The sequence below is a fragment of the Chrysemys picta genome, chromosome 6 (assembly GCF_011386835.1).
Source record: "Chrysemys picta bellii isolate R12L10 chromosome 6, ASM1138683v2, whole genome shotgun sequence".
Classification (NCBI taxonomy): Eukaryota; Metazoa; Chordata; order Testudines; family Emydidae; genus Chrysemys; species Chrysemys picta.
Window position 1 is genome coordinate 124,919,162 of NC_088796.1, and position 288,358 is coordinate 125,207,519.

The following is a 288,358-nucleotide window of genomic DNA, read 5'->3' on the forward strand; positions in this document are numbered from 1 at the left end:
GTGTGCACCTTTCGCTAACCTGATCTGTCTCTTGATTTTTTTTAAACTCCCCTTCCCAAACCTTCACTGTGTGTGTGCGTGCACGACAATTTCAGTGCATGCCACTCTCTCCAGCCAACAGGGAGGGAGGGAAGCAGGCGATGCGGACACTCAGTGCGTGAGCTCTCTCTGGAGGACCCAAGTGAGATCCATCACACACATGTTTAGAGAGTGCTGGCTGATGTTGCAGGGGGCTCACTGCTCCTCCCCAAAGCCAGAAATGCCATATTTATTAATGCTGTGCTCCCCCAGCCTCACATCTGTTCATTCCCCCACCAGCAATTAAGTTTATGACCCCAGGTCTACATCTATCCCCAGCCCCAGCTGCGTCTGTAATGGGTCTTCTCCCCATGCCTCCCAGGCCAGGGGGGAGGGAGCAGATCCAGTAGGGCCCCTCTTCTCCTTCCTAAGCCTGATGGTACAGTAGGGAAGGTAGAAGAGGGGAGGGGTTGACCCATTTTTCCCAGGAGGGGAGGGTGAAAGAGGGAGTGGACTAGCCCAGCACCTCTGGGCTGGTCATCTGCTCTTTCTCCCATCCCGTGAGAACGTGTTGGCTGCTCCCTCTCCCACCTGCCCTACTCACAATCTCTAAAGGAGAGGTGTGTGTGTGTGTGAACTCTGTATGTTTCCTGCAGCAGCTCTGACTGGCTACTCATCGCCAAGAGGCAGGGCAGTGGGGGAGGCAGCCAATCAGTGGGGCTGGGAATTGCATGAAGGCTGAAACTTGTGGCATCACCCCAGACTGACTCCCGAAGGGGCCAACATTCTATTATTGCTCATGACATCACGAGAGACAGCCACCCTGCTATCGGTGTTTGTATCGGGAGCATTGCACACCATAATACGTGGAAATTCTTGCACGTTTCTAGAACATTCCATTGCCAGCGGAGGTCAATCCATGAACCGAATGGTAAGATAAGTACATTCCATAGTGCAGATAAGTGCCCAAGACACTTTTTGTTATGCAAGAAGGTTCGGCTAAAATGGGTCAGCTGTGTCCAAGACTGAAGTTGAGCAAACCATGTGGTTTTTCCTATGGTACCTTCTTATAAACAGTTCATTAAGAAACTCGAGCACCTCTGGACTTTGTAGCAGGGACCTGAAATTGGGCAGTGAATGTTGCCTTTTGTCATCCCTGTGAAAACCTGCTTAAAGTATAAGACTGACAATCTCAGTTTGCTCATGCTCGTTAGAGTTTGGCAGCTAAATTCGCTGAAGATTCCATCCACACTGAGCATGCTCCAGCCTGGGGCCGAGCAGGCCTGTGCCTGCGATTACTGCTCCCGGCTACTGTGGCCGGTGGCGTCGGTCGGAGAACTGAGAGCAGGGGGACTGACTCTCCTGTACTCTCAGTGCTCCTCCCTGCCCCAGAGGAGAAGGGGGAAGCAACTTAACTGCCGTGCAGAGGGGTGAGAAACAGGAGGGCTGTGGATGAGATTTGGAAGGGAAAGGGGAGTCATGCTTCCTTGGGGTACCCAGGGCTGTGAGGCAACTTGTTCCCACCAGCTCTTAGTGTGTGGACCTGCTGTGGGTCAGCTCCCAGACTGCACCAAGCACAGGCACCACAAGACCCTCCCCTCTCAGCCCACGCAGGCTCTGCTCTCCCTCCGCAGGTAAGCGACACCACCTGGATCTTCGGAGCAGGAAGCTGGAGAGTCCAGCCCCTGCTACGCTGGACACTGCCAGACCTGCTGTTCCCAAAGCAACAGCCCAGCCCAGCTAACCAGCTACACCTCAGAACATGCCTCCGCTTGCACCAACACGTGCATTGGTTATAGTGCAAACAAGTTGATTGAGCAAGGCTCAGCCATGCTAGTGACAGCGAGCAGAAAGAGTGGAAGTAACAGGTTATGTACAAACCAAAGCAATAACAGGCATTCTAGAGCCTTAACTAGGAGGATGCCCTCCTGTCTACCAAGGTGCTACATTCCCCAAAGCCTCTGTCCTTGTGTTTTCAACCACGATGGCTGAATACCTCCTTTCATAAGACCAAGCCTACTCCTCTCACTAGATGAAGCGTGCCAGGGTCTCCAGATATATCACACAAGTCCTTTTGTTCTTCAGCTGTAAACAGGGTTCCCTCCGCCGCCGTTCAACACTTCCTGTTAATTTCTTCTCCTGATGTCCGCAATCCCTTTACTAGTACCTGCCTCCGGATGCTAATAGATTCCCGGTGTAAGATACACAATGGTCAGCCAGGGAGAAAAGTGCCTCCCACTTCCTGTCTGGTGGGACCTGTCTTAAGGCACGTTACCTTGGGAGACCTGCCTTTAACTACAGGGCCTTAAGACCATAACTTCCCATACATGTACGTATCTCCTCACATACGATCTGCACAAACACTTTACAAAAATGATGATCCATGTGACACAGGATTTCAGTAGAGACCTTATGGGACATTCTTTGGTGGACTAGTATGTACACACCAGATCCAGGGGATCCCTGTAAGCATTATGCACCCCTCTTCCCATTGGCATCGAGGTCCTGGGTTCACAGGGCACTAGGAGCAGGAGTGGAGGGACAGCCATAGAAGAAGGGAGAAGATGGAGATAAGAAGGAGAGAGGCAGGGGGAGGGGAGAGAGGGACAGGAGCTAAAGATGGGGAAAGATAGAAGTGAAGTGTGGGGAAATGGGTTAGGGAAAGAAGCAGAGGATGGAGGAAGAGAGCAGTGGCTGGGGGATGAGGACAGGAGATGGGGGAGCAGGAGGAATGGGCAGGAGACAGGGAGGAGAGCAGCAGTGGGGTGGAGACAGTCTCATGAACTGAGGAGGGAGAATAAGAGCGGGGGGAGGGTCAGTACAGAAGAATCTGTAACCACTAGTGCACACGCCCCTCCAGAACCTGGAATTAAACCCAGGGGTCCCCTGCTGTCCGCAAATTGCCGTGAAAACCACTGGCAAAGTGTGTGACTCCATCCTCCCCTCTAGTGGTAGATTTACACAGAAGTTAACAGCCTACTTCTGCTACCAGTCACTTTGGTAGCTCGAGTGGTTGGGCCTGTGGAGTGCATCTCAAGAGCTCACCCCCTGCTGATGACTGGTCTGTGTTCTGTCAACATGGTTCAGCTGAAAGCTGCCCTGGAGAACTGGATTCGATCCAGGCCTCTGCCCCAGCCTCCTTGTGTGATGCCGAGCAAGTCACTTAAACCAAAACTTTTCACAGGTGGCCACTAACCGTGTTCTCAGGGTACCCGACTTAGACAGCTAGGGTCTGATTTTCAGATGTGCTGGGCACTCAGAACTGCAGCGGAGATCAGTGGGAGCTCTCTAGTCTGAGCATGTAAAGTGCTATGAAATGTTAAGTACTGTGGAAAATCATGCCCTGGGCTTCTCGCATTGGGCTCCCCAAATTAATTGATGCTTGACGATTGTGACTTTAATCCCAGACACAATTTTGTCCGTACAAATTGGGGATAATGCCATCAGACATCACAGGGGCCTTGTGCAGCTCCGTGTATTAATGTTTGTAAAGAACTAAGATACTGTGAGAGCATCAGAGAGAAGTCCACGAGGACACTGGTAATTCTGTATTCAGTGCAAGGCTTAGATGGCGAGCAGTAAATAGCGCATGGGGCTGAAAGATGAAGATAAAAGGAAATATTGAATAGCTGCGCATTGAGTGAGCACTGAATGAAGCAGAGGTCCTGCGGAAAGAATAGTATGTGATCATGTAATTAAAGACTGGATCATAACGCATACAATGAATAAAGGTTGTCTGGGCAGCCTTAATTCAAGCATTTCCTAACTTTCGCGTGCTTGACACTGCATTTTGGGGGTTTTAATGATTTTATATATATATATATATATATATATATATATATATATATATATATATATATATACACATACATATACACACACACACACCCCAATTTTATGAACATTGCTCTTCTGAATGCTTGATTACATGGACCATTTTTCTGCGGCTGAAGTCGTCATTCTGCAGTCGACTGTGACTTCAGTTCTTCTGCCAAAGTTCCAGTCGCTGGACAGCTTTGAAAAGACGGCTGTGGTGACGAAGAAGAGATGCAGTTCTCTCAAAGAAAAATCTGGCACCCAGTATACATTTGTTCCCACTGGTTATGTACACTAGCACTGAATGCCTAATACATGTACCTAGTGTAAAGTTGAGATGTTCAATTTTAGGAACGCCTCTGTTCCTATGTAAGGGTGCAGACTCATCCCTGCGGCGCCTCCTGCTGGTCGTCCATGGGAATTAGCTCACCAGCCTCTGGAGTGCCCTCTGCAGGCCGGTGATCCGCCTTGCCGCTTCTGGTCCCTGTGTCCCTCCCAGGACCCTGTTGCCCTTATCTGGGGGGCTGCCCCCTGGCAGAACCCCTTTCTCTGGGTTTCCCCTCCCCAGGGAACCCCCACCCATTATCCCCACCTCGCCTCAGGATAAGGCCACTGCCAGTCACCAACTAGCCCCCGCTCCCTGGGGCAGACTGCAGTATAGGCCACTCATCATCGGCAAGGTTGGGTTTGGACCTGCTGCCTTGGCCTAGCCCTGGGCTGCCCTCTGCAACCCCCAGTACCCCTTGGCCTTCTCCTAGGCCGCAGCCTGGGGCTTTCCAGGCTGGAGGTGCCCAGCTCCTCAGCCCTGCTCCACTCAAGTACCCTGTGTCTAGCTCTCTACAGCCAGCTAATAAATTTGTTAGTCTCTAAGGTGCCACAAGTCCTCCTGTTCTTCTTTTTTTAGAGAGAGACTGTATCTGAGCTCCTGGCTCCCTGCCTTTATAGGGCCTGCTGAGTCTGTTTGGGGCATGGCCCCAGCTGTAGCCACTTCCCCTAATCAGCTCAGCCTTGAAGCTGCCTTCTCCCTGGGCTATCTCAGGCCCTTCCAGGCAGGAGCAGGGGTCCACCCTGCTACACCCCAATTGGTTAATAAGCTAGGGGGTCTACTGTACATGTGTGTGTTTATGGATCAATAGATTAGATAGATATCAAAAAGTGTGTATGTATGTGAAATCTTTGAGTCTGATCTTCCACAGCCTGGTACCCTGTGGGACCAATTTCACTGGCACAAAATGAGTGCAAAGTTAGGGTAAAATTCTGTGGGTCTGATTCTCCAATCAGGTAAACCAGGACTAACTCCATAGAAGTCAAGAAAGACATTGGTTTTACATCATCCTATAACTGAGAAAAGGATCAAGCCCTTGGATTTGCACCTTCCATTTTACGCCCATTTTGCACTGGCTTTGCATCCGTGTAAGTGACTGCACAAGGTGCAAGGCAGTGGCCAACCCGGCTTCTCGGTCTCCAGATGCCCTGCTGAACTAGAGCTTGATTCTGCCGCTCCGAAGTTAATGGGACAGGGCCTCAGCTATCCTAGCTGGGCCTAGTGCTCTCAACATTCATGGAGTGATGCCAGCATAAGTCAGCTGAGGGTGTGTTGCCCACCGAGAATAGAATCAGACACGTAAGGGGAGAGGAAAGACCCCACTGGATTTAACTGGTTGGCTAAATTTGATTTCTCTATTAAACAAATCAAAGAAGCACAGCATTCTGCCATCCCATTTTTATATATTCCAGGCACGGTGTGTAACCCCTTTCTTTACAGGTATCACGGCTTTTTCAGGCCCTGATTTAGCAAATCATCCCTACTCAGCCAAGCACTCAGGCACTTGCTTAAGTGCTTTGCTGAATTGGGATGGATTTAACCACATGCTCTGGTACTTTGCAGAATTGGGGTCTAAGAAGGCCAGTTTCAAAATGGCAAACAAGATGAGTCTAGGGTTCTGTATGTTGAATTATTCATTAGTACAGTTATTAACTTTCCATCCGAGATCTTATGTACACAACATGAAATTCGAACAGTCCTCTTTGCCAGCATCATGCTAAAGCAACTTAATCTCCTTGGTAAGGGAAGTTCTATCATGAACGATTTGCACCAATTCATTTCGTGCCCAGTGAAATCTTAAAAATGAAGATTATAGTGAACATCACGGGCCTGATCATTAAAGCCAGTAAGTATCTTTCCACTGACATGATGGACTTTGGATCACTGTCAATAGATGAGAGGAATGACAATTTATTTGAGTCCTTTAAACCATCCGGTAGTTAGCTAGCTTTTCATCTAGGCCTCCCTTCTCCATCCTCTTTGCCAAGGGACTTGAACTGTGCTAGAAGGCTGGAGGTAGCGCTGGTTAGAAAATGGATTTTCCATTCCGCAGGAAATTCCCGTGTGTTGAAATTTGTTTTCTTTTGAAATTGGAATGAAAACTCACAAATTTGAAATTTTCTGGGAAACAGAAATCCCCCCAAATGTTGATATGAGAATATTTAAACATTGTTTTGATAATGTCAGAACATAATCTAATTCAAAATATGAGATATATATATAATAAAATACTAATTTAATTATAATATAAACATCAAACCAATATGGTAAAGTCAAGGCAAAACACGCTTACCTTTCCAAGATGATTGAAATGAAAGGAGAGACAAAATCCCTCATTTTAACTTTCTCTCATTGAAAATTTCAATGGAAAGTGACATTCCTGCAAAAGGGATAGCTCAGTGCTTTGAGTATTGGCCTGCTAAACCCAGGGTTTTGAGTTCAATTCTTGAGGGGGCCATTTAGGGAACTGGGGTAAAAATCTGTCTGGGGATTGGTCCTGCTTTGAGCAGGGGGTTGGACTAGAACCTCCTGATGTCCCTTCCAACCCTGATATTCTATGATATGAAACTGCATTTGCTGATGGGAAAATGTTTCGGTAAAATTTTTTCAACCAGTTCTAGCTGGAGCCGTCTTGGGGAGAGGCCCCCAAATTTTTCCTCTGCCTCACTGAACAGTGCACCTAGAAGGAATGAGATGGAACTGAGCAAGGGAAAATCTACACCTCTTTCCTTCTGTTCTGGCCACTTTGTCCCACTCAGGGAATGCAAGGAGGGGGAGTCCGGTCCAAGCGGGCCAGCTGAGAATTTCTGGCATGGGGAGCTCTCAGATCTTATGGAATGACGTAGCTAGGTTCCACCCCACCTCCCTCCCATCCTCCAGCCTTGCTTTGAGGGGAGGAAGGAGTGTGTTGGGGTGGTGGGAGCATGGGGCAAAGTATGCCTGCGTTGTGCCAATTCACAGGTCCCATAGGGACCTTTGCCAGTTGGATCAGCCCCTAAACTGCTCTACTTTATTCCGAGTGGCTCTAGAATCTAGAGTCTGGTGCTGAGGATTTTATGTGGAAGGCACTTGGATACTGCAGTGATGAGTGGCAGTACGAAACTAAGACAGATATCGTCAGCAACACGTTAGAGCGGGAGCCTATTTCAGGAGAGCATCAGGGCAGAGGTGACCAGCAGAGGAAAGGGCCTAGTAAACCCACAGCAGAAGATCATGGAAATCTCCCAAGGGAAATGATAGACGCAATACTCTTTAGTTATTTTAAGATTTCTGTTGCTGTCATTTTGACCCCATTCCCTTTGTTTCTCTCTGAATATAACCGATCAGGGTCCTCAAACCTTGTCATAACCATATTTTTTTTAAAAGTTCACCATTTTGCTGGGCAGCTGTAGCCTTTTTAAAGCGTCCTTAAATGTGAATTATAAGGTCTGGTCAATCAGGAACAAAGAAAATTCAGATTTCCAAGTGTTTCAACCAGCTCCAGTGAATTGGCAGCTGGCAAAGAGGAGGCGGAATCTGCATCATGCACTCAGCCACATCTCCACAGCCCAGCAGCAGGATATGTAAGAACCACAGCATGGGACCTGCTGTGACGGAGCCATCAAAGTCACCAGAATTAGAGCAGGAGCCATGTTAGGAAGATGTTTGTCACCGCACTTAGGCCGTGAACCTACCCCCAGTGAAGTCGGTGGGAGCAGGAGCAGATACATAACAGTCCCCGATCTTGCAATCAGAGACGGGTGGGGAGATGCATGCACCCACATTCTGCCCCAGCTTGAACTCATGGGCCCCTCTTGCAGCAATGGATAGAGCATTAGGCTAGGACTCAGCAGGCCTGGGTCCAGTCTCTGCCACTGCTCTGCTGCGTGAGCTTGGGCTAGCTATTTCCCCTCTCTGTGCCTTTGCTTTCCCATCTGTAAAATGGGTATAGTGACACCGACCTCTTTTGTAAATCGCTTTGAGATCTGACGTCGAGATTCCAACTGCATAGAGCATGCTCCCAGGCCCCCTTCAAGCCAATGGGGCTCCCTAGTGGGGACAAGGGCTTGCCTGCACTGATCAGATGCCTGGCGCAGGGACTTAGGCTACGTTGCAGTGAAGCGGTACAGACAAGGTATAAACAGAGCTCACTGTTGTTTGGGAGGCTGGAGAGATGTAAGTTTGAGGTGTTTAGGCACAGCTTCCATCAAAAAAAATCTCGATTCTCATCTTTGCTCAGTGCTTGGATACTCATATATTGATGACAGCACTTTACGCAGTGCTATTATTATGGAGAAATGTGGCCATTTCTGATTTTACTGCTGATCATTTAATGTGCTATTAAACCACCTTGCCTTCAGTTTCACATGGATAGCGGGGTTCTGACCACATCCTGTTGTTTTCATGCGGCTCAGGGATGTTCTATAGATAGCTGGGCATTTAAAAATATCATTGCCCTGAGTGGATGATGTGACCAGTGGCCCTGCTGCTTTCTGCTTTGCTAAAGCAGAGGGCTCTTCCAGTTGGGCCAGTCTTTGGAGACCTCCCCAGCTGTGTTCTCCAGCCTCCTTCCTATCAGAGAGAACGGCCAAGCTCATGTTTCAAAGTCTGCCTATTCCAAAGATGTGGTGACCTTCAGCTGTCTATCTGGAGACCTTCTTAGCAACAGCTCTATTCCCAGATCTCTGTGTTTTTTGTTCTTTCTTCTTGATGGCAAAGAAGCTCCGAACAAATTCCAGTTGCGTGGCCTGCTGCAGGGTTCTTGCCACTTCCTCTGAAGCATCTGGTGCTGGCCAATGTCAGAGACAGACCCGGCTCTATCTAGTCCACTACCCTGATTCAGTCTGGCAGCTCCCCGGTTCCTATGACATATGAGAAGGGCAGGATCTAAGGAAGGGCGGCGGCGAACAGCAGAGGCTAACAGCGGGAGTTTGCCTGGGAGCTGTCCAAGAGGAGGTACGCTAAGTGCTGCATTAGGGGGGCTGTGTTGGTGAGTATCTGAGTGCCTGCTGCTGGGACAGTTGGTCAGTTTGACCGTGTGCTTGATTGCTTGCTTGTTTGTTTGAAAAGTGTGAATTGGGAGTGCTTTGTTCCAGGTGGGCCTTGAGTGGGCCTGACTGGTATATAAGGGCAGTCAGCAGCGAACCAGCTGAGCGGCGAACAGCAGAGGCTAACAGCGGGAGTTTGCCTGGGAGTTCGCGTGGGGAGAGCGCACCGAGGCTTTCATCTGCAGGTTTCTCTGAGTAGTTCCTGCAACAGTTGAGGAAGTTCTTAAGAGGACGGTGATATGGAAGGTGAGCGATCAGCTGTTGTAACCTGCACAGGTTGTGCCATGTTTGTCTTTCTTCCACAGGACAGAAGCGACTTTGTCTGTACAAAGTGCAAACTGGTCTCCATATTGGAAGAGAAGGTTCGAGGGCTGGAGAAACGAGTATCGACTCTGAGTTGCATAAGGGAAAATGAAGATTTCCTGGACAGACGTCAGGAGATACTTCTATGGCCGCAATGTTCTGAAGATTCAGAGCAGGCGCAGCAGGGACAGAAGGATTGTGAGGAGGTTTGGCAGCATGTGACCTCCAGAAGGAGAAAGAGGAGCGTCCATGCACCAGCAATGGAGATACAGGTGAGCAATCGTTTCCATGTTCTCTCTACAGGTACTAATGCGGAGAGTGGACTAGATGACCCATCTGAGGGAAGGGAGCAGAAGGAGACTCCACCGATTGGAAGGCAAAAGATGCACTGTCCTAGGGATGGGGGTTCCACGACCACCACTCCCATAAGGAGGAGGAGGCTGGTGGTGGTCGGGGACTCCCTCCTCAGGGGGACTGAGTCATCTATCTGCCGCCCCGACCGGAAAAACCGAGAGGTCTGCTGCTTGCCAGGAGCTAGGATACACGACGTGACGGAGAGACTGCCGAGACTCATCAAGCCCTCGGATCGCTACCCCTTCCTGCTTCTCCACGTGGGCACCAATGATACTGCCAAGAATGACCTTGAGCGGATCACTGCAGACTACGTGGCTCTGGGAAGAAGGATAAAGGAGTTTGAGGTGCAAGTGGTGTTCTCGTCCATCCTCCCTGTGCAAGGAAAAGGCCGGGGTAGAGACCGTCGAATCGTGGAAGTCAACGAATGGCTACGCAGGTGGTGTTGGAGAGAAGGCTTTGGATTCTTCGACCATGGGATGGTGTTCCAAGAAGGAGGAGTGCTAGGCAGAGACGGGCTCCACCTAACGAAGAGAGGGAAGAGCATCTTCGCCAGCAGGCTGGCTAACCTAGTGAGGAGGGCTTTAAACTAGGTTCACCGGGGGAAGGAGACCAAAGCCCTGAGGTAAGTGGGGAAATGGGATCCTGGGAGGAAGCACAAGCAGGAGAGCGCAAGAGGGGAGGACTCCTGTCTCATGCTGAGAAAGAGGGACGATCGATGAGTTATCTTAAGTGCCTATACACAAATGCAAGAAGCCTGGGAAACAAGCAGGGAGAACTGGAAGTCCTGGCACAGTCAGGGAACTATGATGCGATTGGAATAACAGAGACTTGGTGGGATAACTCACATGACTGGAGTACTGTCATGGATGGATATAAACTGTTCAGGAAGGACAGGCAGGGCAGAAAAGGTGGGGGAGTTGCGTTGTATGTAAGAGAGGAGTATGACTGCTCAGAGCTCCGGTATGAAACTGCAGAAAAACCTGAGAGTCTCTGGATAAAGTTGAGAAGTGTGAGCAACAAGGGTGATGTCGTGGTTGGAGTCTGCTATAGACCACCAGACCAGGGGGATGAGGTGGACGAGGCTTTCTTCTGGCAACTAGCAGAAGTTGCTAGATCGCAGGCCCTGGTTCTCATGGGAGACTTTAATCACCCTGATATCTGCTGGGAGAGCAATACAGCGGTGCACAGGCAATCCAGGAAATTTTTGGATAGTGTAGGGGACAATTTCCTGGTGCAAGTGCTGGAGGAACCAACTAGGGGCAAAGCTTTTCTTGACCTGCTACTCACAAACAGAGAAGAACTAGTAGGGGAAGCAAAAGTGGATGGGAACCTGGGAGGCAGTGACCATGAGATGGTCGAGTTCAGGATCCTGACACAAGGAAGAAAGGAGAGCAGCAGAATACGGACCCTGGACTTCAGAAGAGCAGACTTTGACTCCCTCAGGGAACAGATGGGCAGGATCCCCTGGGAGAATAACATGAAGGGCAAAGGGGTCCAGGAGAGCTGGATGTATTTTAAAGAATCCTTATTGAGGTTGCAGGAACAAACCATCCCGATGTGTAGAAAGAATAGTAAATATGGCAGGCGACCAGCTTGGCTAAACAGTGAAATCCTTACTGATCTTAAACGCAAAAAAGAAGCTTACAAGAAGTGGAAGATTGGACAAATGACCAGGGAGGAGTATAAAAATATTGCTCAGGCGTGCAGGAGTGAAATCAGGAAGGCCAAATCACACTTGGAGTTGCAGTTAGCAAGAGATGTTAAGAGTAACAAGAAGGGTTTCTTCAGGTACGTTAGCAACAAGAAGAAAATCAAGGAAAGTGTGGGCCCCTTACTGAATGAGGGAGGCAACCTAGTGACCAAGGATGTGGAAAAAGCTAATGTACTCAATGATTTTTTTGCCTCTGTCTTCACGAACAAGGTCAGCTCCCAGACTGCTGCACTGGGCAGTACAGCATGGGGAGAAGGTGACCAACCCTCTGTGGAGAAAGAAGTGGTTCGGGACTATTTAGAAAAACTGGACGTGCACAAGTCCATGGGGCCGGATGCGCTGCATCCGAGGGTGCTAAAGGAGTTGGCGGGTGAGATTGCAGAGCCATTAGCCATTATTTTTGAAAACTCATGGCGATCGGGGGAGGTTCCAGATGACTGGAAAAAGGCTAATGTAGTGCCCATCTTTAAAAAAGGGAAGAAGGAGGATCCGGGGAACTACAGGCCAGTCAGCCTCACCTCAGTCCCTGGAAAAATCATGGAGCAGGTCCTCAAGGAATCAATTATGAAACATTTAGAGGAGAGGAAAGTGATCAGGAACAGTCAGCATGGATTCACGAAGGGGAAGTCGTGCCTGACTAACCTAATTGCCTTCTATGATGAGATAACTGGCTCTGTGGATGAGGGGAAAGCAGTGGATGTGTTATTCCTTGACTTTAGCAAAGCTTTTGATACGGTCTCCCACAGTATTCTTGCCGCCAAGTTAAAGAAGTATGGGCTGGATGAATGGACTGTAAGGTGGATAGAAAGCTGGCTAGATCGTCGGGCTCAACGGGTAGTGATCAATGGCTCCATGTCTAGTTGGCAGCCGGTTTCAAGCGGAGTGCCCCAAGGGTCGGTCCTGGGGCCGGTTTTGTTTAATATCTTTATTAATGATCTGGAGGATGGTGTGGACTGCACTCTCAGCAAGTTTGCAGATGACACTAAACTAGGAGGCGTGGTAGATACACTAGAGGGTAGGGATCGGATACAGAGGGACCTAGACAAATTAGAAGATTGGGCCGAAAAAAACCTGATGAGGTTCAACAAGGACAAGTGCAGAGTCCTGCACTTAGGACGGAAGAATCCCATGCACTGCTACAGACTAGGGACCGAATGGCTAGGTAGCAGTTCTGCAGAAAAGGACCTAGGGGTCACAGTGGACGAGAAGCTGGATATGAGTCAACAGTGTGCTCTTGTTGCCAAGAAGGCTAACGGCATTTTGGGCTGTATAAATAGGGGCATTGCCAGCAGATCGAGGGACGTGATCGTTCCCCTTTATTCGACATTGGTGAGGCCTCATCTGGAATACTGTGTCCAGTTTTGGGCCCCACACTACAAGAAGGATGTGGAAAAATTGGAAAGAGTCCAGCGGAGGGCAACAAAAATGATTAGGGGTCTGGAGCACATGACTTATGAGGAGAGGCTGAGGGAACTGGGATTGTTTAGTCTCCAGAAGAGAAGAATGAGGGGGGATTTGATAGCAGCCTTCAACTACCTGAAGGGGGGTTCCAAAGAGGATGGAGCTCGGCTGTTCTCAGTGGTGGCAGATGACAGAACAAGGAGCAATGGTCTCAAGTTGCAGTGGGGGAGGTCCAGGTTGGATATCAGGAAAAACTATTTCACTAGGAGGGTGGTGAAACACTGGAATGCTTTACCTAGGGAGGTGGTGGAGTCTCCTTCCTTGGAGGTTTTTAAGGCCCGGCTTGACAAAGCCCTGGCTGGGATGATTTAGCTGGGAATTGGTCCTGCTTTGAGCAGGGGGTTGGACTAGATGACCTCTTGAGGTCCCTTCCAACTCTGATATTCTATGATTCTATGATTCTAAGGGCGAGGAGCAAGACTCCAATTGGGGGTATGCTTAAGTATACCAAGCCCAACTCTCAAAGACCTCTCTGAGCCACCTGCCATGTTTCCCTGCCCCTCTGCAGTGGCATTGGTCAATCGGAGATGGTAATGCCAAATTCCAAGGTCATAAAATGCCATCTCTGCCAGTTGCCTGCAGCAATTTTGCCAGCACAGGGAACTGTTGAGCGCCAGCCACATACTGGTAAGTTTCTACCTTATTCTATCCTGGTGCCTTATACCCTGCCCATTGGCTTAGCTGCTGAAGGTCTTGGTGTTGTGAATGCAGACAGCTTGGAAAGGTTCCACCACTTGTTGTTTCCTGGTATGACCCCTGGTGGGAAGAATTGGAGAGTCACATGATATGTTACTGGGAAGGGGTGTTTGCCCCACACTGGCCAGTAAGGGGTTAATAGAGTGCTAGGGAGGCTGAGTGAAAAGCAGCCAATAGGAGAGGGGATGTGAGGAGCAGCCAATCAGGGCCCAGCAGACCCATATAAAAAGAACCTCAGGGCAGAGTAAGGTCAGTAGCTGCCTAGAGCTTGAGGACTGTACTTGGAGTAGGCTGCAGGCAGAGACCTGGGGAGAAAAGAAGGAGCTCTAGATGGGTTGCCAAGACTGAGGGTGCTGTGACCATGGGGAAGTGGTCCAGGGAAATGCAGTGATAGTAGAGGCAAAGGAACACAGTAAGTGACTGCAGTTCAGAGGGTCCTGGGGCTGGGACCTGGAGCAGTGTGTGGGCCTGGGTCCCCTTCTCCCCCACAGACCACTGTAGAAGTGGTAGGACTCCGGACTGTAGTCACCACTGGACTAGGAGCTAAACCACCCTGGAAGCGGGGAACACAGATACCGACACGGCTACAGGGCTGAGTCACAAAGAGGACACTGCGTTTCCTGTGGCTGCAAGAGGGGCTGCAGGCGGACTTCAGAGATGAAGTGTTGGGGTTCAAGACCGCAGATGAGGGCGTTGGCCTCGAGCTAACCCCCAGAGCAACCAGGAGGAGGTGCTGGAATGGCGGTGAGTGACATGCCCCATTCACTTACACAAAATATTATTGGACTAGCTCCTGGAGACCCCAAATGAGATCAGGACCCCATTTTGCTGTACAAAGAGGGCTGATTCTAAGGGCGGACCGGCAGGGCGGTCACTCAGGGTGCCAACTTCCAGGGGGCATGGTATTGCTGTTTCACTCTGCTTTTTTCCCTCATTCTGTCTTGCTCCAATTAGCCAGCTGTGTTTGGAGGACAGGGTGCTTCAAAACTCTTTCTTCCCTGGCTGGCAAAATGGCTAGGCCGCTCCTGTGTACAAGCACATAGTAAGAGAGAGTTCCTGCCCCAGGCAGCTTGCAATGTAAGTAGACCAGACAAAGGATTGGGGAGGTGAGATGGGGCAGACAGGGAAGGGGCTGGGACTTGCCAAGTCACACCAAATCAGTGGCAGAGCTGGGAATAGAGCTCTGGTGTGTGGAGCCTGTACCCAACCCATGGCCTCTCACATCACTTAAGTGACAAATTCTTAAAACAAAAGGCTCTACACCAGGGGTAGGCAACCTATGGCACGCGTGCCGAAGGCGGCACACGAGCTGATTTTCAGTGGCACTCACACTGCCCGGGTCCTGGCCACCGGTCTGGGGGGATCTGCATTTTAATTTAATTTTAAATGAAGCTTCTTAAACATTTTAAAAGCCTTATTTACTTTACATACAACAATAGTTTAGTTATATCTTATAGACTTATAGAAAGAGACCTTCTAAAAACGTTAAAATGTATGACTGGCACGCAAAACCTTAAATTCGAGTGAATAAATGAAGACTCGGCACACCACTTCTGAAAGGTTGCCGACCCCTGCTCTACACATTTGAGAAAGTATGGGCACCTCTGAGACTAATGGAGCCCAGAGTAACGTAAGAAGGAACTTTTCTTGTCTCTTCCTCCCCCGGCTCACCTTCTGTCCTCTGGGTCGACTGAGTGGATTAACTTGTTCTTTGAGACGCTTTGCAGAAGTGTTCAGAGTGCCTTCTCTCCTCAGCGGTTTGCATGGTATTGGGGAGAGGGGAATAGTTCTGCCTTTTTGAAAAGATGCATTGAATAGAACACTTTCAAATACAGAAATAAAGGGTGTGGAAGCAACATCACACCCAGTAGCAGGAGACCCAATAACTACACTTAGTACTTACACAGTACTTTTCATCCATAGATCTCAAAGTGCTTCACAAAGGAGGTAGGTGTAATTAACCCCCCTTTACAGATGGGGAAACTGAGGCACAGCGGAGACAACTTACTCAAGGTCACACCACAGCAGAAGCAGGAGTAGAGCTTGTCCTGCCTCCCTGTAGGAGGGGGCGGGACTTCCTAAACCCTCCCTCTCAGGTCCCACTGTCTGTCATTTACCTGCTGTACTCCCCCAGTGGCTGCCCCGGGGCAATTGCACCCTGGCAGAGGGCTGGTTCTTCTTCCTCCCTTCTCCTTGCGAGGGAGGAGAGTCTGGTTGGAACAGGGGTCAGCCTCTCAGACAGGGCTTTATGGGCTCAGTCTCTCAAAGTCTATTGCCCCAGCGTAGGGTTTACTTCCTACCCCTCTTCCTGGGCGTGTTGCTTGGCTGTCAGCTGGGGCGCCTCCGGAAGCTCTGTGCCCCACAGCTGTCTCCTCAACCGGCCTGCCTGTTAGTAGCAGTCTCTGCCTGGAGCAGCCTTCTGCCTGCTCACCAGCCCTGCCTATGGTAAGCTCCCCTTCTCCTCCAGCCTGAACAAGCTTGCAGGTGTGCTTCCTTTGCGCAGCACAGACCCAGAGGAGCTGGCTAGCCTGCTCCAGGCCAGTGTCTCCGGGGCTGTCCCTTCACACTCTATCCACTGGGCCTCACTGCCTTTGGTTTCTTGGTTTCAGCGAGACCAGAATGAGAGCATCACCACCTCTGCAACAAGAAGAATTCTGGCAACTGTTCTCGGCTGGTTCCTCCCCATTTTGCTGGTGGCCATGATGTTGCTTCCACTTCTGTCGTCCCTGAATAATAAGCAATACACCAGGACCCCCAAGCTGGGATCACAGCCCCAGTGCGCTCGGTGCAGTACAAACGTAATGAAAAGATGGTGCCTGCCCCCCAAAATTTAATGATTTAAGGATAAGCAACAATAGGTAGATACAACACAGATCAGGTCCTGGAAGTGTTCGGTTCCTGGTAGCAGTGATAGTCCCTGTCTAGGTGCCGGCTTAAATTGTGTGACTCGTGCCTCCTAGTCATGGAGTTTCAGGTCAGAGGAGACTCTCCCTAGGAGACTTGTCTGACCTCCTGTATATCAGAGGCCACCAACACCACCCTATAGCCATGAAACCCAACAACGGGAATTAGAGCAGGAATCTAGACTCTTATAGGCCATAGTGACAGAAAGAAACCGGGTTCCACTAAGCAGCTGATAGGATGTTGCTGGAAAGCCAGGGCATCAAATCTGGAGTGGGGATTTCAAGGAGGAACAAAACGGGGTTTGTTTTTTGCTTTTTAAAAATAGTTTAAATGCCCCCCTAGCTGTCCTACAGCAGGTACGGGGCTTGCATGCCCTAAGCCGGCAGGTCTCCTGGGGCCTCCCCTGACGGCATGCTGTAGACTCGCCAACCACTGGGGTTCGCTTTGCCCCCAGAAAAAGTAAAGCTTATCAAATGCAGTCAGGACCCAGAGGGGCAGATCCCAGCGAGAGTCGCCAGTACACCCGCAAAACAAACTGCAGAGAGCGCCTGGTTTTCAGTTCCGCAGCGGCGCACCCGGATTAATCCCCCCTCCCCCTTTCAGCGGAGTGACTCCAGGTTCACACCGAAATCAGCACCAGGGCTGGAGGGAGCTGCGCCAGCCGAGCCGGGGAGTGAGGAGCCTCGGAAGTGCTGGGGACAAAACCTTATGTTGTGTTTCGGCAAAACCCGGACCCCCCAGCGCCTCTGACCTTGCCTGGGGCTCTGAGACCCCCGGGCCCATGGCAGGGCTAGGGCCCGTCTCCCAGGCCCCTCTTCTGATTGTCCCCCCGTCCTGCCCCAACAGGGGCCATGGCTCTGCTGACTGGGGGCTGCAGGGGGCCCCTTCCCCGGGGCATCGCCCCTACGGGGGGGGGAGCGGCTCCCTCCTTTTACCCTTCAGCCATTCCCTGGGGGAGGGGAGCCTTCTCCTTGGCTGCTTCCCCCCCCCCGCCTCCCCCCGGGGCGTGCGAGCTGCTGGGCGCCGGGCTGTGTGTGGACGCTCGCCGCGGGGCAGGGGCAGGGCCCAGGGCTTTGCCCGGGCTGGCGCCGCTCGCTCCTGGCCCCGCACCGCCGCTCTCTCCCGACGTCTCTGAGAGACACGCGGCTCCTCCAGTGGCAGCTCCCGCCTGGGGACTGACAGCCGGGCCCCGCGTACGGAAAGGCCGGGGTGGGGCCGGGGGCCCGCCGCTGCCATTGCCGCCCGTGGAGGTCCCCTGCCGCAACCCCCCACCCCCCGCAGCTCCCTTGCAAACTCCCCTCCCCCCGCAGCCCCCTTGCAACCCCCCTGCAGCCCCCTTGCAACCCCGCAGCTCCCTTGCAACCCCCATCCCCCACAGCTCCCTTGCAACCCCCCCGCAGTTCCCTTGCAACCCCCCCCGCAGTTCCCTTGCAACCTCCCCCCCGCAGCCCCTTTGCAACACCCCCCCCCCCCGCAGCTCCCTTGCAACCCCCCCGCAGCAGGAGCGCTGCGAAGCTCTTGCCCGCCCCCCGCCCAGGTGCCGGCTGGGCGGGGGCGGGGGCGGGCGGCCAGTGTGTGTGTGTGTGGGGGGGGGGGGGGCGCAGCGAGGCTGGAGATGCCGCCCTAGCCGCGGCAGGGGGAGGAGGAAGCCGCCAGGTCCCTCCTAGCCGAGTGGAAGGAGGGATGGTCCGGAAATCCTGTGATAAAAAGAGGGAGCGGGGCGAGCGGGAAGCTCTCGGCTCGGCTCGGCTCCAACTTCAGGGGACCGCTCCGGCCCGCGCCTCGCTGCGGCTGCCCCATGGACCCGGCCGGCGGGAGCTGCAGGCTGAGCTGCTAGGGCGGGCGCCGAGCCCCCGCTGCGGACCCGGAGGGGCAGGTACGTGTCGCCCCGCCCCCCCCCCACCCCGGCCCCGGGGCGCTGTCCGCCGCCGCCGGGTGCTGAACCGGGCCGGGCTGCAGGGACCCGCCGCGGGCCGGGACCCGCCTCTGCACCGGGGGCCCCGCGGCCCCTCCCCGGGCCGAGCAGCGTCGCTCGTGGCTGGGGGGCAGCGGCAGGTTTCCGGGGGGGGGGACCCGATACCGCCCCTGGCAGAAGTTTGCATGGGGGGGGGGGGAGAGACACACGCGGAGCCTGCAGCAGCCGGAGCCGGCGGCCCCTCTCCATCGTGCCCCCCGCGAAAGGCTCCGAGCCCGGGGGTGGCAAGCGGTGCAGAGCGCGGCCGGTTAGCCGAGCCCGCCGGCCCCGGGGCTGCAGTGCCCGCCGCGGGGAGCGCCCCGCTGTCAGAGGGTGACACGCCGCTTCCCCTTCCCGGTCAGGCTCCGGAGTTCAGCGGGCTGGGGGGGGGGGGGGGTGCGGAGCACACACGCCATTGGGGGGCATTGACAAAGCCGCCAAGCCGGGACCCCCTGCGCCCCGGGGTGCTGCATTCACCGCGGGGGCAGCTCCCCCCAGCCCCTGCCCCGAGCTCCCGCCTGTGCGTCTTGCACCAAACCCAGCGGCGGCTGCTCCCGGGGGCGCTCCCTGGCATGGGTCGGGGTCACTGGCCGGGGCCAGCTCCCGGGGCCTCTGAGCCCTGCAGCCCCGGTGCCTGGCGCGGGACCGCCCGGCTCCGAGTCGGACTCTGCCGCCGGCACCAGCCGCTGCCAAAGCGGAGCCGGTTCACCTTCAAACGTCCCCGCGGCGCTGCTCTCTGCCGAGCCCGCGCTCCGGCAAAGCCCGCCGCCGCCAGCAAAGTTGTACAGCCCGGGCGGGGGGCTGCAGGGGGACCCCGCCAAACAGCCCCCCGGGGAGGAACCGGGGCGGTGCAGCGGCGTCCGGGTGAGCTGTCCTGTCTGTGCGTGGCGTGCGGCCAACAGAGGCGGATGCTGGTGTGCTTGCATCCTGGGAATGCGTGCTACTCCGTGTAAGGGGATCACACACACACACACACACACACACGATCACACTGCGCAATGAGGATGGACTCACTGTAGTGTCAAGAAACTTCCACTGTCCTGGAAGCAATTGACAGCAAGCTCTCCTAGAAGGGCTCCTCCGTGGAGACACGCACACACACATACACACACACACGCTCCGGCTCTCTGTCCTCTAGACCGACCTTTGTTTTGTCTTGTTTTTGGGGGGGTCCCTCGCAGGCTGCGACCCGAGGACTCCTTTCCGTTCAACTTGCATGTGAGATCTGCCCGAGCGAGAAGGAATCTAAAGCCATCACCATGGATTTTGTTATGAAACAAGCTTTAGGAGGTAAGTGGGGTTTGGGCAGTTGATGCTTTGGGGCGTGTGCCGGACAGTGACACGGGTCCCCCTCTCTGTAGCGCATCCCCCCATCCAGGAGTAAAATTTTAGCTTTAAAATCCCACTGGAGAATCCATTGGAGAAGCCCCAGGCAGTGGTGGTGACAGTGGTGCTGACACTAGGACATTGCACTGCCCCCCAGCTCCTCCCCTCCCCCTTTTTTCCCCTAGACGCCCTATATAAAGGTCTTTCCAGCCGAGCCAACATTCTGGCCCCAATATCCTGGGGAAAGCGGGGACTGCATGTTTGCTGAATTTGATTGCCAGTAGGGGGCAGCACCGTGGAGAGCAACAAACATAGGACTTGATTCAAAGCCCGTTGAAGTCAATGGGAGACTGGCCATTGACTTCTGTGGACTTCGGATCAGGCCCATAGATATTTGAAGTTTGGGGCCCTAGGCAGACTGACCAACTTTCATCGCTAGCAGCTGGTCGCCCATACAAAACAGCCACTGCATGATTCACTGTCTCCCTGTGGTTGTGCCAGGCTGGCATGCTAGTTACAAACAGCCTGCCAATAGTGGTCAGATCTAGCCAGAGTAAGGCCAAATAAGTGATCAAATCATATGTGGAAGAGCTCGCCCTCAATTCCATTACGGACACAAAACTTTCTGCAAACTCTGACACTGCCAGATGGTGCAGACATTTTATGCAGTACATAAGAACAGTTGGTTTTCTAGATCGGCTACCACAGGCAGATTCCGTTATATCAGTTAAGTATCTTTTTCCTGCCTTGCACCTGATGCCCTTTCTCCTTATTTGAGTGCATTTCTTATTGTGGATGACGATCCTTTTTCTGTGCGAAAATGAAATGAAAGAAAAACACAAACAAAGAAAAATGTTTTATAACAGAATTCCCTCATTCTGTGCTGGCTGTGTGGCCCATTCCAACCCAGCCTTTAGCAGGTTTGTTACAGTTCACTCATTCTATAATACTGAATATATTTTAGGTACATGGGGTGTTTAGGTCTAATAGGAGGTCAAGGGCACAATTCTCTGATTATTCCCGTCATACGGTAACTGCCCCATTTTTCCTTTGGACAAACTGCAGTGTCACTGGACCTATTGCGGTTGTATTGTACTGTGTTACTGAAGTCATTTGCTGCATTATAAACATGTTATAAGGACACTTGCCACGTGAGTCACTGTTCATGTCTATCAGAGGTTCCTTTATTCAAGAGAAAATGCAGTTTTCACTTTTTAAAGTGAAATAAACGAACAGTTGTAAATTGCAAAAATCAATTGGTAAGAAAGCATGAGTCCGTACTGCGGTGCTGCGGATAAAAGGGTTTAATTTTAATTCTTCTGGGTTGTACAGCATTATTGGGCAGAATAGATCTGAACCCAGAATTGACACCGCAGATTCACAAGGTGTTGTCGCATTTAATTAAATTCAGCGCACATTTCAAAGGGGAAATAATTTAATTGAGGGCAGATTCTGCTACCCTTCCTCAAGCTTGTGCCATGAGCAATCCCACTGAAATTAATTTCAGCACTCGCAGAGTGGAGTACTACTTATTGCAAGTAGGTATGGGACTCTCGGACCCGAGGGACTACTTATGTAGCCAGGTTTTGCTTATTATGATTAAAAATGGCAGAATCTGGCCTTGGCTGGAAACAAACACAGAGACCAAAAGACCCGCAATGTCATATGCTGTGGAAATGTAATTAAGAAATAACAATTGAGGTGCACACTGTTTCCTGTAGCTTAATAACCAGCTGGGAAGAGTTGATGGCCCGTGGCAAAGCTAAGGATCATTGATCCTAACCAGGCATCGAGCCCATCAAAACGCCAATGTCAATATTTGCATTATAACAGGGGCCTTCAAAAACGCAGTTTTAAAAACTATTTTATGTCTCTGTTTTTGCATTGTTGACGCATCAAGCCCATGCTGCGACTGGCATCACTGTCAAGTCACTTTGCGTCTCCCAGGCGTGGGTACCATAGACTCGCTCACCATGTGTCTAGTTTTTCCCCCCATTTGTCTAATAAAGAGAAGTAACTGCAGCATTGTTGAAAATCATTAAACGTTAATTAATGAGAGTGAAGTGCCACAGCCAACATCATTAACAGGTTTCAGTTTTTGCAAGCGGAATTGCCACAGATACATAAAATCACAAGTAAGAATCACTCAGCCAGCTGTTTCAACATCACATTGTCGACACTGAAGAGCACTGACACATGTATTATGCTGAAACAGCTGGCAGAGAGTTTTTAATTTGCATGTGTTTTTTATTAATGTTCGTAAAGAAACAAGCAATAAAAGCTACACAAAGGTAAACAACTTACAGCTTGTATGTTACCAAATACCGCACATTTCACAGGCTAGCCAATGAAATTATACGATTACACAACTTGTCAAAGCTGCAGGACCAGACAACATAAAATCAGACAATATTACACACACATAACATGCTAGGGTGGCAGTAACAGTAATAGTAAAAACCAGATGTACATAAATGGGCACAAAAGGGAAGGAAGAGATGGGGTGGAAGGGAAAATGCAGGGAAGGCAGGTGGAATGCGAGTCTGGTATTTGCTGCAATGGTATGTCAGCATTCTTTACCCAAATGTATCAAGAAACGGGGTCCATATTCTTTCATTTAACTGTTTTGTACGTCGATAAACTATCCTTTCTTTCTCTGCTAACTCAGAGAGGTCCGAATACTCCTGCTCTATTCTGGACATAAGTCTTCTCTTCCGTTTTTGTAAAATCTTGGTAATCAAGACCCAAAGGCTTTGTGGTGGAGTTAATCGCAGCATCGTCGGTACATAACGTAGCTTATACTTTGGTAGAGTGTTTTTAAAGTTATTTGTTTTATGTGCTGAACCCACGTAGAGATGCTTTTTGGTGTCTATTTTCTCTGCATTTTTGAAATATGAGTTGATTTTCTAAATCTGCATGTACATTTCAGAGACCAGGTCCTCATGTCCATTTTTATACTAAATGCTACGTTTTATTATTTTTAATAAGTGCCAATCCCTCTTCTTTCACGTGAAGACCCACTGAATCTTGCATTTCAAGTCAATGGAAAAACTCTCACTGGCTTACGAGCAAGTAAGCTTGTTTTTGTTAGAGTATCTTGCATGATATGGTTGCTGCATTTTCCATAGGCGTGTGCTCTAGGAATTATTTTAGGAAAGTCCTTTGGCCTGTGTAACACAGCAGGTCAGACTAGACGATCTAGCCTTAGAATCTATGAGTCGTTCACAAGTTCTTTTTGTATAAAGGAGGGATAGCTCAGTGGTTTGAGCATTGGCTTGGTAAACCCAGGGTTGCAAGTTTAATCGTTGAGGGAGCCATTTAGGGATCTGGGGCAAAAATCTGTCTGGGGATTGGTCCTGCTTTGAGCAGGGGGTTGGACCTAGATGACCTGAGGTCCCTTCCAACCCTGAGATTCTATGAAAGTTCTATTCTATAAGTTTGTCTCATTAGCATTCTATTTAATACTATTTTGACCATCATTGCTTTGTTCTGAGAACATTTTCCACTGTGCAAAGTTACACCTTCAGGTCCAATTCCTCTCTCACATGGGTGGAAATCAGAATTAATACTATTCAAATCAATGGAGTTACCTCCCAGGTTAGACTGACATGAGCAGAGAATCAGGCCCGCTTACTGTTACCAGCGTAATACCTTGGACAACGATAAATTATCCCACCTGCTATTTCAATCTGCTCTTTTATCTGGGTAGGGATAATTTCTCCACACACGCAGCTCTCCTGACATTGTGCACTTTCATGTAATTTGGCCCAGAGAGACCCATTACTCATCCTTGTCGTGTAAGTGGCAAGCAATGGAAATTCTGACGCCAGTTGAATTGCACACCTCCTTGGGACCAGTTAAAGAAAACCAGGAAGAACGACGTTCCTTCAAAGGCTTCTGGAAGCAAATAGGATGGAATTTCATCATGCACTTTCTATGTGCACTGCGTTTCTTCTCCTGAATCCAACAGAGAATACTTTTGCAAACTAGAGGCACTTAGGGCTGGATTTTGAAAAATCCTCAGCAGTGGGACCAGAGCTTAGTAGAGCCTGGATGGTTACACCAGCTGGAGATCTACTAAGTCAGTGTAAGCGTGAACCTGGATAGCCTTATGTCTATGAACAGTACTATTGGGATCAATCAGTGCAGATCTCCTGGCCTTTGGGATTCAGCTCCCTTCAGTGACTGAAGGGCAACATTGTGAGGAGAACTTTGCAGTTTGCTCCATTCCACCAGTGGGTTTTCCAATGGGCGAGCATGGCTTGGCCCTTAACTACTATAACTTCTAGGATAAAAGTTAATGGGATTTGGGACCTGGTCTTTGACGTGGTCCCTGATGACATGTCATTTAGCTCTAATAGCATGCTGACAAACAAGTCAGATTTGGCCATGTATATTTCCAGTTCCAACCGGAGTAGAACAAGGCTGTAAGACATTCAGGGGTGTGGATTGGTTCTTACTGGAGTTGGCTGCTGAGTGAGAGGAAATTATCTGTGATGGATCTGGCAAGTTAGAAATGGAATTTTGGTCACTTTTCACCAACATTCATATGTGGGAACTGGGAAGCTTTGTTGTCGGAATGTTCATGGAAGATGAATTTTGGCCTTGTGGTCGATATTAGTTTTGGAGGGAAACTGTATTCCAGACGTAGGAATCTTCCTTTACTACCCAATCAATCATCCAAAGAAGAATGCTGTTTACATACAGTCAATAACCATGCTTTGCACAAACTTCAGTGCCAGCTGGGCCATTGGTGCAATGCTGTTGTGTCCACACTAGGGGTATGTCTACACTAGAAACACTACAATGGCACAGCTGCCCCGATTTGGTGTACACATTTATTACAGCAATGGGAGGGTTTCTTCTGTCACTGCAGTAAATCCATCTCTGCGCCAGGCAGTAGCTAGGTCAATGGCAGAATTCTTCCATTGACCAAGCGCTGTCTACACTGGGGCTTAGATTGGTTTAACTATGTTTCTTAGGGGTGTGAATTTTTCATACCCCTGAGTGACATAGGTAGGTTCCCCTAAGTTTTAGATGTAGAGTAGGTCTCTGACTATCCCCTGGCATCTGCCTGGGCTCCAAATGTGTCTTTTTAGCACATGTCTGTCTCCCACCAGAACTACCTCTTGTTGATCGCGTGCACTGATGTCCTCTAAGAGTGGTGACAAGTCCAAGCTAAGCAATGCTTTACACAGCAGAGGGACAGACCAACTAAATATTTCTCTGATCCTGAGCCAGAGCCCTACCACATTGGCTGTTCCACTTCATCCCGGCTAGGACGGACCATGTGCATCTATGCTGCAATTATTGTATCTCAGTAACTGTGCTGCATTATGATGGGTGGCAGAAAGCTAGAAACCAATCTATTAAAACATTTCTCTTGGTACATTGTATAAGCAATATTGTTCCATATGAGACATTGTTTAGCAACAACAACTGTGGCAAAGGATGGTGTGGCTCCCACACCCCCGGCCAGAGCCCCGACACAGAGGAAAAGGCAGGGACCTGAGTAGGATCATATATACACACTGCAGTTACTAATTTGTCTGCCACAGTGACAGTGGCAAATGGTGAGAGGGAACAGCGGTAAATGTAATAATTGCATGAGGCAGACTCATGAAATATTGCTGTACTGTGTTTAAAACCAGCACAGCACCTCGGGGAGGAACTGTGTCCCCCAGAGCCCAGGCTGAACACAGTTAAATTAGATGGACGTTGGTGTATGACTTCACCATGGAAAAAGCCCCGATCAGTGCCCTGCCACAGAGACAATTAAATACCCAGATGGGAATCCGGCCACAACGTTTTCAGCTGGGAGGCTGCATGAACATGCCACACACAATTATTCCGTTTGACTGTGATGGGAGACAAAGCATTCTAAATCGGACCTCGCCTAGAGTTAGGCTTGGCAAAATTAGTAGATGCTGAGATTCAAAAAATTAAAGCTTTGTGATGGTTAAACTACAAATTGTCCACATCACAGGTCAAAATATACCAAGTAAATGTCCTTAAATCTAACTCTCATAAGTTCTCAAGCAGCATTGTTCTTACTTTGTCCATCTGTTAATTTTGATTATAATCGATGGAAGTATTTTTCTGTTGTTGGTTTGTGTGTGTGGTGCAATTGACATGTACTGACATTTACCAATAAAAAATTAATCCTTTCAGATCTACCTACAGTACTCAAATAACTCAATTTCTCTATCAGCGATGTCTAAGACAAGGCCCGATGCAAGATCACCTGGCCTTAAAAATAGAATAGGTTCTATAATTACAGCTGGACTGGAAATGGTTTTCCCATCCCCTGAGTTTAAGATTTCAATTTTTTTGTTCTGAATTGGGATGAAATACCGAAAACTAAAACTAAAATAAAATTTGCAAACCAATAATCCAAAAAATCCAATTGGATTGGGTTAGTCAAACCACTTCATTTTGATAATTTCAAGATGTTTCATTTCAATGTTGACCTTGTTATCTTTTAATTTTGTTTAGTTAGTATATACTAACTAAAATTTCAAAAACAAAAAGTCTTTTTAAATAGAAAAGACCAACACTTTTCAGTTAAAAAATGTCATGGAAAATTGAATATTTTCCCCAACATTCTTTTGAATTGGGAGATTCATCGAAACTGGCCCTTTTCTGTGAACGGTTTTGGTTTTGATGAACTGGCATTTTCCAATGAAAAAAATGTTTCACCGGAAAATTCTTAACCAGCTCTACCTAAAATCCCCTAATCCTGCAGGCTTGGCACCTCCTAGTGTCACAAATTGTTCTCACCCTCTTCCTGAAAGCATCGATGGTCCAGTGACTTTATTGTTTATCCAGTAACGAAAGGAGAACAACGCCATGTGACTAAGGTGAAAATAACAATCAACCTCACATGCCCAATTCAAGAGCAATGCGGAGGCTGACTTCCATTTGCATTGAATATTCAGCCGCCAATCCTGCAAGCTGTTCCAGTTCTTTATGACTGTGTTAGCCAGTGGGGTGCCGTGTGGTCAAAGGGGGCTGTCTGTGCTGAACCGCTGTTGGGAACAGGGACTTGCTGAATCACTAACAAACCTATGAATGTCAAAGTCTGCTGGCAAACAAAAGACACGGAGAAAAACGTGCTAAATTTACTGAATACACCTGCCACTGCAAATAGTTTATCCAACTCTAATTCTCACTATAGGGGTTACTCCTATGCATACATATAAACTGATTGGCAAAATGCAAAACCTTTTTACTTTATTAAGTGGTCAGTTAACCCACAGACAGTACAGTGGGTTAGACAGAATGCACACCTTAATGATATAATATACACAGAATAGGGCAAGATCTATCTATTATCAGTATGTCTACCTAGAAATACCATATATGCAATTTTAAGATATGTAAATGCTGTTTTCTAATTTTGTCACTTTTCTGTATTATATGTTCTTCATATAATACATGCACACCAGCAATATAACAGATCTCAGTGAAATAAACAGGACGTAGATAATTGTGTTTTATATCGGCTATTCAGTATGTTGTACTGATCCCATTGTTTGGTGTTGGCAGAATAGAGCTGTGGAGTGAAAGAACATTCATTGCAAACTCTGCCAAGCTGACCTCATTGTGGTATTGTTATATGGGATTCATACAGAGTCAGGAGGAAACACTGTGATTCATGGGTGCAGACGTACCTATGCTACAGGCAATGGGATTTTTGTCTGTAATGTATCAGGGGGGAGAAGTGTCTGTTCCACCCCCCCTTGCTCCTCTGCATGACCATGGCTGTGATTCAGCAGTGTACATAGTGAATGTTAAACACACGAGTGAGTTCAATGGGACTGCTCAAATGCTTGAAGTCAGGCATGTGTTTAAGGGCTTGTCTTCACTACCAGGGTCAGTTGACCTAAATTATGCTACTCCAGCTACGTGAATAAAGTAGCTGGAGTCGACGTAGCTTAGGTCAATTTACCGCAGTGTCTTCGCTGCGCTGCCTCGACAGGAGACACTCTCCGGTCGACTTCCCTTACTCTTCTCGGGGAGCTGGAGTACCGGAGTCAACCAGAGAGCGCTCTGCCATCAATTTAGCGGGTCTTCAATAGACCCACTAAATCGACCCCGAGTGTCGATCTCCCCGTAGTGAAGACCAGCCCTAAATCCCATTGAAGTCAAGTGGATGTGAGCCTGGGCTCAAGTGAGTTGCTAAATCAGGGCCTGTTCTGGGATTACACTAATTGAATATATGAAGATATGTGACTCTCAGACAATTTTGGAGGCAAATTTGATGATCATTATAATACTATTTCACAGGACTTCTGCCACTGATTTAAGGGTTTAGGATTGGGCCTTTTGCATAGGTTGTTAGGGATGGTTTTTACCTTTGCTGTGTAACCATGAGTAATTCATTCACCTTCTCTTTGACCACTTGTGAAATGGAGTTTAAAATACTGGTTTATTTCACAGAGCATCATGAGACTTAACACAATTAAAATCAATGGGGCTACTCGTGCTTAAAGGTATGCACTGTGATGAGTAAGAGGGAAATTTTCAGAGGCACAAATGGGTATCAGACGTCCAAGACCCACTAACTTTCAATGGGTATCAGGGCCTTGATTGCCCTCAGTGCCTTTGCAAATCTCCACTTTATTGACTCAGCCTAAAATCCCTTTGGGTGTCTTGGATTCAGGCTACACTGACGTTTGAAACATTCTTCGTGTTGTAATTAATGAGTAGCTTCCATATCTGCTTGCTTTCCATAGCCTCTGCTTGGATTAGATGTATTTGAAGTGCGTTTGTATGGTGAATTGATCAAATAGATTTTTGATGGGTGAATTTAAGAGACGCACTGACTATTTTTCCATTAAACTGTTGGCAAGAGATTTTCATCAGTGAATCTCAACACAAACGGCTCTTTGGAAGGCAATAATCATGGTTGTTGCCGAGAGGAGACTAGAAACGAAAATCACTGAGGTGACAGTATTATCGAAGGTACCGGAATGTGGTTTCAAGACATAGCACCAGATACTTCGCCAGTGTAAATCAATGTAGAGTCAGAGGCCAGGCCAATTTAAACCAGCTTAGGATCCACCCTGTATAGTCATTGAGGAACAGACCTGATCACCCATATTCATGCCTAGCTTGTAGATTGCTTATAGAATCAGGGCTTTATTCTGCAGTCAGTCCCATTGAAATCAGTTGGAATTACTCAGTCAGGAAGGTCCTATACAGTGGATCCAGATCCTGTGTAAACTGATGTAACTCCATTGGAGACTAACTGATTTACAGCAACCTAGCATCTGGTGCAATGTGAGTAAAAGTGGCAGAATCTGGCCCTTATGTTTGTAGTCTCTATGGGTCAGTGAAATCAACTGGAGTTAGGTGGCAAAATACCTTTAAAACGCTGGCCCTATGCCTTTCTTTTCTCAATCCTGGTTGTCTCTACGCTTACTTTCTTCTATTGATCCCATTGTCCCGGCAATAATGTAAATGAAATCCTGCCTGAGTGTTCAGCAGGTGTCCGGTCTCCTTTTGTTGTATTTGTAAATTAATATCAAGAGTGGATGGGGCTTATTCAGAGTCCTGTGATGGATGTGTGGTCTGGATCCGCTGATTGTAGGGATACGCTGCAAACAGCTGAACTAGGATGTGTTCCGTTTAGCAGCCATTTGTCAGACAGCCCATCCAGAATGCGTCTATTTCGATAAGGAAAAATGATTACAACTCACCAAGCTGTGAGCAAAATGATTTGCCTCTGGGGACAAAGGAAATCTGAGACGCATCAATGGTTTCATTTAGGACTGATCGTTAAAAAACAACAATGAGCAAACAAAGAAGGGAGGAAAAAGAATGACTGTTGATATTGGAAAATCAAAGAGAAACAATTCTTTTTAGGAAGGTTTTGCTTCGTCAGCAAAGTGATTTTGTCTTGCACCAGACGCTTTATCATTAAAGAAAGAGCAGAAAGTTACGTCTTTGCAGAGAAAATATTGACACATGAAATCAGAATGTTAAAACGCCGTTTTGAGATTTTTCTAAGCCTGTTGCCCGTTGGCTTGAACTGTAGCATCAAATGCATAACTGCAAATGAGCATGGTGCACAATAGAATCATAGAACTGGAAGGGACCTTGAGAGGTCATCTAGTCCAGTCCCCTGCACTCAGGGCAGGACTAATTATCTAGATCATTCTTGACGGGTGTTTGTCTAACCTGCTCTTAAAAATCTCCAATGATGGAGATTCCACAACCTCCCTGGGCAATTTATTCCAGTGCTTAACCACCGACAGGAAGTTTTTCCTAATGTCCAACCTAAACCTCCCTTGCTGCAATTTAAGCCCATTGCTTCATGTCCTATCCTCAGAGGTTAAGAAAAACAATTTTTCTTCCTCCTCCTTGTAACAACCTTTTACATGCTTGAAAACTGTTATCATGTCCACTCTCAGTCTTCTCTTTTCCAGACTAACTAACCCAATTTTTTCAATCTTCCCTCATAGGTCATGTTTTCTAGACCTTTAATCACTTTTGTCGTTCTTCTCTGGACTCTCTCCAATTAGTCCACATCCTTCCTGAAATGTAATGCCCAGAATTGGACACAATACTCCAGTTGAGGCCTAATCAGAGCGGAGCACAGTGGAAGAATTAATTTTCATGTCTTGCTTACAACACTCCTGCTAATACATTCCAGAATGATGTTCGCTTTTTTTTTGCAGTAGTGTTACACTGTTGACTCATATTTAGCTTGTGGTCCACTATAACCCCCAGATTTCTTTCCACAGTACTCCTTCCTAGGCAGTCATTTCCCATTTTGTATGTGTGAAACTGATTGTTCCTTCCTAAGTGGAGTACTTTGCATTTGTCCTTATTGAATTTCATCCTATTAACTTCAGACCATTTCTCCAGTTTGTCCAGATCATTTTAAATTTAATCCTATCCTCCAAAGCACTTGCAACCCTTCCCAGCTCGCTATTGTCTGCAAACTTTATAAGTGTTCTCTGTATGCCATTATCTAAATCATTGATGAAGTTATTGAACAGAACCGGACCCAGAATCGATCCTTGCGGGACCCCACTCGTTCTGCCCTTCCAGCATGACCGGGAACCACTGATAACTACTCTCTGGGAATGGTTTTCCAACCAGTTTTGCACCCACCTCATAGTAGCTCAATCTACGTTGCATTTCCTTAATTTATTTATGAGAAGGTCCTGTGGGACTGTATCAGAAGCTTTACTAAAATCAAGATACACCACATCTACCGCTTCCCCCCTATCCACAAGGCTTGTTACCCTGTCAAAGAAAGCTATCAGCTTGGTTTGACACAATTTGTTTTTGACAAATCCATGCTGACTGTTTGCAAATTGATTGCTTAATTATTTTCTCAATTATCTTTCCAGGTACAGGAGTTAAGCTGACTGGTCTGTAATTCCCCGGGTTGTTCTTATTTCCCTTTTTATAGACTGGTACTATATTTGCCCTTTTCCAGTCTTCTGGAATCTCTCCCATCTTCCATGTCTTCTCAAAATAATTGCTAATGGCTCAGATATCTCCTCAGTCAGCTTGAGTATTCTAGGATGCACTTCATCAGGCCCTGGTGATTTGAAGACATCTGACTTGTCCAAGTAATTTTTAACTTGTTCTTTCCCTATTTTAGCTTCATTTTCACTGACATTCACTATGTTAGACATCCCATCACCACCAACCTTCTTGGTGAAACCTGAAACATAGAAGTCATTAAGCACCTCTGCCATTTCCACATTTTCTGTTATTATCCCCCCCCCTCCCCCATAATTGAGTAATGGGCCTACCCTGTCCTTGGTCTTCCTCTTGCTTTGAATGTATTTGTAGAATGTTTTCTTGTTACCCTTTATGTCTCTAGATAGTTTGATCTCGTTTTGTGACTTGGCCTCTCTAATTTAGTCCCTACATACTTGTGTCATTTGTTTATATTCATCCTTTGTAATTTGGCTTAGTTTCCACTTTTTGTAGGACTCTTTCGATTTTTAGATCATTGAAGATCTCCTGGTTAAGCCAGGGTGGTCTCTTGACATACTTCCTATCTTTCCTTCGCAGTGGGATAGTTTCCTCTTGTGCCCTTAATAATGTCTCTTTGAAAAACTGCCAGTTGTCTTCTATTGGTTTTCCCCTTAGACTTGCTTCTCATGGGATCTTACTTACCAACTCCCTGAGTTTGCTAAAGTCTGCCTTCTTGAAATCCATTGTCTTTATTTTGCTGTTCTTCCTCCTACCATTCCTAAGAATCATAAACTCTACCATTTCATGATCACTGTCACCTAAGCTGCCTTCCACTTTCAAATTCTCAACCAGTTCCTTCCTGTTTGTCAAAATCAAATCTAGAATAGCCTCTCCCCTGGTAGCTGTCTCCACCTTCTGAAATAAAAAATTGTCTCCAATACTTTCCAAAAATTTGGTGGATCATCTGTGCCCTGTTGTATTATTTTCCCAACATATGCCTGGGTAGTTGAAGTCTCCCATCACTACCAAGTCCTGTGCTTTGGATGATTCTGTTAGTTGTTTAAAAACAAGTCTCATCCACCTCTTCTTCCTGGTTAGGTGGTCTGTAGTAGACCCCCTACCATGACATCACCCTTGTTTTTTACCCCTTTTATCCTTACCCAGAGACTTCCAACAAGTCTGTCTCCTATTTCCATCTCAACCTCAGTCCAAGTGTGTACATTTTTAATATATAAGGCAACCCCTCCTCCCTTTTTTTCCCTGCTGGTCCTTCCTGAGCAAGCTGTACCCTTCTATACCAATATTCCAGTCATGCGTATTATCCCAGTACAACCCTGATACTGCAATGCGGTCTGCTAGTATAGAAATGTAGGGCTGGACAGGACTTCAGGAGGTCAACCAGTGCTCCTACCAAGCTGAGGCAGGAATAAGTGCACGTAGACCATCCCTGTCAGATGTTTGTCTGTGGTGAGGACCCTTACACCTTAATGAAGTCAGTGGAACTGGGTGCCTGTGGATCCCCTGGCAGAGTCAGGGACTGTGGCCTGATTCAGCAAGGTACTTAAGTATGGGCAGAATTGTAAGCATGCGAGTGGTTCCGTTGAAGTCAGTGGGATTACTCATGTGCTTAAAGTTAAGCATGTGCTTTAGTACCTGGCTGAATCGGGGCCGGAATGGGTGCTCTGTGTGTGTGTCCAATTGCTTGTAAAGCCGTGTCCCTGCGTCGTCACTGGTCTCAGCTGCACAGGGCTGAGAGGGCTCTAAAATGCTCTGAAGCCTTCAAGACTAGAAATCCGTGCTTTGCCCGTCCGGAGGTTAGGGACCTCCCCTTTCCTATGGCACACAGCTCCCGTTTCTAACCATGGCAGGTCACCAGCATGAGCAGCCTCTCAGACAGCGAGACGCTCACATAAAGAAGCACCACCACTGTCACAATGGCGAATCTTGCCCGTGGCGGGAGTAACTGGACACGGTGTGAGGGTGGTGGTGCAGGGGAGCAGGAGGTAGGGTTATTCCACAGTTGGTGAGAGAAAGAGGAAACGTTTCTGGGGCTGGCTCATCTCTGAACAAGATGGCGGCTGCTCGGAGCTGTTGAGAGGGTTGGAATGTGTCCTGGGGGAGAAGGATTAGTGAGCAGAGTACGGATGAGACTGTCCAAGGGGCATGGTGACTCCATACCACACGGCTCTGCGGTCTATCCCCACCACTATGTGAGATGGACGGATGTGTGGCGATTCGTACATTTTGACACAGTCTGAGGATTTTACATGGGAATTAACTGAGCTTACGTAGCCAGTATCAGAGACAGGCCCGAACTGACTCCCTGTCTCTGACACCTTGGGAGGCAGGCAGAAGTTTAGAAATCTGGCTCTGACTTTTGCAATCGGCCTCAATGCTCATAATGGGCTGAATCCAACCCACAGATCTGAACGCTCCTCGGGCGCTGAAGCCCAGATCTGAATGTTCTGGCTCAAACACTCTCTATTTCATACCACAAAAGCAGCATCAGAATAGCTGTTCCTTCAAGGCCTGATCCTGAACCGCTGAACTCAATAGCACATTTCCCATCCATTTCAAGGAGCACAGATCCAATGCTCAGTGAAGTCAATGGAAATATTTCTATTGATTTCAGGAGGATATTGGATCGGCCCCAGTCCACAGGGTGTCTAACTGTAAGAAGGACAAGAGTCCCATTGAGATCAGTGCAATTGCTTACATGCTTATAGTTAGGCAGACACTTAAATACTCGCTGAATCATGGTCTGATATACCTTACTGGCTGGTAGCCTATTATTTTACCTGCAATTTGATCGCAGTGACTTGCTTATAGCCCAACCTTGCATTTCTCGTGCATCCAGCGCTCCCGTTGGCTTCAGTGGGGACATGTACAGGGTTCGTAGTAGCTAAAACTACACACACAGCGTACTGTTCCCCCTTAGGATTTTAATCCGATGCTGACCATTTTGATGTATGGGTTAAACAATGAAATCAAGAAGAGTGGTAGAATGTATTAGTGCTCTTACTTACACAGCCGACGATCACACGGCAGGATATTTACAGCAAGCGAGGTCTTTCAGCCTCCATTGATTATTCTGCAATTTTAAATTAGCTAATTTCAAACTGGTTGGGCTCAGTCATTGCAGAAACACATTAATACAAACAAAATAAATTAAATCTGCTAACTTTTGATGTGCATCTGATTACAGTTAAAATGTGTCATTACCTATACAAATGAAACTGCTTACCAGCTACTTATCAAGACATTGCAGCATGACTTGAATCCTGTCGCTTTTTTGTAGTGCTGTCGACCTTGGAGCAATGTCAAACGTGCAGCAGGCAGCCACACGAGTTTGGAATTCAAAGTACCGAGATGTATCGTTTAAGGAAGTAAATTAAAACAAACAAACAAGCAAAATATCCTTTGGTGGGCGAAGTGGTGAAATTGTTTTGATAACTGTATAGGCCGGGAGAATGGAATGAAGAAACAGGAAAGCAGATGGCAAATAAAGAAAAGATAAAAAAGGATAAGAAATCCATCTGGGTGGATGGATAAGTAGCTAGGCAGTTAGGCAGTACTTGCCCACTTCTATCTGTCTGATCAATCATTTTCACTTTTTTTTTTTCCTCATCAGAGGGTGTAGGCCCAGCTGGCTGGTTTAGAAAGCAAACATCTGCTTTGTGCTTAGGGCACTGGGCAAGGAGCTAGCTTCAAGTCTCAACCATGGCATGCATTTCTTGTGACCTGGGGAAAGTCACTTACTCTCTGGGCGAGATGTAACTTTACAGTCTGCCCTGAGAAAGAATCAGTGCATATCCGTATTGCCCCAGAAGCAGAGAATGAAACGTGCTTCAGATTCATAATAACCACTCTCCTTTCTCTGGGAAGGGAGAAAGTTGCTTCACCCCTTCTTGAAGAGCAGTGCGCTCCTCCCAGCCAGCTGCTCTGGCCAGCATTTGAGAAGGAATGAAGCCTGCAGGCTCTGTGGCCTGAGTGTTTGTCTTTGCACTGATGTTAGATTCTCAGTGGTTTGAGCATTGGCCTGCTAAACCCAGGGTTGTGAGTTCAATCCTTGAGGGGGCCACTTAGGGATCTGGGGCAAAATCAGTACTTGATCCTGCTAGTGAGGGCAGGGGGCTGGACTCAATGACCTTTCAAGGTTCCTTCCAGTTCTAGGAGATGGGATATCTCCATTAATTATTATTATTCATCCATCGAATCCCATGAAAAATGATGTTTCAATTAGAGCTGTTGGAAACATTTTTTGATAATTTTTTTTGTCAAACAATTTTTCTCTTCAAAAATTATTTCTTTCCTTGAAAAATAGTTTTCCATTAAACTGTTCATTTTTTTGTGCTGAAAATCAGAAAAAAATGGTTCAGTTTTAAATTTTTCAACAAAAACGTGTAGGGAAAAAAAATAATTCCCCAACCAGCTCTAGTTGTAATCTGTGGCAAGCAATTTATTTTATACTGAAATTAAACTTACGTCAGCCATTTTCCCCGTAGCCAATTTCTGAGCACAACACAAGCGGTGGTGTTTAGTGTCTATAGCTCCATTGATCTTTGGGGCCCAGGCCTGCTCCTGAGTTAATGGCAAAACTCTCACTTCCCTTGGGGCTCAGAGTGTGCTTTAAGGTGACCTTTTTCTTCTTTTTCCCAGTCCTTTTACCGTTAATCAACATCCACCAATCAGATCCTTTTGTTCCAACCTCTCTGCTTCCCAACCAATCAAATACCAGTTCCAGAAACTTCTGTCCAATCTCCACATCCCCTGCTAATACTGACTCAACTTAAGTTTCCAAGAGGGTGCACTTCCTACAGTCTCCACTAGTGGCACGGTGAGCTTCTTCAGTAATGCTGCAGGTGAGAACTTGTCTGCACTACGTTACTTCAGTATAACTACGTCACTTGGGGTGTGAATAATCCACACCCTTGAGCGACGTAAATTACACCAACCTAAGCGCTGGTGTAGGCAGTGGTATGTCGTCAGGAGAGCTTCTCCCGCTGACATAGCTACTGCCCCTTGCAGAGGCAGGCATTATAATGCTTAGAGCTTAGAGCATCTCCACTACAAACGGTACAGCAGAACAGCTGTATTGGTGCAGCTGTGACACTGTAAGGGCTGGGGTGTAGATGTGACCTGACTCTTGAACATATTAAAGAACTCTGTAGAAGACCAAGCTATCCAGAGGCACTGGAACAATTGTATAAGGGGGTGCTGAGAGCCATTGACCCAAACTGTAAACCCTCTATATGATGGAAGCCACTTCAAGCCGGGGGTGTGACAGCCCCATCCCCCAGCACTCCTAGTTCCAGCACCTATGAAGATATCTGTTCTCACAACATTCTCTTCTTTCCTTTATTTCTCTTTTGTGTATTTGTAACTTCCCCCTTTTTGTTTTTCTTGCTGCACAGTTGGGAGATCATAACTACATCTTCACTGTCACAGGGCTTGTCTACACTTACCGGGGGATCGACGCACAGTGATCGATGCATCTGCGGTCGATTTAGCAGGTCTAGCGAAGATCCGCTAAATCGACTGCAGATTGCTCTCCTGTCGACTCCAGTACTCCACCGGCACAAGAAGAGTAGAGGGAGTTGACGGGAGATGCTCTCCCATCAACATTGCATAGTGTGGATCCCGTGGAAAGTAGGTCTAAGCTACGTCAACTTGAGTTATGCTATTCACGTTACTCAAATTGTGTAGCTTAGATTGGCTTTACCCTGTAGTGTAGACAAGGCCATAGATACACAAAAAATGCATTACTACAGATTGAAAGAGTCCTGAAAGAGAGTTTTATATTATATTATATTATATTATATTATATTATATTATATTATATTATATTATATTATATTATATTATACAAAAATAAAATAAGCAATTTGTTTACTGGCAGTTTGGTCAAATGTTTTTTGCAGGTTTGTCTGGATGTGCTGAGGGAAGTTTTAGACTTTGTACAGTTAGAGTGTATTGAGGCCGAGGTGTACAGCTGTGTGGGAATTTTTTGACAAATCATTTTTTTGCCAGAAAATGTCAATTTGAAACCAAGCTTTTCATGGAAATGTATGAGTTTTGATGAAAATGTTGTTGAGAAAGGTTTCTCAGGTTCAGGACGGAATTTCTCGTGCAAGAGAAACCTAGTAGCAATAGCTCAGGGATTAAGCATTCATCAGGGAGGTAGATGATTTAGGTCCAAGTCATTGCTCTATCTAATATGGAGCAGGGACTTGAGCCTGGTTCTCCTACATCCCACATGAATGCCCTAACCTCTGAGCTATTGGTTACTCTGGGGTGGCGCTTGCTCTGTTGTTTTTCCTGAAATATTTCAAAGGGTTTCATTTGTGTTCTGCACTGGAATGAAATCAAATATTGAACTCTCAACATTTTTCACAAGACAGAATTCTGATTTTCTGGCCAGTCCTAATCCGAGGCAAATTCTCTGCTGGTGTCAATTGGCACGTCTTAGCTGAAGTCAACATTGAGGGCCATTGGAAAAGATTGCCAAGGGGTAAGGTAAATTCTCCATCAGTTGGAGATTTTAAGGTTGTGTCTATGTGAGGGAAATTATTCCAGAATAGGCATGACAGTCAACTATTCCTCTATAACTATTCTGGTATAATTTCCCTATCTGGAATAATTTCCCCGGGTGGACACTCTTTCAGAATCAAAGTGATTTTATTCCAGAATTATTACTCTACTTTCAATGTTATTCTGGAATAGCTATGCTGGTAAATTTCCCAGTGTCGGCATGACTTTCGTAAAAATTGGCTGTCTCTTTTAAGGGTACGTCTACACTCGGAGCTGGAGATGTGATTCTCAGTTCAAGTACACCTAGGCTAGCACTTACACTCATTGACCCAGCTCACTAAAAATAGTAGTGGCATGGGCAGTGGCAAGTGATGGCACGGGCAGGGCCGGCTCCAGCATTTCTGCCGCCCCAAGCAAAAAAAAAAAAGCCGCGATCATGACCATCGGCGGCAATTGGAAAAAAAAAAATAAAAAGCCGCGATCGGCGGCGGCAGTTCAGCGGCAGGTCCTTCGCTCCTAGAGGGAGTGAGGGACCTGCTGCCCCGAATTGCCGCAGGTGCCGCCCCTCTCCCTTGGCCGTCCCAAGCACCTGCTTGTTAAGCTGGTGCCTGGAGCCGGCCCTGGGCACGGGCCACCTGTGCCGAGTATGTATATGGGGTGGGGGCAGACGGCATAGCTCCAAGTGTAGACATAGCCTAACAGAGATGCTCTAGTTCAACCACAAATTGTTGGGCTGGATGCTGGAATCACAAGATGAAATTCTCTGGCCTGCGCTATGCAGGCAGTCAGACCGGATGATCATAGTGGTCCCTTATGGAGTTAAAAACTATGAATTAGGCCCTGGGTGGTTAAATCATGCTTCCAGACCATTTTCATCTTCCTCACAGTTGCTTTATATTTTATTTTCTGCTTCTCCACCCATAAAGCTCTTCTGATGCCGCTCACACAGGGAACAAGTATTTCTCCCTGCCTGTTTTCAGTATAGTTGTTTGTTTATCCTGCTGGAAACTCTTGGTTCTTTCGCATTTCAATAGAGAGTGGAATCATTTCAGAACTCGGTGGTTCAGAGGATTGACTCTGATGGTTTTGGACAGTGTACTGAGGACAAGCTGTTCAGTGCAATTTGTGAACGCCAGCACTCCATTATGTCAACTTCGATTGGTCCGAAACCTCACTTTCTGTTCCTGTCCTCCAAGCTGGCAATATCCGTAGGAGTCCATGTGGTAGAGGGGATAGAGATGGGATGCTTCCGGGAAGACAGATGGTGGGCCAGAGGCCAGGGGCGTGCGCCATCCCGTCTCAGTCCTGGAACCGGCACATGAAATGGCAAGATCAATAGCAAGGATTTTTAATGACTCCATAAACTTGGGGGCCATAGAGAATTGCTAATGCAGTCCTTATATTTAAGAAAGGGGGAAAAACATGTCCCGAGAAACTACAGATCTGTTAGTTTGATCTCAATTGTATGCAAGGTTTTGGAACAAATGTTGAAAGAGAAAGTAGTTAAGACCGTAGAGGTAAACGGTGATTGGGATAAAATACAACATGGTTTTGCAAAAGGTAGAGCGTGCCAGACTAACCAGATCTCCTTCTTTGAGAAGATCACTGATTTTTTAGACAAAGGCAATGCAGTAGATCTAATCTACCTGGATGTCAGTACGGCATTTGATACAGTTCCACATGGGAAATTATTAGTTACATTGGAGAAGATGGGGATTAATACGAGAACTGAAAGGTGAATAAGGAACTGGTTAAAGGGGAGACTACAACGGGTCATACTGAAAGGGGAACTGTCAGGCTAGAGGGAGGTTACTAGTGGAGTTCCTCCAGGATCAGTCTTGGGGCTAATCTTATTTAACATTTTTATTACTGACATTGGCACAAAAAGCAGGATTGGGCTAATAAAATTTGCAGATGTTACTATCTTGGGAGGTATTGCAAATACAGAGGAGGACCGGAATATCACATGAGAAGATCTAGATGACTTTGTGAACTGGAGTAATAGTGGAAAGTGCTACATCATTCACTTAGGGATTAACAACAAGTTTTTTTGGTATAAACTGGGGACTTATTAGTTGGAAATGACACAGGAGGTTAAATACCTGGGTATATTGGTTGATCACAGGATGACTATGAACTGCCAATATGATGTGGCTGTGAAAAAGGCTAATGAAATCCTAGGATGCATCAGGCGTGGTATTTCCAGCAGAGACAGGGAAGTGTGGACCCCGTGGCACTGGTGAGACCTCACCTGGAATACAGTGTGCAGTTCTGGTCTTTCATGTCTAAAAAAGAGGAATTCAAACTGGAACAGGTGCAGAGAAGGGCTACTAGGATGATCTGAGGAATGGAAAACCTACCTTATGAGAGGAGACTGAAAGAGCTTGGTTTGTTTAGCCTAACCAAAAGAAGGCTGAGGGGAGATCTGATTGCTCTCTGTAAATACATCAGAGGGACAAATACAGTGGAGGGAGAGGAGTTATTTAAGTTAAGCACCACTGCTGACAGAAGAACAAACAGATATAAACTGGCCATCAACAAGTTTAGGCCTGAAATTAGATGAAGGTTTCTAACCATCAGAGTAGTGAAGTTCTGGAACAGCCTTCCACAGGGAGCAGTGGGGGCAAAAACTTCACTGGCTTCAAGATTGAGCTTGAGAAGGTTATGGAGGCGATGGTATGATGAGGTTGCCTACATTGTCATGTAGCCGATCTGCGACTGCTCGCAGCAAATATCTCCAATGGCCGGTAATGGACACTAGATCGGGAGGGATCTGAGTTACTACAGAGAATTCTTTCCCGGGTATCTGGCTGGTGGGTCTCACCCAAATACTCAGGGTCTAACTGATCATCATATTTGGGGTCAGGAGGGAATTTCCCCCAGGTCAGAGTGGCAGAGGGAGCCAGCAGCATGGGGCTAGGTCACTTGCAGGTTTAAACTAGTGAAAATGGGGGATTCTCTTTCACATGAAGTCTTTAAATGATGCTTTGAGGACGTCAGGAACTCAGCCAGAGGTCAGGGGTCTGTTACAGGAGCGGGCGGGTGAGGTTCTGTGGCCTGTGATGTGCAGGAGGTCAGACTAGATGATCAGGATGGTCCCTTCTGCTCAATTCTTACACCTGCAGCTATGATTGATCCTGCACCTGCCTTGTTCTGAGCCTTGCTCCTGTCCTGCTCCTGTCATCCCGGTCCTGTTCCCTTGCCCAGATTCTGACTCCAGTTCTGACCCTTGGCTTGATTCCTGGTCCCTGACTCTGGTTTTGTCCCATGGCTCTGCCGCCTGTCTCTCTTCCTAGCTCTAACCACTAGGCCAGACAGCTCACGTTCCGGTCCAGAAACATGGGGGCTCTTCAGGAGAAGTCATATGGCTCTGTTTACTGAAAGTTAAAATGAATGTGATCATTGTCCATTGTCAGATTTGGATGCAAAAAGTGTTTGCGATCAAAGTAGAGGAACTGCAGAAGGCTCATGACGTGTTGGGGGGACCCTGCACAGTTTGGTAGATCCCCATTTCTGTAGTGGAAGTACAGCTGGCTTGGAGAGTACATGTGCTCTAGTGAGCCCGGTTATAAACTATCCTGCATCAGTCATCCCAGTCAGGCTGCACAGGTTTCTTCTCAGTGGGGTAATCTCTGGTTGGATGCCCTCCCAGGAGACTCCAGAAAAGGAGTGTGAGTTGTGATAGGAAGAGCCTATCTGCAGAATTGTGCTTCTGTGAGAAGCACAGCAGATGCCTACTTCAGTAGGTGCAGAGGTCTAAGGGGCTCTGGGAAAGCAGGTACGTTACACCCACAAGCCCGATCTCCACATACACACACACACACATGAGTTCAGAGACCAGCAGGTGCTGCGTGCCATGGCCAGGGTGTGAGGGTGGAGCAGCAGCAGAAGAACAAGGATTCTGTCCCTGCTATGCTTGACTTGAATGACACTCACGTTGGTAGGGCTTTAGGTGGTAACACACCAGGCTCTTCAAAGCCCAGACAAAATATGTTCTAATTAAAATACTGCAGATTAGATGTTCTCTAGAACGAGCGGATCAGCTAGACAGATCCTGGCACAACACCAGTACCTTGACTGGGTACTACTACATTGCAAATTATTAATAATAAACATCGTCAGCTGATATCAATCTGTCCATGTCAACGGAGCTGTGTTGATTTATATCAGCTGAGGGCCTGACATTTGGGGGCTAGCAAATGACTTGCTGGTAATGCAAAGGAAACACTTGCAGATCTTTTTTCCTGAAACTTTAATACCTAACAGAAAAAAAAAAACCCTGAACCCAAATTCAAAATACTGCTTTCACGGCTCAGAATATTTGTTGTTTCTATGAAAAGTTCCAGCACCAGGAATTGCGTTTGAGAACCTTACAAAGAAAGATGCTTGTTCTGTACTCTGGCCAGGTCTTGCCAAACAAGAGCCCTCCTGCGCGGGTTACATACGTTTTTAAACATTCCCCGCTTGCTGAATTGACACTTCAAAGTTAAGCAATCATCTCTTTTGCTGCTCTTAAGAACACAGCGACCTAGTTTTTCTTTTTTCCTCAAGAGGTGGTCCACTTAGTTGATTAAACCGCAACTCAATTATAAATGGTCGTGCTCCAATGTGGGAATAAAACAGATGTAACAGACTTCAGCTGATAAAGTCATTATTTTTTGCCTTGTTGGTTAACTGAAAATTATGGGAGGGATTAAGCGAGAGGCATTAGTTTTAATAGCTCCGGGGTGACAGGCTTCCCGTGCTCGTCTTTGCTAACATTAGGGGATGCAAGAGTGGTTCAAAGAAATGTGTGCATTTCATGCTAGGATACAAAAGGTAATGGGGTAATTTATAAAAGATTTAAAATGAACATTAAATCCAAGAAAAGCCGAAGTAAGCAAATGATGACGTGACAACTTGGTTAATATTTTAGTTGAAGTGAACCCAGAAAGCATGTTGACATTGGTGCATTATTTATAAGTATAATGCATCTGCAAATGCGCCACGTTAAACCATCAAAGATGTCGGAAGGGCAAATAAGTCTTCTAATTGGAGTCTGCAGAGCGGCCGAAACGCTGCTGGAGGTGGGCCTTCCTCGGCACTCTTCACTGACAGAGTTTTCCTTGGAGCCAAGCACATGACAGCTTGGTAGCTGTAGAAACAAAGCCCCTAGATGCTGGGTTCATGCTGAGGACGTGCTTTTAAAATGGAATCTGATGCTGGTTCAAGTACAGTGTAATATTCCGTATTCTCCAGGCTGCCTTTTCCCCTTCACTTAACGCTTTCATCCAGTCGGGGGCACAGGATGTGGGCTAGACAAATGTTGAGGGGAGCTGGGCTAGTAAATGCAATGCCAATACGTGGTTCTTCCCAGGGAGGCCTGCTAGACCATGGCAACGGAGCACTTCTGCAATTACAGTACCCAACCCAAGAAGGCAAAACATCTAACTATAACCATAATCCTGGAAAGGGGAATGGAGCACCCCCTACAAGTGAGTCAAGAAGCAGACAGCAAGATCCGTGCAAGGCATCAGATTCACCTTGGAGCCAGTTTAACACAGGTATTCAAGCTATTCAGACTAGAAGGCTGTCTAGTGGTTAAGGCTTGGGCCTGTAACTCAGTTCCCGCCTCTGCTACAGACTAATGGTATGGCCTTGCGGGGGGCAGCTGATTTCTCTGTAAAGTGGGACTGATACTGCTTCCTTTGTCTATGTAGATGGTCTCTTACTGTGTAGCACGAGAGGGGCCTGTGCCTGGTTGGCGCACCTAGGTACTATTGTAAGGCTGTAGTGGTCCCTAGGGCGCAGGCTCCTAGGGAGGCCACGCTGTCTCATTGCGTCAGACAACAAACATTCAATTAGCCGTCTATGGCTCTGGCCAGCTGGGTGGGGCAGAGCAATGAGCCGTCTGAGCTAGGGCAGACAGCAAACACACAAGGCACAGGCCTGGGGTGAGTAGGCAGCCACCTCAGGGCTGGGGTAGGCAGCAGTGGGGTAGGGGGGCCCGGGCCCACCCAGCCCTTGGCCCTAACAGTGGCAGGTGGTCCTGCCACTGGGTCAGCAGGGATCCCACTGCAACACACTGACTCGCACTGTGACAGAATAACCAGACTAGTGTCTGGTTTCCCGGGGCTATTTCCTATCCCAATGTCGGCACAGCTCCGCAGTTGGTGAGTCTTCCATCTTCGCTGGGTAAATAGCAGACGGCAGTCCCAGCAGCTCTTCTCCACGCTCGGTCTCCTCCACTGCCAGGGCGCTACATGGCTCGGTAGCAGGGCCAAAGTCCTGCAGCAGGCTAGAGACATCTGTCTCCTTTCCTGACACCCTCCCAATTGAGCTGAAGGGCCCGCCTCTTATACCTCCTGTCCCGGCCCTCCGCTTCTGGTGCCGGGGCAGGGCTGGCTTGGCTCCGCCTTCCAGGCAGAGTATAGTGGTCCCTTACTCTCAGGCTTGGAGGGAGGCCACTCTACCTCACTACAAATGCCAATAAACAATAACATCACCAGAGTAAAATAACATATTGGGCTACGTTCTCAGCGTACAGAAGTTGGTACCCTGAACACATATACTTACTGCTGAATGTATGATGGCTAGCCGTTCTTTCTCGTTTGAACAATGATTGCCTGATTAGCTAAGTGCAGCCATAGTGCACTGTCTCACTGCTTGAGCTTTACTCTGTCCTCCTGAAAAGATCTGGGTGAGCTATAGCTATACAATGCCAAATCCCTGGTTCCCAGCCCGGATTGGTCTGGGTTTTTGCCAGCTCTTTGAAGAACTAGCCATGGATTCCAGAACCTAACTTTGGCATGTTGGGAATTACAGATGATGAGCTTCCTTGGTGATCATAAAGAAGAGGGTGGGAGAAATAGCAGCACTCCATTTGGTGTATGTTCTTTTAGCAGGGAGGAGGTAAGGGGTAGGGAAAACAATACAGCTATTCTGGCCAATATTAAATAAGATTGACATCAGCTGTGATTGATTTTGTGGTTGACGATAAGCAGATCCCAAGTTGTTTATAGACGGTGAAGGAGAAGGTTCTGATAGTTGTACCTGGACTGATCCAAATGAACGAAGCCCCCTGAAGTCCAACTGCCCTTGATTTCAAAAGGCCTTCAGAGTTACCCCTGCAGGTAGCGAGATGCTTACCTGCATCTCTATTTGTTGCTTTCATATGGAATTTCACTCACAAGTTTCTTTCAGACCTTGCTCTGCAGCCGAATGCCCAGAGGCATTATCTGCTGGTCTCTTTTTTCTCACTTCAGTGAAACCTCTGGCAGAAGGGACTCTGCCTCTCCGTGTTTTGCTCCAGCACCCGAACTGAGCCGCAGCGAGAGCTCCATAGCAGCGGTGTGAGAATTGTCTGAGTGAATCAGAATGTCCGTGTTCATTTTATCAGCCTTAACGTCAGGTCTCGCGTCCATCCTGAAGAAGGACCAGGTCTACACTCAAAAGCTAAGAGGACCCAGTGACGTCGCTCAGGGGTGTGAAAAATGCACACTCTCAGCAATATAGTTAAGCCGATCTCACCCCCAGTGCACACAGATTGACGGACGCATTCTTCCATCGACATAGCTACTGCCTTGTGGGGCGATGGGTTAACTACACCGAGGGAGGGATCCCCTCCCACCGCTGTAGGGAGTGTCTACAGCAGTGCGGCTGTAGCATTTCAAGGAGTGAGAAGCCGTAAGTCTGTGGGTCACACCTGCTCTCTTTACTCACAGGAATAGTCTCAGCGACGGCAATACCACTACGTGTGTGAGTGAGGAGGGCAGGATTTGAGCCTCGGTGAGAATCCGTCTCACTTTTGGTTTTAAAAAGACATGTCTGGAGCACTGAGGAGCAAGTCTGCTGGTGTCCTCCATTTAACTGTAGTTCACTCCTAGCGGCTCTCTCTGGGCACCTTGTGATAACCTGTCATGTTGCCAAGCTGCCCTGCACAGACGGTTCACCCAGCCTTCTTATGTGTCAGCATTAGGGGGCTCTCCCTTTTCTGTTGTGCTCTTTAGGAACATGGACTTCTTGGGGGGCGGGGGGGGGGGGGGTGCTGGCATCCCGGTGCCTGAATGAATCTGCTTGACATTTTATTAGTGGGATGTTAATGATATACAGTGCGACCAAGCTGCCTTCTGCGTTTCATTAAAATGTCAAGTTCTGCTTTGTCTGCTGGCTTATCATTTAGGGGGAGCGTGGAATGAGGATGGGGAAAACCAAATCCAGTTTGATTAAAAAGCCACGCCGTTCAGTTGAGTCCCAGATAAATGTTCCTCGTATTGCTTTTTGCCCCCTGGCTCATTTCTTCCACCAGTACATGCCTGCTTTCTGATCCCTGCAATTACCGCCATCAAGGTGTTTACTGGGACTGGCAATTGAAGAACAAAGTGGCATAACCGCTACTTTGTGAGTTAGCACGCCACAGGAGGGCTGGTCTCGGGGTTAATGCAGATGGTGAGTGACGAACCGGGTTTGTGTGGGATGTAAATGGGGCATATAATTCAGGGTTAATGCTATTAAACTCTATCGCTAACTGTCTCTGGCTCGAGTCTGTTCTCGTGCCCAATGATGTAAATTGGGATTAACACAAATGAAGTCAATGGAGTGCTGGAAGAGCCTCATGTTTACTTCCCAATGTCAGGAAAATCTCTAAGCTCTTCTCCCTAGCGGGGGCCTGGATCACTTACCTTATGGAAATACGAGTGGGAGGCATCTATGAGACCCCTCCAAAATCATTCTGTCCCGGGAGCCAGGAGGGAGGGGTCTGAGCCTGTGACCTTTGGATCCTGACTAGTGCTGGGCAAGAATTTTTTGGCTGAAACCTTGTTTTGGGGGGAAATGAAGATTTGGCAACACTGAAACAAATTCATATTGGTTTTGCAGATTTGTTTTTTGGGGAAAAAAACAACAAAGAAAAAAGTCAGGAAAAGTCAAAATGAAACTTTGATTTTTTCCGAATGGAAACAGCTTTCTGTTTTGTTGTGGTCTTCAGTTTAATGTTACATTTAAAAAAAAAACCTGCATAACACCATGTAGGGGGTGCCTAGAGCTGTGTATGACCTTAATGCAGCCCTTGGCATTCCCCAGTCTCACCAGATCTCTGAATGGCACTGGCCTCTCTCTCTCTCTCTCTCTCCATACACACCTGTCATGTTCAGGTAAATGCACCTGTATTTCCCCCTTGTGGGCCAGCAAGGGCACCCACGCTCAGGCTTCCGGTTCCCCAGCCGTCACCTCTCTTGGGTGGAGAGCTGGTATCTCCAGGCTGCCGCAGCTCCCTGCCTTCACTGAGTTATTCCCTGCAAAGAGAGTCTGCCTAAGCAGGCCTGCTGGCTTTCTCTTCAGAGACTGATCACAGCATAATTGCCCACAGTTACAAGCTGCCCCACCGCTCTTTCTAAGCAAGCCCATTGTATTCTTAAGGTAAGCGCATTACAGAGAAAACATATTAAACCAATAAATGCACACACTACTAAGCTTACCAGTGATCACCCCTTCCCCCGCACTCCACAAGGGCTTCAGGGCCTCCCCCCATCTCCACAAGGGCTCTAGTGGGTATCAGTCCATCCAAGGCCTGGGGCCTCCCTTGAACAGAAGCTCCTGTTTCTTTGCTGGATCAGAATGAAGTCCCTGAGGCAGCTTCAACTCCGGCTATTTATTCAAACGTCCTTTCTTTGTCTGTTGGGCCCTGGAGAAGCCAGCTGGGGTCTTTGAACTGTCCTAACATAGACAAAAGGTCCTCCCTCTCCCCCGGCCCAGGGCAAAGCTTCAAAGAGCTGGTAACTGGAGGAATTGTATTTGCGTATCTCCTCCTCCCCGAGATGTTCTATACAGTCTCATAATAACACACAAACAATTTTCAGAGTGGCAGCCTGCATTTTTAACACAATGGACCCCAAAGGCATTAAACTTAATTCAATAAGATTTACACAATATCCTGGGTATCTCTAGCCCCATATTGACAGGTTTCAGAGTAGCAGCCGTGTTAGTCTGTATCTGCAAAAAGCCCCATACACACCCATAATAGAAATGCAGGGTTGGAAGGGACCTCCAGTGGTCATGTAGTCCATCTCCCCACATGCTGAGGCAGGATTCCATAAGAACATAAGAATGGCCCTACTGGGTGAGATCCGAGATCCGTTTAGCCCAGTATCCTGTCTTCTGACAGTGGCCAGTGTCAGGTGCCCCAGAGGGAATAAACAGAACAGGGAATCATATAGATACATATATATACCAAGCCACCTCTGACGGGTGTCAACCTAAGCTGTAACCTAACCTATCTAACCATCTATTTATCTGCCTATCTGTACACACACACACACACACACACACACATCTTTTTTGATCCAGTAAAGTCAGATTGAGGAGCTAGACATGCTTCACTGGAAGAATCAAGAAGCAATGAAAAGCCAGTCATCATTACCTAAAGTACAACTTAATTAACTTGTGATCAACTCATCAGCTTACCTTTCAAACTGAAGCCTTGAAGTCGCAAACTAAGACCAGTACGGCACTCAGACCGAGACGCAATCTTGCCAATGTAAAGTCACCTCGATCATTTTCACGAAAGACTGTTTCACAATGTAACATTTTAAAATGCCTTTTCCTCATGTATCTCTGTCGCTCTGGGGAACATTTGCAGCTTCTTTCTATGACTAAGTGTGTGTTCTTCTCTAACACAAAAGGTGATAATGAAGTCCTTTACAGGATCTGCGCTGCCTGGCATGTACAAGAGGGTGAATTACAGCATCTGAATACATTCTGGCCCCCAGTCTATGAAAGAGGGAGGAAGGTTATTTAAACACTTTAGGCATAATGTAATCATTTGGAACATCAAGATGATTTGCCGCTTGCATTGGGCCCAATCACATAATAAGGAAATGAGTCATGGCTTGCGACTTGTCGAGTTATTTCACAATATGACACTGCAGTACTACCTAGCTCTTATATAGCAATTTGCAGCAGTAGATCTCAAAGCATTTTACAAAGGAGGTCAGTGTCATGATCCACATTTTACAGGTGGGGAAACTGAGGCACGGGGAAGCAATCTGCTGAGCCAGGAATAAGCTAGGTCTCCTGCATCCCTGTCCAATGTTCTCTTCATTAGGCAGCCCTGCCACTAGGCCAGGCATGACATATATACAGAAGGGAAATGGTGGCATTTTTGGGTCAAGTATTATATTTGCCAAAGCATGCCGTTTCGTGATGAATGAAATTATTCATGAATTTGGGTCAAACTTAGTGAGTAGTTTTGCTAAATAAAAATGAGGAAATTATTTTTTTTAAAGTCAAAATAGAGCAATTCAGCATTTTAGAAATGAACCATTTTGACATTTTGTTTCACCAGTTCACTTGGAAACGGTTTCGTTTCAAAACAATGGTTGAAATGTTTTGCTCAACCCAGATGATTTTTTATGTTTTTGGTTTTCCATTTCGGTGAGAAAAGTTGAAAAAATCAGACTCAGTTTGAAATGAGCCAGGTGGTTTTTTTTGGAGGGTTCTGATTGGTTGCATGTTATACCTGTTCTGCACACTTGATCCAAAGGTTTTAGAGTAGCAGCCGTGTTAGTCTGTATCCGCAAAAAGAAGAACAGGAGTACTTGTGGCACCTTAGAGACTAACAAATTTATTAGAGCATAAGCTTTCGTGGACTACAGCCCACTTCTTCGGATGCATAACTTTGATCCAAAGTTTACTGAATCACCTGAGTGATTTCAAGGGCTTTATAGAATCATAGAATATCAGGGATAGAAGAACCTCAGGAGGTCACCTAGTCCAACCCCCTGCTCAAAGCAGGACCAATCCCCAGACAAATTTTTGCCCTGATCCCTAAGCAGCCCCCTCAAGGGTTGAACTCACAACCCTGGGTTTAGCAGGCCAATGCTCAAATCACTGAGCTATCCCTCCCCCCTTTGCCTACTGGAAGTGCAAATCAGTGGAAACTCAAGCCCAGGTCTCTGGAGCTCTGAGTCAGAGTCACTGTTAACTGAAAATGTTTGCAAAATGTTCCCCTTTGTTTTCAGCCCACCAAATTGGAAGCGAGTTAGATAACCTCAGTGCATTCATTTGGATTCTTTCCTTACAACTGTTAGTGTCTGGCAAATGGGCACCATTAGGGCTGCGGTAACAACAACAAAGCTTTGGGGAAGGAATACAGAGCGATCGCTGGAGCACCACTGGAATTTGATCTATCCTATGTTAGGTGCTGTCGGAGCCCCACAGTTGTCCTAAAACTTGTCTCCTCCTTTCAAGGCTTTAGATAATAGCATCTGTCTCAGCCGTCCATAAAAGATATATGTTTTATTTTAGAGCCTAATTGTCCTCATATCCATTTGAAAGGGCACTGGGAATTTGCAGTTGAAATGGTGTTTATACTGTATTACTGCTGTGTATGTTCTCTCTTCACGGGCTGCAGGCTGGTTGGCATCCTGCTCTCTCTCTTCATAAGCAATATAAAACCTACCGCCACCGTGAAAACCAACAGCCCTGTGTTTAGCCCTAGTGTACAGTCAGAACATCCTTAGAAAGTTGGCATGTGCAGCAGTGGGTCTCTGTGTTATTTCAATTTGGCAGAGGAAGGCAGAGATGGGGAATGATTCTTTGTGTACTTTCAGGGCCATCGGCTGGTATTATGGCAACCGTGCACACTTCAAGGCACGTGTGACGGGGTGGACTAGGCCCAGAGGCCCCCTGCTGGAGGGCTCAGGGTCCTGCCACACCCCGTCTCAGAGAAAGCAGAAGAGAAGTCCTCCAAGTGGCCTAGAGTGGTTGTGGGGAAGCAGCCAATGAGAGAGGCTGCAGGGAGCAGCCAATCAGAGCCCAGCAGGGCCATATAAAAGAAGTTGCAGACCGGCACAGCAGCCAGTTGCTTTCTGGAGCTTGAAGGGTGGTGGATAAGGTGTCTGGCTAGCTGGCAGAGCAGCAAGACCATCGACAGCTCACTGCAGGCCAGACTGAGCCCTGGGAAGGCTGCTGAAGCTTAAGACAGTCTGTGGGCAGGGACCAGGGGAGCAAAGAAGGAGCTCCAGACTGGCTGCTGGCACTGAGTAAGGACTGAGCCCAGAGAGGGCTGCAAGAAAACAGCCTCTCCAGGGAGGAAGCCTTGGAGGTATGGCTCCATATCAGGGCCAGGATAAGTTTAAAAATGATATACCCTGGAAGGGGTTTGTTCTGTTTCACGTGCAGAAGACGGCGGGCTGAGTCACTGAAAAACCGCCTGAGAAACCACTGACGGGTCACCATAATCTAAAGACCACAGAAACAGCCAACCAGAAGGGGCTGTGTGTGAGAGGTGGGTGCTGCCCCATTACAGCATGGTCTCTGTAAGCTGTTTCCATCTGCTCGGTCTCCCTTTAGCTCCTTCAGGCCACACACACACTCAACTGCATTGTAAGGAGCTACTTCCACCGGCATTAAGGAAGTAGGGGGCACATCCTTCTGGAGTGGGGGTGGCTGATCACGGGACTGGTGAGCTCATCTTACAGGGTCTGTCTATGCTGCAGAGTAAGCCCATGGTTAGTTGAACTTGCATTAGCAGACCCTGCACTTTGTTAAACTAGGGCTTCAACATCCATCCTCATTTGTAATCCCAGGTGAGGAATTGTTGAATCCTAGGGCTCCAGCGTCTATGCTGCGTAATGCAGGCCCAAGTCCGGCCCCCACATCCCAAACTTCCTAGGGACACTCTAGCCCTTTGTTCTTAGTGCAGTGTGGGAAAACTGACTGTCCACGTAGGCCTGTTGGACTGTGCAATACGCTCGGCAGACTCCCAGAGTATGAGTCCAGCGGGGCTACGTCTACATCACAAAGCAATTGGGCTTGAATCTTAGGTCCCAGTTTGACGTAGGCTTGGGGCCATGGGTCCAAGCCCTTGGTTAGTGCAATTTGTGTGTAGACCGAAAACAGGTTAGGCTTGAGCCTGAGTTTGAACCCTGGGCTTATGTTGCAGTGTAGACATACCCTCAAAGAGCATGGCTCGTTTAGCCTAGCAAAACAAGTGCTGAGAGGGGATCTGATTGTTCTCTATAAATACATCAAGGGGGTGCATGCCAGAGAGGGTGAAGAGCTATTGCAGCTGAAGGACAATGTTGGCCCAATAACAAATGGGAACTAACTAGCCAGAAATATGCTTACACTGGAAATCAGAAGAAGGTTTCTAACCATCAGAGGAAGTAAGTTCTGGAACAGTCTTTCAATAGGAGCAGCGAGGGCCAACAAACTAGTTTTAAGATGGCGCTTGATAAGTTTGTGAAGGGATGTTATGACAAGATTGCCTGAGATAGAAGGGGACTGGACTCAATGACCCAGGAGGCCCCTTCCCATTTTATGCCCCATCTCCCTATGACAGGAAGGATTAGCTGGGGGAGTGGGGAGGAAGAGAGCTCTGTTATTCTCCAGATTCCCAGTTTTCATTTAAAAACACTCCTAGTTTGTAGAGCCATGGAGAAAACCTTCATAATGCGAGCCTCATGTAATCAAGGCAGTGATGTCTGCCTGAGTTTGCAGAGAGCCTGAAACAGTAGCTCTATGGTGTGAACTGCTCTGTTCATTTCAGTGGGTTCAACTCAGATGCCAATGCTGGTAGTTTAAATGCTAACATTTAGCATTTATCTTTAGCAGAAGCTGGGAATGGGTGACAGGGGATGGATCACTTGATGATTACCTGTTCTGTTCATTCCCTCTGGGGTACCTCGCATTGGCAACTGTTGGAAGACAGGATACCGGGCTAGATGGACCTTTGGTTTGATCCAGTGTGGCCATTCTTATGTTCCAACTCTTTGACTGCTTATCCAAGCACATAAGAAAGAAGAGGAAGGATCATATGAAGTTCTACATCCAAAGTGTGTGTTCTTTACCCTTGGGAGGGCATGAAGGACTAGGTTAGGGAGCATATGAAGTGTATACATTAGGATGGGTTGGTCTTTAACAACTCCAGGTGGTTGCAGGGGGGGGAGATGGGGAAGAGAGGGCACAATTGGTTTCATTTTCCAGAAGCGGGGACTCTGCTTTCAAAAGGCCGGGGAGCACTGAATTCAGCGATCTTGGTGGAAGGCTATGCCAGATTTAGCATGTGCAGTACATAAAATAGGACTGTGCCTTGTTATGTGATGTGCGAGTACAGAGATACAGTGCCCAGAGACTGTGTCCTCACCAGGCTGGTCACTAGCTAACTTTTACTTTAGCGGGTCTCTTTGTAGAATTGCTCTGAGAATCAAAATAATGCTCCATCTTGTGGGATGTTTTTACATGTTACCAGGGTGTGCAACTTAATTCGGCTGCTAACTTCTGACCCGCATACACTTAAGCTGCTGAGAGCAGCTCCAAATGACTCTTTTCCTTCCTGCAGGGCTGTCGGAAACACACAATTCATGACTGATGATGCCTTTTTTTGTACCATGTCTCCGAAAACCATTGGGGAGGTATTTCAAGGCTCTTATTGAATTAGGCCATAATTTTCAAAAATAGGTGCCTAAAGTTAGGATCCCAGCATTGAAACCTTAGTTCTATGCCTTATGAATAGGGCAGAGCTATCATTTTGGTGAGGGCATGAGGTGCTAATGCTATTGCGTAAAACTATGGGCTGCAAAGCAGTGATGGTGGTTGAGCCTCCGTCCAGAAAATGTCATGTGGCAGGAAGCGAATTTAAGAGGAAATTCTCTGCTGGAGCAAATTAAATCCACAATTTTGTTTCCTAAACAGCCAAATGAGGCCCTGTGCCAGCTCTGTCCTATGCTCCACACCTGCTCAGCATATAAAATGACTGTGATGTGTCCATTTCCCTAAGTCGCTTGGCTGAAGCTTAGCTTCAAACAGGAATAAAATAGAGGTGAATGGACGCAGCTAGAGTTTAATGCAACTAAAGGCAAGTCTCAGTGCACCAGATCCTCCGCTGGTGTAAATGGGCGAATATCTATTGGGGTTGATTTCTGCTAGCTGAATATAAATCATTCCTGGCCCTTCGTGTGCATCCATTTTGAATGGTATTTGCCTGCGACCGGGAACAGAAAACAAAGATCAGTAAGTGCCGTTCTCCGCTGGTGTCTCTTCGGGGAGTTGTTCTGTCCTGCCAGGCACCTTTATTTGGCTGGTGGAGGGTTCATACTTTATTGTGGTGTTCGCCCTGGCGATTTCTCCCCTTAGCGTACTGATGTTACTTGGCTTTCATAGTAGAGCAGATTTTGTCAGTGCCAGGCTGTGTTGGTTCGGGTAGAACCGATTAGAGAAGCACTGCTGAAAGTCGTCATTGACTAAGATCTGGGGGGTAACCGTGTTAGTCTGGATCTGTAAAAAAACGACAGCGTCCTGTGGCACCTTATAGACTAACAGATGTATTGGAGCATAAGCTTTCGTGGGTGAATGGCCACTTCGTCAGACGCATGATGAAGTGGGTATTCACCCACGAAAGCTTATGCTCCAATACATTTGTTAGTCTATAAGGTGCTCTGGCGACCCGGCAGGCTATTTCTGCTTCCCGGCGTGGCCAGGGTTACAAGTCAGTCAATTTTGCTTTGGGGTTGAAAGCACCAAATCACTATTTTTACACACACACACACACACACACACACACGCACAATGTGTATGAGACAGAGGGGCAGCAGGAAAAGAAAGAGAAGACACTTATCTTGGAATGATTTTCCAAGGCCAAAGGGAGCAAGGCGTCCAGCTCCTACTGACCTCCAATGGGATCTGGGCACCTTCCTGCTCTTTTTGCCTTTCAAAATCTCGCCCATAATTATGACGCTTTGTGGAACTGAAATACCCACATGGCTTCTGCTACAGCAGCCAGAAGGAGGCAATGAGGAAATGAGATCCTGGAAAAACACCTCTCCTATCACCCCCTTAGCGGATGAGATGGTATATTTCATCAACCGCACAGCTCTTCCTCCTAAACGCCATGCTAATGGTAGTTGGCCTTCAAGTGTGTCTCATCTCTTGAATTTTATATTGCTTTGGATCAGAGAATTCCAAAAAAAGCCCCTCCCTCTCCCCAAGCCTATGTATCTGAAGTAGGAGCAGGGATGATTTAGTTGGGGTTGGTCCTGCTTTGAGCAGGGGGTTGGACTAGATGACCTCCTGAGGCCCCTTCCAACCCTGATATTCTATGACTGATGTGCCGGGAGTCTGACTCCTCTCTCCTGCTAGAGTGGCATGTGATAGGCTAGTGCTGAAGTTCTTTTCCAGAGCAGTTTGCTATGCGATAGTCATGCCAGAACTGCTGGGAATAAGATGTGGAGTGGGTACCACTCCTGCTGTTATGTCAAAGTAGCTCCAGTACTGCTATGGCGCCCGCCATTGGGGTATCATGTGGAGTAAGGTGTTACTCTAGATCAGATATTTGCAAGCTGGGGGGTGCAGAATGTATTTTGGGGTGGGGCATGAGATGGACTGTGCACGGTCAAAGCTGGGCAGCCGGAGAGCAGAAGCTGCTGGCTGGGTGCCCGGCTCTGAAGGCAGCGATGCCACCAGCAGCAGCAGGGAAGTAAGTGTGGCCTGCTATTGCCACCCTTCTACGCTGCTGCTGGCAGCAGCGCTGCCTTCAGAGCTGGGCACCCAGCCAGCAGCCACCACCCTCTGTTCTGCCTTCGGAGCTGGGTGGCTGGAGAGCAGCCGCTGCTGCTGGGTGCCTCGGGGAGGAGGGCACAAATAAGGGGGGCACGAGCAAATCAGTTTGAGAACCACTGCTCTAGATGAAGAATAACTGGCTGCTAGACTCTGGCTCTATATGACACCAGATGGAAAAGCAACAACAGGGGGTGCATCCTGCTTGTCACAAGCCCGTGTTTCTCTTAGAGCCAATTCCTTCTTAGCAGTGACTCTTCTGAGACTCCTGCCGGCCACATTCTGACGCCCATGTTGAATAGCACCAAGTAGTCCCATGGAAATCAACGGGGCTACTTTGGAGGACGGTAGCCAGCAAGGGTAATAGGGATGTTGGAAACTGACCATTACAGATTTTCCATTCAGGCACAGATCCTGTCTGACCCTACTGAGCTTATGAAACAGGGACCTTGGGGGGTTTTCATCTTCCCCTGCAGCCAGGATTATCTGTGTAGATCTCACACCATTCCCTGCCATTGAGGGGGCTTCAGGCATTCACACACTTTGGGCTGTCCTGTTCTCTGCCTGTGGCAAATAAGTCTAGTCTCCTGTGGGCTGTGATACTTTGGTCTCATTTCAGTTGCTGGGTTGGTGTGTGGGGGCTGGGGGTGTTGGTGGCCTGTGACATACAGGAGGTCAGAATGGACAATCTGATGGTCTCTTCTGGCCTTAATGATGACTCTCTGACCCATGTTTAACTTGAAGCTTGTGCTTCGGCCCCGCTGGAGTCGTTGCTTGGCTGGATCAGAGCTCCGTGAAGCGGTGGCACACTGGCTCTTCGTCCCTTACTTTCCTTGACAACAGTATTTCCTATCCAAACTGGCCCACCTGAGAGAGCGGGGTGTTTTCTCTGGGGCAGCCTGCCAGGACCCGCGTTCCTCCTTACTGTGCTTCAAACCAATTTGCTAAACTCACGCCCATGTGCTGCACAGAGTTAGATTCGATATTTAATTGGGTAATCAGAAATTTGGTTGGGGGGGGGGGGTCAGACAGAGTGAATCAGATAATATACAAACTGTCCCATTAGTGCTGGCAATGAAATCAAGGGTGTCACAGCTGGGAAGGTTTTACCCAGGAACTTTCAAAGCATTCTGTCCCCATCCCCACCCCCCCCCCCTCTCTCTCTCTCTGTCATTTTCATTTGAAATCGTTTTTTGAAGAAAAAAAAAGAACAGAAAGGAAGGCACTTCAAAGGGCTATTTGGCTGTTTCTCCACCCCTCTCATCTCCCCGCCTGTCTGACTGAGTCGCTGTCTGTCAGCCTTGCCTCAAACACGCTTCAAAGGGAAAAGAAACAAATAAATAATCTTTTGGCAGTTGGGTTGGCTGTCGGCTGGGTGGCACGCTCTGTAGCTTGGTAATGAAGCTCGCTCTTCTTCGCCAGCCCGCTGACAGGTGTGCTCAGGGAGGCGGAAGCCAGGAAGATCTCGATGCGTGTGGAACTGGCTGATCGTCAGAAAAGGAAGTGTTCCCTGGAGCTCTGGTCTGAACCCGTTTGTCATTATGTGCCACCAGGTTTCCGCATATTGGCCCCCATTCTACCGGAGCCCTTAACTTTAAGCCCTGAAGGCAATGGTTTTAAATTAAGCAAGTGCTTAAATGCTTTGCTGGACCAGGACAAAAGGAGTATGTATACCCATACAAAAGAAGAATATTCCAGTCAAACTTCTACCTGTAGATACGTTCACCTCACACTGGTCCTGAGTCCCTTACAAAGGGGTGTCTCAAGCTAGTGCGGTAGGATCAGCAGCTCCCATTGACTTCCTGGGAGCCTCCGGGTGCTCAGCGCTTCTGAAAAGCAGGACGCTAATAGAGGTGCCCAAATCTGGATTGAGGAGCCAACTTTAGGGCCCTATTTTTGCAAATCTTGACTGTGGCAACATAAATCCGAGCCCCTGCCTAATATTCCGCTTCAAAACGTTTCCCAAATCGTTTGGCATCTCTTGCACTCCATGAACATCCTGAACGCACATCTCACCTGTCTCCTCCTGGCCCACGCCACACCGGTGGCTTTGCAGGAGTTAAAAATCCTAGTGCCTTTAAATCTCTTTTTCCTCTATCCACTATTTATGGTCAGCAGCAAACAATGGAACAAAACGGACCTGCTTTAAATATCCTATGGGACCAGAACCTCCACCCATGTAACTCGGCATAGCTCCATTGACTTGTCTGGCTCCAGCTTGTTGTGCTGCTGTCTTCTGTGCATCCAGGTTGTAGAACCATTTTTTTCAGAAATGTAAAGGCAGGCGAAATGGTGTAAGTCAGTATGTAGCCGATCTCACATCAAAACACTGCAGTACGCTGCCAGTCTCTTAATTAGAGCATCTACTGCAGCATCAGTACCGACAGTCAGTTCGCGGTGTCACTTCTGGGTGATGCCGTCTTACATCAGTGTAGTAACAAATGGGAACACCCGGGTTAAGAGGGGAGTTCGCACTTCCTCCATTATACACTCTCCCAGAGTGTCTTTATTCCCATGATGAAGTAACTCAGAGGAGCATCCTAGTTCTGGGAGGTTTGGCTGTGTTGCTAGACAGTCGATCAGACGAGCACTTTCTGGTGTGAGCTACGTGGATTTTCACCCACCACCTTTGCTTCAAGGTTTAAGTTTGAATGAACTCACAATCTCAAAGCAAAACTCGGTTGAATTGGCCAGGTTTTAATCTGTGTGTGTGAACCCTACATGTGACGGTGAATTGGCCATGATTTCAAGTGTGTTTTGCCAAGTAATTTTGAAACCTTCTGAACATTGGGGATTTGAAATTCAGACCTGCATGGTAACTAACTGCAGCAAACATCCTCTGGATTGTACGCCGTTTAGGGGAATCTGCATTTGTTACGCTCTGATCCCATTGCAGTTATACTTTTTGATGCATGTAGTTTCTACCAAGCCCTGTGTATGAATTACCAGCTTGCAGTTTGAAAATAGCTTCGACAATGTGTATGAAAAATAACAGCCCCGTAGTTCTATCAGTTTATGCAGTGTATGTATTTTTTAAAACAGACTGTGAGTGGTAGGAGTTCTGTGACCCCTAGGCAACAGCTAATGTAATAATCCCTACCTTTTATCACCAGCAGGTCTCAAAGTGCTTTATAAAGGAGGTTGGTATATTATTCCTGATTTACAGTAGGGGAAACTGAGGCACAGGGAAGGGACGTGACTTGCCTGAAGTCACCCCGTGGTAGAGCTGGGATTAGAAGCCAAGTCTGCTGGTCCCAGGTTAGCACCCTAGCTGCTAGGCCACAAGGGAGGAAAGAGAAACCATAGGCTACCTCCCATGCCCCCGGCGAAGGAAGCAGGTGCCTGGGGCGGCCAATAGAAAGGGGCGGCACGCCGTCCATTATTGGGGCAGCATGTCCCAGTCTGCAGTGGCAATTCAGCGGCGGGTCCTTCAGTCCCTCTCTTCGTCTTCGGCGGCAGCTAAATCAGGTTTTTCTTTTCTTTTTTTCGCCGCTTGGGGCAGCAAAAAATCTGGAGCAGTCCTGCCCCTGAGAGAGAGCCGTGCTATTTCCTCCACTTTACAGATGGGTAACTGAGGTGCAGGTCACATAGTGAGTCTCCACCAAAGCAGGGAACTGAATGTCAGTTTCCCAGGTCCTACCCTCATGCCCTAACCACTAGTCCAGCCTTCCTTTTTAGGCTAAGGTATTCAGATTCCCCCGCCCCTCCCCACTCTGTATAAAATATTTCTCTGCAATCCTTTGTGATGAGCTGCCTAATTCTCCAGTGGTTGTCATAATGTACATAGTCCCAACTCCCACTGAAAACCCCTTTGCATCCCATATGCCGCAGCCAGGCAGATAGATTATACTTATGCTGGGTGGAATTGGACTTTTATTTTTTTAATAACTTTGACAGTTAATACTGATTATTTTTCATTTTTTGATTGATTTGAATGTTCACAGTTGTGGGAACTTATGGAGGGGGCGTGTCAGACAATGGGGAGGTCAGACGATAAATATTTAATAACAGTAGATGTTGAGAGCCATAGAGCTAAAGCTTCTGGAATCTTTAAAACACAAAGTGTCCACATTGCAGGGTCAAAATATACAAATCAAATCTCCTTCGCTCAGTTCTCAAGCAGCATTGTTCATACTTTGCCGGTCTGTAAATTTCAGTGATCCTCCATGGGAATATGCTTTGTGTGCGTGTACGGTGAAATCGACGTTACCAACGTTTACTGATGGCGATCTAATCCTTCCCAGCCTATGTATACTGTATTGATGGCTGTGTAGCGCATTGGAGTGTAGGATGTTAGATGCAGTGACGGATTAGATATAGTCAATTTCAGCTGGGAAACCAAATGCAAAGATCTGGGTGCAAATGCTGCTCCCCGGTTCTTGCATGGGGAGCATCCACCGGCGCGAGGGCCAGCCTGTTAAGGAAGTAAATTGTGCTGCTGCTTCTCATAGCGGCGTATTTGTCAATGCCTTCCCGCGTCTGCTCCAGCGCAGCCCGTGGAACACGCAGAGCGCTCACTTTTGCAGCTCTCCGCAGTCTGAGTACACAGGGGATTTGCTGGTCCATTACCCAGCACCAAGGAGACGTTTCCTCTGGGCACCGCTGTGAGCATTAAGGCATCCGAAGCTTAGGTCACATTCCCACAGAGGAATAAAGCAGAACTTCTGAATGCCTAGAACTAACCTTCCTAACAGAAGCAAAACAAGACAGATTCACTCTAACCAGGGCCGGCTCCAGGCACCAGTTGAGCAAACTGGTGCTTGGGGCGGCAGATTCTACGGGGCGGCATTCCGCCCAATCCTAGGGCGGCACGGCCACTTTTTTTTTTTTTTTTTTTGGACCGATCCGTCCACCTTATAGGAGGTGGCGGCGCAGAGGAGGGGAACGCCCTGCTGGGAGCGGGCTGCGCACTCCGAATGCCCCAGCTGGTGCCAGGTCTGCAGCAAGCCCGGCAGGGCAGCACATGTCCTTCCCTCCCAGCCGACCGGAGCGGCACGGAGCCCTCCCGGCAGGCGGTGCAGTGATCGGGGCCGCGTGGCGAGTGCCCCGCTGAAGCCCTGGCCGCCCCCTTCTCTCTCTCCCCCCGCTCCCTCCCCTTCCCCCCTGCTAGCCGGGGCACATCTGCAGCGCCCCTGGCTTGGGCCGCCCTGCAGTTTTTTTTTTTTTCCCTGCTCTGCCGCTCTGGACGCGCCACAGGTTTTTTATTTTTGTTTTACTTTGCCATTCTGGCCACCCCGTGTGTGGTGTGTGTGTGGTGGTTTTTTTTTTTTTTTTTTTTTGCTTGGAGCAGCAAAAAAGCCAGAGCCGGCCCTGACTCTAACTTCCAGGAACAATGGGCTCCTGGATTAACTCTGCTCATGGTAGGTCGGGGAAGGGGAGAAGGAGAAAATTATTGACCCCTTTGAAGTTGGCTTCAATTGCTTCTGATCTCACTCCTGTTCCAACACCATTTGGATCGAAGTGGAACTTCCCCAGTGCCAGGCTGGACAGGAGGAATAAGAAGCTGTCTGTTTTATTTCATACTGCTGCTGAGGCTGGATTGGGGCTTTGGAGATGCACACGAGACTTGTCAGGCTGCAGTTCGTGACGTAGTCTTTCATGTGTTGTGTAGATAATTCATGCATTCTTCCCTGGTGCCCATCATGGCAGTATCTGAGCGCTGCATGATCTTTACCCTCACAAAACACCTGGGAAGCAGGGCAGGGCTGTTCTCTCCATTTGGGGATGGGGAACTGAGGCACAGGAGATGAAGTGACTTGCCCAAGGTCACACAAGAAATCCGTGACAGAGCAGGGAATTGCACCTTGGTGTCCCAAAGCCACTGGAGCATTCTTCCTTTTCTGTCTTGCCTAATAGGGGTTTGCTGTGAGAAACAAATGCCTCCTGGCTTGGAGGGGGGGAAAACCTTCCCAGTTTTGGTTAGATCAATAGAAAAGTGTAACGGTCCCGCCTCACCACTGTGGCACCTCCTGCTGGTCGTTCTGGGAATTAGCTCAGTCTTTTTGCAGAGCGCCCTCCTTCAGAGTGTCTCGCCGCCGTCACTTCTGCTCTGGACCTGCGTCGCCTCAAGGATCGCGGTGTCCTCTTCAGGACACAGCCCTCCGGCCATGCCCCATTCCGTTCTCCCGCCCTTCTGGGGGAGCAGCAGTCCTCTGTCCAGCCACTCGCCTCCGTGGCTGACTGCAGCCCAAGGTTCTAGCCACTGCCTCAGTGGCAAACTGCAGCTCTTCAGTGGCTTCCCCTCAGTGGCAAGTGGGGGGCAGGGAGACCCAGGCCTGCCCACTACAGGGCTCGACCGAGGGACCCTCTAAGCAGCAACCACGCGCTGTGTCTCCTACAACTCCCACTGTCCGTTTCCCTGGACCACTTCCCCATAGCCCTAGCACCTTCTCTGCCCCGGTATCCGGGCTTCAGTCTTTCAGCCAGTCAGGCTGGGGGTCCCTCTCATGACCCAGCCCAGCACTGCCCAGGGAGCTGGCGGTTCCCTCCGCCCTTCAGGGACCCAGTCCTTCCTCCTTGGGCTCCCAAGAGGGAACTGACTCAGCTGCCCTGCAGCTCTTTTTATATATAGGCCTGCTCTGCCCTGATTGGCTGCTCCTTGCAGCCCCTCACTGATTGGCTGTCTGCTGCCCAGCCTCCCCAGGGCTGCTTTTAACCCTTTCTCCACCAGTGTGGGGCCGACGCCCCATCACAAACAGACACAAAAATGTTATCCTGGACCCAGAGATTCTGGAAATATGCATGATTTCAGATGTTCTAGTTTCTTTTCATCTGCTTTCCTGTCTGATTGTAATATCACAGTGCAATATGGAGACATATTCCCTTACAATCACATTAACTGATGATTTCCTTTTAAGCATCGAGGTAATAATTTTAAGAAGATCTACAGCATAATTAAGCTGTATTGCATTTAATGGGCTACCCCAGTAAAACCCTATAAGCCCCCTTCCTGCAGAACTCCCAGTGACAACAAAGGGGATTACACACATGTAACCTGCTGTTTGAGGCAAGGATCACCTTTCTGTTAGGTGTTTGTACAGCGCCTAGCACAATGGATGAGACGGCCATACCAATAAATAACAATAAGAAGTAACCTGAATCTGCAAACATCTACTGCCAAGTGTAGTGCCGCTCTAACTCCATTGTCTGGTAAGCCCTACTCTCAGGAGTAATTCTTTGCAAGTTTGAGACTAGGACCAAAGTTTTACTCAACAAGACTGCATGCCTGAAGTAGGGTGACCAGATGTCCCGATTTGATAGGGAGAGTCCTGATATTTGGGGCTTTGTGTTATATAGGTGCCTATTACCACCCCCCCCCCCCCGTCCCGTCCCGATTTTTCATACTTGCTGTCTGGTCACCCTACACCTGAAGACATGATCTCTTCTTTCTTTCTTTTTTTCTCTCTCTCTCTCTCTCTCCTGGTCTACACTAGGGGAAGGGGTTGATCTAAGTTACGCAACTTCAGCTACACGAATAACGTAGCTGAAGTCGACGTACTTAGATCGACTTACCGTGGTGTCTTCACTATGGTGTCGACTGCTGCCACTCCCCCGTCGATTCTGCCTGCACCTCTCGCCGAGCTGGAGTACAGGAGTCGACGGGAGAGCGCTTGGGAGTCGATTTATCGCGTCTAGACTAGACACAATAAATCAATCCCCGTTGGATCGATCGCTGCCCGCCGATCCGGCCGGTAGTGAAGACATTTTCTTTCTTTCTGATGGAGAAATATCTGAGCATTACCTGACACGCTGGCATCTGTACATTCTCTTTGTATTTCGGTTACCTATCTTACAGCTTTCCCAAGCTGTACACGAAAGGACCACAGATCTGAATGCATGTGGCCAGATCCTCAGTTGACATCAACTTCACTGGAGCGATGCTAATTTGCACCAGTTGAGGCTCCGGCCCCAGACCTCTGACTACAACTCAGGCAGAGACTGACACAAGCTCAGCTGGTACCTAGCAGTATCACAAGTCGACAAATGTGCCTTGGACAAAAGACACAGCAAAATCAGCTACCTCTGGATGTGACATTTTGAAAATGCCGTAAGGTCATAGAAGCTTTGTATTTGTTCTGTCCTCTAGATTGGAAATCCAAAGGGCAGAATAAATTACCCAGGCCTGGGATTTCTGCCTTGCCGAAACACACAGCTGTTGACAATGGGATAATTTTTTACGGCGCATCCGACAGGAAACACTTTGTTACGAGTAAACCCCGAGCAAACAGGGACGTGATCCTGAGAGGTACTGAGTGCCTCCTAGAAAGGGCTGAGTGTGGTGGATGACTCTGAGTAGGTGCTCAGCAGGTAACAGGATGAGGCTGTAACTTTGTAGCCGGCCAACAGCAGCCTACCTGCAAACCCGGAAATATCAGATAAATCCCTTTTATGCGCTCCAGATAATGGGACACCAAAACAATAAACAAATGAGATTAACATCAACTCTTAATATAGCTGTGGTTTGATACTGCCGTCCTAAAGTACCAGCTTACTCTGTGAGTAGCCCCTTTGAATCAGAAACCCTGGAGGAGGGGCAGCAGAATCCGCCCCCTGAAGAATATTACTCATGCTAGAAACCAATTCCTCTTTACAGAAACGCTTATTTTCAATCCCGTGGAGACCCACCTTAGTGACCCAGGCTGGGAAGCCAGTTCTTTAGCTCTGAGGCAGAAGTCCCCTATGGAACACTGAGAAGTCAGTCCAGTTCTTCTCTGACTGGCTCCTCTGCCCCAAACTCCCTGAAACATGGGCACGATTGGCTGGCATGGGGCTCTGTATTCTCCATTTAGCCTCAGCAAAACCATCCTGGCTCTCAGCCACAGGGTTGTAATGAGGGTGAGTCTGGCAGTGGTTCTCCTAGAGGTCAAATTCCAGACCCCTTTATTAGAGCTGGCATTTGTGTCTGCAGGACCCAGCTGTGGCGACAGTCCTCCACATAGTTACCTTTTCTTACACTGTTGCGATTCCACTTTATTATTATAAGTATTAGGAAACACTATTTCACTAGGAGGGTGGTGAAGCACTGGGATGGGTTACCTGGGGAGGTGGTGGAATCTCCATCCTTAGAGGTTTTTAAGGTCCAGCTTGACAAAGCCCTGGCTGGGATGATTTAGTTGGGGATTGGTCCTGCTTTGAGCAGAGGGCTGGACTAGACACCTCCTGAGGTCCCTTCCAATCCTAATCGGCTATGATTTTATGATTCTATTTGCATTATTTTTAGATAATTTTGGTGCCAAATTCTGCCCTGGGAGAGAGTCTATTGGACTAGGATGGCAAAATCTGACCTGCATAACATAGAGAACGAAGTAAACTCTGTGTACATGGAATTTTGCCATTAAAGGGGCACTCCGCTTAAAAAATATGGGCTTGTGTAATTCTGTTGATTTCAGTTGAGGATTTGGCCCTATCTATTGTGGTATTAATTAAAAAAAAAAAAACTTTTTCTTTTTTAACTGTGTGACTATTAAGACCTTTAACTATTAAAAACTGAAATGCCTCTTTCCTTTTTACCCCATTTACTGCTTGTTTCATTTTTGCACTTCACCTCGGTCGGCGAAGATGGATGGAATCCATTTCACTTTGGTTTTTAGTCAGCCCCTTACAGGTTCCCTCAGAGCTGCAATAGGTTGGTGCAGGTAAGTATTTATTTATTTAAAAACAACTATTTTCATTGGGATTAAAAAAATCTCACACACGGAAAAATGTCTGTTGTTCCGAGGTGTTGTAAAAGCTCGTTTTCCCAGACCTGAATTTTGGGTCAAATGGGAATTTGTCAGCATCCCTTTTAAAACAAACAAAAAACAACCCACCATAACTTTAAAGGCTGGCTAAAGCAGTAGCAGTGTAAGTGTCAGGGTCTGATATGGCCAATGCCCTTCACTTCCTTCTGTTCCGTCTGGGGGTGGAAGCAGTAGGCCTGAAAGTCTGGTGGATGCAGTGTGAATAAAGAGCTTTTGTGGCATTTGACATGCTTGCTGTCTGGCTGTGATGATGAAGGGTGAAGGTTATCTGCATAAAACAGCCATAAATCGTACTCATTGTGCTACATAAGGAGGCTGATTGAATTCACCACTGAAATCTGTACCTTATTTCTGGAAATTAGTGACTTGCAAGGCATGATTATAAGATCCTACACCGGGCTGACCCCATTGTGGCATGTGCAACTAATTGACAGTTGGAATCTCCACATAGTGGACATAGTAGTTAGATCCAGTAGTTATCAAAGTCAATCTAGCAGCTAACAGTGCTGATTTAGTCATTAGTGGATATTGTCTTCACTTGCATTAACTGAGGACATACTTTTAAGCCCACCTCCTGCACCACTGAAATCCGTGGGAGGGTTGCTAATTACTTCACCGCAGGCAGCATCCTCACCCTGATTCTGTACCCATTGACTTTCAAGGGACTACTCGCAGGCTTAAACTTCAGCCTGTGTTGAAGTGCTTTGCGGTTCTTGGCTCACAGAGACCAGCATTCTTTCTACACAATCAGAGGGTGAAACCTGGCCACATTAAAGTCAATGGCAAAACTCCCATCGACTTCAGTGAATTTCCCCCAGAGTCTGACGTTTCCTGGAGACTAAGGTGCATACTCTTAAAGGGATTGAATTTTGGCTCTACAGCTGCTCCTCTGAACAGAGCCGCATGAAGAACACAAAAACAACTCACGCCAACGTTCATTCCGATCCCGTACAGCGCTTTGATTCGACCAAGCGTGTGCCCTTCGCTGGTCACTGTTCCTGAACATTCATGCAAATGTGCGTTTGTTCCCACACATTGTTAGCCAATGGCTGTCTTTTGTGGTTGCAAATCACCCTTGTGCAAAAGGCTAGTACAAGTGCATTACTTAAGCCCCTCTTAAGCCTTCAAAATAAGAGTTAGGTGGTGCATGGCTTTCCTGCTGCTCGCTATCTGAGGGAACAAGGGTTAGTCATAATTCTCTATTTCTTAATTGTTTGCCCGTAAAGAAATTTTCACTCATCCTATCAAGGAGCAGAAAAAATATCATATGACAGGCAACAAGTCACATATCATAAGTCACAAAAGTAAACAGCATTTTTCAAAAGCAAACGGTTCATGAATAATTCTCACTTGAATGCATTGCATTCAATGCTTATGATTAAAAGATTCATTTGCAGAAATCAGGATTAGGACATGATTTGTAAAACTGCTATATTCAGTCGGTATGATTTGCAATGAATAATTTGACCAGCTCTGCCTCTTGGTCTTTCAAAAGCTTATGTGGCAGGATGATGAATTCACTACGTAATAGAGTGACTCAGGATATACAGAAGAGTAACTGAGATCAGAATCTGGCCTGTGTTGTGTAGAAAGTAGTAGAACTGATCGGTTTTTGAAAATGATTGTGATGGTAACTTATCTCAAAGCATTTGACCTTTGAAAACTTGAACAGGTTCAAGTAAAATATTAGCACACAAAGGTGACACTTGTCTAGTTTTCACAAATTAGACATTAGAGCCAGGTACAAATGGTTGGGAATCTTCCATGAAAATATTTTTCCGATGGAAAATATAGATTCTGCAAAATCAAAATTTTCATGGAAAAATTTCAGTTTTGGGTTTCTGCAAAATCAAAATGTTCTGGTGAAACACTTTGATTTGCTGATTTTTGGTTTTGACTCTGAAAAATTGAAACTAATGAGTTGTGTCCACCTGAGCTTCCTTGGTGTCTCCTGGGAGTTGTAATTTGGGTACTTCATTCCCCTATGGGCTGGACTTCCTGGCTGGACTACATCTCCCATGAAGCATCATGGTCTCATTTCTGGATGAACTGTTAGGATGCATCATAGGAGGCTGTGATGCATTGTGGGTGATGTAGTCTGGATGAGTAGCCCAGCCCATAGAGGAGAATGGGGTCATGAGACACCTGAACTACAACTCCTATGCAGCACATCGGTGGCTCTGGCAGATGTAATTCAGTGTCAACTGAGCTGAAATAAAATATCTTGAATTTTCTGAATTGAAATTTTTCAGAATTTTTGTTCCATGAAAAACTTCAGTATTTTGATATTTCATCCTACTTTGGGACTGTGTAAAACATGGAATTTTTCTGCATTGTGTGGGACTCAGTTTACCTGTTTAAACTTGTGCTGCTTGTTACATGACCTCAAGGGTTTAACTTATTTCAGAAACACTCACTGGGAGCAGGTAATAGGTAATCAATGGTGTGTGTGTGTGTGTGTGTGTGTGTGTGAGATGTAGCCATGTCTGTGTTGGGCTAAGGGACTATCAAGACTTGCTGACGTATGAATAGTCTACTGGGCAGTACAATAGAGATGCAAAAGAAGGTGGCCAAATCAAGACAAGTGGTTCTGGCAGGTGGTCTGGGATCCAAGCAAAGGATCCTCTGGTGGGGGACTTTGATCACCTCATAAGGCTGACCAGGGGGTCACATGACAGAAAACAAACCCTTTATAAGAGGGAAGGAGCAACACTAATCTCTTTCCCTGGCCATTTCACCACCACACCTGCTCAAGGCTGGGGGGCTGCCTGCTGAGGTGGGGAACTCTGCATCACTGCACACAGACGGGCCCTCACGGCCTCCCGAAGGAAAAGTGAGCTGAGCGAGGGGGGCATGTTGGTCAGCCAGCTGGTGTTTTCCAGATGGTCTCTGCAGCGCTAGCTGTGAGTAAAGCTGTGGGTTTGGGTTAGAATCCCCTTTTTCCAAAGCCTGGGTCCATGTGCTTCAGGGATCACATGCCCCTGGAGAGGTGAACTCTAACCCGGAAAAGGGTGGACCTAAGCACCTGGGGAGTCTCTGGGAGCTGCCCTACGCTCAGGGACGAAGCAATTGGACTGCAGGCTCTCAGCCCTTGGAAGAAGGTACTAGACTGAAGATCCGTTGCCTGGTGAGTGTCCAGCAGGAGGTGTTGGCCAGAGCTGCCCCAGGGCTGAGAAGTGATGTTGAAATATCAGAATTTCCCTTGGGACAGAAATTCTGATTTTTCAATCAGCGGCAGTGTGGGGAAACCGCTCGAGAGGGAGATTTTCAAAGGAACCTAAAGGGCTGTCCATAAACTATGTAACACATGGTGGAGGGATGTCCTTTATTTTTTGTTTTTCAGTCTTACAAGGGGGTGGGTGGGACTTGAAACTTGCCCAGAAATGTGTTATGAAATGTATGGGCAGCCCCTAAGGGCATTAGGCACCTGATTCTCATTAAAACTGTGTTGGGTGTCCAACTCCCCTAGGATCCTACAAAAAAAATCCCAGCTTTATCCCCCGTTTCTTATCAGGACTTGTGTACATGGTGCCTTGATAGGTTTCATTAAGAAAATTCCAAAATGTTTCATTTCAGTTTTGACTTTCCTTTTTAAAAATCCCCCTTTTAGGCTAATTACCCTTAAATTTCTAAACAAATTCACTTTGAACTAGAAAACCAGAATTTTTCACTTTTTAAAAATGCTAAGTTTTGACCACTTTGAAACCTTTTCTCTGCCTCTTTTTTGAGTTGGGAAATTCAACCATGTTTCACAGACAGCTTTGGTTTTGACAAATTGGCATCTTGGTGGGGAAAAAATGGTCAGATTCCCAATCAGCTCTCCTCCTAGGCTAGTGTCAGTACACTTGTATTCCTCGATTGAATCAGAATCGGTGCCTATGTATTTTAGCAGCAATAAAACTTACTAAGGCTGAGATTGTCAAAGCTGCCATAGGCAAATGGAGACCCAGTGGCCAACACTTGTACAGGAATTGAGCATCCAAATTGCTCCAACATCTTAGGGAAAAATCTCAGCCCAACAGATTGTTTCAGCCCCCATTGTAGTCTGGGGGAATCCTTCCATAGCAACTGAGTTAGGAGTGATACTGGTATTTTACCCATCTGTGGTAAAAGCAAAGGGTGGGGAGCAGAAGGACTAGCAGGCTTAGGGACACCATGAGGTGAAGATCCCAGCTAATGCATCCCATTCAGAGAAGGTTTAGATACCAATTGTCTTCTCAGAAGGCCACCGAAGACACGGTGTGTCAGCCTCAGAAATAGACCCACGTCCAAGATCTACAGAGAATGGAAGCTCCAACCCCGCCTCCCTCCCTTTCCTTCCTGGCATCATGGCTTCCTTGGCAACCGAAGGAAGTTGTCTTCTATAGGAATGGTGTACGTGGTATGTACACGTACTCCTGGCTCTGCTTGTTTAGATGATCTTTGTCCATGTTTGGAGGTTTGGGGTCAGAATTTTCTTTGCCTTTCCTGTGCTATTCATCTCTGTCAAATGCGGGGGGTAAACAGGTTAGTGAAACATGGGTCTACAACTCTGAAGATATTAACACGACCTCCCCACCGCAAAATGTCAGTTATAGCACGTTCGCCATCCAGACAGAGAGCTGTGAGTAAACAAAACATGGTGAGGGGGAGGGAGCGTTAAAAGCCCCAGAATGTGATTAAAAATGGCAAGAAATGAACGCTAGCAATAATAGCAAGGTAACAGCGGTAGGAAGGGCCTTGTCATTCACTTGTCCTGGGACTCAGGAGAGCTGGATTCAACTGCCAGCGTTCCCCCAGGCATCCTACAGACCCCAGTGAGTATGTGAGGTTTGGGGGTGAGGGGAGGCAAAACTATAGACCCTTTGGCCAAGCCAGTTCCCCCAGCCCTTCACCAGCTTGATTTGAGGAAATTTCTTCATGGGGAGCCATTCAGGGTTCCTGCAATCAGCCCCCCTGTGAGTGTATCCAGAGGAATGGGTGACCCAAATTTCTCTTCAAATTCAGTCTAGTCTGGGCACTCCTAATGTTCATGGTCTGTTCCCAGCTGGCTGAGAATACAGGAGATGATCATCACTTGGAAAGGAAATGAGACATGTTGCCTGTTGAGATGTTTACCAATCTGGTGACATTTAAAAGCCCATATGATTATTTATTTGCAGTGCAGTAGTGTCTAACCCCCATAGTCCCATTGGCCTGCGTGCTGTACCTAGGCCCAATCCAGAGCCCACCGATCTCCACAAAAAGACGGCCTCTGACTTTAATGGGCATCACAATGATCAGGCTGGTCCTGCAGAACATGAGCGAACTGCTACAACATATTTTGTTTGCAGAGCGGTGGGAGCCATGTTGGACCCAGGATGTTGGAGAGAAAAGGCAGGTGAGGTAATATATTTTGCTGGACCAGAAAGAGGCAAGCGTTCGAGCTACACAGAGCTCTTCTTCAGGTCTGTGTAGCTTGAAAGCTTGTCTCTTTCACCAACAGAAGTTGGCTCAGTGAGAGAGATTACCTCATCCACCTCGTCTGTCACAGCATATTTTGACAGTTGTGCAGAAGATCTGTGGGTGAGCGGTGCCGTAAAATTGCAAAGGAATACACTTACTGGATGGCTGCAAACTTGCCTCTGGTTCTTTACCCGTGTAGTTTTTCAAAGGGCTACGGGATGATATTGGATGTAAGGCTTACACAATTGTAGGCATGCCTTACGCTCTGTAGGCCGTAACAGGCCCTAGCCAGTGGATTAGGCCGATATTGCTAAAATCGGTCAGTCAGGGAAAATTTAGGGCAGAGCCTCAGCTGGTGTATATTGGTGTAGCTTCATCAAAGCAGCTGGACACAGACTTACACCTGCTGAGGGTCTGGTTTTGTTTCACTGATGAAACACGATGGGCTAAATGTTGCTTTCCATTCCTCCAGGGCCAAACTATGACCCCAGATTTAAAGAAGAGCAACAGGGGCAGAATTGAACCCAATAGCTCGCAGCTGCCAGGTATTAGAGAACCACTGCTGGAAAAATATTATCAAGGTTTCTTGAAGCAAAGGACTAGATACTTAGTATGTAAACCAGTGTCGCTCCATTGACTTCAGTTTGCACCTGCTGGGACTCTGGGCCGAGCAGTCCTGTGACATTGTAAAAAAATCTTTCCTTCTAAATTCTGCTCCCAAATGCACAAACAATTCACTCAAAGATTTTCCAAACTTTTGTTTGTCACTGAAAAATGCAAAGTATCTTGACAATAGCCAATGTATTTTTAGTGTATCCGAGTCATTTAAAAAACCCACAATTGCTGAAGCTATGAAATATTGCTTTTTTCCAGGGAGCGAGCTCCTAAGCGAACCCTGAAAATCTGGGCTTATCATGGAAACCCTGACAGACTCTTAGCTATTCCTGGCACTACTGAGTGCCTCAGTAAATTCTCCCTGGCTTTGCACTTCCCATCATGATTTTCCCCCAAATGTAATACATTTATAGCAAGTAATCACTTGAAAATGTAGGCAAAAGCATTTAGATGAATAACCTGCTGTTTTGTGAATATCTTTATTAAGGAACACTGATTGAAATATTAGTTTCGCAGCAGGGGGGGTAGCTGTATTTTTCTGAATAGGGTTCTTATCAAAGTCCTTTAAACATTTAGCCACAGATGTGTTTCTCTTTCATTAACATTTTTAACAATATCCCCAGAGCTTTTATTCCAAATGTTTTTTTTTTTCTTAAGAGCAAAAACCCCTCTAAGATATTTCAAAATGGTTGTGATGAACCTTGGTTTTCTTTAGGCTGCTCAGATCTGGTTTCAGTGACAATCGAAAGAGGAAAGGGAAATGTGGAAAAGAGACTGTAAATAAGATAGAACCACGGTGATTGGTGCCCGTGCCTGGGGCTCTGATCCGGAGAAGTCCTTAAGAACATGGGTAACTTTCAAGCTGTGCATAAGTTTAACGCTATGGACAAGCTTAAGTGCTCTGCTGGCCCAAGGCCCACTGTGGAAAGGGCTGAATCCTGCACAGAGTTCCAGCTGCTGGCCTGTGCGTTGGAGTGATCTGGGGCGTCTGGGTGTACATCGCAAAGTGGGAGGCTGTTAGTTTCAGCCCGAGCTTCTCCACCACTTCCAAGCTATGCTAGAGGTCTGAAAAAGGTGAAGATGGAAAAGGAGCTCATTCAATGGAACCAGGCATCCGTTGCCTCTGCCCCTTACCTCACCACTGTGTCTGTAATCTCATCACTGGGTCCCCCATTCTGAAAACACAGGGAATGAGATTTTAGGACGCACGCTTTGCCACTGGCTTCGATAGGAGGAGGGAGCAAGCCTTTAATGCAGGACACCTCCCTGAAGACCTCTGCTCTGAAATCTTTGCTGAGGAGTCAGGTTAAGATGGCTCTGTGGTGAGGTTCATCTGGTTTGTGGATTAGCAAAATGGGACTTAGGCAGGTCCTGATCCACTGAATGTTTGTTTCTAGTGGAAGTTCAAGGTGAATAAAAAGTCTGTGGGGAGTTGGGATTAGAAGCATTTCATCTCTTGTGGGTCAGTGGCATTTTCAAAGGGGGCATTGTCAGCAGACTGCAGGTCAGTCTGAAGTGGCACCAGGCTGAGAAGAGTGTTAGCTTTATTAAAATCCAAGACAAAGCCAGAAATGCCTTGGGAGCTCCTCAGTCGGAACAAATCCAAGAGCAAAACTGACCAATCTGAAAGCCCAGGTGGTGTGAAAAGAGCTGACCTGATCGCTGGCAAAGGAATCCGCCTCATCGTCAAAAGAGCACAGATCTCGCCGCTGTCTGCGCTAATTAACAAATGAAAGCTTGCAGAAATAATGTGCCGTCTGTCAGATCCTTTATTGTTTAACGTGTAAAAAAAAAAAAAAATGACAAGCAGCTTTATTCGGAAAGGCTGTGAGATTCCTATTTGCATACCGGGCTAGGAAAATGTACTGCCACTGCTCAGATGTGCTTGTCTGTCAGCGTGACGGGCCAAACCCTCAGGGCCAGATTGTGGCTGCAAGTGCTGAGTAAGGGGAAGTGTGCGGTTGTGCTGCCCCCGCCCCAAATGTCATAATCTGGTCCCTGGCTCCTGCTCCATGTGGAAGAGATCTTCAACCCTATACTGTCAGCGAGTAGGTGGCTTTCCAGTGGCGTCTTGCTGGACTCCGTTCTGGGCCCTACGCTATTTAATGTTTTTATCCATGACCTGGCAGAGAATATAAAATCGTCACTGAAAACTGGGGGAGTGGTAAATAAGAAGAGGACAGATCACTGATTCAGGTCGCTTGGTAAATTGAGCACAAGTAAACAATGTCTTAATTACAGCTACATGTAAATATCTAGGAACAAAGAATGCAGGCCATGCTTACAGGATGGGGGACTCTAGGCTGGGAAGCAGGGACTCTGTAAAAGATTTGTGGGTCATGGTGGATAATCAGCTGAACACGATCTCCCAGTGCGACACTGTGGCCAAAAGAGCTAAATCAGTTCTGGGCTGCATAGAGGGGAGGCTGGAGCAGGAGCAGAGAGGTTACTTTGCCTCTGTATTTGGCACTGGTGCAACCGCTGCTGGAACCCTGTGTCCAGTTCTGGTGCCCAGGGGCGGCAGGTTTGTATAATTTTTGGTGGTGCCCAGAATGGGTCCAAGTCCTGCCCCCCCAACCCTCCTGCGCCTAAGGGTCGGGGAGGGGTGAGGGGTCGGACTCTAGGAGGGAGTTTGGGTGTGGGCTCTGCGCTGGGGCAGGGGGTTGGGGTGCTGGGGCGGGCTCCGGGACCAGGGCCGGCTCCAGGGTTTTGGCCGCCCCAAGCAGCCAAACAAACAAACTAAAAACCAACAACAAAAAGCCGCGATCGCGATCTGCGGCGGCAATTCGGGGGAAGGTCCTTCGCTCCGAGCAGGAGTGAGGGACCGTCCGCCGAATTGCCGCACGTGCCGCCCCTCTCCGGAGGGGCCGCCCCAAGCACCTGCCTGGTAAGCTGGTGCCTGGAGCCGGCCCTGTCTGGGACAGAGTTGGGGTGCAGGCTCTGGTCTGGGGCAGGCAGTTGGGGTGTGTGAGGGGGTACTGGGTGCAGGCTCTGGAAGGGAGTTCGGGTGCAGGCTCTGGGCTGGGGCGGAGGTTGGGGTACAGAAGGGGGTGCAGGGGGCAGGCTCTGGGAGGGAGTTTGGGTGCGGGGAGGTTGGGCTCTGGGAGGGAGTTTGGGTACAGGGTGCATTGTCTTGGCTGGTGCAGGGGGTTGGTGTGCGGGAGAGGGTGCCGGGGTGGGCTCTGGGAGGAAGTTTGGGTACAGGGTGCAGGGTCTGGGCTGGGGATTGAAGTGTGGGACAGAGTGAGGGGTGCAGCACTTACCTCAGGTGGCTCCCGGAAGAGACCCACATCCCCCTCTGGCAGTCGCTTCTAGGCCGGGGGCCAGAGGGGTCTCTGCATGCTGCTGCCCACAGGCACTGCCCCCGCAGCTCCCATTGGCCACAGCTCAGGGATGGGGCAGCGTGTGGAGATGCCCCCCAGGGGACGCAGGGATGCGCCGGCCGCTTCTGGAAGGGGAGTGGTCAGGCAGGAAGCTGCCTTAGCCCCATTGCACTGCCAGTGGTGGTGGTGGGGGAGGCACTTTAAAATTGCCTGTGGGCGGCAGGCGGGGCTGGGGAGAGACCCAACCCCGAACTTTGGTGGAGTCGGGCCCCCGTGCTCTCAGATAGGTGGATCACGGGCACCATGAGCCCATACAACTTGCTGCCCCTGCTGGTGCCCACAATTGAAGAAAGATGTTGATAAACTGCAGAGGGTTCAGAGAAGAGCCAGGAGAATGATTAAAGGTTTGGAAAATCTGCCCTGTAGTGATAGACTCAAGGAGGTCCGTCTATTTAGCTGAACCTTCTCTTTGCTAAGGAGTGACTTGATCCCGGTCTGTCGGTACCTGCACAAGGAACAAATATTTAACAAAGGACTCCTCAGCCTTGCAGCAAATGGTCTAACAAGATCCAATGGCTGGAAGTTGAAGCTAGACAGGTTCAGACTAGAAATAAAGTGTGAATTTTTAAGTGAGGATAACGAACCATTGGAGCAATTTACCAAGGGTCATGGTGGACTCTCCATCATGGACAATTTTAAAATCAAGGCTGGATGTGTTTCGAAAAGCTCTGCCCTTGGAATTATCGTGGGGCAGTTCCCTGGCCTGTGTTACAGAGGAGGTCAGACTGGAGGATCCCAGAGCTCCCTTCTGGCCTTGGAATCGATGGATCTACCTGAGGGAGATGACTTCCCCCCACACGCTGGTGCATTGGGGAAGGGCAGAGTCAGGTTTCACCTACTCCTGTCCCCTGCCAACCCCTCTGAATGGGAGCGGGGAGTAGTGGCTCTCCCTCCGATGCTGTGGTCCAGGATACAGGCAGCCAGGACAAAAGAAAAGGAGCCTAGTACCCCCTTTCTGTGCTGCACGTGCCAGGTCACAGCCTGCCCTCAGTGCTCACTGCTTTTTGAATCCCAGGGAGCCTCCACCACATCTTCCTGATGGAGAAGTTTAAGTGAGGAGCCCCTCATGGGAGAGGATCAGTTCCTCAACCACCAGGGAAGTCAAAGGGAGTGAAGGATCCTCCGCATCACCCTGGAAAAATTTGGCACCTCACAGGACTAGGCCCTCACAGGATCTAGGCCCTCATCTGCCTGGTGCATTTCAGCCGCAATGAGCACTGATCGAGACCAGGGTTTTACTGCACCTGAACTGAGATAGTGGGACCCCAGCAATCCAGATCACATCAGGGCTTCACGCCAGACAAAAAGCTACCTTCTTCAGAATGAATGTAAAGATGCGTCACTAGCAGAGCTGTGGGAATAATGGCTATTTTAGTTCACTGGCAATTCTGAAGAATAAAAAAGAAAGGCTTGGGGTCGCTATGAAAATGAACTTTTTCAAAATCTTCTTCAGCAAATTGAAAAGTCTCCCTAAAAAGTTCTTTTCAACCCAAATAACTGGAACCAAAGAGGTCTGAAGAAGAACTCTGTGTCAGCTCAAGAGCTTGTCTGTCTCACCAACAGAAGTTGGTCCAATAAAAGATATTAGCTCACCAACATTGTCTTTGGAATCAAAGTCACTTTGGGCTAAATGTACCCCTCTACAGAGCATTAGAAGGGACCCATTTCAATCTTAACAGGGATGGATGAATTGTGTTCAAAGCCAGGGTTGGTTTTTGCCAGGATCCATCCTGCTACTGCCTGACCTGTGACGTGTCGAGGCAGGAGGTCGGCTAGAAATTGCACCGTTGGTATCCTGGAGAGTGGATGGGAAACAGACGGAGAGGGAAGAACCTTGAGGCTAGAGAGGGAAGACAGCCCATCCAGCAGTACCACGAGTCTTTGAAAATTCCCTGCAAATATTGGCTACAGATCGGGAGATGGTTAAACAAGGCTGTGGAAACGTCAAGTGGTGATGCTGCAACTGATACTCCCGTATTGATTAACTAGCGAGGTGCTTCTATATCTACATGGTACTGGGTCTGATTGCAATAGGAGATTCAGATAAGATAAAGTTGAGAAGAGAGGGTTTCCTCCTCTTTGAAGTCCTCCATTTATGTACAAAGCATAAAAAGAGAAAATACAGTAAAATCAGAGGGCGAGTGGGAGGAGGGGGGAGTAATTTAGAACTGAAATAACTTCCTAAGTATGATAGACAGCGCTGATAGCATGAAAGAGAATCAACATTGAATAATGCTTCTCCATTACAGGAGGCAGCGCCAAACCATTGCGCCACAAAGGGACAAAGGCATTGAAATAAACCAAGATTAAGATTCAGCCTGCCTGTCATGCTTTCTAAAGCGGAGCCTGATGCTGGTTTCTCAAAAGACATCAAAGAGGGACGGGTTGCAAAGGGCCCGAGCCAAAGCTCACGCGGCTGAGATTTTGAAAGGGGCTTTTAAGATCTCACTCTGAGAGTCTTGTCATTGGCTAGAATGGTCTTTAGACGAGTCCCAAAGCCAGGGGCAGCTCCGGTGCGCCTCAAAGCCAGTGGAACTCTGACATCGAGTTCAGTGCCCTTAAATAGCAGCAAAAATTGTGCTAGAACTCTGTAACGGATCTCCTAGGGCAGACTGACCGACCCTCCTGAGAGCCATACACAGAGGTGACGGGGGGGGGGGGGGGGGCATGTGGGGTCAAGTTGCCCCCAGATTTCGGACCCTTGCAGGGCTTGCTTTGCTTGGCCTGCTGGTGAGGGAGGGGGGCTCTGTCCTGCTGCTGCTGCACCTCCCCCTGGCATTTCCAGCTCGCTCGGCCCCTACCCCGGGCAGCCGGGCCTGGGTGAGGAGCGGAGGGGGTGGGATGGAGCCGCTTGTCAGAGGGTGGACACTCCCTTGTGCAGCGCGGCGGCCGCCTGAGAGAGCGCTCAGTTGGGGAGGAGGCAGTGGTCCACCCCTTCTCTCCCCACCTGGTTGGCAGGGAGTGGGGCCGAGAGAGCCAGAAACGTGCTTGGGGTGGGCGGGAGGCGCAACGGGAGAAGGACAGAGCCCCTCCCCTACAGGTAACTCTGGTGGGGAGAGCACAGCAGGCCGGGGCTGGGCACAAGGCCAGGTGTCGCTGGGGAAGGCGCCAGGAGCAGGGTCCTTCTGCTCAGCCCATGTTAGGGGCATTGTCCATGCCCCTCCCCCTGCTCATCTATCCATGAGCACATGGGTACTCCAGGGAGACACTGGTGCTGTGAGTTTCCCCGGCCCAGCCCATAGGCACGTGCTCCCCTCTCCTGTGGCCCCAGCCCCCCAGGAGCCAGTGGGATTGGCTGCCCTGGCCCAGGGAGGTGGGGCTGGAAGGTTCCTCCTGGAGGCAACACATGGGGCAGTCACATGCCCCCCCCCTTTACATCGTGCCCCCCCAGTATCAGCAGGCACCAGGCGTCTCTGGCCATATAGTTCTCGATATGTCCAACAATTTTCTGTTCACCTGCTTTTTTTCAGTGGAAAATGGCTTTAAATGAAATGGAAACTTTTGCAAATAAAAATTCTGCTTTTGTCAAAAAAAAAAGAGAACTGAGTTTTTTTTATCTTGGGTTTCACTGAATTCTCCCAAAGAGTGTGAAGAAAATTTACATATGAAATCAAAACATTGCTTTCATCTACATTTTCTGGAGGAGTAAAAATTTCCCAAGCAGCCCTAGTGGTGGGTGAGTCCAAATGATTTGACATTTTTGGTTTTTAAGAAGACATTTTTGCATTCTCAGAAAATGGCCCATAACTAAGAGGACTTCACATCCATCTTCATTAGTCAAGGTCCACTAGTTAGAACACGGGACAAATACACTTCTTGTCGATCTTCTCATGCCAGGTGACGTGTTGCCAACTCTCACGGTTTCATCATGAGCCTTGTGGTGTTAGGGGTTTCTCTTAAAGCCCCAGTCCCTGGAGTGCTGTGACTTCATGAGATTTTCAGCTTTTATTTTAAGGAGGATATTTCTGACCCTCACGGTTGCAGAGAAAAGCTGGAAAATGTGATCCAAGTGCAACATAGAATCATAGAATCTCAGGGTTGGAAGGGACCTCAGGAGGTCATCTAGTCCAACCCCCTGCTCAAAGCAGGACCAATTCCCAACTAAATCATCCCAGCCAGGGCTTTGTCAAGCCTGACCTTAAAAACCTCTAAGGAAGGAGATTCCACCACCTCCCTAGGTATCCCATTCCAGTGCTTCACCACCCTCCTAGTGAAAAAGTTTTTCCTAATATCCAACCTAAACCTCCCCCACTGCAACTTGAGACCATTACTCCTTGTTCTATCATCTGCCACCTCTGAGAACAGTCTAGACCCATCCTCTTTGGAACCCCCTTTCAGGTAGTTGAAAGCCGCTATCAAATCCCCCCTCATTTTTCTCTTCTGCAGGCTAAACAATCCCAGTTCCTTCAGCCTCTCCTCATAATTCATGTGCTCCAGCCCCCTAATCATTTTTGTTGCCCTCCACTGGACTCTTTCCAATTTTTCCATATCCTTCTTGTAGTGTGGGCCCAAAACTGGACACACTACTCCAGATGAGGCCTGACCAATGTCGAATAGAGGGGAATGATCACATCCCTCGATCTGCTGGCCATGCCCCTACTTATATAGCCCAAAATGCCGTTAGCCTTCTTGGCAACAAGGGCACACTGTCGACTCATATCCAGCTTCTCATCCACTGTAACCCCTAGGTCCTTTTCTGCAGACCTGCTGCCTAGCCACTTGGTCCCTCGTCTGTAACAGTGAATGGGATTCTTATATAGTGACTGGGAACATATATGTACAAAAGCCAGAAAGCAAATAAAAAGAACTCTCAACTTCTTTTTTTTTTTTTAAATCATGATTTTTAAGCCCATCCTAGGCTTTTGGGGAGTGACTCCAAACATCAAAATGTTTGGGTTGGTGATATTGCAGGCAGAGAGAGAGAGAGGTGGTGTTTGGCTTTCCAGCCCCTCAAGTTCATGGGTCTCTGGTCTGATGGAATAGTGGGGGCTTCAAGCCAGCTGGGCTTGAAATCTAGGAGGACATTAAAAATGGGAGCGAGGGAATAAGGTGGGGAGCTAAAGTAAACCAGAGCAGGAATGAAAAGTTTCCAGTCTCCGGCAGGAATCAAGGACATAAAGCACAGAGGTGATCAGCAGAATCATAGATTCCAAAGCCAGATCTTCTAGTCTGACCGTCTATATAACTGTTAGCGGCTTGTGGTGTGGTGATCAGGTGGCTGGTCAGTGGAAATAATACAATCAGGGTGAAATTTACCCTTGTGCGGGGGGGCAGTGGTGCATTGTCCTTGCATTGGCTCTGTGCGCTGGTGAACTTCATCCAAAGGCAGCAAAGAGACCACAGTGTTGTTTTTAGGGCTTTGGACGGTCTTGTCCCAGTTTGTTTTCTTTTCCCCCTCAAACCCAATGAAGTCTGAGCCAAAACAATGCTTGAGAAAGAGAGATTGCCATCTCTAATTCCCACTTGTTCTCCCTCTGTTTGTATAACACCAGGAGCACCGTGGTCTGGTCACGCTGCCCCAGAGAACGGCCATCACCCTGAGCTGGGACACAGCTTTTAGTAACTGCTCTGTTGCTAGGAATTTAATCCCCCGTCAAGATGCTCAGCAGTGTGAGGTGCCAAAGCCCCAGTGAGCAGCAAAACTGGTGTGTTTGGGCCTGATCCCAAGGCTGAAGGAGGGTGGAGGGGAATCTCCCCCTGATCTCAGATGGGAACCTCAGAATTGCTTGGGGAAAGGGCTGGGAGTTCATAGAAACCAGCTTCCAGCCCCGGTGCCTTTAACAACTCCTTACCCTCTCCTTCTGGGGCAGAGGGGAGAGGGGCCAAGTTTCCATTCATGTAGGGAGGTGAGCAAGGATCCCTTGGGGGCTTTCTCCCCAACCTCGTTACATCCTTGGCCCAGTACACTGGGGTTGAACGCTTTGTTTCGGGTTGCAAAGCAAGGACAGAGTCTAGCCTTCCACCCCCTGATCCATTCAGGTTCCTCAGCTGGGGAGGGATGTGCAGCCTTTCCCCCAGCCAGGACCTAAAGGAGGCAGTGTCTGAGGTGATCTCCCCCCCGGAGTGCTGGCTGCCGTACATGTCCGCTTGGCGGGGGCGGGCATGGGATCACAGACTCTAGCTCTGGGAAGGGGTTGGGCTTGTGCAGTGGTGTAGATACCACGAAGGTACTAAGGGCAGGGGGTTGAGCTAGTAGCGTGGTGGCGTGCTACTGGCTGGGATTGAGCTCCCTCCTTTGGCCAGTCTGTTCCCGCCTGAACGTCTCGGCTGTTACTGCTTTGGCACGGCGCCGGGGCTACAGAGCACTGCTGGGGCGGCCGAGTTGTTGATGCTGCCTGTGCTGGTGTTCTTGGAGCTCCAGCGTCAGCTGCACTAGCAGAGAGTGAGGGTGGTGAAGCCCTGGATGGGTTCCCTAGGGAGGTGGTGGAATCTCCATCCTTAGAGGTTAAGGCCCGGCTTGACAAAGCCCTGGCTGGGATGATTTAGTTGGGGATTGGTCCTGCTTTGAGCAGGGGGTTGGACTAGATGACCTCCTGAGGTCCCTTCCAACCCTGATATTCTATGAGAGTGCTGCATGTTTCAGCACACCTCGGTGTTAGAGACCAGCTCGGTACGGTGGTGAAGGCACCCACTGGGCTAGCTATATCATCAGTAAAGCACACTCCAACAGGTCACAGGGACAGTAAGGCCCGTGCCAAGGTCACAGCTCAGTCAACATAACAGGATGCTGTCCCCTTGGCCGATACAAAGTTGCCCCTCCTATGATTTCTTTTTTAATACATTGATATGAACAAGTTACATCCCACACTCCAGATGTTGTTACCACCCTTCTCCTTGTACCTGCTTGTTCAAACCAAACATCCTCCTCCGTTATCCCATCCTCCCATCCTTACCTTACAGGGGTTGGTGTGTTCCTTGACCATCTCTTGGGAATGTGTTTATGTCATTACTTGAGAACTTGGTTGTTCCTGGACTGTCCTCTCCAGTCAGGAATGTGCTTGTGTGGTTCGCTGATTCCTGGTGTTTCTCTACTGCCAAGACTACTCTGGTTCCTACTCTGAGTTATGCGTCGGGCTCCAGCAAGGCCTACATGACGTCACTACTATAATACATCAGTACTCACTCTGGGCTGGATCGTGGCTGGCCCTTATGCGGGTGCTCGATGTGTCAGTAGAGGGAGCGGGGACATGCCAGGATCCATCGTTCCCCAGTGTGGTTCCCTTCCGGACCAGCCAGACTTGCAGACCCTGTTCCCAAGGGAGTGCAGAGACATTACCTTCCCCGCGTCCCAAAGAGAGTCAGGAAAGGGAGGGGAGAGCGCACAGGACCATGGACCCATCCCCTCCAGGTCGTGCTGAGCAGTGAGATGGGTGCTCAGGGTAACGTATGCTGCCCCCCCTGCAAAGACAGTCACTGACCCACTCCCCGGGCTGAGATCGTCAGAAAGGATGGCTGATTTCGTGCTCTGCACTGCCCCCTGCAGGACTGTTCCTCAACAGCCCGGCTGAACTCAAGGGCTTGAAATAGGGAGCCTCTCAGAGTCTGATCCCAATCTGTATGGCTCGCTTTACGAACAGAGGTAGGCTTGCGTATGAGGAGAGCAGGAGAGCACATTCCCATGTGTGGAAGGTGCATGACCGCGGATGGTGCTGCCTAGTGGTGAGGCTTGGCAGGATGTCTCCCGGTAGAAGCACAGTCCTGTCCTTCAGTGCCCCCTCCCAAGGGTTCCTAGCCCCTCTTTTAGCACAGGGGCTGGGAGGGCTGGGCCCTGGAACAGTCGGTCTTTTGTTGCTGTATTGTCCTCTGAGTAGGAAGGAGAGCCTAGGCCCACCCTCTCCACAGGGCTCCAGTCCAGGGCCCAGTGTGGGCAGCTACAACCAACACCTTGGGGTGCTAAGCCGCTTCCCCCTAGACCACTTCCTACCTCAGTCGTCTTCTGCTCTCCAGAGTAAATCACTCCAAGCAAGTCTGACCCACGCACCCCGTCCCCTGCTTCTCCCTTGTGGGTTTGCCCAGGTCTGTGTCATCAGGGCCCAGGCAGTGAACTCCTGGGCACTATGTTCTGCTCAGAGCCTCCATCTGCTGCCTTCCACTGCCTGCCTTGGGATTACTCTGCTCCCCGTTTTATAGCCCAGCCTCCAACTTGTGCAGGCTTGGCAGATGTGCCTAGGCCCAGAGCTGTTCCTTGCTCTCCAGTGCGAGGTGTGTACACCCCATCACGTCCTGGTACAGACGACCCAAGATCCACCATTAGAAGTGACTACCAGGCTAAAGCACAGGGATTACTCTTCAAGCACAAGGGCTAATTTACCTGTTTCAAACCCAGGAGGACAGACTGTAGTAGATCAAAACCTGGGCTTTTTTTATTACAATGTTGTCTCTTAACAAACACATGTACTGTAGGCTTCTGAAATGCCCAGCTAATGTTCGTACTGCACTTTGGAAGGGGAAAGGGCCAGATCTACTGTAAGTGCTGAGTGTTGTTCTTTATTTAAAAACAAAGAACCAAGAATAACATTTCTGGAGGGTTGTTTTGCTTGCTTGGTGGTTCTGATGACAGTAGAGACTATATAGACACTCTTGTATTCATTTTATTGAGGGCCTGATCTAATTCCCATTAAAATCAATGGAAAGATGCCCGTTGACTGCCATGGGAGCTGGATTGCACCCTAACTAGTTTACTAACAGAGAGATCATGCCCCACGTGAAAGGAGGGCTGCTTGAAAATGTTTTGCCAACATGTTAATTTGGAGAAAAAAATGACCCTCGGACCAATGTGAATGTTTGTATTCCAACTTTATTTGAAATTCAAAGAAAAATTGATTTGAATTGCGTGGAACTGAAATCAACTTTCTTCAGTTTTCAGGGTTTCCCCTCCACTTTCTGTCTCTCCCTTCCCTCCTTTCCAGAGGGGGAAAAAAAATCTTTCATTTCAAATCGAGTTTGTGGAAAAATTAGAAATTTGTGGGGGAGAGGGGATTGGAATTTGGGGGAGAATTTAGAATGAAATGAGAATTTTTATTTGTATTCAAAAAATTTTTTTTCTAGAGAAAGGGTTTCCCTGCTTTTTAGCCATTCCTGGGGGAGGTTTTCTTCTGTGCACAGATCTTTCTCCGCTGAGTCAGAGTCAATCACTTCCTCAGCGATGTTCACCTCTTCCCGGGGACCCCTCAGAGGTGTCTCCATGCATTCGGAGAGTGGCCAGGGGGCATGAGATTCCATATTCTCCCCACACAGAGTCTGTGCACACTTGAAAAGATTGATCACAGTCAGAAGCTGACTTAACTTTTCTCTCTGTGGGGGTGACTGCCCTTTAGGACGCTTCAGTCAGTTATGGTTGGGAGTCAGCATGGAGGCACAAAGCCACGACTTCCTTGTGACAAGTTGTGTGGCAACTCTACAGGGCAGCACACACAGAGGCAAGGGAAAAATGAGGGCATTCCATGGCATGTCTCCCCAGCGTGGAGTGTGATTGTGACATCAGAGCTATTCCCACCAGACATCATACAGTTCATTTGCATACTGCAGTCCTATTGGTTAAGATTAGCGCTAGTCACACATTTTTCATCAACATGATTTTCCAGCAGATAATGCAATCTCTGCAAAACTGAAATTGTCTGTAGGGAAATTTTGATTTTTTTTTTCCTGAAAATTTTCAGTTTTCCATCAGGAAAAGTGAAATTAAATATTTAGGTTTGGGTGGGTTTGACCCAAATTAGAATGTTTTCGCATTGTTAAATGGACACACAAGGTTTTGTTTCGAGTCAGTTCAACATCAAATAGCATTTTCTTATGGTGATGAATTGCCTCATGGGAGCTGAGGTGAGACCCCCATTCTCACCTATGGACTGTCTCCCTGGCTTCCCTCCCACTAAGCAGCAGGTGCATTGTGGGAGTCACATGACTACAAGTGTGTGATGGGAGATGTAGTCCAGCCAAGGAGCTTTGCAATAGGGCAGAAGTGGGGCCTCAAACTGCCTCAGGGGAGTTATAATTCAGGCTAATCCCCACAATAGAGGAATGCAGCTTAATGATGAACTAACGTGCAACGAAGAGTTTCAAGCCAGTTCAGCGAGTGAAAATGAAACTTGGATCTTCTTGAAAGATTGCTATGAAGTATAGCTGAAATTTTCCAAAGCAACTCACAATGTTGGCTGCCATTCTGCAGTGCCAATGTGAGACCGCTGAAAGGGTTCGGATTTTTTCAAAGGCTAGGTGCTAAGTATTTCTACAAATCAGGAGCCCTTAAAGTGTTTCAAATCGAGTAGCCTAAATCATTAGCTACTTCTTAAAATTTCGGCACGTTGACTTTTTCAGCTAGTGGTACCTTTTGTGAAACCATTCAATTAATCCAGGGCCACCCAGAGGATTCAGGGGTCCTGGGGCAAAGCGGGGGAGCTGCGGTGCTTGTACTTAACCGGCGGCGGTCCGGGTCTTCGGTGGCATTTCGGCAGCGGGGGGCCCTTCAATCGCTCCACATCTTCGGCAGCACTGAAGGACCCCCCTCCGAAATGCATCCGAAGACGCGGAGTGACTGAAGGGCCCCCCGCCACCGAAATGCCGCCGAACACGCGGAGTGACTGAAGGGCCCCCCGCCACCGACATGCCGCTGAAGACACGGACCGCCGCCGGACCAGGGCTCGCGGGGCCCCTGCGGGGCCCAGGGCCTGGGGCAAATTGCCCCCTCCCCCCCCCCCCCCCCCCGGGTGGCCCGTGCCTTTGCTGTCAACCCGCGCTCTACTTCCACATTGAGGTTTATAGTGGAAAATGGTTGCCTTTGGATATTTACTAGAAACAGTGCAGTTGTGAAGAGCTTCTGTTGTCACTACCGATTCTGTGGCCAGGCTAGCCCTGCATGCATCAGATAGTAACGGCTATCCTAAAACAGCTGAGAGAGTCCCTTCGTGGGCAGATTCCTTCTGTTGAGTATGAAAAGTACAGTCTCATTTAGCAGCAAAATCCTGCTGCAGCAGATGTCCCAGCATAATTCAAGGTTCCTAGGGAACATAACGTTTACATGGGTAACGCTGGATGAGGATTTTTTGTTGTTGTTGCCCGAATTGCTTAACATTTTCAAGCTTTGGTTCTCAACAGCTCGGGGGTTACCTTCTGTAGCTCCACTATTCTTAGCACAGCACGTCGGCATGCATGGACCCTCGTTCCCCATGTCAACTCTTTACACAGCCTCATTAAGTTTGCACCAGGCCAACTGATGATTCACAAGAAGAAATATCATCCAGCGGATTGTCTTAGCCCTGCGGAGCCAAGCCAGCTAACAGGAATAAACAATAATAAAATCTCATTTTAGCCAGTAGAAAGCAGATCTGATTCTGAACACAGCCAGCAGGCAGATCCGTGGAATGCAAAGTTAATATAGTTACCTGGGCATTTTTCAGAACAGAACCTACGCTTTGATATTGATGGAAAAGCATAATTGTGTATTTTGCATAGGGCAAAAGCCTTTTGCAAGGACTGGCTGGATGTTGATAACGCTAGCTATGAAAAGCATCTAAGCAGAACTGTGGTGCTCTTCAGAACGCCGGTCCCAAATCTCTCTCCCAATTATGTTCATTCTTATTAAAAATAAATAAAATCGTGCCACCGTTTTCCAGCACCTTTTGAGTAAGCACTTTCGAAGAAGCCAGGCTATTTGATGGAGGGGATTTGATAGCAGCCTTCAACTACCTGAAGTGGGGTTCCAAAGAGGATGGAGCTCGGCTGTTCTCAGTGGTGGCAGATGACAGAACAAGAAGCAATGGTCTCAAGTTGCAGTGGGGGAGGTCTAGGTTGGATATTAGGAAACACTATTTCACTAGGATGGTGGTGAAGCACTGGAATGGGTTCCCTAGCGAGGTGGTGGAATCTCCATCCTTAGAGGTTTTTAAGGACCGGCTTGACAAAGCCCTGGCTGGGATGATTTAGTTGGGGTTGGTCCTGCTTTGAGCAGGGGGTTGGACTAGATGACCTCCTGAGGTCTCTTCCAACCCTGATATTCTATGATTCTATCCTTGCAGTGTGTGTGAGTGAGAGAATTAGTGGTGGCATGAGAGACAGAGAAAGGAGATTCTCTTGCTGATGACTGGGAGGACATAAAATATTAACAGGTGGCCAGAGGCACAAGCCTGAAGGAGCTCACAGTTTTCAACAGAACAAGGAAATTCTGCTCTCCACCAACAACCACAGGTCAGATTCTCTGCAGCCCCTTTGTACCATTGTAGCTGTGTAGCCAGGCTGCATGTTGGCCAGATCTCCCCAACTCAGGGAATTCCCTGGTGTAGGCAAGATCTCCCAGTGGGGTGGTATTGGCAGAACAACTCTACACCTTCCCACCTCATGTGCTCCCTGTTGTAGGGGACATGCCAAGGTCAGGGATGGGAAGTGAGGGGGTGTGTTGAGGACGAGGCAGGGTATGCCTGGAGCAAGCCGTGCTCTGGCTATTCTCAGCCGTGGAGAGGCCCACGGGGGTTGTAACTTAGCGCAGCCCTGTGGTCTCTTCTTTCTTCATCTTTGATTCCCACCCACAGCTCAGCAGTGACAATGGGACCCAATAAAGTCTTTCCGCCACGTTCTGTCTTGCACTGGCTTCGTGGCTTCCTTCGTCTTTAAACCTTCGCCGTGTCCATCCGACACATCCTCGGTCTTCCTCCATCTCGCGTTCCTTGCAGTCTGGTGTGCCTCTGGAAGTGAACTGGCAGGCCTCCCTGCCGTGGCTGGTGACCCCTTCAGTGCGGGGTCCAGGATGAGATCAGAAATGTCCGTATTAACCCTGGGCCAGATGCACCCTCTGGAGGCGCAGCAGGGACAGGAGCCCAAGGGGCACTAAACAGTGCAGACAGCCCCGAAACGCCTGAGCTGAATGGGAAAGGGAGACCAGCAGCTCCTTGCCCTGTTTCCTCAGTTCCTCTGATCTTGACGTCATGGCTGCTGGGAGGCCAAGCTGGGCAGGAACTGGGCATTATCTGTGGAATGGGGACCAGGTCCCCTTCCCCCCAATATAGCAGTATGGCATGTATACAGCTACCGTGATTTGGGGGGACTCTTCAGCGTGGCTCAGCCATTGTTTGAGCTTTTTATTTAATGAGATTGCCAGATCTGAACACGCCCGACCAAGAGCTGCAGCTCTGCGTCGGCTGCCCGCCTGGTAGCCTCACTCCGCTGGGAACCGCTGGATGCGCCGTGGGCAGAGATTAAAGCCGTGCACGTTTGAGACGCCGCACCAGAGGATAACTGTGTGGCAAGTTCAACACAGCTACAGAAATGTCACCTTCACCACAAGATGGTGCTGCCATAGACTCTGGCTCAGTGCTGTTTTGTTTGTGTGGATCACAGCGTTATCCCGAGGCCAAATTAGTGAGACACGCAAAGGAAAGGGTGAACTGCCAGTGTGAAAGGTCTTAAGGCAGAGAGGCCTAGTGGCTAGAGCACTGCGTTAGGATTCTGGAGAGCTGGGGTCCATTCCCAGCTCTGCCACTGCCTTGCTTGGCGACCTTGGGTAAGTCCCGTGCCTCAGTTTCCCCATCTGTGCAATACTTCTCCTTTTGTAAAGGGCTTTGTGATCTATAATGGAAAGTGGATAAGAGCCAGGCATGTCGCTATTGTTTTGTAAACAATTTTGATTCAACTAAGCTGAAGCTTACAAGCCTTGAGTCTGGAAAATACAGTACATTTGTGTGAAAGAAACGGGGGGTCCAGTCTCAACCCAGTGGAAACCAGTGGAAGGTTTTGCCTGCCCGGGAGGCTGACATTCCTGCGTTCTTCCACGGCAGTTGAAAATGCGTGATTTCACAAAGAACTGATGTAGCGAACTTTCAAGGAAGCGATGTCGTGCTATAGTTTTGGGCTGGATTGTGGCCAGCTCTTTCATACTCCACCTTCTCAATTCTTGTCAATTCTTTGTATTCCATGAGTAGTTAGAAACCCTAGCTGAGCTCTAGGCTATGTTCTGGCAGAGTAAAACAGACCAGACCCCAAATGGCTTCTGCTGTAAGTAGCTGAACGTGGGAAGGGCTAGCTCAGTGGTTTGAGCATTGGCCTGTTAAACCCAGGGTTCTGAGTTCAATCCTTGCAGGGGCCAAAAAAAAAAAAAAAAGTTGGGGATTGGTCCTGTTTTGAGCAGGTGGTTGGACTAGAGAAGTTCTTAAGGTCCCTTCCAACCCTGATATTCTATGAATATAACTTTTCAATATCCCTGTGGTATGGCTCCCCAGAACTGCAGCACTTGCACTCAGGTGTGGGTATGTCTACACAGCACACTAAGCCTGGGTTCTGACTCCATCCACACACAGATCAGTCTGATTCGGGACAGCCAGCCCTCAGGACCCAGGTTCTAGGATCCTGGGGGGGTCAGAGCCTGACACAGGTCAAGCCGCAGACCCAAGTCAGCAGGTCTGTGTAGTGCCCTATGGACGTGTTAGCATGGCTGTGAGACCCCGGTCCAGCAATTGTAAATGCAGGTTTACCGTCCAGTGTGGATGCTCAAGCCCAGGCTTGGAAAGACGGAGTCCACCAGCCCTGAGTCCCACTGACCTGGAGTGACAATGCAGTGTAGACATGCCATGTAAGCTGTGTGTGGGACTGGTGATTTTATGTGCCCATACAAAGGTAAGTGGGGCAAGGATTGCTCTGGTTTGCCTAAATCCGGTTATATCAACTAACCATTCCAGTGGCACAGCGCCAAGGGAACTCTTTGCCAGTCTCTGAATTATTGGTGGAGCTCTCTGGCCTGGTAGTAATTCCACCCAATATGTGGGGGTGATGGAGAACTGACAGCTAGTCCTGTTCACCCCCAACTGCCCCCAGGCACGCAACCTGGAGTCCCATGGAAACAAACCAATAGCAGCATTGGGACTGTGATTCTGTGCCCTTACCCCCAGTGAGTACAGCCTCGGTCGGCATACCCTGTATCTTTGTAAAGATGGTAAATTGCTGCTGGTCTCTACCACTAGCAAATGCCAACTCCCAGTCCACCCGCTCTAGGGCTTGGAGAAAGGTCTGGGTACTTCACATGGGTGCATGGAGGATTCCTGCTTCCCTGCATAGGCATGTGGTACAAATCACACTCGAGATCTAACCCGACGTGTTCTCAAACGCCGAGCGATCTAGGCTGGAGTTTCTGTGGCACCTGAGGGGTGGAAGGATGGTCTGGTGTTTTCCCGGGCTGTGGAAGACTTGGGTTCGAGTCCCATTGCCCTGCAGACTTCCAGCGTGACCATGGGCAGGTCACTCAGCCTCTCTCACTATGTCTACACTATCGGCTGGGGCTGGCTTTCCTCCAGATAGTGTGAGTATCGATAGCGGTATACCCCCGGGAGCGGGAGCAGCAGCTTAGCCAGGCTGCGTACATACCCAGGGTGGGTTTCCACTCGCCACTGCTCAGCCATAGCTGTGCCGCTCTTTATACACAAGTTAGCGCAAGTGCACCTCTACCTCGATAGAACGCTGTCCGTGGGAGCCAAAAAATCTTACTGCGTTATAGGTGAAACTGCGTAATATTGAACTTGCTTTGATCCGCCGGAGTGCACAGCCCCGCCCCCCGGAGCGCTGCTTTACCGCGTTCTATCCGAATTCGTGTTCTATCGGGTCGCGTTATATCGGGGTAGAGGTGTACATGGGAATCACACTTCTAGCTTGGAGTGTAGAAATAGCCGCTGTGTCTCTATGGCACTGCCCTACCTCCCGGGGTGCTGAGGATAAATACATTACAGATGTTAGCGGGATGGGTGCCATATAATTACCTTAGGTAGCCTAATCCTCTTAGGTGTCTTTGAAAATCCAACCCCTGTGCCACCCGTCTGGAGAGTCCTGGTAACTAGGCCACACGAGCTGTTTCAGTCTTGGGTGTCCGATGCTTGCGTTTGATTCTTGACTGACTGACTGACGGCTTGAATCCAACCCAGAGCCCAGCCAGGGGCGAACTTTTTGAACTATTCAGGGAGCTAATGTACAGTAACGTCACCGTAGACATTTCCCAAATTCTTTTGAAAGCATGAAATGAACCAAAGCTTTAAGAACCACCATACCCGTAACTTACCGTTTAACGAGGCCAGATTCGTATTCAGAGTAGATTTCGTTGATGGATGTGTACAAGTCAGGCTTAGCTGTCCTGTAAATAAAGCTGCTGTCAAGTGACTCTGAGGCATTGTTCGGGGTTTTTTTAATATGCACAGGAAAAATTCAAAGTCTTGTGTCAAAGGGAAAAAAAGAGAAACCCGCCGATGCTGAAAGATTAATGCACAGTGTGATGGAGCTTGTCAGAATAAACAATTCATTATTAAAAAGAACTGGGGCAAATCATGGCTAATCCTTATTTTACACAGAATGGGGGTGGGAAGGAAGGCCTCTATTTTTGTGGAATTGGTTTAGTGCAGCGGTATTTTGAGAGGGGCAATTAGTACTTTGTGTTGTAGTCTTCCTGCTACCAAATGCTTACTTTATTTGTCTCCCCAAAGGCTTGCATTCAGCTGATCACATATCTTCGGCACTGTTTCCGCTGCTCAGGAAGTAAACATTTCTCAGTGTGCGTTGGACGAATCCAGAGTGGGCCTGATCCATGGCATGTCGAAGTTTAATCAGGGTCTTTGCCCTGACTTTGGTGGCTCTTTGCACCATTGAGCCGGAGTCCGCTCTGTATTCTGGCTGTTTTGCACCGCTCCACTGGCCCTAGGACTGGATTGCCTGTCCACTCTGGGTTCTTCTTGCATAGGGGGATCCCGCGTGGTACAGAGCTGCACTTCCGACCACCTTAAGCAACCTCCTCTTCTCCAGCTTCCTTCCCAAATGCCCCATTATGTAATGTTCTCCCACTTTCTCTCTGCACCTTCTTCCACGAGCCCTTTGCATGCTGACCTGACCTGAGCGGGCACACAGCTCGTGTATTATACAGGACCACACTGTGCCATCGGTGTCCAATCCCGGTGTGAGACTCCTTGGCGCCCAGACTGTCTTCCTCTCGGTTGCCACAGCACAGAGTGTGCTGACAGATCTTGGCAAATAATACACTGTAATTAGCCGGTTGAGGATTCTCTTGGGCGATGATTCCGTTTGAAGACAACGAAATCTGAAAACTGCTGAGAAGGACAGGGGTAAATTTCACTTACTGGCCTAGTAGGGCTCAAGCAAACACCTCCAAACTTTGGAGAACCTGGATCTCAATCTCCAATCAGCTCCAAACTTCACCGCTGGAATCTATCTACCTATCTGCTCAATGGGACAAGCCAGAACGCTAGTGCCATACAAACAGCCTCAGGACTTGGGGATATTCAGCTGTAGGACCCTGATTCAGCAAAGCATATGGAAGGCACAATGTGATCTAGTCATTAGAATACCAGACGGGGACTCAGGAGCTCTGTGTTCTATGCGTGGCACAGCTACTGGCCTGGTGGGTGACCTTGAGCAAGTTGCTGCCTCGCCCGGTGCCTCAGTTTCCCGATCTGTAAAATGGGTATAATGATGTCTATCTCCTGTGTAAAGTGCTTTGTGAGCTGGGAGGTATTGTTCTAATACTATAAACATGGGCGTAAGCTGAAGCATTCGCTTAAGTGCTTTGCTGAACAGGGAGGGGATTCCTGATATGTTTGAAAATAAGCAGGTGCTTAAGAGCTTTCCTGAATCAGGGCCTAGACCTAGATCTGAATTTTGCAGCTCAGGCTCGTACTTGCTGGCATCGGCGCTGAAGAAGCAGTCTGTCCTGTGCTGTTTGTCTTGGATAATCCCCTCTCATCCTCCCGCCCACCCAGTGGGAAGTAATTCAATATTTGCATTTATCATTCTGCAACCGTTGTGTCTCAAATGTTCTGTTCCAATGGAATGAAGGGAAAAGTTCAATTTGAATGCCCTCCGAATGATAAATAACCAGTCCCATTCGAAAAGAAATTGTAGACAGAAGGCCGTGTCTACATAAAAACGAGGGACTGCGGAGTACCCACGGTGGATGCACCGAGGCCTTGCACCTATATAGCTTATTCTCCTTCCTGCATGGGAGTAAGTTATAACCGATATAAACATATCTCTACCCCGATCGCCCCATCCACCCAAATGGGGGTTGTATCACTTTAACTGCACCGGCCTGGTTAACGCAGCCCAACGTTGGCATGGAGATGAGCCCTAACTAAACGCCTTGCTTTGCTCAGCACTTCCCCGTGACTGCAACGGGAGCCCCTTTTAAAGCGCTAATGCCAATGGTCCCACTGACTTCAGTGAGCACAGGACTGAGCAATTAGCCCCTGAGCCTGCCAACCCTGACACGCACACTTCGCTGTAGTGCCCTGAATAGACCGATGCCAATCAACGGACTACTCATGAGAGCAGATCAGCACGTGTGTAAGTACTCTCAGGATCGGGGCCTGGGTTAGGAGTCTAAATAGGAGATTTGGAGCCAAGCTTTGGGCACTTTTTAAGAACCTTATCCCATGAGTTTTGCTTCCCCCAGAAAAGAGCCAGTGAGTCAACGGCCTCTTTTATGGCGCGTTTGCATTATGTGAGTAGCTCCACTCGCTTTGCATTTCAAATGAAGCAAGCTAGTGTTGGTGTTTAGTAAAACATGACCAGCGGGGTACCTTCTAATTCTGTCAACGAGCAGATGGGGAGACCTCCTCTGTTTTATAGAGACAGCACTTTGCACTTCACAGACGAAGCAAACACAGCAGAAATTTGACCACTGCTAATGGAAAAATACCGAGGAAGCAAAGACAGCCTGTGGAAACAGCGTGCATGTGTGTATAGAGGATGTTATAAAAAGATTCTCTTTCAAAATGCTGTACTTCCTAGCTTTAAAGAGGACGTGTGTGTGTGTGTGTGTGTGTGTGTGTGTGTGTGTGTGTGTATATATATCTATATATATCCTAGAAGAAAAATGCAGCTGTGATGAATAATAACCTACACAGCTACAAAGCAGAAGTTTCTCTTGGAATATGGACAAAATACCCTTTTTACCGTGGGACTGGTGGGATGACTGGATATATATTTTTAAAATAAGTTAGTTTTAAAAAGGAAAATAGGTAAAGGGTCCTCAGGAAGTAGATCTCTTCCCGACACTACAGTGAAGCTCACTTACAATGCTAGGTAGGATAGCATTGGTATTACATTGGAGTGTCTGCAGTATCTTATACACTGTTGTATGATGAGTGGAGCTGCATTAAACCCCAAACTGCTGTTTGAGCTGAATCCTCGCTTTTAGAAAGACATCCCATCTTGATTGAAAGCCTTCAAGGGATGGAGAATCCACCATTTTCCTAGGCAAGTTGTTCCCCTAGTTCGTTACCCTCAGCATTAACAGATGACCAGATTGAACGAAATACACGAGTGTCTTGTTTTGTACTTTTTTGAACACTAACCTAATGTTTAAGGCGGTCCAAAAAGAGCCTGGAAACTGGGGAGGAAGTAAAAGAAACACAAGAAAAATGTCCACGAGACGGGGAAGTGGCTGACCTAGGTTTTCTTACATGAACCTTCCAAATTGTAGTCTTAAGCAAAGCTACCTTGAGCAAAGACACCGCTTCAGAGTACAGCAACAGGGTGATACACGAAGAAAACGTAAGGTGGAATGGACACAGAAAATGAGAGAGAAGAGAAAAGGGGGGAAGTGGAGAAGAGGACAGAAGAGAAATTTTGATAAGGACGCTCCAGGTGGCCCCACCCTATACTGGGGGTGTGAAGGAATCTTTAATGTACGCTGTTGGAACATCTATTTTCCCTGTTGCACTCTTCCCTGTGAAGAGAGAGAGAAGGCCAGATTCTGAGCTTCATGACTCAGGTGTGATTCCACTTTCTCCTGATTTACACTGCTGTAACTGAGATCAGATTCTGGCCTGTGTTTCTTCACTTACAAACGCTCTGTCCGTTTTCACGTGGGACCCAAAGAGAACTTTACACGCTAAATCAAGAAGCCGTAAGTCTTTCCCAGCTGCTTGACTCCAAGGCTATCGGTAAATTCTCCCCGGGCCAGGGCCGGCTCCAGGGTTTTGGCTGCCCCAAGCAGCCAAAAAAAAAAAAAAAGCCGCGATCGCGATCTGCGGCGGCAATTCGGCGGGTGGTCCTTTGCTCCCAGCGGGAGTGAGGGACCGTCTGCCGAATTGCCGCCGAATACCTGGATGTGCTGCCCCTCTCCAGAGTGGCCGCCCCAAGCACCTGCTTGCCAGGCTGGTGCCTGGAGCCGGCCCTGCCCCGGGCTGTATCGATAGCCAAGATTTCCAGCCATTTACTGTGAATGAAGACTGCTCTGGAGTTCAATGCGGACATGTATTTCCACCCTTTAGTGAGGAGGAGACATCCATTTTATGAAACTAACAAGACTCTTTAGATAAAAAGCTCCTGGATTGTCTGTAAAAAATGTTCTGTAGGTGATGTCAATAGAAGCTCCGGTACCATTTTTCTCCTATGACTTGAGGGAGTAGCCCTCCAGCTAGTAATGAAACAGAAGCAAACATCAGTGTAGTGGATATACATAGCTGAACTACATTTTTATCCATAAAGGGGTGGTCTTGATGGAACAGTTTTTTGGTGAGTCTGAACCATCTGAGCTTCCTACGATGACAGATTTCCTCGAGGATTTTTTTAAAACCTCCAAGCGCTTGCCTAAGGAGAGGAAAGACACACACACAAATCAGCAGCATTTTTAGAACACCTTCCCTTGCTAGTCACTCCGGAAGATGAAAGGTAACAAAAGAAATTATTCCTTAATGGGCTGTGAAATGGAAAATATTCCACAAAAGCTAATGCACATTGATCGCGTCTGGGTTTATGAAAGGAAAGCTAAATGTTATGGCCAAGATTTTCAAAACGGAGGGTCTAAATCGGGGCCTGATTTTTCCCAAATCTTGAGCATGCACTCGGTGGGACAAACATACAGATCTTACCCTGGCCCTAATCTTCCATCAGGATTCAGGAGCACAGACTGTTGCACCCTGTGGAATCCTATTTATTTCAATGGGGCACCATACAGGTCCATGCAAGGAGAGACCCTGGCGCAGGGTCAGGTTTATAACAGTTGGCTTGGGTGATGCAAGTGGATATAATTATAAACTGCATGTGCATTGTACAAAATGTACACCACACGTCTTTAACACACACGACGTTATATTTCTGACATTTCTAATATTGAACACATAGACAAACTTTATATTCTGCTGTTAGAATGACCAGACCCTCCTCAGGGTAAAACTTTCAATGGCCGCTGGAGCGAAGATGCTGCAAATCAGTGGAGGATCTGCCCTGTCACACTTAAAATCTCTTACTGTTAAATATATATTGAGATATACTTATCTCATAGAACTGGAAGGCACCTCAAAAGGTCATCAAGTCCAGCCCCCTGCCTTCACTAGCAGGACCAAGCACTGATTTTTGCCCCAGATCCCTAAGTGGCCCCCTCAAGGGCTGAACTCACAACCCTGGGTTTAGCAGGCCAATGCTCAAACCACTGAGCTATCCCTCCCCGCAGCACAGTGGGAGCGGTGAGTTCAGAGCAAGTGCCTGAGCCCAGCTGAGTGTGTGCCCCATTGAAGTCAACTGAGGTTCAGCATGCAGAAGGATCAGGCTTTTTCATAAGCAGTGACCAATTCTATCTCCTCACGATCATTTTTACATACATCATTTATGAAACTCTCCACCCTCTGCTGCTGCTTTTCGGTCCTGATTCTGTCGTCTGGCTGAGCAACGCTCTGGTTCTGAGTCAGGAAAGCGCTTAATCACATGCCTGAGTCTCACTGAAATCGGGGGTCTGAATCGGGGCCTCTGTGGAGAGCCACGGGGGTTGTGACAGAGGTGGCGTTACATGATGGCTTCTTTACTGCTGGCAGGAATCCCGTCTATTTCAGGCTGGGAGGTAGATTTCACTCTTAATGGAGCTGCTGCTGATCTCTGCTTAGGGGAAGCCCAAGAGGTTCTCCTCTTTCATCAGCCAGGATGGGCAGAGGGGCAGAATCGCAGGTGGGGGTTCCGACTGTAGATCCAGGAGCAAGTGTGCCACGATCTTGGAAGGAGGCTGTTGTGCTGTCCGTCCCATGCTTGAGTCCTGGGAAGCCATTTTGGAGGCAGATGCTCTTCTCTCGACAGGTAGCTCCCAGTAGCGAGCGTCTCGGAGTTGTGACCGCCTGGGGGCCATTGGGGTTACACTACAGAGTGTGGGTTTTTTGCTGCCTCTCGCAGTAGAGATGCAGGTGGTTTTTGCCTCCTGCACAGCAGTGATGAAGGTCAGCTGGAATTCCCTGTCTGTCTGTATCAAACTGTGTTTTCCAGCGCTCATGTTCTCGCTTCTTCTGTCCCAGGTCCCCCGAGGTCTGCCTGGCAGGGGAGGTGGCACTCTGGTGCTGGCAGACCTACAGCACCTTGAGCTTAATGGTGCTGAGCGAAGAACTGCAGAATTTTCCTTCGAATCTATGCTATTGCAAAAAAACCCCCCAAACCTCCGTTATGCTATAATTACTCCATCCCCCAGTAGATGTCAGGCTATTTCTAGACCCATTTTTGCAATAATGACACACGGAGCAGTATTAACATTCAGCATAGCCCCCAGGCAATGGACTGGGGGGGAAAGACTGAAATAGGAGAATTTAATCGTCATCCTTGCCTGTGTGGGAAGGGGATCTCAGCATGACAGTGTTCAGACAACTCGGATCTCTGTGTTCGAACTGTCCATTTAGTGCTGAACGTGTTACTTTGCAGATTGGTTTGTATTAAAATCATTAAAATGCCATGTCATGACCATAGGGATCCAGAAGAAGTAGGCACAGACGTTTCTCACATAGACTGTCTAGTGTAAGAAAGGAGACAAATGGGTCTTTAATGTTATGTGTATTGATTCTGGAGCTTTCCAACCAATGTCATGGTTCCTCTTTCTTCAAATGAGAGGTCCCTTTGAAAACGATTATGCAATGGGCCGGGTGTAAAACGAGAGAGAGGATACAGAATTTTAGAGGGGTTTTCTGTAAAGAGTAGGATATCCATAATCCCCAGGGACAATTACAGCCAAACCCTGCCCTCCTTACATGAGCCAAACTCACATGGAAATGAATATTAAAGTTATCATGTTGATTTGTCCATTCATAACCTCGCTATAATTGAAATTTGTTTCCAGTCCTTTGAGTACAGCTATTGTGCGCCGCTCATCCTTGTCAATGAGTTGCCAAGCTGCAGCTCTTACCCACGAATAATCCTCACTTATGTGTGGCCAGATTTCTCCCAAAGTGCAGCCCTTGAACTCCCATGAATGCAGGGACCGCACGCTCCATGTTTCCTGGAACACCGGCTTCCTCCCAAGAGCCGGGAAATTTTGAGGAGGAGTCAAGGCTGTGGCCCTGCCTTTCCACCCACTGGCTATCAGAGCTGGCTGGTCAGCCCAGAGATGGGGCGGGGTTTGGTGCCATCCTGAAGGAGGACGGTAGTGGATACATTTCCCCCTGCAGCTGGATTTCTCAAGGAAGAATTCTGCTCTGTTGAGGTATAGCTTCCCCCAGAGCAACCCGGTGGGTGGTACATCTCTGCACCCTTCCTAATGTGGGACTCTGTCTTTAAGGCATAGTTCAGCCTCTGGGTAGTAAGTCAAAGGGATTATTCACATAGAATCAGAGAATATCAGGGTTGGAAGGGACCTCAGGAGGTCATCTAGTCCAACCCGCTGCTCAAAGCAGGACCAATCCCCAGCTGAATCATCCCAGCCCCAGGGTATTGTCAAGCCTGACCTTAAAAACCTCTAAGGAAGGAGATTCCATCACCTCCCTAGGTAACCCATTCCGGTGCTTCACCACCCTCCTAGTGAAAAAGTTTTTCCTAATATCCAACCTAAATCTCCCCCACTGCAACTTGAGACCATTACTGTTCTGTCATCTGGTACCACTGCGAACAGTCTAGATCCATCCTCTTTGGAACCCCCCTTCCAAGGTGTCCAGTCAATATGCTATCCCCGTGTAAATCCACTCGAATTCAAAGATCTAACTCTGGAATTTTAGGTAACAATTTTTAAAAATAGCTCTCTACCCAAAATTCTAACTTATTTTACAACCCAGTTGACACCTCTTCATTTGTGTAGTGTCTTTATGAACGGTGGTATTGATCAAGCAGCGAGTCATTAAACCTCACTTTCGGGTCCTCACTTGATGGGAAGATGGCTACATTTTACCATTAGGTTACCCTTACCAATCATAAATGGAAAGTAAATAGAAAAAATTCTAAACAGGTTTCCCCTGGCTCGAAAGTGTTCTGTGCCCTTCGGTTATCTTTTGACTTTCCTGCAGGAAAAAAGGAAAGTACCAAAAATGACATCAATTATTTTTCTTGTCCAATTATCTCCTGATCCCCTGAGTTCTTCTAAGTAATTCCATAGACTGAGGTGACTCCATACCCTCTGTTGAAAACAGCATGGATCAATAGCAGACATGGCCTATATATTAAAAAGAAAGAAAACCTCAGCTATTCACTGAGAAGTGAAAAGGAACATGCACAGCTCTGACAATCAGGGCAGTGAATAGAGGTAAAACAAGTCATAGCGCTCTTGGTGCGTAACATTGCTATAGAGTTTTTCTCTCCCACTGATATAAATTCCTGTTGATGGAAGTATAGGCACAGTAACTATATATATATATATATAATATATATATATATATATATTTACTCCATAGGAATATTACACACCAAGAGCTCTATGACTCATTCAAATTCTATTCACAGCCTTGACCGTGAGAACTGTGCGTTTTCTATTTTCTTTGTGTGTGTGTGTGTGTGTGTGTGTGTGTGTGTGTGTGTATGTAATACATTTCTAGAAATATAGTCACTAACATTTTTCCATGATGGATTTCACCCCTTTGATTAAATATGTTTGTATGGAGAGCTGGGCCTTGTAACACTTCTTCGGATCCTGTTGGGATGGGAAATGGGTTAAGCCGAGAGACGCCAAGAGCAACTGGTCAGATGAATCTCTACTGTCCTCCCCTTATTGTCCCAGTCAACATTTGGATTTTTTTCTTTGGGTGCTCAGAGCCTTTTGACAACCAGGCCACTTATTTAGGTGCCTAAATATGGATTCAGGGGCCTGGTTACAGTCCTGACCCAACACCCATTGAAGTCAGTGGAAGGATTCCCATTGACTTCATTGGGGTTTGGATTAAGTCCTAGAGGCAGTCAGATCTCGGTCTTCCTGTCTAGATCCTGGTAAATTGGAATCATAACTATGCGGGAGGTGATTTCTATGGAGTTTTCTGGGATGCAGGGAAATGCCACCCAGTCCTTAATCAGGTGCTGAGAGTCAGGGAAAGAATTTGGGTGGGGTATGGTTAGAAGCTCCCTGAGCCTGAATAGACTCTTGTTGGGTTTCCCTTTATCATATCTGCCCCTGCTGGGTTGAGGGGGGCTGTTTCCCCGGTAGCACTGCTGCCATGTTGGATTATAGAATCATAGAATATCAGGGTTGGAAGAGACCTCAGAAGGTCATCTAGTCCAACCCCCTGCTCAAAGCAGGACCAATCCCAACTAAATCATTCCAGCCAGGGCTTTGTCAAGCCGGGCCTTAAAAACCTCTAAAGATGGAGATTCCACCACCTCCCTAGGGAACCCATTCCAGTGCTTCACCGCCCTCCTAGTGAAATAGTGTTTCCTAATATCCAGCCTAGGCCTCCCCCACTGCAACTTGAGACTATTACTCCTTGTTCTGTCATCAGGTCAGGCTGCTGGCAGGAGTTAACATTTTGTCAGTTCCAAACCCAGCGTGACCCTCACGAGATCGTAGTTCTCTTCTTAGGCTCTTTGGGTTTGACCTGAGTGTGTTTGGAATCGGCCAGCTGTCCCTAACTGTGACACTCAATGCTTCTTGTCTCCCTGGTGCTGGTTGTGCACTGGGGTAACTCCTCCGTGGAGTTGCTTCTGCTTTAACTTGTGCACTTAAAATCTGAACAGGACCAATAGACTCCAGACACACGAAGGACCTAATCTGTCATAGGGACCTCCTGGACGATGCAGGCATCTTCTCTGTTGCACGGTTAGTTTTGAGTTTCTAGTTCTTTTTGTCCAAACTAATTATAAATGAGCAAGGAGTTCTGCTACTTTGCTTGAGATCTCTTTCCAGAGCCCCATCGCCTCGCTCAGCAAGGAAATTTTACCAACTACTCAGCCTAAACTTTTTGTTCCTTGAGTCCATCCTATTACCCCTTGTTATACCCTTTTTTTTTTCATTACGCTAAACGATTCCTCTCCCTCTTTGGGGTTGACCTCCTTCAGATCTTACACATCTGAACTGTTCCGCCTTTCCTCAGAAGGCAAACCCTCAGCCCCACAGCCAATCTGGTCTCACTCCGGTTTGTCCAGATCTTTCTAGAAAACAGCTGCTGCGATAGAAGCACTCGCCCAAGTGTGGCTGTGCCAAAGCGGTGTAGAAAAGGGACCTCTTCCCGTGACACGAGGGGCCTGATTCTCATTGACACAAAGGCCTCACTCCAGCAGTGAAAAGAGCCTTAAAATAGGTATCCGTTCAGTTAACACCCACTTTAAAACCCCTTTCCACTGTCAGAGGGATGTAAAAGTACTTTAGTGTCAGGCCCTGCAGGTCTCAAACTTGGGTCTGTGGGAGGCAGCATACTGCAGCCTTCCTCCCAGTAACTCGCACCAGGGTCCATGAAGCCCAACTGGGGCACAAGCCCCACCCCTACGTTCTCACTGGGTGAGCTCCATGGCTCCTGTTTGGACCATGGCCCTAGTTGAGCCAGAGGAGGAAACAGGAAGTTGTCTGTAGAGGTGGGCCTCACCCTACTGTGGATGGTTGATTGGGTGCTACCTGTTCCTGCCTTATGATGCTGACCCCCTGGTATCCTAACTCTTGATCCCTTCTCTCCCGTTTGTCGCCTGCCATTCCAACCTGGCCTGATTCCTGGCTCCTGGCCCCATGGCCTGCACCTGACGCTAACTCCTAGGCCAGCCATGCCCTGGCCCTGACACTTAGCGTACATGAGAACCTGGCCCTATGACACAGCATCTTTAGCCCCAAATGGCCTTTCCTGTTTCCTCCCAGAAGCCTGGTGAGAATGAATTCACATTTAAACATACGTAAATGTATTCCCCTCTGTGCCTGATCCTTAGCGGACGTGAGTCTGGTACAGGCCCAGGTTTGGGAGCCTGGTTCTTTAGCTCAAGCTGTAGAGAATTAGGAGTCTGGAGATGACTGGTTCAGTCCCTGGCTGTCGAAGATGTAGATCCCACAACTTGAAATGACCCAGTTTCACACATCCGTATTCTTGATATGTGCTATATTCTCCAATTTCTTCAAGCTCCCGTTCAGGGCAGGATTGGGGGGCAGGCCACTCCATAATGTGTAAGGGGCCAGTTTATTTTCTACTGAGACAGATCTTTATTGCTAGTGAAACATGTTGCTCGTTGAGATGTCAAGGGCATGAAGCATTAGCCAGCAAGACCTCTCCACTCTAATTCTTGCTTCATCACTGTAACATCAGACCTATTTCTTTTCAGTTCTGTGTGGCAAAATATTGCTTTCCTTTGCTGTCCAGAGCTAAGCATGAATAGGGGGAGGCAGAATAAATGGTCTCCGGTTTCCTTGGAGAAGTCTTGGCTCAAGTTCCTTGCAAACAAAATCACTCTTGCCAACAAAGATCGGAAAATAAATTTCTCCAGCTAGAGTTACTGCAGCTGGAGCAGAAAAAACTTTAGCCAACTTTCCCTTTAAAATATGGATTGAGCAAATTATTCTGCTTGTTTCCTTCTTTTTCTCCCCCCCTTATCAAACACTTTCAGACCCGCAAAGTCTCAAGTGGATTTTCAGCATTCTCATCTGTGCGGTGGTTTCCTGCAACTGGAAGCAGTCTCACTTGTTAATGATCTACTTGCCAGCCTTTTAAAAGCGAAACTTTACATTCACTAGTGCGAGTTGTTTCTGCTCTTTGTTGTTTAATTGATGAGCTCTGGCGTTTTGTACATCCCGGGTACTGCGAATTCAGCAGAGACCCAGGGCTGCAGCAGGGCCCCTCTGGTAGTTCTCAGCTCCTCTATGTTCAGAAAACTTGTCAGACAGAAATTCTTCCATGTAATTGAGCATATTTCTTAACGGCCCATGAAAAACCATCTCTCTTAACTTAGTAAAAAGCGACCGGAGCAAAACCTGGTGGAAAAGGACAGACCTGGTGATAACTTTCTCTGCCCAGTCCTGTGTCTGGCCAATAAGAATTATGAAACTGGATGGCTACAGGGGTAAGAGTCAGACGAGCAGGTTACTGAATTGCATGTCTGTTTCAATAGACCAGGAAGCTCAGTGCCGCATGGTAATCTTGCCTGCAGGTAGGCAGACTGTCACCTTGTTTCAGGAAACCGGTTCAGTGCCCCCAGAGGGCCACTGTTGCCCTAGGCTGGAGGTTGGGGAGTGAGTGGAGGGTGGGAGTTTGTACATATTGTTTGACATTCGCCTGAAGGACAGGCAGTGGCAGCCGACCACAGGCGGTGCTGAGAACACTCCGGCAGCATCGGGAGCATCCGACTGTGCCGACTGCATTGCAGGGCTTCTCTGCCAGCATACCCTGCCCTTTGCACCGTCAGTGGCAGCTTGCTGCATTGGTGATGAATGTGTAGAATGAGGAATGATGTGGCGGGAGGAAAGAGGCTCGTGCTGTTAGAGAGACCCAGCTCAGAGGACAGCCCTCGGCTCTGCACTGTGCCTTTTGTAGGGGTATTGCTCAGATAACGCTTGCCTGGCTCTAAGGAAACTCTATAAGGGTGAATGTACACTACGTGCCTATAAATAAGTCAGCTGCAGTCCATGCAGCCTGCTTCATCAGTCCCTCTGCCTTACTGCAGCATTGCCAGATGGACTGTTCTTCTTGCAAAGCCTCCCTCACTCTATAACCACTGCAGAGAGCAACTGCCCTCTCGGCTCAGCCCGGCACCTACGCCCCTTCCTGCTTAGAGCCAGAGACGACACCTGCCCCATGCAGGAAAGGCCTGATCCCACAAAGCACTTGAGTACGTGCTCAGTTTAAGCACATGATTAGCCCTGTTGACGTTAACGGGGCTACTCCTGTACTGCAAGTTAAGCCCTTTGCAGGATCAGACCCAGAGAGAGCGAGAGAGAGAGTGCAAGCTCTTTGTCAGGCAAGACTTTTTGGAGGTCAATATGATAAACCCCCCAAACCCTGTCATGCTGAATGATGCTGTGTTGGTTAATGTGCATGGTGAATTGTGACATGGCTGGATATTAGGCAGAGGAACATCTCTGAAACCGTCATTCTGTTCACTCTTTTTGGGAGGGGGCTTCGAGAGCTTCAGATGTGTGAGGTTTATCTTTTACTGGCTGTATTTCTCCTTCCATTCATCCATCCATCCATTGATCTGTCTGTCTATCTAGGATTTTATATGCCACCAGCCGCACAATGTCTGAGTGCCTCCTAAATAGAATGGAAAGAAGAGTAAACATCTTTTTTCCTCCTTCCCAAGCTGTAGGGAAAATAGTTTGATTGGTGTCTAGGATTTTCATCTGTTTGTTTGTTTAGGGTGTGTGTGTGTGTCTGTCTACCTGTTTGTACAAGAAGAAATAGCTGAGGAAAAGCTCACCTGAGACGAGTTTTGCATTTAGTCCTAGGAGTGATCACAGAACTCAACACTCTCATTTCCTGCAGCAGGGAGTTCCACAGCCTAGACCCACCTCCTTTGAAAGTTCTGTCCCCTGTACTCACAAGCCTTTTGCTTATCACCTATTGACTAGTAGGCTCTGCCACAGTTGGCTTGCCAGTTATTAAAACATTTATTAATAATTTGTTAACTCTTTAACTATTTAGCAATGGAACCTTAATAGAAAGTGTGACCGTAACAACACAAATAGAGGTGGGTGTGCATGATTGCCCACTCTAGGGGTCTTAATTTCCCCATTAGTTAAGTAGCTTTCCCTGCTTAAAGGGAGTGTATAAATAGGGCTTACATGCCTCTCACTGTTACTGAACAGCATTTTTCAGCAGCTTCTGATCAATGCGCGTAAGACTTAAATGATCTCTTCCGCCAACTGGGGGGGTCTAGGCCAGGACTAGCTGTGACACCACTGGTGCAGAGCGTGCTCTGTTTGAGAGCCTCTAACACCCTGCTGGTGTCAACAGGAGGACTGGCTGTGGCCCGCATTAGAATGATGCAGGATTTCAGGGTTCTTTCTTCCCTCCAGTCTCACAACATTGTCATAGAATCATAGATCCATTCCAACAGATCTCATGTCTTGCCGTGGCTCAGTGGCGGACAAGAAGCCAGGCACAAACCTCCGTTTGGCTGTGTTAGATTTCACCAACCAAGCATCAGGTGCGAACTCCTCAGGCGTGATACCAGCATAACCAGGGAGTCACAGACAGTCCCCAGGGGTACGCCGGTCTGTCCTGTCCCCTAGGCAAACTTGCCTTTGTGATAGCCAAAAACCACAATAATATTCAGGTTACTCTCAGTCCCTAAGGATCAGTCACTTACCCCACGTCAATTGCAGTTAGATCTCACACCAAAGACAATGCTTGTAACCAATCTTATAAGAAATGATCTAAAGACTTATTCACTAGGAAAAGGAAACGAGCTATTTACAAGGTTAAAGCAGGTAAACATGTATACACACAGCAGAATAAGGCTAATGGACTTCAAAAAAGCAGACTTTAACAAACTCAGAGAACTAGTAGGCAAGGTCCCATGGGAAGAAAATCAAAGGGAAAAAGGAGTTCAGGAGAGCTGGCAGTTCCTCAAGGAGACAGTGTTAAAGGCACAACTGCAAACTATTCCGCTGCACAGGAAAGATAGAAAGAGTAGTTAGAGGCCAGTATGGTTCCATCTGGAGCTCTTTAATGACCTGGAAATCAAAAAGGAATCCTACAAGAAGTGGAAACATGGTCCAACTGATGAGGAGTATAAAAGAATAGCACCAGTATGCAGGACCAAAATCAGAAAGGTTAAGTCACAAAATGAGTTGCACCTGGCAAGGGACATAAATGGCAGTGAGAGGAGGTTCTTTAAATACATTAAGAACAAGAGAAAGAAGAAGGAAAGTGGAGGTTCTCTACTTGGTCAGGAAAGAGAGATAATAAGTGAAGACATCAAGAAAGCTGATGTGGTTAATGCCTATTTTGCAAGCCAAAATAGGGAAAGACCCGGTTAAAGAATATTTAGAAAAGTTAGATGCATTCAAGTCAGCAGGACCTGATGAATTTCATCCTAGGGTAATCTCACAGCCATTAGCATTTATCTTTGAGAACTCCTGGAGGATGGAGAAGACAGGAGAAGGGCAAACACAGTACCTAACTTTAAAAAGGGGAACAAGGAAGACCCAGGGGAATTACAGACCAGTTAGTGTAACTTCAATATCTGGAAAGATACTGGAGCAAATTGTTAAACAATCAATTTGTAAGCACCTGGAGGATAAAAGGGTTACAAGAAATAGTCAACATGGATTTGTCAAGAACAAATCATGCCAAACCAATCTAATTTCCTTCTTTGATAGGTCTACTGACATAGTGGATAGGAGGGAAGCAGTAGACATGATATACCTTGATTTTGACACAGTTCTGCATGATTTTCTCATAAGTAAACTAGGGAAATGTGATCTAGATGAAATTACTATGAAGGTGGGTGCACAACTGGTTGAAAGACCACACCCAAAGAGTCGTTATCAATGGTCTGCTGTCGAATTGGGAGGGCGTATCTAGTAGCATCCTGCTGGGGTCAGTCCTGGGTCCGTTACTATTACATATTTTCATTAATGATTTAGATAATGGAGTAGAGTGTATGCTTATAAAATTTGGAGATGACACTTGGGCCTGGTCCCCACTAAGCCCCCACTTCGGACTAAGGTACGCAAATTCAGCTACGGTAATAACGTAGCTGAATTCGAAGTACCTTAGTCCGAACTTACCGCGGGTCCAGACACGGCAGGAAGGCTCCCCCGTCGATGCCGCGTACTCCTCTCGGCGAGCTGGAGTACCGGCGTTGACGGCGAGCACTTCCGGGATCGATCCGGGACCGATTTATCACGTCTTAACCAGACGCGATAAATCGATCCCAGAACATCGATTGCCTGCCGCCGGACCCTCCGGTAAGTGAAGACGTACCCTAAGCTGGGAGGGGCTTGTGCTGTGGGGGTGTTTCATTGCTGGAGCCTGATCTCTGGGACCCGGGACAGGTTTAAAATACAAAATGACCTTGACAAATTGGAGAATTGGTCTGAATCAGCAAGATGAAATTCAATAAAGACAAGTGCAAAGTATTTCACTTAGGAAGGAAGAATCAAATACACAACCACAAAATGGGGAATAACTGTCTAGGGGATTTCAGTAGGCTACAAACTGAATATGAATTGTCAGTGTGATGCAGCTACAAAAAAAGTCTAATATGATTCTGGGGTCTATTAACAGGAGTGTTGCATGTAACACAGAGGAGGTAATTGTCCTACTCTACTCGGCACTGGTGAGGCCCCAGCTGGAGCATCATGTCCAGTTCTGGGCTCCACAATTTAGGAAGGATGTGGACAAGATGGAGAGAGTCCAGAGAAGAGCATCAAAAATGATAAAAGGTTTGGAAAACCTGACTTAGGAGGAAATGTTGAAAAAACTAGGCAAGTTTAGTCTTGAGAAAAGAAGACTGATGGGTGACCTGATAAATGTCTTCTAATATGTTAAGGGCTGCTATAAAGAGGACAGTTATCAATTGTTCTCCATGTCCACTGAAGGTAGGACAAGAAGTAATTGGCTTAATCTGCAGCAAGGGAGATTTAGGTTAGATATTAGGGAAAACCTTCTAACTGTAAGGGTAGTTAAACTCTGGAGTAGGCTTCCAAGGAAGACTGTGGAGTCCCCATCTTTGGAAGTGTTAAAAACAAGTTAGACAAATACTTATCAGGGATGGTCTAGATTTACTTGGTCCTGCCACAGCACAGGGAACTGGACTTGATGGCTTCTCAGGGTCCCTTGTAGCCCTACATTTCTATGATTCTATGATAAATGACAGGTTTCAGAGTAGCAGCCGTGTTAGTCTGTATCCGCAAAAGTGGACTATGCATCTGAAGAAGTGGGCTGTAGTCCACGAAAGCTTATGCTCTAATAAATTTGTTAGTCTCTAAGGTGCCACAAGTACTCCTGTTCTTCTTTTTATGATAAATGAGTTAGTCTTAAGTTTCAAAAGGTAATAGAAGCGTCTATAATAAGCAAGCTCTATATGTCCTTTAGGGCTAACCCAGGACAAGCACTGGGGATCTTTTGCTTATGTCTAGTAATCCTTGCTCCTCAGAGTCCGAGCAGCATAAATGATACAGTTCCTCCGTGTTAGGGAATTTTATTCCTTTCTCCCTTCTGCTTTGAGTGGAAAATTCAGCTGTTGGGAGGAATTCAGTTGTGCATCTTCTCTTCATGAGGGTATCTGCAGGGGAGCAATCCACAAAGCCTTTTGTCTACTGATGTTCCACAATGGTTCATCTGATGTCGATGTGCCACCTTCTGTTGGGCAAGAGGGGACACTTCCTGTTGGAAACTCCTTAATGCGTCTCTCCTGTCTGGTGATTTATAGTTACAGATCATTACCTTATAACATGGAATACAGGTATTATAAGTGAGATCAATGCATGCAACAATTTACAAGCGTTTCATAAAGTCTGCACACGAAACACATTTTTATAACTCTGATATCTATTTTAACCCTGAAACACAGGTGAGTCAGATGGACCCCAGCCATGTATTTGTCACTGTTCAGTTGAGACCTTGGGGCCTTGGCATGAGCTGGCACCTGGTCTGCCAGCGTAACACTCGGCTACGAAAGACAGACCCTCTGGAGAGTCTGCAAACAGAACTCAGTTTATTCCCTGCCAAAGCAGAGAAGGCTCCTTCTTAATGGCAAGGGGCTAAAATGTCTCTCTTCTGCTGTGTTTCTTAATCTTTTCAATATTTCTAACCCTTAGTCCTTCGAGACTAGTTTATGAGGGCTTGTGTGCGTGGGGAAATTGACCTGCATAGCTATTTGCGAGTCACTCTGATTTGTTATAGCTAATCTGGAATAAGTGTCCACATGAGGATTTATTCCAGAATAGCTATAGCACTTTCAATTCACATCCTCCCTTATCTCAGCATAACTTCCTCAAGTAGACAAGCCCTAAAATGGATTGTGTGAGCACACAGGGGTGCGGGAGTAATGCCTCCTCTCATGCCCCTACATGGCCGCCTTGTCCCTTGAATCTGGGTGCGCGGGGGATAAGTGTGCGCCTGTTACTTCCTCTCCCAGCAGATGAGCAGGGAGTATGTTCCCCAATCCACTAGCCAACGTAGCTAAGCGAGTCTGGGGTGGGGTGGATGGGTAAATCACTTCTCATTGGTAAGTAGCAAATTCCTACCTCCCTGGAGCAAGGCGGGGAGCCATACTCTGATTTCAGGGGGACTACTCAGGGAGTTCGGTATTACTCAGCAGGAGTAAAGGTATTGGAATGTGGCCCATTGGTGCTCCCTGCATGGTAGCTGGTAACCTACACATCTCACTTGTACTATGGAGAGTAAGACCAATGCTGAGCACCCAGGGAAGTAAGTATCCTCTGCATTTTGGCAGCTGGGGAGGCTGAGATAGGGGGCAGTTTTTCAAAAGGGCTCAGCTCTCATGTAGCCGTATATAAGGGGCAGATTTTCATTAGTGCTCTGCGCCCAGCGTGCATCCAGTAGGCTGTGAGCGAGCTCCTTGGAAAATTTGGGCCAGAGGGGTCAGGTAACTTGCTCAAAGCCACAGAGAGACAGAGATATTGTTACAGTTAAGAGCTGTGTCCAGAGGCCCAGTCCTGCTCGTAGATCGCTAGACCACATCTCCGTTGCCAGCTGGGAAACATTGTCTGCATTTGTATCAGACACTTTGCAGTATATGCTGTAATATGGTGGGGTATGTTCCGTCACACTCAGTATCTTCCTGAAAACAAGAGGCAGAGTTTCTAGTCTGCAGAGGCATTGGGAAGTGTTGGGTATTATGATACAGCCAGTCTCTCTTTTTTTTTTGTCTCACTTTTCAAACTCCTGACCGCAAGCCCTTTTAAAACAGGCTAGGACCTGAATGTTGAATTCTGTGTATTCCCGTGAAATAAGTATTAAAGAGAGCCCATTTTCCAAGAGTATCCTATTTCATTTCCACGAGATCATACCTGCAACAGCCTCAGTTACCTCTTCCTATTAGTTGATGTCAGATGAAGAGTTTCATATAGGACTGTTAATGTATAGGCCAATGCAACACTTTGTACTTCCATGGAAGCCTACAAAAAAGGTACTAGTTTTCATGGGCAAAGAGAAGTGACCCAGAGAAGCAGCATGTGTTAAGATAACAGGGATTTTAATATTGTACAATACTGTGATTCGTTCTTTCCATTCATGATTTTCATAGTAAGCTGCAGCTTTAAGAGTTGAGGTGAATGGGAATTAAATTGAGGTGAAACAAAACTGGTTGCTTGATGTGTTACTGCCTCCTTTGCTAGGATTCGTGCTACCTTTGCAGCAGAAACGGTTGAAGAAATGCTAACACCCCAATGGGTAACTGGAAAACTCTTGTCAGTGCAAGGAGAGCCACTTGCAGGTTATGTTTTGAAGTTGGAAGGAAGCGTTTCATGCAGGAAGTGGGAGGATAATAGGGCAAACATCTCACAGGGAACTCCTCATCCGGAGTTCATCATCGAACATTGTTCCATTCCTATGGCAAACGGCGCCTCATTATGGGAAATTAAAATACCAGCCTCTGGTTAGGGAGGTGTTATAATTATTTGTACTGCCTAGCGGGCCCCAACCGTCAGTCACTTTGGTCCAGTGTGTATGAAATAACGGGCAGGTGAAGGAAAGGTGGAGAAAAGGTCTCTCTTTTCGGTGTGTGTGCAGGGGGGGGGGGTGGACCTGGGCTGGAGGGGGGTGTCTATCCTAGAGTTTTAACCAAGTTAATGGATTGCCAGTTAAGCCGGGAGGCTACCACGTTCGTACACGCGACTCTGGCCACTGCACAGATGTTTGTTCCAGGCTCACAGAAGGCTGATTCTCAGCCCCAAGCCTGTCTGTTTTCCATTTGATTGCAATCTCTCTCCCCACGGCCTGAACTTCAACGGACTCTCCTTTGAGGCCAGACTCATGGAAGGAGGAGAGGAAAAGTGCCGTGACCACTAGCCTGGACCCGGGTTCAATTCCCTGCTCTGCCCCAGGCTTCCACTGGGACCTTGGGCAGGTCCCTTTCCCCTTGCGTTGTGGGGATAATTGCACTGACTTCACAGAGGTGATGTGAGGATAAATGAATGACAGAGTGAGGCGTTCATATACTGGGGGGTGGGGGGGCATGCTGGGTCTGTTCTGGATCTGCCAGCAGGGAAATCCGCTCCGTGCTGGTGCTGGGTGGAGATTTTAGGCCTATTTGCCTTCTACACCTGGGGCTCCCTGGCTACCTGAAAAGGAATTAGAGGAAGAGATGCACAGCCGGGCCCCTGCTGTCTGTGTTTGCCTTGCGAACAGCAGGAACCCTTCAGCTCCGTGAGCTCTTCGCTTCACAGATGCCCGCTATTGAAATTGATAGTGACAGCTTGATCAGCAATTTTTGACACGTTGCTCTGCATCAAAGAAGGGGAGGGGCCATCTCCTCTTTGTGGAAATGTCGGCAGGCTCAATTATTCCAAAGTCGTCGGAGCCATCCGTAATTAGACCTCCAGATTGCCGCTTCCTCCTAGCTGCCGCTTCACCTCCCACGGGGAAGGGTTTGCCGTGGAGGGTGCGTTTACATTAGGGATCCCTGGCAAGGCCCCGTTTAGATTCGGGCCAGACACAGATCCAGATCTTTGCAAAAGGGAAGCAGCTTTTTGGTTTTGAAAGCAGAAAGGCTTCTCGTGCTCCGGCCTTGCTCACCGCACATTGCAGACACCGGTGAGACTTCAGAGGGGCTGGGAGCAAAGACTTAACTTAAAAAAAAAAAAAAAAATGGAGAGCTCTCAGGTAGTTCAGTAACGAGCCCGAAGGCTCTGAGAGTGTGTCCCAAGCCCCGGGTGTGTTCTTTTCAGTTTCCCGCTCTTTTGTGGACATGATGCTACTAGCAATGGTGGTACGGTGCCTTCGTGTGGGGTCTGCAATGGGTGCGGCAGGAAAGGTTCCCCGTGCGACTTAGGAGACCGGCGGGTTTATTTTGCTTTGTCTCTCGGCTTTGGGCAGCCTGCCATTGGCGAAGTGGCGAATGGTCTGCCAAACTGCTGAGGCACTGCCCGATCTCTTGAGGCACCAAGACTCGAAGTGAGATGCCGGAAAGATCTACGAAAGGCCCTTTAAATGCTGCGAGAGCCTTTCCTTCAGCATAAATGGCTCTCAGCAGCCGCCGCCTCCGGAGGCTTTCTTTCTGTGGTAAATAATTTTCAACTTGTGTGGAATGTGGGTAACTTTGGGGCAAAGTGAGGGACGTTCCAGAGGCATGTCCATTGCTGAGAGTCTGTTCCCTACGGGCAGGAGCGGCTCCAGGCTTTGCGGTCGCCGTGAGGGCGGCAGTCAGGCTGCCTCCGGTGGCATGCCTGCGGGAGGTCTGCCGCTCCTGCAGATTCGGCAGCAATTCGGTGGCGGGTACGCCGAAGCCATGGGACTGGCGGACCACCCACAGGCATGCCGCCGAATCTGCGTGACCAGCAGACCACCCGCAGGCGCTCCGCTGAAAGCTGCCTGACTGCCGTGCTTGGGGCGGCAAAACACATAGAGGCTTTTACTTTCCCGCCACACAGCTGGCTTTTTTCCACGGTGATAGTTATCTCGCTGTAATTCCCAAGGGGAGACCAGGTACTTGTTGTGTTCACTGCGAGGCCAGCACTGTCTCCCACGCTCACACCCGGTTTGTGGCTGACCTTCTCTGGTTAACAATGCAGTACAACTCAAGTGCCTTGTGTCTGCTGCACGTTGACAGCAGAATGGCTCTCATCTGTTTTTACAGTCTGTGGGGGAGCACTTCTCTCTCTTCATCTGCGGGTGCAACCACAAGTTAATTGTATATAAACGAGCTGCCAAGAGGAACTAATGAAGTTGGCCCCTGGGGGAATGAAAGACACAATTTGAGGCCACTTGCATACATTGAACCACACACAAAGACTGGGATATACACTTCCTGCCTACGAACCCACCTGTGCACATAACCACAAACGTAAAGATCTCCGAGTGACCCATAAGACAAGAATATGAAATAGCATTTCAATGGCCTCTTTTCCCCTGGAGATCTTTCAGACCAGCCTGGACAAAACGCTGATAAACGTGCCCTGCCTTGGTAGAGGGCTAGACTAGCCGGCCTATGTCTTTTCTGCCCCTCCTTTCTGTGGTAACCAGGTCCCTACATTTCAGCACTAATAAGGTTATCCAGGCAATGGATGTATGGACAATGAGTGGTGGTTTATGCAAGGGTAAGAGAAACAGAAAAGGTTCAAGTTTGGGTTCCACTGTTCAGCACAAAGATGTACACCAATCAAATTTAAAGAAACTGAATCTCAAACTCGGCATTGCGATGTGCGACTGTAAGCTGGGCTTGCCTGGCCACCAGGCCTCTGTCCTGTTTCCACACCCTGGCACTGAGAAGGGATTTGGAAGCCCAGGCTGGGCTCACTCCAGTCTCTGTCTCCACATTGCTCTCTACTGGCCATGCAGCTCAGGGCGGCTCCTGGGTTCTCTCTAAGGAGCATGCTGGTTCAGTGCTTTCCTCTTCCTGCCGATGTACTGGTGTGAGTGAGTGCAGAGTTCTGATCTTGCACGTGGTGGTGTTTCCTTGATGTGCCAGGCAGCAGACAATCAGATCAGAATTGTTCACCTGGCTATTTTGTGCTTTACTGGAAGGCACCAATATTGAGACTAATTGAATTAAACCTGCGGTGAAGTCAGATCTTCGACTGGTGTGAACAAGATTAACCCAGTTGGCTTTGCTGATTCACACCCGCTAAGGATCTGGCCCTAGAAATGTAATAGTTGCCAAAGAATTGTTCTGTGTGGCATGATTAAGCTGGTTAAATCGAACTTGCATGTCAAAATAAGGGTAAGAGAAGGATAATAGGTATGAGATACATGGAGGAGACATCACAGACAGCCAATCAGGAACTTTCATTTGTTAGCAGCGTTCTCAATTCATTTCACAACTGGATTTAAAATGTCACACTGACTTCAACAGTAAAGCAATGCAATAGGGCCTTTCTGAATAATTGCTACAACTAACACACTGTTTCATTTTTTCTGATTGTTTTTATGAAATGGAAGTAGTAAACAACCATTGAGGGGAAAACTCTGAGCCCCATGCAGCCTAGATATTCTTATTGTGGGTCTGACGTCACATCAAAAACTCCATTTTTAAATAGCTTCCTAATATATCACATGGATTTATTCCAAGGAAACTTTCCTGTTACAGCTAGTGCAATATAAAAAGGACTTTTAGCACCAATACAAAATAATAAATCATCTGCTACCTGAACAATTCAGTTAAGAGAGTGGATCAATAGGAATGTTCTAGGAAGGAGAAATACGCACGGATTTATAATGTCCACTTATTGCACAGATACCACTGAAATTAGCTATGGGGTCACGGACATGTGCTTATTCGACACAGCGAGGCAGCCTGACAGTGAAACAGAGAAAAAATAAAGAATGTGTTAAAAAATTACGGAATTAAAAATGTGTTTAAATCTAGCAAAAAATATGCTACCAACCTCCTGCGTGTCTACAACTGCATGACGGTTGCTGTGTGGCACATACTTGAAACTGTGTGACAGCAGTGGGCTTAGAGTTCCTCTCTTCCTGTTCTACAAGTGCAAGCTTCTTCCCTGTCATTTAAAGGAGACTCTCCTACAACTTGCATGAAGAGCAAGTCTTCATTCTTAGCAGTATTGGGTATACGGCACTCCCAATGCAGCCGTTTGGTTTGCCTCTGGTAGAGGCCAGTGCCGTTTCACTGCTGTACTGTTAACTTGGCCCAATAACTCAAGGTCAAAAGTGGGGTGTGTTGCTTTTTTTAACCAGTTTGCCATTTTGCACTTTGGCATCAATGCATTGTTGTGCACAGAGGAAGTCGAGCGTGAGCCAATATGAGCTGACTTGATAAGACAAGAATTCGCCCGCAAAGAGCTGTGTGCATGTAAATATTTCAAATGCTCGTCAGAAAGAGCTTCTATAACCTGAAAGGCTGATTCCAGAGGAGAAGTTCTCTTGGCAACAAAGTCTGTAGGGATACCTGAATCGCAAAGGATGTTTACATTGCCAGACCGGGGTCAAGAAAGATGAGTCTGAAATAACCTCAGCTGTCCTGTCTAAGATGACCTGTGACAATCAGATTGCTGCTAGAGAGACTGTGTGACCTAGGGCCTACAGCCCCTTGAGGGTTCTGTTCCTGGCTCTGCTACTGGCCTGCTGGGTGACCTTGGGCAAGTCACAGCCCCGCCCCGTGCCTCAGTTTCCCCAGCTGTAAGAAGAGAATGACACTGGCTGCCTTTGTAAAGTGCTTTGGGATCTACTGATGAGACGTGCTATGTGAGATCTAGGTATTATTTTTATTTTATTTATTATTATAGTTGAATCAGATCAAATGATGGATTATGACTGGGGGGCTGAATCTCCTGCCCCTTTGTAATGGCTCAGGATGCTGGAAGCTCTGCAAAGGTTTCCCCTGGAGTTTCCCATCATTCCAGCGAGGAAGCAGGGGTGGAATACAAATGCTAGAGATCCCAAGGTCTCCTCAGACCATCCCATGCACAGAGGTCCTGTGTCTGCACACTGGTTCTGGAGACAGAGTGCTCTCCCTAGATCTTTGGGGGCCTTCCCTGAATGGGATCCACACCGGGGATGGGAAAGCAAACACAACCCAAAGCTGTTACCCCCAAGTAACTGTCACAGGGCTGGTAGGCAGGGCAATGAGAACCATATTACCTACCCTCATCCTTCTCATGGATTCCATCCCCCATGGGGCTTCCCGCTGCAGAGGGGGACAGGGAGAGGTGGATGGATTCCTCCCCTTCCTATTCAGAGGCTGGGAGATCTGTAGGTAAAGAGCCCTCTGCTCAGATCAGGGACACAACCTGTCCCATTGGGAGGGATAGCTCAGTGGTTTGAGCATTGGCCTGCTAAACCCAGGGTTGTGAGTTCAATCCTTGAGGGGGCCATTTAGGGAACTGGGACAAAAGTCTGTCTGGGGATTGGTCCCCCTTTGAGCAGGGGGTTGGACTAGATGACCTCCTGAGGTCCCTTCCAACCCTGATATTCTATGATTGTTATCACATGCACTTGCAGGCTTCCCATAGCAGCCAGCTAGCCTTCAGCTAGTTACCATTGAGTGTCTGGATGCTGAAGAAGCCACTTCTCAATAGCAAGGAGGGTCTGAGTTTAATCTGGCCATTGGAAATTGCCCCACGCGTTGAAGGTCTCGCTGTTTGTTTGATAAAGTGCACAGTCAGGACCTGATCCAATGGAAAGACTCCAGCAACCTGAGGGTCTGATCCAAACTAACCATTCCAACAATTCAGCCCGGGTTCCTTCTCCTGCAATACAACCAGACAAGGAGGAATCCAGATACAACTCCCTGCTTTTGTGGCTCTGGGGAATGTTGTCTCCATTCTTCTTCGCAATGTGTCATGGATGCTCACAGGTAGGCATGTAGCAACAGCTTCCGAAAAGAGAGCAAGGTTGAATGAATGAGAGAGAGAGGGAGAGATTGCGCGATTACACCGGTGTAGCAGAGAGAATTTCTTCCCATGGCATGTGGCTGAACAGGTGGCTATTTGTGTGATGGATTAAAATGGTCCAGCCACTGTTAATGGAATGCACTTTTCTTTATCCTTTTCCTAATGGCCAAGCACAGGAGGGGAAGTTAAAATGTTCTGCAAATCTCCAAAATCTTTGTTTCTGCCATGATTCAGAAAAGGAACAAATGGACTTCTCCCCCACTTGATTAACAGAAGGCCGGGGACCACCTGAAATAAAGCTCGTTACAATCATTCCAAAATAGCTACATGGGAAGAAGAAAGAAAATCTATGCTAAAAAAACCTCTCCAGTCTCTTTTTCTCTCAAGGCAGAGTTTTGCTTTTATCAATGCGGTGTCCTGAGATTTTAGGGCCAACAAACAGAGTTGGAAAGAGAAACTTTTGTTTCCCAAAAGTGCAGAGAAGGATGCTAAAAGTGCTCATTTAAACCTTCATGCAGATCTCTTCTGCACCTTCCAGTCCCCTCACAGCCATCATCTGAGCCAAATGACTCAAATCCAGGCGCTCTCATTTAGCTATGCAAATCAGCTTGCTTTTTATTTGTCTTAGCACACCAATGGCTCGAGGGTGGCCACCATCAAATCTACGTTGAAAAGGCAGTGTGAACAACGAGCCTGGGTTTTGTTCTGTAACAATCGGAAGACTTTGGGATGGGAAGGGGAAGCTATTTGGGATGCTAGGATTTTTCATGGAAACTCTGGACCATGTAAAGCATTTTGGCAAAGCTGGAAGTGGAGTGAACAGGGACAGTTAGAATCTGACCTGAATTCAGAGGTCTTCTGTGGGTGGCATTTCCTTAGCCCCCCGCCCTGGCTTTGATGGATCATGACTCTGCCACAGTTGCTGGGTGGTGGCGTGGAAGCGTTGCTCACCTCAAGCTTTGCAGACCTGGGTTTTAGTCCTCCAACTCCTGCAGGATCCAGCCTATGTGATGAATTCAGATGGTCCAGAATCTAAGCTTTAACTGACTCATGAATTGAGTTTCTAGCCCACATGACTTCAGAGAGAACCTTCCAAAGGCACGGGATACCACTGTCCCCTAGGAATCTGATTGGACGGTCAACTTCAACGCCCATCTGCAGTGTCAAGATGAACTACTTAATCACTGGTCATGTCAGTGGATGGAATGGAGACTAGAAAATGGCAATGAAGACAGCCGGGTTGAGAATTGGGGGTTATTGCCGAAAAAAGCACAGAAAAGACTTCACAAAAATGGGGAAGGGAGAGAGAAACAGAAGGGAGGAGGGGGAAGGAAGAGAAACAAAAGGCCAGAGATAGCAGTGGCCTAAAGGGGGAAGCAGTGCTGAGTGATGCCTGCAAATAACACAAGAACCAGGGGTCAGCCAATGACAATAATAGGCAGCTGTTTTAAAACGAACATAAGGAAGGACTTCTTCACACAATGCAGAGTCAACCTGTGGAACTCACTGCTGAGGGAAGTTGTGAAGGCTGAAGGTATAATTCAGTTCAAAAAGGAATGAGATATGTTCATGGGGGATAGGTCCGTCAATGGCTACTAGCCAAGATGGTCAGGGATTCAACCTCATTCTCTGGGTGTCCTTAAACCTTGACTGTCAGAAGCTGGGTCTGTACAAGAGGGAATGGATCATTCGATAATTGCCCTATTCTGTTCCTTCCCTGTGAAGCACCTGGCATTGGCCACTGTTGGAAGACAAGATACTAGGCTAGATTGACCATTGCTCTGACCCAGTATGGCCGTTCTTATGATGAATGCAGCAAGAAGACACTGGACAAATAACTAGAGGTTTAGACCCAAATTCCTAAAGATATTTGTGTGCTTAACTCCCATTGGAACTAGGCTCCTAAATACCTTTGAGGACCTAGGCTTCATTACTACAAAAGGGCTTATTCTCTCTTTAATCTCTTTTTAACCATTCCACTGCCATCAGTGGAGATCTTACTGTGTGCTTTGGGGAGCAGCTGGTCGTGAATTCAGACTGCGGCCCATATATAAACACAGAATTCAGCTGCCTTCTTCAAAGGAGTTTGCAGCCCTGCTCCAGGCGATGCGTTGGCAGTGCAGAGAGGGAGTTTTGGCTGGAGGCATTTCAGCTGCGAAGAGGATCGCTGAGGAGCAGGGACAGAAAATGAAGGCCGCCATTTTGCAGCAAGTGTCGTGCAATAGTGGGCCCATAAAGGATGTCACATCTGGCTCGAGTTTTGAATTTCCTTTGGGGTTTTCCTCTTTTCAGAAAGAAGAATAGCCCTTCACTGAGACCTGTACTGCACCTAGGAGACTAGAATGGCCTCTTCAGAACTCCTGTGGTTCCTCAAGGAAGGTTTTAGTTGGCATCAGCTATATGCGCATTAGGGAGGCATCACTAATATGCTTGTATTATTTATTTGATAAATGATAATGGTTCCTCTGGAGCCATTCGGTCCTAATGGATAAATACATATTTGAGTTTGCATATGGTGCGTCTTTGGAAAACTCGCATTACTTACCTGATGGACTGGTAAATCTGTATTTACGACTTCAATCAAAAAGGGATTTTTGATTAAGTAGGCCTGCGTCTTGTTTAGCTCCCTCTTCCCATTCACTTGAGAGACGATAATGACAAGGGGGCTAATGTGGCAGAGGACGTGGCCGTTTGCAGAGAAACGGGTTCCTGCACAGACCGCTCCTCATAATTTCTGTTTTGTTTCTAAAAGATCCTAAAAGCTCCGCTCCACTTTACTGAAAACGGTGTCTTAACGCACTAATTTGGACTAAATGGCTCCAGCACTGGGTCCAAGCCTGTAGCACCTTTCTCTGTGAGTGGTTTTCAGTGAGATCACTCATGGAGTAAGGTGCTACTCAAACTGACTAAGGCTACATCTACACTACGGGGGGGGGTCAATTTAAGATACGCAAATTCAGCTACGCGAATAGCATAGCTGAATTCGATGTATCGCAGCCGGCTTACCCCGCTGTAGGGACGGCGGCAAAATCGACCTCTGCGGCTTCCCGTCGACGGCGCTTACTCCCACCTCCGCTGGTGGAGTAAGACCGTCGATTTGGGGATCGATTGTCGCGTCCCGATGGGACGCGATAAATCGATCCCCGAGAGGTCGATTTCTACCCGCCGATTCAGGCGGGTAGTGTAGACCCAGCCTAAGGAATTAGAAGCTACCACATTTGTCCATAGGTCTCAAAACAGTTTACAAAGGAAGTAAGCATCACGATCCCTGTTTTACAGATAGGGAAACTGAGGCACAGAGCTCGGAAGTGACATACCCGAGATCACACTGTGGGCTGATTACAGAGCTGGGAATAGAATGCAGGTCTCCTGATGCCCAGTCCCGTGCTCTAACCACTAGATCACACTACCTCCTTATATGCCTGTAAAAGTACACCTGAACATTTGCAGTATTTCGCAGCAGTCCTAGAACGTAAAACTACTGGAAATACATTTTAATCTGAAATGTGTCGTACCTGAGGTCTTCTGTGCCAAGTTTCAACCTCCCGTTAGCATTTTCAAGATTGATGTTTTAACCCCCTGAAAACCAGCTCCGACAATACAAGCTAAAATGCATTGCAGTTCAGGAGTGCAGCGTTCTAAAAGAGCTGCAGATTTAATGCTGGAGTCAGCTGCAGAAACCACCATTTGTTTCTCTATTTCGTTATTCAAACTATAGTAGCACTGGAGGCCTTGGTTAGATCTGGGCTCTATTGGGCTAGGTGCTGACGTACAGTGAATGACAGCCCCTGTCCCAAAGAGACTGCAGTCTAGAAGACGAGATGTGACAGGCGGGTAAGATAAACGAGCAGGCTGTGGGGACGGAAGGCGAAGTAACAGTAATAACCGCATGGTGCCATCTAGACCGGCGGCAGGCCCGGTTCGGAGCGGTGGGTGACCTCATCGGTAATTGAGAAATCCTCCCTCGAGCTCCTTGAGCTTTTGTAATGATGGGTCGATGGGGCCTTTGACCCACAGTGCAGAGGGATGAGGTTCACATGGTCTCCGGTAAAAGCGGGAAAGTTCCCATGGGAAGGCGCTGGAGCTGCTGGAGGGCGGCCATTGGAACTCAGAGCTCAATCTGTAAGCCAGCCTATCTCACGTGGCTGATACTGGAGGTCATTCATTAAAGAAACCTTTGAATGCCTTGACATTAACCAGAAGGGGGGAAAACCCCGTGTATTCATTTATAAACAGGTCACAAATTCCCTTTCACGAGGGCCTGAATAGCCCAGGGACAGGTGTCGTAGGTTATTTGGCTCTGAATATATATATATATATTTATCTTTTGGAATAAACCCATTGGTGAGCATAGGAGCATTCCCCTCAACTCTCAGGTGAGGGCTGTAGCCAGTGAACTCAGCCCTCTCTCTTTCCTGGCTATACTGGAGCCGGGTGGGTAATTTCAAATGCATGGGGAGGTTCCAGGTGCCTTGGCATCATTTATGGACTAATGCGGAGATGTTGGCTTTTCACTCATGGCGGTGTTGCTGACTTTGCCCACCAAAGCTACTCCCCGGGTGTAGCTGGTTTCGCAGGGAGGGAGGAGCTGAGGGTTAACGTTGGAATGCAGTGTCTTGCCTTGCTCAGGTCTTGGCCTGAATGGCGTGCATGTCATCAGCTCCGCTAGGAGGCCCTGGTGAATTGCGGGAGAGTTTGGATGAAAACTAACACCAGAAAAGAAGGGCCCAATGCAAAAGTTCAGACTGGGAGAGGGTAGCAGATCGCTGACTTACTAGCGCAGCGCCTCCTGCTGGTCAGTCCGGGAATTAGCTCATCCAGCTCAGGACCGCCCTCCTCTGGCCAGTTTCTCCCTGCCCTTACCTGCCCCTCTGCCGTCCCCTTATCTCCACCACTTGTAGGCCCCACCTCCCTCCCGGACCATGGTGCCCCTTACCTTGGGGTGCTGCCCCTCACCCAGGGAACCCCACTCCCCTTAGCCCACCTCACCAACCCCCTGCCAGTCCTCATCTAGCCCCTTTACTCAGGGGCAAACTGCAGTCTGCAATGGCCACTCATCACTGGCTAGGGGGTTGGACCTGCTGCCTTTCCCTGCAGCCCCAGTACCTCCTTAGGGCTTCCTGTCAGGCCTCAGCCTGGGAGGTCGCCAGGCCTGAGCTCCCCAGCTCAGCCTGCCCCTTCCCCAGCTCTGCTCTGTTGAGGGTACCTTGTGCTCCCAGGCAACCTGGTCCTTCTCACCCCAAGGCTGGAGTGAGACTGCCTGCCTCCTAGCTCACAGCCCTCTTTATACCAGCCCTACCAGGCCCGGATTGGCTGCTACCTGCCTTCCCCTGATTGGCTCTTTGCGGCAGCCCTTTCCCAGAGCTGGTTTTAACCCCTTTCTCCCCAGAGTGGGGTGCTCGCCCCGCTACAGAGAGAAACCTACGAGTAGGAATGGGTCACAGAAGCTACACCTACACTACGAGATGGGTGTGATTCCTCTGCCTGTTTATACATATTCACGCTGGCTCTCATCAAACTAGTGTGAGTATAAATAGCAATGTCACGCCAGTAACAGCAACGGAGGCCCGACTGAGCCGTGCTGAGTATAAACCCGGCCAGAAATTGGTGGGTACGTACTTGGCATGGCGAAGCTATGCCTTTGCTGCTGCTCCCCGTGCTACCGTGGCTACCCAGCTATTGATACTCCTGCTAGCTCGGTGAGCACTAGTGTGAGCACGTGAGCACAAGCAAAGCAACCAACCCCCTAGCCTGTAGTGTAGATGCTTAACTAGAGACTGAGAAAGACAATAGGAGCAGAGAGAAAAGAAACAGACTGGCAGGGACTTCCTGGGTCCCTCAGTCCAGTCCCCTGCTATCCCAGGCAAGCCGCTCACAAATTTATCCAGCTCCAGCTTAAAGCCAGGGAAGTTGTTTGTCCCCACTACTTCTATTGGAGCTGTTCCAAAACCTGCCTCCTTTGATGGTTAACAACTTCCTTCTAATTGCAGTCTCAATGTATTCACGTCCAACCCAGTCTGATTTCTTCTTGTGCCAAGATTGTTTTTTAGATTAAATAGCTCTTCTTCCTCCCTGGGGTTTACCCCCAGGATGGATCCCCTCTCCGCCTTCAGTTTGCAGAGCTAAAGAAGCCCAGCTTTTTTTTAGTGTCCTAAAAGGAAACCTAGGTGGGTTGCAGGAGAATATAGATGAAAAATAACATCATAAAAAAAGACCAAATAGAAAGGTTCAGGTCAGGGGAAAATTTAGAAGTGGGAATGTGTCACAAAGACCGGGAAGGAATAGGAGCACAGGGAAGAGAAACGAAACACAATCAGAAAGGGGAGAAAACAAAGAAACCTCTGCCTCTCATGCCACTGGAATAAAGCAAGAGAGAAGAGCACATCTGACAGTGCAATGCCTCCCTCTGTGACCTTCCGATTGGCCCAAAACACGCACTCTTTCCATGTCCTCCGTGTGCACTGCATATATAATTAAGCAACTCAGACACACACTGTGGTTCGCTTTATTTTAAATGGTCAGTTGCTCTGATGACCATTAATAACATAGAATCATAGAATCATAGCACTGGAAGGGACCTCAAGAGTTCATCTAGTCCAGTCCCCTGCACTCATGGCAGGACCACATAATAACTAGACCATTCCTGATAGGTGTTTGTCTAACTTGTTCTTAAAAACCTCCAATGATGGAGATTCCACAACATCCCTAGACAATTTATTCCAGTGCTTAACCACCCTGACAGTTAGGAAGTTTTTCCTAATGTCCAACCTAAACATCCCTTTCTGCAATTTAAGCCCATTGCTTCTTGTCATATCCTCAGAGGTTAATGAGAACAATTTTTCACCCTCCTCCTTGTAACAAACTTTTAATTGTTATCATGTCCCCACTCAGTCTTCTCTCCTCCAGACTAAACAAACCCATTTTTTTCAATCTTCCCTCATAGGTCATGTTTTCTAGACCTTTAATCATTTTTGTTGCTCTTCTCTGGACTTTCTCCAATTTGTCCACATCCTTCCTGAAATGTGGTGCCCAGAACTGGACACAATATTCCAGCTGAGGCCTTATCAGCGTGGAGCAGAGTAGAAGAATTAATTCTCATGTCTTGCTTACAACACTGCTTCTAAAACATCCAAGAATGATGTTTGCTTTTTTTTGCAACAGTGTTACACTGTTGACTCATATTTAGTTTGTGATCCACTATGATCCCCAGATCCCTTTCTGCAGTACTCCTTCCTAGGAAGTCATCTCCCATTTTGTATGTGTGCAGCTGGGTATGGATCACTTGATGATTACCTATTCTGTTCACTCTATTGCACTGTCAACTGATACATACATTTCTGGGTTTGGAGAGGAGATTTTTTGTTTGGGTTTTTTTGTTTTTGCCTTAATCTGGAGCACGCTGGTGCCAGAGGTGGGACACTTGACTAAAAGGACCAGTGGCCTTACAGTGTATGGCTAATCCTATATTTTGTCAATGAAGTCAAAGCTAATGAGAAGGAAGTGTTGCCCCAGACAGAGAAGCTGTGAATGATACATGCGCTCAGAAGAGCAAGAGGAAGGCATGAAGAGCAAGAGGAGGTCATCTGCTCAGAGGACACATACAAAGCTTTCTTCTCCATCATTGAGATGAAATGCAAAATACTAGCGAGACAAGGTGGGTGAGGCAATATCTTTTATTGGAACAACTTCTGTTGGTGAGAGAGACAAGCTTTTGAGCTTACACAGAGCTCAGGATTGGGAAAGATACTCAGAGTGTCACAGCTAAATACAAGGTGGAACAGAATGTTTAGCATATGTAGTTAACACATAGATGTCGCTGTTAAGTTTCTCGTCAACAGAAGTTGGTCCAATGAAAGATATGACCTCACCCACCTTGTCTCTCTAATATCCTGGGACCAACAAGGCTATGACACCACTGCACATGTCAAAATACTGTCTGTTTCCTTGTTTAAAATGGATCCCTGTTGTCTCATGAATTAGATCAGTCCAAAAACAAGAATCCCGTCTGCTATCCCCAAAGATCACAAAACCTCGGCAATCCCCGCCATGACAAGTTGAGACATGAGGCTGATGTTGTTTAGCAGTGCAATGCCTGCACCCAAAATCAGGCCGAGGAAGCCAGTTCTTCTTGTCTGATCTCTGCCGAGGACAGAAAATGCAATGAAAGATGGGAATTGACAGCAAACAAAACATGTCTCGTCATAACACAAAAATTAAGAAATTTTAGAGATAGAAAAGACCTCTTTAGGTCACCGAGCCCATCCTCCAGAGACCAATTCAGGACGGTTCCCTTAATAGGATAGTCCCATCTGCTTTTTTCAAGCCTGCTTGTTAAGTATCTCACACCACTGCCCTATCCCACAGTCCTAATAGATCTCACTGACTGAAGTTTTTCCTCCTATTCAATCTAAATGTTGCCACAGGAGACAAATGTAACAGTATTTTCCACTTGTACGAGAGAGCCAATTTCTATGGCAATTTCATTAGAGAACACTGCGAGTCTGGAAATCTGTGGATGTCAAACTTAGTTTACAAGGAATCATTTATGAAAATCAGCTACTGCAGCAAGGAAAGAAGTTGCAATTTCTTTCAAACCACAAAATCCATGAGTCAGATCTGGTTGATTTACCCCAGCTGTGGAGCTGGCCCCATATTTCTTTTTTTTTTCTGGTGTAATGTTTTGATTTAGAATGTCTGAAACTTGCTAATAAGTATTAATGAATAGGGTTTTGTGGTATCTACACACACACTGACCTCACGTGTGTTTGGAGGTAGAAGGGAAGTCCCTTATGAGGATGTGGTGTCCATTATTGCCAGTGCAAATGTACCACATGGGCATTAGGGTCTGACTGAAGAGGTATCTCATAACATGTTATTTCCTTGCTTTCAATGGTTTGTGTTGGGAGACGTTGTCATACTGTACTTAAACCAGATTAATCTCTTTAAAGCAAATAAGTTTATGGGCTCTGTATCCAGACCTAGATTTATACCTACACTTAGATGCAGGTATAGATTTGCTGGTTAGCAAAGTTGTTGTCTATGTCAAATGATGAGTTACTAGATCTACACTATTGGTTGAATCTTGCTCATCTTACACTAGAAGCCCCGTTGATTTCACATGAACAAAGCAAGGGGGTCAGAGGTCTGTGTTTTCATTTATTCCTGAGAATTAAAGGGAGGGTGGAAAATTGTCATGTAAATTTTTGCCAGGCAACAGAGAATAGTATTATGTACAGAAGTGTCTCTTTGGCTTAGTAACAGAGAAACGTGGTGTCGCTACAGTCAGAAAGAATTGTTTGGAGGTATTTGTGGAATTTATGGGTAATTTGGCAAGATACAAAAGCCAGGAATGAAAGTATGGTAATCTGATAAGAAAACATAACTGATTCCTCTGTATATTTTTCCTCTTTAGTGGCATTTGCATAAGAAAGCCCTTTGTGCATTGAAGTCTCAAAATAAATATGGCCTTGGTTTTCCTGCCAAATGAGCAAGTGGTAAATGAAGATTCCTCCTTCCCCACTCCCCTAAGAAAGCAGGTCCCATAATTATTGCTACAATCTTTTTCAGTAGCTTCCTGGTATTGAATGAATACTTTTTAATGGGAAGACACTAATGAAACGGAGAAAAGCTTTCATGTGCAATACAAGAAATGTAACACGGTAGCCTTGAAGAAAAAGTCTCTCTGCAGTGGTCCGTAAAAAGCTGGTTTAGATGTGAAATCAAGCTGAGTCAGTAGAGAAGGAGGGCAGTTCTGAAGATACGCTGCAAAGAGACGTGACCCTTTGACTTCTCCAGGCCCTCTCCATCAAAGTACCCTAAGATTAGCTTCAGGAGTTCAGAGGATTAGATCAAAATCATGCTGTGACTCAGAAACTCAGAGACATCAGGTTGTCCCTTCTGTTAGTCCTAAATAAGGCTCTGATACAAATAGAAGGATCAAAAAGCCAGTTCTTAGGCTCTCTATAGTGTAGAGCGCAGCAAAATGTTAACCTCTTTTGTGGATCTTAAGGTTTTTGGCGTTAGGTGGTAGCGGATTTTGAGAGTAGCTCATTGACATTTCATAACTTTTCAGAGCAAATTTTCAGACGCTGGCTCTGAAAATTCGGTCAGAAAGTTATGAAATCTCTATGAGCTACTCTCAGAATGTGCTACCAGCCAGAGCCATAAGTTGCACCCTTAGAGTCTCCTTGTCATATAAACCGCACAAAGGCCCATGCAAATTGTCATCTGGGGGTACTTCTGCAAGCCATTTTCAGATGGGAACATGCAAACAAGTCTCCCTGCACATTCATGTAAGCTCTATGCATTCGCCTTGTGCCCGCTCAAGCACTGCTAGCACAAATCACTCTTCACTGACAAGGTGCCCCTTCTAGTCCATGCCATTTATACCATATGGAAATTTCCAGCTCTCTTTGCTTAGAACATTATTTCGAACATATTTCTGCTACTTTCTCCCCCTGCAAATCTCCTCAAAACCCGCCATTTGCCATAGTCTACTCACCAAGTCCCCGAAGCATAAATAGGTCAGTAAAATTTGTAAGACATTAACTTGGGCCCTTATTCAGCAAGTTAGTCCAGCAGGTACCCAACTTTAAGCACAAGAACTGCATTGGCTTCAGTAGAATTACTGATGTGCTCAGAGTTAGGCATATGTGGGGGTACCTTGTTGAATCATGGTGCCTGAGCGAAAGAAGTCCATTGCAGCCAATGAAAAGGCTCCCCTGGACTTTTGGGTCAGGCCCCTGATGCCTTGCCACCTTACTTAATGAAATCATCCCCTAATCAAATCTTGTCTCATGCTATTTTCCCCAGTGACATGTCTTTATCAGTCTCAAGGCAGTTCCTTAGGGCAGGAATAGCATCTCTATGCAGCTATGGTGTGTGATATATAGGAGATCAGACTAGAGATCATTGCTTGGTTCCATCTGGCTTTAAAATCTATTGATGTTCTGCATCTTCCCATGGTGCTACATACAGCAATTAAATAATGACTTAAAGCAGCCCACTGGATTACAGTTAGGTAGGAAAAATGGTTTATATCAAGCTGCTTCATAAGCGATGATACAACACAATGATGCTTGGACAATGAATATTAATCCCAATAGGAATAAAATGTCAGTATGATGCATCACAGGAAGTCCCAGGGGACAATAACTAAAGAGCCCAACGTCAACGATTTTACTGGGCAGTGACCACCCAGAGGTCTACTTCTCTTGGCTTTTAAACTTGACTCAGGCCTGGTCTACAGCTCCGTGAATAACGTAGCTGAAGTCGACGTACTTAGATCGACATGCCGTGGTGTCTTCACCGTGGTGAGTCGATGGCTGCCACTCCCCCGTCGACTCCACCTGCGCCTCTCGCGGCGGTGGAGTACAGGAGTTGATGGGAGAGCGCTCAGGGATCGATTTATCGCGTCTAGTCTAGACGTGTAGAAATACCCTCAGAGTAAGGAATCCTAGGGTCACACAAATGGGAGATGAGAATTGTTCTCCCGGAGAAGCATGGACGATGTCATAGCGTTTAAGGCCAGAAGGAACCACCAGATCATCCAGTCTGACCCTTCTACATCACAGGCCACCAGCACCCGCACACTAACTCAACAACCAAAATAAGACCAAAGTATTACAGCCCACGGGAGACTAGATTGTTATGTGCCACAGGCAGAGAATAGGAGAGACCGAGGGTAAGGAACTGACTAAGTGAGATACACCCAAATAATCCTTGCAAGTGATCCACACTCCACGTTGCAGAGGAAGGTGAAATCCCCCAATGTCACTGCTAATCTGACTTGAGGGGAAATTCCTTCCCATCGCCACATATGGCGGTTGTGTTAGACCCTGACCCTCTGAGCAAAAACCAGGCAGCCAAGCACCTGAGAGAGAGAAAATGCTTGGTATCAACTCACAGCTGTGGCCCACCCAGTGTCTCATCTCCAGCTGTGGTCATCTCTGATGCTTCAGAACAAGGAGACCCAAAAGGCCCCAGACTACATTGTGAGGGAAGGGAATCCCTTCCTGACCCCCTCCAGGGGGCAGGCTGAAGCCCTGAAGCATAAGCTTTAGAAACATAATCCATTAAATCAGATTCTCTTCCCTGCTGTGACTGGTTTGCCTGTCTCTGTAGCACAGAGAGGCCTGAGACTGGCTGCATATTATTTATTATTATTATTATTACAATTTATCATCAGGTCTCGGATGCCTAGTCATGGACCAGGACCTGTTGTGCTATCCCCAGCTGGAGATTTCCTTATTACGTGGGATTCCTAGTGGGCAAAGCATGAGGGTAGCCAGTTCCTACCCCACCCTTCCCCTGCAGATTCAATATACAGATTCAACCAGCGGGGTCTTGCTTTCTTTCCCCAGAAGCTCCAGAAGGCAAGAGGGAAGATCCATTTACTGTTTCCCCTGCCTGTTGCTGTAATTGCGAGTCTCAGTTGAATGTAAATTAATTCTTAGGAGTCCTGTCACTGAACTGCTAAAAAACCCAGCTAAAAGCTGCTATCCGGTGGCCAATAATAGTGAAAACTGAACTTTTGGAGGAGGAATAAAAGAGACATAAAAAAGCGTCTCCCCACCAAAATGCGAATTAAAATGTAACATGACATTACTGCTTCTTGTAATACATTCCATCCCCATCAATTAACAATGGTATCACAATGCCACATTCAGAGCGATTAGAGAACGGCTTTGAATTCTCTGATGAGTTAAAAGATTCCACAAGAACCCTGGGAACTAGGTTTCCTTTCTTCAAGGTGCCCTTTACACTGAATGATTTTAGAATTTAATATCTATAGGATTCAAAAAGTCAGCCGTGCCTAATGGGGGGGGGGGGGGAGAGGCTGTCTGGTCTATTTCATACATAACATGCCAGGTTGTGGCCGCATTATGACATAATGCTGGCAAAGAAAAGCACTGCTTAAAGGCAGTAGCCCTCTCTCTTTTTCTGTTGCAGAATTCAGCTTCCTGAATAACTAGTTCACTGCGGTCCAGGCAGCTCCAGCTGGAGATAAACTAAGGGCAGATAACCTGACAGTGCACTGAATCTAAAACAGTGGGGTTACCAGTGGAAATATTTCTGGGGAAATCAAGCTACTAAATATATATCACAATGGATTGTGAATGTATAGGCACAGGAGGACTGCTTCAGAAGTTAACTGTATAATCAGCCCTGTGTATACCACCTTACTCTACCCTACCAAGTTCTAGCAAGCCAGAAGGCCTTGCTTGCGTCTCAGTTGGCTACCTACTCTTTAGGCCTTGGGCTCCATCAGAGATGCAGCTCAGGACCCCCAAGTTGTCAGGCATGGGAAAGGAAGGACTTCCTTATACCCGCTTCCACCCTGCTCAGGAGAAGACAGAATGTAGTATAGGTGAACTTCTCAATAAGATTCGTTCTGTCTCAATAGAACGCACAGGTCTCTTACTGTTCATGGCAAATGCCCTGTGAACAATGAGAGTGTACGGGACTAAAATTGCTTGTTCATCATTATTTTCCCCCATACAATTAGAACCACATGTAATCACCAGCTAAAAAACTACACAGTTCTCAACTTTCATGGACTGGAATGGTGAAACCATGCACTTTTGGGATGAGATTTGGGAGAACACTCAGCGTAAGCTAGACACTTTTGCTTAGCATGCTGGCAAAAGTCGAAGTCCAGAGAAATCCAAAACGGGCAGAGAAGAAAAGTGCAGGAATAAATCAAAAGAGCTCTCAAAAATATTTCTACAGTTACTAAGGCTAGGTCTATACTACCCGCCTGAATTGGCGGGTAGAAATCGACCTCTCGGGGATCGATTTATCGCATCCCGTCGGGACGCGACAATCGATCCCCGAATCGGCGCTCTTACTCCACCAGCGGAGGTGGGAGTAAGCGCCGTCGACGGGAAGCCGCAGAAGTCGATTTTGCCGCCATCCTCACAACGGGGTAAGTCGGCTGCGATACGTCGAATTCAGCTACGCGTATCTTAAATCGACTCCCCCCTGTAGTGTAGATGTACCCTAAGACATTCTGCTATGCCTGAGAACCTTCCTATAGGTTGTGATTTAGAATGAAAGCCTTTGAGATGCTGCCCAATTTGTCCTCCATTGCTGAACCAAGCTGATCATGAGTTGTTCTGTGGTTTGTTGGAAGATTTCATAGCTAGGGACAAGTATCTTCCATTCTTATCCAAAGAATCAATTGATAGAAGAGTTTGCCATAAAGGACCATAAAAGCTGATTCTCCTACTTCACCCAGGACTAGAGGGCAAGATATCAGTGTCTGTGCATGAACTTTGTCACTTTCATATCATGTAGCGCTAGGTCAGGCTTCTGTGATGTTCTCCGCATACACAAAGAGATCTTAGATCAAAACATAAATACTCTGGCTGTAAGGTTGCAACATAACACAACTTTATTTCTTAGAAATCAGACTGATAACACACATGCGCCGAAGACAGAGAGAGAGGAAAAAGGCTGCTCCTAAAGCAGTGAGGCCCAACTCATCCCACTTTGTTTTAAGCTGGCTCTTACCAGACTCCTCTGATTGTGCGCTTCACTCCAGAGCCCTCTCACTTGCGGGCAGGACCAGGAAACCCATTGCCACACACATACTCTGAAAGTGATAGCTTGTAATTCCAACATAGTCCTCACTACGCCACAGGGGGTGGATTAGTACTTTACAACCCAGTCCACGGAATCATAGAATCGTAGGACTGGAAGGGACCTCGAGAGGTCTTCTAGTCCAGTCCCCTGCCCTCATGGCAGGAATAAGTATTATCTAGACCATCCATTATCTAGACCAGGGGCGGGCAAACTTTTTGGCCAGAGGGCCGCACTGGGTTTCGTACATTTTATGGAGGGCTGGTTAAGGGAGGTCGTGGCCCAGCCCCCACCTCCTATCTGCCCCCGCCCCAGAGCTCCTGCCCCATCCAACCCCCCCTGTTCCCTGACAGCCCCTTTGGGACCCCTGCCACATCCACACACCTCCACTCCCTGTCCCCCAACTGCCCCAGGACCTCTGCCGCCCCTTCCAACCCCTCCTCTTATTCCTAATGGCCCTCCCAGGACCCCTGCCCTATCCAACCACCCCTTCTCCCTGTCCCCTGACTGCCCCCTGCCGCCCCATCCAACCCCCCCTCCTTTCTGACTGCCCCCCAGGATTCCTGACCCCATTCAACCCCCTGTTTCCCCCCCGACTACCATCCACACCCCCACCCCCTGACCACCACCCCGAACTCACCTGCCCTCTATCCAACCCCCCCTGCTCCCTGACCCCTTACCGCGCTGCCTGGAGCACCGGTGGCGCTGCCTGGAGCACTGGGCCTGGCCGCCGCTGCCGCCACCACACAGCACAGAGACCGGGTCAGGTCGGGCTCTGCAGCTGCGCTGCCCCAGGAGCTCACAGCCCCACCGCCCAGAGCATTGCGCCGGGGCGGGGCGAGCTGAGACTGCAGGGGATGGGGAACAGCGGGGGACGGGCTGGGCAGGACGGTCCCGCAGGCCATAGTTTGCCCACCCCTGATCTAGACCAAGGAAGGGCAAGCCTGTAGCAGGGCAGGAAACCAAAAAGTCACAGTCTGCTTCCTGCTCTCCCCTTGCTCCAGGGCGAGAGCGCTTCTTGCTAGTGCAGATTGCTTCCCCATCTGTGCCCATTCGGGAGCAGGGGCCAGGACACATTGAGGGGCGGAGCTTCTGTGTCTTTTGCCTGCCCACTCCCTGGTCACCAGAGTGGGGAGAGGAGTGGGAGTCTGGCAGCGGCTGGTCTGCATGCCTGCCTGGGTGCCAGCAATGGAGGTGAACCCCGCATGCTCCCTTACTGCCCTGGCAGCCTGTAGCGCATGGGTCTGTGTGTTCAGATTGATTGGCGTACCTGTGGCATGGCTCCATCCTGTACATATTAGTGGGACTGTAATGAAGCATTGAAGCCAATATCCACCGACAGCCCCAAAGGATCAACCCCATGCCGTGGTTATAGGTGCCTCCAGCCTAGACTGTGAGGGGCCCGAATGCAGCTATGGGAGGGTGGGGGGCAGTGGAGTGCATGCGAGAAGCCTCCCCGCTGGCATGGCTGGGAAGGGCCACACACGCGAGTGGAGAGTTGGCTCCGGAGAGCACCAGGCCTAGGAACCAGAGACCAAAACAGGGACAAGGAGCAGGCAGAGTTGTGGCCCTGCCCACCCCAGCATGTTGAGTGGGGCCGATGCAGTCTGTGCGAGCCCAGTGGGAGGGGTGGAGCAGGTGCCCTCTGGACATAAGGAGCAGCCCAGAGATACTGTTGGCACAAATCTGTCCGGTGCTGCCGAGTCCCCTGACCAGGGCCGTGGCCTCTCAGCCACTATCTAGCCCTGCTCGTCCATAGGGTTACGGCGCTGGGGCTACGTCTGAACTCACCACCGCTGCCAGAGCGCTCCTTCGGACTGGGATACTAACCTCTGCATTCAGGATTTTCTCACTCTGCTCTTGTAGCGTTTCCCTTGCAACACCAGTTAAATTACAGAGCCGCTAGCGCGCCACACAGCAGGCTGGTTAACTGTCCTTCTACAGCAGTGTACACCCAAAGGTCAAGAGCCACTCGTGTTTCCATCAACTAGGCACTTACGGAGCGCACTCTACATTCGCCTCTATGCTCCATCTCGCAGCTGCCGGGTAACCACGTCAAACGGGTCAAACCCGCGGTCGCCGGCTGCAAGTGGGGACTTGCAGAAGAGCTTGCATGTGTATTTTTTGGCCTATTTTGCTGTTTCCTTTGCTAAGTGCTGACCTTTTCCTGTCTCTGAGCTTGGCTCACCTCCCTGTGTCTGATGGAAACCCTTTCCAGAGGAAGTGGGATGGGCTCCTACTTTTAGCTAGTAGGAACATGCAGGAACAGAAGTTTTGTAAAGGGACCACTCAGTGCAATGAAATCCCCTCTCTACTCACAGGACTGCAGGCTGGGACCTTGCTGCTTTATCCAACTACCGGGGTGGGGGGGAGAGGGGGAAACTCTCACTGATGAAACAGGAAGTAATGGAAGGGTGGAGTATGGCTCCATCCCAGAGTACTCTGGGCAGCCCAGTTAACCCGCATTATGGCCACTTTACTACAAGAAAGGGCCGGCTTGTATTTACCTGTCCCTTAATCTGTTCTTCCTAACATGCACGCTGTCTCCTTCTTGTGTATTTTCTTTAGGGGCTACCAAAGACATGGGGAAGATGTTGGGAGGAGATGAAGAGAAAGATCCTGATGCCGCCAAGAAGGAAGAGGAACGACAGGAAGCCCTGAGGCAGGAAGAGGAGGAAAGAAAAGCCAAATATGCAAAGATGGAGGCTGAAAGGGAAGTGATGCGACAAGGGATTCGAGACAAGGTAGGTGTTGCTTTCAGAGCATGCTGTGTGATCCTGGGTGTGCCCTTCCTAACAGGGAGCTGGTATTTTTTTTATGATGACTATGGAATCACTACAGGGCGAGTTTGATGAGTGATCAGGAAGCACCAGGTAAGTGCTTTGCTGCACTGAACGTTTAAGCTTGCACTCTTGCCCTGAGTTTTCTCCTGTGTAAACCTGCCTTATTCATTGTGATGCCAGAATGGGAATTCTGGATGGATGGAGATGGATGGTCAGTATTTTTGTGCATTGCTCATTAATCAGTACAAAAATAACTGAAAGGTACTATGACCTTCCCCATCCCCACCCTCGCGCCGTTTGTCTCTCCAAGGTCATATAATTGGTTTATATAAAATACCGTCATCCAATGTGTTTTTGTTCTAAGAAAGTCCAAATATCTTCTGCTATTCAATGCGTTGTTTCCAAGATTTCCCAAATGCTTATGGATGAAAAGGGACAACTCATCTCTACTTCCATGTTTGTTAGCATGATACTGGTCACTGGGGAACCAATTTGTTTGATGAAACAGTAAAATAAGAGAGATTCACTTAACATCTGCAAGAATTAAATATCAGGAAACATTGTTCTAGCCTTCTTTGCATTGATGTTAATGGGAAATCCAGGTGCAGAGTCTGATGAATAAAGTAACACAGTAATGTTGAGGATTGTAAGCAAAGTTTAAAGGGTGATTTGGAAAAAAAAAAGTACAAATCCAAGCATTGCCAGGGAGATTGATGTAACTTAATATGACTGGAAACAGATGTGGCAGTGTATCAGCCCTTATGGCCCTCTGTGGAAGTGTAGAGCAATTCTGCTGACTCACTGTGGTAACCAGATCAAGAGGGTCTCATTAGAACAAGCTCCAAGATCTAAAAGCCTGAGTGGCTCTCAGAGGTGAGAGAAATAGCAGAAGGAACAGGAAGTCCTGCAGGGAGACATCCTGGACTTGAACAGACCTGAGAGGACTCTTGGACAATAGTCCGTGGAGGAGTCCGCAAGTACAGTTGTGCACGAGGGCTTTGTTACTTACATTGCATGTCCAAAGGTAAAGCGTAACAGCAGATCCCTAGAAAGAAGGGGTTGAGTTTCAGACAAGATCTTATTGGGGATGGAATCAATTCTCAGAATATATTCAGGTGACCAGTGTCGGGATAGCCTCAATCAGACTGGGGCTCTCGAGTGAGATGATGGTGCTGACTGTCAGAATTGGTACTTGTCCAGTATCTACCCCTATGCAGGTTATGATGACCTCCGAAAGAGACAAGGAGAGAGTTTAAATCCTAGCACAGAGGAAAATGGTTATGGACTGTGATGTAGGCAGTCTGGTGTAGGAGTAAGAGCAGGAATCAGGTCTAGTGGGCAGAGCAGCATCCACGTTGTGGAATGAAGCCAATGGTTAGCCCCAGAGTCAACTGTCAGTTATCAGAGCCGGGGTGAAGCCAGAGTCAGAACCAGGAATTGAAGCTGAGGGTTGGAGCTAAGGCCAGATACCAAATGCCAGAGCCGAGGGTCTGGCCAGAGTCAGGGTCCAAAGTCAGAGGCTGGGGTTGGAGCCAGGACTGGTAACTGATAGCTGGAAGCAAGGCGAAAGGGCAGGAACTGGAGGAGAGGCAAGGATGAAGCATGGAGCCGGAGCAGGAACCAGGAACAGGGTAGAGTGCAGGAAGCAGAGTCCAATGTAACCACAACAGGAAGTCACCTTGTTGCTCAGACTAACTTCCTGTGCCTCCTTCTGTCTTCAATAGTGTGGTTGAAACAATTAGTAGAGCTGGGCAATCCTCCAATGAGGCTCCAGTGGATGGTACCTTGGCTGAGGCCCACCCGGTTTTGGCAGACATTGGGTGGAGGCCATAATACAGGCGCTGTCTGGGAACTCCCAGGCCTGGGTTAAAGATCTGGGACATTCAAATTGGGTCAACAATTCCAAACAGATCATGAAGATTCAGGAAAGGGATGCTATGTGAATACAGTGGAGTCGCATCATAGGCACATTTAACTTATGCGATTTTAACTATATGCGCTCGGCAAAACAAAAACAAACAAACAAAAAGAGAAAAATAACAATTTAAATACTGTACCTGTGGTGTGGGTGATTCTGCCTGCCATTCCACTCAATGAACGTTTGACTATACGCGATTTTTGCCTTACACGCTGACCCCCGCGTCAGATGCGATTCCCCCGTAGATTGTTCTTGTGCCCCAGGTGTGAGTTTAGATAAAAAACCAGTTTTCAAGGAGAATAGTCAATAATAAAATTGAGGGATTTCATTCTAAGAAAAAATACCATTGAAAGGAGATTGTCTCCTTGTGATAGTGGTAGGTAGAACATTCATTAATGGGGAAGATAGGAAACTGGATTGGTTCTCTAGCCAATGCCAGTGCGCTGTTTTAAATATAAGGGGGATACAGTGAGTAATAAATTTCTTAACAGGAGACAAGTGAACCCCCAGCACATAAGAAGGGTCAGATTAAAGGTCCATTTAGCCCAGTATCCTGTTATCTGTCAATGGCCAGTGCCAGGTGCTTCAGAGGAAACGAACATAACATGGAAATTATTGAGTGATCCATCCTCTGTCTTCAAGTCCCAGCTTCTGGTAGTCAGAGGTTTAGGGACACCCAGAGCATTTTGGGTTCCTGACCATCTTGGCTAATAGCCATTATGGACATATCCTCCCTCAACTTATCTAATTCTTTTTTTAACCCCTTTATACTTTTGCCCTTCACAACATTACCCGGCAACAAGTTCCACAGGTTGGCTGTGTGTTCTGTGAAGAAGTACTGCCTTATGTTAGTTTTAAACCTGCTGCCTGTTAATTTCATTGGGTGACTCCAGGTTCTTGTGCTATGTGACAGGGTAAATAACACTTCCTTATTCTCTTTCTTGTCACTGCTCTTGATTTTATAGACCTCTATCATATCTCCCCTTAGTCATATCTTTCCTCAGTTTAACCGTCCCAGTCTTTTTAAGCCCTCCTCTTATGGAAGCTTTTCCATACCTGGAATCATTTTTGTTGTCCTTCTCTACTTTTTTCCAGTTCTAGTGTATATTTTTTTTAAGATGTGGTGACCAGAACTGGACACTGTATTCAAGGTGTGGGCGTACTGTGGATTTATGAAATATGATATTTTCTGTCTCATCTATCCCTTTCCTAATCCTCCTGACATTGTTCGCTTTTTTGACTGTGCAATGACTCCAAGATCTCTTTCTTGAGTGGTAACAACTAATTCAGACCCCATCGTTTTGTGTGTATAGTTGGGATTATGTTTTCCAATGTGCATTACTATTCAGTTTCATCTGCCATGTTGTCAACCAGTTTTGTGAGATTCCTTTGTAACTCTTCGCAGTCTGCTTTGGTCTTAACTATCTCGAGTATTTTGTATTGTCTGCAAATTTTGCCACCTCACGGTTTACCCTCTTTTTCCAGTGCATTTCTGAATATGTTAAACAGCACTGGTCCCAGTACAGACCCTTGGGGGACCCCCACTATTTATCTCTCTCCATTACGAAAACTGACCATTTATTCCTACTCTTTGTCTCCTATCTTTTAACCAGTTACTGATCCATGAGGGGCCCTTCCCTCTTATCCCATGACAGCTTACTTGGCTTAAGAGTCTTTGGTGAGGGACTTTGTCAAATGCTTTTTGAAAGTCCAAGCATGCTATATCCACTGGATCCCCCTTGTCCAGATGCTTGTTGACACCCTCAAAGAATTCTAAGGCCTAGTCTTCACTTACCGGCTGGTCCGGCGGCACGCCATCGATGTTCTGGGATCGATTTATCGCGTCTGGTTAAGACGCGATAAATCGATCCCGGATCGATCCCGGAAGTGCTCACAGTCGGCGCCGGTACTCCAGCTCGCCGAGAGGAGTACGCGGCGTCGACGGGGGGAGACTTCCGGCCGCGTCTGGACCGCGGTAAGTTCGGACTAAGGTATTTCTAATTCAGCTACGTTATTAACGTAGCTGAATTTGCGTACCTTAGTCCGAAGTCCGGACTAAGTGGGGACCAGGCCTAAGAGTTTGTTGGGGCATTATTTCCCTTTACATAAGCCACATTGACTCTTCCCCAACAGATTGTGTTCATCTATGTGTCTGATAATTCTGTTCTTTACTATAGTTTCAACCAATTTGTGTGGTACTGTGGTTATGCTTACTGACCTGTAATTGCCAGGATCGCCTCTGGAGCCTTTTTTAAAGATTGGTGTTACATTAGCTACCCTCCAGTCATCTGATACAGAGGCTAATTTAAGCAATAGGTTGCATACCATAGTTAGGGGTGCTACAGTTTCATGTTTGAGTTCCTTCAGATCTCTTGGGTGAATACCATCTGGTCCTGGTGACCTATTACTGTTTGGTTTATCAATTTGTTCCAAAAGCTCCTCTATTGACACCTCAGTCTGGGACAGTTCCTCAAATTTGTCACCTAAAAAGACTGGCGGAGATATGGGAATCTCCCTCCCATTCTCTCCATGAAGACTGATGCAAAGAATTAATTTAGCTTCTCTACAACAGCCCCTTGTTTATGTTGAGTTCTCTTTTAGCACCTTGATCCTCTAGTGCCGCATATTCTTGTTTGACAGGCTTCTGATGTAGTTAAAAATATTTGCTGTTCGTTTTTGTGTCTTTTGATAGTTACTCTTCAAATTCTTTTTTGGCCTGCCTAATTATACTTTTTACACTTGATTTGCCAGAGTTTATGCGCCTTTCTATTTTCCTCAGTAGGATTTGACTTCCTATTTTTATAGGATGCCTGTTTGCCTCTAACTGCCTTTTTAACTGTGTTGTGTAGCCGTGGTGGCATTTTTTGGTCCTTACTAGGTTTTTTTTATTTGGGGTATACGGTTAGTTTGTGCCTCAGTTACGGTGTTTTAAAATAGTTTCCATGCAACTTGCAGGCGTTTCACTTTTGTGCCTGTTCCTTTTAATTTCTGTGTAACTAGTGTCCTCATTTTTGTGTAGTTCTCCTTTTCGAAGTCAAATGCTACTGTGATGGGTTTCTTTGGTATTTCCCCCCCTACAGGGATGTTAAATTTAATTCCCTTATGGTAGCTATTATTGAACAGTTCAGCTATATTCACTTGGACCAGATCCTGTGCTCCACTTAGAACTAAATCAAGAATGGCCTCTCCCTTTGTGGGTTTCAGGACAAACTGCTCCAAAGAGCAGCCATTCATGGTGTCTAGAAATTTTATTTCTGAATCCTGTCCTGAGGTGACATGTTCCCAGTCAATATGGGGATAGTTGAAATCCCGCTCTATTATTGGTTTTTCTGGTTTTTACATATCTAATCTCCCTGAGCATTTCACAATCACCGTCACCATCCTAGTCAGGTGGTCAGTAGGAGATTCCTACTGCTAGACTCTTATTATTCCAGCATGGAATTTCTATCCATAGAGATTCGATGGTACTGTTTGATTCATTTAAGATGTTTACTATATTTGACTCTGTGCTTTTCAGTACTAGCATGCTGTGACACTTTTGTATTTTTTTGTTTGATTTTGTTAGCAAGTAGTTTTTAAGTGAAGCGAAACTTGGAGTCTGGAAGACAAGTCTGGAAAGTATCAGAGGGGTAGCCGTGTTAGTCTGAATCTGTAAAAAGCAACAGAGGGTCCTGTGGCACCTTTACTTCTGTTAGTCTCAAAGGTGCCACAGGACCCTCTGTTGCTTTTTACAAGTCTGGAAAGGTTGAACTGCACTAGATGAGTGGGGTGGATCTGAGCTTAGTGACAGAAATGATAGTGTTTCCTGGTTGTAAGGAGTGGCTGGTGTGAAAAGAATGATGAGGATGTAAGGGACTCCAATCTCTTCATTTTTCTCTTGAGCAAAATCCCTAATCGCCTACCTTTGAAAGAGGGAGCTGTTTCCTGAAGAATTGGAAAAGTTGTATTAAGTCTTTAAAGAGCAACTTGAAAGAGCAGACAGCTTTTTGTCTGATAGGTCCACTGTGGGGGAATAATACTCTGCCTGGCAGAGAAATTGATTTGATGATAAGAGACAAAGACTTGTAATAACTACGATGAGATCCTAATGGATGGAACTGGGAAATCTGAAATGAACCGAGATGTGACAGAAAGAAGTTTCCACTATTTGACAGTGTTACATTTTTGTTTCTCAGTTTAGTAATTGACCTTGGTCTTTGAAAATCACTGTGAAACTGGAACTCTGGGGAAAAAAACAGAATATGGAGTGCAGTAGGGATATATGTATAATATTCAAGAAGGTCTTTCTTTCTTTCTTTCTTTCTTTCTTTCTTTCTTTCTTTCTTTAACTTTTGAGTGCTTGACTTTGCATCCTTAATATCTTTTAATATGATTTTTAATGTAATTTCCTGCATTTAAAAAAAAAACAAATTGAAAAAACTGAAATTCCATCATGTGAAACTCTCTTGAATTCTCATCAGCAGGGTTAGACCCCTTTAGAGCCAGAGCACAGACCCTCTTCCACTTGAGCTGCAGGACCGACTGATAGCAATAACACGTTATTCTCTTTGTGGGCTCACCAGTAAAAGGGGGTGGGACGCACATTTGGCCAGTCGGTTTCATAGCTCTTTGCTGACAACAGAGGAATGCTGAGATTCGAGAATCATGGGTTCTACTCCAGATTCTGAGACTCTCAAGGTAACAGACACTTCTGTCCCCATCTTGTTCCAGTATTCCCATTAATTGTAATAGGCAATAAAATCCCCTGGATGGTTTTGAGAATCTCAGCCACCGGCAATAAAGTTCTCTGCCATCCTTGGAATTTTAGAACTAAAACATTGGCAGAAACAAAAAACGAACTCCCCTTTCCCAGGAAAAGCATAAAAGCCTTGAACCTGGATGAGGACTGCATCATTCCCAGAACTCCCATGAGCTATGCTAGCTTGTGTTGATTCCCGCTGGATCGATCACTGCCCGCTGATCTGGCAGGTAGTGTAGATGTACCCTCAGGCCTGGTCTACACTGGGGGGGGGGGAACCTAAGATACGCAACTTCAGCTACCTCTAGGAAGGTGACAACATTTGGGATGATCAGATTTGGATAAGCTCTCTAGAAGCTATCCCACACACTCCTGCTAATGCTGGGTCTGCTGGCGTCTTTTTCCTGCATAGAAAAGTGTTGCCTTAATGCTGGCTTTTTGACCCGGTTGCCAAAGTCACCCTCAGACTCTGAGTCCCCAAAAGATGAAATCGAGGTTTATATTTGCAGACCTAGATCCTAATGTGAGATGCTCAACCTGCACCATCACATAATTAATTTGCCATGAATGCTTCACTCGCGTATTTGCATATTTAACTGATGCTTAGCCATGAAAATCTAGTCTGGAAGGCACTGGAATAACTGGATGTGTATTGACTCCGCTCTGCAATAACATAATTCCTTTGATAATAAGCTCCAAACCCAGCAGGGCAAATTTTCTCTTGGTAAAATTTTGCTTCTGTTAAACAGCTTTACAGTGTTTGCGACGCTCTCTGATTTTAGTGAAACCGGGGGATGTTTTATTCTTGGAAAAGAACAACTTCAGATGTAGCTAGCACCAGGGGGCTTTAAAAATGCCAACTCAAACCTGCTTGAAAACCTGGTTGGGAAGATGTACCATTCCTGTGGAGGGAAATATAAAATTCATTCTCCATCACAGACTACCCACAGCTAAAGAGAGCCAGAAGAATATTCTCCTCAAGTCAAAAGTTAAGGGCCTTGATAATACTTTCCCCAGCAATCAATCATGTTCTGCTATTCCGAAGATAAAAGTTTATGGCCTGGGCAACTGAAATGTCCTGTCTGGCAGACAGTGCACCATTTACAGCCCTGTCTCCCGGCCCTCCTCCCTGTGGAACTTTTCAGTTCAAATCTGTGGCCAGGGTGTGGTTAAGGCACTGGCTCTGGGTTCAATTCCCTAACCCTAAGCTTTGCAGGGCAGTGACTGTGTCGGTGTATCTACAGTGTCTAAGGGTATGTCTACAGTACCCACCGGATCAGCGGGTAGTGATCGATTGATTGGGGATCAATTTATCGCATCTAGTGTAAGCGCGATAAATCGATCCCCGATCACTCTGCCATCAACTCTTGTACTCCACCGCGGCAAGAGGCGGAAGCGGAGTCGACGGGGGAGCGGCGGCAGTCAACCCGGCGCCGTGAGGACGCAAGGTAAATCGACCTAAGATATGTCGACTTCAGCTACGCTATTCTCGTAGCTGAAGTTGCGTATCTTAGGTCTCCCCCCCCCAGTGTAGACCAGGCCTGAGGGTACGTCTACACTACCTGCCAGATCAGCGGGCAGTGATCGATCCAGCGGGGATCGATTTATCGAGTCTAGTCTTGATGCGAGAAATCGACCCCTGAGTGCTCTCCCAGAGACTCCTGTACTCCAGCGCCGCGGGAGGTGCAGGCGGAGTCGATGGGGGAGCGGCAGCAGTCGACTCACGGCGGTGAAGACACCACGGTAAGTCGATCTAAGTACGTCGGCTTCAGCTACGTTATTCACATAGCTGAAGTTGCGTAACTTAGATCGATTTCCCCCCACACTCCGTGTAGACCAGGGCTAACGCAATCGGGCTCTGAGCTCGGCTGAAGCCTTTAGAAAAACTCTCCTGCCTAAAAACCCTAAAGAACCCTGCTGGCCTATTTCCGTCTATGAAGTCAAAAGAAGCGCAGGTGGCGAGGGGGCTGTCTCCATGGAGACGTGAGCAGCCAAGGAGTTCCCTGGATCCATCTATAGCCCCACACCCAGCACGGTGTGACATCAGTGTGTATGAGGAGTCAGTTGTCTCTTATCTTCTGCTCACATGCCAAGGATGAGCAAGGCCCAAACCACCCTTGCCTGCCAGTAGTATTCTACTGCGGTGACAGTGAGCAGGTCCAGGCTGAGAGGGCACTTGACCGAGGAGATGATTGTCTTCTGAAGGGCTCTGATTCACCCCCAAAGAAAGGAAGGGACATAGTGGGGCTACAAAAGGGAAGGGCATATAAGCAAATATCTTCTGGCTGGGATTCTCAAAGAAACATAAGGGAATTAGGGGCTCAGATTCCATTGAAAATGACTGGGAGTTGGACACCCTACTCCTTAGGCCTCAAGCTTTAAGAAATTCAGATTTAGTTTGGTTCTTCCTGTAGCTCAATAACTTCCTAGCTGCAGAGCGGGTAAATCACCCCAGGGGACCAGGGTGAAATTATCACCACTCGTAACTTCAGTGAGAGGTGAAGAGCAAAAGGCCGGCAAAGCTAACTCCCTGCGCATTGGCCTGGCAGCCTCGGCTGAGACCTGAAAGGCAGGACTGTGCTAATGGAAATGTCCTTGAGAACTGAGTGGCGTTTGACAGCCTTGAGATGCAATTTCTGAACCAACCTGTATTGTGGTTGTTGTTGTTTATTTGTATTGTGGCAGTGCCCAGTCAGACCAGGGCCCTGCTGTGCTAGGCAATGTACAAAAAGACGGACCGAAGAGCTTATGGTCTGCGCTATTCCGTAGCTGAGGTGTAATTACATTCTGTATGATCATTTTAAGGAGTCTAGAGATGGAGATCCCATTGGGTATGTCTAGACTGCGTTGTAAGACCCGGTCTTGTGGGCTCCGTGTTTCCAAGCCTGCATCCACACTGCATTGTAAACCTGGGTTTACAATCCCTGGACCCAGTTGTGCTAGCGCATCCATAGTGCACCACACAGTCCTTCCGACTTGGGTCTGCGGCTTGAGCTGTGTCCACACGGCACAATGACAGGGCCAGGACCCAAGTCACAACAGGACTCGGGCTCCTACCCACGCACCCCCAGCAGGGTCTTAGAAACTGGGTCCTGAGTGCATGCTGACTGGAGTCAGACTGGTTTGTGTGTGGACAGAAGCGGGGCTTGGGCTCCAATCTGAATCAGAGCCTGGGCTTAGCATGCTGTGTAGACATACCTATTCTTTCTTACATTCTATAGCTCTTTATAATAATTCTAGGGAACTTTAATTAGATACCATATAACCACATTGGTTCCATCCTGATTACGTTCAATAGCCCTTTTGCATAAGCGTGTGTGTATAGGCTCCATTTTCATTGACTCTTTCATATAAATGATACAGAATTTCCTGGGCCATCTGAATGCAAGTCTACAGGCCAGTTCCTCAGCTGGAGTGAACCAGCAGAACCCCACTGACTGCAGTGGTGCTCCACCAACTTTCGCCAGCTGATTTTCTGACCTTGTCACTTTTGATACTTTAAAAATTCAGCAAAAGAAGGCACCATTCCACAAATGTTTTATCTGGGAAGCAAACTGACTTCATTCCCTCCCCCGCAAGTAATTTTAATTCAGTTATTTTAGAAGAGTCCGCTGGCTTCGTTTTTCCCTACTGTATTATTGGGCATGCATAGTAAATTGGCTTCCACATGGAAGACTGTTCTGGTTTAACTACATTCCAGTGTTCAGGGCTAACCCCAATCCCCTCCTAATTGCTGTCAACGAGATACTCAGAATAATAGGACCGCTCCTAACTAGGTCCCGTGGGAGACACTCCCATTGTTACTGGACTATTTTTAAAAGTGAGGAATGAAAGTAATATTTTCTATTTACATAGCATCGCTCAGGGTCCTAAAGCACTCAAGCGCTTCATCAATCACTTCATCCAGCGTTAAAAGAGAGGTGAAATGCGACAGCTGTTTTAAAAGTGCTTGGCACTATACAGCAATGCATGGGCCCAAGCCACAGCGGGGATGAATCCGCATTGCACCACTGATGTCGGTTGCAGGATGCTGATTTACCTCAGTGGAGGATCTGACCCCTTAGGACTGGATTGAAGAATGCCATCATCCAAACTGCACCTCTATTTAATATAATTGCAGGAACTGTCATCGAGGCAGGGCATGAGAATGGTGCCACAGGCTTTTAATGACAGTAAATGATCATCTTGTGAGATCTAGGCATTGTGGGTCACTGACTAGCGCAGGGCACTAACACTTAAGAGTCATGGGTTCTAGTCTTGCCTCTGGCAGTGACTCACTGTGTAACTACAGACAATTTATTAAGACTTTTTTGAGCTTCAGTTCTTGGGCTGTAGAATGGAGAAATTAACACTTGCTCTTCCTTATACAGCACTTTGAGATCTACCAATGCAGCAGCGTATCAGTGCTTTATATCATCACCCAGTCGGAGCTCCTGAATAACGCTATCACCGTAGCAGTGTAGTTACACCAGTATAGTCCTGCCAGTAAATTTCCCCATGTGGACGAGCCCTGAGCTGAGGGCTTGGGTCGTTTGTGCTTTCTTTCCTAACAAAACCTGACTCCAAAAGGCTCATTGACCCTTATATAGCAACAGTCATTGTCAAACCAAATATAAAGCAAGGACTTCCTCCAGCTCCACTATCTGTCTAGGCACTGGCCTCTCTCTCTTCATTGAAGCATATGAGTCCCTCACAGTCATTGATGAATTTTATCCTCAGAACACCCTTGTGAAGCAGGGCAATGCTATTACCCTCATTTCATAACTGGGGAACAGAGACAAGTGACTTGCCCAAGGTCTCACAAGGAGTCTGTGTCAGAGGTAGACATTGACCCCGGCTCGCCCAAGTCCCAGGCCAGGGACATACCCCGCTGTCTAAAGAGCAGACAAATGGCATCACTTGAATTAAACTCCTGACTATTTCCTCATAGCCAGCAAAAGAATCGTTAAAGTGTAGGCCGTTATGTTCTCCTGGGACCAGCAGCACTACAGGTGTATAATGCTGGGCCCATAGCACATTATTCCTGAGTATTGGACAATAGTGCCTACAACCCCGATCCACCAGTGTCGCTCAGGGACTGCCCCCACACTACTATCCTGAGGGCATAGGTTGCCCCAGAAGAGGTGGGGCGAAAGGAACTGCCATAGATCTGTCTCATACCTTGCCCATTGGAGCTAGCTGGGCCACCTGTGAAGGCAGAGAGTTGCACTGAGCAAAGGGGTGTATGACGGGGTAGACCACAAAGATGGTGCTCTGGGGGTGATGGGAGACATTCTGCTTCCCAGAGTCAGAATACTTGCTGCTTTTTCCATCATGCCTACCCTTAGCTCTGCCCATCAGGCACAATCTAGCTCATTTCTGAGAAGGAGGAGGGACATGTGCTGTGTTTGCCCACCATTCTAGGGCTATACTCAGCTAAGAGCCAGGTAGTCAAAGGTAGGTAGGTGCCTAAAGTTACATGTAGGTACGTAGTGGGGGTTTTGAAAACTGCCTAAGCAGGTTAAGCTCCAAACTCTGATTGATTTGAAGTGTCCTTAGGTACCTAACTCAAAATCCCACGAGGCGGCTATTTGCACCGTTAGGCACCTAAATACTTTTGAAAATCTGGTCGTTAGAGGTCTAAGCCCCACTGGCTTCTAGTGAGACTTAGGCTTTCAAGCATTTAGGTCACTTGGGCTCTTTGGAAAATTTTAGCCCAGGTCTTAGTCTAACACAGAGGAAACGAGCGGAAGTAATGGTTTTCTTATATGGCTAGGAACCTCAGCTTTGCCATACCGGATATATCCATAAGCCCATTCATTCCAACAGCTGTACGCACTTACCTGATGCTTCCAAGGAAGGCTAAAAGCAATGGCAGGGCCTCAATAGGTGACTAGCTGCATCTTTAGGCACCTAAATAGCTTCGGGGGGGAGGGATAGCTCCATGGTTTGAGCATTGGCCTGCTGAACCCAGGGTTGTGAGCTCAATACTTGAGAGGGTTATTTGGGGCCAAAATCTGCATGGGGATTGGTCCTGCTTTGAGCAGGGGGTTGGACTAGATGACCTCCTGAGGTCCCTGACATCCTATGATTCTATGACAATCTGGGTCTAGCACCATTTGGGTCCACCCAGTCACAGCACGGGACCCAAATGGTTAGTGAGACTCATTAACACATTTTAAAGCACACTCCAGTTCCATCACTTCTTATTAACCTACATTTCCAGCCACCGGTGTGCACCATTAACAACAGAGCTGCTTGAATAAGATTGACCCAGCCACTTATTTGATAGATTTCATGCTATGTTGAATAGGTCACTCAGTAAATATTATCCTCTATTTCCTCATTACTCACCCAGTTTTCAATCTGGGCAGAGAATTTATTAATATTGACACATTTCATGACTTTTCTCTTTACCAAAACATTTGCAAATAATCTTTTCTATTATCTGCCCAGTTTGGTTTGCAAATTCATCCCTCTCCCCTTTCCTGATTATTCTGTTTGATTCCTCAAGACTGAGGAATACGGTTCTCAGATTCCAGAGAAGCAGTTGTTGACTTCACATCAAGAGTGGGTCAACATAAATGTTTCCTGCTATACTAAGGAGCTATATATAGCATAGGGGGTGCAAAGGGTTTTAAAGGGATCCCCTGGATTAGACATCTGCATAATAGTTTACCAAAGGGTGGCATATCACATCTCTACCAAGAACCAGAAGCCCACTAGTCATCATAATCATTGTGAAATGTGTGTATCTATTTAAGGAGTTATGTATCTGTACTGAAAATTCTGCTTTTGAAGTTAAGGCAGATCACACAACATATAGTCAACCTGTGGAACTCTTTGCCAGAGGATGTTGTGAAGGCCAAGACTATAACAGGGTTCAAAAAAGAACTAGATACATTCATGGAGATAGGTCCATCAATGGCTATTAGCCAGGATGGGTAGGGATGGTGTCCCTAGACTCTGTTTGCCAGAAGCTGGGAATGGGCGACAGGGGATGGATCACTTGATGATTACCTGTTCTGTTCATTCCCTCTGGGGCACCTGGCATTGGCCACTGTCAGAAGACAGGATACTGGGCTAGATGGACCTGTGGTCTGACCCAGTATGGCCATTCTTATGTTCTTATGACATACCTTAGAAATGTTCCCTTCAGGCAGGAGGTAACTGACATCTAGCTCCCTGTCTGGCCATTTGTGTGCTGTGTATTGTCTGCCACACAATGCAGGCCTATTTGCATACTGTGCTAGGTGTGAACTGAGAGATTGAGAAATCTACAAGAGAGGAAGTCTATAGGATGAAACAAGCAGCAGGCTTGTTTGTGACTAAAGGAAAAGGATTGGTTGGGTATATCTCAGGGTGCAAGACACACTGGCGCCTTCACCTAGGAGGCAAAGTGACAGGGTGCATGTCTCATAAAAGAAGGTCACAGCCTGGCTGTAAAGCACTGTAAGGATTCTGGGTGAGCAGTACTCTACAAGCCATGGGAGTATCTTGTCCATTAAGTCTAGGCTCTAGGTTGCGTGTTATGATTTTATTTTATATGCACCATTTGATTCCAGTATTTCTACGTGCTATGACTTGAATCATTTGTTAACTGAACTCGTATTTGATGTTACTCTGAATATAGCTCAGTGCTGTGTGTTAAGTGGAGCGGGGATCTGAGGGGGAACTGCTGAGCTGGGCACACTATTTCTTTGGAAGCAGCAAATCGGTGAGTACTGTGGCCGCCCAGTGGACCAAGGGATGGAAACTCCAGGGAGATGTATGGAGGGCTGGAGTGAGCCTATCGCTAACCTGCAGAGTGACGGCAGGGCCTGTGAGGCCTAGAGGGGAGGCCCTGTGTTGCCAGCGGGCAGTGGGGCTGGGGAGCTGACCCATGGCCGGCACAGGATTTTTCTTCACGCCAAGGGCAGGTGGTAGCGATGCGCCTCACAACCCTGGGTGCCCGCAGGAAGCAACGCATATATAAAATTGCTGCTCAGTAGAGCAGTCAGCATCTATGCTGAAGCACTGCACGCTGACTTCAGTGGGTGTTGGATGACGCCCTTATGCCAGCGCTAAGGGGCTGTGTAAATCTGACCTGTCAGCTTCTAGAACGGCAGCCATTACAGTCATCCTGTCACATCTGGGCTGGATCCGGTGTCTGCTGAAATCAGTGGGAAAGGCTCCCATTGACTTCTTTGGACACTGGATGAGGCCCTCTTTGGCCTAGATCCTCCAAGGGCTTTCAGTGGGAGCGAGGCGCCTAGATAACGTTGAGGGTCTGTGATGACGCAAGATGCCTGGCCATGCGGAACCAGACCCAGCCTGCTCATCTTCCCCAGGAACGCTGACCCAGCCGAGAGAAGTAGATGAAGACCCAACCCTCTTCCCCCTTAACTCCTTCTTCTGCCTGTCTGAGAAAAGCAGAGCTCATGTACCTTGGCTGATTGGACAGCTCTCTCTGCGTACATCTGTATGTGTAATTAGATGAAGTGGCAGCTCTCGCTGTTCTGCGCTGGGATACTGCTGTTTGACGAGACAGAATCAGCTCTTGGATTAGTTCTTGCCTGCAATCCAGGACAGTTACATCCCTAACAGGGAGAGTTATTACTGGCTGATAACAGGAAGTGAGAAGAGGAAAAGCACGATGCCATTGCTTTTGAAGCAGTCGACTCCTGCCTGGGATAGACTCATAGAATCTCAGGGTTGGAAGGGACCTCAGGAGGTCATCTAGTCCAGCCCCCTGCTCAAAGCAGGATTAGTTGGCAAAGGCCGATAGTAATAGGATAGCAGCTTTCATCCCACAGCTTTTTGGAAACTCCAGTTCGATCCTGCGAATGATTAGTCTCATGAGCAGTCCCTGTGGCCTCGATGGAGTAGGCATTTGCAGGATCAAGCGTTAGACAATAATAGCACGCAACAAAATATGTCAGTATCGTCAACTCCTTTTTATAGATGGGGAAAGTTTGGCACATGGAGATGAAGTGCCTTGCCCAAGGTCAGCCAGTAAGCCAATGGCAGAGCTGGGACTGGAATTCCAGAGCTCTATCCACTGGACCAACCTGCCTCCCAGTTTACATTTCATCCATCCAAATGATTACACTGTCAGCAGTAGGGGGCATTACGTAACACTGCAGCTGTATCACCATCCAGCAACACCTAGGGATCCGAACAGTGCCCCTAGATTGCACAGCTGAGTCACAAATGGCAGACACGTCCATTAAAAGTAGGAACAATGATACCTAGATCTAACACACTCAGCATGGATACAGGACTATTATCCCGCATCCGGAGGAGACCATCCACTGCTGTCACCAGTCCATAGACTGCACCCAGACTGAATGGGTCAAGGAGGTCTGAGGCAGCTAGGTACTTGGAGAGTCGTCTTGTTCTAGGTCCTAAGAACATAAGAACGTAAGAATGGCCATACTGGGTCAGATCAAAGGTCCATCTCCCGACAGTGGCCAATGCCAGGTGCCCCAGAGGGAGTGAACCCAACAGGTAATGATCAAGTGATCTCTCTCCTGCCATCCATCTCCACCCTCTGACAAACAGAGGCTAGGGACACCATTCCTTACCCATCCTGGCTAATAGCCATTAATGGACTTAACCTGCATGCATTTATCTAGTTCTCTTTTAAACCCTGGTATAGTCCTAGCCTTCACAACCTCCTCAGGCAAGGAGTTCCACAGGTTGACTAGAAATGGCAGACGCAATGCTGGTTATCCAGGTTTTCAGCCTCAAGTGTGTGTTTTTTGCAAAGGATGCACCCCAACTTCTTTAAGAGAAGCCGGCACCCTGCCCTCCCTAATGGGGGCGTTGACAGTGCCCCCCAGCAATGGACCCAGTGCTCTCCTGCTGGCCTTCACCAGCCAAGAAGGACATGCATCCAGTGGACAGGTTATGGGATGAAGTGCTCTTAACTCCACTTAACTCAGAGAGCATCACGGGCTGAAGGCAGCCCAGGGAGACCAAGCCCCTTGAGAATCCTCTGTGTACTGAGGAGAGCAGACAGCTCAGCCTGATGTTGTCCACAAAATGATCTGGAATTTCCTCAGAGGAAACATGATTCAAATCAGCCATGGAGTGGAGACAGCTTGGATTAACAAGTCTGCCAATTTAGACCCCTCCATCGATAGATACTGTGGTACAGACAAAGAATCTTCCACACAGCCATGGCATTAGCCTGCAAAAGGGTTTTGATATCGTCAGTTTGGACCTGAGACAGCCACCTCCACCCATGCTCTAGCAGTCTGCTTGCAAACTATGAATGGCGAGGAATACAACTGTGACGCATGGCTAGAAAGGGTTAAACATCCTGCAAAATAAATAACCCTCAAAAGACATGTGGGGAGATAGTGTTTGTGTTTTTGTGTATTTACATATGTATGAGTAGGGTTGACAATATAATCAACAGCCCCTGTCTATGCTGTATTCTGATCATTCAGAGATCAAAAGGACATCCTAGCATTTAAATAAATTGTAAACATGGGATATCTCGGTATTCATCTCTCTTTGAAATGTGCTGTGAATGGTGGAGGAACAAGCAAATGGTCTTATGTTAATCCATATAGCAAAATACCAGTGATGGACCTCCTTCAAAGTCTCATAGACTCATAGACTTTAAGGTCAGAAGGGACCATTATGATCATCTAGTCTGACCTCCCGCATGATGCAGGCCACAAAGCCGTCCCAACCCTTTCCCTTGACTCTGCTGTTGAAGTCCCCAAATCCTGTGGTTTAGAGACTTCAAGTAGCAGAGAATCCTCCAGCTAGCGACCCCTGCCCCATGCTGCGGTCATCCCAATTCCCTTTTGTTCCCCGAGGAAATCCCAACGTGTCCAAGAGGACATGAAATTGGATAAAAGATCGTTGCGTCCTGATTCTGTCATCTCAGATCTGCTTAAGCTTCATTAGGGGAGGTTTGAGTCGCAAGACTGAGGTCCCAGCAGGGCCGGCTCTGGCTTTTTTGCCGCCCCAGGCAAAAAAGCCTCCCACCATGGCCCCCTGCCCTGCGGGGAGCGCGGCAGGGGAGGGCGCTGAGCCCGGCCGTGGGCCCGCTCTCCCCGACTGGCCGGAGCGCTGGGGGGAGAGCGGCGGGCCCGCCACGGCTCCTCTGGCGGCCGGAGCGGCCCTCCCCTGAGCCCCTGCCCCCGCACTGCCCCTTCCCCCGAACCCCCATCCCTGCCCCTCCCCTTCCCCCAAGCCCCTGCCCCGAGCCCCTGCCCCCGCACTGCCCCTTCCCCCGAACCCCCACCCCCAAACCCCCACCCCCGCACCTCCCCTTCCCCTGAGCTCCTGCCCCTGCACCGCCGCTTCCCCGGAACCCCCATCCCCGCAACTCCCCTTCCCCTGAGCCCCTGCCCCCTCCCCCGAGCCCCTGCCCCCGCACCGCCCCTTCCCCCGAACACCCACCCCCAAACTCCCACTCCCGCACAGCCCCCTCCCCCGAGCCTCCACCCCCGCACCGACCCTTCCCCTGAACCCCAGCCCCCGCACCTCCCCTTCCCCCGAGCCCCTGGAACGCCCCTTCCCCCGAACCCCCACACCTCCCCTTCCCCCGAGCCCCTGCCCCCACACCGCACCTTCCCCCGAACTCCCACCCCCGCACCTCCCCTTCCCCTGAGCCCCTGCCCTCGCACCGCCCCTTCCACTGAACCCACACCCCCGCACCTCCTTTTCTCCATAGCCCCTGCCCCCACACTGCCCCTTCCCCCGAACCCCCACCGCCCCTTCCCCCGAGCCTCTGCCCCCACACTGCCCCTTCCCCATAGCCATCGCACAGCCCCTTCCCCCGAGCCCTCATACCGCCCCTCCCCCAAGCCCCCACCCCCGCACCTCCCCTTCCAATGAGCCGCTGCCCCCACACTGCACCTTCCCCCGAACCCCCACCCCCGCACCTCCCCTTCCCCTAAGCCCCTGCCCCCGCACCGTCCCCTCCCCCGAGCCTCCGCCCCCGCAGAACTCCTTCCCCTGAGCCCCTGCCCCCTCCCCCAAGCCCCTACTCCCGCATCGCCTCTTCCCCCCCAAGCCCCTGCCCTCGCACCGCCTCTTCCCCCGAGCCTCTTCCCTCGCACCTCCCCTTTCCCCCAAGCCCCTGCCCCCGCACCGCCCCCTCCCCCGAGGCTCCGCCCCCATAGCACCCCTTCCCCTGAGCCCCTGCCCCCGCACTGCCCCTTCCCCTGAACTCCCGCCCCCTTCCCCGAGCCCCTGCCCCCGCACTGCCTGTTCCCCCGAGCCTCTGCCCCCACACTGCCCCTTCCCCTGAGCCCTCGCACAGCCCCTTCCCTCCAAGCCCCTGCACCCGCACTGCCCCTTCCCCCGAGCCCCTGCCCCCACAGCACCCCTTTCCCCAGAGCCCCTGCCCTCGTGCCGCCCCTTCCCCAGAGCCCCTACCCTCGTGCTGCCTCTTTCCCCAAGTCCCTGCCCCCGCACCACCCTTTCTCCCGAGCCCTGCCCCCGCTCCTCTCCACCCCCTCCTCCCTGTCACTCACCCTTACGGCCTGTAAGAAGTGATGGGACCTTGGCCCCCTGGCACGGTGCCCCTGCCTGCAAGGACTTCACCTAGTGGTCTGTCGGAGGAACCATGACTTCCCTCACAGCCCTCTGCTTTGATCTCAGTAGTCTTTGACAGTGGATCATCAAAACAGGTCCCTTGTCCTAACAGGTTAGGTCAGCACCAACTGCGAAATGCAGGCGAGGAGGCTGATAATATGTTGCGCTAGGATGCATCATGGGGCACTTGCATCAGTCATGTACTGTTTCATGGACTAACGACATCATCATCATTTGCCTAGTTTTTCATGTAGCATCTTTCTTCCTACCTAACACCTCAGATATTTTTACAAAGCTAATTCAAGGACAAAAGACACTCTGAAGGTCACCAAATGAGGAATTAAAGATCTGTTCTCCTCATGCTGTAGCTAAACTACCCCATTAGTTCTTAAAATGTAGTAATTAACCACACGTACCCCTGGGGAGATTACACCCCTTCGAGGGGAGGTTAGTTATTGGAATCTTGAATAATCAGATAATAACTTACGAGGGCTTAATGAAAACAGCAGCATTGCATTTGTTCTGAATGCGGCCCAGCGTTCCCATGTAAGCTGCCTCACGGATCCGTAGGCAGATGCATCATTCTCTACTGTTAAAATAATACAAGCCAAACTCATCCTTTGAAATGCTGGAGCTTAGAGCAAGATCAGAGAGCAGATTTGTACGCTCCTCACCACAGAGCTGTGCATCAGTTCTGACATGGCTTTCACTTTCTTCTCCTGGGATTTGTGATTGTCACAGAGAATTAATCATTGTATGTGCCTAAAGAGGAGGACGATCTCAGGATATTATTAAGGTCACATGCAGGGCAGTATGAGAAACTTTGCAGTATGTTTACTTGCAGTAGTAGCCTGGCTTTTGCCTTCCTTTTCCAGTGCTTCTGAATCCCTTACCTGAGGGCTTGTCTACACATGGAGTCATGCCGGAATAGCGGTTGTGCTTTAAATTCACACCTGCTCTAATCTGAATTAACTTTCAAGGGTGGACAAGCCCGAAGAGCCAGATTTTGCCACCCTTACTCATGCCCCCGAAATCATGAAATTTGAAATAGTGATAAATTTGAGGGACGGTTCTTTACTCTGTTGGTTTTGAGCCTGTAGGAGTCACGTTTTCAAGCTTTTCGCTGCAACCATGAGGGCTCAACTCTTACCTTTTTTAAAATGAAGCTGAAATTTCTCTTGTATTCACCTGACTCCAGGGTCTGGGGCTTTAAAACAACCCACCAAATATTGCGAGACTCACGATAAAATCACACAAACTGGTGAGGCTTTGGCAAAAGCCATGTTAAGCAGGGTGCAACACGCTGTTGCCACATACCAGGAGAGTGTAGGGAAGGAATTATGCCTCCGAGATGCCCTGTAGCCTCCATATTCCCTTCTCACCTGGGATATAAGGGGTGGGGACATTCATTTGCCAAACACAACATCTTGTGCGCCAGAGCAGCTGCACTGACGGACACATTGGCAGGGGGAGGGCTAATGCTCCAGCCACGCTCCAGCGCTGCATGGATACACAGAGCCGCCTTAGTCCTGCTTGTCTAGACCAAGGTACCACACAGAGGCATCAGAGCAGGCCCATCAAAATCTAGCCCAATGAGATCATTTGCAATATAAGGTCATCCTCTTCCTGAGTGAGGGTAGCGAAATCTGGCCCTGAGCTATTTTCCATGCAATGCCATCCGCTTAAACGAGCATTGTCGTCACGGTCCCCGCAAGACACAGGAACCCTGCACAGCCCTGGGGATGGAACTTTCCGAAGATCTTGGCAGATCTGGGTCCAGATTTCCAAAAGGGATCAGTATGTTTGGGGTGGCGCTAATCTGGATGGGTCCCGGTGGGAGTTTCTGCCTCCTGAGCTGTTTTGAAAATCAGGCTTGATGTAGCTCTGCCCAGCCCCTTGGCTCTGTCGCAGCTTCTGAGATATTTCCTTCAAGTCACGTTAACCAGATCCAAAACCGATCTTATGCAGAAGCAGTTAGAGATCTACATTGTGCCTGGGGGGAGCGGAGGGGGGACAATAATAAACAAACAACCAGGGTGCAAGACGGCCAACAATCAAAACGTACCCCTCAGCACAAGTCTGGGCTTGTTTGGTTTTTATTCAGCAAGGCCAGTGGTTTAGTTTCCATCTTGTTTAGAACAATAAAGTAGCTTTCCATGCCCTGCTGAAGAGACCAGGGTATTGAAACAAATGTTTTCCCAGTTTACATCTATTGGCAAACGCTCCACAATGTTTTGACAGCTCCTTTTCCCAGATTTCTTGCTTTTGAAGCACGTTGGTTTTAGGGAACTGCCGAACACTCTGGTTTTTCGCTTCTCTAACAAGCCTCAGAGTTGATCTGGGATTGCACTCCCCAAGAAACGGCATAATGATCCCGCTCATTTTGACCACAGTCTTGCAAACTGGCCAGTGAAGGAAAATCAACAAAACAATCATGTAGGCGAGAGGGAGATTGTTTTCATAACTTTGTGTGCTCGGGTCTGGCACTGGTTCAATAAGAAAAGTTCTCACTTATCTTCCTGTTTTCAAAACTAGTTATTTCCCTCTTACTGTGATGCTGTGAAATTGGCTTCATGGGAGCACCTGATTGTAGGCTAGATTGAGTGTTAGGCTCAGAGCAGAGAAAGGGGCAGTGTGTAGCCAAAGTGTCCTAGGGGTAGCGCTGGTTGGGAAGTTTTTGGTGAAATGTTTTTCTGTGGGGGAGGCAGCTGAAAAAAAACCCATTTTGTCAAAACCTAAACAGTTCACAAAAGTATTGAGTTTGACAAAACACCTACAAACAGGTCTGGAAAGTTGTGATTTTTTTGAGTCAAAATGACGTTTTGTTTGAAAATTTCAGTAAATTTACACTAAAGGTGTAAAAAAAAAAAGTAAAGGGGGAAAAAAGGTTGAAATTGAAACAAACCATGATCCAAAGGAAACATTTCTATTGATCTAGCCCGAAACATTTTCGGTCCATGAAAATGTATGAGATTTCGACTTCTTGTCCTGATTTGGGATGGGCAAACCCGTTGGAGATGTTGAAAATGCTCAGTGGATGGGAAAACCAGGGAAGAGCTGTGGGAAGCAAGCGTAATGCACACAGTCCTTGCCTTGCTCTTCCCCATTGCCCTAACAGGAAGTAAATTATTTCACCTCTTTTCACTGTGCAGTTCACTCCACCCCACCCATGCGTCTGGCCAGCTACTCTGGCTGGCGAGTAAGATGGGCAGGGCCAAGGCTCCTCCCACTCCCCTTCCTTTATTTACCCCCTTCCGACCCACTTGCCATGGGGTTGAATACTGGGCTAGCAGCCCTGGCTTCTCCCCGATGTGGCTGGGCCGTAGTCCGGGCAGCCCTTACTTGGTCAAGCCAGGGAGGAAATGCAGTAAGGGAGTCTTCCCTGGCATAGCTAGATGCAGTCTAGCCCTGGGAGAGGTCGAATGAAGCCCCCAGGGCTGTGAAGGTCCTGCTTCCGTTGTACAAGGCGCTGGTGAGACCTCATTTGGAGTACTGTGTGCAGTTCTGGTCTCCGATGTTTAAAAAAGATGAACTCAAACTGGAACGGGTGCAGAGAAGGGCCACTAGGATGATCAGAGGAATGGAAAACCTGTCGTACGAAAGGAGACTAGAGGAGCTTGGGTTGTTTAGTCTGACAAAGCGAAGGCTGAGGGGGGATATGATTGCTATCTTTAAATATATTAGAGGGATTAATACAAGGGAGGGAGAGGAATTATTCCAGCTTAGTACTAACGTGGATACAAGAACGAATGGATATAAACTGGCCGTGGGGAAGTTCAGACTTGAAATTAGACGAAGGTTTCTGACCGTCAGAGGGGTGAAATATTGGAACGGCCTACCGAGGGAAACGGTGGGGGCGACGGACCTGTCTGGTTTTAAGATTAAGTTAGATAAGTTTATGGAGGGAATGGCTTAATGGTAAAACATAGTAGTCAAGGAAAGCCAAGCAATGGTAGGTAAATAGTATAATGGCTAACAGGGGTCGGGCTGGAGACTCTTGCCTATATGCTCGGGGTCTTACTGATCGCCATATTTGGGGTCGGGAAGGAATTTTCCTCCAGGGCAGATTGGCTGAGCCTCTGGAGGTTTTTCGCCTTCCTCCGCAGCATGGGGCAGGGATCTCTAGTAGGAGGGTCTCTGCCGATTGAAGTCACTAAAAACAGGATTGGAGACTTCAACAGCAGAGTCCAGGGAAGGGGTAGGAACGGTTTTATGGCCTGCAGCATGCAGGGGGTCAGACCAGATGATCATAATGGTCCCTTCTGACCTTAAAGTCTATGAGTCTATGAGTCTATGAACTGCATCATCTGCTACTCTCTCCTCAACCCGCAATGGCGCCGTGCATAACCAGCCGTGCAGAAGATGTGCTTCTGATGGATTAGTGCATTGAGGTCTGCACCTGCTTGAACCAGGCCTGAAACTGGCCTCAAAGGGTGATGTACAACAGCCCCTTTGTGAAAATCCCCCATGTCAGGGCACAACCATCTTTCTGGGTCACCACCTCTGAGGGTTAATTCAGCCAGCCCAGGCCTAAATGTAGGGATGCTAATTTGAATTTAGCTGAACTTCTTTGCTCTGGAAATCAGGCTGAAAATCTCCCAGGAATAGGGCTTCTTGCCTGATTTCCAGTAGTTTGGGGGCCTTCCATTCTTTGTTGTCTGGTCAGAATGACCACAAGCCCTTCCTGGTGACATGTTGTGATCTGTTGCTCTTGGTCTGGTCAGAAGGGGCAGAGGGATGAGAAAATTAGCAGCAGCCACATGGTGAGATGTTATCTAGGTACGTCCAAACCTCCAGAAAGGACTGGCGTGAATACGGTGCCGAGCCCGCAAGCAGCTGTATGCTAGCAGCCCACTGGCCCTGGGCAGAGCACCGTCAAAGCTGATGCTACTGGTTGGATTGGGGCATAAGTTAGGGAGGAAGCAGTGGGCCTCTTAGCAAATTCACCTGTCCCTCCAAACTGCACCGTCACTCAGTCTTGCCTTTGCAGTGAAATGCAGAGCTGCCCTTTCCGATTTAAACAGACAATTGTCAGTGCGAACTACTTCGTCTCATTTAATAAACGTATTGTCAACACATGCACTCACGGCACTTCCTGCTGCTTCAGGCCTCGGTTTAGCGCCTTATTTGCTTTGCTGGGAAATTGGACTCTTCCTGAGTATGGAGCAGGTTTACATGGGGGTTTTCAAAACATGCAAGTGACTTAGGAGCACAAATCTCACCAAAAGCCAATGGATGGGGGGGGGGGGGGGGCGGCTTATGCTCCAGAGTCACTTCCGGTCTAGCCAGGAAGCTAAAACGAGCAGTGTGGACATTGCAGCTCGGGCTCTCATGACCAGGGGTTTGAGCTGGCTGGCTGTAGTCTCTGCCACAATGCTCACATTGCTATTTCTAGTGCACGAGCTCGAGCAAAGTTAGTGTGAGTCTGTCTACCAGGCCTGAGAGGCTCGGTCCCACCTGCAATGTAGACATACCCTGACGTGCTTTTGTAAATTGTGCTGGTGTCGATGGGAGAAAACGGTGTCCAAACCAGGTCAGAAAGCGCGATTGAGACTAGGTCGGATGGGCGAATGGGCTTTGTCCTGTCTACAGCAGTCTGGGGAACCTTTTGTTTTAAACCATTTTCAGCAACAGTTCTATTTCCTAGAGCAGTGGTTCCCAAACTTGTTCCGCCGCTTGTGCAGGGAAAGCCCCTGGCGGGCTGGGCCGGTTTGTTTACCTGCCGCGTCCGCAGGTTCGGCCGATCGCGGTGCCCAGTGGCCGCGGTTCGCTGCTCCAGGCCAATGGGAGCTGCTGGAAGTGGCGCGGGCTGAGGGACTGCTAGAGTCAGACTGTCACTCAGTGCTTGTGAAAACGGCACTCTGCGTGCAATCCAGCAGGAAACATGGCATCTGGCAGAAGAAACTGATCTCAGGGGACTGCGCTACTTTATTTTTTGTTTGTAATTTTTTTCCATTGTTTTGTTTCCCGTTTTTGCAGAAATTTGCAGTTATCCATTCTCGCAACAGTCAGTTTTGATCACCCATGAGATAATTTACAGGAGAAAAAACCTCGATCCAAAAGACAAACATTTTTCAGTGTTTTGTGCCTCATTTCTGGCATGATTTATGTTTTAAATAACCGCTTACACAGTTAGAAGTATTGAAAAGACAGGGCAATATTTAAGAGTATGAGATGTAGGCTAAGATCTACCCCAGAGGTCTGTGCGCGGATACAACTCCATGCACAGATTTACCTGTTGCAGTACTAATTGCACCTCCTTAGCACCTTCCTCCCCATCACACCCGCCCCCTAGGCCCATGGAGGGCGCTGTGTATGTTTGGGATCTCCAGTGGGTGGGGCAGAAGGAGGAGCTGGGAGGCGGGGCTAAGAGGGGCACAGCTTCTCCAGGGTGTCCCTGGTAGTGTGACTCTCCAGGCACTGTGGCAGGGGGTCACTGCCGGGGGACAGAGCCAACATGGGGGACTAGGGCCTCTGCATGGCTAGCTCTGGCCTCCCACAGCTTTGGAGATGTGTCCTTTTCTGTGGGGCAGTTGTGGAGGCAAACCCCATACAGGGCCGGCTCTGGCTTTTTTGCAGCCCTAGGCAAAAAAGCCACCCGCCGCCGCCCCCTACCCTCCCCCCCCCCCTTTGCAGCAGGGGAGGGCGCTGAGTCCGGCCGCGGGCCCGCAATCCCCGACCGGGGCTCTCCGCTCTCCCCTGCGGCCAGAGCGCCGGGAGCAGGGCGGAGAGTCCCCGGTGGCCAGAGCGCTGGAAGGAGAGCGGCGAGCCTGCCGCGGCTCTCCGCTCTCCCCAACCGTCCGGAGCGCCAGTGGGAGGGCGGCGAGCCCAGTCACGGCCCCGCTCTCGGGCCGGAGCGCCCCGCCACGCCGCCCCCCTCCAGGCGCCGCCCCAAGCACGTGCTTGGTGGGCTGGTGCCTGGAGCCGGCCCTGGCCCCATACGCCCCAGATGGGGCAATGGGAGGTACTCCATGGGAGGATCCTTGCTGATATGTCTCCCGCAGGGCACTCTCCAGGAGGTTTCCTGCAGGAGAGGATGATCTGGCCCATAACTAGTCATTATTCTGTTTCTTGAATGTTTAATTCTCCCTGTGAGACCGCACCAATCCCCCGAAAAAATGTCCCCAGTATCTTTCCATCTCGCCTTCTTGAAATACTTCCATCCGTTCTGAGACAGCCCGAAGTGCGATTGGATGGTCTCAATCTGTGTCAAGGGCAACATCAAGCACTGTCTCCCGCTCTGTCACCTTCGATTAGAGGCTGCCTAAAAGGAGCACCCAGCACGTCAAAGGAGACAAAAATAAGATCTCCAAAACCCAGCCAGGCTGAGCTCCGTGGCAGTTACTTGCTGTGTCCACAAACCTCATTTGTATCCATTGCTGGAATTTGGGGTGTCCTAGGCGGCGAGATCACTTCTCACTGTTGCTGGCTGGGGGAAAAGGTGGTTTGGAGGAGGAATAAACAGCACGGTCACCTTTTTATTTCTTGTTCACACTCACCCCCACGCCGGTAGGGGTGCTGTTTTATATAAAATCACAATCAAAGCATGATCTTGCCCTCTCTTTTTATCTCTACTCTTCCTAACAAAAGGACAGTTATCAGCATTTTCCTTCCACTTAAAGGGGCAGATTTTCAAAAGGGCAGTTCCCCTTGGGCAGGTGCAAAATACCCCCTCAATTTAATTGCAGCCACAAGCCTAGGTGAATTGTGCTTCTGAGTATTTGATAGCAGGCACAAAACAAGCCTCCTAAATAGAGTGCAGGTCCTCAGATTTACACCCATAATTCCTTCGGTTTTATTAGGAGAGTCAGTGACATTTGCCCAAGGATAACGCCAAGATCCTGCCTTTAAACCACATATCGATTCAGGTTTATATACGTCCATAACATGAACACAAAGGGCTGAAGTGGAAAGGTCCATGGTTTAGCATACAGGAAGCTTGGCCATACACTGGATCAATAAGGACCCAAGGACCTTAACAGGAAACAATCACCTCAAAACCTCCACACAATTTACCACAAACATAGCTGTATTATTTCCCCCCCGAAGCCTTAACAGTCAGAGCATCAGGATGGTGCGGTATCACGTAAGCTTAAAAGGTATTAAAATAGTCACAACTCCTCTAATTAAAATCAAACCCGAAAACTCTGAAGTGTTGGCCTAGAAAGGAGTAATCGTGATTGAAGAGCACGTATCTCAGCTTGAGGTGCCGGTCCTCTCCTGCTTTCCCATGCTCAAGGGCATGAGGAGGCTCTGCACGATGTGAATTCAAATCAAATAAGAAGCCACACTGCAGCACACCTGTGTAAACAGATTAATTTATGAGCGAGCATAGAAATAAGTGATTGGGAAATATCTGATTGATTTAGCAGGATTTTGAGTTATAAAACAGGGCTAATTTATAAGTCAATAAACTAATTACAACATGTAATTGATTAACTTTGTTTGGTGGGGATGGCAAAAAAAGAACCTCGGCCGCCAATTCAGCTCACATTGGACAGTTTAATTTGCGGATGGGTCCCAGGTTAGACTGTTCGGGGAGGTTTGAATGATAAAATAGTCACGGCGTTGGTACGATCTGCATTGCCTCCAAGCTGTGGTCAGTGTAGCCCCAACAAACAGACTGAGTTTGGTGACAAGGGACGGTTATACTTCCATTGGTTAGAGTGACTGTGAAAACTGCAGATCCAACAGAATGGAGTTTGGGGGACAAATTCACCTCTGGGGCAGCCCAGAGGGGGAAATTTCACTGCCCAGGACCAGCCTGACTTTTTTGTCCATTATTATTTGTATCATGGTACCACTGAGAGACCTCAAAAGAGATCACAGCCCCATGATGCTAGATGCTGTACAGATATATAGAAAAAGATAATTCTTGCCCTGAAGACTTTAAAATCTAAACCGACCCATGAAGGAAGGGGAAGTGGACACAGAGGGGGGGAAGTGGATAGAACCCAGGACTCCTGAATAGCACACCAGGGTGGACTACCCTGGATGCAGATTGTTCCTGACATTGAGGTGCTGTGTGGAGGGACTGAGTGGATGCAGTGTGACGGGTTGAATTGATTTACAATCTGCAGAAGCCATGGAGGGCATGACCTTGCTGCCTCAAAAGCCGAGCAGAACTAGGCTTTGGCCCCCTTCATAGCAGTGCTGTGGCTGAGGGATAGCTCAGTGGTTTGAGCATTGACCTGCTAAACCCAGGGTTGTGAGTTCAATCCTGGAGGGGGCCACTTAGGGATCTAGGACAAGAATCAGTACTTGGTCCTGCTAGTGAAGGCAGGGGGCTGGACTTGATGTCCTTCCAGCTCAATGCGATAGGTATAGCTCCATATATTTGTAGCAATCCTGTGTGACTGCATCCAATCCTAATGCTCAGTTTTTCTTCACAAGCCGTCTGAGCACCAGGCTGGTGTGAATGGATGGTGGAGTGGGAGATGCTGATAGCAGTAGTTAGGGAGTGGTTGGGGGGGCCTTACTCAAGGGAGGCAGGATTCTCTCACTCTTGCTTTGATGTGCGGGGTCCTCGGCACAGGTGATATTGGGCAAAAATAAATGGAAAATCGACATGACTGAAAACTATGAATTACAGTGAAGGCAGAGGAGAGGAATATTAACCAAATTCACATTGGGTTACATTCCCTGCTATTCAACGGCAAGGTCTGCATTGTGTCTGAGACCTTTTGGAGCAGGGCACAATTGCATTTCGCCGACCTCTACCTCATCTCATGGCGTCTGTGCTGTTTTACTCCTGGACGGACACCATGAGGCCCGAGGGTCCAATGCAAAATCCATAGGAGTCAGTGGAAGGACCCTGGTTGATTTTAGTGGGCTTTGGATCAGGCCTGGAGTTAGTTTGCCCTTGGCACGCCATCAGTGCTAGCTTATAAGCAGTGCTGTAACTTGTTCCTTCTGATGTCACATACGGAAGTTGGAGGATTTAACCAAGGCCAACCTCAGCTCAGCTATCAGAGGAACAGAAACCCACCGGCCAGGCTGTCATCCTCATTGAATCCTGCTATTGTCAGGTTGCTTTCCCTATTTCCCCGCGTAAGGTGCTTGGTAGTGCAGCCATTCAGGGATGGTTTCAGTTACTCTCTGAGATGCTATATCTTAGCAAGCGTTGTAACAGGTCACCCTAGATTTCTGTACCAATCCTTGGCTAATTTCTGCGGTTGGGAGGAGAGGTTTCAGCAGAACTCATTTAATTAAATGCTGCAACACATCTGCAACTGGGATAATGGTTTAGCCTTCTGCAGTTCCACCCCTGCATAACGCAGGTAACTGTCCAATTCCAGGAACCTGGCATTTCACACTCTAATGGCCGTGAAATTAGTTCTGGACTTAATACATTCGGTCATGGCCATAAAAAGAGACATAAAGAGTCTGAAATGTCATGAAAACCCCATGCAGAGGAGAGATTCAAACAACATCTCCCTGGGTCGGTATGCAGTTACATGCCATTTTGTGTTATTGATTGGTTAAAAGCCATCCTGGCAGCTAAACGCATGGCAAGAAATCACAGAGGGCCTGATCCCAAGTCAACGAGATGATGCCCATTGACTTCAATGAGTTTTGGATCAGGTCCCTGAAAATATGATCCCTGGCTTCCCAATGCAATCTGGCACCCTGGTGCTTTGGTGGGGAACACAGGCACTGCTACTGAGCTGCCGTCGCCCGAGAGTGACCTGCTGCAAAGGAGAGTGGGAAAGATCGTGGACAGGGCCGGCTCCAGGTTTTTTGCCGCCCCAAGCGGTGAAGTGGAAAAAAAGATAAAGCCGATTGGCGGCAACTCAATCGCACCGCTTCATTCTTCAGCGGCGGGTCCTTCACTCCTTCTCTTCCTCTTCGGCGGCACTTCGGCGGCAGCTCAAAGAGGAAGAGAGGGACTGAGGGGCCCGCCGCCAGAGACCCGGACGTGCCGCCCCTTTCCATTGGCCGCCCCAAGCACCTGCTTCCTTCTCTGGTGCCTGGAGCCGGCCCTGATCGTGGAGCAGGGGGAGCTGTGGTTCTGCTCACCCCTATGTGCTGATGGGGCCATGAATTGGGATATCTGCCACACCTCTTCATTTGTGCAGCAAATTGCTCTCTCTACACGCTGGGAGGCAAAGTGCCTGTCTGGTATGAGGTGCCTCCCGGGCCAGTTTGGCTCCACCCCGCCCCTTCCAGTGGGCTGGGGGCATGATCTGCCCCTTGATGCCTGCTGGTGTCTGCTGACCTCTAACAATGGCCCACAGTGGACAGATGCTTGAGTGGAAGTCCCAGGCTTGGAGTTGACGTGGTTGGAGCCGTGAAGCAATTTTCCTATCCTGTGAGTTATCTTCTCTCCGCTCTGCAGAGGACTCCCCATCACACTTGTATTCTGTAGTGAGCTGTTCTTCTGCAGTTATAAAATGGGCATCTGCCTTGGGCTCGGAACAGCACAGAAACACAGGTTCCCAACGTGCCCGGGGCATAACACAGGGTAACTCGGGGTGCCATTATGCAGAATCTGAAAGCAGCATTTGAAGACCTGACCCCAGCTTTCCACTGAGATCTGAGGGCACAATCGCGCTGAGCTACGTGGGACCTTGGTTTTGCAGGAATGGGTCCTAAATGACAAGGCTTCGTATGATATTTATTATGACCAGGATGGTCTGCATTGATGCCTGCCACTCTATGCTCTCCTGCGTAGTCCCCCTTCCTGGTCTGAGAGCCTTATGGCTGGGGATGGATATTTGTTTTGCAGCACAAGTGACAGTTTTATAGACTTATTTAAGGACCCCATCATAGCACCCTTACTCCTGCGGGGTAGAATCTACTCCTCTGAGTAACCCCATTACCAACCCCGGGACCGCTGCGTATTGTGCGAATCACAGCCGTCTCAATGCTGCCTTGTGTTCAGCCCAGTCTGTTTGTTCTATCCACCTGTCGTCTCCAATCAGAGAGTTAGATTGTAAGCTCTTCAGGGCAGGGCCTGTCTTGACGGTCTAGGTTAGTGCAGCACCTGGCACAAGGGGGCCCTGAGTCAGATCTCTGTGCACGACCATGATGCAAATAAAAGATGACCGTGAAAATAGCAAAGGCCCCAAGTCATTTTCCTGACTGCTGAGCTCATGAAGGGAAGGCTGGAGCAGCTTGAACCAGTCAGTGTCAACTGGAAAAATGCCTCAAAGGCTGTTTTGTAATTGCCAGGAGAATTAGCAGCATACCCACCTATAGATCCCCATCTGGTAGATCACTCCAGCATTTGCTTCGCTTTAAGCACATGGGTAGATCCACTGAAGTCATGTGCTGAGATGCTTTGCTGGACCAGTGCAGGAAATATCTAGAATCCCACCTAATTCAAAGTCCCACTGGGTTGCCCGTTACACGCTTAAACCAGATAATTTAAGTATGTTTTTTTAAAAAAATAATAATCACTTTATACTAGCTGCAAATTAAAGTGACTGACAATTTTATTTAGAGCTCTGAAACTGCACAGAAAATGTCCTACAGTATTTAAGTTATTTAAATGCAAATTTACAGATTAATACAGGAACAATGACATTGTTATGCTAATCACAACATCTTTCATTTCTTCCACTAAATACTGATTTTCTCTTTCTTTTGTTTCATGTGCATTATTTCCTTCTCCGCCTCCCCCGTCGCCACTCCAGCGCAGATAAACCTCTTCAAGGTTTTCTCTTAACGTTTCCATTCTATAGAAAGCCTTTGTGCTCAGCCAACATGGAATGCTTTCTGGAAAGGGTGCAGGGCTGCATTCACATTGGTAAAGGAATGTTGTACCTCCTGTGAATGGAGAAACATTGCATTGCCTTGTTTTCAGACAAGAAGGAACGCCTCTCCTTATGAGCCCCTTTGGAAGGGTAGGAGAGAAATTAATCACGGTGAAACTATGTGGTACACCTGTGGAAAAGCTGTCCGCTTTCGTAAGCTACTTTACCTTCCTCACAACAAGAATAAACGCAAACCAATACGGGAAACGTTGAAAACAAATCACCAGCCTAAACGTATAAGACACTGAAAACAATTAGACTCAGTTCCTCTCCTCTGGAGCATGCTCCGTCCTTTCTCCCACCCTTCGTTTGTCTCATCTGTTCAGGCCCTGATTTAGCTTAGGTTTAAGCATGCGCTTAAGTACATCCCTCTTCAGCCAAACCCTTATGCACAAGCTTGATTTAAACCCCTTTAAAATCGATTCAAGTTAAACGTGCTTAAATGCTTTCCTGAATAACTTGGGGCTGGTCCACACTAACCCCCCACTTCGAACTAAGATACGCAACTTCAGCTACGTTATTCACGTAGCTGAAGTCGAACTATCTTAGTTCGAACTTACCGCGGGTCCAGACGCGGCAGGCAGGCTCCCCCGTCGACTCCGCGGACTCCTCTCGCCGAGCAGGAGTACCGGCGTCGACGGCGAGCACTTCCGGGATCGATCCCAGAAGATCGATTGCTTACCGCCGGACCCGGAGGTAAATATAGACTTACCCTTGGACTTAAACATGTGCTTAAATGGGGATTAACCACTGGAAGGAGCTACCATGGGAAGGGGTGGATTCTCTTTCTCTTGAAGTCTTCAAATCCAGGGTCTTCACCCCGGACTGCCTTTTTGGAAGAGATGCTTTAGTCAAACAAGTTATTGGGCTCAATGTAGGGTGACCAGATGTCCCGATTTTATAGGGACAGTCCTGATTTTGGGTCTTTTTCTTATATAGGATCCTATTACCCCCCACCCCCATCCCAATTTTTCACACTTGCTGTCTGGTCACCCTAGCTCAATGCAGGGCCGGTGCTACCATTAAGGCAAACTAGGTGGTTGCCTAGGTTACCAAGGTTTGGGGGTGCCAAAAAGCGGTGCCCCCAATTTTTTTTTACAGCGTTCCTGGGCTGGGCTGCCGGCGGCGCGCTGACACATGCAGCTCAGACTCCCTCTCTCAGCACAGCGGCTGCTCCATGCAATTATTGTCATTGCCGGCGGGGGCGGCGTGCTCGGGGAGGGGGCATAGCAGAGGTGAGCAGGGTGGGGAGCCCTGCGGCAGCACCCCCACCCCCACCCTGAGGCACCCGCCCCCGCGGCAGCTCCCCACCTCCCTGGCCCGGGGAGCCATGTGGCAGCTCCCCACCCCAGCTCATCTCTGCTATGCCCCCTCCCCGAGCACGCCATCGCTGCTCCACTTCTCCTGCTTCCCAGGCATGTGGCGCCAATCAGCTGTTTGGCACCACAAGTCTGGGAGGGGAGGAGAATTAGAGCGGGGGGCGGCGTGTTCGGGGAGGAGGCGGAGCAGAGGTGAGCTGGGGTGGGGAGCTGCCACACGGCTCCTCGGGGGGGGGGAGCTGCCGCGGGGGGGTCGCCTCAGGGCAGGGGGGAGCTGCCATGGGGGGGGACGCCTAAGGGCGGAGGGGAGGGACAGGAAGCTGCCGCAGGGCTCGGGGAAGGGGGAGGGCGCAAGGTGGAAGTTTCGCCTAGGGCACGAAACTTCCTTGCACCGGCCCTGGCTCAATGCAACTGTAACTGGGTGAAATTCTATGGCTTGTTTATATCAGAGGACAGACGGAATGTCCTAATGGGTCCTTCTAGCCTTAAAATCTATGACTCTTAAAACTAAGCATGTATATTGGGTGCTTAGGGGCTGATCCTGCAAAGAGTTATGTGCATTCTTAATCTTAAGCCCATGAGCATTCCCATGCACATGAATAACTGTTAGCAGGACCAGAGCCTTTCCCTTGCCCTTGCATGAGGCCCTAATGAATTTGCGATATTATGGAAGTTGCGGATTTTGCAATATTAGGCTTCCACCGTAATTTTGATTTTAATTAGCTTAATTTGCACACTCCACAATTTTGCACACATTTTGAGGTTTACAACACACTTTCCCCCCCCCCCCCCACACTAGTACAGTAGAACTGCATTTAACTGAGCTGATAGCAGCTGGGGCTCGGACTGTCAGCCCCGCGGGTGGCTGGAGTTCCCACTTTCAGACCTGCGCATTAAGGACTATAATATAATTGCAGCAAAATGTCTGGTTATCAAAACAATTATCAGGCATAACATAATCCTTGAGGGTTCATATTGTTCCAGCAATTTTTTCTCAAACAAACAGGTCGTCTCTGACTTTTGCAAATTACCGCTATTAATAAAGGTCCATAGTTACGTTTCTGTGATTTTCCATTTCTTGTCCGCAACTCAGCTGCAGTTATTTGACAATCATCCCACAATTCAAGTAGGGCCTTACCTATGCATGTACCAAAAGAATAGCAATACTCAAAACTACAGAAGCAATAATCCAGCCTACAAGAGTGACCAATATCAAGTGTTAAGTCACAGCTGTTCTGCACAAAATCTCATCCCCCAAAATGAAACTGAATTCTCCATCCAGCCATTTCCCTTCTACCCAAGTATAGGCCAATTTCAATACTGGTGCCAGGAAACACAATGCCACTGATGTCAGTGGAGTGGTGCCTATTTATGCCCATGCTAGATTTGGCCAAACATGGCGTACAAGTGTTAATCTAGTGGCAGAGAATCTACTAGGTTAGGCTCCGAGCCTTCAATTTATATTATGCAGATTTAAGTCACTACTCCATCACAGGATTCCTGTGTGACGGTGGGCTAGACACTTTCCTTCGCTGTGCCTCAGTTTCCTATCTGTAAAATGGGGATAAGAGCTCACAGATATGTTGGGAGGATACACGCATTAAAGACTGTGCTACTCACGGCATGTCTACACTTACCTCCGGAGCGATCGATCCAGTGGGGTCGATTTATCATGTCTAGAGAAGATCCTACTGTGATGGGTGCCAGGTAATTATCATGGATGGATAAACCTATAGCTGTATAGGACCATCCCAGATTACAACTCTGGGTGTGGCGAGACAGCGGGGTTTGGACATCCAATAATCCCTGTGCAAGCAAGTGTTCAGGGAGTGAAAGAACCCTTGGCTCCATTCCTAATGTATCAGCCATCAGTGCTGGCTGGGCACAGGGATGAAAAGTGGGGCAGGGCGTATGCTGCACCACAGGAAATTACCTGTCAGAGCAATGGGAGATTGCTCTCCTATGGTTCTAGTTCTATGAGATAGCTATATCTTCATATATTTGTAGCAATCCTGTGTGACTGCATCCAGTCCTGATGCTCACCTCTTCTTCACAAACCGTCTGAGCACCAGGCTGGTGTGAATGGATGGTGGAGTGGGAGATGCCGATAGCAGTAGTTAGGGAGTGGTTGGGGGGCCTTACTCAACGGGAGGCAGGGTTCTCTCACTCTTGCTTTGTTGTGTGGGGTCCTCGGCACAGGTGATCTTGGGCAAAAATAAATGGAAAATCAACGTGACTGAAAACTATGAATTACAGTGAAGGCAGAGGAGAGGAATATTAACCAAATTCACGTTGGATTACATTCCCTGCTATTCAACGGCAAGGTCTTCATTGTGTCTGAGACCTTTTGGAGCAGGGCACACTTGCATTTTGCCGACCTCTACCTCATCTCATGGCGCCTGTGTCCTATGAACAATTTTTAGATTTCGAACTTTTTTCCCATCCCAAATCAGGACCGCAAGTCAAAATCTTGAAATGTTCACAAAGCAAAAATCCATAAAAAAATTTCCATTCCGGGTCAACTGAAGTGTTTCATTTTGATCATTTCAGAATGTTTTGTTTTGATCGCGCTAATTTAAATTAAAAAAATATCGAATTAGCTTAAATTTCCAAACAAAATGACATTTCTAATCAGACAATTGCCATTTTGTTTTGAAAATGGCCTGGACAATTTCAAAAATGTATTTTTCAAGTGGAGAAATTCATCTCAGTGGACCCTTTCCCACACAAAGTTTCAGTTTTAAGGAATTGGCATTTTTCTAGGAAAGAAATGTTCCGAGAAAAAATCCCCAATTAGTTCTAACTGATGGCCCTCCTTGGACAGTCTCCCCCACTCTGGGTTGAGTGAAGAGGTTCAATCCAGTCTTCAATACAGTGACTTAGTGAGGAGGATGGTATTTATAGGCTGGGTTGCCTTGTCTTCACAAATCAGTAAGACGGGTCCAAAACGTACAAGGTCTACGTCGTTCTGCCTCTTAAGAGAATGGTCACCGTGCTAACTGTTCTGTGAAGCCACAGTCATTACGGCGGTAGTGCCTGATCCCCAGCTCCTGTAAATCGACATACCGCCATTGACTCTGGCCTCTGATTCTGATCTCAGGAACCACCCTATAAATCAGGAATAACTCCATGAAAGTCAATGGCGCAAATCTCCTGTAAACGAGATCAGAATCAGGCTCTAACCAGTTGTAGGCAAGTTAAAAAAACTAACCGGGATTAATAAGATTTGAATTAAATTGCACTCGGTGAGTTTCTGGGCAAGGCACCTTGGGAAAGACAGCCCTGTGAAACAGTCCCCGGAATAATCAGGCGCAGACAACGACGGTTAGAAATCGGGTCCGTTCCAGCCATCAGGCACAAGGGGCTGGGGTGAGAACAATGAAATTCCATGCCTAAATAAAGCCTTTTGCCTTCAAGTGGAAAAATTGGTAGTTTTCCCAGGGACATTTCTTTTAAAAGAAAAACCAGCTTTTCATGGTAAAACGCGCCTCCCACCTGTGGCAATTGCTTTGCATTATCTCAGACAATTAGAGACGGGAATGAAACACTTAATTGCGCTTTGCCTGATGTCAGGTTGGGAAAAAATGCTAGGCTCTCTAATGGCTGTGCTTCACTTAGCGGTTCCTGAGCAATTAACACTGCTAGAATCACTGGGTTATTTGGGCTGGGAAGGATTGCTAGTTGCTCGTTCTCCAGTATCCTGGCAGGACTGATGGTGAGGAATATGTGTGTAAAACTCCTGGCTGCAGGCTTCCTCTGTGCTATAGAAGTGAGTGCCAGTTACATGCATGTTTGCAGGGGTGGAATTTATCCCAGTGGGCATGATTCGATGCTGCATCATGACAACTTTGCAATGATGTAGCTCTGGTTCTATCGGTGGAGTGTCACTGGCCTAAAACTGAAGTACCATGTCATTATTAAATAGTTATATTACGACAGCAGCTCTAATTGTTATGTATATTAAGGGTAGTGAAGATCAGGGCCTTATTGTGCTAGGCAAGAGTGGACAAAATATGTCGCCTGAAATATTTTTGTGGCCAAAAATGCAGATTTGGTGACACCGAAACAGTTGGTGAATCCGTCGGTTACACCAAATGATTTGCGTTGAAAACAAAACCAAGCAAAAATAAATTTCAGAAAAAAAAAGCCGAAAGGTTTCGATCGTTCCGTTTGGGATGACTTTTGGTTTCGAAATTTCTTTCAAGTCTATTTTGAAAAATTAAAAACCGAACAAAAATGCTTGAAATCTAAACAAAACATTTTCTTTCAGGTCGCACAAAGCGTTTCCTTTGAGTGGAAGTGATTTTTATTGGTGGGAACAGGAGGTGCAGCATTGTCGATAAACCCATTATTTGCACAGCTCTAATACGGACACACAAAGCTTGGTCCTGCTGTCGCTGAAGTCAACGGCAAAAGTCCTATTGGCTGCAGCGGTGTAGGGACAAGCCTGCCTCAAAGAGCTTACAATCAAAATAAGCAAGTCAGAGAGAGGAGAGGAGGGGAAGTGACTTACCTAAGGTCACCCAACTGGGAATAGAAGCCAGCCCCCATGCCTCCCCTTGTCCTCTTAGACTGTTCTGCTTCCCATAACGATGAATTAGTCCTATTCATTTTGATGACTAGAATAGGTAAAGAAATGAGATGAAAACCCACATCTTACTGAGCAGAGACTGGAGTAAAAAGCTATTCACTTGGCGTGGGAAGGAACAAAGCACTACTGTGTACATTGAGCACAGGTGGATTAGTCCAACGGCCTCCGGTGAGAAATATCGATCATCAGTAGAAGGCACTTAAATAGTCTGAAGTGAAGAGGAAAATTTGCAGGATTTATTCAATTTAATATAGAGGAGATCGAGAAAATAGAAACATTCTGGACCTGATCCAGTTCCCACTGAAGTCAACGAGAGGCTTTTATTACCATTAACTGGTGCTGAAACTCTCCTTTCAGGAGTTTTAAAGTAGATTGGATCGTATATTTGAAACACCGGGGTTCTACTGGGGAATGTAAGTTCCTGGCACAACTGGAGAATTAGAAATAATTATGTCTATTCACTGTTCCATTAAAAAGTTGCTAAGATATTGACGGATGCTTGCTCCATCTCCAGTGCATTTCAGCTGGGTCATGGTCACCATTAAAGGGAAGCAGAGCTAATGGAAATAAATATCTCTGCGGTGTAACCCGGAATATAAAATCCGAAGATCAAATGTGCCCATTGTCTCCCATTCATACAGGCTTTCAGTAGTTACTTGTTTCAAATACGATGTTTAAATCCTTTCCCAAAGACTCTCATTTTAAGTATAGGTAGCGAGAGAGAGATTTCTAATGCCAGCTGAGTAGCGTGTCAAATATGAAGTCTATCTTTGTGCAGCACCCACCTAGCATTGGCTGGAGCTCCTAGGCATAGCACAATAATAAATAATGCTTGTGCTACTACTACGAATGGAGGATAGTATCTAGCTTTGCTTCGTTTGGCTCAGTATAAGCATGCTTTCAACTGTGGTTTTCAGCTAATGATGCTTAGGATGAAAAACTGTGTCTGTGCTTGGATTAGAGCAGTGCACACCTGTCCTGCACGCTAACCCCGGGTTCATGCCTTGCTCTCTGGAATCAAAGCTTCCATTTAAAAAAAGAAGACGGGCAGGTCTACAGCTAAGGTCACAGCCTCATTGCTCAGGGCTGTGAAAAATGTATGCCTTGTGTGACATATTCTGATGGACCTAGCCCCCACTGTAGATGCAACTTGGTCAACGGAAGAATCACAGAATTGTAGGATTGGAAGGGCGCTCGAGAGGTCTTCTAGTCCAGTCTCCTGCACTCAGGGAAGAACTAAGTATTATCTAGACCATCTCTGATGAGGATTTGTCCAACCTGCTCTTAAAAATCTCCAATGATGGAGATTTCACAACTTCCCTAGGCAATTTATTCCAGTGCTTAACCACCCTGACAGGACGTTTTTCTTAATATCCAACCTAAACCGCCCTTGCTGCAATTTAAGCCCATTGCTTCTTGTCCTGTCCTCAGAGGTTAAGAAAAACAATTTTTCTCCCTCCTCCTTGTAACAGCCTTGTATGTACTTGAAAACTGTTATGTCACCTCTCAGTCTTCTCTTCTCCAGACTAAACAAACCCAGTTTTTTCAATCTTCCCTCATAGGTCATGTTTTCTAGACCTTTTATCATTTTTGTTGCTCTTCTCTGGACTTTCTCCAATTTGTCCACATCTTTCTTGAAACGAGGGCCCCAGAACTGGACACAATACTCCAGTTGAGGCCTAATCAGCGCGGAGTAGAGCAGAAGAATTACTTCTCGTGTCTTGCTGACAACACTCCTGCTAACACATCCCCGAAGGATGTTCGTTTTTTTGGCAACAGTGTTACACTGTTGACTCATATTTAGCTTGTGATCCGCTATGATGCCCAGATCCCTTTCTGCAGTACTCCTTCCTAGGCAGTCATTTCCCATTTTGTGTGTGTGCAACCGATTGTTCTTTCCTTGCATCATAATTTTCTCTGTTCCCCCGCCAAGAAGGAGCCAACCCAAAGGAGCCCAGTGTGGCATCTGAGCCCCTCTTCCAGGGAGCAGCCAAATTCAAGAAGCCCAGAGGGCATGTGCACCTCTCCAAGACAAGTCCTGGAAGCTCAACAGAACACAGAGGTGTGTTGAGGCTCTGCTAAGGGGGAGCTGAGCCTACATTGCCTTAGATTTGCCTAATGTGTCTCATGAGATTTCCAATATTTCCCGCTCTTTGTCTGGCCAGATAGGGAGCAATCATCGTTTTCTTGTTACACCAGTGCTTCTGCACCAGAATGGCAAGAACCAGGAAGCGAAGAGACATGCAAACAACGGAGGAGAAAATTTATTCAGACGTCCACAAGTGACATTTCAGTCTCTTGTCAATCCTGTGGAGAAAGTTCAAGTCAGTTTACATATAATCTGAATTTATTAGTTCATTCCTAAATGAAACACTCCTGACTGCTCCCTGGCAATACATTTCCATTGTGTTCCTTAGCACATGTCGCTTTTTAAAATAGGAAATACAACTTAAAGGGGTCGCTGCTGCCAGCAAACGGTGTAGGCTTGTTAGGGGGCTTATTTCTTCACCCTCTTACTTCCCTGGTCCTTCTCGCATGAACAGAGAGCAACAATACCCGAAGTCCAAAGGCGCAAACAATTTGATGTTTATTGGGGTGAACTTTTAGCAAGCATGATTTTAGTTTCCTTTCTTAGTGTCCCCTTTCCCAGCTCTGACACCACAGAGCCATCCCTGTTCCCTTTCCCTGTTCCCATTCCCCCCTTACTTCCTGATTGACTGCAGACTATATAGTAAAACTTGAGTTCTGCTTAGCTATACCTTAACCAATCATTTTACTGAAATTTAACTAACCAATCCTAACATACTGTAACATTGTTATTTAACCAATTATATTCCACCACCTTATTTAGTTTACACCCAGCAAAATTAATTATACAGCAGACAGAAACAATTACAGAACCAGACAGAGACCGTGCAAATAAACATACAAAACAATACAGAACTGAGGATTTTACAACTACATTTATACAGACATAAGGGTTTTTCAGCTGTGTTTATTGATAAGTAAGTTTTTACCAGACAGAAAACTATTAAACTAAAATTTTTTTTTACACGTTCTAGGCTCTTTCCTTTCTCTGGAGCTGATAGGAATATCAGGACAGGATTGGATTCCTAACAGCCCAATAGCACCTTATTTCCATGTGACTAGTTTGGAATGTGAGGATATGACCGTTCACTTCTCAGCGTATGGCTGCCTTTGCTACTTAGCCAAAGGCCTTACTTAGCCTAAGAACAGAGCCTCAGACTGTCCCTTACACATACAGAGAGTGATTTTGATTCTTTCTTTGATACCTCTATAACTAGCTAAGTGATAAGAATACGCCTAAATTCTTAAAGTATAGGCCTTTACAGACAGGCCTAAATATCTATATCCTAACAAGGCTCGCCCCTCCTTTTTTGGCCCCAACAGACTCAGACAGCAGGGTGAGCTCGCGAGGCGTAGAAACAAACGAGCTGAAGTAGAGCTGTGGGAGGAATCAACAGGATACAAAATCGTGGGAAAAAACACTAGCATAGCAAAAAGCTCTCTCACAGCATGGCAAAGATTTAAATATACGAGCATGTAAATATGGGCATACACAATGTAGGGCCCCAATCCTGCAAACACACACACGCTTCATTTTAGGGTGAAAGGTAGCTCCAGCCCCGCATTGCCTGCTTCCCTACTGGGCAGTAGGAGCCCCAGGTGGAGCGGGATAGGTGCTCAACTGGCTCTGCCGGAGACCAGGGAAATAGCTAAAATATTGACCTGTGTGGAACAATATGTTCAGCCCCAGGCTGGCGAGGTTGGATGTTGCCGATCGAAGGAAAGCTGTAACTGTTCCATTTCTTGGAGACCAATTTTATACTTGTTAACCACCTTTCTACGCTGGGTGTTCGGTTTTGAAACCACAGCAATGAAATCCACGTATTGGTTGCAGCCTCAGGGATCCTTAACAGGTGTCATTCTTTAATGTCAGTAAATCTGGACCTTTGTCAATGCCGTAATGATAGGAGTCCTCTCCCTGAAAGAAGTCTTACATCACATCCTGTCAGAAGTCATTCAGTTTGGGATTTTCCCAGAAGATAGTTCCCCATACCATGGTATTCCTGACAGCATTTTAGCTTTGAATTTTGTGTCCGGTTTGTAAAGCTGGCATGTGAAAATATTGAATCCTACTGGTGGAAATATTGAATTTCCACTGGTGTTCTTCCCATGAAAGGGAAATCACACTGTTCATAGAGGTCAGCACAAATCTTTCCGTTCTACAGGACAGATCTATTGGTTAATTTCCTTCCCCCAAATAAACCTCATACTGCCGGTATTGCCCAGTAGTTCTGTGGGAAAATGATAACCTTATACCGTAATTGCTTTCTGTAGTCTCTTGTTTGGGATAAAGCTAGTTAAAATGTCTCAACTTCATGTGGTTGTGTAAATAACATCTGAGCTGTAAGAAGACAATACCTTCCTGCTTTCTAATTTATATGTCTCTTGCAGTAGTGTGGAAGATTTCAATTCAGTTTTGTCACTGAATTTTCTTATGTACTTGAATGCTGCGTTGCCCATTTTCCTTTGATATCTTTTGTGAAATTAGGAATGATGCACCAGGGTATTAATCAATATAGCTCCACTGAAGTCACACTACACCAGCTGGAGACCTGGTCCAATATCTGGGATATAACAAATGGTGATCAGTTTTTAAATAGCCCTCACAGCTTCCGCTATGTTCAGCGCGCTGAAAATCCACAGATTACCCCCTGTGAATATTTTCTGATTTGAGTGAACAATTAATGATGATTTTTTGTAGTTCTTAATTGTGTGTGTCACTTTTGCCAGACTGTAACTCGTTAGCTCTGATCCAATCCACCATAAACGTTAATGGGATTGCACAGTGATACATTTAGTCAGGCTGCAAGGTTGTGAATCTGGAAAGGCAAGTCCTACATTTTTTTTCTTCCTTAGCTGCATTTGTTTCAGATTTTACTCCCGTTCCATCTGAGTCACGAATTCACCCACCTGGTCTTGCAGCGCCTAGGCCAGTGGGGCCTTGGTCCAGGACTGAGACGCCTAAGCACTACTGCAGTATACGTAACACTAATGAGTTTGTCATCAATGTGTCTGGATGCAGGATCAGTCTCAAAGCCAAAAAGGAACTTCTCTTGTGAGATGCAGAGCTGCTGTTCCATGAACCAATCATTTGTGTGGTAAGGAGATTGTTTCTCCAAACTGAGGTGACATTTGACCACTTAATCTTTGGTAGAGGAAGTCTCTCATTAGCAGTTAAGGCTGGGATTTTCAAAGGAGCCTAAAGGAACGAGGTGCCCAGCTCCTGCTGAAAATCAATAAGAATCTAACTCCCTTAGTCCCCTCTGAAGACGCCAGCGTAAGGGTGATGAGGTTGAAGGCACTCAGCATCTCGTTGGTGGTGATCAACACCTCACACGACGGTCCCTACAAACCAAAGCAGGGTTGCGCGCACAGGAACCATTCATGAGACTGCCTCTTCAGGCTGCTAGGAGAATGGAAACAAGCCCATACAGTAATCCAGGATCGGAAGTGTATTGATAGGAGGCAACATCAATCTTTCATTTTTCTTCAATACTTTAAAAGCGTCGTCTTGCCCTCATGTAGGGCAAGATCCAAAGGCCCCTGGAGTCAGTGGAACAACCCCCCAGTGCAAACCCGTCTGGCGTCACTGGGAAGGGATTGTTGCAATTCAGAGTAGAATGTGCCCCTTGGTTCTCAGGTCTGTTGCTAAACTCAGATATGTGACATGCATTACGGCCAGGAGAACCTGTGCAGAAGCACAGCAATGGATCGCACGTCTGAGGTTAGAATCAGACCTCTTCGGCTGAGGACTTTGTAGAAAGCAACTCATGAGCGCTGGGCTGTTCTAGGCCGGAATCTCCTGTCGTTTCAGATAACGGTGTACTGCAGTAATTTTACACATCATCCCACTGCTCCTCAGCCGGATGGGCCTGGCACCCACCAGATTCCAGCTGTCTTCAGCGGGGACTCTGGATGTGCCAGGAATGCTCATTAGTGGTGATGGGTCAGGTTCTCATTCGCACTGATGCCCATTTGCACCACTCTAGCAGCATCATGGGCCTCTCGGTGAGTGTACACACAACTCAGTCCCACTTTAACATCCTTTTAAACTGCCTGGGTGGTGCCGATGGGCCTTTGTGTGAATGGGAATCTGGCCTGATCAATACAGACAATGAGACAGTCACTGGGGGTTTGCCCTTGAGTCAATGGGGCCAGGATTTCACCTGTTTGGGGCATCAGGCAATTCAGACTTAGCCTTGATTTGTTTTACATGCACGCCTTCCATATGCAACTAACACTCCCCTTGCAGGGAACACGATGAGCCGTTCAAAATATGGATGTCAGAAGAATATGAAACAGCAGTTGACACCTGGAAACTTTCTAAATATTATGATTAGAAGAATTTCTTCCTCTTTATTCAGTTGCGGTGTTTTTCTTCCCTTGTTAATGACATTTGCATAAAAAGTGGGCCTGAGTCTGATCTCCAGGTGGCGTAAATTAGGAGTAGCTCAGCGAAAGTGGAGGCCATCACAACAGGGTAAATCGGGTGCCAGGGAGATGAGAATCGCGCCCGAGGCTTTGATTCTCAAGAGCCCCTCTGCTCCTGCTGCGTGTTCCCCATCTGAAGCGATGAGCTTCTGTGACCTCACAATTGCCTGCTGCGGAGAGAGGCCTACAGGCCCAATCCTGCTGATACGGACGAGAGTGAGTGACTTGTGTGAGTTCCATGGGACTCCCTCACGTGCGTAAAGTCGCCCAGGTGCCTAAGTGCTTGCAGAATTGGACTCCTTGGGCAGATCCTTGCAGGGTGTAAATCAGTGTAGCTCCAGTAAAGTCAGTCAAGCAAGGCCCGTTTAGAGCTGCTGAGGTTCTGGCCACGTAGGATTTCCGATGGGGTCCATAGGAGTAGGTCCGACGGACTAGATTGAGGGTAGGTCCAGACTACCCGCCGGATCAGCGGGTAGCGATCGATCTATCGGGGATCGATATATCGCGTCTCATCTAGACGTGATATATCGATCCCTGAACGTGCTCCTGTCGACTCTGGAACTCCACCAGGGTGAGCGGCGGTAGCGGAGTCAACGGGGGAGCCGCAGCTGTCAATCCCACGCCGTGAGGACGGGAAGTAAGTCGAAATAAGATACGTCGACTTCAACTACGCTATTCCCATAGCTGAAGTTGCATATCTTACATCGACCCCCCCCCCACCCTGTGTAGACCAGGCCTAAAAGTTGGGAACCAAGGCTCTCGTTTTCATGTGGTTGTCTGTGGAGAGAAACAAAATATCTGATATATACGCAAGAGCCTTTCTATACAGGTTCCTCGTGAGATGCCGAGAGCTTATCCCAATGCACCCGAGCAGTGTTCTGCCCTGATCTGCCTAGCAGTTGTGAAAGACGTTTGCATCTCATTCGTTGGAGAACGCAGACAGAGATAAAAATTCCACTCAGCTGGTGTGGGGGCGGGATCAAGAGTTTTGACCACTATGTACCTAACAACTTTTTCAAACCGTGAGCCTCTGGGGTTTCTGCTGAGAGCCTGGATCTCCTCTACGAGCTGCTGCCTGGTTGCAGTGCTGATATTTGTTCCTGGGCACTAGCATGGTGGGAACTTGATTGAGGATGGAGAGCCCCCAGTACGACTGGATCACACCCGAGCAATGGTTCCCAAACATGTTCATGCCACAACTCCCTTTGGGCCTGGGGGTGGGGAGCCGGGTGCTGCCCCCAGGATGTGGGAGGCTGGGGGGAGGCATTGCAGAGCAAGCTCACCCGGCACTCATCTCCGCAGTGGTGGCTTCTCTCCCGCAGGGCACTCCCTACTCTGGAGCAGCCAGGCCAACCCTGAGTAGCTCTGTGCCCCTGGGGTCCAGGGCCAGGTCGCAGCTCCCAAGCCCAGCCACTCCTATAGGGTGACCAGCTAACAAGTGTGAAAAATCGGGAAGGGGGTGGGGGGTGATGGGTGCTTATATAAGCCCTGAATATCGGGACTGTCCCTATAAAATCGGGACGTCTGGTCACCCTACACCCCTATGAGACAGGAGCTGCTTCAACCGGGATGGGAGGGAGGGGGAGAGTTGTGGGTCAAAGCTGGACAGTCTTGTGACCTCCCCTGGTGCTCTGTCTCAACCCGTAGTTTGGGAAACTTTCCATTTGAGCATTAACGTCCAGCACACATGTGGTGGCTGCATTTAATGTAACCCAGAGTCACCTTTGCTATGTTGGAGAGAACAGCTAGGAATGATCCTTTGCATATAGAGATGTATGAGGCTACTGTGAAAGGGTAGATGGCTAAAGGCAAGTGCAATCTCTGCCCAGGCTACAGCCAGAGACAGGAGGGTTTAGAAAAAGCTGGACGAGCACAAGTCCATGGGGCTGGATGCACTGAGGGTGCTAGAGGGGTTGGTGGATGTGATTGCAGAGCCGTTGGCCATTATCTTTGAAAACTCATGGCGATCGTGGGAGGTCCCGGATGACTGGAAAAAAGGCTAATGTAGTGCCCATTTTTTAAAAAGGGAAGGAGGAGGATCCGGGGGAACTACAGGCGAGTCAGCCTCACCTCAGTCCCTGGAAAAATCATGGAGCAGGTCCTCAAGGAATCAATTCTGAAGCACTTAGAGGAGAGGAAAGTGATCAGGAACAGTCAGCATGGATTCACCAAGGGCAAGTCATGCCTGACTAACCTAATTGCCTTCTATGAGGAGATAACTGGCTCTGTGGATGAGGGGAAAGCAGTGGATGTGTTATTCCTTGACTTTAGCAAAGCTTTTGATATGGTCTCCCACAGTATTCTTGCCAGCAAGTTAAAGAAGTATGGGCTGGATGAATGGACTATAAAGTGGATAAAAAGCTGGCTAGATCGTCGGGCTCAACGGGTAGTGATCAATGGCTCCATGTCTAGTTTGCAGCCGGTATCAAGCGGAGTGCCCCAAGGGTCAGTCCTGGGGCCGGTTTTGTTCAATATCTTCATTAATGATCTGAAGGATGGCGTGGACTACGCTCTCAGTAAGTTTGCAGATGACACTAAACTGGGAGGAGTGGTAGATACGCTGGACGGTAGGGATAGGATACAGAAGAACCTAGATAAATCAGAGGATTAGGCCAAAAGCAACTTGATGAGGTTCAACAAAACAAGTGCAGAGTCCTGCACTGAGGACAGAAGAATCCCATGCACTGCTACAGACTAGGGACTGAATGGCTAGGCAGCAGTTCTGCAGAAAAGGACCTACGGGTTACAGTGGACGAGAAGCTGGATGTGAGTCGACAGTGTGCCCTTGTTGCCAAGAAGGCTAAAGGCATTTTGGGCTGTATAAGTAGGGGCATTGCCAGCAAATCGAGGGACGTGATCATTCCCCTCTATTCGGCATTGGTGAGGCCTCATCTGGAGTAGTGTGTTCAGTTTTGGGTCCCATACTACAAGAAGGATGTGGAAGAATTGGAAAGAGTCCAGCGGAGGGCAACAAAAATGATTAGGGGGCTGGAGCACATGACTTATGAGGAGAGGCTGAGGGAACTGGGATTGTTTAGTCTGCAGAAGAGAAGAATGAGGGGGGATTTGATAGCTGCTTTCAACTACCTGAAGGGGGGTTCCAAAGAGGATGGAACTAGGCAGTTCTCAGAAGTGGCAGATGACAGAACAAGGAGCAATGGTCTCAAGTTGCAGTGGGGGAGGTCTAGGTTGGATATTAGGAAAAACTTTTTCACTAGGAGGGTGGTGAAGCACTGGAATGGGTTACCTAAGGAGATGGTAGAATCTCCATCCTTAGAGGTTTTTAAGGTCAGGCTTGACAAAGCCCTGGCTGGGATGATTTAGTTGGGGATTGGTCCTGCTTTGAGCAGGGGATTGGACTAGATGACCTCCTGAGGTCCCTTCCAACTCTGAGATTCTATGAGTCTATGGGTGCCATTCATCCTAGGTGTCCACTGTGGGAGCATGCAAGCAGTCCTTACTCACAGCTGCAACAAGTGCTGGGAAAACTGTGTCTAGGCCAGCAAGGGCTGGCTACATGGAAAGTCCAAGCATGAAGCTATATTTGGTGGCCAAACACTGACGGCTACATTGGAAATTTTAAAATCCCCTCGGGTGGATGTTTTTCTAGTTCAAATTGGAATTAATTCGGGGAAGTTCTCTGGCCTGTGTAATGCAGGAGGCCAGAGTAAATGATCGCAGCGGTCCAGTGGATCGAGGAATCTATGCAATAATTAATCTATGAAATAACTAAGTTGGCCAAAGGTCCGTCAGGGTGACAGCCGACACAGAATGCATCCGCTCTTGGAAGAGGTTGAGGATACCATGGCAGCTCCTACATATGAGCCAAATGAACCTTTTTTATGTCTGATGCCTAATGAGATTAGACAGAGGGACTGCACATGCCATCTACCACATCAGTCCATAGCACTAAAGCGTTACATGCAGCATTTGTAAGAACAGGTATCACAGAGCACAGGGTGAGCGAGAACAGATTTCAAGAATCCATGATGTTGTGTGGAAACATGCATCTAACCACAGATGTATGCCATTCACCCCCCCCCCCAGTGGCTAGGCTGAATGGCTTTTCCATTACACACTGCAACATCAGAAAAGGTCACTCAGAAACGGGGTAGCTTCTACAGCAGCACTGACCCGGCCTCATCTGGTTCATTTTGGGGGAAGAAATGTCATTCGTGACCGAATCTCCTAAACCAGACCTTCTGTGATTGGCTTCTAAGAAGCAACTGAAGAAATATGCCAGTGGGCAATACATCATCTGACATAAATGTTGCATAGGACAAAGAATTTGGAAAAGAGACTTCCCTGGAGACCAAAAATGGGTCCTAGCTTCCATGGGCCACAGTTAAATTCTGGAAAAGACAAAAGTGGGGCAGACACATAGATCAGTTGCATGTGGCTACAGAGCTACTAGCTAACTCCAACCGACCTGTTACAGCAACTGTTTTATGACCCCCTGGCTACGCTATCTGCTGAGCTACAATGGAGAAAGCCAGGGATGATTTCCAGTTCTCCCTTGCTTGCGGGGAGTGACCAAGAACTACATACAGTTGCCCCCAAGGTGACTCCAGAGAGCACTGTTCCATAGGGTCAAGAATTTGTCCCTTAGTAATCAGGGCCTGATCCTGCCTCATTAAAGTCAGTGGGAGTTTTGCCATTGCGTTCCATGTGAGCAGATTGGGGCCGTAATGAAAGATCTGTCTACTTGTCATAAAGATGATTCTTTAATCAACTAAATGTTGCATTCACAGTGTTGTTTGCATTCGGTGCAGCATTCAACTTACAGGTATGAGATGTAATGCTTCTAAAGCACAGAGAAGAAGGATGGCCCATTGCTTGGGGCAGTAGACTGGGACTTGGGTGACCTTGGTTCAATTCTTTGTTCTTCCACAGACCCCCGGTTGGCCCTTGGGTAAGTCACTTAGCCTCTCTGTGCCTTGGTTCCTCATCTGTACAATGAGGTAATAGCACTGCCCACCTTGCCAGCGTGTTGTGAGGATAAACACATTTGGAGACCCTCGTTGGATGTGGTGATCAAGTCCATATCAGCATCTGCTGTAGACAGCATTATCCATTGCTTAGGTCTGATTTATCTTCAAAATGCAAATCGGTTCAGCAGGTGCCTTGGTGCTTTCTCTGTGCTGCCTCTTGTGTCTGGCACAAACTTCCCCCCAAAATGTGGAAAGCCAACACCTTATCCTGCATAAGGCTCACTTCTGCTGTGATGCCCGGAGTAGCCTGCCAGCTGACAGCAGCTACCCAGATGGTGAGCTACCGTGGCCCACAGCTAGTCTACATGAAAACACACCGATGTTATTACAGCCTCATTCTCTCTCTCTGAGGTCCAGCCATTTGCACCTGCTGCTGCATCTTGTCCTCCTTCTAGATTCTAAATTCTTCACAGCAGGGATCGTCTTTGCCTACATGTCTGCACAGTTCTCAATGCAATGGGGCCCTGATCTCGCTGCTATGGCAAAATCGAAATGAATAATAATAATGATCAGACAAGTCCCAAAAGACTTGAGAAGGATGGAGGAGTCTTTTATTCTGAAGCTATCAATAACAATCACTAATACGTAGCCAGGACCTCTTTGTCGGACTCCACTCTGATCTATGCGTTGTAGAACAATTCCCTCTCATGCACCATATTCTTGATCCTCCAGGGTTGCAGCAACAGTGCAGTTCTGGATATTGTCCGGAGTAAAAGGCTGGGGTATATTGCAGCTTTTAGAACATTATCAGTCCTGTGATGAGCAGAAACGCCTTCTCCAAAAGTCAAGTACATCTCTACCCCAATATAACGCGATCCCATATAACATGAATTCGGATAAACGCGATAAAGCAGCGCTCCAGGGGGGCGGGGCTGCGCACTCTGGCAGATCAAATCAAGTTCGATATAACGCGGTTTCACGTGTAACGCAGTATGCTTTTTTTGGCTCCCGAGGACAGCGTTCTATCGGGGTAGAGGTATAAATGGAAATAAGATTCCCCAAGTAACTGAAGACGCACATTTCACCAGGCTTGAGAAAAGGGAAGGAATTCCACACCCACGCGAGCACCCTTCAGCCAGCCTAGCTACCTGTAGCTTGATCAGAGTCGGGTTGAAAAGTGTTAAAGCTCCATGGGTTAAACAGATTCCTTCTCAGGGAGATGGGCTATGAAGGAAGATCAGTTTGAAACTGAAGCCAATAGAATCCATTGGTGAGTAAGCAGAGAAGAAGCCTGCTACAGAGAGTTTATCCCTCCCTTTTCTGTTTTTGTTTTTTCTCACAGGCTGTTAGCTATGAAACGATAGTGCCTGGCATAACATACACTGGGACGTGTGGGGACGTGCTGCCATGAACCTCACAGCTGCCGCCCGCTGTCAGCAGCGGCATCCAAACATATTTCAAAGCCCTTTCCTTTTCTGCAGACGGACTTGATTAGGCAAAGAGGCTATCGAGGGGGAGACGCTCTCCGTTTGCCTTATTTCAGCGGAGCAGGGAGACTGATGCCTAACGATTAAAAAGCTGCTTTTTATTGTAATGTTTCCAGAGAAGAACGTGATGCTGCTCCACAGACAAGGGCAAGGGGGAGTCTAGGGAGTTGAATCTGAGGGCACGTCTTCACTACCCGCCGGATCGGCGGGTAGTGATCGATCTATCAGGGATTGATTTATCGCGTCTAGTGTAGACACAATAAAATCGATCCCCGATCGCTCTGCCATCGACTCCAGAACTCCACTGCAGCGAGAGGCGGAAGCGGAGTCGGCGGGGGAGCGGCAGCGTTCAACTCGCCGTCGTCCTCACAGCCAGGTTAGTCGACCTAAAATACGCAACTTCAGCTACGCAAATAGCATAGCATAACATAGTTGCGTAGCTTAGGTCGACCCACCCCACCACCACCTGGTAGTGTAGACCTAGCCTCAGGCTAAAGTGGGACCTTAAAACGGGGCCTCCTGGTCATGCAAGTCTCGGGTCAGTCTTCAAGGGCTGTTAACATCCTCAAATCCTACCTCGCTCAGCATGGCTGCGAGGCACGTGTCGGCTGAGGGGGGCTTCAGCACAGAGGCTGACTTGGCTGTCACTGTTTAATGAAAGCAGGCATGTTTGTTTTCTTCTATGATTTCAGGAATAATTTTCTTTGGCACCCCTGGAGGGGATAAATTTCACCACACGTGGAAACTGGCTGATTACATAGGTGTAAATCAAATGCAGCACCTACCTCGCTGTTATTACTGGTATAAAGGTAGCACAGAGAGGCCCCTATGGAGATCAGGGCCCCATGGTGCTAGGTGCTGTTCATACATATAGTGAGAAACAGTCCCCGCCTGACAGCGCTTCCAATCTGGCTAGACAAGACAAAGGGTCCTGAGGGCAAGAGAGGCCCAGAAAGGGGAAGTATCTCCCTCAGGGTAAGTAGCCGGGCTGGGAACAGAATCCAAGCCTTCCATCCAGGTCCTTTCCACTGGGCCATGTGGCCTCCTTCATCCACTAAAATAGTCTAAGATCCGTCAAAACATCTGACTGAAGTTCAGGGAACTGGCAGACAATTAAGCCAAGCTTCCCGCGCTCCTGGCCACGTGCTAAGAGTCCATTGCTCACACCGAGAGCTCACCAAGAATGTCTCAATGAAACCTTTTTTCATCGGAAAATGCAAATTCGGCAACACCGATTACCTACTTATAGAAAAGTGTCGATTTTTGACAAAAATATTGTTGGGGAGGCAGCTCAGGGCCAAGATGGAATTTACAGTAAGGCAGACCAAGATCTATTCCAGGATAGCCAACAGGGCAGTGGTGAGGACAATCCCATGGCGTGTGGGTGCCGAAGGGAATGTCTACAGTTCAGGCGCTGCAGCAGCTAGGGTGACCAGATGTCCCGATTTTATAGGGACAGTCCCGATTTTTGGGTCTTTTTCTTATATAGGCTCCTATTACCCCCCACCCCCTGTCCTGATTTTTCACACTTGCTGTCTGGTCACCCTAGCAGCAGCACGGCTACGCCACTTCACACCGTAGTGTAGAAGTCTCCTACATCCACAGAAGCGGTTTTTCTGTCAGTGTAGTTCACCCACCTTTCTGGGAGGTGGGATTCTTCCATTAGCCTGGCCGTGTCAACGCCAGGGGTTAGGCTGAAATGTTTCACAGCCCTGAGTGACATCGCTGGGTTGGTCTAATTTTTAAGTGTAGACCAGGCCTTAAGGTACAAGTCCCTGCTCGGCTTGATCTGGACCAAGGTCTTGAACCTGGGCCTCACCCAGCTCACATGAGTGCCCTCACCGCCAGGTTATTGTCTATTCTAATAGAGGGGGTGGTCTCTCGCTCCATTTTACCCCCCAAAAGGCTTAGAAAGGTTTTGGTTTTGTTTCACACCGGAATGAAAACAAATTCCAAACTCTCAATATGTTTTGTGGAACAGAAGTCTCATTTTCTGGCCAGCCCTTCTTACACTGTTAGTACAGACCAGAATGTCATTTTACATTGTCTTACTCCTTCTTCCCAAATTCCTTGTAACCATTTGCAAAATAAGCCACACTAAGGAGATCGTAGGAGTCAAGAAGTTAATCCTGGACAGTTTGCTACTGTGGTGTAAACAAAGCAGAAAGCAAGCTGGTGACCCCAGGACTTCCTGCCCCCATTCTGACTGCATTGTGTCTCCCTAGTATAGATTCCATTTAACAGTGAGAGTAATTGACCACTGAAATTATTTACCAAGGATCATCAGGAATTCTCAATCGCTGACCATTTTTAAATCAAAACTGGGTGTTTTTCTAAAAGACCTGCTCCAGGATATTGTGGGGCAGGTCTCTGGCCTGTGCTATATATAGAAAATCAGACTAAAAGATCACAATGGTCGTGTCTAGCCTTGGAATCTCAGAATCTCTGACTTGGCTTTCTGCAAGCTCTCAGACAGTTGACCTTGCTTGGCATGAATTTTGGGGGGAAGTAAATTTCAGCAGCACCTGCATGTGTATTCACTAAAAACAGATTGTAAATTCACGCCCGGGAATACTTAGGCTAGAAGTGCATGTATACTCAACCACGCAGGGACCAAAAGCAGTAGTATGGGACTTATCTGAGCAATCTGACCTGAAGAAGAGCTCTGTGTAAGCTCAAAAGCTTGTCTCGCTCACCAACTGAAGTTGGTCCAATAAGAGATATTACCTCATCTACCTTGTCTGTCGAATTACAACAAAACAAGACAGCTCAATATCAAAGACTGAGTGATCACAGATAGCCATTTGTCATCTATCCATACTGTTTAAAAATGCCATGTTGGAAAGAAAAAGAAAAATAACTCACCATGTATACAGCACTTTCTAAATATAGATCAACTACTCCTCAGAACAGCCATGTGAGGTAAGTAAGTAATATGATCCTCGTATTATGGGTGGAAACCAGAGAGACTGAGGTTAAGTGACAAGCCTATGAAAAGTGTGGATCTCCGGGAAATGCCATATCTTTTCTTTTGCACTTGATAATAAGGCTATTTTTTCTTTCATTCTGTTCATAAGGGGCCCTAACCCTATGAATATGAACCTCCCCCCCAAAACAAAACTCCCCACCACTTTCAATACACCCTGGTAACAATTGGAGTATAGACTTATCCACTATGGGTCAACCTTCAGGTGGCATAAATCAGATTTGTTGACTTGAATAGAGTTATGCCATTTTACACCAGCTGAGCATCTTTGTCTCCTAAATTTAATTCTAGCTAATTGTCTCTCATACTCAATCTTACCTTTATCCTCCCTTCCTGAATTGCCCAAACACTTAGATTAGCAACTATAGCTCATCTCTGGGCAATCAAAGATCTGCCTGTAATGACAGAATGAGTTGGAAATTTTCTGACAATTTGTTTTTTTTTCATCTGAAAATGTCAAATCACCGAAACTGAAACTTTTTGCGAAACAATATCAGGTTTGATGAAATACTCGTCTCAAAAACGTTTTGGTTAAAAAAACTTTCAGATTGTCAACCCAGAAAGGTTTTTCTTTGGGGAGGGGGGAGGAGAGTTGAGTCAAAATGACTTTTTGTTTGAAATTTTAGTAAATTTTCAAAAAAGTTGTAAAAGGGTGGGAGGGTTGAAATCAAACCAAACATGTTTAAATTAAAGAAACAAAACTTTCTGATTTTCCTGAACCAGGATTTTTAGTTCACAAAAAGATTCAGGATGGGGGGAAAAAAATCTGAAATGTCAAAAATGTTCCCAGGATGGGAAACCCACTTCTAATCCAGCCCTGGCCAATATAGGATACAGGATTGATACTGGAGCGGCTCAGAAGGGAAGTCACTCAACAGAGTTTCTGTCACCCAGCCCTGGAATAGTACTGCAAAGGGCCAAAAGTGAAGTGGTACAATTACACCATCCTTTTCTAATGAGGCTTTCGTGGTCACAATTAGTTGGCTGGCAGGTAAATTTAGGAAGGTTTTGCCTTTGTATTTTGAGATGCGTTTTCATGTAGTCAAGAATGAAAAGAAAATAAATGAGCGTAAAATTGTACCGATCTGTGTGTAGTCCATCAAAGAATGGTTCTTAAAAACAGCCGCAATTGAATATAGGCACAGCCCTTTGCTGGAGTAATTACAACTAATATTGGACACAAAAAGATCCTGCAAAGATAGCGCTGATCCCATCTGGAGTGTTATTTCTTTGTCGTGGATTTAAAGGGCTCTTTAAATGTTGCCGGCAGCGGTGCCACAAGGGCACTAACAAATTATGTAGGGGCTCAATAGAACAAATTAACTTGTGGCTTCTTGCAACGCGCCCTTTTCATTGTGCAAGCAGCTGCTTATGGCCAGGACTTCTGTGGTGACAGTAAATAAATGGGATCACAGTGTCACAGGGCTAAGCCTGATGGACGTTTCAAGCCCTTTCTCTGAAAGGTCTGTGTGAGTGTAGGAGAGTGGCTGCCCGCCCTGCATACAGTGCCTCAGTTTCCCTTTTTGGAGCACCAAATAAATTCCAATCAGGATTTTTCCAATCCAATCACAACAGCTCAGAATCTGATTTATTAACTTAAAGTTCAAGGCTAAGCACAGATGCCTTCCCTCCAGCCTTCATCTGGGTGCAGCCCAAACTCCCTTGGTCTGGTCAGAGCCCTTCCTGCCTCTGCGGGCTACTCCCCGCCCTTCCTATCTGCAGGAATTCCCCAGTCTGAGGGGCTTCCCTCTCTGCAGTCTCACTACAGCCTCCGGAGCTCCCCTCTAACGGCAGCCACCTTCTGCTCTTTACGGGGAATTTCCTGATCCCCTCCCAGGGGCCAGGGGGCCTCATTCTGTAGTCAGGGCTGGCTTGGACACAAGCTCTCCAGCCCACAGGCAAGCCACCCCGTGACAGTGAGCACATGCCCCAAGCAGAGAGCTCAGCGAAGTCTCTTCACACGTGTTTGCTGGGGTTCCGAGTCCCTGAGGCAGCATTACGGACGGCCATGGTGGGCTGTCTCCGTGCCGAGGAAGAAGGGTTGTGCTCTGGAATTTCAGGGATCTCGTTATGGAGAGCTTACAGAGCATGGCATAGGGACTCTTTCTTGGCGAGGCTTTTCCTCACCCAGTAGTATTGATGGGAAGAAGCTGCTCTGGCAGCTTTCCTTCCCCCTCTTCCTTCCCGCACGACATTCCCCTATGGACCAGGGGGTTGAGCAGGGCTTAATTTGTAATGAAAGAGTTGCTGAGGCTCAAGCAATTAGGTGCCAGGGCTCACACCATTTTTTTTTACTTTCATAACTGATGCGGCAAGCCAGAGGTGCCGGGGCTATGAACGGCCAAGCCCAGAGGGGCCGGGTCTATGAACTACCAGGCCCAGAGGTGCCAGGGCTATGAACTGCCAGGCCCAGAGGTGCCGGAGCTATGAACGGCCAAGCCCAGAGGGGCTGGGGCTATGAACTACCAGGCCCAGAGGTGCCAGGGCTATGAACTGCCAGGCCCAGAGGTGCCGGGGCTATGAACTGCCAGGCCCAGAGGTGCCGGGGCTATGAACGGCCAAGCCCAGAAGGGCTGGGCTATGAATGGCCAAGCCCAGCGGTGCTGGGACTATGAACGGCCAAGCCCAGCGGTGCTGGGACTATGAACGGCCAAGCCCAGCGGTGCTGGGACTATGAACGGCCAAGCCCAGTGGTGCCGGGGTTATGAACGGCCAAGCCCAGAGGGGCCGGGGCTATGAACGACCAGGCCCAGAGGTGCTGGGACTATGAACGGCTAAGCCCAGCGGTGCCGGGGTTATGAACGGCCAAGCCCAGAGGGGCCGGGGCTATGAACGGCCGAGCCCAGAGGGGCCTGGGCTATGAACGGCCAAGCCCAGAGGGGCCAGGGCTACGATCTGCCAAGCCTAGAGGGTCTGAGGCTATGAATGGCCAAGCCCAGAGCGGCCAGGGCTATGAACCACTAGGGCTATGAATAGCCAAGCCTAGAATTAAGCATTGGACTTGATCGTACGCTCACTGAATTCAATGACAAAGCTCCCATTGACATTAAGGATTCAAGATCAGAGTCCAAAGTGGTGCCTGTATAAGGGCCTATCCTCCAGGTAGGGTAACTTTGCTCCTCTGTGTTTGGGTGCTTTTGATTTCACTCCGGTGCTTGTGCCTTTTCACAGAAATATTTGGGGAAAACCAACTGGCCTGGGTCCCAAATGTCACTAATCTTACACCGGCAATCCTTCAGATTCTAAATATTTGTTCGTTTGCTATTCCCCACTCGGTTGCTGAGATTATAAAGGGAATAAATGGAACCCCCATGACCCAAAATAATCCGCTTCTGCTAAATGTATGGCCTTGCATTATGTTTACTTGGAGGGAACCGAGGAAGTGACATCAGAGAGCACAGGAAGCTCCCGTGAATAGAACTGGGGCACTGTAGCACAAAAAGGGGGTGCATATATGCCTGATGCTAAAACCCACTGCTTGGCTTCTCCATTAGGCGCAGCCCCTTTGATCGGAGTTGTCATGAGTTCCCAGGCGAGCGAAATTTCCCTGTAAAGAATGTTCATCAGAAAGCAGCAGCACGCTGAATTGTCCAAGTGTCCAGAGCTGCCGATAATTGACTAATGATCCTTTGCAAACCTTTCTTATTCTCCAAACAATTACTAAGCCACATGGATAATTATTTTCAAATTCCAGGGTATTTATAGACTCCGTGAGTAGCACCTCAAAGAAGGGAGTTAAGACACCACCTTGGGGTAGAAAAGACAGGTTTTCAGTTCTCACCCCTTCCGCAGACTCCCTGGGCAGGCCCTTGAATGTCTCTGTGACTCAGTTGATGGTATTAGTCTTCCTTTGTCTATTCAGCCTGTAAACTCTTCAGAGCTGTGCCTGTCTCTTCCTAGTACCTAACATGAGAGAGTCATGAACTTAGCGGGGGCTCTTCAGTTCAGATGATAATAAGAAAGGGGAGTTTTTATTTCATTTTTGTATTGTAGGTTCCCGTGCAAAGCAGCCGTACGTTGTTTACCCTCCTAAAGTATCGCACTAAATGTAGACAGCAGTTGGGAAACTGGAACGTCTATTAAACTGCATTCGATCTAATTGCAAAGCTGCTACAAACAGCTTTGCTGTGTTAGCCGTACCGCTTTTCTGAGCACAGCTAAAATCAAGTAAGCATTCAGTTGCCTCAGCTCCTCCCATGACCTTGCAGAAGTAGCTCATTTAGAATATGAGAAATAGGTCAAGCTAGTTTTCCTGTGCTCGATGATCAATAATTCACCAACAGCTATTGTGAAATCTCTGTTAAAGAACAGGTCACATCCTTCTTCGCTGGGGCTGGGGGAGGGCTGGCTGAACACTGGCAGTGAGGCTAATCAAAGAGAACATTTTGCTTTACACAGATATGCTCATAGCTGTGGTTTGCACAAACGTGCCTCCATTTCTGAGTGTTAAGGAATCCGGGGATGGGCGTGGGGCTTTTTTTACATTAAGAAACGGTGCTTGTTCTGAACGCGGCATCCCTCGGGGGCCGAGACTGCATTGCAGGGAATCTAAGCACAAACACCTCACTGTTTTCAGGGAATGCGGCTCGGCCTGGTAGCTTCTCACAGTGTTACCTGGCTGCAGCATTGCAGGGCCCTTACCCACACAGTGTGGTACCTGACACCATTGCTTTCAATTGGACTCGTTGTGGCGTAGGGGACTCCTCATGGGGAATAAGGGGATCGCTGTCTGGCCGCAGGTGACTAGATATTTGGGGTGTGCTTCCTTATGCAATATGCAGCCCTCATCCTGCAAACACCTGGGGCCATATTGGGCTACCTACCCTTACCCACAGTGAGGTCCTATTGATGAATAAGGAATCCTACAAAACATGGAATAATGGACTAATTACTAAGGAGGGGGACAACAGCATGTAGGGACAAAATCAGAAAGGCTGAGGCACAAAATGGGTTACACCTGGCAAGGAACATACAAGGCCATAAGAGGAAGTTCTTTAAATATATTAGGAGCAAGAGAAAGATGAAGGACAATGTAGGTCCTTTACTTAGCAGGGAAAGACAGTTGAGAACTGATGACCTGAAGAAGGCTGAGGTCCCTTCCAGCCCTAGGAGGAAGGGGCTATTCGGTGTGAGAGGAGGGTATCCTGGTCTGGCTCTAACTTGTATTGTGTGTCCTTCACTCTCAGGGCCAGATCCTCAGCTGGTGTAAATTGTCATGACCCCACTGGCTCCAGTGGAGCTAGGACAGTTGCCCCTCAGCCTCCAAACCTCTCCATCCAGCTGCCTTTCTTCACCCTTCCCCGCCCTCCATTCTTCCTTTCTTCCGTTCACCACCTCGATCTCTGCCTGCCCGTCTGAGCCTGAGCCTGTGGGTCTCTCCCCGTGTGGCCCACTAGTCCTCCCCCAGCTCTGGGTGTGTCGTTGCTGTGGAGGCAGAAGAGCACTACTGAGGGGCGGTGATTTTCCAGTGTAGCAGGAGTCCCTGCTCAGCTCCTGAGGAAGGGAGTGGAGCTGGAGCCATCCTAAGCTACCCCCAGCAACCGGCCTGGCCTCCATGGGCTCAGAAGAAAGCCCATGCGGCTGCACTTGGCTGAAGTGAAGGGGACAGGGACAGCTACTCCCTGGACAGGCAGTATGGACTGTACCTCCACCGCCCAGCAACCCGCAACAGGATCCAGGCTGAAAGTTATTGTTACGGCCACAAACACCCCAGATTCACCCAGTTGACTGAGGTGGTGGAGTTACTATCTGGATTGGCCCTCAGAACACTGGCCTGGCATGTGAGGGGCTGGACGGCCTGGCCCACTGTACGCTTAGGTGGGTGGATCCCACTGATTGCAGAGATGCTACCGGAGGAGAGAGGGGTGGTTGGTCTGGCGCTACATCGTACGGTGTGCTCATGATGGGCTCAGTCATAAATCACCTTCCTGACTTCTCTTCTCATCACCACCTCTTCTCTTCTACCACTCACATCACCCCGCTGTGCGCATGGGAGAACAGCCGCAGCTCCTCCCTCTCCTGTGCAGGTGGGTGGGGAACGGGTGGGCAAGGCCAGGGAGTGGGCGGACCCTTGGCTACATCACCATAACGCACTAGCTAGCACAGCTGAGCTGGCGTGGAAGGGGAAGTCCTCTGTACCAGGTGTAGGGCTGGTTCAGATCGCTGCCCCCACCCTAGATCAAAGGCTCATGGTAACGTCCTGTTAGGAATGGCATACAGAGACTTCGTCAGCTCATAGAGGAGGCTTGGGCCCTGAGGGCATAGCCAGCTGTGTGACCTTTAACGGGACAACCCAGGATCTCTGCCATTTGTCCTGGAGACCTGTTACAACAATCCCTGTTGTTGCGACTGTGCGGCTCATTGTGGTTGCTGTGTTGGATGTTCGCCCTTGAGCTTCCGACTCATTTGTGCTGCTGCTGCTGGCACCGTTCTCGGTCTCGACACAGTCTGTGTTTTTCAAGTGTTGTTAAAAAAAGAAAAGCAATGCAAACTTCCCTGAAGATATTCCACCAGGGAAAGCTGCCGAGCAAAGTAGGAGCAACGCTACTAATGGCTGCTAATGAAATTAATTAAAACAAAACAGTTTTCTACAGCCAGAATCCTGCCTTTCAGACGTGCTCTTATTTCTCATCCACTGCAGCACAGCCAGCGCCTGCACTGTTATTATGGATTGTAGTCTATAGAGAGTCCCACGCCTGCTTTGAAAACGCTGACGTGGAGAGAATCCCAGGCAATCCAAAATCTAAACACAGCCAGAATGGCCAAACAAATATAGTTTCCACCTGTCTTCATTGAATACTAATGTGCCGTCCTGGGGGCTGCCTCAGTTTGCTGGCAGGTGTCTGATGAAATATTGATGGGCAATCGTCTGGGGAATGTTGCATCTTCAGTGATGGGCCCTGTCTTTCAACAGGATGTGACTCTATGCACCGGAGTCTGATTTCCTTCCCTCTTTTTTTCTGGCATTAAGATCTGGAGGCGCTGATGTCCAGGGAATAAGGAAATGAGGAGATTCCTACATGTGAAGATCCAGCAGGAGAAGGAATGATTCATCTGAAATATTGTGGCAATATTTAATTTAAAGGTGGGATTTTCAAAGGGGCCTATGTGAGGTCAGGCACCCTACTCCATTCATCCTTATTGAGCCTCTGAAAATCACAACCTAAGTAAAGAACATAAGAACAGTCATACTGGGTCAGACCAAAGGTCCATCTAGCCCAGTATCCTGTCTTCCGACAGTGGCCAATGCCAGGTGCCCCAGAGGGAATGAACAGAACAGGTAATCATCAAGTGATCCATCCCCTGTCACTCATTCCCAGATTCTGGCAAACAGAGGCTACGGACACCATCCCTGCCCATTCTGGCTAATAGCTATTGATGGACCTATCCTCCATGAACTTATCTAGATCAAAGATCAAATGTCAAAAGATAAGCTTCAGAGGGGTAGCCGTGTTAGTCTGAATCTGTAAAAAGCAACAGAGGGTCCTGTGGCACCTTTGAGACTAACAGAAGTACTGGGAGCATAAGCTTTCGTGGGTCGGAACCTCACTTCTTCAGATGCAAGTAATGGAAATCTCCAGAGGCAGGTATATATCAGTGTGGAGATAACGAGGCACTGCATTTAGCCGTATGGAATGGAAATCTATCAACCTCATGAAGAAACTTGCACAAATACAGACAGATACATTGGCCAAACTGGACAGTCAGATATCAGGAATGGCAATATAACCTCGTTATCTCCACACTGATATATACCTGCCTCTGGAGATTTCCATTACTTGCAAAAGATAAGCTGCCATTCCTATCACTAACAACCCTAGGAGAGCAATAGGCCTTGGCGACGTGGTAAGTTTTAAACAGAACTGGTCAAAAAAATGGGGGAAATGTTCTCAAAAACGTTTGCAGTACATATATCCCTTGTTTTCCTCAGAAAAAATGTCAGAATTGGAAAAGACTGGCTCTGTTACCAGCTCTGTTACCAAATACAGTTCACAGTTTGGAAAAAGCTGACAGTAAAAATACCTTTCTTCATTGCACAAGATGCTTCCAACCCCCACTGCTTGACCTCCTCTGTCCCAGCTCCATCATAGCTCCCGTTCCATTGGGATGCCCTGGGAGGATGTGCTTTGGGGTGAAAGCAGCAACCAGTCGGAGCCTAGCAGCCATGGGGAGCCAGATGGCAGCACTGCTCAGGACCTGCAGGAAAGTGGTAGTTCCAGAGACATGGGCATGTTGCAGGTCCCACCGTAGTGGTGTTGTTAGGGGATTTCAGATACCCACTGCCTCATCTTCACTTTGGGGCTGCCCCCTGCTCCCTAGATCCCAACAGGAATGGACAATAACCTCTTTGGTTGCCCCCGTCCTGTCCTAAGCCATTCATTTTAAAGGACACATTTTCTGACTCAGTGCTGGAGGGCTGAGTAGGCTGCATCCTAAGACACAAGGTAGCAAGTAGAAACTTCTTTGAACCTTTGCAGAAGTTCAGTTCAAGGGATGAATGGAGGTTCAGATCAGTTCTTGTCTTATTCAGACTAGCTCGCCCATCCCTTATCTGAACAGAAGTGCCCTCTTCATGGGCTGCTTTTCACTATACGCTTTCCTCTCTATTCTGTGCCTCTTCACCAGTATCCCTGCAGTGAACTCACCACTACTCCAGAGTGCTCGTGTTCCAATGCCTTGTTCTCCAGAGTGTTGTCACGGGGTGCTGCTCGGAGCTCTGACTCAAGGCTGCTCTCCTCCAACAATCAAACTTTACATATTCTCCTGTGCCGATGAGTCAGCTGTCCTGTCCATCCCGCCTTTGTTCTAGTTTCCTAGCCTGTACTTTGGATGCGGCACAGGCCTATTTATGCAGCTCTTGCAGCTATAATTGGTTTTAGAGGCAGTGTTCACATTTACAAAGGACTCTTTGGTGGCAATAAAGACGGAGACCTGAAAGGCTTTCCTTGGTGGCGCAGAAAAAACCTGCAACAAAAGACTCCCCGCACTTATCGACAGCATCAATTTGGGCTATTAAAAGACAAATGATTTTGTGTACATATCTGAGTTTGAAGCACTTGGTTTACGTTTCATTTTATAGCTGAAGAACATCTAGCCACAACAGACACAAGATTAGTGACTCGAATCGACGGAAAGCATGTCATTTAGGAATGCCTACGATACACACTGGTCTGGGTCTGCAGGCTTGTGTGGCTAGTTTAGGCTCACGGATAAATCCTGCCCATGGCAGAATATTAACTGGTCGGGGAGGGGAAATACAGGGTTCCTGCTGTGGTGATGGCAGCTATATGGTGGCCTAGCTCGTTGGGGTAATGCAGGCAGGGGTGTATGCGAGCACTGCTTTAAGAGTAGCAGCACCTATTCATGTATAGCTCATACACTGCACTGTAGCACAGCTGTGTGGCTTGAGCATTGGAGTGGCATTCGGGAGATGTGAGTTCTATTCCCGGCTCTGCCAGTGACTTTGGGCACCTCGGTTTCCCAATCTGTGAAAGGGGGAGAGTGATAGTGATCTCCCGAGGAAGAGCACCTGATAAGGGTGATTATTTCATGGCTCAGGGCCTGGCTTTAACAAAATCCCAAGGTGTTATTTATATAAAGAAAAAAGACACCTCCCCCAGAGAAACAAAAGAAGCTCCCACCCGCCCTGAGACCAGAGGGCACCCATGCATTGCAGAGTCAAGGCCTGCCCACTGGGAAGGCCCAGCCCCAAGACAGCTACAGTTCGTTTTACTACTAGCTCTCGTTTGCTGACCTGCTGTGAGGCCTACAGGGATAGAAAGGCCTGTAAGCCACAACAGTCACACCTTGGAGCGGGCAGCATGGGCAGACGTAGCCAAACCTTCCTCAAAACAGCCCCCTCCACCCTGATGTATTCCAGAGAGCAGAGGCTCCATAGGCCCTCTTCCACCGAGTCTATCCATGCAATATAGGCAGCAGATTACCCTAGGGTTACCATATTTTGTGCCTCCAAATGGAGGACACTCCACGGCCCCCGGCCCCGCCCCCAGCCCCCGCCCAACCCCGCCCCCGCCCCAAAGTCTCCGCCCCCTCCCCTGCTTCCCGCGAATATTTGATTCGCGGGAAGCCTGAAGCAGGTAAGGGGGGTGTGGGGGGAGGAGGCGCGGCCCAGGCTGGCCCCCCGGCGTTTCCAGCCTGGGTCGGCTCGGGCCCTGGGGTGCCGGCCCCGGCCGACCACCCCCGGCCCGCCCAGCACTGCCGGCCCCCGGCGGCCTGGCGCACCCCCCGGCTCCCGGCCCCGCGGCTCCCCGCGGGCCCAACTGACCGGCTCCCCGCCGGCCCGGCTCCCCGCGGGCCCGGCTGACCTGGCTCCCCGCCGGCCCGGCTCCCCGCGGGCCCGGCCGACCCGGCTCCCCGCCGGCCCGGCTCCCCGCCGGCCCGGCCGACCCGGCTCCCCGCCGGCCCGGCCGACCCGGCTCCCCGCCGGCCCGGCTCCCCGCGGGCCCGGCTGCCCCGGCTCCCCGCGGGCCCGGCTCCCCGCTGGCCCGGCCGGACCGGCTCCCCGCCGGCCCGGCCGGACCGGCTCCCCGCGGGCCCGGCTGACCTCCCGATTTTCCCGGACATGCCCGGCTTTTGGGGATTTCCCCCCGGACGGGGATTTGAGCCCCCAAAAGCCGGACATGTCCGGGAAAATCCGGACGTATGGTAACCCTAGATTACCCTCCCCATGGTCCACCTGCTTCAGTATTTCACATGTTAACTCTTCAAGGCAGGGACTGTCTCTCACTGTGTCTGTACAGCCCCTAGCATGTGGGGGCCATGGAATAACCTGAACTCTAGATCCAATTGTACTGCACCTAATAATAATAGCCCTATCTCCAACTATGGCCAGCTCCAACTGCTTCCAGAGAAGGTGAGAGAAACCCCCAGTAGGTAAACGTGGGGCAGTCTGCCCCGCCCCACAAGGGGTCAATCTCCTCCTAACCCCTAATAGTTAGAGATTAGTTTAAGACCGACATGGGGTTTTAGTAATTTTGAAAATAACTCCTTGGTCATTTCAAGCACAAGCAGTGCCCTTGAAATCACACTCTCTCTAGCATACGTAAGGGCTAGGTATTGTTTGCATTATATAAAGATGATGCGCACTACAAAGGAGATGAGTATCAGCATGTCCATTATACAGATGGGGAAACTGAGGCACAGGGAGGAGCCATGACTTGCCTTAGGTCACCCAGCAGGCTTGTGGCTGAGCTGGGAATAGAACCATTGTCTCCCAGTGCAGTGCTCTATCCCTTAGGCTATACTGCCTCCCAGTTTGGTGCAGGTTGGTGCATTTGTGGGTCTTTATTATTCAGTAACTCACCCCACAAAGGCTCTGTGGACCAAATTTTGCCATACCAAAAGCTTTTTAAATACCTTCTGGTCCTACAAGGCACGACAGGACCCCTTTCAGACTGTAGTTATCTTTCATTTTGCTACCTCAAGTTGTTCAAGATGCAACCACAACTGCTCTTGCACAGAGACCGTCATTCAACGGTTTCCAAGTACTTTACAAACGTTAAATAAATTCAGCCCCCTTTCCTGCCGTAAATCACCTCCTGCTGTCAGTGCGCAGAGCGGTGAAGTGACTGGTCCAGGCTCGTACAATGAATCAGGATAGGACCCAGGTGCCTTGAGCCAAAGTCTCTCTTCTGATGACTGACTCATTCTCTCACTTCTTTGGGGCCTGGTGGGTCAGGTACTGAACTGGGAGTCAGGTGACCTGCATGCTCTTCCTGTTTATGGTCTTCTGGGTGATCTTGGGCAGGTAATTTCATCTCCTGTGCCTCAGTTTCCCTCTCTGTAAAACAGGGAATGATCCTGACCTCCTTTGTAAAGTGCTTTGAGCTCTACCGATGGAAAGAGCTGGGCATTATTGTTGTTTAAAGGCTGTGACAAATAAATAAACATGCAGTATGATCTTATCGAATTATCTTTGCTGCTGGAAGCTTTATTCTTCTTTCCCATAAAAGGGTTTTTACTCTTCCTTGCTTTTCTAATGGGATTTAAAAGCATTTTTTGCAGTTCAGAGTGAAGTTCAATTCAAAGGGTTGAAAATAATTGATTAATCACCTTTGATTTTAGTGAGTCTTGACTCAGCCCCATGGTCTCTTCAGATGTATTATCGGGCAGAGTGTTATAATGAGAAGATGCACACAAGGGGGAATGGTACAGTTTGATTGTATTCAACAAAATCCCAAGAGCGCTGCCTAGAAAACCGAACTCGCCTCACAACAAGTACTAGATAATCACCTAGCTCACCTCACCGGAGCTTTTAGCAAAGCAGGACTGTGCCTTGCTGCCTGGACTGCAAAACCGATGCGGAAAAATTGGAAGAGGCCATTGAAAAATAAATAAATAAATAAATAAATAAACAGAACCTTTGGATGAGCCTAACGCACTGTCAAAATGTGGGTCCGATAATCCCTTCCACTTACGGAAGCTATGCAAGACAGACTTCCTTTATGAGACGTGCCGCAAAGCAACACTCTGGGCTTCCTTGCAATGGCATCATTGGTGCTGAACACATATTGACCCGATGCGCCGTTGGAATTCCATTGGAATGTGCGTCCGTGAACATTCCATGTCCCCGTCTGCCCGAAAAAATTCTGTGCCGTCCGGATGGCACCACATCTGGAAGAGCACTGATGGAAGCATGATAGTTGGCTCCATTATCCAAGAGGAAGGTCATCCTGGGGGGCCATGTTCCCTCCAGCTTTGCCCCCAGGAGTTCAGAGAGCTCATGGTGTAATGAACCACTGGTCCCTGGAGATCAGATCCAGCATCTTCAACAAGAAAAGCCCTGGCCTCTGCCACATGAGCTGGATGAATGCTCTGCTAGCTACCTGTCAGCAATAGATTTTAGAGTCACCGAGACCATCACTAGAGCAACATGTGACCGCACTCACTAGGGGCCCCCCGTTCCATCTCCCAGTGCTGCTCTACCACGGGCACAGAGGATGCAAGGCCCACTGGGAACTTCAGCATTGGGGCCAGTGTAACTCCCACATATGGGCTGCACAGGAGAGGGGAAAGTGCTACGACGCCTTACCTGGGAATCGCAGAAATAGAGACGTCTGCCTGACGTCAGGTCCGCTGCTGCTTCTGAAAACTTCCTTCCTTGGCTGGCTGCTGAGAGATGCTCAGCTCTCCCCAGCTGCGGCTTTAACACGTCCATGAGGTCATCTTCATGCTTGGCTGACCCCCTTCCTATCTCTCCGGCTGACAGCTCTGTTTTGAAGCTCAACTAGGGGGAGTCAGCACAACCTCATTATATTTCTTCTCCTTTAGAGAGCCAGGGAAGAGCAGGCTCCACACCCCTGTTAGATCAGAAGAGAGCAGAGGGCTTGGGGAAGGAAACAATAACAAAGTCAGTGGGTCTCTGGCATCATTCCCAAGAATACAGTTGACAAACAGCGTCATTTTGGTGAGCAGGACGTGCGCTTCTGTTTGAGAAGAGTCTTCAGTGAGTGTGAAGGTATCTACAGAGAAGGAAGGATGGTTTTGTGGGTAAGGCACTGGACAGGTCGTAGCTCTGCCACTGGTTTCCTGTGTGATCTCAGGCAGGTCACTTTATCTCAGGGGCCTCAGTTTCTCCTCTGTAAAATGGGAATAATGTTACCCTACCTTGCAGGGCGGTCGCTTATGTGAGGTGCGTAGCGTCTATAATGAAGGTGGCAATGTATGAACATAGGCTGAAGAGGAGCAGCCTCTGTGGAACTGGATCTCAACTGGGAAAGTGAATTTGGGCTAGAGAGGGACTTAATGTCTTCTGGGCAATAATAGCACTTCATAGAATCATAGAAATGTAGGGCTGGAAGGGACCTCGAGAAGTCACCTAATCCAGACCCCTGAGCTGAGGCAGGAGCAAGAGAACCTGGACCATCCCTGACAGGTGTTTGTCCAACCTGTTCATAAGAACCTCCAGTGATGGAGATTCCACAGCCTCCCTTGGAAGCCCGTTCCAGAGCTTAACTACCTGTATAGTTAGGTTAGATACTAGGAAAATCTTTCTAAGTGTCCTTTGCTGCAGATTAAGCTCATAATTTCTTGTCCTACCTTCAGTGGACATGAAGAACAATTGATCACAGTCCTCTTTATAACAAGCCTTAACATATCTGAAGACTTCCTACGATACCTTTTGATTTCACTCACCTATTGTGGTTATATGTACTGTGCTCTGTCACTTTTTCTTAGTGGGTACTACATTCAAAGTACTTTGAGCACTTTTATCAAATGTACAATACAGCATAGACTTGTAATGTGAAGATCAACTGCACCTACTTGAAAACAAATGTAACACGCCAGAGACAGAACACATTTCAAACGTTTTTTAATTCATTATGAGCGGTTCCCTAGAAATTCTGAAGGGCCCATACGGGGAGAGTTTAAATAATTCAGCTGCCAATCGCTGACCTCCAGAAGAATTAGCCACTGGGGATTTAGCTTCTGAATGTCACTTGACTTTGATTTATGGTTTGTGAAGGTTCTTGTGATCAATGCGGCAATCCTCAGAATTGCGTGTCCAACCAGCACAAATTCAGCAACACAGAGCAGTAACAATCCCTGAGCCTCTCCAAGCTGCAGATGAGCTCCTAGTCTCCTCTGAGGGGGCAGACGGGTGTTCTCATTTGCTGGCTGACGGCATCAACGTCACTTGGGAACGCCGAGCTAACGGCTCCTCCCAGCACTGAGCCAGGAACATCCACATGGGGCCTTTCTCATAACATGCCCAGACATGTGCTGCTGGGTTAGGAGCACTCCAGAGCTACTGCAATCATTGAGAAGATGATGGATGAGACTGTGAAAAGGAAAATAGAGCTCTTCACACCTGGCAAGCAGGGTCTCGCAAAGCAGATGACTGTGTCTAATGGAGCATCCTGGGTGCTTATAATAGATTGGACAGCTCTAATTTGTTCTAGCTGTACTGGGAGGAAGCGGGAAGCAGGTGTATTTGGGGTTGATGCCTTGAGCCTGGTGTGTGTATAGCTCCAGGACTTTGCACCATTTGCATATATAAAGAATTGGATGCAAATTGTTGCACTGCTTGGTGAAGCAAACAATCCTCCCTTCCCACCCAGGAATAAATGTTCTGTGCAACAATATACAACATCACTGGTCCAGGAGCGGAACCTGGGTACTCTAAGTATCAGTGATCGGGAGGCAGAATTGAGTGTGTATGAAAACCAGTAGGAAATGGGATTCTAACTTCCAGTGCAGGTGCTTCCTGTCTGTTATAATTGCGTCTTCTCCCTTCCCTTCAGCTTGTGTCCATTACTTTTAAGGAGTCATTTGGCTCATCCATTATGTCTTTCATTCTCTCGCTCTGGCCATCTCTCTTGCTGTCTGTTTTGTTTCGAAGCTCCAACAGCAAGGACACGTCACAAGCCCTGCTCTTCAGAAATAATTAGTTCCTACCACTGAATGGGCCTGCAGCGATTTCCGCTCCCCCAAAATAGCTTTGTAATTGTTAAAGCACCAGACACCATTTTCTGTACTCTGCAGAAGTGCCGTGGAGAGTGGCTGGGCTTGCTTATCCCCATGGTTGTGCCTTGGTCCTGCTCTAAGTAGCAATCTTTGTTATTTGTGTTGCAGGAGCTAGCAGAGGCCCCAGGCAGTACTGGGATCTCATTGTGCTAGGGGCTGTACATATATCTAATAAAAACACAGTCTGTGCCTCAGAGAACTTACCGTCTCAGAACCAGCGGCTTGGTCCTACTCTTGACATAGTGTTGCCATGGGTCAAATCTGGTCCCAGCGCACAGCCTGGAGAACTTGAAGGCAGACCTGATCCACTGCCAACTCGACAGGGGGGGCACACCGACTATTCAAAGACACTGAACAGCAAGTCAGTAAGTACATTTTAGTCGTTAGTTTTTGAAAGCCTTGATTTTCTGAATGTTGCTCAGTTTCCTTTCTCATTTCTGGTGCCTGTTGAGTCCGCCAGCACCCAAGCTGATCCTCCGACTGAAAAACGGGATCTGTGAAAGAGTCGTTTTCACCCTTCACAGAGAGCAGCGCTTGTTCCCAAGCTGAAAACTTGAGGTGGCTTGGTCTTTGTGGATGATTTTTTTTTTTTTTTGGTCTGAAAAAGCCAGTTCATCAAACCTGAAACTGTGGAAACATATTGGTTTTGATGAGCCTTGTGTCAGGCAGGGGTGGCAGATCCAGGATGGAATTTCTGGTGGAAGAGTGTGTGAGACTAGGGATACCCAATAGTGAAGGATCTATCGTGGGGTACATGAAACCCAGGTTCAAGTACCCCCTCTGACTGGTTTGGAGCAGGGATTTGAACCTGGGTCTCTCGCTGAGGTATATCCACCAGGCAGTTGGGATGCGTCATTGCCTGGAAGGAAGATAGACATGAGCTAGCACCTGGAAATAGCTCGTGCTAGCTGCCTGAGTAGTGACCATGGGGTTGGGTGGAACTGTACTTGGGGCGGGGGGGGCTAACAGACCCTCAAAGACACTTCCAGTGGTGCTCCCGGCAGGGCTGGTAACAGAGGCCTGTGAGCTGGAAAGCCAGTTCATTGGAATAATAACCCACAGGCAGTACTTGGCTCAATACCGGGGCTTTGTTCTCAGATCCCCTTTGAATGATTCAGTCAGTCACTCTGGGCCTGATCCAAAGCCCTTTGGTGCCTGTTTACGCCTTCACAAGGCACCAACTGATTGACTGGGGACCACACTGCTGAGGAGGTGATGCATTCTCCATCTCCTGAGGTCTCCCGTTCCAAGCTGGCTGCCTTTCTGGAAGAGAGGCGTCAGTCACATGCCAGTAATTGGCCTCAGTACCGGAGGAACTTGATGAAATTCTCCTGGCTTTGTTATACGAGATGTCGGACTGGATGATTTAATGGTCCCCACTGGCCTTAAAGTCTATGAATCTATGAATTGAGCAAGCACTTACACATATGCCTAGTATAATGAACATGCACAGTCCCATTGACTTCAACCTCACGGACTTAACATTAAACCTGTGCTTACGTGCCTTGCAGGGGCCCTGTATTGATATGGAAATCCATAGCATACATCAATGACATACAGATCGGAGCCCGTTTTTTAAAGCCTTCCTAGTGAAACAAAAGTAATAACTTCCCTAAATCAAAACAAACAGGCGTTTGGTACCTTGACTGGTGAGCGAAGGACATGATTGTGCTTCCATACAAGGCAGTGGAACAACTCCCATTGACTTTGGTGGGGTAGGATTGAAACCTGAGAGCTGGGCTACTGGCTAACAGTCCGTCCAGCTCCTCCCAGGAGCTAATTAGCACCAGGGCCTGCTCTCATTTCTCCCCAGCTGTCTGGCATATCTCTAGATCACTGCCTGCTTGTGGCAGCGGGGTCATCCCTTGGGATAATTAGGGTGTAAAATTACAAGGGGTTTTCAGAACAGCAGCAAAAAATAGATACTGAGCGAAAGAACCGTTTCACCTTAATGCCAAAACATGCGGAAGAACAGGGAGCCACTAAGACACAGCTGCAAACTCGCTGTGAATTAAGAGAAGCTTAGAAATCTGCCCGGGCAAGTGATCGGGGCGTAACACACTCTGAAAAATGCAAGCCTTAGCCAAGTCCGCTGGAGAAACAAACGCGGGTGTCTGCCATGGGCGTGCTCTAAAATGCTGGCAAAGCAAGACACAGCCACATGGGCGCAGGGGGAGGAATGCGCAGAACATCCCCTTTGGGTTTTTCTTTCAATGCCTGGCAGTGCACGTATCCTGCTTCTAAATCTTATTGTGGTGGAATGAACAGACTGGCTGGCATGGAGGGGTGGGAGGGGAACCCGGGAAGAGGGGGGAACACAGAGCCCCTCGCATGGAGGGGTGAGAGGGGAACCCAAGGGGGACACACAGATCTCCTGGCATGTGGTGGAAGGGAAGTAGGGGGCACACAGAGCCCCTACCAGGAGGCAGGGGGAGGGGAGTTGCAGGGAGTCCCAGAAATAGAAGGAGACAAGTGGAGGGATGCAAGGAGACATTGGTCTACATGCAATGAACTCCACCACCAGAAGCTCTGCAGCGCGCAGCCCCCTAGTGGCAAGTTCTGCTCCCACGTCGCTCAGTTGCCAAGCTCACCTCAGGCACTAAGGAGCTGTAAATGGAAGGGCAGCTAGAAGAAACGGGAGGGGATGAGATCCAAAACTCCGCCCCTCACCAAACAACCCCCTGTCCTTTTCCCCATCTTTCCCGGTATTTTATTTCCTGTCTCTTTTGCACTCTGCCTGCTTTGCTCTTGAGTTGTACATGCCCAACCGGATCATTTGGATCATTTTCCAGGGTCTGCCTGGCTTTTTTCTACCATTAATAAACTTAATAAACATGGGAACGACTCAGCACAGAAATCTACAGGGCTGCATGATACGAAAATTCAAACTCAGGGAAACGTTTTAGTGCTGTGCCCGGGGAGCCGTTGAAAGTTGCATAAGTCACAATGTGCCGTGCTAAATATATACCCCTTTATGTTCTCTCAAAATCCTTTCTCCACCTTCCTTTCTCCATTCAACCCACCACAGTACTGAGACTGCCAGGCTCTGTTTAGTATGGCAGCCCGTCCGGAGTCATTTGGGATGACCACATGTGAATCCTTTTAATGCGCTGACTTCATAAACCCTCACCAGAGCCAGAAATTAAATGGATCCGTTTAGCTCTTCCACAGTAAAATGTCTCACCAATATTTTTCCATGTTATTTCTCTCCCCCTCTGACTTGTCTGAGTTTCATTGTGGAGTTAAATTAATGAATACAAACAAAATAGCAAAAACCAAACCAACAGACCCATACCATTCAGCTAAGGAAATCTTTCATATTTGGGCTAAGCGATAATGGACCAGATCCTTAAGCTGGTATCACCCCAGTGCCATAAATCGAATGACACTGGTTTACGCCAGCTAGGAATCTGTCTCATTGACCTCAATGGAGCAACGTCAAGTTCCTTGCCAATTAACACCAGCTGGAGATCTCACCCACTGAAGGGACATTTGTATTTTTGGCTGCTGGTTCCTCTTAGATGGTTTTTTAACTTTGCGGCAACTTGAGCATTTCTTCCAACAGCTGCTCTGAACATTAACACCCAACGTGGCTACCTGGCAACTTACTGTGTCTCTGCTTTGAGCAGGGGGTTGGACTAGATGACTTCCTGAGGTCTCTTCCAACCCTGATATTCTATGATTCTATGTAGCAAGCCAGGGTGTGACTCTACAGCGACCCTGCTATAGTGCAGCGAAAGTCCCGTAGTAACCAACCCTCAGTCTGGAACTTTCACTGCTCAGTAGCTGGGTCCACGTGGGACGTTACTGTGGTAAGCCGGGGTGCTGTAGATTCACACCCTGGCTTGCCGTGGAGTAACTTGAGAGAAATTGCAGCGGGAAATATTTTTAGTGCGTTAACTTCTGCTTTGCAAGGACCCCAAATCATAGTTTAGGTGAGAGCAAAATAATTAACTGCCAAAAAAAAGTTGAAATAGTTTGAAATGGTTACAGAGCAAAATGGTAATTATTCTTTAATCATGACGGGAGTTGGCATGGATATTTCCGGAGACCACCAAATTAATATATTAACTCACTGAATCTGAGCATATTTAGCAGTTTTCCCCAGTCGGGCCCACAATGTTTATTTTAATTTCATTACCTGTCAAGTAAATTGCACAGGATGACAGCAGCTGATTCTGAGACAAGCTTATATAAGAAACAAACAAGTGGAATGTCAAGCAAACCTTTCCGAATCTATATAATTGGTTGCTTGTTCCAGGACAATCACAGAATATAGTTTAAATGGAAAGGTGCCTGATGAGCGTTCAAATCATTTTGCAGCTGAAGCGAAACTGACATGTTTTTCGCTACCTGTGGAAGCTGTTATTCACCTGGGGAAGCGAAGTCAATTTCACTAGATGCAAAACCAGATTTTTAGCTCTTGTAAGCATCGCTTTTTCACTCCCCCCTCCCCTCTAATGTGCGTGTTTCGGTGCATATGGAACTACAGGTCAGCGCTGCAGCCCAGCTGGTACTGTCAATTTGTTTCAATTTGAGCAGTGCCCATGCGGTCGCCAGAATTCGTAATTGTGACAGGAAGATCCTCGCAGGAGTAGCGGTCACACTGGTTTCGCTTCTGCTGCCAATCTAAAGCCCCTCAAAATACAATTAAACAGAAAACGCCCTCGACAATCTTTTCAGAACATGCTTTTTCGTGTTTTCTGCTTTTATTTAAAAAAAGAGCAACGTTTGGTTGTTCTCTTTCGGTTTTGTGGGAACGAAGGTGACTGGGGAATAACAGACTGGGCTGTGTAAGGAGAGATGAGGCATCTGTAACGTGGGGATAATAGTACCGACCTCCTTTTGGAAAGTGCTTTGAGATCTGCTGGTGGAAAGCGCTGTATAAGAGCTAGGTGGTGGTGGGGTGCTATGGGGGGCAGCCAGCGCACCTATGGAATGGATAGTCCAGGGCTAAGCATGGGGAAGGAATGCTTTGGCTGACCACTCAGCCCTGACTAGAGGCATGCAGTCTCTTGTTGTCCTTCTCAGTAGCTCTAATCCTGATTCATTGCCCACAGTCCTGTTTTAGCAAAGCACTTAAATGTGCTTCATTCCCATTGAAGCCAGTGGGACTTACCCATGCGCCTACAGTTAGACCCATGCATAAATTCTTTGCTGACTTCAGCCTGAAGTGCATAATGATCACATCAGGTTTCATGAGGCAATGCTTCCAGTCCTGCAGCCGGGGATGTGTGCTTGCCTGGTCTAGTTATCACGCCTTATGCTGTGCTTCCTGACACAAGCAGCATTTTACAGTCCAATCAGAGCAGAGTTGCATGGCTCATGGCTCTCCCTCGGCCCCGGGACTGTGTAGCCGAGCTTGTGGACGCTCTGTGGATAATTGCATGCCCGCTTCTGGGGAAGAACAGACAAACATGTAGGAGCAGTGACATCCAGGACTCCCAGCTCTACAGCACTGTAAAGGAGCCAGTCCCCACCCCACTCTATTGACTGAACTTGCAACGTAAGTGGTGAAGAACCTTTGTGTCGGCCCTCGGCACAGGGTGAATGCCGTCCTCCATGCAGGACATGATTGAAACCGTGCAGCTGTTGTGGCATGGAGAAAGACATCTGCTTTTTCAGGCTACTGGCACTCGGAAAGACAAAAGCGTTTGAGAGTTATCAAAAGGCATACTTAGAATCTCTGCATTTTCCTTTCATTGTCACAGAGCCACAAAGTCTCCGACGACCACTGCAGAATAGAGAAATCAGGAATAACACAGTGGGTGGAACCAGTTCGCCCACTCGGAGCTCTGGTGTAACCAAAGGATGAGAGAGGGATTTCAGTCGAAAGGCATGTATAGGGATGTGCATATTTGATGGAGATTATCTAACATTTGTCAGCTAATTGAACTACACAGAGCAGCCCACGGAGAGAAATGCACAGAAGAATGTCTCATGCTGTATTATTATTTAGTGTGGCTGGTACAAAAGTAATATGTTGAAACCATTTAAATGCAAGGGGAATCATTCAGCAGATGACAGCCGTAAGAGAAGCCATTCTCTACTGCTCTTCTAGAGAACTGGAGTATGGTATCAGCAGTCTTGCAGGGAAGTGAAACCATCACTCCCATAATAGAGCCCAGTTCTACCACCACAGGACCCAGGTCAGCATGATGTCTCACTTTAATCATGTGATTAATCAGACTACTCATTTATTTAAAGTGAAGCCCATGCTTAAGTACCTTTCCAAATCAGGCCTACAATGTGGGGCTAAAGCCGTATTACAGTGGGTCACTCCCATGAGTGCAGTCTCTCATTTAAATATTTGCAGGGTTGGGCCCTGATTGAACTGGGCAGGAAATGGTTTTCCCAGCCCCTGACATTTTTGAGATATCAGGAAAAAAAATTCCCATCCCAACTTGGGATGAAAAGTCGAACGCTCAAAAATTTCCGTGAACTAAAAATCGGGGGGGGGGGGGGGAGGGTAATATTGGTTTGTGTCAAGCAAAACATTCACTTTGATTTCCGCCCTTTATTTATTTATGTACGCAGCTTAAATTTCTAAAGACAGTTTTTTGGAGGAGGAAGGCCAGAATTGTTTTGTTTTGAAAATATCAAAATGTTTTGAAAGGTTTTTTTTTTAAACTTTCAAGTTGAAAATTGCATCCTGGCTGACCCTTTCCCATGAAAAGCTTCAGTTTCCATGAACTGGCATTTTTGACAAAAAAATGTTTTGTCGAAAATTTCTCAACTAGTTCTAACCCTGAGTCATATGGGTAGATGGCCATATGGTTTGTTTCTTTTTCTTGCTATTCACCGTAGCCAATACTATGTCTCCCCCAAAGCTGCGATGTTTCTATGCAGTGCCTCACCCCATTAAAGCAGGGGTCTGCAGTTTCAAGCGTAAAGGATCTGGCTGTCCCCTTAATTTGTGCTGGCTGAGAAGGTGACAGAATTAAACCACGTGATGGTTACCAGACTAGTCACCAACATGGAAATGAAGGCTTGTTAAAAATAAAACGGATTTCAGAAAGTGATGCTCGATGTCAATAGGAGATGCAGGTGCTCCACACCTTGGAAAATCAGGCCCATGGAGGTGGGGGAAAGTTATTCCTTTAGCTCAAGTTGTAGAGGTTTGTGATGGTCATCTGAAAGTCTGGTGTTCAAGCCCTGTTGATGTCCCATGGTGACAGGTGATATAATTTTGTTGTTGTTTTGCTGGCTTTCCCCCCAGTTTTCTTTATTTAAGAATGGTGTATTTGAGGCACACAGTGGGAAAATATCCTTAAAAACAGGTTTTATAGTGGAAAAAAAATCATAATCCATCTGCTATGGAGTGACATGCAACAAAACACACTGCGGTCATTTATCACACACTCCAGTCTTCTATCATAACATCACAGGGTAGAAGTTTGAACCTTCATCTATAATGTGGGCAGAATGCTAATGCCTTTCCTTTGGAAAGCACGTTGAGATGCAAAGAAATGTATCATTGTTTTCCCTTTAAATTCTTCTCCTTTGGCTGGCAAGGCAAAGCCTGTGAGTTGCAGTGCACTGTGGGATAAGTAGTGACATGTGTCTGTCATTGGCTAGGAGTAAGAGTCAATTTAAAGCAACATCATTGCCTTTCTTGAGGACAAAAATTGGAGTCGTTTCCGTTGTAATGCCCCACTAGTGGAAATTCCTTCTCCATCCCATCTTTCGGCTCATGCAGGCAGTAAAATGCTGCCATTGGCCCCTCACCTAACTAAGGAATAATTTGTCTTAAATAACCTTTCCATGAAATGTCATTGGATTTGAATGGAGGATATTCGAGTGCTGCCTGGCATCAAATGGAGGTAAAGTAATGAGACGAATATCCCCGACACACACCTAAAACGGGGCTGGCATTTGCAATTAATTGGACTTTAAGGAAAGTGTTCCGTTAATCTCCCGTATTAATTTTGGGAATCTGTCGCTCTAAAACTTAATGGTGAGGGGGAGGGAAGGCAGGAAAACTTGTCTTCAATAGAAAATGTTTCAGAGTTTCTTGATGAGACCTGCCACACTTTGGTGTCAGAGAGTTTGAGAGAGAATGGCGATGAATTGTTGGCATTACAACAAATTACGCCAGCTTTATGTAATGGGAGAAATAAAACGAGCAAATCATGAAAAGTGCATCTGCAACGTGCCTATTCAACAGCACAGTACTAATGATACCAGGAAAATACCGAGCACTTTGTGCCACTCTAATCCTTTGATCTCTTTGAAATCCCATGTAATTTTCTTTTCAAAAACACTTATTCTTGCAAAGTGTTTTGCTGGCCTTTACAGAGGTTCAGGCTAGTTAGTCACTCTGTGAATCTGCTGTATCAAATCTAATCTTAATTCCATTCAGGGCTTTAATTAGAATGTGGGCAAGATGGAAGGAAGGGATATGGACGCATTCAGAGCAGGCAGACAGGTCGTTTCATAGAAAATCTAACCTACCCCTAGACTCCTCTTCATCAATTCAACTAAATTGAAATGAAGGTGAGCCTACAAGAGTGGCTCAAGGGTATTTTGGATGCTGTAGGTTTGTCCATAACTGTTGGAGCTGAAGTGCTTTTTCCAATATCCCTGTAAGGTCAAAGCAACTTCTTCTGGAAGTAAGAGGAACATCTGAAAAGTGTAATGGCCATCGGGGAATTGGGAGTGATGATATAGAAATTACTCCTTGAGGTGGGTCAAACCCAGATCTTGGAAACCAAGACCTTTCCAATCTTATGCCAGCTTCTAAAACACCTGGTTCTGACCACTGTCATAGACAGGCTCCTGTGCTAACTGGACCCCTGGTCTGACCCAGTCTGGCCGGTCTGACCTTCCTCTGGTGAATGCTGTTGTTTAAATATAGAACCCTAGAATAAAATTCGGGAGTCTCAGCTTCGTGACTTTAATTCTCAGGGAGAGTAGCAATCTCCACTGTTTCTGTTCAAACAGTAATGAGTCCGATTCGTGTACAGAAGCTTGCTGTGCCTACAGAGGCTGCAGCTCAGAAGAAGGTATGTTTTGAGCTCAAAGGTCTCATTCCTACCTAAAGGATAAGGAAGAGGTGAGGTTCAGGGCCACATCGGTTCTGCTAAACTCACCCCCCTGCTTTCATGGATTGCTGTTGGCGGCTAATCATTTTTTTCTCCGCAGTGCTATTACCATCTGGCCCCAGGATAGAAAATGAAGGCCTGGTCTACATTTAAAATTGAGGTTGGCATAACTACTTGGTCACAGGTGTGAAAAATCCACACCCCTGAGCACTGTAGCTTGCTGATCTGACTCCTGGTGTAGGTCAACAGAAGAATGCTTCCATCAACCTACCAACCATCGCTCAGGGAGGTGGTGTTCCTGCACTGACAGAAAAATCATTTCAATCAGTGTAGGCTGTGTCTACATGATGGGGTTATGCTGGCATAGCTCCAGCCCTGTAATGATGCCGGTGTATTCCCTGTAGTCTAGACATACCAAAGTCTTGTGCTGCGTCGAGTCCTTCTCAATTGTACAGCGCTGTCTACATGGGGGGGCTAGGTCAGTATAACTACGTTGCTATGGGGTGTGGATTTTTCACTGCCCTGAGCAACGTCGTTCTAGCGATACAGGTTTGCAGTGTAGACCTGGCCTCAGAAAAGTTAATCCAGTTTGACTGAAGGTGTGAATTTGAAGTGCATTAGTTCACCTGCATTAAACCCCTGTATGGATGCTCTTCGGAATTAAAGTTTCCTGAATTTGGTTTAGCTTAATTCACTTTCAAAGTGAATTAAGCTAAACTATATTCAGGCCACTGTAAATACTGAATAGAGGCATCCACCCAGGCATTTAATGTGGTTTAACTAATCCACTTTAAAAGTGAATTCAGATTAACTTTCCTGAATGCCTCCATGTAGACACACTCTTATGCTAACACTGAGCGCTATGGATAATGCCACCTAAACGTTTTAAAGTTTAAAAACCACAAGTTTCTATTGTCCTGGTGAGGGACATAACCATTAGAGTAACGGGCAATGCTTAGGAGGGGCTGCTTTTAACAGGATATCTCTGCTCCCTGTGTAGGGAACAGAAGGCTGCTAACCATTATGTAAATATTGCAGCAGTCAGAGACACCGTTTTATTTTCATTGGCACCTCAGGTTTCTACAGCAGGGCTGAGCTGACATTTGGAAGCGAGCTCCTATTTAAAGGTTCATGATTATTTAACACCATGTGCTGCGGTGAGTCGGGAGCCTTGTCAGAGCAAATGTCAATGTTTGACGGACCCCCCTCCGCCGCTCTGTTCGCTGGGTGTCTGACAGTGTGTTCTTTCCCCCTGCAGTACGGGATAAAGAAGAAGGAAGAAAGAGAAGCCGAGGCCCAGGCCGCGCTGGAAGCCAATGCCGAGGGGAGTCTGACGCGTCCAAAGAAGGCCATACCCCCCGGCTGTGGGGATGAGGAAGAGGAGGAAGAGGAGAGCATTCTAGACACAGTCATCAAATATCTACCTGGCCCTCTTCAAGACATGTTCAAGAAGTAACGGCTGCAGCCTGTTAGACTGTCATGAACAGTAAAGCAATGGATTTCTCATTTCTCCAATGAGAATTTACAATCTTGCCACACATCACACAACCCCACCCTCTTCCCCCACTCTAACCCCTCTCTCCAACCTCTCCCCTGGCCCCCTGAGATTCCATCCATTCCTATTTTGTACATAGTCACATCCAGTAGACGCCTCTGAATGGATGTAAGGATTAACGAGCTGCAGTCTACACAACTTTTATTATAAGCCATAGTACTATGTATGTTAAATAAGGCAACTGTACATTAAACAGAGCAAAGGAAAAGCCTCATGTTTGTTTCCATCCAAAGCAGGAGGAATGTTCACTAACAGTGAGCAGTGGCTTCTTTTCTTTTCCTTAATTATTATTATAGTTTTTTAATGTGATAGTTGATCAAGCCACCCTGGTTGTTCATTGTTGGGTACATCTCTTGTAGCAAGGGATGCCTCCATCTCCCATGGAAACAGACCTTTTCCGTTTTATTCCATAACCCGCATAAATAAGAGATCATTTGGAAAGTGAACCATGTACAACTCCTGTCTCCAACACCGTTCTCAGAGCTGTGGAAGAGCTGAGCCTTCTGCACCAGGTGTTGATGGTAGAAACCAACCGCCTCAGAATCTAGCCAAGAGTCTTGTTGCTTTGGGAATAGCCATACAATTAATAGCATGACCAGAGGGTAGTGTGGACTGTGCTGGCATTAGATCTAGACCAGACTGGTTCGGTAGTGTTGTAGTACAGAATTTCCCAACCCAGGGGCCTTAGACGCCCACCACTGAGTGGAGTGGATACTTAGACTCCCCAACCTTCCTCTTTCGGCAAAGAACCCCAGTGGCATATTCAATCATGCCGTTCCCAGCTGTGTTTCCAGGAATAGCATTCCAGCTCCAGCAAATGCTCTGTTCCGCCAGGTGGCATCAGAGAGGGGTGGGTTTCTGGTCAGAGAGCAGACCCAGGAGGCAGGAACTGCTTCTGAGTTCTAGTCTCAATTCTGACTCTGATTCCCTCTGTGACCTTGAACAAGCCACTTAACCTCTCTGTCCCAGTCCCCCCATCTATACACTGGAGATAATAATACTTACCTACCTCACAGGGATGTTGTGAGGGTCAATCGGTGAATGCTTTTACAATGCTGCACAGGGGCTAAGTATTATTATAACATTGGGTGGCATCATTGGGTACTTGCACATTTACCCAGTGATGGGAAGGTGGGACCAGGACTCTCCTACTGTCGCATTTCAAACCTTCTCGAATTCAGATGGATTTAGAATGTCTCCCAGCCTAATGGTGTCAGACAACACATTGTCCCCAGATGCTGCTGCCTTGCTACCGCAGTGAGTATATGTGTACAGTCTTATTCGTTACACAGATATTCATCATTTCATCTGGTCTGTTGTTTGTAGAGCTGACCTTCGGTTCTGGGACTCTTTCAGCTCAGTGTCACTGTAGATGTCTGGAGCTTCTGGTCAGCATCACGGCTTGGTCTCACGAGAAAAGAAACTGTCTCAGGAGACTTCTAACAAGCTGATCGTTTGCCTGGCAGAATTACACTGCCACATGCCCTGTGCTAGCCCAGGCTTGGAAAACAAATGGTTACTCGTTATTTCGAACATATTTGCAAGTAGATAGCCACTTAGCATGGACAGCAGAGGGAAAAATATCCCATAGATGCAGATTTAGTAGGAGATGTAATTCAGCTCTGTGTGCCTGCTGCCGACTGGTGCTGAGAACGAGACGTTTTTATTTGCTACTATAAAACCGATTGTTGAGTTAAGTACTCCTGGGATTGCCATTGTAGAATATCCTGTTCATCTACAGCCAAATTGTAGGACCGGTGCAAATTCAGGCTGGGGTTAGTGGATGCATTGCTGTTGACTTCCATGGAAGTGTGCCGGCTTTACTACCAGTGAGTCTGGCCTGAGGTGTTTTGCTTTGAATTCCCATTCTGAATTTGATTTTTTCTTGAGCTCGATAAAATCTTCGGGGCAGAGTCTCTGCTGGTGTAGACAGACTACACTTCCCTGCAGTGAGCGGCGCTACACCCATCGAGTCCCAGCAGAGAACTCGGTCCTTGCATTCCATAGATAGCATTAGAGCAATCCCATGGGCGCCAGTAAGACTATTAATGTGCTTAAAGCTAGGCACATGCTTAAGCATCTTTCTGAATTGGGCTCCTAATTAGATTCTTACATGAGCCAGGCAGGAGCAATCCGTGCTGGATTTAAGCAGGGGAGATGGAATAAGACTGTACTTGCTGTCCCTTTAGCATCACCTATAGAATCACACATACCAACTGCAACAGACTGCCTATGGGATGTACACTCCCTGCCACTTATGGACCGGTGTAATGAGCGTGCTCCAAACCCTAGTGCACGCTGAAGGACTTTTGCGTTCCTTCGCACTCCGTGTCCAGAGAATTCGCTAGCGTAGGAATGGGATTTAGCAAACCACCCCCTGGAAGTTGTGTGCTGGATGCTGAGAGCTGCAGGTCAGCCTCCCAAGGGCAAAAGCAGACTGTTGTGACATCTTGAGATAGCGTCAGCGTTGTTTGCCCGCGCTTTCACTAAAGAGAGATGAATTTCCCCCCTAAGACTTCAATCGCCCACATTGTTTCTTAGCTTTGTGCCTAGATTTGAGATCGGAGCAGCCGTCAGTGATTTGTCATTTCCTAATGAAAGCGCTCCGTTCTCCCTTTCCAGAGCTAGCAAGCGCCTGTTTGTTTCCATTTAAAGTATCAAAGTCCTTCCTCATCCTTAAAGCCACCCTCGTCCCCAGCAGACTGCAAAAACTACTGCAGGTTCCACAAAGTAAGTGGACATTGCTCACTCTTCTCCTGCTTTAGTCACCACTCGTCCTTTGGCCATCAGCATCGATTTGCTTTCCTCTCCATGCCAGCTCGAGTCCCGAGACACGAGCAGTACCTGCTGTCTTGTCTTTTCTTTTCTCTTGTTGGTCTATGTTGGGTTTTTCAGGGTCTGTCTTGCGGAGACAAAACGCATCGTTCTGTCCAGCTGTAGGTGACTTTACAAGTCTTTGGTTTAACCAAATGGGTCACAGCGGTTGAGCCATTCACTGATTGGTTCCTGGAGTAGCTAATACAGGAGCCCGCGCTGCATGGTCTCATGGACCATGAGCAAGTGTTGCTGCTCCTGGGGGGACAAGTGGGTTTGTTTTTTAAAAGTTCCAGTCCCCTTTTTGTTTTGGCCTTCTAGGAGACTGAAATTGCGCAAAAATATGGGGCCTATGTAGTCTTTCCATCAGATCCACCGGGCTCGGGGTCAGGATCATAAAGCGGAATTGGGAGAGCCGTTTGTCTAGCAAAATTCACAAGGTCTATTATTAGTGCCATCAGAACCATTGTAGGGTTTCCCAGCTCATCCCAGCTGTAGCCAATATCCCTCTCACTTGAGCTCCCAATGTATGTCTAGTCCTTCTGCCATTAAATTCAACAGGAGTTTGCCATTGACCATGGACTTCAGGGGGAGCAGGACTGAGCCCACAGTTTTTATATTGTCATTCGTTCAGTAAAGAAACCTGATGGATAGGATACTCTGCCTGTGAATTACGTATAGGTCAGTCCCTATGGGAGAGAAAGGCAGCATGCGCTGACAAGATTTGCCTCAAATTACTTTTTGGACCTTGACTAAGGTATGGGCCAGCTCAGAGGGTTTCTCCAGTTCCAAAGTGCCTCAGCAACTTGGAATGAAGTTGAAATGGGCACTTCCCCCATCCCGAATTGGACAATCATCACGCCCAACCCCTTCAGCTAACTTGCATTGTGCATGAACGTGAGGAGCACTGTAAAAATGCCACACGCTCAGCGCTTAGTCAGCTGTCAAAGCACTTAAACAAGACCAAAGAGAAACATGGTTCATTGTTTGGATTCTGAATCTCTTTGTCTTTCCATGCCATTGTTTTATTTGCATCACCAATATGTTCAATCTCAGGAAAATGAGGTCTTCTGTTTTTGATTGGTTTTTATTTACACAGAAAGGTGGGCGGCCATTTTCTTTTTTCCGTTCCTTCTCCTCCATAACTCCAGGGCCTTTCTGTTTAATAAAAAAAATCAAGAGGTCTCCACTTTGTGGAGGGCAACTAATTTAGTTTGACATTGCCCTTCATGGACTTACATCTATCTTTAGAGAAAGCCATATGAAATCAGACTGCAATATTAATTATGAATGCTACTCTGTGTTAACAAAAAGAGAACAGATCATGTGCTAAATCACTCTGGCGTTTCTCTGTCTATGTTTCTAGTATTGTATGTTAGCCTAGTTTCTCCCCAGCCCCTTCCCTTTGTCAAAGAAAGACCATACCAATGCTGCTGACCACATCTTTTTGACAAGCTTACCGCACTAGTATAACTGTTGTTTGCAATCAACTGTTGTGACCTGAATGTAATGTCCTACGTATCTGAAATGTGTCTGTATCTGTTTTACTCTGTTACCAAGATAATGTTTTTCATGTGCTGAGTCGTAAAATGTTTCAGTAACTGTCCTCTAAAAAAAAAAAAGCTTGTTTTCATACACACACACACATACACACACACACACAAAGGCGAAACTCTAACTAGGTGGTGCATTTTTCTAATAGAAATGCCCCCAGTTGTCTCCAAGATGCATGCAGTACCTTCCAAGCAGCCAGAAGATGATTTAAAGTAGAGACTTTGTGAATGTAAATTTCATTTGTAATTTGCCTGCTACCTTTTTCTGCATGACATGGATAAGTGATATGATGTTCTTTTAAAATGGAATCACAGCCAATAAAAAAAAAATAAAGTGATTTCATACCTTTTTTGTAATGCTTTCATATTAAATCCCTACCATGCTGAACTGGGAGAAGAAAATTCACTAGAACATTTGCAAGTAAAATGGTAGTGGAGTAATTTAGAAGCATGAGCCTTGCATATGCCAGAAAATAACAGCGGCATGGTATTTTTTTCCACTTGTCCAAACTTCACCAAGACAATGTTACTTCCACAGGTAATTAACCATAAGTTATAACCATGTCTATGTTATTGTTAGTTAGTTTTCCTTGGGAAGAACAGAAAAGACATCCCTATAAAATGTGGTGGATCAAAACCTATGGAAGTTTAGCAGATTTGAAGCTTAAACCAGGGAGAAGATGAGCTACTTTGAAATTCATTGACTGTATCAGCAAATCCAGTTCTCGTGTTTATACAAGTTGTCAGGTTGTTGAAGACTCCAAAGACCTGATTCTCCTCTTAGGGTAGGTCTACACTTACTTCCTGGTTCGGCGGCAGGCAATCGATCTTCTGGGATTGATTTATCGCGTCTTGTCTAGACACGATAAATCGATCCCGGATCAATCCCGGAAGTGCTCGCCGTCGACGCCGGTACTCCAGCTCAGCGAGAGGAGTACGCGGCATCGACAGGGGAGCCTGCCTGCCGCGTCTGGACCCGCGGTAAGTTTGGACTAAGGTACTTCGAATTCAGCTACGTTATTAACGTAGCTGAATTTGCGTACCTTAGTCCGAAGTGGGGGGTTAGTGTGGACCAGGCCTAAGTTATGCTGATGCAAATCAGAAGTAACACAACTGAAGTTAGTGGAGATACACAGTGTAAAAACAGAATGTGGGGAATCAAAATCTGGCCCTAAAATGTTCAAGCCTTATGTTTTCCCTTAGGAAATATTTTCTTTGGGAGCATACAGTAGGGGATACTTTCTCTGCCAGCTTCTGAAGATTAGGAAGGACCATGAGTGAGCACTGGATATCAGACTGACCTTGTTAGTCTATGCAGCAATTTCAGCAAATAAAAATATATCCTTTACATCATGTATATTCATCATGTGGCTCCGGAGACTAAGCCCATAGGAAATCCATAGGAGACTTTCCATTGCCTTCAACGGGTTTTGGGTCAGGCCCTGGACTTGCTGTTAGTACGAGTTAAGCCTCATGACAGGAGGAAAAATATCCCTGCTTTTTCCCCTCACCACCAAAAAAACTCTTGAATGTGCAAAGGAAGGACTAGCTATAATCACTCTGCAAACTAGTGAGCAGTTGGATGTTGAGTGAGGAATCTAGAGTTCGCAGAGCATTGGCCGGTTTTGATACACATCCCCTGTATCTGGACGGAACAAGCTTTGTTGTGACACGAAGCTCTAGATCAAATTGCGCTTGGGCCGAAAAGCAGTTGCGGTGATTTTTAGATGGCTGTGGCCCAACGAGTTCACTCTGTGATAGTTAAGGTCATGAAGTTGATGGCGGAGGCATGTGCTTAAATACCTTGCTGAATCGGGGCCTAAGGTTTTGAGAGCCCAACGCGCCTGATATGATCTGCTTCAGTGCCAGTGCACAGGAATGTTTGGAGCTACTGCCCCAATCCTACCCACTCCCAAATACACATCCGTTGATGTCCCACCAGAAATCCCCAGGGACTGAGTTCAAGTTCATCGCTGGCCATTGATCAGTTCTTCACCAGAGCAGGGAAGGCATGCCCACTCCCTGCTCAGCAACTGTTTGGCACAAAAATAACTAAGCGTATGAACCAGACTGCAGCCTACATGGTGGGAAAGGTGAGTGGGTTCACAGTGCCTCCCGGGGAACTGGAGAGACCAGACGAGAAAGAATCGGAGTACAAAGGAGTGGAGAGGTCGTGTGAGGGAGGGCAGGCAGCCAAATATAAGTTTAACCCAAAGCCCAATGAAGGCTTTGGATCTGACCTACAATGGAGAACCCAGATGCTCCCCACTGGCACAGGGACGGGGCTAGGACAGACGTTTCGGGTGGGCCTTTAGTTCCCCTGAAGGCAGTGGTGAAACATCCACTGATGTCAAGAGTTAGGCCAAGACAGAGCATGCTTGAAAATCCCATGCCTGGAGGCCAGTGAAGGCAAAGCACGGGAAAGAGAACAAAACAATGGCGTGGTGGATGGAGGAGCCCGTTTCCAGTTGTGTTTGGGGCTCACATCATTAAGCTATCATTGTTCTGTAAGCCAAGGCAGGAGCTGGGCCTACAGAACGTCCCCTCAACAGTGCCGGCAATGTGTTTAAATACAATACAATGAAAGGCAGGGTGGGGAAAGGATACAGAAACAGAATCCTGAAGAGCCAGTGTCCTGCTAACCCCCCGAGTGAATGAAAGATTGATTGTGTTGTGTTATCTGCGTCCAAGTGGGAAAAGCAAAATCCTGTTGTAAGCCTGCAACAGCAATGACCGGGATCCTGGCTTATTGTGTCTCAGAACCATCACAGAGTGACAAATTGGTGCAATCCGCTGTCTTTCTTAAGCCTGTGCTTTGTCACATAAAACACTCTTCCAGGAGAAAAGGAGCAGGGAGAATTTTGTGGGCTGGTTCATGTGAAACATTTAGAAGCCCGGCGGTTATGTAGGTTTGTAGTTAAAAACATTGAGCAAGATTGATGCGACGCGTAATGACACTGGTTATTAGGGTGACGACAGAGTCACACGAGTGATGGCTATTTCTTATTCACATTGGTATTAGTAAGCAGTGTGGGCTAGTGGATACAGCACTGGATTGGGACTCAAAAGCCCGGGATCCTAGTCCTGGCTCCGCCACTGGCCTGCTGCATGACATTGGGCAAGTCATTTCCCCACCCCCCGCTCTATGCCTCAGTTTCTCCATCTATAAAATGGGTATAACGATATTAGCTTCCTTTGCAGCGCGCTGCGCGAGCTGCGGATGAAAAGAGCTATGTAAGTGCTAGGTAGTAGTGGTCAGTGACCTGTTACCCAGTATGGAGAAAACAAAGAGTTCGTCCGCACACAGACGTCGCACTGGTTTAACTTAAACTAATTTCAAAAACCAATGTAGTTAAACAGGTGCAAACCCCTGTGTGGCTACACAACTGTGGGTCTAAAACTGGTTATGTTGCGTTAGCTTCCTCCCGCACACTAAACCGCTATAAGCCAAACTAAGGCTAAGTCTACACTACGGGGCGGGGGTCGACCTAAGATATGCAACTTCAGCTACGTGAATAGCGTAGCTGAAGTTGCGTATTTTAGGTCAACGTACCTGGCTGTGAGGACAGCGGCGAGTCGACCGCTGCCGCTCTGCCATCGACTCTGCTTCCGCCTCTTGCCACGGTAGATTTCCGGAGTCGACAGCAGAGTGATCAGGGATCGATTTTATCGCGTCTTCACTAGACGCGATAAGTCGATCCCCAATAGATCGATTGCTACCTGCCGATCCGGCGCGTAGTGAAGACGTGCCCTAAGAGCATCCATACACAAAGGCCTAGTCTACGCTGGGGGAGGGACAGATCGATCTAAGTTACACTGTTAGGGGGCTTATTCCGTCACCCTCTCACTTCCCTGGTCCTTCTCGCATGAACAGAGAGCAACAAGACCCGAAGTCCAAAGGCGCAAACAATTCGATGTTTATTGGGGTGAACTTCCAGCAAGCATGATTCCAGTTTCCTTCCTCAGTGTCCCCCTTCCCAGCTCTGACACCACCGAGCCATCCCTGTTCCCATTCCCTGTTCCCATTCCCCCCTTACTTCCTGATTGACTGCAGACTATATAGTAAAACTTGAGTTCTGCTTAGCTATACCTTAACCAATCATTTTACTGAAATTTAACTAACCAATCCTAACATACTGTAACATGGTTATTTAACCAATTATATTCCACCACCTTAATTAGCTTACACCCAGCAAAATTAATTATACAGCAGACAAAAACAATTACAGAACCAGACAGAGACCATGCAAATAAACATACAAAACAATACAGAAGTGAGGATTTCACAACTACATCTATACAGACATAAGGGTTTTCCAGCTGTGTTTATTGATAAGTGAGTTCTTACCAGACAAAAAACTATCAAACTAAATTTCTTTTTACATGTTCTAGGCTCTTTCCTTTCTCTGGAGGTGACAGGAATATCAGGACAGGATTGGATTCCTAACAGCCCAGTAGCACCTTATTTCCATGTGACTAGTTTGGAATGTGAGGATGTGACCGTTCACTTCTCAGTGTATGGCTGCCTTTGCTGCGTAGCCAAAGTCCTTACTTAGCCTAAGAACAGAGCCTCAGACTGTCCCTTACACAGACAGAGAGTGATTTTGATTCTTTCTTTTATACTTCTCTAACTAGCTAAGTGATAAGAATACACCTAAATTCTTAAAGTCTAGGCCTTTACAGACAGGCCTGAATATCTATATCCTAACACTCCACCCCTTTTTTTTCTTTTTCTGTTGGGATCCTCCTGCCCAGGTATCCCTGGAAAAGCATAGGACATATGGCGACACATTTCCTGATAGGGCCAGGCATCAAGGTGGAAGGTGTCGAGATTCCATTTGTCCCACTGCCCCTTGTGTAGGACAGTGCCCTGCACCTTCTCTCGTACGGGCATACCACACCTATTCCAATTAGTGTTCCAGACTTCCCATTAGAGTGGGCCCGAGAAGGTTGGGTCCGGGTTGTCTAGTACACTGCGGGGTGAAGAGGGCTTACTACATTACTTATAGGTTATTTTCATATGCAACATAACACAAGTACAGTTAACAATACACAATTCACAGCAACACCGACCACTGCAGTATGGTCCAACATCCGAGCCACCACCAAAACACGGCCTCTCCCCCTTCAACAGAGTTAAGATCTTAATGTGTCCAGTTGCTGGCAGTTGCAACAAGCCGCCCCTCCAGGTTTTGCGTGCTTTTGTTCACATTATAAATCCACTGAATGTCCACAGAAAAATGGGTTATGGTCCAAACCGACGGAACCACTTGCTATGGAATCAAGCCGTATGCCCCGGTTTGCTTATTCACAGCAATAAGATTTACAGATTTATTTGTGCACCGAAGTCCAGAGAGCAGCGTGTGGATGTGTGTAGTTTGGTTAGGGGCTGGTGTAATTGTGCCCCCAGTAATATGTACATTTCCAGCAAAACCCCTCATACACAGTGCACCCAATTGTCCACCCCTTGCCATAGGCCACTGATCCTGCTCCTCCACAATCATAGGAGAGGGGCACATCCAAACATCTTCTCTGGATTTACACCATTTTACACACCCCTCCATTGACTCCCAGCGAGCTCCTCCCCTTCTCATTATTCCCATAGGGCTTGTGGGGCCCACCTTAGTTGCCGATTTATTTTTAGGCACCATGGTAGCTATTACACAGATGCTGGCCTTTTAGTTGAGCATTTTGCATTCCCATACACATCTCCCCCCCAGGTCAGCCTTTTGAAGCCATCCCCCACCCACGCATGCTAGCAACAAGACGAACACCACAGACAAACACCACAAAACATAGATTCATGGTATTCCGGGTTATTTTTTCGCTGGCGCCAGCTTGCTTGTAGAGTGTCTGAAAAACAAAACAAAAAAACAATTTCCACCCCCCGGTGGGGACAGATTATTGCTTAATAATACCAATTTCTTTTACAAATTTCCTTGCTAATTGCAGGAAAAACAGAAGAATTACCTTCAGGCTGTCCTTATTTCGTTCTATAGTCAGGCTAGTGAATTACCCCACTCACTGGTTATTTATGAAATTCATGAGGTGGTGTGCCTCAGTTTCCCCTTTTGTACAACAGACCAGGTTTTCAATAGTTTTTTTGCTGTACCAAGCTTTAAGTTTATTCTCAGGTAATAGCTGAGAGACAGCGTTAGCGTTTTGCTCTGTGCACACCCACACCCACCCCTCCCTCTTAGGGTTAACCTGTCCCCCCTATTTTCAGGCTTGACTTGTTTTTTTACCTCCCTTTTCTGGAGGGCCATAATATGAGTCTTCTAGTAGCTTGTTTGCTGACCAGATGTATTTATTATTTCCAGATTCTTCGTGCTGCTACTTATGGGCAGTTTCCTCCTTTCCCCATTAGCTAGGTAATTTGCATTTACACAGAGGCTTTCTTGGCTTGCCTCTGGATCCAACGCTATTAGCAGCTCAGAGACTTTAGCAGCTAAGAGAGTAAAAGGGACACATTCCACTTTTACCAGAGTTCTTATTACTTTTCACTTTCATCTCCTGCTCCAAAACACACAGAGATTTGAAAAAGAAAGCACAATTTATTGTGGCTCCTTTTGGAGCCCTAATAGGATTTTAATTAAGTACCATGTTTTGTTTGCATTTCTTTTACCCCTTTTCCAATATACACTGCACATGTCCTGGGAAATAGTTTAACCTCCATAACATCATATTAGCCATATTAATTTTACACAAGGCGCAACTGCCTCCCCGTGCCCACAGAGTTTTCATGCACCCCCACCAAAGCGACAGTCTGATCCCCCAGAGCCACCCCAAGGCTCAGTCTTCCCATCATTGCTCCCCTTTTCCTTTTCTTTTTCCTGTGCGCGCACACAACATTATTTTTTTGCCTAACATCCCTTGCACTGTGATTACTTTTTTTTACACAACTGCACCCTGATTACACTTCCATCTTGTACAACCAGAGACAGCCAGGGGCAGCCAAGTTAAGTTCCAATAGAAACCCCTGACATTCCTTTAGGGATTTTGATTACATTACCCAATAGTTAAATCATTTTGATTAGATTATTTTTTCGCCTGCTGCCTGCAGCAGTCCCCTATAGACCATTTCTGTGGGAAAAGGGCCCATTTCCCCTCAGAATAGCTGTAAAGGCTTCTGGAGACAGGAGCATCGTGGTGGTAGTAGTCACTCTTCCTGACCCCCTGGTATAATTGAATTACCAAGCTTCCATCCAATGTGACTGCACCGAGTTGCACATACAGTTACATTTATAGAACTGGGCTTTATTATTAAACCAAAAACTTGCTTCTTGTAACACCACAACTGTTACCTGTACCATTTTCACAACTCCGAAACGTTTACTTTCCTTCAAACCCTGTATTATCAATTTTTGCAAAAGGTATTTGTAACTTTTTACTTACTTCTTTAAATCACTTACTCCTACGTTTAGTTTTTTTAAGGTAGCGCACTTTGTCTCTAACAACTCAGCCACCAAGTGCAATTATTGCCACACAGCCCCTTAACCTGTGCTGTCTTTACCTTGAGACTGCTTAAAAGGCAGTAAAACATTTGTCTCCATGGTTGCCCATGGATCTGTTACTCCAAAAATTCCAGTGGACTACAGCAAACCTCCCTCATATTTTGTCCCAAACAAAACAAAACACAAAACATTTTACATAAGTATCCAAAGTCCCCTCCATTAAAACTTCAGAAAAACAAAAGTGTGGAAAGGCGGGGGGAGCGGAGTGGGAAGAGGTGGAAAGAAACCAATGAAGCTGGTCAGGTCAGTTTAAAGTACAGGCTAGCAGCAAATTAAGTAAACGGAGAGAAAGAAGAAGGAAAAGAAGAAAAGGATCTAGTTAGCTCTGAACCAAGAGTAGGCTCCCGGGGTTGAAACAGTTGGGAACCCTTCCCCCCAGGTTCTCAGCCTGGCTCTGGGAGAAGAGTGGGGCTTGTTACCTGCGCCTGCAAACCCTGCCATTTTTCACTTTGAAGCCCTTTTTTTTTTCCTCCACTCCCCCCAGGACCAAGTCCCAGCTCCTATCTCTAAAGCTGGTCTGTGAACTCTGCTTCTGACTCTAAACCCTGATGGGCCAAATCATCTTTAACCGCCCCGAACTCATTTACACCCCTTCAGCAGCCCTTGCTGAAACAGCACCAACCTTGAAAGATTACTGGCATAATGCTGCCCTTCCTTCAAACCTGTCACAAGTGGACTGAAGTGCCTCCTTTCCCTGGAAGGCATCCAGTCCCCATGGGCAGGGACCTTCTTCCACTACCCATATACCCAAGGAGGGTGGACTCCTCAGCCACCCTCTGGGTCCCCTAACACTTCCTCCATTTCCTTTTTTAATCTCATCCCAGGCTGACCCCTGCACCTGGTTCTTCCTTATCCATTTATCCTAAAAATCCTTTACCCTGGCTTGCCAGAAACCGCAACTACCATCACGAGAGTTCACTATACCCCCTCCAAGCAGCTCCGTGAACTGTTGGGGAGGGGGACTTACAGGCTGCCACGCACCTATCCGATGCGATGCATGCGAGTCACGGCACCAAGATGTTAGGGGGCTTATTTCTTCACCCTCTCACTTCCCTGGTCCTTCTCGCATGAACAGAGAGCAACAAGACCCATAGTCCAAAGGCACAAACAATTCGATGTTTATTGGGGTGAATTTCCAGCAAGCATGATTCCAGTTTCCTTCCTCAGCATCCCCCTTCCCAGCTCTGACACCACAGAGCCATCCCTGTTCCCATTCCCTGTTCCCATTCCCGCCTTAGCAAAACATGATTCTAATTCCCCCATCCCCATTCCCTGTTCCCATTCCCCTCTTACTTCCTGATTGTCTGCAGTCTATATAGTAAAACTTGAGTTCTGCTTAGCTATACCTTAACCAATCATTTTACTGAAATTTAACTAACCAATCCTAACATACTGTAACATGGTTATTTAACCAATTATATTCCACCACCTTAATTAGTTTACACCCAGCAAAATTAATTATACAGCAGACAGAAACAATTACAGGACCAGACAGAGACCATGCAAATAAACATACAAAACAATACAGAAGTGAGGATTTCACAACTACATCTATACAGACATACAGGGTTTTCCAGCTGTGTCTATTGATAAGTGAGTTCTTACCAGACAAAAAACTATCAAACTAAATTTCCTTTTACATGTTCTAGGCTCTTTCCTTTCTCTGGAGGTGACAGGAATATCAGGACAGGATTGGATTCCTAACAGCCCAATAGCACCTTATTTCCATGTGACTAGTTTGGAATGTGAGGATGTGACCGTTCACTTCTCAGCGTATGGCTGCCTTTGCTACCTAGCCGAAGGCCTCACTTAGCCTAAGAACAGAGCCTCAGACTGTCCCTTACACAGACAGAGAGTGATTTTGATTCTTTCTTTGATACCTCTCTAACTAGCTAAGTGATAAGAATACACCTACATTCTTAAAGTCTAGGCCTTTACAAACAGGCCTGAATATCTATATCCTAACATACGCAACTTCAGCTATGTGAATAACGTAGCTGAAGCCGAAGTACTTAGATCGACTTACCGTGGTGTCTTCACTGTGGTGAGTCGACTGCTGCCACTCCCCCGTCGACTCCACCTGCGCCTCTCGCGGTGGTGAAGTAGGGGAGTCGACGGGAGAGCGCTTGGGGATCGATTTATCGTGTCTAGACTAGACCCGATAAATCGATCTCTGCTGGATCGATCGCTGCCCGCTGATCCGACGGGTAGTGTAGACATACCTAAAGATTTGACTAAAGCGGTTTAAAAATCACACTTTCAGTTAAACCAGCACATCTTTGTGTTTAGACCAGGGAACATTTTCAGAAGCATCTAAGTAACTTAGGACCCGCAGTCCCATTTTCAAAAGAGACTTAGAGGCAGATTTTTCAAAGGTATTTAAACCCTTACAGTGGTAGATAGGTACTTAGTGGGCGTTTCAAAAGCACCTAAGCAGGTTAGGGGGTCTAATTCAAATTGATTTTAATTGGAGTTAGGTGCCTAACTCACTTAGACCCTTTTGAAAATCTCACTAGGCACAGATCTGCACCTATGAATACCTTTGAAAATCTGGCCCCTAGAAACTTAAGTCCCACTGGCTGCTAATGAGACTTAGACTCTCAAGTATCTAGGCCACATGGGCATGTTTGAAAATTTTAGCCTTAGTCTAATGACATACTTCAAAAATCAGAGCAAAAGAGAGCAGAAGCAACAGCTTTCCTATACGGATTGGAACATCTGGCTTGCCATACTGGATCAAGCCATCGCTCCTTCAGTTCCTCCAACTATAGCTACTACTTGATACTTACAAGGAAGGTTAAAGAGGACAACAATGCCAGCAAGTAACTCTGCCACAGCTCCTGATGTAACAGTGTGCATCTGCACTGGGCCTTCATGTGATAATCAGCACATGGTCAACATAGACTGATCCGTTACGAATGCGGAGGGGAAATGGCCAAAAAATGAGCAATGGATGAAGATGGTGCAAAGAAAATAATTGCGGGGCGGGGGGGGGGAGGGGGGATGAACCAAACTCTCTGTATCAAGAGTGACAGAGTGGTGGGGGTGGTCTGAAACCAGGAGAAGGCAAGGAATGACCCATATCCATGAAGAAACAAAAGGCAAGTATCCAATGCCCTGTACTCTAGGGCCATTTGATTACGGCTGGTCCATGCTGATGTAATGCTACTCTAGGCAACGCCCTCTAAGAGGACTCAAGTTGGGCATCCAAAATCACAAGTCTCATTCGAAACATCTTGACCACGACTTTTAACCTTCCCCCCGTAAAAAATTCATGGTTGAGTTTGCATTATACCTGCTTGTTAGTCCAACCCCCTCTAAAATATCCCCCTCGTGATATCACAAATCTCCGAAAGCCATACTAAAGGAGCTGGCTAATCGGAACAAATGGCACCAGCATATGAATGTTCGTCCAAGACTTTGATACCCACAGTCAGGGCTGAATTTCCAATTAGGCACAGTAGGCCCGTGCCTAGGGGCGCTGGTGTTCTAGGGGTGCCTAAAAGTGGGTTAAAAGTTAAAAAGTTAATACATACAGCTCCCCTGCGGGCAGCCGGGCTCCTGGCGCGGGTTGGTGGCCACCCAGCGTGTGGGGCTGGAGCAGGGTGAGGATCCGAGCCAGCCCGCTTGGGGGGCTGTGAACCCCAGCCAGGCAGGGCAGCTGCTGAATGTGCTGGGAACGTCCCAGCCTCATCCCAAACTTGGCCACCCTCTTGCCTCCGTCCTGTGCCGCAGAGGGAGTGGGAGGAGCATTGCGGGAACCTCATTCACTTGCATGGGCACAGCCGGAGTGCGGCTGCCACGCCGGGCTGCAGGAGGGATGGAAAACACCCGGGGACCACTCGCCATGGGGAGAGGTACAGTCCCCGCCTTGCACCTCACCTGGGACAGGTGGGCTGTGCCCCAGCTGGGGGCACTGTGCATGGCAGAGAGGCTGTGTTCGTCTTTCTTTTGGTTTCATTTTTTATGGAAAACACGAAAATCAGCTGTAGGCAGTGGGGGCACTGCAGATGCTGTGGCTAGGGGCATGTAAGGTGTAAATCCAGCCCTGCCCACAGTGGTGCGCTCTTCAACTTCCTACCCAGAACGCTCTAACCTGCTCGGTCATGCAGTGTTTGGAGAAAGATTTATTAGGAGCCTTTGCAATGCTTTATTGGGTTCAACTTCTCGGGCAGGGTTCTGGAAACTTGGGGAGAGATGGTCAAAGCCACGGTGAGCTTTGGATGCCTCACATTCCAAACTTGTCACATGGAAATAAGGTGCTAGTGGGCTGTTAGGAATCCAGTCCTGTTCATATTGTTCATTTGAACAGGGCTGGCATTTCTAAGCCTGGAAGCTTCGCTAGAAGCCCAGGATTAAATGAGGCATGGATGTGTGGTGAGGCTGTTCATGTTCTCTCAGCTGCTACAGATGTTGAACACAGTGGACAATTTCTTGCCCTGTGGAAAATTCTAAAACCACCTGAGGCCAAATTCTGCTCTTGGTGACCCGTCAGCAGCCTTTCCCCAGGCTAACCGAGGGCAGCATCTGGCCCTTAAAGTGGATTCACTCACAAACACGCGTTCGCTGCTGCCTCTTCTTTTCTGGATGCAACGAGCAGCCCCTTAGCTGCAGCTGTCACCATGGCTGGGCCAGACAGAGATGCACGTTGATGTGATGAGTCTGAGCAGACGCCTGACCATTGTGACTCCGTGCTTGCTTGGGTGTTGGCGGCAAATACTTTCATGGAGGGTCCTGGGTGTTTATTAAAGGTCCTGGTGGTTGAAAATCTCGTTGCATATTCCGAGGTGAAAAATACAGCTTGGCTTGACGATAACTCTCGCGAGGCATTTTTTCTGCCTGTGTTTTTTCAGACGATCTTTTCAGTGCAAATAGCGTAGGATTGTTTTCATTACCCCACGCCAGAGTGAACGTGCAGGCTGTAGATGGGTTGGTGTTCTCAAGAGAAAGCCAGGTTGCTAATCCAGATGACCCTTGGGGTACGTCTACATTGCAGCGGGAAGTGAGCCTCCCAGCCCAGGCAGGCCGACTTGCTAGTGGGACTCGAACTAGTGTGCAAGAAGAGCAGTGTGGCTATTGCAGCTCTGGCTCTACAGCCTCGCGGGCTGGGGGGCTTGTGAGACCAAGCGCCAGCCAAGTTGTAACACTGTGAAACTCTGTGCCTGATCCTGGTCTCAGTTGCATTGGTGCCAATCAGCAGTGATTCCGGCAAAGCCAGTGGCATGACCTGTCAATCAGAGGGGAGCCAGCTCTTCCCAATGGGAGGATGACGGGTGGGAAGGACACACAGGGCAATGGCGTTTGTCGTTGTTGCTTGCTGAGATTCATGGGGCTGGTAGGTCTGGTCTCTGACCTGAGCATGGTGTTATGCATTGGTGTAGTGGGGCGCCTGCCCCATGAGAAAAAGGGCTGGAACAGGCCAGAGAGGTTGCGCAGACCAGCAGCCAATCAGCAAAGGCCTGTGGAGAGCCAATCAGGACAAAGAAAGAGGCAGCCAATCAGGGTAAAGAAAGAGGCAGCCAATCAGGGCTGGGTTGGGTCCTATATAAAGACTGCCTAGCAAAGGAGAGAGCAATCTCTTTAGAAAAGTTAGAAAAAGTTCCTAACTGTCAGGGTGGTTAAACACTGGAATAAATTACCTAGGGAGGTTGTGGAATCTCCATCTCTGGAGATATTTAAGAGTAGGTTAGATAAATGTCTATCAGGGATGGTCTAGATGGTATTTGGTCCTGCCATGTGGGCAGGGGACTGGACTCGATGACCTCTCGAGGTCCCTTCCAGTCCTAGAATCTATGAATCTATGAATCTATGAATCTCTCCCTAACTAGCAAGGGAGGAGGACTGGCTCGTGAGGGAAGGAGGTAGTGCCTTGGACAGAGCAGTGCTGGGCAGGGTCAAGGGAGCAGAGGAGAACTCCGGCCCATTACCTGCCAGGCTGCGGCCCCTGACTAGAAGGGCCGAGAAGGTGCATGGGGTCGAAGGGGAAGTGGCCCAGGGAAGATAGTCGGACAAGAGGGGAGAGAAGGAGGGCAGAGAGGCTGCTGCTAGAGGGTCCCTGGGTCGGGACCCAGAGTAGTGGGTGGGCCTGGGTCCCCCCCTTCTTCCCTTGCACTACACCTGGCCACAGAAGAGTGTCGCCGAGACAGACTGCAACTTGCCCCTGAGGTGAGGGGCTAGACTTTGGGGTTGTGGCTGGCCATTGAGGCAGGTGTGAGCCAAAGGACTGTCGTTTACCCCCACACACACCTTGGAAGGGGGTGAGAATGGAGTAGTGGGCGCTGCTGGAGGGCAGTGTCCTGAAGTGGACACCGCTGAGCGGGGAGCAAGGCGGTTCTCAAATCAGCAGAGCAGGCAATGGGTGAGACACCAGGCGCAGAGGGGACTTGACCGCTGACAAGAGCTAATTCCCAAAGCAACCAGCAGGAGGCGCCAGTGGTGGAGAGGCCTGACCCCGTTACAATTGGGTTAAACCTCTTTGGAACTGGCGTGTGTAACCTCTGATCCAGGGGATTTCGTGACACAGAAAATGCAGGGGCAGAGGCGTTGATTGGATTTGAACAGTGTTTTGTCCGGTTGTCTGAGAGAGACCCAGTAGAAAGACCAGAGACACTAAGAGAGAAAGCAGCAAAGAAGCACCAGACGCAGCCAAAGAAGAACTGGTAGCATGGCCCTGAAAAAAGCCAAGAGAGAGATTTTGGGCTGGGTGCTGGCTGAAAGAGGCTGTGAGCCACAGCACTGTCTCCTGCTGTTTGACTCCTGCTGCGTTCAGGGAAACAGGACTTGGTATGTTCGTTGTAAATGAACAGGATTGCATCAAAGAAACACCTGCCTCCATCATCAATTTTCTCCTAACTGGAACAACCCGCAGGGTCCTGACCTTTGGCTCTCTGCTCTCATTAAAAAGGGGCACGCGTGGGATTCCTTCGCTCCTTGGTTGGTGGCTGTCAGCAACCTAAACTGGTGGAGCTTTTCTTCAGGAGGGCAAGAAGCCAGCTTATTTTAAAGGGATGATTTGTTGGGCCATTCGATGTTGGCAGATACGCCAACTATCATTGTATCCTGCACCTCCCCTTTTAGAGACCGATTGATGAGAAGTGGTGGTGAGACAGGGCAGTCCTTTATCTGGGTGTGAGACAGGGAGCACCCTGGGTCAGTGATCTCATTCTAGTGATGGTTAAAGATCAAGTGTCCATGACAATCTTTTTGTATTTGTCCCCCCTTTGATCCTGTGGACGGGGAGGTGTTTCTGCCCTGCCCGTGGACCCCACATGGCAGATGGAGTTTCCCAAGAACCCTGGAAGTGGCATTGCCATTTTAAGGGGCTCTCCCATGCAGGGTTCCATTCGGACACACCTCATGCCCAGAAACATAATTTTTTTGCAAATGAAAACTCAAGTGTGGCTGAATGCGCCAATCTTTTTCAATCCTGGGATGTGCAGGAGCTGTACAAACTCCCAGGGAGAGACAGTCCGTGGGCCAGGATGCTGCTGGCCTAAATAGAGAGGAGAGACAACGGGTGGGCGGGAAAGTGATTCATCCCTGGTCAGAAAACAGGTCCGCATCAGAACTGGGAACAGAACCCAGGCCGCCGATTGCCTGTCCCACTACGCCCTTCTGCCGCTAACACCGAGGGGCCCTGCGTGGCAGGTGGGAGGCACAATTCCCAGAGCGGGGAGACAGACTCGCAATGGCGCATGCTCAGAATAGCAGCCTGGAGAATGTGGTGGTGGTGGGGGCTTGGGGTAGCCGCCGTCCAAGTCTGCCCAGACCCCTGGACCCGACCCTGGGCAGCTACAGCCCGAGCCAGTGTCACAACATCCAGGCTGCAATTTTAACCCAGCATCTCGTGCTGAGCGAGCTCAGGTCTGTCACACCTCCCTGCTGCAGTGTCGACATCCCCTTATGTACAAGTGGTGGGTTTGGGTGGATTGTACATGGCCCCAGACAAGCAGTCCCAGGACTTGCCAGTCTGTCCAGGGAGACCGTGTATTGTTACGTCACAAAGGAGATACGCCCTCCTTATGTTCTGCTTGAACGTTTACCCAAGCCCTGGTGAGCATGCTCAGAGCACCTCTGCAATCGCTTCTAATTGTGTTATTAGCCAATCTGTCTTTTTCAAACTCAGTTCTGGGCAAAATCAAAATAAGCCCATTTAGCTGCCAAGCTGCAGAATCCAGGCCTGTCTGAGTGATCTGTGTGTGGGAACAGAATGTCTAGCAATAATCTAGCTGAACAGATGGCCATCAAAATTCCTCCTCTCGACTGCAAAAATTCACCTTTTGGCTGAGACGAAACATGGAAAATTGCAGCCCAAAAGATATTGTTTTGGGTTTATGAGTGAAAAATCACCATAATCAAAAACGTTTGACCACTCGAATTAGTCAAAAAATGGGACCATTTTTCATGAGCGTGCGTGTGAATAAATGTCACTTTTTTCCCATCAAAAGGTTTGTCATCTGACAATCTCCCCCCAGCTCTATTTCCGCTCTGACATGGGGGGCCCAATTTTCAAACTAGCTCTGTTCCTAGGTCGGGTACGTCTATATTTGAGCGGTGGGGTGGGATTCCCAGTTCGCGTAGACGTGTCTGTGCTAGCGCCTCAAAATAGCCGGGTGTCCACAGCAGCATGGATGGCTTCTTGGTTAGCTGCCTCAAGTACAGTCGCACTCAATCCCCTAAGTATGTACTCGGGTGGCTAACCCAAGCCGCAGTGGACACACTGCTATTTGTAGGCGCTAGCTAGAGCAGGTACATCTATGCAAGCTGGAAATCCCACTTCCTTGCTTAAATGTAGACACAACCTTAGCCAGTTAGATAAGGGCCAAACTCTCCGAAGTGCTCAGCACGCCGGATGCACCCCAGATGCAGAGCTCTTTTGATAATCTTGCCCATAAAGCAATGCTATAAGGTCTGGACATTGCTTCCCCTCCGCTGGATTTCACAGCCACCTCTGGGGTGGAGCACAGCAACACTGTTCTAGGAGAGAAAGCGACACAATGTCCAATACCAACTGAACATGCAGGCTCGCAGATGGACAGGAATGGCCCAGTTTAGAATTCGGCCACAACACCCCGCTTTTGGAGAAACTGTATTTCCTGTTGAAAATTCCTGACCAGCTCTAGTCTTGGCATTTTCTGGTGCCGCTGCTGTGAGGGATTCAATCTGCCATCCCGTTTCCTGGGGAGCCTCAGATTTCCTCCCACAGGCAGTATGTTAGGATGCTTACTGCCCAATTATTCCAGCGTGGCCTTGTAGGCCGTATGCTGGTCTAGGACACAAAAGAGATGGGTTCTATTGCAGCCATTAGCCTGCTTGAGTCAGTTATTTCACTGCCACGTGCCTCTTTTTCTCCATCTGTAAAATGGGGCTAATGACAGCAACCTGCTTTTTAAAGCACTTTGAGAGCTACTGATGAAAAGCGCTAGATAAGAACTAGGTATTGTTATTCGTTACCACCTCGACACAGACACTTACAATTAACTTTCTCTGGAGCCCAGCCATCTGGATGTCTGATCAATCACTGTTTTGCCTAAGCAATCCCAGGAAAACCCACCTGGGAAACTCAGCATCAGGGTTCTCCTACCCCCAAACACTGTGTGAAAGGGGGTGGAACGAACACCTTCTTACAAAGCTAGGCAAGATGGAGCCAGTGTGGCTAACTGGAACATTCCCTTCACAGCCTCACTCTATTGCTTTCCAATGTCCCACCCTCTTTACCTGCTTGCTCCAACATGCCCTATGAAGGGCACCTCAGGACTATAAAAAGGCTGAAGAGGAGGTGGGTTTTAGAGGCAGGAGAGCTGCTGGGGATTTGGGTGAGCGCTCACTGGGGCTGCTGGGAGAGGATTGGGTGGTGTCTTGGTCGGTGTGTATATAGATTTAGTGGTAAGCTCTGTGATTGGTCTAACCTAGACCAGTGGTTCATCACTAAGAGTGGTTTGGGTTTAAAAAGGGAAGGGAATCCATCACTTCTTGGTGGTGCTAGTGGAAGACCTGCATTAAGGAGGTGCCTCAGAAGCAAAGTGACTAAAATGGGAGTACACGATATTAATATCGGCTAAGCCTGTGCTGTCCATTAACAAGCCTGTCTGCTGGACTGCACAGACCAGCCTGAGCTGGGAGCACTTCTGGAGGTTGGTTGTTCAGGTGGAAGCAGCTTGGGATAGCTAAATCCATGAAACACAAACCTGAGTGGAGCAGAACTAGTGCACCAGAACCAGCAATGATCTAAGAAGAGGGGAAGACACCCTCACTTCCTACAATGAAACCTCGGGTGGGGTAAAAAACACTTTCTAATTGGTACCCTGCCGCTGCCACTTTCAGTAGAACAAACTCAATGTCATTTCCCCTTAGTCAGATCTTTAAAGGTGAATGGCAAAGAGGACGTTCTCGGTCTTGTGTCCTTGACTGCTCCTTTCACATAAGAACATAAGAACAGCCATACTGGGTCAGACCAAAGGTCCATCCAACCCAGTATCCTGGCTACCGACAGTGGCCACTGCCAGGTGCCCCAGAGGGAGTGAACCTAAGAGGTAATGATCAAGTGATGGCTCTCATAGCAAGTGTTTTCACCCCAAAAGGCTAGGAACAGGTGTAAAACTTATAGCCAACTCCGCTGTTTTTTTCCTGTCACCTTCTTTCCCCTCATCTCACTCTGGTGCTACTATAGCACCCGGGTCTGCCTGCAGCTCCTGGCCAGGACATCCAGTGAGGGGGTTAAGTTGGACCAGTCACCTGCAGCCAAATTAGGCTATTTCATGTACATCCTGGTGCTTCAGGTTCCATGGTGGGCTTTTCAGGGGCCTCTGTTTCTCTCCACTATCAACCTGAAGGTACCTCCCGTCTTACGGACTGCCAAATTCTAGCTCTCTCAAGGTAGTGTCAAAGCCCAGTTGACAGCTTACTGGTGGGCTACTGAATTCTTCATAGACGTAGATTTTTCTCTGCCCAGACTTCCCATGTAGCTTCAGGATGTGACTGGTAAACATTGCCGGCTTTGGTCCATCTTCAGGGTTCTTTTGATCATGCTGGCATTCCTGTTGCACTAGGGTAATTTCCACTGAAAGTATCAGGACCGGTTATACACGCCACACCTCATGGCCTGATCTGAATCTGCTGGTGAGTTTTCACCATGCCTGTTGGAGACAACAGTCACAGCCACTAATAGTGAGTATTCACCCACGAAAGCTTATGCTCCAAAACGTCTGTTAGTCTATAAGGTGCCACAGGACTCTTTGTTGCTTTTTGCAGATCCAGACTAACACGGCTACCCCTCTGATACTTAGCAACTAATAGGTTACCGAATCGTGACTCTCCTTTCTCTCTTGGCAGTTGTCTCTGGCTTCCATGTCTTCTAATGGTGAAACAAATTCCACTTCCACAGAGACCAGGCTACAGAAGCAGCAGGTAAGCCAAGTATGTCCTGCTAGGTGGAAAACCAATGCTATGGGTGGAATTGGGACTTCAGTCCCTGAGCTTTGACAGTCATTGCAATAGTGAATGAACAGGGAGGTGGGGTTCCCTTAAATGAGAGATGGAGGTAACAGGGTCTGAGTGGTCTGTTCGTGGCATGCACACAGAAAATGGATAAAAAGCATTTCATTATCAGGTGACAAGTTTATATCTTATTCTCCTAACTCAAAAAATACAGAAATATTACATGCAAACAAATAGAATGAACACACTTAATAGATTACAAGCTTTCTAATGACACCATACAAGGGGTATTTGTGTAAAGCATATTCCAATTATGTCACAGTCATAAGCATATTTCCACAAAGCATATGGAGTGCAACGTCACAGGGGGATAAACTAGGGGCTGTCCAGTGAAAGTGAAAGGCGACATTTAAAAACTTGCAAACGTGAGTGTTTGGGCACCTATATAAAAGGCCTGATTCTTTTGGGATGCTGTGCACCCTTAACTCTAACTGGAGACAGTTGGACTTGCAAATGCTGAACTACTGAGAAGCCTTATTATTCTGAGTTAGGTATCTGATTTCAGGCATCCAAGTTTTCCTAGCTTTCACTCTATGTATTTTATAGTACCCACAAGTATACTCAGCACGTCACCAAGAACACAGATGGCTCAAAAGGAAAAAAGCTTTCTTTTTACACAACACATCTCACCTGTGGAACCCACTGCCACAATATATTATTGAGGATGATATCCTTAAGAGGCTTCAAAAATAGAAATGGAGTTCCTAACTGCCGCAGTTACATGAGACGGCTGGCAGGCAACTCTCTACTTGTCCATGTTGACGTTTTTTGAGTATTCTTTTGAAACCACTAATACCAGGCATTGTCATGCAGGATGCTGGCCTAGCAAGATCGGTCTGAGATAGTGTAATCGCGATGTTCCATTCAAACACTACACTGAATGATGAATATTCAATCCTCTTCATTCCCTCAGTGGGTTTTGCCATCTTAAAAGTATATGAACAAGAGGTTTGTCAGCAAACTAAACTGAGCTTCGCTCGCAGTCACAGCAGCAAATGAATATGCTTGCAGGGGTTTAGACCAGTGGTTTTCAAAGTTTTTTTCTGGCGACCCAGTTGAAGAAAATTATTGATACCCACTACCCAAAGGAGCTGGGGATGAGGGGGTTGGGGTGTGGGAGGGGCTCAGGACTGGGGCAGAGGGTTGGGATGTGAGGGTGAGGGCTGAGGGGTGGGGCTGGGAATGAGGGGTTCAGGGTGTGGGAGGGGCTCTGGACTGGGGCAGGGGGTTGGGGTGCAGGGGGGATCGGGGCTCTGGGCTGGGGGTACAGGCTCTGGGGTGGAGCTGGGGATGAGGGGTTCGGGGTAATGGAAGGGGCTCTGGGTTTGGGAGGGAGCTCAGGGCTGGGGCAGGGGATTGGGGTGCGGGCTTACCTCTGGTGGCTCCCAGTCAGCGATGCAGCAGGGGTGCTAAGGCAGGCTTCCCGTCTGTCCTGACACCATGGACAGCTCCGCACCCCAGAAGGTCCAGCTCCTAGGCAGAGGTGTCCAAGCAGCTCCAAGTGGCTCTCGCCCGCAGGCACTGCCCCCTCAGCTCCCATTGGCTGGTTCCTGGCTAGTGGGAGTGCAGAGCCAGTGCTTGGGGTAGGGGCAGCACGCGGCGCCCCGTAACCCCCCCACCTAGGAGCCGGACCTGCTGCTGGCCATTTCCAGGGTGCAGCTTGGTGTCAGAACAGGTAGGAACTAGCCTGTCTTAGCCGGGCAGCACCACTGACGGGATTTTTAATGGCCCGGTCGGCAGTGCTGACCAGAGCTGCCGCGACCCTGTGCCCAGTTCTGGGTCGCGACCCACGGTTTGAAAACCCCTGGTCTAGACAAACTGGAGGAGAAGCTGCTAGTCCTTCAACCATCTGACCAGGTAACACACTTGAAGTCTCTTTGGAGGGTTGTGGGCATGTGACTTTGTTTGCCTGGCTTCAGATTAGACCAGTCCATGGGATCCAGCCTGGGTCAGATGGTGGCACACAGCCTGTATGCTCCACTGGGGGCATTGGAGGAGTTGGTGGATCACTACCTCCCAATGAGAGATGAGGAAGTGGGTGAGAGCCCACCAGATAGGCAGGCATTCTCTGTACTGCAGGGACGACAAAGCAACCACCCTCCTCATTTGAGCTACTTCTGGGCTCCGTGGTTTGGGCATCTGTCTCACTAAAAGAAGCAAATGGCTCATTTTAGGGTTAAACTGGGTCCTTTGAGGCGGCTTTCCAGACATGGAAAAGACCTAGTGGCCTTATCCATCCCTCTTTCTGTGATGCTCCCCATCTCGTCATTAGACAAGCACCACGCTTGCTCAAACCCGGTCTATGCAATCTGCGTGAGAGTGAGAATACCCGTAGAGAGAGCTCTGCTCCTCAGGCGGACTTCCTCCCCTCCCCGAGGACTCAGCCAGCTATCGGTAGTTCCTGCACTGCTTCGTTCCGGTGTCGCCTCCCCTCGGAGGAGCAGGGGTTATAAACAGAGCAGCTCCGCGCATGGGCAGCCTGCAAAGTTGGGATAAAAAAGGGATAACTTTCTCCCTCTTAACCAAGGAAACGGCGCTTCTCCAACACCACTTCACCCCACTCGAGAGAAAACAGGCTGCTGAAAAGCTAAGCCTAAGGGAGATTAATTTTAATGGGAGATTTAGTTCACTGATGCCATCTCCTAGGCTGCTTTCAAAAAAGAAGCTCTCTGAATAGCTGGTCTGTGAGCGCTAATGCCAAGAGATCATGCTATCCGGTCCTAATATGAGCTTGGGCCTAGAGCCGGCTGGATTGCTTAGTTTTTGGTTTGCTGGCAGTTCAGGTGGGGTGGAAGATGGGGTGGACTCTGTGTGGGCTGAACTGAAATTGAAAAATGTCAGTGAATCAAAAGGCCAAACTAAACACTAAACAAAGGCTCATTTGGGGCCAAACTAAACACTTCTTTCTGGGTGTTCATAAGGGGCTAGATCCCCCAGGGAGGCTGCCTGCCTGGTTTGTAACCTGTAGCCTGATGGTGAAGACAATCACTTGGGCTGTGGGAGGGCTGGGGTTAATTGCGAGAATGGGGAAACAGAACCGATATGAATGTGGGTAGTCTCTATTACAGAGAGTGCCCAGCCACTGGGCTGTGGGATATTCTGGTGTGGGGCTCTCCAATCTCTACTCTGTGTATAAATAATCAGTGGAGTGGGGAGTTGGGTCTCTCCCCTCCCAAGTTCGGGCCGTATCCATCAAGCTATAGTTACTCCCTCGCTTGCTGGCCCAAGTGGAATAATTTATACCCAGTGGGAGGTGCTAGACACATCGCTACCATCTAGGTGTACTGACTTCATTTATGCTGCTTTTTTAGCCTTAGGAAGTAAAGGGTATGAATTATTTGTTACTTATCTCCCTCCTGAGGCTGCTGCCATCATTGTGACCTCTCCCTAGCTCTCTGCGTAGGCCCATCAGAGCATCCCTGAACATCATGCGTATGCTAAGGTGAGGAACTTGGAGAAGGCCAGGCTGTCCCCAAAGCTTGGACGTGTTTTGACTATCAACTGACTTGCAGCCATCATCCAGGCTCTCAAGTGGCTAAACAACTTGCTTCCCTTGGCCTCAGTGATGTAGGTATTCCTAACCCGAGAGGATATGCCTTCGCAAAGAACTGAAGGCTCACAGACGGTTGAAGAGGGGAAGTCTCTGCTCTTGGGCGTAGTATTGGTTGCTCTGGTTCTTCTGCGGCATGAGTACAATCTCCATTGAACAAAAATCACCAACCGTTTGTCTTGATTTTCCTAAGGATTTGGCTCCATTGGTCAGTGGAAGAGCACGGACAACTTCCAGGTAGCATAACAGGCTGTCCTGGGGAACAGTTGACTCTCCTCCGCTGGAAGAGGATCATCTTGGCTGGCAGCGTAGGTTAGTTTAGCTTTTCAATTATTGCTATTGCGGGAATGTCTGAGCCCCCGCCATGGAGAAGGATCCCCACTGTGCTCAGTGCTGTATGAACCAATCTGTCCCTGCCCCCTACTTGGCCTGAATTAGGGGCTTCACCTTGGAAGCCAGTAGATACTGTGAACACCCAAAGGGGACAGGATGACTGTTTGCATGAACAGACATTCAGTGTGAATGTTTCCCGGGCAGAAATAAACTGGGCATGTAGCCAATCACCTTGTTTCAAGGGGAAGCGTTGTAGCTGGGATTCTGCGATGGGGGGTGAGGTAGGGAGGTGATGTAAAGAGATGGTGGCTGGATATGGAGAGGGGGCTGGTGGGAAGAGTAGACAAGGCTGGGCGAATGCTCCCTTTTTTGGAGGCTGATTGCTGAGACGACCCCTGTGAAAGGGCAGATGAGCCGAACTATCTAGGGCATGCTGGTACTGATCTTGCTCTGATGGGTTCACCACGTGGATAAGTGGCATGTCCCGATGGACCAGGAGTCCGAGGGGAAGATGTGCATCAGGCAGAAAGGAACAATCACAGTAGAAGGACAATGCCAGTGGATGTCTCTGCCTGAAGAGTGAGCCCAGGGCATCTCCTCTGAGATTGTACTCTGGCCGGCTCCTCTGGGGTGTCCCTTTAACCAGAGGAGAGACTCTTGGTGAGGAAACGCTACCTTCTTGAATTCCACCTGGTCACCATCCAACTCTTCCACCTGACTCTGCTCCATCCCCAGAGCTCATGTAGTGCCTGGCAGCGGGGAACCAGGCCTCTTAAATGGCTTCTATTTTTCTTTTCGTTCAGTTAGGCCCTCTGGGAGGACCTGGGTGGGGAGGAGGGAATGCAGGATGGGAGCAGGCAGGAGCAGGTGGAAATGAAATGGTTAGGATCAAACTTCCGTGCCCCAGTGCGCAACCTATGTCCTGTGCTGGAGAGCTGCCCCTGGGTGGGGAATTCCCCGTAGAACAAAGCACTCCAGTCTGTGGTTACATTTCCAGTAATGGCTGTGGGGCTTGTGCCCCCACCACAGGGCAGCGGGCGGTGGTGGCTGAGGGTTTCGCCTTCCCTCTGTAATGGCAAACCTTCAGAGAACAGTGCTTGGCATGTGTCCCCGCCACTATTCCTGATCACACCCAGTCTGCTCCTGCAGTCCGGAAGATGGAGCACAATTTGCCACTGTGTTCTTCCATCCAGCTAGACTTTGAAACCTTTCGGATGATATTTTTAAATCCTGTAGGGAACTTTGACCATTCAGTTCCTCTTCGTTGTGATGGGAATGGGGCATCCAAATCCCTTAGCCAGCTTTGAAATTGCTCCCCAATTAACGTTTGCTCCAGAAGAGCTTGGTATTCATGTGAAATACGTCTCCCCTCACAACCTTACAGTGCTAACTATCTCCATGGCATTTCCACGGGTCACCATGGAAGTTGCTCATTTGACCTCTAGGTTGCTCTGCCTCAAGGACAGGGAAGACACACGGGCAGGTTACGCTGTTCTAGGCGTAGAAAGGAAATTGCTGATGGCCAGGAAAAGTGAAGTGTTGGGCCCCTGTTTCTGCTCTTAGCTGGGTCCTATTTCGACTGTAGGCCAGTGCAGAATAGAGCTTGGGTGAACAGCAGCGTGGGTGGGAAGGGATCACTCCAGGCTAGAACTCAATCACCTAGATTGTAAAAATAAAAGGCAAAATGCCAAGGCAGTTTAAGCAGCTGCCACACGCACTAGGGCTGGCTAGCGACAAAGGGTAGGGACACATGGCCTACCAGCAACCTGACCCCACCATGACCGAAACTTGCTGGACTCCATATTTTCTCCCTAGCAGTCAGGCCCTGCTCAGCATCATCAGCTAGGCAGAGTCTGCTTTCAGATAGACTGTTCCCTTGTCCACCTCTGAAAACCAGCTGCAACATGCCCATCTCCGTGGGTGCCTCACCCCATAACACGCCAGGCAAACCCGGCAGCTGGCGAGCTGTAGAATTTGTGCCTTGGCCAGACCCAGGATAGAGCTCATTGGAATTTGGGTGGAGATGAACTATTTTGTAGTGCGGGATATTTAAGTGAGCTGTAGAAAGCAGTGGCGCTGGGTGTAACAGCACAATGGTAATAGTCTCCCGCCTGGCTCAGCGACAGTCTAGATGGGATGCTCAACAAAGAGAGCGCTTTACCAAGACGTGTTTTCTGTAATGCCTGCTGCATCGCTAAAAAGCCAGCCGTTGCTAGCAGGATTATCTGAGCCCGCACTGTAATTTCCAGCCTGCTTACGAAGAGGCTAATTGAGTTATCTCAGATGCTCCAGTGTGTTAGCGGTTGGCAAACAGTGATTTTCTAATAGCCATCCCTGCAGAAGGGAGTTGAGTGCAGCCATAATGTTCAAGGCCAATACTGCAATGAAGTGGGTGTCCGACGCCCTGGAGAGGAATGAGGCAGTAACGTCTCCGCTCCGGAGAAAGAGAAGCAGAGCAAAATACATAAACCGATTGTAGGCTTAGTCATAATTGCAGGTCTAAAGAAGCCCTCCCTTGTTTTGCACTGTTATCAATGCTGAATGACTACAAATATGCATGTAAAGAGGGAGACGGATTAATCTCTCAGCACTAAACAAAGCCTTAATAGCATCCTTTCTTCAGCACTACTGTCTGCCACTGCTCGGCAGCGCTACTGTAACGCTGCAGTTCAGAACAAGTCGGTGGATGTGGGGCTGCACGGAGTCTGACTTAGCTAAATTGGGTGCCAAGTCCATAAAGCACGGGCAGTAGCCGGAGGAAGAAGCTGCATTAGGAGGTGAGACCAGCGTGAAATCATGCCAGGCGGATTCTCCCAGCCTTTACAAATACAGGAAGGATCCCTGGGAAGTGTTGCATTACTGGCTTTCGAGCTGATCCCCTGAAAAAACACAATTGAAAAGAATGCCTGATTTTCAAATGCTTGCTCTGAACTAACTGTACTGGCTTTTGGGGGGCTGGGTGGAGGTGGGGGGAGTCCTGGCAGGTCAGAAAATCGTTTTTTTTTTCCTTATGAGTTCAGTGAGGGCTGAATCCTGCAAGGTTCAGAGGCCTAGCTCCTGGAAGGTATGGAGGTGCCTGACTCCCATTGACATCACTGGGAGTTAAGTGCCTAAATCCCTTTGAGGGGCTGGGCCCACGGTTCCTAGGGTGGTATGTGACTGTGCCCTAGCTAGTCAGGCTGAAAGGCACAAATAAAGAGAAACAACGACGGTGCTGTAAGCTCTTTCCCGGAGGAGAACTGGCCATCTAATGGCTGGGTAGCGTGATGTCACTGAGTCAGCACCATGGAAGGAGCGTGGTCTAGAGAGAGGCAGTGTAGTCCAGTGGTTAGGGCACTGGACTTGGCTTTAGGAAACCTGGATTCCTGACTTGCTGTCTGAGCATGTGCAAGGCCCCGCCCGTCTCTGTGCCTGCTCCCCTCTCACCCTTTGTGTCCCTTGCCTATGTAAAGGTTCACTCTTTAAGGCAGGGACGGTCTGTCTCACTGCATGACGGTACCGCCCCTCGCACAATGGTTAGGGTTGCTAGCTGCCATTAGCCTACAAGTTATTTCCCTGTCAGGAATAAAACACCAGGGATGGGACCTTCCAAGCTTAATCAGATAAAATGGCAGTTAACTGTCCAAACCCCCATGGCCCCTGAACATCTCAGCCCAATGGTCAGACACCTTGTTTTTTATTTGAGCTCTTAAGTAGCTGTAGTATAGTAGGGCTATGCACCAGCTGCGTCAAGCAGCAAGGGGAATAAACCATCTAGTCCCGAGTTTTCCTATCTGAGTAGCTAACTGAGCTCTGGGTTGTTGATGAATTTGGGCCTCAGACATGATTTGCTACCTGAAATGTCCATTCATTCTGACTGCGGAATAAGGGGGCGGGTTTAAAAAGTAGACCGCCAGCTGAGCATCAAAGGGAATGATACAAGACCTAGAAAGAAAGAAAGAAATATCATATCCTAGAGGGTGCTAGGCATCATTAACCAGGGAAAGAAAGAAATATGTGCCTTGAATCCATATCGCTGATTTAAAACAAACACACACCAACGATTTTAAGCCACAGGCAGCAAACGCTGCTATTTGGCTAACGGCTGTAAAGTGCGTAGTCGCTTGCTCATCACTGGGTTAAAACCTAGCGCACCTTGAAAAATGACACGGCTCTTGAGATGTAGGTGGCGCGTGATGTATGCGACTGGCAAACGTTCTGCCTCAGCTACTGGCGTGTGCGTGGATAACGTGGTGCAGAAGCAGTTGGCTCGCAACCCTGCAAAGATGGCTCACAAGTCAACCCAATAGAGTGGCACAAAATAGCATTGGGAAAAGCCATTGAGTTTTCAAGGGCAAAGGAAGGTGACAAGCAGAATAGTACCGGACTGTAGGGCCATCTTTAAGTCACCTCTCCGTTATGGTTCTGCTAAGGAGTGGCCCGATAGGGCTGAGATAACCAATCGAAAATTATGCTTGTAATAGTTTTATTTAAAAAGGAAATTATCTCCCAGTTTTGTAACACACATGGTATTTTCCTTCCCATCCCATGAGAGATTCCAGTGTTTGTGTGGGGCAGTGGGGGGGGGGGGAGGGGAAGTGTTAAAAGTCAAGTGCTCCCCCTCCTCCCCTTCCAAGCGTTAGAGGCAGAGAAGAAGACCAGGTTTAAATGGCTTGTGTATGAACAGTGTCTGGAGCTAATACACATACGCAGTGAACCTGCACCCCATTGACGAGGTGTTAATGGCCGGCTGGCTCAGCTGATTCCCGTGAACAGCCCCGCCCCTGCGCCATGCAGCTCACATGACTCTGTGCTTCCAGCTGGGGCTCAGAACAAGTGGGGTGCCCCCGCTCCCACCCCCAGACACAAATCAATTATCCCCAGACATATGCAGTTGCTTCCCACTTCCCACATACAATCAACCCATCAAACCCTCTGGGGCTCGCCACCTTCCTGCCCCAGCAGCTCTAACGCCCACCTCTGCTCCCTCGTGCCACTGCCTCCTGGCAAGGAACAGGTGCTCTGCTCCCTCGCACCCCATCCTTCCCCAGCTCACAGGCTTCCTTGGCTCTCCCTCTCTGCTGTGCCCCTCGCCAGGTCACAGGCTCCCCACACACCCCTTTCCTCCTTGGTCACAGCCCCCGTCTGCTACCACCTTGCAATCACAGGCTGGCCAGCACCTCCCTCCACCTCAGTTTTGCCGCCTCACCCCACCCCTAGCCCCCAGGTGGAGCAGGCTTATTAAAAACCCTGCAATGCCCGCTAGGCTGCTGGGTCCGTTGCCCTGCTGGAGAGAAAGAAGAAAAGAGAGGCATCTGTCCCAAGGCCTTTTGTTTGCTTAAAGAAAGAAATAGGTCCACTGGCTCCAAACCCATGCGAATTCTCTATCACTGGCAGGGTGTCAATGAAAACTGGCAGTTCGGCTAAACGAGCTGCTAAGGTGCAAACAGGAATTAATTCAGAGAAGTCCTATAGCCTTTGTTGTGCAAGCCGTCGGTCTAGATGCTCATTGTGGTCCCATCTGGCCTTAGGATTTATGATTTACCAGTTACCATTGCGCTCAAAGACTTTGCAGAATCGGGGCTAAGATACAACACTCTGTAGACAGCATCTAAACATCACTTGACTCGAAAGTTCTGCGAACATCAAAATATTTTTGCCAGTGGTCAAAATAATTTTTGTAGGCAGTAAGTTATTTTTTCCCTAGAGCTCTTTAGTCTAAATTGTGCCATTTCTCAAAGAAATGCTTAACAAATGCTGACATCATTAAATTACATAATGGTTGAAACTCAGTTCATGCGGTTAAATGAAGATGTTGGTTTAATTGGCTTTTAAAAAAAATGTATTTGCCTCAGTGATGTATTTCCTTTATTAAATCATCTTGTATTTGCAGGAAGATTTTAAAACAATGTATTTTTAGACTGACTCATTTTCAATCAATCATCTTAATGGGACTGCCGGAAGACAGCAGAATAATCAAGAACAAAAGAAGCCCAGCAGAAATGGAATGTATTTTATGGGACTCGTAGTGGTCTATCCAATGTATGACTTCTCCATTGGACGTACCGGTAGAGCTGGCTGGGAAATGGGTATGTATTTTTCCCAAGGAAGGAAGGAAGAAAGAAAAAGAAAATACCTGCCATGAAACGTTTCACAGACATTTTCTGCTTTGTTTTTTTCTAAATGGAAAAAAGGGAAAAAGGCTAAAGAAACGAATTTTCATTTCCGAAAGGGGCAATTTTTTGAGGGGGAAAAAATCATTTCTCCTAGCGGTATTGGAATGCTTGTCCTCACGAAAGATGGACCTGACCTGCACAGGGCTACATCTACAGCCTGTAACCCAGCTGTGAACAAACCCCAAATTTGGGGCAGTCAGAGGTGAGCCCATCTACTGTGCTTTGATACAGAACCCTGCAGAGACAGCTTTGAATTTCTGGGGTCAGACGGTCCCGGCTTCATTAACATCTCAGCTGTAGCCTGACCAGCCCCCACCCGCTCACTGGTACGACCTATATTCCACAGAGACGCTTTCTTCCCTCGCCTAGTGGTTTAAATTCACTCACAACACCACAACATAAGGGAACTAGGGTCTGGGGGCCTGATCAAAAGCCTTTTGATGTTATTGGGAGTCTGAGGACAATGGAGCGATTCCCTTTGACTTCAGTGGGCTTTGGATGACTTAGCCAGATTTTCAGAAGCGCTCAGCAACCAATATTTGCTCTACCTGCTGTGATCTTCTGAAGATTTGGCTCCAATTGTGCAGGCTGAGCTCTTCTGAAAATTGTGAGCGTACTGCTTAGGTAGAGTGCCGGTCCATTGCAAGATGCACGAAGCTTTGGGGCTGCCGATTGCCCCCTTTTGGGCTTGGATCCCTGCAGATTTTTCACTTGTTTTATGCATGGCCGTGCCACAATCCCGGCTTCCTCGCAGAAACCGTCTCCCTGCAATGCACATGGAGCTGAGTGGAAGAATGAAGCAGAACTCGAGATGTAGACTTTCAGGGGGGATTTTAGGTGGCTTGTGAGTTTGGCAAACCAGGTAACTGATTTCTTCTTAGACTGGAGGGTGACTCAGCCATGCCTTGCTAGCAGCAGCAGACCCAAACCCCAGTGAGCATGCTCCTTTAGGAGCTACACCTCTCTACCTCTTCCTGCCTGAGCTACAGTCTGTCTGTTATCACATGAATCTCTTGTCTGCTGTCTCCTACATCCACACGTGAAATACTTTTGTTACAGGCGCTGTGAGAATGACTCTCCATCGCGGCTCTTCTGGGAATGTGCCGCTCAGTTTTCATGTTGTTTCATTTCAGGGCAGAGAAGCCGTCTGTCTGAAAGACAGGGCTGCGATTTCGACAGAGGCCTGAAGGGTTTGCAGGCCAAGCGGATGGGAATGGAACATCCAGATCTCCTGAGCTGCTTTGAAAAAAGTCAGCCTAGAGGTATGACTTCAGATAGGCTTTGCCGCCGCTGTAATTACTGCCACTAATAACAAGATGAGTGCACTTCTCCCTGGGATCCGGCTCCCTTCATGCAGGGGGACAGGACCGTTGGGTTTTTGCAGGATGAGAGAGAAGACCCTCTGCAGCTGAAGCACATGTATTAGAAGACAGGCCCAGATTTCCATCTCATTAAAATGGAAGAGATGGGGCTTAATGGGCCACATCCTCAGGTGGTCTAAACAGGCTTAGCTTTACTGACTTCAATACCAGGCAAGGATCTGGCCCTGTGTTCAGTACTTCTGCAGAATGTAGAACCTTATGTTGCCAGAGACCAGACTTCTTACATCACCAGGCAAATCTAGGGCACCGTAAATAGTCATGGTAATAAATAGTTTTGTGCTGTGTTTGGAGAGCGTCTAGCCGCATGGGGCCCAGGTCTGATAAATAGGCATGCCTGTCAAGTGGCGTGTATGAATCTAAAAGATACTAGCATCACCCCACTGAATGCAAATGGAGCGAAGTGGCTTTATACCCGCTGAGACGCTGTCCTGGTGCCACCTTTGTAAAAATGGTTTGTTATTACTGCACAAACGCTGATGAAGTGAAGCAGCAAGAGACATTGCTAGGAAGATGCACTGACTGAGCCAGCATCTTTGTTTCTATTTTGAATACAGTTTTCCATTCCCCAGCACACTAACCTAGCTCATCAGGCAGGTGAGTAGCTCAGGGCCGTTGAACACACATGCTTTTCCCCAGGTACAGAAACACCCCTATCACACACTTCTGTGCTCACCACTGTGGACGGCTGCAGTATTTCATGGCCCTCACCCTTCACATTCGAACTGGTTTCCACACGAAACCATCAATCGGCTCATGTTCACTGCAAGCAGGGCCCAGATTGATGGGCAGGTCCTGAGCCCTGGCAAATGTGAGTGGAGTTTTGAGATTGTCATGACCCCAGCAACAGCTCCCCCAGTGCACACCTTACCAAATCAGATGGTGGCACTTAAAAAAGTTATAGAGTCTAAGGCCAGATGGGACCATCTCGTCTGACCTGAGGAACAATTCACCTGTAGAACGCGTTGCCATGGAATGTTGTGAAGGTCGAAAGTGTAACAAGGTTCCAAAAAAACCGAGATACGTTCATGGAGGACAGATTCATCAATAGCTGTTAGCCAAGATGGTCAGGGCTAGAACTCCATGCTTGGAGCAACGCTAAGCCTCTGACTGCCAGTACCCAGGAGTGGAAGACAGGGTGGAGCTCTGATAGTGGACTCTGTTGGAGACAGGCTACTAGGCTAGACATACCATTGGTCTGACCCTGTATCGCAGTGCTTATGACATGCTGTATATTACAGGCCACCAAATGCCACCCAGCCAAGCCCTACAACCAGCATTAGACCAAAGTATTACAGCCCCCCAGAGACTAAACTGTTGTGTGCCACTGGCAAAGAACAGGAGGGACCAAGGTGCACCAATGCTCGAGGCTCCTGCCATGGCAGGGAATTGATTTGGTGAGATATGGCCAGATGAGCCAACCAAGTGATCTGTGGCCCATGCTGCAGAGGAAGGTGCAGCAACCCCAAGGTCCCTGTTGTGTTTGATCTGCATGTGGGAGTTCTAGTTCTTTGTTTCATTAAAAAAAAACCACACAGTGTGTCGGCCCCGAATGTTAAGTGCCTAATCTCTGAGTAAAGCTTGAATTTTCAGAGGAGTTGCAAGAAAATCAGTTAATTAGTTTCTGAGGTCTACTCAATTAAAAGCTGGCACCAAACGAGTTCACATTCTGAGTGGGTTTTTTTGGGCTGCTTTTGCTTAAAAACGACAGAATGTGCAATAATTGTACCTGGCGGGAGTTAGATGGAGTCTCTAGAGTTGCATAATTATTTTGTTAATTAACAAAAAGAAGAAAAATCGGGTTTTACATCATAACTGTTAGTTTACATCATGTATGCAGTGTAGTTGCAGCTGTATCAAGCCCAGGATATTAGCGCGACAAGGTGGGTGAGATAATATCTTTTATTGGACCAACTTCTGGTCATGGTTAGTCAAGGGAGTCATGTCTCGCCATGGAAGTCCATGGTTAATGATGACCAGCATCTTCTATGGTTCATCAAAGGCCAGGAGCTCTGTGAAACTGGCTGAATAGTATCATACATGAAAATTAGGATCTCAGCATCTCTTGCCATGATGAAGTCCAAGATTGGTTTGAAACTGTTGAACAGGTTCAGAACTTGTGCTGTGTGCTCTACTGTACTCCTGAGTCATGACATGATGACCAGGATCCTCTAGTCCAGTGGTTCTCAACCTTTTGGGGCTCAGAACCCATGATTTATTTATTTGGCATATGCAATCCGGTCAAGCCAAGCCATAGTGTTCTTAACAACAATGTTCAAGGCACAAAGACCTCCAGTCATTTTGCAGTCCTCAACAGTGCGTGTCATGGTTTGTGGCTGCCCCCATTGACATAGTGGACTGTCTCTAAAATGCCACCAAAATTCTGCTGCAGCACAAATTCCACATCTAGTACAAAACTGGTGAAGACGGCTCCATTGCCTTCATGGGAAATCAAACTTGGGTTGACATTGAGTTGGGTCCGAGATGAGATAATTATTTGTCACTTTCTCTGCGGACCATAAAACTCACCACACGTCTTCTACCATAAATCCCTCGCCTGTTAAACTTATCCACAGCAGGCACCATGTGGGCAGATGACCATGCGGTGGATCAAATAAGTCTTTAGTTATCGGTAGAAGTGGCATATCACGCAATTACGTCATGAACTTTCCTGTGTTTTCCTCTCTGTGAACACTGGGTAGAGCAATATTGCAGAGAACCACTAACCATGGTATCAGATTACATTTTAGTGTGCCTGAAATACTACGCATGATGGAATTAAGTCGTACATCAATCCTCCTTGTGTGAGATGAGCGAGCACACACCGAAGCACAGTACTCCATCACTGAGTAACAGAGTGCCATGGCTGACGTGCATAATGTTTGGGTGTTGGCATCCCACATCATTTTGACCGGTTTTCCGAGTAGGTTGTTGTGCATTTTGACCTTAGTTGCTGTCTTTGTAAGATGGTCACAATATGTGAGCGTTCCATCCAATGTGACACCTAGGTAGACCCGGTGTGAATCATGCTTTATTCGCTGAACATTGAGAACTATATTCAGCTGTCTACTCGCTCGTGCATGATGTAAGTGGAAGATGCTTGACACGGTTTTACTTCCACTTGGTATCAGGCACCATTGATGACAATAATCGGCCATAGCCACCATATCTGCATTCAGAACATTCTCGAGTATATCAAAGGAGTGTGACTGGGTGCCGAGACGTATGCTGTCTGCATAAACTAACTTGTGAGACCTATACATGGTAGGTCAGTTGAATAAAGTTGGAGATAATACTGATACGTGTGGGAGGTCATTCTACTGGTGCCTTCAAGCACATTTTCTATCACCAATGTGCACATGGAAAAGGCAGTTTCTCAAAAACAGAGCCACGGCACATACAAACGTACTTGGCATAGGACCCATTTGTAAATGTTTATGGCCTGTCATGACCCAGTAAATAGTCTGGGGGTGAAGCCCCTGGGATGGTTTTGGTCGGCTCCTGCCTCCTGGGTGGGGTTGGGTCCTGCCCAGGACTCACCGCATGGTGGCGGCTCCTGTGCTGTGGGACTGGCTGGTCTTGGCTCTCTGCTCCAACCTCTGGACCAAATTTGTGAGAGTGGAGTTATGACCTGGCTCAAGGGGTTGCAGTGCCGCTCACTCAAATCTAGGCTACCCAGACTCCAGTCATCAGGACAGATGGGCCAAATCTGAGTGGTGCTGGTACCCCAGAGGCTGCAATGCCTGGAGCAGGGAGGCGAGCCCAGCCAGCCCTGAGGGACAGGAGCTGCCACGTGATCCTTTGAAACATTCTGACGACCCAATTTTGGGTCCCCACCCACTGGTCACAGCTGGCTTGTGGAGCTCCATGGAGCTGGTCAGGAGAGAGTAGCATCTTTGACAAAGCTATAGATACAGTGTGGAAGGTCTTCTTCTTTGGGAAGGTGCCACACAGCCCAGATGCTCCTTGTCCTCATTAAAGCAACAGCTACCAATCCTGTTCTTTGTTGAACTGGCCGGCCAGTGCAGGGGTCCAGCTACTGCGCTGGTTCGGCATTTTCACAGAGATCCTCGTTCTCCATGAACGTTGCCAGTGCTGGATTGCAGATCCTTTCTTAATCTATACTAGGAGATTAGTACCCAAACTGCGTGGGAGAGTTACATTGTGTGTGAGTTAAGGCTGCTCTGTACATAGTAAGGAGGTGATTTTACCTCTGTCTACAGCACTGGTGAAACCAATGCTGGATTCCTGTGCCCAGTTTTTAAAAAGGCTGCTGACAAAGTGGAGAGGGCACAGGGACATGACACAAAAATGATCCGAGAGCTGGCGAAAATGCCGGACAGAGCTCCACCTATTTAACTTATCAAAAAGAAGAGTGAGACGTGACTTGATAAGAACCTTCCCAGGCAGAAAATGCTCTTTAAACTGGTGGAGACCCAGTGGCTGAAAGTTAAAGCCGGACAAACTGAAATCCGAAATTAAGCACTTTTTCTTTATCAGTGAGGATGACTAACCAGAGGAACCAATTACCAGGACTGGCCTTAGGGAAAATGATGCCCTGGGTGACCCTGTATTTTGGTGCCTCTGGTCCCCATGGCCCCCCCATTGCCCCGGCCCCTGTGGGCTCCCCAACCCTTGCACCCCCTCCTACACCTCAATCCTGCCCCCTCCCACACCCCTAATCCCCACACCTCTCTTCACCCCGACCCCGTCCCCTCCTGCACCCCCTAACCCCTACACTGTGCCCCCTGCAATCCCAACCCCTGCACCCCAACTCCTGCACTGTTCCCCCTTCATCCCTAACCCCTGCGCCTCCCTCCTGTGCCACCGTGGGGAAACTGACCTGGATGCACGGAGCAGCCTGGCATGCTCCTCGCTCCTCCCCTTCCAAAGCTGCTCCTCCACTCCGTTCCCCTCCCGCGAGGGGGCGCTGAGTGGGGGGGAGGGGAGCAAGGAACGACATCAGGGCTCGTGCATCCCAGTCACTCCCCCCACCCCCCGGCTGCGTAAGGGGAGGGCAGAGAGCAGCAGTTCCTGATGCGTCACAGCCCAGCCCAGGTGGGAAAAGTGACATGGAAGCAGGGAGTGCCCTAGGGGGCATGGAGGAACAATGGGAGGGTGGGCAAACAGTGTCTGTGCATCACCGCGCCCCTCCTGCCATGTTCCTCTGCCAGAAGGAAGCAGGGAGAAATCTGGATGCTCCCCCACTGACTTCACACTGGCAACGTGCACCTCTGCGCTGCCACATGGCACCCTCTTGATCATAGCGCCCTGGGCACTTGCCTGGATCAGGGCCCCCCCCACCAATGCCGGTCCTGCAAACTCCCCAGGGAAGTGGTGGATTCTCCATCCCTTGATGTCTGCATAGCAAGACTGGCTGCAAGAGATGCTTCGGTCAGACACAAATTATTAGGCTCAGTACAGGAGAAACTGGATGAAATTCTATGGCATGTGCTATACAGGAAACCAGACTACATGACCTAACAGTCCCTTCTATCAACAACGTTCCTAACCCAACCCCACAAATGCAGGGAAATGAAAAGTTAGGGCATCTAGCATGGTATTCTGTAGCCTGCGCCACCCAGAGATGTACACATCACCCCAAGAGTCAACACCCCCTCACCTTAGCTCTGCCCCAGTATCTTGCAGCCTTCCCTTCCCCAGCTACCAGCGAGTGCACTGGTTCAGAACGGCGCTGGGCAGGAGACTGCTGGGGGCAATCTGGCCATTTATGGTAGCGAGGAGTGGGGGGCTAGGGGATGCTGGAAGGCTGGCAGTCCTAAAGGGGCAGAATTAAGGTGGTGGTGTGCTGACTGGGTTGGCCAGTGGTGAAGTCTCTGGGTGAAGGAGGGAAAAGTCTGGCATATTAGGGCTGTCTACACTGTGGGGGAGAATCGATCTAAGCTACGCAACTTCAGCTACGTGAATAGCGTAGCTGAAATCGAAGTATCTAAGATCGAATTACCTGGGGTCCACACGGCGCAGGATCGACGGCCGCGGCTCCCCCGCTGACTGCGCTACCGCCGCTCGCTCTGGTGGAGTTCTGGAGTCGACGGTGAGCGCGTTCAGGGATCGATATATCGCGTCTTAACGAGACGCGATATATCGATCCCGGATAAATCGATCGCTCAGTGAAGACATACCCTTTGATGCCTTAACTTGTCCGGGTTTGCGTTAGGTGTATTAAGATGCGGGGAACCCTTAATTCACATAACCATCCTGGTTTTGTGCCCACCTGAACGGTTAATTAGGCTGGATGGTTCAAAGGGCCCGAGGGGAGTCAGGCTGCCACTGGAACTCAAAAGGGATGGAAAGCAAAGACGACACAGCACTGTCTCAGTTGGGGATTGCCCTTACGTAAGGAAGTCCCTAGGTGTCAGAGTAGGTTTCACGCCACCCATTCCTGGCTACGAAGCCTTGTTGGGCATGTGGGTGCCAGGCAGAGAGGGCATGCTGAGCTCTGTCAGTCCTGGACCAGCAGCATGGCCCTGAGGGGGTGGCACAAGCTGGCACGAGTCTGTGCCTCAAGGACTGTGGGGTGGAACTGAAAGCTGGCCCCACCCCCTGGGGTGGGCGGGGCAGAAATCAGGTGACTCCAAGGCACATGAACCGTTTACCTGCAAAATTAACCCAAAACCTCAAAGTAGTGACAGGTTCGGTTCAAATTTTCCATCCTTTCTAACTTTAAACTGTATCGAAACCTGCATGAGCCTCTCCACCAGCCACCGAGAAGGAAGGCAGCTCTTTTAAATAGCACGGGCATAGGCACGCCATCATGATGTGAGTAGCTGTGTCCACACCAAGGAAAAGCGTTATCGCAGCGGCTTGAGGGGGCCAGGAAGCAGCGAGCCTTTGGGGTGGCATTCCCCCGGCACACAGCTGAAGCACGAATGAGCCATGGCCCTGAGCTGCGGCAGCGAGGTTTGGAGAAGCATCTGGGAGGAAGGAGGGGGCAGACAGGGTGGGAGATGGAAAAAGGAGCGGATCCGCCGCCTAGGAGCAGAGAGATGCCTGGAATCTGAGCGAGGGGAATGGGGACAGGAGAGGAAGCGAGAAAGGGAGTGGACTGGCTGTGTGTGAGGATGGGGTCTGTTGGGGGCAGGTGGATGGTGCTGTAGGGGGGAGGGAGGCAGGGCTGGTGTAGTCCTGGTCCTGGCTGTGGGTGCAGGTGGGTGAAGATGGTGGTGGCAGGGGGGATGCAGAGGGAACACGTTTTTATCTTTCTGACCATCTGTCCGGTGGTTATAACATGGGCCGGGAACCACTTGTCCTCATCTGTCAGAGGGGTTTCTGTGTCCAATAGGAGCTATTCAGAGCCTGTAGATGCATACGAGTATGCATACGAGCCACCCCGAAGGCTCGCTGCTTCCTGGCCCCCTCAATGCATCAGGGGTATTAGGTTCACCCCCCAGTTAATCTATGTTGCTACCCTCTCAGCGAACACAAGTGCAGCGTGGGGCACCTCCGAGACTCTGACTGTGAGATATGAGAAAGCTGTGATTACTACAGTGCACGACAGGCCTGAGGGATCAGACAAGGAGAGCCCAATGGCAGGTGCACCTATCATACTTATACGTCCCCCTTAACCATAGTATCTGAGCACTGCACAATCATTCATGCACGGAAGAATATTTAAATAAGTTAGATGTATCCAGGTCGACGGGACCTGATGAATTTCATCTTAAGGGGCTAGCGGAACCAATGTCGCAGCTGTTAGCAATTATCTTGGAGAGCTCATGGAGGAGGCGTGTGGTCCCAGAAGACCGGAGAAGGGCAAACACAGTATTGACCTTTAAAAAGGGGAACTCAGAGGACTGAGGGAATTATAGGCCAGACAGCCTAACTTCAATACCTGGAAAGACACTGGAACAAATAATTAAACCATCAATTTGTGAGCTGTAAAGAATAGTCAGCATGGATTCATCACACACAAACCATCCCAAACCAACCTAATTTCTGTCTTTGACAGGGTTTCTGGTCTCGTGGATGGGGCGACGCTGTAGACATGATGTCTCTTGATTTTTAGTAAGGCTTTTGACACAGTCCCACATGGCATTCTCATAGGTGGTCTAGAGAAAATTACTATAAGGTGCATGCAAAAGTGATTGAAAGACTGTACTCCAAGAGTAGTTATCCATGGTTTGCTGTCAAACGGACAGGGATATCTCTCGCGGGGTGTCACAGGGGTGTGTCCCGGCTCTGGTTCTATTCAATATTTTCAGTAATGACTTGGATAATGGAGCGGAGAGAACGCTTGTAACATGTGTGGACGATGCCACGCTGGGAGGGGTTGCGAGCACTTTGGAGGACAGATTGAGAATTCAAAATGACCTTGACAAATTGGAGAATTGGTCTGAAACCAACAAGATGAAATTCAATAAAGACAAGGGCAAAGTACTCCAGGTAGGAAGGAAAACTCAAATGCGCAACTACAAAGTGGAGAATAACTAACTAGGCAGCAGAACTGCTGAGAAGGATCTGGGGGAATCACATATTAAATGTGAGTCAACAATGCGATGCGATTGCAAAAAAGGCTAATGTAATTATGGGGGTGTATTAACAGGAATGTTGTATGTAAGACACAGGATGTGATTGTCCTGCTCTACTTGGCACTAGTGAGGCCTCCGCTGGAGTTCTTCTCCTGTTCTGGGCAACACACTTTAAGAAAAATGTGGACAAATTGGAGAGAGTCCAGAGGAAAGCAACAAAAATGATTTAGGAAAACCTGACCTATCAGGAAAGGTTAATAAAACTAGGCATATTTAGTCCTGAGAAAAGAGGACCTGATAACAGTCTTCAAATCTGTCAAAGTCTGTTATAAAAAGGAGGGTGATTGGTTATTTTCCATGTCTACTGAAGGAAGGACAAGAAGTAATGGGGTTAATCTAAAGCAAGGAAAATTTAGGTTAGATATTAGGAAAAACTCTCAGGGTATATCATAGAATATCAGGGTTGGAAGGGACCTCAGGAGGTCATCTAGTCCAACCCCCTGCTCAAAGCAGGACCCATCCCCAGACAGATTTTTGCCCCAGATCCCTAAGTGGCCCCCTCAAGGATTGAACTCACTACCATGGGTTTAGCAGGTTAATGCTCAAACCACTGAGCTATCCCTCCCCCCAGAGTAGATAAACTTGGGAACAGGCTTCCAAGGGAGGTCGTGGAATACCCCTCATCAGGGGGTTTTAAGAACAGACTGAAGAAACACCTGTCAGAGATGGTCAAGAGAGACTTCGTCCTTCCTCAGCAGAGTTTCTCAAATGACCAGTCCGTGGACCAGTGCCAGTCGGGGGCAGCCAGGCCCCTGAGATTTCCCTGACACAGAATACTGACATTTAAAATATAAAGGTGTTTTTTGGACTTGCATTTTGCATCCCTATATTCATTCAATTATTTCGGAACCTTACAAATTAATAAATAAATAAAGGGACTGGGTTGCCATGGTGCTGATATGCAGAGCACGTTCGTGTGCTTTTGTTGGAAGGAAGTAGTTAACAGAAAGCGGCAAGCGAAATTTTACTTACCTAAACCAGACAATGTCATTGACAAAACAGTTACCTCTGGATCGATTTTTTGGGACTAACAAAGGTTCAGACAAACATAACAGAGATGCGAGTGACTCGGAACATGATAAGGAAGAAGGGTTAGAAGAGAAAAGGAAATATTAGGCCTTCAATCAAATATACGATTCATCTTACATGAAGTATTGGTTTGTTGTAAATGGGGTGTAGAATGCTCAAAAACCTCTCTGTGTTGTGTGTGGCCCGCCTCTGAGCAATGATGCTATTGAAACCATCAAAAATGATTCCACACCTTCAAACCAAACATCTGAATTTAAAAGAAAAGTCAGTGGAATTCTTCCAAAGGAAGCTAGAGGAAGAGAAAGGGCAAATGAAGGTACATTAAAAGCATCCAATTTCCTGTCCCTATGCAGGGCTAAATGCAAATTGCCATTTGCATCTGGCGAAGAACTAATCATGCCTTCAGTAATAGATGCCTGTTGCAAAGTCTTGGGTGATGCAGCTTCCAAAAAAGGTGAGCTGCATTCCACTGTCAAATAGTACATCAACAGCCTGAATTGGTATTCTTCTCCGACCATTTTCGTTTGATTCTCAGACCAAATTACAACCACCTAGGTGAGAGGTTTCTAAAGCCACTCATCAGTTGAAGCCTGCCATTTATTTCTCCTTGTAAAAAGTCCCCACTAAAGTTAACCTTTAGATAAAGCACTCGCTAAGTATAGTCAGATGCAAGAAATTGCAGCTCCTGCCTTCCCACCATTAACTTTGCCCATAACTCACCATCTGAGCATTTCACAGGAAAAGTTCTGCAAGCGGGTGGTCTCTGAAGGCATGTGTCAGACTCATTAAGGAGCAAAACAAACGATGCCCATTAGCTGACAAGACTAAACTCCATCAGCTATTCCTGGTGAAACCTGGGCTGTACACAATAACACTCCATCTCTGGGAGCGCCGCAGAGCGCAAGCGGAGCAGAACAGGGACCACTCAGCATTTCCGCATCCTTGATGTTTGAAAGCAGCTTATAGTCCCCAAAACTTTGAGTCCAGGCTCCTGGCTACAGTGAGTCACGCTGAAAGCAGAGCTGTGTCGGACATGAAATGGCTTTTATAAACGGAACCAACCCACGCCCTGAAGGTAGAGTCCTTCATCCGTGGCATGCCCAAACACCCACGGGAGTCAATGGTTTGATTCTGCCCTTGGTGTGGTCATTTATACCCCTTGCAGAGCAGCAACATTTCATACCCACGTTGCTCGGATGGAGATGACGCTCCAGTGTACAAGATCCAAGTTTGGGCCCTTAGACATCTAGAAATCAAAGACCTCTGAGGAGTTCTAGTCTGTCTCTCTGCCAGCCCAGGGTCACTCCAGACTGTAAAGTCATTGGGCCAGGACCATGTTATGTGTTTGTCCAGTTCTGAGCACAATGGAGTCCTGGGTTATGAGTGGGTCTACCAGCCACTAAACTAGTAATAAGAATAAAGAATATTTACTAATGTTTTGTTAAGTCTGGTTTTGACATGAAGAGAGGAGGATTGGTCTTGTGATCAAGACACTGGCCTGGAACCTCAAAGTTTGTTCCCCAGCTTTGCCTGGGGGTCTCTTGTGACCTTGGGAATGTCATACAGGCCAAAACGATCAAAGCGAGATGCCTCAAGTGATGCTCCTCAACGAGGCCTGTAAATGTGCAGTCTCATATTTGAAAGTGCTGCACTCCGAGCAGCTCCTATGAACTTCACTGAGAGGCACCGGAGGCTCGGCCCTCTGGAAAAGCAAGTGTGAGTCAGTGCAGTGCAAACACGACACCAGAGTGATGCTACCAGCTGATATGTTATTGCTAGTCAGCTACCGTCATGAGCATTTTTGAATTCGGTAGAGGCCTGGTAATTAGGGCCCTCTGCTGGGCGGTGGCCGCTTGGGTTCAAGTCCCTGCTCCACTGAATGTTTAATTATCTAGACAACGTGGAAGAGACCCTCCCCATCCTCTCCCACAATAGCCCATATCCGGGTGGCTCAAACTTTCAAGGGGTAGGACCTGGGTTTAAGTCCAGGCACCGATGCTGCAGAGTGAGGACTTGTGACTGGAGGGAGGGGCACCTCCGCCTCCCTGTTTGGTGAAGGGCGCCTTCATTTCCAAATGTCCTTTGCTTCTATTTAATAAAGGTGAAACAATGCCGGGAAAGAAAACACCTTTCATTTCAGGTTCAACCCGAAATGACATTTTTCTGACTTTTCCATTTGCCAAAAATTTTGAACTTTTTTTAGGTTGACCCTAAACGATTTTTTTATTTTCCAGAACAGCCAGCGAACGAGAAAACCAGTCACCCACACAGCTGTACTCTACGGCGAAATCAAAAAGCTTCCCTCAAATGCAGGAGAGGGCTCCGATGGCACAGTAGCTCCCGGAGGGAGTTCAGTTGCATTTGCTAAGTTTCCCTAGCTATTATAAACCCAATACATTAAATCCCAGCAATCGCTTTGATGCGCCCGTCCCGGTAGGGTCAGCCTGGTGTAACTTCTTATCATCATCCCTTTCATGTCACTGACTGCCAGAAAATGAGATACAGATTGTTGTGACAAGTTCAGTCCTTCCCCCTTATCCTGTAGGATGCCTATGATTTATGGCTGTTTAATTCAGAGGACCTTCACCCATTATTATCACAACTAGATAGCAGGATTGAATTGCACATCAAATGCTTCCAAGCCGCTTTACTCATAACGGCCCGTGCATTCTCCCCTAAATAAAGACAGGCAGACTTCCCGTTCTAGTGGTTTGACCTCTTTGGTCGGTTTGAAAACCGCAAAGGGTAAATTCACATGCTGACACCTACAACCTTTTAACTTGACCCAATTTGAATATGATGCTATTTACGTTGGACCTGATTTACTTCTCACAGCTGTACAGATATCAGTGGAGGATTGTGGTTTGTTTGTTTTTGTTCCCACTGGTGTCAGTGAAAGGAGAAATCAGACCCATTTTCTTTTCTTGAAATGATCCAAAGTTGCATAGGGTTAGCTCCTCAGCTGATGTAAAACAGCACCGATCTACTGACTTCAGTGGAAAATGACCCTCTGGGTTAGTATCAGAGTGGTAGCCGTGTTAGTCTGAATCTGTAAAAAGCAACAGAGGGTCCTGTGGCACCTTTAAGACTAACAGACGTATTGGGAGCATAAGCTTTCGTGGGTAAGAACCTCACTTCTTCAGATGCAAGCCTTGCTGTCTTCTCCAGGGTCCTAAAGCTGTGGTTGTTCCACAGCCTGAGCAGAAGATGAGCTGCTCAGAACCTCACAAGATCAGGCTACATATTCCCTGGTTTGGTTGCTGAGACCCTCCCAGGAGTAAAACTGGCTGGAAAATAGATTTTCTATCCACCAACAAATTTGAGATTTTGTGTGTGTGTGTGTGTGTGTGTGTGTGTGTGTGTGTGTGTGTGTGTGTGTGTGTGTGTGTGTGTGTGTGTGTGTGTGTGTGTGTGTGTGTGTGTGAGAAATGGAATTCCCCAGCAACTTTTGTTTGGGGATAATACAAATGTTTCATGTTTTTACTGCTTTTTTGGTTTTATGTAAAATAAAGTACATTTCTAAACAAAAAAGTCATTTGGAAATGAAAACTTAAAGCTTTTTCCATTCTGAAAACGTCAACATTTACTAAATGTATTTTAAACAAAACCTGGATGGAACCGATTGGATGTGTCATGAAAAAGGTTTTGTCAAAATAGCATTTTCTGATGCAAACTTGTTTTGATGATTTTTTTCCAACCAGCGCTGCCCAAAAAACCCAAGAGAGGAAGATCTGCCCAGACCCAGGACAGACAGAGGTGGACAGGTTGGGCTGGTGGGTCCCTGGCAGGCCAACTAGGGAAACTAGGGAGGGGCCCAGAATTTGCTGCAGGAGGATCTGCTATCTGTTGGCATGGGGCGAAAGGGAATCAGTCGGGGGGAGCTCTTTCCAGATTGGCAGACTCTCTCATCCCAGCTAGGCACCAAGGTCTATGCTGGAACCCAGAGCGGTACACACAATCCATTTTTTGCTTTGGTGGCCACATTGAAAAAGATTCCGCTCCGCTCAACCAGAAACTTTGTTTAAAATTTTTCTGGAGAAGCAAAACAGTAAAAAAAAAAAAATTGTTTTAACAAAATATGTTAATTTGTCTTATTTTGTTTCTGAGATTTTTTAACCTTTTTTAATACAGGATTTTTAGTAAAATTGAGTGAAAGTCTTAAATGGAACATCTTTGTGAAATAAAACCTCAAACATTTCATTTTGGAAATGCCGAAACAAACCATTTTGACATTTTAAGTTCTTTTTTTTTATTCAAACTTGACCCAAAGTCACAAATAGTTTTGGTTTGAATCTGAATTTTTTTGGTGAAAAAATGATTCACATGACACATTTTGCCCAACTCTACTGGCCCCGAACCGCACTCCGAGTGGGTCTCAGTGCAGATACTCTCTACAACTTGACACGCACGTCCCGCATGGTGGATCTCATTAAAAACATAGCGCTGGTGCTTATTTTAAAATCACACGGTCAGACGGGGAGCGGGGTTCTTCCAGTTCACACTGGAGGGTTATTTTACGAGCACGCTGACTGTTATGCCTAACAAATGGTGACCATTAAAGTTACAGTATTACCTCTCAGCAGGATGCCCTGGGGGAGGGCTTCAAATTTACTGATACCTCTAGTTAGTGGTTCAGCTACATTTCCTCTGGAGACTCAGTCATGACTATCCTCTCATCTTGTCTGCACTGCCATATACCCTTCAAAGAAGCCATTTATAATAAAGAGAAATTATTTCTCCATACTGCCTGCAAAACAACTTTATAGTACAATGTGCAACTATATGTACGTACCCAGCAAATGCAGCTTTCTAACATACAGTCCCACTGTGACGCATGAATACCAAAGACATCGGAGACAGGATTATGTTTCCCATCCATACTGAAGAAAAGGAACAGGCCATATCCTGTATTTAAAAAGGTTAAAAATAGCTCAGAAACAGATCCTCAAAGGAATTTAGGCACCTGGCTCCCGTTGATTTCACTGCGTGGGAAGTGCCAAAATACCTTGGAGGATCTGGGCCGAACTGAGGGTCTGGACAATAGAACAGAAATCAGGGGCTGCACCGTGTGCAGGGAGAAATACCGGTTTCCTCACCCTAGATGACGAGATGGTTCCATCTCTTTCCCATATAAGGAACGATACTTCGTGTTGTGCTAACTGTCCAGGAGTACAAGCCCATGGGTTTGTTTGGCCAACCAACGTTTAGTCCACACACACACGGCTCAGTCTAGGACTGCTGCAATGGGCGGGAGTAGAGCTGGCTGAAGGACGACTCCTTTTCTCCAGTGCTCTACCGTGGGTATCCCAGGTGGGGTACAAACCCAGGCAATGAGACCAAGGTTTCCAAACTCGGGGGCAGATCCTCAAACTCAGTACAAGTCCCATTGAAGTCAATGGGGCTCTTGCAGAGATGGGCACTGCTCACCACCCACTGGGGCTGGCGGAACCAGGCTCTCGCTGGTTGCATGGGACAAGGAACTCTTTGTCTGCACTGAGTGCAGCACGGTTAGACCGTCTTTGTTTCCCTGGGCACACACACGAGCATGTCTCCCGAGCCAGGGCTGCTGTTGTGCTTTTGCTATTTCTGTTTGAAAAGCAATTTCAGCGCTCGGCTCGCTCTCCCTTTTGTTAAAGGGATGTCTTTCTTACTAAGGCCCGGTCTACACTGGGGGGGAGGGATTGATCTAAGTTACGCAACTTCAGCTACGTGAATAACATAGCTGTAGTCGACATACTTAGATCGACTTACCGTGGTGTCTTCACTGCAGTGAGTCAACTGCTGCCGCTCCCCCGTTGACTCCGCCTGTGCCTCTCGTGGCGGAGTACAGGAGTCGACGGGAGAGCGCCCGGGGATTGATTTATCACACCTAGACTAGATACGATAAATCGACCCCCGCTGGATCAATCGTTGCCCGCCGATCTAGCGGGTAGTGTAGACATACCCTCACTGCCACCCAAGGCCACTGCCTCTAGCCCGGTTCTTCTCCCAGCCACACGCTCTCCTCAGTCCCTGCTACACACAGCCAGCTGTCATTTTCTTTTGGGGGTTGTTGTTGTCCCTGGCAGCACGGCACAATTTTGTTTTGTTGTTGCTTCTCAGAAGCCAGCGTGTCAATGCCAAGCCAACATTCATAACCTTGAGCTGCAACCAGCAAACAGATACAGAGCTCTGTCAACGCTGCTCAGTCTCTCTGGCCCTGCTAGGCTGGATTTGTCAAAATAAAGAGACCGTGTTTAAGGCACGAGGCTGATGGCTTGGCCAGTGCTCAGAGCTGTGAACTCCAGCCTTCAGTGGCAGAGGGACTGTCTCAACCTCTCTTTCCTCTGGTACATCTATCAGTTTGTATTCAGCTAGCATACAGGGCTGGCGCAACACATTAGGCAACTAGGCAGTCGCCTAGGGCGCTACAATTTGGGGGGCGGCATCCGCAGCGGTATTTCAGCGGCGGGACCTTCCGCTGCCTCTGTGGGGGGTGGCATTTCGGGGCAGGATCTTCCGCCACCTAAGCTGGCAGCGCTCCTGCTAGCATACAAGCCCTGACTCAGGAAAGCAGTCAAGCCCATGCTTAACTTTAAGCCTATGCTTAAGTCCCAGTGGCTTCACTAGCAGAACTGGGTGAGATTTTATGTCAATTTGTTTTAAATGAAAAAAAAATGGCTTTTTGACCAGTACAATTGTTGTGGATATTTTTCATTTTCAACAACAACAAAAGTTTGTTAAATAATTTTCACAAACACTTTTGCTTGTGGTAGATTTTCTTTTTCAACGAAAACAATACAAGCCTAACATTTTGATTGAGAATGGTTTTTAAAAAAAACAAACCCTATTTTTAATTTTTCAATTTCAGTTTTTCATCAGAAATCCCCCCCCCAAAATGAAAAAAATATGGGCATTTTCCAATCCACTCTATTCAATAGGGCTTAAAGTGTGTGTACCGGGGGTGGGGGGGTTTGACCCCCGCCAAAAAACAAATGAAAACTCAAGCTGGGTCACTGAGAGGCGCACACTTTAAACGCGGTCTTACCAAAGTTGCTGCTCCCAGATGATGATCGATCCCCCCACACCGTGTTTTGAGACCCCTTTAAGCACCGGTCTTTAGCATGTGCTCTGGTGGTGTTCTCAATAGAACCGCTTTAGTGAAATGGGGCCGTCGGGTGTTTTCATTGTGCCTTTCCTTGACAAGCCTCCCTGCTTGCCTCGTGTTTGGAAACCAAACCAGAATGGAGGCGGCGTGAGCTGATTGATATGACAGATGGGACCAAGCAGCAAAATTCAGCAGTTTACATGCAAAGTCCCCCAAAGTTTGAGGGCTCTGACCTGAATTGTTGGCTTGGGCCCACGTGGAATATGCTGTTTCAGGACAGTCCTAGCTGCTGTCCTGGTAACGTAGCCTCTTGTCTGCATGTGACTTGATCCATTCAGTTCCCTTCTTCCTTTGACTTTCATTGACACAGAAAAATTTGGTCCCAGGCATTTCTCTGTCTTGGACCCAATTTGCTGCCGTTAATTGGCATCATGCCATTGCAGTCGGAGTCCTAATTTTTATTAGGCAAAAACTTCGATTTTGGGTTTAAAAATGCCGACTGCAGCAAAAGCTCTAGGAAGACCCTCAAACTCCTGGGAGCTACAATTTATTGGCCATCACGATTTCCTGCTGGTGCCACGTATGACTCATTGCAAACCCCTTCCCCAGCAGCCTTCAGTCTAGTCCTATCTAGACAACACAGTAGAAATCCAGGACCTAGGAACATCACATGTGCATATATTTGATTTTATCTAGGGCACAGCAAAAAGCAATCAAGTGTGATTATGAAAACAGTATCAGTTGTTGCTTCTACTTACCCCCGGCTCTTTTTCTGCGAGGGCTGACATCAGTATTGATGCTTCTTGGGAAAGAAGCCCCAAAGAGGGTACACACTGTCGGTCTAATCAGGGGCAGGGAGGAAAAGGTAAGACCAGGGTATGAAGGGATGAGAGGACTGGGTATATTTCACACTGAGGGGCTTGGTATTCCTTATTTCATTCACAGGTGAAAAAAATGTTCATAACCAGATTTGAGTTAATATCCATTACTGCAATCAGAGAGCCCGGCCACAATTTCCCCACCTGTGTAAGGCCATGGGAACTAGGTGCGTAACTTCCAGATAGAATCTAGGAAACAGCTGTTCAAAGTCTATGTACTGTAGCGATTAGAGACAGGTGAGCAGGTGGGTAGGCAGATAGACGCAGCACCCACCAACTTCATTGGGGGCTGTGCGTAAGACCGCAGCAAGTCTCAGAATCAAGCCAATTAGATAACCTTAGGCCCCCAGGCGTGAACTTTTTGGCCAATAGTCTTACGCAGTTAGTGTCCTGTCCCTGTATGTAAGACCCAACACAGTAAATACTGTAGTGTGCCAGAATGCTGTTTGAGCCTAAGGTTCTGTATGCCGTGTGTATGTATCCTTTTGTGTTAACTGCTCTGATGTAACCTCCATGTTTCTTAGATCTGTTTATAACCACCAGGGTTTAGACCTCTGGGGACTCCGAGCCAGCAGCATGTTTCTTCGGGATGTGAACACCGTCATCTATTCTGCACAGCAGCACGCTTGACCAATCAGGAAGAGTATGTTCCTCCGTTCATTATTTGCATGGAGTGGGACGTGGGCATCTCAGAAAAGCAAGTGGGTTGGCAGGTGTAAAAATTGCTTGCACAACCTTCGTGTTATTTTAGGGGCTGAGAGCGTAGCAGCCGTAGCCTTGTTTCCTTGATAGCATCAGGACATTCCAGCGGTGAGAGTGAGGACACAGCATTCAACTGAAACTGTGTTTAAACTTCCACTTGAGTGAAGGAGGGTTAGAGTTGCTGTTCTCAAACCCACTCGTTACCACTATTCTAATTCGACACCACCCGTTGTCAGACGAACCAGCTCAGTTCATTCCCATTGATCTCCATCTTATTTAGCAGAGTTCGTTACAAAATAAATTGTTATTGTCACCCCTCTGCCATGCGGTAGCAGACGCCAGGGTCTTGCAGACTAGCTTCCCTTTGGAGGAGAAATTAGCAAGGCAATGTCTGGGTATATCCTTGGTGCAATTTGCTTATAAACACTATAGATCAGTCTTGGAACAGAGGTGGTCACAAAGAGCATGCAGGCAATCCCCTCTTTCAAGGACATCCAGGCTAAAGATCAGTGTCAGTTCCTACAGAGTAGTTGTGCCTCAAGAATCAACTGTAGTTAGAAAGATTAAGAGAGAGAGCAAACTCCTGTGCTGCTCACAACCGTTCTTCCCACAGAAAGTGGGACACAAAGCCAACAACAATGCAGCATTTCTTCAACGATTGCACACTGCTCACACACTAAGGAAAAGAACTGGGGAGCCTATGTAGAACCACACTACCTGGAGAGTCCCGCCGTAACATTACGACAGCTTTAAGCAGAGCTTCCCTTTTCCTGGCAGATGGGGGGAAAGAACCGTAGAAGGAGGTAATATCAGTTTGGGCCTCTAGGGCTCCTATACTCTGACTGTTTACACAGGAAATTGCCAAGTGACATGTAAAGTGGAGGGCGTGATGCCATAACTCCGGTCTCCATTTGTCACTCACCAACTTTTACTAGCAGGCATTTGTAGCCACATGCACCATGGCATCTCCGATCATCCTGGGGAGGAGGGCGTGAGATTCCACCTCAGCCCAGGAGACACACTGGAGGGAATGTTCCCAGAGACAGAATTCCTTCCCGAGCTCCACAGTGCATTGAGGGAGCATGCCTACTGCTGCATGCTTTCATATCCGGCTCTGCTGGACAGTGCATAGATGGGTCCCACCTGTGTTCCTCCAGAGGGTGCAATCCCTGCATTCCCAGTTGTGCCCACCTGCTGAGCAAGGCGTGCAAAGGGGAAGGGGCATGCATTCTTTGAGCTCTGACTCTGCCCTGAGATGGGCACCATCTGGCCCTTTGAGATTAGCATCTCTGGCAGGAAGGGAAGGAGGTAGAATCGCTCACGCACACTCAGGGCCTGGATTTACAATCCACTGATCAATTCTAGCCCCAGAGTATCGTAGCGATGGGCTTGCTAGATCCCATTGTCACCTGCTTTCTGCACTGGATGGAAGTGATCCTGGTCTCCAGATGTGAAAAATAAGTCATTGGCCATCCTCTGCTGAGGACTTCTACTGGACAGGGGAGAAAGAAGAAGGGTGGTTGCTGGCCCCTACGGGCTCCTCTTCATTAGGAAATGAGGTGGTATTAGAGCTTGACCTTGAGGGATCCGATTAACGAACACGGTGTTAAACCAGACTTGGCAGTCAGTGCAGACAGAGACGAGTCAGCCGGACTGGGGAAACCTGAGCTCTCAGAGTCTCCCCTATTCCACAAAGCCATAGTTCCCATTGTGACTCGTTAAGGTCGTGTGCCAACAGGAGCGAGTTTTCTAGTGCTGCCAGTCCCGCCGGTGAAAGCAAAGGGAGCTGGGGCTCCCCATTCAGTTCCATTTCAGAGCAGGTATCCAAACCTGAAGTGATTTATCGGAAATGATCTTCCAGTGCTGCTGAGAAGCGCCTGTCCCTAATGTGAAGAAAATAGCATCCGGATTATTTGCAAGTAAGATGCAATTCTTTGTTGATGACTTCCATCTGGAAACACTCAGCCCTACGCACAATAGGAACAGGTTTTGTCATTTTCACTCTTTTTTCCCCCTAAAATGAATTCCAATCGCATTCTCTTTCCGCACCCTTCATCCCCGGCTATTGCTTCCGCTATTCAAAAACCATTCTTCTCATCCCCATTGTTTACTTTGTCCATTATCAATTCCCCTGAGCTGCCTGTTTGACAGTAGCCAGAAGGGATTTTCATTTTCAAATGTAAATCTCTACGAACAGTGTTTGGTGCTATAGGATCACTCGAATATCTACAATGTGTGTGAATTGGAAGGCACTTCCAGTAAAACGGCTTCATTTATAGGGTATTTGAACTACTTACAAAATGTTATCTGAATTCAGTATGCAAACGGCTCTTTGATGCACTCTATTAAAAGTGAAATGGATGACATTTTGTTACTAATTCTTTGTTTATAACCATTAAAGAATAATGGAGGAACTACCTATCACAGCTCAGCGCAACTGCACCTGCATTTCCTCTTTGTGGGCCAGCAAGGGAACCCACACTCAGGTTTTCGACCCCCCAGCTGTCACCTCTCTTGACTGGGGACCCGCGTCTCTTTCCCTCCTGACCGGGGCTTTTCCAGAATGTGAATTCCCCAGCAAATCAGACTGCCCAAAAGGCCAGAGTCTGTGCTTGGCTTTCTATTAAAAGGAGTTACAATTACAGCTGTAGTTGGCCACGGTTTTCACTTACCACACAGCTCACTCCAAGCAAGCACATTTATTCTTAAGGTAAAAAGCATTACAGAGAAAACATGTTAAAAACAATAAATGGACCTCATTTATGCTCAACTCCTCTCCAATTCCAACAAAGCTCTGGCCAATGTTAGTCTTCCAACCCTTCCCTAAGGATTGGGGCCCTCCCTTTGGACAGAAGCTCCTGACCCTTTGCTGGATCAGAATGAAGGCCCTGAGCCAGTTTAAACTCAGGCTATTTATCCAAAAGTCCTTCCTTTGGCTGTTGGTCTCTGGAGAATCCAGTTTGACCCAGGATAGTTGAGCCTCTCCTGGCGGTCGTACGTCCCTGGAGGTGTTCCAGCCTCAGCGAATTTGCCTAATCACGTCCCTTTGAGGAGCTGTGGTCATCCCCTCCCCGCCCCATGGAACTACATGCAAACCCCATCCCACAATGATACATACATTTAATACAGTAAGATCACCCAAAGACATTGTAGAAAATAGCCATGTCTGTCACGCCATCCGTTCCTGACAGTGCATTATGCAGCATGAGTTAAAGTTATAATGCTAATTACCACTGAATCCAACGGCAAACACAGCATCCATTTGTGCTGTAGGACTCTGCTAATTGAATGTGATTGCCCTAGGAGCTACATACTTCGGATTCACCTGAGCAGACCATACGTATGGAGGTGTGCAGGCACCAAACTCACCCATGCAGATGAGAAAAGGGGTAGGAGGTGCTGCAGCAGAAGCAGCAAAGATGACTTCTAACGAGGTAGATGATCTACACTTAAAAGCTATATTCTGCCTTTCTGTAGTTAATAGAGCTGATGCATGTAAAATACCTGCCGTGCTTATGTAAAACACGGACATGAAATCCAGACGTGCATATGGCCATGAAAGTGAAATTTCCAGTGTGTGTGAAGACTGGTCATTACAAATAGTATGATAAGAGTTTGTCTTTTCTCCCTAGTGTGTGAACTGCAAGCAAACCATTATCCCACTTCTCCCACGGGATGCAATTTAAGGCCCAGATCCTGCACTCTGATCCCTGCGGACAGACGGCTGCCCCCACATGGAGCAGCACTGAATTCGATGGATCCGGGGGTCACAGGATTGGAGCCTGCACAACCATTCGCTGCTGCTAACGCCAGACTGCAATGGGGAGGTGTCACTGCAGCATGTGCAGACGCACCCACACTAGCTTGCTGGAGTGACAATAGCAGTGAAGCTGGACAGTGTCCGCTCGAGGATACCTAGGGTGAGCGGCGCTAGGATGTGCAGCTGCCAGACTGCTATTCTTACTCAAGCCAGCTTTGATCTAGCTCGGTCAAAGGAACACAGGTATCCCTATCCCTGCGGCAATCACACCTGAGTGCAGTGTGCCCATACCCAACAAGGCAAAACACTCCTGTGGGCAGTGCACAGCCGGGGAGATGCTGCCCCAGAAAATGCCAGCCTCTTGCTGGGTTCCAGCAGACAGATGTGGGCAAGGGACATAGTGTGCACATGCCGACAGAAGGATAATGACTCTTAATGTCCCTCTGTATGTGAAGACTGGGGTGATCAGCTCCATGCAACTGTGTAGCCTTTAACGAAGAAGCCTACCAAAAGGATTCCAGAGTATGGACAAGTTCAGCCATTTCTTGGAGAACACGCAGAGAGACTTGGAGTTGGATGAGGGAACAGGGAATATCCATTCCCTGCTAGGACGGCACTAAAAACATGATAAGTGACTAGATGTGTAGGACAAGATGTGACAGGGCCCCGGTTATTGTCATGAGAAAACCAGGATGAAAAAAGAAGTATCTACAGCAGGACAAAAAGTAGTATTTAAAAACTTCAAACTCTAGGGAAGCCAGCCACCGGGATAAGCTGCCCAGCAAAGAGCAGCATGGGAACCGCTCTAAAGGAGACGTCTGTGGGGGATGGTTTTAGGCGTCACTAAAGGAACCATCCAATGATCCATTGATACACAAAGAGCACAGAAATAAATGTGATGCACAGGGATTCAGGTATAAAGACCTGTTGTTAATGGCTGGCCCCAGTCACGTGACATTGATCGAGCTGACATATCTGTGTCATATGATGGGGACAGAAGGTGGTATTTTTTGAAAGCTATATAGGGTCTGATTCTGCTACTTTTACTCATTCAGAGCAGTACCTTATTCCCCTGGAATCAATGGGATTCTCGTGGCGTAGCGTTCAGCTCAATGGGAATAGGGGCAGAATTGGGCCTAGAACCAGGGAAAACTTGCAAAACAGTAGAACGCACGTCCATTGTATTCTATTCCATTCCTGTCCTGACCACCACATCCAGTATCATTGCTTCTAGACTAAAGCCACTTGAAAAATGGTAACAGCATTTCAACAAACAAACCAACCCCTCGACTATTCCAAAATCATTCTCAATCCATGGCTTTCAAAAATGAATGATTTTTGCCTTTTTGAATACGTTGGTTGCTTTTTTCAGTTTTCAATCTGTTACTGTAAAAAAGGGGGAGATTAGGGTGGGGGAAATTGCATTGAGGTTTCAGTGAAAATGGAAGAAAAAAATGTGTTTGCAAAAAAATGTTGCTTTCGAAGGAGAAAAACCATAGTTTGAGGAACAAAATGCCAGCCCGCTCCCGTGAATGTCTGTGCTGTAGTCAGATACAGGGAGAGAGACAAATGGAGATGCAGAAGGGAAAGGACAACATTTTTATTGCACTGGCCGTAATAATGATGTCTGAAGAAGATAAATCAGGAGGAAAGGACAATTCAGAATACAGATGCCTGTTGCTGAAGAAAAGTCTCTCCGTGCATTTTTTGAGGTCTTTGTTTTCTGAAAGGTTTCTGTTAGTCTGTGAAGGCTGAAAAGAAACACTGTGATTCTGTTGTGTGAACCTACATTTACTCCTGGGATTTCAAGAATGGGGTTTTGACCTAGAGCTGTGGCTAATTGAAGCGTGTAGATAGGTGCTCCTGTAGCCAGGTGACTGGGCACTGCACTGTTCACAGTGGCTGGAGGAACTTGGCCCACCCAGGACCTTCAGAAAAGGAAGGATGAGCCAATGGTTAGAGCGCTGACATGGGAGACATGGGTTCCATTTCTTTCTTCCCTGTTACTTGGGCTCTTCATGCTCCAAGTCAGGCAGAGGTGTGGGTGGAGCAAGCAGCTCCTCCTCATCCTTTATGAAGGTCTGGTGTTCTCTCCCAGTTCACCAGCTGGAAGAGGAGGGCGAGACTATGGCCTAGCGTTTATCCTGCACCAGTGGCTGCTCTCCGCCGCAACCTGTGCTTTCCCTCAGTGAGCACAAGCACCATTTGCCTGACACCGTACCCAGCGAAGCTTCCATAGACTTCACCTGCTGCAGATCCTGCCCAGGTGAGCAATGGTGGAAGCAGGTCCCTCTCCTCAAGGCTTGGGAACCAGACTCTGGGGCCAGGTCTGTACTAGAAGAGATTGCTGGTACTGTCGTGCACTCCTTGTACATGGTTTCAGGGCTGCTACTAGCAGGCCAGGCCCTGTACCGGATAGGGACTGGCTACAGAGCTTCCACCCCAGAGAAATACACCAGATGTGTCCTCCATCAGAGCCTTTAATGCAAGGTTGGCATCAGCCACTAGCAGCTCAGGTAAGGTATGTTACACATGGTTGGCTGACCTATATAATACAGTTTAACATTCCATTACATCTCCTCCTTTAAGTTTTACATTCCTGCCCTTTTCCAATAGTTACTCTATCACTCCGTCTTTGACACTCAGTATGGATCAGTCTGTTAAGTGTCTCTGAATTGTACTGGTTTTTCAATTACATGAAACGACCACGTAATAACGTGGTCATCTGGCTGTCTATGAGTCACAACGACTGGCTGTGGTTGGTCTGGAATCCTTGAGTTGTCTTTTTGTTCTGCATCCGCCCTCTGGGGAGTTTGCTCTGTGGATTGTTTCTTTCTGAGGAACAAACTATAGGCATCAATGGTTTCTGTTGAACTCTCCATTGTCTGTCTCGATCACATATGATCTGGGCACTAAATTCTCTCTCTTTTAGACCACTGAAGTTGTCTATCCTTTTTTTCCATCCAGTTTGCTACAAACACAGTTCTAGACCTGGCAGTTTTCTGAGGGACATAGTGTTCATAGGCTCTTTTAGCCTTTTTATCTGATTTGGCTGCTCTCTTCACATCTGCCCACCTTGGAGGTAGGTTCTTTTTCAAAGTTGGAACAGTAGTTCTGAATTTTCTTCCCACCAGAAGCTGTGCTGGACTATATCCACTCGCTGCTGTTGGTGTTGATCTGTTGCTTAGAAGAGCACGGAATGGATCTTCCTGTTGTAGCCTCTCCATTGGCTTGTGGGTAACGCGGGCTGCTAGTAATATGATCAAAATCATATTTCATTTGGAAGGTCTTAAATTCCGGGGCAGTGAATTGTGGCCTGTCGTGCATCACTCGTTGTATTGGAAAACCGAGGTGAGCAAAAGTGCACTTCAGTTTCTCGCTAACACTGTGACGTGTTCTGTCTTTCAAGTACATTATTTCTAGGTACCTGGAAAATAGTCCATGATGACTAGGTAATAATGTCCTCTGAATTTGCATAAATCTGCAACTAGTCCCTTCCAAGGTCTGTCTGGTAGAGGAGTGGATATTAAAGGTTCTTTGTGCTGTGTTGCGTGTTAGTTCGCAGTGATCACATGCAGAGACAGTTCACTCCCTGTTAGCTGAATAGCATGGGGGCCACAGATTCTAGTCGGATAATCAGGAGTTCAGATAATCGAGAGGAAAGGAGCCATTTAGCCGTGCTGTGGTATCCCTTGCACCCGGGGCCCCATTCTCCTCCTCTTTGCAGTCCTGGCCAGGAGTCTCTGCTCTACCCTGCTCACTCACTCCCATGACAGCGGGACTGCAAAGCGCTCCCTGCACTGCCACAGGATCCATTCAACACCAGGGCAGCCTCCCCCGTGGCCAGCGTCTCCTCTGCCTCACAGTCCTGGGGGTGGGGAGGGGGTCTCTGCTCTGTTATCCAAACCTCTGCATTATCTGCATCCCTGTCTTGTCCCGCAGCATGAGCTACATGGGGGACAAGGAAGGGAGTCGGGTAACGTGGAGGTTCAGATAAAAGGGTTTCGGATAAACAAGAGCCTTCTGTACTTTATTCTTTACGTCCTTGCTGATGTCTGGCACCCACGCTGACTGATCAGCCTGGTCATGGCATTTAGTTGGTCCTTGATGTTCTTTATGGATGAGGTTTAGCAATTCTCCTCTCATTGCATTTGGAATTACAACGCAATCATCTTTAATCATGAGTCTATCTGAGTCACGTAATTGTCCACGCACTGTAAAGTAGTCTCTTTTCACTTACTTGGGCCAACTGGCCTTAAGGTAACTTAAAACTTCTTGACATTGTATGTCTGTCAAGGTTGCTTTTTTTGTAGCTGGTGTAGCCTCTTTTCCGACACTGGTCTGTATACCTCCACAGCATCCATGTATGTCTATATGTCCTCTTTGAACTCACAGGTAGTTGAGTGTGGTGCTGGGCTCCATGACACCAGATTTTTCCCAGGAACACATTTAGCAACTGGGTGAAATCCAACTTCTTGGGCCCCACACTACAAGAAGGATGTGGAAAAATTGGAAAGAGTCCAGCGGAGGGCAACAAAAATGATTAGGGGGCTGGAGCACATGACTTATGAGGAGAGGCTGAGGGAACTGGGATTGTTTAGTCTGCAGAAGAGAAGAATGAGGGGGGATTTGATAGCAGCCTTCAACTACCTGAAGGGGGGTTCCAAAGAGGATGGAGCTCGGCTGTTCTCAGTGGTGGCAGATGACAGAACAAGGAGCAATGGTCTTAAGTTGCAGTGGGGGAGGTCCAGGTTGGATATTAGGAAACACTATTTCACTAGGAGGGTGGTGAAGCACTGGAATGCGTTACCTAGGGAGGTGGTGGAGTCTCCTTCCTTGGAGGTTTTTAAGGCCTGGCTTGACAAAGCCCTGGCTGGGATGATTTAGTTGGGGATTGGTCCTGCTTTGAGCAGGGGGTTGGACTAGATGACCTCCTGAGGTCCCTTCCAACCCTGATATTCTATGATTCTATGAATAGACGTGGGCATCTCAGCAGTGCTTGATCCAGGTCTTTTCCGCTGATGGTGGTTACAAGCAGCGGGGCGGTCTGTTAACAGTGTAAAAGAATCCAAGCCACACAGAGATCTGAAGTCTCTCCACCCACATGTTTTGAATTTCTGAGATGTACCTTTGTTTTGGGCAGTGTTTTGGCTGAAGGCTTCTATTTTTTCAGCTACTGGGTTCCATAAAGGAGCTTAGTAGATTCTTACAAGTATCTTAAACAAAGGGTGGAAGTTACCCGCCACCTTCCACCCCTCTGTTTCACTGGGGGTTAACCCAACCCATGGCAGTAACTAGGCCCAGGTAGTTGTCCTGTTCAGACCTTTCGGAGGACCTCAGCTTTTATATGCAGGATAATTATTAATCGAGAGTACAGTGCGGGGGAAAAGGAGGAGGTCCTTGGGTTTTAAAAGGCGCTGTGGTTGTGGGCTCTAATTTGAGTCTCTGACCTAGTCACAAAGGGTGCTCTCTGAAAGAGAAAGGGCTGAATTTTTAACAGCACTAATGTGCCGGCTGGCACGTTCAGAGGAGGCCTTTTAAGCACTTAGCGATTTTTAATATATAATGTTAACTATTAGCAGTTGCCAAGCCTGAGCTGTCATCTTTTTGTTAAGCCGTTGGAGGAGCAAGGCTTCTACGCCTCCAGGAGATTGTGCATCCCTGTCCTGAATGCATTGCGCTTATAATATTGAATTCGTGTGGGGCTCGATCTAAAGCCCATTGTAACCAGTGGGCCTCTTGCCACTGATTCCAGGAGGCTTTGGGTTGTGGCCTGGCAGAGGTTGTGCTTGGAAATTGCTCCCCCCGTACAAACCGAGCTAGTTACAGACATTTTACCTCAGGGTTTGCAACTTCGGGACTTGCCCAGTTGGAGAGGCACATGGTCAGTCAGGAGAGCCAGGTTCTAGTCCAGGCTCTGCGGCTGACCTTGAGTGAGTCACTTCGCCCCTCGGCTTCCCCTCCTAGCCGCTCTCTGACATGGATGTTTAGACTGAGAGCTCTTCAGGACAGAGACTCACTCCATATGCACAGCACCTACCACAACGGGGCCCTGATCCTATAGGAGCTACCAAATACACAGAATGCCAGTTCCCCCAGCTCACGTCCTGCTTCCGTTCAGCCATGCTTGTAGCCAGCAGATTGGAAATTGCAGGTTGGTTATTGCTATGGTAACACCTTCAGTACACCACAGATTTGGGCACTTAAAGAACCAGATCCTTAGCTAGTGGAAGTCACTGCATCTCGGTTACCTTCGGTAGCCTAGAGAGTTTCTATCAGCCAGGGGTCTGACCATTATTAGTACCTTTGAACAATAGCACATTGGGTAGATTTTGCAGCTAATTCAGCATAACCCAGCTGGGGATTTAGTTAGAATCCTAACCCATAAACATCAATGGTGCCACCCACATGTGTCCTACTACAGCATTGGGCTGGGTTTCTCCAGGGGATGGGGAGAGGGGCATAGATCATAGCTGGATACTCTGTATAGATACCTGGGCAGGGCAACTCAGCAAGAAGAACCCTCAAACATCCAGACCAGGGGCACGGCCGGTCCCAGCCACGCTCAGCAGCTGTTTCTGGACAACCCACCTGGCAGGTCAGACCCTAGTCACCCTGCCACAGCTGATCCAATCAGAGTGCAAGGAGTGGGGGAAAGGTTCTACAGGTGTCACAGACAGCCCTGCTGGGGAGTTTGGGGCTGGTCAAAGCAGACCAAGATCTGTGTCTGCTGAGAGGCCTGGGTCTCCATCCCTCCACCGCTTTGGGTACAGCTGCAGACCAGTCAGGGCGTAACCCAGGGCTGGAGTGCTGGTAGCTGTGGAGCACCTCTGATTGGTCGATGGCTGACAGGATTCGGCAGTGTTCCAATGGACTGAGATGCTGCCCTTCTCCCCAAGCGCTGAAGAGTTCGGGTGACCCCCGCCCCCATCCCGTGGCCACGTACCAGAGATGGAGACATCATCCCGGAGAGACAATCAGAGGGGACTGGGTTTTGATGCACATGTGCTACAGTGCAGACAAGGGGATGTTGAAGCCTTATATTTGAACGCTTGTAACAGAAACAAAACAGCAAAAGTCCATGTAAGAACCACACAATAGCCCTTCAGTAACGCATTCTGAAAAGCCTGAACTCAGGCCAAGAGCTAAGCTGAGGTGCAGGGGGGGTGTTATAGTTATACAGAACACTGCGTGCGCTTCCCCTACCCCCGTTGCACAGGGTCACACCTCTAGCCCTCCACTGCGTGTCTAGAATGGAACAGGACCCGAGACCTGCAAAGAGACTGACTCCACCTTCTTGTGCTCTCCTTCCTTTGATGGATCCTTTCCATGGATCTGCTGCTGTGACGTTCACCGGTGCAGTGTGACCGGGCCAGGAGCCCTGCCCAAGCTCAAGGAAGCGCAAAAAAAACCCAAACCTCAAACAATGAAAAGCACATCAAGGGTTAAACGTTTTAATAATCAGCAACGCTCCTGGGGCCAGGATTATCCAGTGAGCGAGCGTCATGCTAGAAACTGCAAAGAATTCTTGCAGAGCAGGTCAAATCAGGGCAGAATGGAATGATGCAAAAGAGTGGGAAGGGAAAGAAGAGAATACTTATTTGGCTTATCTAATTACATCTCTACCCCAATATAACGCTGTCCTGGGAGCCAAAAAATCTTACCGCGTTATAGGTGAAACCGCCTTATATCGAACTTGCTTTGATTCGCCTGAGCGCGCAGCTCCGCCCCCCAGAGCGCTGCTTTACCGCGTTATATCCGAATTCGTGTTACATCGGGGTAGAGGTGTAGTTCCAATTAACATCAGGACTTTATGGTGCTAGGTACTATACTGGGCGAACTTTTCATATTGAACTTTATTTTGGGAAAAATGCAGAGTCAGCAACACTGAAACATTCCATCGCGAACAAAACAAAAATGAAGAAAAAGTGGAAGTGGTCCAGGTTGACATTTTCAAAATGAAACTGTCTGGTTTTCTGATTCAGAACAGCTTTTCTTTTCAAAATTTCCTTCACTTAAAAAATAAACCACTCAAAATCAAAGCAAAACACTCAACATAAGAACAGCCACACTGGGTCAGACCAATGGTCCATGTAGCCCAGTATCCTGTCTTCCGACAGAGGCCAATGCCAGATGATTCAGAGGGAACAAACAGAACGGGGCAATTATTGAATGATCCATCTTTGTCATTCAGTCCCAGCTTCTGGAGTCATTCCAGGTCAAACACAACATTTAATTCAACCCCAAATGAATTTTTTGTCAACTTTTTAATTCATTGAAAATTTCGAAAGTTTTCATTTTCAGGTTGACCCGAACTAGATCCTTTTTCAATTTTTCAGCATTGCCAGCAAACCAAAACATCCGTTTTTTGAACAGCTCTCCCCTCCCCACATAATTAAAAGATGGTCTCTGTTGCTAATTGCTTACCATCTGAGAGGAGTGTTTAATGTCAGTCATAGTCTTAAGTGAACAAAGGCATTAAATTATATGCAAAAGGCATCCTGGTGATTTTGGCAATTAAAGGGATCATTTCCACTTTTCACAATTAGTCTCTGATCATCACTTGCAGCTAGCTGAAGAATCCAAAATGTGTAATTATTTTGGTTATGCACAATGATTTATTGCATTAGAAAAATCGTGCTATGTAGCGATTTTTAGCTAATTCAGCATAACTCATCCGGATGTTCAGATAGAATGCTAATGCAGAACGTTTCCTACAGCCATGACAATTCACAATCAGTTTTCCCACTCTGCTACTGCTATTATCTTGCATATTTTCTCTCTGCATATTTTGAATGGGATTATTCAGAAAAGTCTCCGTTTTTCTGCTAGCAGTGAGATTTCCGCTCTAACAAAACAGGCATGCAACATTTGTCAGAACCACTGTATGTTGATGGGTGTTTCAGAGATGGGATTTTCAAAAGCAATCCCCAAAACTGCCCTCACTTGAAACGCTTCTATTGACATTTTGCTAGCAGTCATTTCTTGTTTTTACTAAACTACCTCATCAAATTGAGGAATGACTGGCTGGAAAATGAAACATTTAACTCATTGCTCTTTTCTAGCAATTTTCTGATCTAATCTTTTTCAGGGCACATAGAATATTAAACTCAAAAGCTGTTCATGCGCGCTTGTCAAACCTTTTTCTGGGTTGCTTGATATATTGGTTTAAACAATTCAGAGATGAAGTGGATTCTCTCTCATTTCCGCAGCGCTGAAACCAGAGTAAGGCACAGTCATGGGACTTCACGTGCATCCTCATAGTTGGGATGTAAAAATGCGTTTGTCGAGCTATTTGAGAAAACCCTCTGAGCACATTGTTTTCTAAAGCCGGTTATTTAATAACTTAGAGCAGTCAGGGTGAGCTCTGCTGATGAAAAAAAATGTACAACTTCCAGACTAGCACAGATCATTCGGCACTCATTTGCGGCTTTGCCACGTGCCCTCGGTAAAGAGTTATGATGGCTCCAGGAGCAGACCAGGAAGGAGAGCTGAGTGGGAACTGGAATTTCTGTCCCATGGGTAGTTTTATAATTCATATATATATATATATATATACACACACACACACACACACACACAGAGTGATGAGCTGCCAGAATGTTAATAACCGGTTCCCTACCGGGTCTTCGGCGGCACTTCGGCGACGGGTCCTTCACTCGCTCTGGGTTTTCGGCGTCACTTCAGCAGCGGGTCCTTCAGTGCCGCCAAAGACCTGGAGTGAGTGAACGACCCACCGCCGAAGTGCCGACGACGACCCGGTAGGGAACCGGTTATTATGCACTGCCTGGTGAGTACAAGCCCGAGACCCCACACCCTAACTGCTCCCCAGGGCTCCACCCCCTACCCAACTCACCCCACTCCCTGTCCCCTGACTGCCCCGACCCCATCCACCACCACCCTGACAGACCCCAGGAACTTCCATGCCTACCCAACCCCCCTGTTCCCCGTCCCCTGACCACCCCCACCTCCCAGAACCTCCGCCCCCTCCAACCGCTCCCTGCTCCTTATGCAACCCCTCCTCCCAGCCCCGGCCCGGTCCCCTTACCATGCTGCTCAGGGCAGCGTGTATGGATGCCATGCGGCCCGCTGGAGCTCGCAGCCCCACCCCCTTACCATGCCGCTCAAAGCGGCAGGAGCTGCAGAGCTGCCCAGGAGTGGTCCAGAGCGCTGGCACCGGGTTCTGCGAGAGGGGGAAGGCAGGGGAGGGGCTGGGCTAGCCTCCCCAGCCAGGAGCTCAGGCGGACCGGACAGGACGGTCCCGCAGGCCGGCGTTTGCCCACCCCTTAAACAACTGGTTCTAAACCGGCTTCTAAATTTAATAACCAGTTCGCGTGAACCGGTGCGAACCGGCTCCAGCTCACCACTATCTATATATGGTTCAGAACTGGAATGAAAAGTCAGAAATCCAAACATTTCTGCAGGATTTTTTGAAAAATCCCAGGCTGGCCAGCTAGGCCAGCACCTGGCAGCCATGTTGAGCACCTCCTGGAACTCTTCTGTGCATGGGCGAAGCACACAAACTACCACAGCTTTTCGAGGGGGGCAATATCCTTCCGATCCATACTTTTCTTTCCTACTTTCTGTCCTTCCCAGGGGCACCATGCAAATTAGGGACCAGCCCGTGCCCCCCCTCACAATTCTGCTTGACCCTGACACAGTCTGCTGAAGCGGTGAGGTGGGAAATGCTCCTTACTCATGCACTGCCCTGCCTTGTGCGCCCAGGCAGAATCCAGCCCTGAGCTAATAGCCAAGGACGCGAAATCACTTTAACCCAGACATTCCTTAATTAAGCTTCACAACAACTCTGAAGAGGTGGATCCCAGCTCAGCCTTTCAGAGACGCAAACAGCTGCAGAACGGCTAAAGGCTCGGTCCCGGGTAGCGCTGGGGTGAGGACGGGAGAGTTCTCCCAAGCCCTGATCCTCTGCCCTAGCCATAAGACCGCTCTCTGCTTCAGGATCGTTAATGATTCTCAGCGAGCGAGAGGCAATATCTTTCCACTGGCAGGTTTGACTTGAAATTTGCCAGCTCATAATTACATCTAGTAGGACCTATTATCTGATGCCAGCACATGTTGAAGGGCACTCCAGGAGCTACTGAAAATTGGATTTCATGAAAAGAGACAAACACAGCAAGAACCATAGATAATGTGACTGCTGAATACTATTTTTATGCATCTGCAAACACACTCCTCCCGTCTACTACTAACACTTTGGACTTTAATTTAGGGGAAGTAGCACGCTGCTCTGGCAGAGGAACGTCAAGCTGGCTTGGAAGCTTTCAGGATAGGCCATCTGAACGACGGACCCAAGCCACTGCTATACAAACCATGAGTAACGTTATCAAATCGAACGTTTCTATGGTAATAACTGGGAATCTGCAGCCAGTTCTGGAATTTCAACTTGGTAGCAAGTCCACAGGCCGAAGTGAATCTTTCTTTGCTACAGCTGACATCAGCAGAGTTTATAACCAGGCAGCCCGTATCTCGTCTGGTGCTGGATTGATTGCCACCAGCTGTGCAATCTATGCGAGGTGGAAAAATTGCTCTCCGTTTATACAAGATGCTGAAGATATTCATGAGTCTGTGTGCATATAAAGAGAGATATAAATACACTCACTGTGTGCTAAAAAAAAATACCCTGTTATATGGATTTACGTGCCTGATGAACGTGCGCACAATCTGAAAGTAGCCCATGCAGATGTAGCTCTCTGAGGCACAATGCACGAGGTGCTGCCGCTCGGGTACCTCCACGTCACACCGTAGCCCCGGTAATGCCTCAGGGCAGAGATTAGCCCGCACGGCTATGTACGCGCAGCACAGCCAATAGCTACATCCAAACCCCGGGAGGTCGGTGAGAACGGTTAGCCAGACGCACCTTCTACACCAGTAGACTGGCCCGTAGCTGATAATGCCTGGCCCTCATCTGGTTTTCTGCAGTCTAGCTATGATATGTAGCTGGCCTTCAACACCGGAGTGGCTAACCGCCTCGCAATCCTTCATGTCTTTATCCTCACACCGCACCTGGAAAGCTGGGGTTCTTATCCCCAGGTTTAAAGACGGGCAACTGAGGCAGAGAGGGGCTAAGGCCCAGCTCCAGAAAGATATGCAAGCACCTCACCCCGGAAGTATGTGCCTAAGTTTTGGGTTTAGGCACCTAAGTGCTAGTTTTTGCTCCACCGCTGAGCCCTGTAGGTGAGGGCTCCGGGGTGGGGCCGGGGTTTGGAGTGTGGGAGGGGAATCAGGGCTGGCGCAGGGGGTTGGAGTGTGTGGGGGGGTGAGAGCTCCGGCTGGGGATGCAGGCTTTGGGATGGGGCTGGGGATGAGGGATTTGGAGTGTGGGAGGGGGATCAGGGCTGGGGTACGGAGGGGGGTGAGGGCTCTGGCGGGGGGTGGGGCTTTAGGGTGCAGGAGGGGGCTCTTGGCTGGGATTAAGGAGTTCAGAGGGTGGGAGAGGGATCAGGCTGGGGCATGGGGGGACTCAGGGGTGCAGGCTCCAGGCAGCGCTTACCTCAAGCAGCTCCTGGAGGCAGCAGCATGTCCTGCCTCTGGCTCCTATGTGGACGCACGGCCAGACGGCTCTGCGGACTGCCCCAACCACAGGCACCACCCTCGCAGCTCCCATTGGCCATGGTTCCCGGCCAATGGGAGCTGCGGAACCAGAGCTTGGGGTGGGGGCATGCGGAGCCCCCTGGCTGCCCCCATAGGAGCTGAAGGGGGGACATGTTGCTGCTTCTGGGAGCCTCACAGGGCCACGGCAGGCAGGGAGCCTGTCTTAGCCCCGCTGAGCTGCCGTCCGGACTTTTAACAGCCACAGGAGTGCTGACCGGAGCCGCCACGGTCCCTTTTTGACCAGATATTCTGGTTGAAAACTGGACACCTGGCAACCCTACCTTGTGGGCCTGCCGAAAAAGGTTTGAGAGGCTTTTCTGAGAGGGCAGAAAGCTGGGTCCCGGAATGAGGAAAGGGTAGAGAACGCTCTCCATGGGTCTCTGGCTGGCTGGCTGCCTGCCTGTTACAATCATCAGTGTCATGCTGCTGATGGTTATGGGAGGGGTTGCGCGGTACGGCATGCATCTGGAAAGGCATCTCTCTGCTTAGGTAACCCTTCTGCCAGGTGCGGAGCGGCACTCATAAGGGCTGAGTTTGATAAGCTAGGGCCCTCTTGACAACTAACTAAAGTGTCTCAAGTCCCACCCAGAGACCTGGGAAGATTGAGGGAGAGTGCCCTCAATAGGCAGCATTTCCCCACTCACAAGCGCTCCTGGTCCCTGTACAGATGTGGGAAGGGACATACAGTCATGAACTTGGGAAAAAACAGCAACAGAACAGATATGCAAATACAGAGAAAAACCATCCTGCTTCCAGCAGCATCCATCTAGCTCCCTTCCCACCCCCTGCTGAGAACGTTCCATGAGTTTCAGGCCCAGGACCACACCACCTCACTCAGCCACCAAGCCCCACTCACGGCTGGGATCAGCGAGTAACCATGTCCAAACATCTCTTTGCAGGCCTCCAGTCCCAAGGGAACTGCTTGTCTGGTCTGGTCTCACATGCAGGAACCACAACCTGACTATCCAACCAACTCAGCTCTAGTAAGGTGTTGGGTAGACACTGCCCCACCAGAATCCACTCAGTTCTACTCTGCAACTGCTCTCAGTACAAAATCCTCACTTAGCACCCTCTCTCATAAAGCAGAATCCTAATTACTCAGCAAAGGCCTCCTTGCCGTCTCCAGGAGCCTCTAACAACCCAGGTTCATGTCTAGTTATGGTGACCTCCCAGTGTCACTAGAGGAATTGTGGGTAGCCTATGCAAATGAGTTCCCTATGGCAGCACTTTTCCCTTTTCACCATTAGAGGGGGGTAGAGAGCTCTTTCCTCTCCAGAGCTTCTGGCCATGGCATTTAAATCAAAATAAAGAAATAGGTAAAGAAATACAGTCCTGGGAACCTGACTGCCCACTGTCTGCTCCTTGTGCTGTCTTGTGCTGCCCATTGTCTGCTCCTTGTGCTGCCCATTGTCTGCTCCTACTGCAAAGTAGATGTACTATGCTACCAAATCAGAGTGACATGACCAGGAACACAGCTGATGTATACCAGCATCACACCTTTGGTTTCAGTGGAGCTGGGCTGGTTTACGCCACCTCGGGATCTGGCCCACAGTGTTTGCACACACTTTGCACAGGTGGAGCTGACAACACGAGGTACAGGGCAGAGGACAGTCAGGTCCTGGAAACTTGCATTTTTTCCCCTTTAAAAAATAAGCAGGAAATTAAATGCAAAATGATACATACGTGTGGGGTTTATGAAATTAAAGAGAAAGCACTAGCCGCACTAGCCCTGACCCCTGCACTGCCCGTCTGTGCCCCCTTCTCCCCCAACCCTTGTGCTCCCCACCTGTGTCTCCCTTCTCCCACAACCCCTGTCCGCCCTGCCTGTGCCCCCGTTCTCCCCTGAACCCTGCGCCCCTTCCCCCTGCGCCCCACTTCTACCCCAACCCCTGCACTCCCCACCTGTGTCTCCCTTCTCCCACAACCCCTGTCCGCCCTGCTTGTGCCCCCGTTCTCCCCTGAACCCTGCCCTCCCCGCCTGCGCCCCACTTCTCCCCCTCCCCCTGCACTCCCCACCTGTGTCTCCCTTCTCCCCCAACCCTTGCGCTCCCCACCTGTGTCTCCCTTCTCCCACAACCCCTGTCCGCCCTGCCTATGCCCCCGTTCTCCCCTGAACCCTGCCCTCCCCGCCTGCGCCCCTTCCCCCTGCGCCCCACTTCTCCCCTGACCCCTGCGCTCCCCACCTGTGTCTCCCTTCTCCCACAACCCCTGTCCGCCCTGCTTGTGCCCCTGTTCTCCCCTGAACCCCGCCCTCCCCGCCTGCGCCCCTTCCCCCTGCGCCCCACTTCTCCCCTGACCCCTGCGCTCCCCACCTGTGTCTCCCTTCTCCCACAACCCCTGTCTGCCCTGCCTGTGCCCCCGTTCTCCCCAAACCCTGCCCTCCCCGCCTGTGCCCCTTCCCCCTGCACCCCACTTCTCCCCCAACCCCTGCGCTCCTCGCCTGCGCCCCACTTCTCCCCCAACCCCTGCGCTCCCCACCTGTGTCTCCCTTCTCCCACAACCCCTGTCCTCCCTGCCTCTGCCCCTGTTCTCCCCTGAACCCTGCCCTCCCCGCCTGCACCCCTTCCCCCTGCGCCCCACTTCTCCCCCAACCCCTGCACTCCCCACCTGTACCCTGCTTCTCCCCCAACCCCTGTGCTCCCCGCCTGCGCCCCACTTCTCCCCCAACCCCTGCGCCTGTACCCTCATGGCCCTAGCCCACTGCACTTCCTCCTCGTCCCCCCGTGCCGGCTAAAGCCTGCTCCAGCCAGGGTCACTGGCAGGGCCAGCTCTAGGCACCAGCGCTCCAAGCATGTGCTTGGGGTGTCACTTTCCAAGGGGTGGCACTCCGGCTCCTTTTTTTTTTTGTTTGGGGCGCAAAAAGCCGGGAGCCGGCCCTGAGCGGAGGTGAGCTGCAGCGGTGGGGGGCGTGGGGAGGGCCGCAGGAAGTAACACTGGGGTGGGGGCAGAGGAACCGCTCCCTCCCCAGCTCACCTCCGCTCTGTCTGCTCCCCTGAGTGCACCGCCGGTCCGCTTCTCCCCCCTCCCTCCCAGGCAAGCCTGCAAGGGAGGGGTAGGAGGGGAAATGCGGCGCGCTCAGGAGAGGAGGCGGGGCTGGGGATTTGGGGAAGGGGTTGGAATGGGGCGGGGAAGGGGCGGGGTTGGGGCGGGGCCAGGGGGGACGGGAAAATTTTTTTGCTTGGGGCGGCAAAAAACTTGGAGCCGGCCCTGGTCACTGGGCCCGTGATCCTGCAGGGACGGGGGCTTCAGCACCCTGGGCCGCAGCTGGACGCTGTTAGGCCTGCTCCTGTGGGGGCAGACTGACACTGCTGGGCTTGATCCTGCGCCCCGCCCCGTTTTTACGCCCCAACGACTCTGCACCCTGGGCGGCTGCCCCGCTCTCCCCACTCTACTTACGGCCCTGGGGGAAATCATAACTTCCTCCTACTCCCCTGCCTAACAACACAGCTGAGCTAGTCTCTATTTGCTGACGGCAAGGGTTTACCGGCCACATTACTGCACCTTCAGACCAGAAGGTTGTTCTTATTCTGCAAGCCCAGCCTGGCTTTCCTTGGCTTGGCACCTGATTTACACCATCTGGACATAGGCACACAGTTCAGCTGATCTCTGGGAATCAGCCCACAGCCACAATTATTGGCATTAGCGTTTGCATTAGACTAGTGGTCATCCAGGTCGGGGCCCCACGGGGTTGGGTGATACACAAACACATAGCGAGAGTCCCTTCCCCAAAGACCAGACAGTCTAAACAGGCAGTGGGTGGGAAGGGAACCAGCGGCAATGAGATGGGAAGGGACTTGTCTAAAGTCACAGAACAGGTCAGTGATAGAGCTGGGAACAGAATCTAAATGTTCAGACTCCCAGGCCTGAGCCCGTCCCAGTAAGCCGCAGTGCTAGTCAGAAAAGCCATGGTATTAACACAGGTTCTGCACTGCCCAGAAATCACTGTCACATCTTTAGCCAAGTTTAGGTCCTTCAACTTCTCGGGGAGAGGGGTTGCTTTTCAGCCAAAGTAAAGCAATTCGTTCCAGCTGCCTCTCTGCCATATTCTGCTGAGACCCGGGCCGCAGATGTGCCCAAGTGACTGACAGGCAGATGGAAAAATAACAGTGAAACCATTAATTCAAAAGACAGCCTCCAATTCCATCTCCGAGCAGAAATCCCGTTAAATGGAGCACCGCTTCGTTTGACATTCGCTGGTGACGGGGAAATATTAAGCGTAATCTAAAAGTTAATTGTTTCTTCACAAGCAATTTCTATTTTGATTAGCGTTTGAAAGCGTTAGCCCGTCACAGTCAATTAGAAGACGGCGCGGTTTGAAAATGCATCCCCACCCCTCCAGTGAAAGGGGCTCAATATGCCAGATTCCAGGGTCAGGCTTCTAGGTACAGATATTTAGGTGTCTAAAGAGGCCAACAGGCTCTAGTGGGACATTAAAGCACCTACCTCCCCAAATGGATTTTTGGAAGCGTCCAGGACCCAACGTGCTGAGATCTTTTGATCGTGAGTGCTGGGCTCTCGGGGTCTGATAATCAGAGGCGGTGAGCCCTCCTCCCAACGCTTACTGTACTCAGTGTGGGCTCTGGCAGCTCAACACGTTCGGCCTACATTGACCAGTTCCCATTCCAGAGGAAAACCTGCCAGAAAGCACATCGCTTCAGTAGAACCGTGCCTTGTAAGGATGAAGTGCCCCCCGCCCTGGTAGGGCTGCGATGGTTCTCGGGGTCCCAGGACTGTGAGTCACCTTGTTACCCGGCCCCCTCCTGCCTTCAGCACAAGGGAGGCTTGCTGAACTGGGGGCCGGCTCCTCGACACCACCAACCTCTTAGCCACCCAAGCGCTCGCCTCTGGGCTATGCCAGCCCTTACTTTGCTTTGCAGGTTAACAATAGGTGCACCCCAGTCCCTGAGCCTCTTTGAAACATTCCCATGTAGTGTCCAGTCCCTTAACCACAGGACACTCAAAGAAATACCAGGTCTGCTGTCCCCAAGGGAACAGGGTGCACACCAGCTTGTCTGAGTCAACTCCGGATCAGCACCTTGCTTAGGGTCACAGCACTGAGATACATTTATAGTGAAAACGAGGATAAGTTTATTACCCAAGATTCAAGTGTTAGAGGGGAAGGATAATGGAAACAAAAGGTGACATATAAAACAAAATCATAACATGCTTTCTACACACTAAACTTGGCAGGCTAGCCTCCAGTCTACAGCACTCTTATGTTACCCAACATCTTCTACAACATTTCCAACAAATGCCGGCTATGATCCTGTTTTCATGAATGTCAATGCACTGCCCGTTTACTTCTTAGGTGCAGGATGATGGGGCATCTTCTTTGTTCCCCAAATATAGTCCCGCAAACCTTTGCAGTATATCTCCAGATAAGCTTCTCTTCCCTGCTGTGTTTCCCTACTTTAATCCCTTTCTGAAATTCTTACAATATTTCATCTGCACTCAGCTTAGACAGAAGATGGGGGAACCACTGTGAATGAGACAATTCTTAATGTACATTTCAACAGTCAGACTGATGGATTCACATCTCTGTCTGATAGAAAACCTGGTTTGTCCTGGA

General features: G+C 48.1%; 1 protein-coding gene across 1 annotated transcript; it reads left to right on the forward strand.

Moving 5' to 3' along the window:
* The first annotated feature begins 18,220 nt into the window (after positions 1-18,220).
* CPLX1 (complexin 1) lies at positions 18,221-218,095 on the forward strand. The gene is made up of 4 exons (XM_065549782.1): positions 18,221-18,491; positions 19,751-19,859; positions 133,310-133,485; positions 213,082-218,095. Exons 2-4 carry the CDS (start codon positions 19,829-19,831, stop codon positions 213,277-213,279), a joined length of 405 nt encoding a protein of 134 aa, XP_065405854.1. The 5' UTR covers positions 18,221-18,491; positions 19,751-19,828; the 3' UTR covers positions 213,280-218,095.
* The last annotated feature ends 70,263 nt before the right edge of the window (positions 218,096-288,358 follow it).

Coding starts and splice junctions, on each gene's coding strand:
- CPLX1 (XM_065549782.1), top strand. CDS start 19,829: ATGGATTTTGTTATGAAACAAGCTTTAGGAG. Junction 19,860..133,309: donor TATGAAACAAGCTTTAGGAG/GTAAGTGGGGTT, acceptor TATTTTCTTTAG/GGGCTACCAAAGACATGGGG. Junction 133,486..213,081: donor GACAAGGGATTCGAGACAAG/GTAGGTGTTGCT, acceptor TTCCCCCTGCAG/TACGGGATAAAGAAGAAGGA.